At 37.8% G+C, this 235746-nt stretch overlaps 2 protein-coding genes across 13 annotated transcripts; both read left to right on the forward strand.

Moving 5' to 3' along the window:
- The first annotated feature begins 10463 nt into the window (after positions 1-10463).
- Positions 10464-95942, forward strand: SENP6 (SUMO specific peptidase 6). 2 transcript variants are annotated; one of them, XM_068937573.1, is made up of 24 exons: positions 10464-10861; positions 28143-28236; positions 32877-32940; positions 34212-34354; positions 40984-41085; positions 46190-46210; positions 52504-52574; positions 54045-54190; positions 57430-57832; positions 58774-59006; positions 61480-61650; positions 62593-62635; positions 66648-66827; positions 69913-70139; positions 70761-70867; positions 70954-71070; positions 71926-72048; positions 72300-72392; positions 77772-78205; positions 81357-81460; positions 83619-83707; positions 89843-89911; positions 89992-90142; positions 93341-95942. In XM_068937573.1, the coding sequence occupies exons 1-24, from the start codon at positions 10810-10812 to the stop codon at positions 93548-93550; spliced, it is 3447 nt and encodes a 1148-aa protein (XP_068793674.1). In that variant the 5' UTR covers positions 10464-10809; the 3' UTR covers positions 93551-95942. The 2 variants fall into 2 exon arrangements, with proteins under 2 accessions (XP_068793674.1, XP_068793673.1); XM_068937572.1 differs by lacking the exon at positions 46190-46210 and having other exon boundaries at positions 10642-10861.
- A 12066-nt stretch (positions 95943-108008) lies between these two features.
- MYO6 (myosin VI) lies at positions 108009-228995 on the forward strand. 11 transcript variants are annotated; one of them, XM_068937576.1, is made up of 35 exons: positions 108009-108042; positions 138967-139105; positions 147077-147146; positions 151982-152055; positions 154121-154250; positions 155273-155378; positions 157299-157354; positions 159602-159699; positions 161485-161649; positions 167622-167702; positions 172382-172562; positions 175734-175878; positions 184273-184430; positions 185545-185636; positions 186159-186231; positions 188077-188204; positions 189334-189429; positions 191568-191741; positions 195500-195538; positions 196744-196837; positions 198975-199105; positions 199244-199321; positions 200302-200431; positions 201265-201355; positions 201982-202132; positions 203631-203839; positions 204240-204318; positions 211781-211941; positions 214626-214655; positions 215169-215207; positions 218417-218520; positions 219985-220116; positions 222768-222794; positions 224764-224982; positions 226624-228995. In XM_068937576.1, the coding sequence occupies exons 2-35, from the start codon at positions 138989-138991 to the stop codon at positions 226821-226823; spliced, it is 3858 nt and encodes a 1285-aa protein (XP_068793677.1). In that variant the 5' UTR covers positions 108009-108042; positions 138967-138988; the 3' UTR covers positions 226824-228995. The 11 variants fall into 11 exon arrangements, with proteins under 11 accessions (XP_068793677.1, XP_068793678.1, XP_068793679.1 ...); XM_068937585.1 differs by lacking the exon at positions 108009-108042 and adding an exon at positions 108619-108683; XM_068937574.1 differs by lacking the exon at positions 108009-108042 and adding an exon at positions 114437-114530.
- The last annotated feature ends 6751 nt before the right edge of the window (positions 228996-235746 follow it).

Below are 235746 nucleotides of genomic sequence, written 5' to 3' on the forward strand. Positions count from 1 at the left end.
CTTGGATCAAAAATGTGACAGCTGAGAAGGTAAACTGCTAAAACAGTATCAACTCATTCTGCAGTTCAAATATATGAAAAAAATGCTGAGGTTAAGTTTGTCTAACAGCCTTTACGTAAATCAGGTACTGCTGTCTTCATCGCTTTAATATTAGGTCAAAGGAGGTACATTTTGTCTTACTGCAGACAGTGTAAAGCCAGAATAACTACAGTATTATTTCTCCATCAACTTGAAAGATATAGGCTGTGTTCTCATAAATCTGATCCAGAACAAATTTGTATTGTCAAGTAAATGTGGAGTCATGGCCTTAGCCATTGGTATCAGTTTAGGTGGAACAGGGAGACTCTTGAATCCAACCTGGTGGAAACTTTCACGGAAAATACAGCTTGGATTAATCTTACTTTAGGCAGCAACTTGGGCAACTTGGGAATCTTGACTAGTTTCTCCAGATCACCTCCACAGTCTGCAGGGAAAGATGGGCAGAACGCAAATCAGATCTTAGGAGGACTGAATCATCCTTTGGAGATGCTTGTCTGTCTTCCCAAACTGTGGACAAATTACAAGGTGTATAAATTAGGCCCCTTCTTTTAAGTGCTTGAAGTTAAATGGGATGCTATCAGGCCCTGAAGACTGACTAAAGCCTGTCTCTTTTGGGTTCCTTTTCTATACATGCCTACCGAGAAAAATAATCCCTTGAAGTTGATGAGTCTGCTCATATAGTAACGTATTATTTTTGAAGAAATACCAACAATCTTCTCCCGCAAATTGACTAGCCCTTATATTTTCTATATGTACAGGGAAATAAACAACTAGCATAACTAAAGATATGTCAAAAATTCACCTACAGGTAGGGCTTATGTTAACGATGATATTGTAACATCACATTAAAACTTACTTGAAGATTTCTGCTCATATTTACATACAGGCAGTACCTCTACAAGCCACACACCGATTTAGTTTCCTTTGAGGACATATATATAATTTTCTATGTCCTTGTGTGGTTAACTTACCTATTAAACTGGTGTTCTATTTATGGAATAATACAGCACATTCTCTAGCAATATGTGGTCATGTAAAAAAAGACCCTATCACACAGACACAGGAGGAGATAGAGTAAGGTTGCTATGGGAACCCTAGCTCTAAATGGTCTGGCTTTTGTTGGCTTAAAATCTCAAACATTGCATTGCATTAATTATGTTTTGTTGAGGCTCTCTGCACTGAATATAAAAATTTGTAGAGCTGCTGTTTCAGTCTTACATGTATGTATGCAAAACATTTTTTAAAACAAAATTGCATGTGTTCACAATACAAGAAAAGAAGACCGTATTTTACCACCAAACTGAATTATGGCCCTGAAGAAATATACTTAAGAAATAGAGATAAGATTTTGTTTTTATTCATCTAGCTGATTTTCAGCTATCGGTATCCTCAGTTATTAAATATAACTGGATTCCAACAGACTAATACAGAAGAAGTGGCAGTGGGAGGGAGCCACAACAAAAGGCAGGAATGGGGCAGCAGTTGTGGGAGAAAAGGGTTGGAGAAATCTCTGCTGGAAGCATGGGAGGGATTTTGGTACTGGGAGAGTAGGTGGAAAGAATCTGAAGACAAAAACTGAATGAAAGGAAAGAGCCAGAAAAAGATTTTAGGGAAGACTGAGAGAAGGGAAGAACTTGAACGGTAACGGAGAAGAAGTTGAGGGATTGCATTTAGCACAGGAGCCAGAGGGAGCAGTGACACAGAAATGGATAAAGAGACTCTGAAAACAAGGTGAGTCTATTTGGGGAAGGGGAGATGGTAGCTGACGGGTTGGTATTAAATGAAGTGATGAGGACTGTAACAGAACTTAAAATATCCCAAAACTATGAACACATTATTAATCAGATCCTGCAAACTGAAAACCTTAAAAATATAGCATATATATTATTCTAAGGCCTCTTCAAATCTTCTACTGTAAAAAAACAACAAAGTTTTGCGTAGTAAGGAAGGAAACATTCTAAAGCATCAAATTTCTTGCCAATACTTTTCTAAAAGTGTCATTTGATGATTTTCTTCTTGGAAAGCTACTTAGGGGTAATGAATATGATCTAATTTTCCTTTCTGTAAATTATATTACCTATTCCTAAGAAGATTAAATTTCATTTGACGAACTTTCCACAGAATGATTACAATCTTTATTCATCCTTATGGGTGGTAGAGAGTCTGGAATTTTTGTGATGAAAACTGATACAGCACTTTAAAACTTTTCTGTTCTGGAAAACAATATATTAAGCTTCTATACTACAAGGCAGAAACAGGACAGCCATTAATCATAGGTCAGCTCCACTGTAAATGTCCTCATATGGTAACTGTAATTTAAACAGTCTGCTTATGGTTGTTTTCGCAACCATAAATCCTCATTCGAAGTACATAGATCTTAACACTGATGAAAAGCTGGTTAGTTTTCATGTCTTTATTTTGTTTAGAAATAAGGAAAACACTGTTTGTGACCTACGTGCCTTTCACAGAAATTTACAGAATTCAGTATGTTAAAATAAAGACATGAAATCATGTTAAAGATGTTTCTGAAGGAGAAATAGAGTTGGATATCTTCATGATATTAAAATGAACAATATATTTCTTCTCACTGAGTACTAAACATACTGAGCAATACGCTCACATATTGCTGTGGACCTTCACACGAGAATTCTCCCAGAAAAGAAGAGTAACTATCAAACCCACTCTCAAGAAATTTTAACAGAAAAAGGAGTCAAACACCAAAACCAGTCTAATCCACTCCTGTTAAAATATGCAAGCAAATCACACAGCCATTATGCTCAGTCATTAACATCTCCTTAGCTTTCAACAAAAGCAACAGGGATATTAATGACATTCTTATGTGACACGGGTACGTTATCACAGGGGCTCCAAAGAATGATTGCTTTCTAACAGGACCCAGGTAGCGGTAGCAGCTATTTCCTGACCCAAATGTCTCCCGGTTTCTTGGCTTTCTACTTTCAACAGCTACGTGCAACTACTTGAAGAAGAAGGTGACCTGTTGGCACCCGTTAGCAATAATACACAAACGACAACAAGATTTGTCTAATTTTTATATATGTGGCTAATGCTACAAGGATGACATGCCTAGAATGATTCAACAAGGATGGAAACAAAATGACTGACATTAAGTCATTCATTAAAGAGCATGAAGCCTTGGAGAATCTTGAGAGTTAAAATAAATGCCTGCAGTAAGCCAACATATAAACTGGGACATGCTAACAACTACTGCAAAACTCATAAAGCAGTGAGTTGGCACATGCCCTCCCCCTAAAACTTCCTTGTACAACCTAACTGTGAGCACATGAGCCAACTCTAATTTCCTTAACCTGCCCGTCTCAGGGCCAATATTGCCACCAGTCAATACTGGTGACCCTACACGAGTCAAAGGTCTCTACAGACTCCATCGGTGTCTAGGCTTTACTCCACGAAAAAAATCTTACCTACGATTTCACAGTGACTCTACCAGGGATAGTTTGGTTATCCATACAGTTCCGGAGAAAACATCGTTTTGCCTTGAGCCTTCCAAACACGCATTCCACCGTTTGGCAACTGCTACAATGTGTAACAGAATATTTTATATGGACCTATGTTGTTAGAGTATACCTCTATTAAGGAACGTAAATGACATCTTCAGAAATAGCAGTGGACATTCATATCCTTTTGGCAGAAGAAATAATGTCCCAAATGACATCCCTGCTCCTGTGGGATGAGATGAGAAAGACCAAAAAGAGCAAGAGCTTTGGACTTTTACACAGATATCATGATCTTCTTACACCTTGCTGGGACTTTGTGTTCCTATCTGCTATTCCTGAGAATAACTGGAAAACTCTGAAGTCAAACTGCAGTTTTGTCTATCTTCAACGGAATAGCTGGCATACAGGAGGAGCAGGGAAGGAATGCAGGTGATACTGACTCTATTCAGCCACTGTCCTGTGCAACTTCTTAAAGTGAACCAAGAAACAGGTTGAAAAAAAAAAAAAAAAGAACTCTCAGTGATTCACTGACAGTCTAAGAGAGCTACTTGATTCTACACTGGTTTATCCTCGCCATAGTTCTACTAGCTATTTTCACCGCCAGACTGCAAGTGTTGCAAACTCCTAACAGAATATGATCAGAGTTCAAAATGATCTAGATAAATTAGAGGAATGATCTAAAATCAACAAGATTAGATACAGAGTGAAGACAAGTACAAAATCATACACTTTAGAAGGACAAATCAACGGAACTAATCCAAAATGATATATAGCTGGCTAAGGAACAATACTACGGAAAAGGATCTGGGAGTTATATTGGATTACAAATTGACCATGAACTAACTTGTGATTTTCTTGAGAAAAATATTCTAGGATACATTAAAGGGAAACGTGGTGTGTCAGAAGGCAGTCATTCCACTTTTCTCAGCTTTGGAGAGACCTACATTAGTACTGCATCCTGTTTTGAATGCCCCACTTTAAAATGCAGACAAGTTGAAGAGACTCCAGAGAGATTAAAAATAATAAATGAAGAAAGGAACTGTGGAATAGAAAAGACTGAGGGAGGTATATGACAGCAATCTCCCAATATATACAAGTTGCTATAAAGAGCCTGGTGAACGCCGATTGAGGTAGAACAAGAAGTAACTTGTAGAAAGGATAATTTAGGTTAATACTGGAAAAAAGTAACTTTCTAATGTCCTGTCTATGGAGACTGAAGATGCACCTCAAACTGAGATTTTTAAGAGCATATGTCAGTGGTGTTGTAAGTCTTTACAACTTGACTCTGTGCAGGAGGACAAACTAAACGATCCCTTTACATCTTTCAAATCCTACATTGTGAGGATTCTATTTTTTGCACTATGGATATTTCTACAAATGATATATGCATTTATTGGCTCCACTTTACAGATGAGACTGAGTGCAGTACTGCAGTTAACCACTAAAGTACATAGACAGAAGCACATCCATAACCATAGTCCAGACCTCTAATCCCCTTCCTACAGTGAGAAAGAGTTTTCAGGGGTTCTTCTGATTAGGAGGGGGATTTGTAACAAACTCAATGTCTTAGCCAGCAGCAGAGACAGAAAGGGAGTAAATCATGCACCCTGACTATTGGTAGGATGCAGTGATTCTTAACTTCTACTTTCACTACAGTTAGGGTTAAAATCCCTTGTACACAAACTTGACCTTTTTCTTTGCTTAAGTATGTATTTCTACTGGTATGTGTACTGATTAAAACTCGATGTTTTATGTGCCCTGACTGTAGTTTATTCATATAAACATTATTCAGATACATACAGAAGATACCTACATAGAACGTCTGCTAAAACGTTGCCTTAATTGTTCTCAACCCTAAATATTATTAAAACTTCATAAATAGGCATCTAAAAAAAGATAGCGGGAAGGTGATCATCCTGAAAGACATGTGTGACCTTGCTGAAATAATTCCAATATGGTATTTTCTGTTTATCACATGCATTTGTTTAAATTGGATATCTCTACAAAAATTAAAATGAAGCTTATAATTAGTGACAAAGAACCTCCAAAGATTTCAGCCACAAACCTGAGTTTCCGTTTCTGAGGGATGTGAGATCATTACAAAAAAAGAGCATCTGTAAGTTCTGTTTTGTTAGCTGGCAGTTAAGCAAATGTATTTCTTTCAGTGCGTGACTGTGAGAGTGACTTCTGTATAACTTAATATGAAGAAAGTTTCAATATCTAATAAAGGTGTTTAAAGATAGTATAGCAGTTGATTTAGGCATAATATTCCTAGAATGAAGCAATGCATAATTTGTGATTACATAATTTTTGATTTTAATATTTTAACCTGCAGGTGCATGTTATATTCTTTTTAATTATTTTTATTAGTCATTAAGATTATTGTGACTATGCCACAGGTTTAGGTTGACAGATGCAACATTTTATTTTCTGCCTCTTTAAATCAGTTAGGATTTCTGCTCTTATAGTACAATGATCAAAGAGTTACGCTGAAGGACAAACAACAACAAATTTATCATGCTCCTTAATCTTAAAGTTTGGATTGCAATCCATAAATATATTTGATCGGTTTGTATGCAAAAATATACTTCCTTTAGAATTACAAAATTAGCAAAACAGAAAAGTTTGTTTCAGATTAACAACAGAGTTGTTTCAGGAAATTTACAGTAAACATGATAAAGTGAGTTGAAACATACTGAAATACCTTTTAAAAAGCATTCTGAATACACACTATATATACACTATATCCTAAACATTTCAAATCCGAGGTATTCTCTAGAGCCTTTTATGTGTTCCCCCTTTAATACTTACAAACTACTATCTATAGTTTCATTTTCCTTTTGGTAAAGATCAATCTTTGCCTCAAAAAGTGTAATACAACAATTATGTGATGCACATTATTAAGGAATAATTAACAATATAGAAGATTTTCCCAAGTTTTGTCAAATTTTTCAGATGGGATATTTTACATTTGATTTATATGTGATCATTTCTTCATTTATAGGTATCCCATGCATAAATTTTAAATGATCCTCTTCTGTACATTTTTTCCTTTTTTACGATCTTAATTATAATTCTTATATTTAGGAGTGGTACTATATACCAATCAGTGATGAGATGGTTCTGGGCTGTACACCAAATCTTTGTCATTCTTCCCCTCTAGATAAAACAGGTCTTCCAGGAGTAGCACAGATCGTGCAAAAAGAAAAAGAGTTATTTCCTAAAGCGATATCTAATATTGCATTGTTCCTGATGATATTATACATATCTCTCAATCAATCTTTTATGTCTATAAATCTCAGTTTGACGGATAGTGAGTCATAACTTTTTTTTTAGCTCAACAGTTGTTTGATCTCATGGTCCTATAAGAGAACGCATAGATTTAAACCATAATTGTTTCTATTTAAACGGTTACAGTACAGCAATGGCTAAGAGGATAAAACAGATATATAAGCAATAGCCACGGCAATGAATAACAGGATTTTTATTCCCAAAATGTTCATGACATAACAGAAAACCTAACAGGTTTTTTTTATGGTTATTCTCCAACAACACAATATCGTGTTTTATTTTGAGGTAGGCCGATCAGATATTAAAAACCAGAGTTCCTTCAAGGAAAGAGTTAAGAAAGTATGTTAGACCAACACACAAGGTCTTGAGGAACTTATTCAGCCCATAATTATTTACGATTTGTGGTGCAAGCTATCTTTTGTATTAAAATTTAACAAAAAAGCTTTTCCACATCTTGATGCGTTGCTGGAAACCCTAACACAAAGAAGAATGGTACTCTTCCTCCTAGGAATGTTCCTGAAGATTATGTGAGCTGTCTTGAAATAATATCAGGCAAAGCTAATTTTAATTGCTTGTGACATAGTACGAATAAGTCTGATTTTGCTTTAAAAATTCACAGAGCAAAACAGGCATTGAGTCACAAGGAGAACAGGAAAATTATTTTTTTTCAATAAAGGGCAGAGACTATGCACCGATAATATTTTAAGGAGCAGTTCCAAGAGCAACAGTAGAAAATAGTGAAAAATAATTATAGTCCATAATAATCATTTTCTGGAAAGAAGTACTGTTAAAAAGCATTGATTTATAGTCTGTAGAATGGGTTCGTGGGTTGCAAGTAACAATTTCTTTTTAATCCAAGGGGCCTATAAATTTACTCCATTAAACCTCCATATAGGACTTATATAACAGCAAACAAAAATCAAGTAATGTGTACTATCACAACTACTAAAGCTGCAAAATTGTAATCCCATTTTATTTATTACCTAATTAAGAAATAAGAGTTTCTACAGAGTAGCCCCTCCCCCCTTTTTGTTGGCTAACCTTACCAGTGACAAAACAAGAAGTAATTGGAAAGAATCAGAAATCCAAAGAAAAGACTTTTGTTCATCATTTTAGTACTGAATCATTTAAGTCACATTTTTCTTAACAGCAAAACAAATTTTTCATTGTGGGAAGGGACAGACAGTGAAATAATAATTCTTAGAGAATACATCATTGCCTAATGAAGTCATCAGCTTTTCAATCTGTGCAGTACTGTGTGAATAGCACTATACACATGCAAGTGTTTGCAAATTGAGGATCTTTGGAGTCCTGTGATTGTCAACTTCCCATAGCGGGACTAGTCAACTTCTAGCAGTTGCTAGAGGCCAGGAAGTAACAATCTAATGTATTTCATCCCTGGGCTCTTACTCTGTGAACACAATTAACATTTCAACTGAGAAGAAAAAGGAAACTCAGCAAATTCTATACGATTTCCTCTAGCAGGAAGGGGAATGCTGATTTTCTCTTTCTCACTGACCACTCAGTTTTTTCCTATACATGGAAAGTGTTCCCTAGCTTTGAGCAAAGTGAAGAGGCTGCTGAAAAGCTTTTGCAAAGTCTGAGTGCCACTGATATTGCATTCCCTCACAAATATGTTTAAAATGAAATCTTCTTAAGTGAAAACATCTAAAGCAGGGGCTGGACTGCTTATAAAAGCTTAATGAAAAAAATCAAATAAAAAATAGATTAGACTGCATACTATTTTTTTTTTTGCAGCTTTAAAGAATTTTAAAATAAAGGGAAAAGCATTGCAGTGGAATATAATTTGGGGGCAGCTCTTCTTTATAATAAAATGCATATTAAGTTATCATGCCAAACAGTCAAAAATCAACCATTCACCCAGCTGAATACTGGTAACTTATTCACTTGTGAGCTATTCTTTAACAGGTATTTTAATATATACCCTGCTGCAGCTCACTAAAAATAAGACTATGAAGTTGCATTTGGTAACTTCACTCGACAAATATAAAAACACACCACTGCAGCAAAGATTAATTTGGAAAGCTCCCTCCACCCCATTTTTTTATAAAAAGTTTATGAAGAATTAGGTAGGCTTTAAGCAGTTCGGACTCAGCTGCCAGCAGGAACTTGTTTCTGTGGACTAACGTTGTGACCTCCACTGTAAACTCTTCTGTCCAGATGACGCCCCTCTGAGAGGCAATGGAATATTTTTGTAAGATCAGACTTAAAATTTCCCACTGTTTTTTTTTTTTTTGTTTTCTGATGTTAGGTTTCTATTAAACACGTATTGTCATTTGGTTTTAGTATAAGCAACTTGCACTGATTTTTTCCTTGTTGAGTCCCGTTCACTTTATTCCTAATGAAACAAGAATATTTTGTGATTGCTCTTTCAGCCAAAGTCTTTTTCCTGTGGAGATTTTAAAGACTGAAAGATGCATGCTTGCCAGCACTGTTCAAACTTTTTGAACTCTATTTATAAAAACCTTTGTTAGTTCTGGTGATGTTACATAGCACGGGGGAGCAGTTTACCGCCTTTGCGTCTTCCCCAGGCCTGGAACTCTGTTGCTCTTGTTTACGTACCAACTGAGCACGCTCACTGGCAACGGTTTTAAAACACGTTTGCTTATGAATAGGGTTGGTGTCAATATGGAAAACTCAGGAATGGAAAAAATTAGAAAATGAGCAGTGTTTTCACCTCTCTACCTTCTAAACTTCCTATGCTCTAGGTACTTGAACTCACCCAGTTTGGAACTTCAGTCTACGCAGTCCTGAGCCGAATCAGAGTTTTGTAAGCTCACTTTTCAGTGATTACAACCATTTCAAAACTGGAAACTTTACCCTAACTTCAAACTGTAAATCAGACACAGAAATCGCCTGCAGTAAAAGCGCGGTTAGCAGCATTCTAGATGAAGGGACCTGCCCAAGAAGAGAAACTGTATTGTTCTCCCTAATTCCAGACTGCCAGAATTTAGCTTTCAGTTGTATGTTTCAGGTGTTTAGGTATTTTAGGTTTCAAAGGAAAGCTTTTGAAAATATAAAAGCCTACATGCTAAAAATTATTATTTTTTTATTTTAGAAGCCACATACATGTGAAGCCATGACTTGCAATTTCTGTCTAGTTACGGTAAGCAACACTGCACTTCCACGCTTGCAGAATCCAAGTTTTGGAGCTCAAAAAAAAAAAAAAAAAAAAACCCAAACCCCTTGCTAGGGCTACGGGGAATTTTCTGAGGTGGAATAAGACCCGTCTGGCCTTTCTCCCGATTGGGACCGAGGCGAGAGGACCATGCCGTCGCCCTCCCGTGCAGAGGCCTCCCTACCTCTGGGAAGTTCACTCGCGTAACGCAGCCCCAACCACCTTGTGCTGCCCGCGATCCGCTCAAGGCGGGAGCGGGAGCGCCGAGACGTTACCGAGCGCGGCCCTGCTGCGGCCATTTTATCGTCTCGGGACTGGGGGTGGGGGGGAGCCGGGGCGCCTTGCCCGGGTTGCGGGCGGGACAGGGCCGGGCCGGGCCGGGCCGGGCCGGGGGCCCCCCCGCCGGGCAGTGCTAGCGAAGCGGCGGCGCGCCGTTCATGGGCGAGAGGGGCGGCAGCCGGGCGCGCCGCCTGTCGTCGCCCTGCCCGCGCGGTCGCCGGAGCCGCCGGCGGAGTCTCGAGCAGGCCCGTCTGCCCCGGCGGGCGCCATCGGCGACGGCTGGGCCCGGCCTGGCTCGCAACGGCCCGGGGGGCTGCCGGTGGCGGGCAGGGTGAGGGAGGAGCGGGCGCGCTGCCGCGTTTCCTGCCGCCCGCCCGCCGGCCGGCCGGAAGGCAGCGCGGCCCGGGCCGCGGTGCGTGCGGGCTGGGGAGCAGCAGAGGGACGGGCCTCGGCGGCGGCGCCGCCGCTGCGGGTCGCAGAGGCTTCCGCAGTGGGGGTGGGCGGCGGAGCGCGCAGGCCGGGGGAAGGGCCGGGCCCCGCCGCCTCGCTGGGCGATGGAGTGAGGCAGCCAGGCTCGGCAGCGGGAAGATGGCCGGTGGCGGCGGCGGCGGCGGCTGCAGAGACAGCTTGTTTCTGGAAGGTGCGTGCATGGCGGGGAGCGGGGAGCGCGGCCCGGCGGCTGCTTCTCCCTTCTGGCCACCAGCCAGGGGCACGGTGCGGCCCGGGGAGCGGGGGGAGGCGGGCGGGCGGGTGTGCGTGTGCCCCTCTGTGGGGGGAACGGCCCCCCCCCCAGGGGGGACGACGACCATGAGCGGTGGGGGAAGGGTGGCTGCTGCACGGGGAGCCTTGATTTGGCGGGGGTGGGGGGGAAGAGACCTGCTTTCGAGGGAGGGGTTAGTGCGGGCGGCTCGATTCCTTATTTATTTGATTTCTTTTTTTATTTTTTTTCTTTCTTTTAAACAAACGTCCGCTAGACTGTGAGAACGCGGTGTTTTCTTTGTGGGGGCAGAGCGGCGGGCTGGGAGTCGGGGTGGGTTGGTGGGGGGGGGGGGGGCGGCCAGGCAAGGTTAGCGCTAGGTGAGGCGGCCGGCGCGGGGCGGCCCCGGCCCGGCCCGTTCCGGCCGCCGCGGAGAGCGCTGCCCGGCGTGCGAAACGCCCCTCCGAAGCGCCGGGTAAAGGGAGCCCGGTGACCCGAGATGAATTTCGCTGGGGGTTTCGCTCGTACTGTTGCGTTACTGTGATGAGGATCGAGCGATCAGCTGTAGCTGAAAGGAACCTTGAGCGTTTATAAAACATTGAGTAAATGCGTGTTTGGGTTTATTTTTTATTTTTATTTTTTTGGCTGATGTGCTGCTTTTTTTTTTTGTCTCCGTAAAGCTCTTAATTATAATTTCTACTGAAATTCGAATGTATGTAACTGTTGAGCTTTTACAGTTTAACTGATAAAAATCTGCAAATGCAGTCTTGCAAAATTGCTCTAAGTGCATAGACATAGGCAAATAGTTTGCTAGATCCTTGCCGTTATGATTGTGAAGAAAAAAAATATACGGTAATGAAATAAATTACTCTTCACGAGTGGAGTTGTTCAAGTTGAGGATACCAGAGTTTTTGCACTGAAGAATTGGTAGCGCCTGTGTTATACAGAACATAGCTCTCGCAGGTTTCTGGGGATGTTGGGTTTTCTTCTTTATTGCTACAGGTTCTGGACTGAAAGTATTGCGTGAACAAAACACCAGTTGTCATTTTGAATAATTAATCTGAAATTCTGATGTTCAGAAACTGCTTCTGGTTAATAACTCATGTCACGTTACCTCCGCTCCGTCTTTAAATAGTGTGTAGTGGTGACATGTGAACACCTCCTTTTTTTTCCTGAACTCTCTGAGAATGAAATAGGGAGGTTTGTGCGTACTGCTACAAGAATGAGAAGTGTCAGGGTGAAGACTGTTTGCCGTCTTTTGTGTGCCCCTTGGCTGCACGCTGGTCAGGCAGGTGGCTAACAAAAGGTAGGTTTCATGTCTGTGCAGTGCACGCCTGGGTGCGGTACTCGCACGTTTTTTACTTTTGACATCTCTTCCCAAAGGTGGTATCAAACTCGACAGAGTTTTCCTTTAGTGTCTTTTGTTTCCCCATGATTTGGGGACGTGTTAATTTTAGGACTAATAACCCAATAAGAACCGAAGGAGTGTGAGAGTGAGCATGCGTGTGTGTGTGTGTTGGGAATCTTGTTGACAGAAACCTAATGTGGACAGTGGTGGCAAAAAGTTTTCGAGCTGAACCAAGTGAAAGTGGGGTGGTAGTCACGCAGCAGATCTAGTAAGAGCAGAGTAACTTTGTACTGATTTGAAGCAAAGGAAAAAGAAGGCTTTCAAATGTTATTTGAAAGGCTCTTTTAAGGGATGTTGACTTTATAGGAGAATATAAAGGCTCGGATGATGTATATGTGTTTTCCTTAGCAATCTGTAATCTGGAAACATGCAAGAGCTTATTGGATCAGCCTGGGATGTTAGAAGCACCATCATCGAAAGGTCTGACTTGAGACAAACGTGTGAGGGTCAGACTTGTGAAAAAAGTATAACGTGGACAAAAACAGGGATAAAAATGTTATGTAGAGTAGGAAATATGGCAGCTTGTACTGCAAGGTGAGGATTAATCTGTGAGCCTGGAGTTATATCCGTAGCTAGTACGAGTGTATTTCGCAGACTCTCTTGTAGTGCGTGTGTGAGCAAAAACTGAAAAGTTGTTTACTTGATATTTTTAAGAGTGTTATATTAAAGGCTGGTAGAAGGGAGGGGAAGAACAGAATTGCTCTAGCCGTTCCTGTCATTAATTTGCAAAACAAATGAGTTATGTACCAAATAGGTGCTAGTTCTGTTATTAAAACTGAATTCAATGTAATGGGAACTGTAATTTTAAAATATATACATATGTGTGTGTATATATTTACACAGAAGCTTTTGGTGCTCTCATGTTTATGTTGACTCTCAGTCAAACTTAAGATAAATATACAGTCAAAGTAATTGCTTGTAAGTATGTTAGTTTTTCAGATTTTTGGGTTTCATTTCCGATGTCCGTTAAAATACTGCTTTTCTCTCATTTAGTGTAACAGAAGTTACTGTTCAGAAATATGGTTGTCATTCTGTCATTAAAGTGCTTCCTTTTCATATTTTCATTTTATTCTCCAATAGAAACAAAATCGCCTTTCTGGAAAGAAAAGTGTTCCTTGAGTGATTTGTCTGTCTGGGGATGCTGTTCAACATAACTGTTCATACTAGTATTCAGTTATTGTCCAGTTCTACCTGTATGGCAGATAATGTGTCATCGTTTTGTATGCTGTATTGTGTAGATGGTCTTATGGGAAACGTGAGGAAGGTCCTTAGAGCTATGATGTCTGACCCTTTAAGGCTGTATTTGTTATCTTTCTGGAGCTTAAAGCATGTTGATACACGTTATACACATTGATATTATGACTGGCATGTTTACTTTTCTTGAAACATCAGGACTGTCAAAATACAGAAGACTTATGAAAGATACCATATTGTTAAACCTAGTCTGAATTTACTTTCCTCTGGTAAGGTTTCGAAGTAATGGACATAATATGCAGAAATTCGTGTTAACAAAGTACCCCTGTTGCATGGGAATTTTTTCCTGATTTGGGGGACTAGGGATTTAGTGAATAGAGATTTTTCCATCTACAGGAATTCCTGTGTTTTTACCTAAAATATAACACAATGACAGACATTTCTATTTGAATTTAGGATGAGGGACTGTTCAACACTTACTATAGGAGTGGAGAATGCTGGTGACCTTTATCCTTGTGAAAAGTGGTGGGTACTCTTGTTACAGTTTACCTCTTTGGATATTACTGAACAGCAAAGAGATTGTCATCTCCTTTTCAGTTTTAGATTTCAAGTTTCTCTTCTGTGATGTTAGTACAATAGATAGCAGGCACACTTTGAAGTATTCCTAAATGTGTGCATTTTCCAGAAGAAAGGAGAAACCTATTATCTCTTCCCGTTTTCTTTTCGCAATCTTCTGATGGTTACAGTAGTTGATGCTGAGAAAACTAATTTTGAAGTTTCTTTTTGAGGACCTCCTCTCTAAGGAATGTTGTCCGTCGCTACCTTCAGAGCTGCTGAGAGATTTTCCATGCAATCACTACAGGACTCAATTTTCATTCCGTTTACTTGGCTACAGGTTTGCTGATATAATAGTAATAGTGAAAACTGTTTGGACGACTCATTAGAAGCAGAAGAATTAGAATTGTCTGCCTGAGCACTCTGGAAGACTGCTCTGTTTTTTTTTTTTTTTTATTCAGCTCACATGTAAAGAATTGTCTTCGCAAAACTGAGGGCTGTGGGTTTCTGTATTTTCTTAAAGGCAGCTGAGATTCTGGAGTGGCACAGAAACACATAGTGTGTATATCTTAGTTTATAGAGGTAGAGGTTACCATTAAGAGTGATGGTCAGTCTCTCCTGCTTTTCATTGTTCGTCTTATTGAGAAACTCTCACACAAATAATAGGAAGGCAGAGTGGAGTTTGTATTCAGAGAGAACACTTGACAATTTTCCACCTGCTATGACTCATTATTTTTCTCTGAAAAGTGAAATTTAATTATTATTTATTTTAATTGTTTCTGAACCAGTGTCTGACACTTTTTTTATTTCCTATCGGAGATAAATATTAGGTTGGGACTGAGTGTGAGGGGAGTCTCAAGTATTATTCACCTTCCTCTATGTCTTTATCGTAATTCAAACTCGTTTACTTTATGCGACTGGATTCCTCTCTAGCCTCCATCAGTCCCTTCAGTGTCCAGATATGTTCTGTTCCTTCTGTCTTTTTGAGAGCAGTTTTTTATAAGCGAATAAGAAATGTATGACGCTTTCATGGCTCTGTTATCTTGTATGGGAGGCCTCATTCATCGTTTTCTGGCACTTGGATTTGGTAGTAAACACTACTACTTCGTCAGTAGGTTTTTTAGCCTTTTAATAGCTTAGAAGAAAACAAGTGAATTAGGAATGTTCCTAATGACATCCTTATACCCTTCTTTATTAAAAAAAAATATAAATATATATAGGTATATAAATATAACAATATTAGTAATAATATAAATAATAATGGCATCATACATGGCTTGATACATTTGCAAATGCATTGCTTGCACTAATACTTGTATAAAATCAGCCTATTTGGATTTTTTGATCTTTTGCTTCTGTTCTATGTACAAGAATAACGCACATAAAGGGTTGTTTATCGTTTCAACAACAGTTTTGGCTTTTGTGACTTGTTTCTGCAAGACGCTGCATGGATTTCAGTACTGTACTGCATTTCACCTTTTCTACAGAGTTTCAGCTGTGTCTGTAATTGAGACAACTGAGGGATGTGAAAGTGTTTTGTTTTGTAGCTAGTTCCATAATGTGAGACTGATGACCAGACGCTACTACCAGTCACTTTTAAATATTGCTGTATAAGAATAGGAGGTTTTTGTGAGTCATCTTTTGTTGTCATCTTGTCTTTTCCCATCCCACCAATTGCTTTTGAACCTTTTTTTTTTTTCAGAGGAGTAGAGATCTCAGAGATAAATAGCTAGAATTTTTGTGAAACTTGCTTGCGTTTATGCAACAGTGAAATCAAAATTAGAGCCCCTAAAGTGAAGGCATCAGTGTTTCCTAAGCCTGATTGAGTTTGTTGCTAACCTAGGAGAGCGTATGCATGCATGTGTGCGTGTGTCCTGGAGAAAGGAGTGGAAGAGTGTGCAGGACAGCTGAAGATACTCTAGGAGGCTGGGAGAAGAAGATTTTAAAAAAAAAAAAAAAAGGAGCTGTTGGGGCCCTTAAGGAGGCTGTAGAGATATAGGGGAGAAATTATTTGGGGTGGGAGGGAAGGGTCAACTGTAGGTTCTTTCTTGTTTTAAAAGGCACTTCCATTGGAGGAAAAGCAGATCGGACCCCTTGCCCCCCGCCTTTCCCTCCCCGCCCCCCCGCTTTTGCCACTGGTTTAGCACCTATTTAGTTCAAAATTGGATTTTTTTAGTAGTGGTGTTCTTACATAGGTTCATCTGTTTTGTGTTCTGTACTTGACTACATCTTACTTGAAGTTAATGATTTGCCTAATGCGTTAATTTTTCTCACTACCTGTATTCGTTATAGAATTAAACACAATGATAGTTTTATCTTGCACATTTAATTCTCGATAGTTTTATCTTGCACATTTAATTTTTAAAAGCATGGGTTTTCACATTTCCTCTTACTATCTGTGTTCAACAGCAGAGTGCCTGTAATATTTTCAGGTGAAGTTAATCTTAAGGAGCATTAACATCAGCTTTATACTGTGGTAAATTCAGAGTTGGTGTCCTGTGTTGGCCAAGTCAGTTTGCATGTTCTTAGTAGATGCTCAGCAGCTTGTGTTGTTGGATGTTGTACAACAAACAGAATTAGCTGGTTATCCATTTCCCTTACCCTTCTGAAATCTAAGATACGAAGTGTTTTTCATTCTGCTGCTGAGGCCAAGAAATTTCTTTTCCTTTAGGAAACGTGAAAAAGATAGTCAGTTATTTAAATAACTGTGTAATTTTTTTCATTCAATCATTGTCTAATCCTGTGACGCAAACATATGGGACGGAAGCTTTTTATGAGAGCTACTAACATGATGTAACTAGAACTTAGTAGCTCATTACTGCATACATATATTCCTGAAATGTGTTTTGAGTACTTTCAATGGAATATAGTAAATGTAAAGAAAGTTTATTTAATTTTCTTGTATGGTGAAATCTCCCTGCGCAAAACTGGGGATTGTGCCAAAGGGGATCCAGTCCCTGAATTGGAGTCTAGTATAAATCAGACTACAGAATGGGTAATGGCTATTTGGGTGTTGTAACTAACAGGAATGATTAAGAGCAGATAACTTTTGAGAAGTTGTTTTTTGTTTTTATCTATGGTGTAATGTCTGCTATGAGTTAAAGAAATAGCAGTTAGGAAATGCTGTCTCTTGAACAGCTTTTGTCTAATGTTCTGTGGAAAGAATTGTATTCTAATGATAGATGGAGGTATTTAGATGTTAAAATGATTGTTGTACAAACGTGAGTACTGATGTCTTGTAGTTAATGTACGCAAGTAATTTGTAGCTCACAGATTTCAAAGGTAAAATAATTCTTTCGAAATAAACTCCAGAAGAACAGTGAAATGATTTTGATAGGATACTTTCGTCTTGTACAGGGTAATGATAAATTGTGTGTACAGGTTTCTTAGAGCAGTGGACTGTATGAAATTGAGAAGTCACTGCTTTTTATCTTACGCTGCAAAACTCCATTTTGAATGTCAAGCTGCACGCCAACTATCTTTTAAGCTGTGCAGCCAAGAGAACCCGAATTATTAACTGGTTTGGGCACAGGGACTAGGAGAACGTTGTGAAGTCGCTGGAAGGGAGCGTTAGGTGCTGCAGCTGTGCTGCTCAGGGCGGGCGGGGGGGGGGGGCCTCCCCAGTGTTGTGCCTCTGTTCCCCTCTGCCCCCAGCGCATCGTGGGTCCTGGTCTGTCCACCAACCCAGGCCTTGCCAGTCTTTTGCCAAAAGATTGAACTTAGTGGGCGCGTTCTTGCCAGGTTGGCAGTTCGCCAAAATGTGGGTTGTGTTTGTTCAGTGAAGGGTGAGCAAAAGAGCTAGGACAGTGGGGTTGGACTGGGGACGGCAGGCGGACTTCTCGGTGTGAGAGGAGTAGGACATCCCCCATTCACCTTTCCGGTGAGTTGTTAGGTCAGTTTAAGCTGTAATGTGTAACTTAGACTTCAGAATAAATACTCTTGTGAAACTGCAGCTTTACTCTGCCCAGGGAAACTCAGTTGTTTTAAACAGTAGGTTAGCTTCTGTGCAGAGCTGCTTCATAGTGAAGATTGGAGAAAATAATTAGCAGGCTGTGGTTATTCTTCTCAGGTTGGTCAGCAGGCCTTTAAAAATTTTTTTTTTAACAGGTGAGTACTCTTAAGTGCTGCAGGAAGCAAGGGAACATTTTGGAGTGCTTATCGCAGTAATTCCCATGAAAGAATAATTTGGAGTGGAAGACATTGAATTTGGGGTAACTTATGCTGGGTGATTCTTGACTGGTTACCTAAAGAGCAGTGATGGATCAGAAACTTGGTGCAAACCCTCCTGTCACCCTCCCTGCCTTTCTCAGCATATAGGCTATAGCTACAGTGCACTCTCGCTGGCATTTTTTACAAGATTTGCCACAAAGTTGTTTTGGGAATAATAAACACGGATGATATTTTGCTGACAGAGTAAAACATAATGCTATATGGCATGATTAGTGTTAAACTTAGAAATCTATGTCTGCAAGAAACAGCTGCAAGAGTATTTGTTACTATCATGCAAATGTTTTTGTTCAGTGCCGTAGAGTTATTGCACAAAAATTCATACCTCTGATGTATTTTTGTTACTGTTGTAGGATATAATACTGTGTTTGTTTGGCCTGTCCAGTTTTAATGGCTCTTTTAGCAAAATATGAATATCCTGCTGATGACAGAATTTAATACAGCAGCCTAACAGAAAGGTTATTCAGAAGCCCATTAGATGAGAATTTGAATTATGCAGTGGATGTTAGGTTTCATATCTACAATTGTCTTTGTAATTTCTAAGCTCATTTCTTCTGGGAACACTTACTGTAGACCATTGTAATTTTATTTCTACCAGACTTTACTGCTCAAGAGGCAGGATCACCTACAATTAAGAATAAACTTCCTCCAAAAAATGGACTTCTGGACTACTACGGTTCAGCTTCTTACGACTGTGTATTGTCGTAATGCAAATATGTAATAGCTGAATCTTTACCTGGTGGATAGCAGAAAATAATCTCTCTCACTCACATAATCAAAAAGTGCTTTGTCATCCAGCAGAATCGTTGTTAGATGGACAAGGCACTCTCCTTATTTGGAAGAAAGACTGCTCTGTGCCCTGTGATAGAAAGAACTGATAGAAACCCGGAACAAGTTTCATGGGTCTTGGTAGGTTTTTGATCAGGATAAGCATGGTTATCATATTTGGCTGAAGATGGCTGAAGCTCATCTCCAGCTGTAGGCTAAACTCTCAAAAGCTGAACGTTTTGTTTCAACTGTCTTTTGAATATGAGGCTTGCAATTGGGTGGAGTTCCAAAGCTAACATGTTATTTTGCAATTTTAAGTATTGTTTGACCAATAGTACTTCCTCATCCTCACTGCCTTTAAATATAATTACTCACTGAGAGTTTGCTTTTCCATGGATGTTAAAGTTCTCTTTTGACTCTTTAAAAATGAAGTCTGTTTACTGAATTTTATTATGCTGTGGTTTAGTCACAGTTGTCAGTGTTCCTGAAGCTCGTTGTTGTTACGTCTAGTGAAGTTTGATACTTCCGTTACAAAGATTCCTATGTTTTTAATATAATAATGTAGTTATACTCTATTGTTTTAAACTGCACCATTGCAACCATTAATGTATATTCTTTAAGACTAAATAGTGTGAACAAGCCAGAATCCCTTTCTGTACAGATGGTATGGAGAAAAGTGCAAATGTATCATTGTGTTGATTTTTTTTTTTGGGGGGGGGGGGGGTACTAATGGAGATTTTTTGTAGTAACTTTTTTGTAACAATTTTTGTACATATAATGGAAATAACCCTCTGTATTATGCTTTATGTTTAATTTTTCATCAAGTCTTTCTTATACCTCTGTGGGGTGGGATTCAGTAAAATTAAGATACCTAAATACAGGTGTGTAAGGTTCCAGTGTAGTCAGTGGAGCCTAGAGAGCTGTTTCGGTGATTAGTCAGCAGGTGTCTGCCCGGCTGGTCCTTGAACTCACTGCGTTGCCGATCCCTGACTGCATAGGGAGTTGAGGTATGTAGTGTATCTAGTGTGAGCAGGAGGCTGTGGTCTGTGTTTGTGCTACATTTCTCTGATTTTTTTCCCCGCTTAACAGACACAGTCCACTTGCTTTGTGATTGTATGTGTGCTTGCAGGTTCATTTTTAGCTTGGAACAGTCCCCATGTGTGAGACCATACTGTATGGCCATGCAAGTAATTCCACTAGCACAACTACGGGAGGGGGTTTTACAATATCTGAATGCTCTGTGCTGCTCAGAGTGACAGTCCTGCATCGCCTCCCTGGGACCGTACTCTCAACTGCTTTGCTTGACTCAGCATTGGCACTTACGTGACTGCATGGCAAGTTGGCTCGAGAAGCTAAACTGGCAGAAAACTAATCCTCCAAAAAAATCTCATTGGAGCTTATCTGTATTACTTTTCATATCACCAGTCTGATCCGGCTGACTGCCATCTTACAGGAGTATGAAAGCTAGCCAGTGTCACAAAGGATAGGGGAAAAACAGATCTTTGGCCTATACTGAAAGGCAGACGTGAATTTTTCTCTCAGAGTAGAGCTCAAATAACTCTTTTATGCTCTTTCCTTTCCCTGCTCACATTCTTCTGAGATTTGCATTTTGGTTTGACCAAATTCCTGAGTTTTTTCTTTGTTGTTGCTTTCTTTTTTTCTGAGTGTTCTTTGTTTTTCTATTTCAGGTAAATATTGACCAACTGACAGCATCAATGTCTTGCTTTTTTCTCCTTTAATTACTTTCCAAAGTTGCCTCTTCTGTTCTTCTTCTGTTATTTTCTTACAGAAGTCATGAACCTTTCTGGACTTCAATTTTTTTCTATGTTTTCATAGAGGAGATAATACTTATCCTAAATACTCTTGAAAAGTTTGCAGGACAAATCTACAAGTGTTAAATGATAGAAATTCTTTATTTTTGTCCACCTTTCGCTATGTGGATGCAGTACTCTTATTCAACATGAAGTTCCAATGATTGCACTAAAGGTGGTGCCCTTCTCGGTGTTGGTTGCCTAATTTCCAGGTACTTAGGTTCTTAATCTTTATGTAATTGTTTCAGCAGTTTCTAAAAATAGATTGTTCTTAGGTTGTGGCTGCTGTGTATTCAGTTGCACAAGCTTAGCTTTTTTTATGAAGATGGATCCTGCAGTTCATAAATAGGTCTGCCATCAGAAGTGTACAATTCAGATGCATAGTAAACTGTAAGGTTTCTTGCTGCATTTTGCTTAACTTATAAATTCTTCCAGTGTTCAGAATTTGAGATCAGATATGATTACCGTCATATCTGGCCATATTTGCCACAGAAATCACATTCTAGAATTTTTAGTCATACGGCATCTTCTTTAAAGTGACTTGTTAGCTTTATAGCCTTTTCACATTTGGGGAGTAAATTCACAGTTCATATATTGTCCCTAGTCTGTCCAAACCTTCTGTCCTCCAAATTTTCCTATAAAATATTAAAACTTTTTTCTTCCTTTCAGGATTTTGAGCATATGTCCAGTCTAGCAATACAGGTCTTACATAAATAGAGAATTAAACAAAGCCATACTAGTAGAGATGGAAACATCACTTGTTTGTTTGTTTTTTGCTTTTTTTTCTTCTCATCTATTCCTGGATTCTGCTTTTAAGATTATTTAAGTTATTTCACTTGTGCAGAAAGACTGAGTGGGTGGCAGACTTACTGAGAGAGAGAAAATAAGGAAAATGACTCTCAGGTAAATGATTTTGGAAGTGTTTGTGGTGATGGTGCAGTTGGCTTTGTTAAAGGTCTGCACCTATAACTAGTCACTGGTTTTTAGTTTTATTTTAGAATCACGTAGGTTGGAAGCTACATGATTGGTAGCTACCTGGTTGGATCATGTGGGTTGCAACCAACCCTACTGCCCAAAGCAAGCCCAATTGGAGCAGGTTACTCATGACCTTTTCCAGTCTCCATAACCTCTCAAGTCAACCTGGCCCAGTGCTTGACCACCCTCGTGGTACAAAGTATATAAATTCTTAAATTAAGTTGAAATTTCACGTGTTCCAAGTTGTGTCTGTTATGTCTTGTCCTTCTGTTGTGTACTTGTGAAGAGTCTAGCTTTGTCTTCTCTACACCCTCCCATTAGGTAGTCAAAGTCAGCAGTAAGGTCTCCCTCAGCCTTATCTTCTTAAGGCTGAACAAACCCAGCTCTTTCGGTCTTTCCTTGTATGTCCGAATGCTCCAACCCTCTGACCGTCTTGACAGCCTTCCACTGGACTTGCTCCAGTGTGTCAGTTTTTTTTTCATACTGGGGAGTCCAAAACTGGATGCAGTACTCCAGGTATGTGTCTCTGAGAAGCTGCCCTGGCCTCCAGCTTGGAGGGAGGCTAGGCTCTCCCTAGTCCCTAGGCTCTCCCTAGTTTGATACTGTGTCCAGACTTGCTGAGTGCACAGGGTCCCATCATCAAGGTGATTAATAAAGACCTTGAACTATATTGGCGCCAGTATTGATCCCTGAGGGATGCCACCAGCTGGATTTGTACTGATGGTCACCACCCTTTCACCTTGATGGTCTAACTAATATTCCACCCACCTTATTGTCCATTTATCCAGTCCATATCTCACCAGTCTGGATATAAGGACCCCACTGGAGACCATGCCAAAGGCCTTGCTGAAGTCAAGATATACAGCAACGATTGCTCTGCCCTTACCCGCAGCCAGCCCTCTCACTGTAGAATGCAGTCAGGTTAGTTGGGCATGATTTGCCTTTGGTAAAAAAAAAAAAAAAAAAAAGTTAGTTGTTCACCTGCTTGTTCTCTTGTAGCTGGAAATAGCTTCTTGGAGGATTTTATCGGTAACCTTTTCGGGGACAAATTAGCCTGTAGTTCCCCAGATCTTCCTTGTTGCCCTTCTTGAAGGTGGGTGTGATATTTTTCCAGTCATTGGGAACCTCTCCCAGTTGCCATGATGTTTCACAGATGACAGATGTCACCTAACAGTGACATTGGCGAGGTTCCTCACCACCCTCAGGTGCATGCTATCTTGTTCTATGGCCTTTGACGTTTCCAGTTGGCTTAAGTGTCCCTAGCTGTGTCTTTCTCAACAGTATTGCTGCGTTGCCACAGATTCTGCTAGTAGAGCTGTAGAACTGGGAGGTCAAAGGGCAGAATTTACCACTGAAATCTGAGGCAAAAAGAAAAAAAGGAAGCATTCAGTGCCTCAGCCTTTTCCATATCCTTTGTCGCTATATCCTCCTGCCTCGGTGAGCAGTGGGCCCACGTTTTCCTTAGCCTTCCTTTTGCTGCTGATGCACTTAAGCCCTGTTGAAGAACTTCTGCATTGCTTACTGATGTTATCACATCAGCAGCACCTTGGGGAATGCCTCTACTTCTCTGCTATGAGAGTCAGTGGAAGGGGCCAAGAAAGCATTAGTTGTCAGTCATGTGGCTACCACAGCTGTCTTACTAGGAAAAACCTTTAAGGAGATTGTAGAGAAAATGTTTACCATACTTCAGAACTATTTTCCTGTTATCTATTTCCATTAGTCCTCATTCTCAATACTTCTGAGATCAAGAAGTGAACAGGAAACATCAAGCACCCGTTCTCAAATGATCAGACTTTTGCAGCTCTGTGTTCTTGAGTCCAGCCATTTTGCACTGTATTCTGCACTATAAGCAACATCAACAGTGAAAATGAGAATCCTCAAGAAAAAGTGTGTTGCCTCTGAAAATGCAGATGCTTTTCATCTTTGGATTGCAGACTACAGACAAACGCTTTTTATTTGCAAATTCTTTTTGCCCAGCAGTAGATGCTCTGTATTTATCATTGATTGTCTCTTGACGTAATGTTCTTGAATGAGTATTTTGTCAGATACCTAAGAAATTAAATTGCCTTTATGTGTAAAAGAATGTCCGTACTTTGTATAAAGAGATATCCTAGAATTTACCAATGAACTTGCCTGCATGCTTCCTGTAGTCTCTCACTGTCAGCTTATGATAGCTCCCCACTTTCTGGAATTGGAAATCAGTTTGACAGCTTTTCTGCAGCAAATTTAGGGAGGAGAAAGATAAAGCATCTTCTAAACAGTAGATCTGTAAATCTTGACCTATAAATGTGGGTTAGGTTATAGTTCCATACAGATTTATTTGGTACCTGTAATGCCTGAAACAATCTCTATTCCTGGATGCCCCTTACTTCTGCTGTGCTGGCATAGCTGCAGTACTGTAGCATGATTGAACAGAGCAGGGAACTGATCTGGTTAAAAAAAATCTTGGTGATTTCTCCCTGCCCCTCAAGTTATTTTCAGCTGAATCAATTGCCTTCCCCAGGATTGCTCTTAGGTGAAGAAACAGCTGTGCTGACATATGCAGGGTGCAGGTCAGGAGAAAGAAGCAGCTTGTAGGAAGTGAGGGGTGCGTAAGCCAGTTCATACAGCTTTGCTTCAAAATGTAGAAATGCAGACTCACTGCCTTTAAACGACTGACATGGTAGAACTGATCATATCAAACCTAGAAGATCAAAAGCTATTTAGCCTAGAAGCCTACCTGACAGAATAATGAAACAATAGGGAAAATAAGGCAAATCAGATTTGTGAGTCCTTGTATCCTCTTAACAGTAAGATGTGACGACTCTAACTGACCAACAGATTAGAAAGCTGGGGTAAGAGTTTTTTTTTTTTTTTTCTTTAACACTGGTTTGCATGGATGAAGTGAATGATTATGAGTGCATTTAAATTAATTTGCCTTTTTCCTGAACGCCATGGTATCTGTGATAAGGTGATTGAAGCTGTAATGGTCTAAGCATTTATATGATGAAGCTCGTATAATTGACTCTTTCCTCAGTTATATTGGTCTGAAAAATGAAGTACCCGGAAGAAGTCCATAGGTTTGTTTGAGTTTTGTTTGTTTTTGTTTTTTTATATTGTCTTGTAACTAGGTGTTTTTACAGTTACACCAGCTGGTCTAGTAATAACGTATCTGTAGGTATATGCATCATCATTTGATACCTTTTCCTCATTACAAACTCTTCAGGATACTTTATTCCTGTAATATCAGCTCCTGTTAAAATGCTTGCAAACCTTTTATCAACAGTTTTATTGTATTTTTTGGGGTGGTCCTTTCTCGGAGACGGAAGGAAATGTAATCTCAGCAGACTGAAGACTTGTAAAAGCTTTGATGTGTTGAAATAGGAAACTTGAAGCTTGTAGTGTTATATTTGGGGGCGGGGGGGAAGGTTCTCCTGATAATCCAGTGATGCATCTGAAAAGTTGTTCTTCATGAGGGTAATAAATGCATCTACCCTCAAGTCCAGAACAATGATAAACAAGAAGACGTGTATTGTTCTGGTCACGTCAGCTTGGGAGTTATATAAAGACACCATATTGGAGGTGTAGAGCAAATGCATGCTACTTATTTAAAGAGACTTCAAAAGACCCCCAAAGTGCTGGCATAGCTAAGAGTATAGTGTAAGAGGAGATACTTGAATTAAAAAGTCGTCCTTCTTAAAGTGGAGGTTTTATCCAAATGAGGAAAATAGAGAAGAATAAAAATACTGGTGGATTAAACTTAAAAATATAATAAGACAGGCCAAAAAAAAAAAAAAGAGTTTGAACAACTCCAGAAAGGCATAAAAACTAATGATAAGTCTTTCTTCCAGCACAGCAGAAAAGTTTCTAGAGTACCTCTAGGGTCAGTAGACAGTCAGATTTTCAAAGGAGTCCTTGGAGAAGATAAGGTCACAGCTGAAAAACTAATGCATGTACTCTGAAGAAGCTTAAGGAGGTCTTCATGCCAGATTATTTCTTAACAGGGAATGTGATGGAGTCTGTGTCTCAAATTGAAGCATCAGAAGACTTTATAGTTCAGATACACCAAGCAACCAAGGACAACAGGATCAAATGGTGTTCATCCAAGAGTTGTAGAGGAGCTCAGGGATAAGAGAGCTATTGACTGCAGCATGTTACTTGTTGGTTAATATTGTCTTTCTGCTACAGATAGAGAAGATAGCTAATAAGGTACTAGATTTTTAAAAAGGGCCGTAGAGGTATTTGGGGAATTTCACATCAGTGAGTTTTATGACTATGCAACCCAAATGAGTGGAAATGATGAAGACCAGAATTAGCTTAATAGTTCCCTCTGTGAAGTCCTTTACCAAAGGCTCAGGGAAGCTAAGCTGCCATTGGATAAAACGGAAAACCCCATAAGGAGTAACTATGAACAGACAAAAACAGAGGGGGAGAACGGTCAATTTTGTTAATAGAAGAGTTAGCCAGTTGAATTTCACAAGGATCTATGTTAACGTTGGTGCAAATTTAAGGAAAGGGCTCAATAACGAGATCACAAAGTTTGCTGACATTGCAAACTTTACTTGGGTTAGTATAAATGGTGCTTACTGCAAAAATTGCAGGTGTAGGTAAGCGCAAAGTAATGCAAGTGAAAGAGTAGTAGGAAGGAGAAGGATCTGTCCTAATTTGTGTGTATGCATTGGCTCTACAGGTTCTTACCAATCATGAATGAGAAGATGGGATTGTAGTACATAGATTTATGAAAATGTCAAGGCAGTTCTCCATAGCAGTGAAAATAGCAAGTCCGGTCTTTGGGAATTATTAGGAAAGGAATAGAGAACAGAACAGAAAACGTCATGCTGTTCCTATAAAAATTCATGGCGCATCTACATCTTGGGTATTCCACGCTGTTGGGTTCCCCCCTTCTCCATCTCAAAAAGGATACGGTGCAACTACAAAAAGTTTGGAGATGAGTATTGAGGGTGATGTAATGGTATAAAATAGTTGCTACGTGAGGAAAAATTAAACTAAGATTTTTCAGGCTGGAAAAAAAGATTGACTGTGGAAGAGCACATCGGCACTCTTTAAAATCATGAGTGAATAGGGAGGGATTCCTTACTGTTGTCTACCATGGTATAAAAACCAGAGGAGTGGAGTACCAAATAGGATCAGCAGATGCCAAATTGAATCAGGACAGACAGGAGGAGATACTTATTCACACATTATAGAATTAAGCTGAGGTGCTATTTACTGCAGGATACTGTTGATTCCATAAAGTAATGTTGATTTTAAAAAAGCAATTGGGAGAAAAAAAGTCTAGCAAAGGCTATTAAAAACAAAAACGTTACCTCTGGCTCAGGTAGTCCTTGGTAGCTGCAAGCACCTGAAAGCTGAGGCTGTATGCGTAGTAAATATTGTTATACGTCCTATTTTTATACTTCTCCTAGATTTCTGTTGCTGGCCACCATATTTTTTTTTTCTAGCAACGCATAGGGTCACATTCATGATTTCTGAATGTATTTCCAGTTATGCAGAGAAAAGCGTAATGAGAGAAGACACAAACTGCACCAGAATCTAAGCTGCTGCTTAATCTGTCATATGGAATTTTTGTGAGGCAGCTCTTAGTTGCATTACTTAAGGCCTAGGTGAATAGTGCCTTGTCCTAATGAATGCTGTCTCCCTGTTCTGGATCTCTGTTGCTTAAGAGTACTTGCAATACCATCATATTGTAAGAAAAGCTCCACACTCTTGGATATTGCAGGAGATGGATCTGTGACCATTCTCAGGATGTCCATCTTTTTACTTAGTTTCACGGTTAGCATCAATTTCAGTTGACATCCGATGTTAATTCAGATCAGCATCAGATGTTGGATTATAAAAGGTATATTACCTTAAAATTGTATTTGGGACTTTTATAATCAGTTGTTTGTTTTGCATGGAAAAGTTAAGTCTATGTTTGGGTATTAGACTTTTAAACAATGAATGTGAGGAGTCTTTCTGCATGTGTGTACAGTTCGTGTCACCAAGGGAACGTTTAATTTAGAGGATGCTGCTAAAACAGTCAAAAACCTTGTAAAACTGCCTCGCTTCAGAATTTTTAATAATATAATAACCAGTTATATTAGTAATCAAGATGTTGATTGTATTTATTTAGGAAAATGAGTCATTACAGCATTGATAAACATTTAATTATCATTTGACAATGTAAGTTCACATCAATAAAGTAAATACCCAGGGAAAATATATACATATGGTTTATTACTCTAGTTTATGTTGATTAATAACTTGGCTTGAAATCAAGATTTATCTTAACTTATTCTCGTTTCAGCTTTGGATAGATCACAATCCAAGAGAGATGGAGGTTTTAAAAATAATTGGAGCTTTGATCATGCTGAAGAAAGTGAAGGAGACACAGAGAAAGAGTAAGGATGCTTTTATCTAGGATATTGAGCATATAAGTGGCTGTGTATAAAGACATACCGTTTTGTAATTTATTAATAAGCAACAATACATAACACTGTAAAAGCTTCAGCAATTAAGAAAAAATGATGTTGGAAAAAGTGATTATTTTAAACTAGTATTTCCATATAAAAATTGCATTATAGCGTAAATTTCGTTGAAACATGGGGTTTATAACATATGAGTACAATGATTTCAAGAAATGTTGTGATTATCTTCAGAGCTAAAGTGCAAGTCCAAGGAACACAAACAGTAAATATGTTAACCTGCAAAGTAAGGAAATGGAAGGGGTAGAGTGTCGAAACAATTTCAGTTTTTCCTTTTAGTGATGATACTGTTCATTACTTCACAGTTATGACAGAGGTGTTTCAGTAACTGTAGGCCTACATCAAGTGGAACTGAGCTGAAAAGGCTGCAGGTTTTTCTGCCTTGTGTTTATTTCACAGGATAGAGTTAAGACTGACTTTGTTCCCTAACAGTTTATTTCTTTACTTAACATGTTTGAATCTTTACTGAAACTTAAACCTGATGCGTGTGATTAGAATAAATACTATGTCCTTGTAACATTTTATTGTTACTGTCATGTTTTCTCAGTCTTAATGTTGTTCTTCTTAAAATTAATTTTATTTCTTTTAGAAATAAATACAAATTTCATGTAGGAAGAATGCACAGGAAACTAAGTATTTGAAGTCTGTATTTGAGTCATAATATAAAAATAATCCTTGTAGGATCTGCAGTTTGACCTCTCTAATAGTTTTAGGAGACCACCACAGAGTAGCATTTTTTTAGCAGTTACTGTTCTGCTGAACGCTGCGTGTAGGAGGGAGATAGAAAAGTAGTGGTTAAAGCAGAGAGCTCATTGAAGTATGAGGTAGGCATTAAGACCTCCTGTCAAAACAGAACTTTATCAGAATTGAAAACCACTTTTTAAAGGGTTCTCAAATTAAGAATGTTGTAGTTTTATTAAATTAAACATGCCTTTTTTATTGGCAGTTTTACATCTATTTCCGGCATATAGTCATATGTTTCAAGTGTAACGGCAGGTTAGGATTTGTTTTTCACTTGTCCTGAGAAATGAAAGTAGCATACGTTCATAAGCGTAATGATTTGTTTCTTCTAAAAATTTACTGCTATTTTCCAGCTGTCTCCAGATGATTTAAGAACACAGAATGAGAATAAGTATAGAGTGATGACGCTAGTATTTAAAAAAAAAAAAAAAAAAAAAGGGAAAAATCTTTGAAAAACTGATTATGGTACATGTTTTCTATAATGGTATCTAATTTGTAAGATAGTATTTCTCAGTGGTTGCTCGTTCCGTTCCATACTATTACAGTTTTCCTATAGTGACGACTTACATGAATAATGCTTATTTTATGCCTGTGAAGTGCACAGACTCTTGTATGCACATACAGATGAAGCAGCAGTTGAAAATTCTTAGGATTGTTTTAAACTGAAGTTGCCACCTTTTTTGTTTATCGATTTTTTTGATACCATTTCAGACAATTCCCCTCCTCCTCCTCCTCCTCTGCACCCTCCAAACAACTATCTGTTTTAAGCTGTGCATGTATTTATTTTTGGTAACGTTTCCTTTTTGTTCGCCTTAATGGCGTTGCAAGCTTCGTTTTTGAGCACATCCTTTAAATAATTTGCATATTCTGCTTTTCTGATACATTTTTGCTTTGTGTAAATATTGACAGATGGGAAATACCTTTTACCTTTTTTTTGACCTTTAGAAAATAATCAATTTGTTAATGAATCGTCCTTCCTTTGTCTCTGAATGTCATTTAGTCTTTTTATGAAGGGTCTCAACTTCACTCTATGTCATTGTTCCAAAAAACCCCTTTGATTTCTCCCCCACCCCCCAAAATATTCTGAGCATGGCTATGCAAGAAGTACGTTTTGAGGGGGATTTTTTTAGTTCTGTTTTTATTAGTTACGCTACGCTGATATTTATTAGCAAAGCCTGTAACTTACTGCATTTCTGCAGTAAAAAAACTACAAATCTTGAGCAGGCAAGCGGATCTGTGTCGTGCTTGTTCGTGGTGTTCTAGCATTGTAGTATCTGATCTTCGCACCGCGTTTTGCCCTATTAATGACAGGCACACAGTGGGTTTGTTTTGAACTGGCCTGAGAATAACATTTTGGCACTTAAAGAATAGGCTGTATTCTTATATTAATGACTAATAACCTGTGAGGTTTCTGTTAATGACTTGGTCAGTTGGTACCTGATATAAATTTGCTTGCAGCTCGTTGGAGTGTGATATCCATCATCAACATAAATTTAAGCTTTTGAGTCGTTTGTGGATAACGGTAGAAACATACTTTGTTCAATAGAGCTTTCTAATTAGGTATTGCACAGTTTTTATGTTTTTAAACTGTAAACAAATAAGTGAATAGAGATAAATAACAAGAATAGTTTTCTTGTTCAGTGCCTAAATTTAAATGCATAATTATGAACTCCTCCTTGGAAAGGACTGTCACTTACCTAAATTACTTAATCATATACGTGTATATCTAGTAGTGACTTTAACTTCATATTAGAACACAACCGTTTAAAATGCAAAATCTCCATCTGTAGTTCTCTCTGTTAAAAGTCATGAAGGCACGTCCTCCTCACAGCAGGACCACTGAGCACATTTCAGTAATTTAAAATGTTATTGTCTGTATGTGCGAGTGTGGTATAGTGGTATGGTTTTTTCCTATGTCTATATAAATTATATCCTTTAGGCTGGCAAGTGTAAGCATGTGATGTAAACATTACTCAGTTGCTATGTATTTTGCTGTCTGAAAAAGTAAACTTTTGGTACTGATGCATATATTTCGTGTTTCATAAAATCTAAAAATACTAGTTCTTTGAAAACATCCAATTCCCAAATAGTTTTCTAGTCATGTCATCTGACTTGCATCATTAGAGTTATTTTTGTTCAGTTTGATTTAGTGATTTTTTGTGTGTGTGTTTTGCTCCTTTGCTGTCTGTTGCCTTCTCTTTCCTCTCAGCCCCTCAAACGCCATTTGTTATAATGATTGCAGTATTGCGGTATCTTGAAGCACTAAAAGAATAAACACTGTACAAGGATGTATTGAAAGTAATCCTGATTTGTGTACAATCTGGAACTGGAGCTATAGAAGGAAAAAGAGTGTTGAGAGGTGAAACGATTTGTCTAGGCTAACACAGTATTGAATGCCAGAGCTGAAAATTTTAATACCCGTGAATAGTTTGGAAAGAAGTACATGCCTCCTCTATTCTCCTGTGTTTGTGACACTTTATAATTGGAAATTAGTGAGGATAATAATCCAGACCATGGTTGTTTTTACCCTTATGCAGCCAGAACTGTTGAGGTCTATAAATAAAATGAACAGTGTCAGGGTTGCTAATTGTTATTAACAAGAAACTTCCATTATTCTTCCCATATCCAAACCAGCTGTGTGCACATTCTTATCTGGAGAAGTTTCAGAGTGCAATTCTTACCCTAGGACTCAAGGACTTTTTTATTTGATGCATAGGTATCTGTATTACGTAAGAATAAATTGTAACATGAAGAGAAATCTTAAGCATGGAAGTTTTTAGGACATCAGAGTTAGAGGAAGAAGTACTGAGCGACTACATTGTATATCAAGAGCTTAAGTCGCTACCTGTGTTGCAGTCAACATGTCATACCTGCAGCTAAAAATGTTTCCACCTTCACCTCCGTCATTGCATCCCCCCACCGCAAGCTGGTAACTGTTTGCTTGGACCTGCTGGTAGAACTACATGTATCACTATTTAATTATTTACCTGAATGATCTTAATTAAAAAATCCCCAAAGCCAATTAAGAATTGGCTAAAATTTATATCATTTTATTGTCATGGATGATGCTGAGCAGGTGAAGAGAGTAGACTGGGAGCAAGAATGTGTTATTCTGGTAGCTAGATTAGGTTAACATGTATGATTATGGTCTTATTTTTAATACTTAAGATTATATGAGGATAACTGCCTGTTACTGAACAGAATATGCTTTCATATTATCATGAGTATTTTTAGGTGTCTTCTTTGAGATTATAATATTTAAGGATTACAGATATAGAAGTACCGAAGAAATGCATTTTAATGAGCAGCTGGAACCAATATAAATATACCATTTTAGGAAGGCATAGTTTGACAGTAATTGATATGTAATAATATTTAATATGTAAGTTCTCCCCCTGAAGCGTTGTGAAGTTTGGCAATTTTAAATTACATACTTCTGTTTATGAACAAAATAATATTATATTTTGTAGGTTTAATTTAGTATTTGATTCCATTTGTGCATAAGGTTTTATAGAATGTTTCAGAACAGTGCTGAAGGTTAACAGTATTTTCTATTTTGAGTTAATCATTCTTTTAATTTTTTTTTTTCTGAAATGATTTGTATACTTCAGGTAAACGTAATCTGTCTTGATCACTACATTGCCCGCTTTAATGTTTCTGTTGTTTTGGGGGCAGGCAGGTGATGTATATGTGATACACTTTAATTTAAAGAGGGAAGTAAAAAGAGCCCTACCTTGTATGTGTTAAAAATGTTTTGCTGGTGCTCTGTTGCATTACAACGTATCTACTTTTCTCTCCCGCACTTAACTGTCTAGTGAGGCAAATCTGCTCAGCATAGATGACAGTGATGGGCCCTTCAGTCCAAATGAAGAAAGAAAGGTAAGTGCTCTGTTTATCTGGAAGAGAAATGTATCTTTAAAATTTGTTAGATTCTTAAACGATGTTGTATAGTAACCTGTGCCGTACTGAAAATGAAAGTTTGTGTTGTTTGCAACATACGCTCAAGCTATTTGCATACCTCTGCTGTTTTTGCTGCTTACAGAGGTCTTGTTTGTTTGTGTTGTATTCTGAAAATATTAGCATGAATGGCTAGTTTTAAGTTTAAGCAATTACTATGTACACGTTTACATAAAAAATATACACGTTTACACGTTTATTTTTTAAAAAGTTTAAATAAAAAAGTACTTCCCAATTGGTTATTATGAAGGGAGTAATAGTTTTGCATGCATATACATATTTACTTACAGAAGGAGTGGATACATAGGCAAGAACTGTGCTTTTTGTATTTTTTGATGAGTGCTGAGATAGCTTGTTACTGCAATGACGCTTCATAGTATTTTGAAAATAATCATGTTTCGTATTGTAAGGAATCTTAGCAAAGAAGGGTGTTTGTTTGTACTGGATTAATAGGGAGTAAGCAATTTCAAAAATTAGACCAGAGTTGTTATATGCTTCTTGATTCTGCGGAACAGATACAAATTTGAGGGCCGTTATATGGGACACTTCCATGTTTACAAGGTGTTTCGCCACACACACTTTGTGTCTCCCACACTGTGTGGGATTGTGAGGCAAAGTGCATTGCAGTGGCAGCCTTTTTGAAAAGTTATATCGTTTTCTCTGCTCCTCTGATTTTCCGTTTGCTCTAACGATGCCATTCCTGTTACTCTGTCTCTGAAACGTGACTGGATGCAACTATGGTGTTACAGTATGCCGTGTTATGAAGCAGACTGGCTTTGTTACTTGTCTTTAACATCCCTATTTTTCTGAGAGGTGTAAAGCCGTTTCAGATGTAATACTAGTTTCCAGCATAAATGGTTTTCTTGGACAGAAGGAATGGCAGTCGTGCTAATACATTATGAAAGTTTCCTCTCCAGGAAAAAAGAAATCATATTATATAGGAGAACTTTTAAGATTGTTCTTAATCAGACGTAGTTTTAGTTCGAACAATGAAATTTAGAAAAGTTATTAGGAAACTAAGAACAGGACTTCTGTTGAAATTGGTTTTTGGGTGGATTTTGCGTAAAATTTTAGTACAAAAGCTATCTGAAAATGAAGCTAAAATAATATTTATGTAAATATTTTCCAGCTCTTTCTTTTCTTTTAAACTTTTGAACAAGTTTTTTTAACGTACGTGAGTTGTGTCATTGCAGTCATTTCGCTGTCGGCCTGGAGCTGTTGGCACCAGCGGCGATTCCATAAAAACATACGCAAGGCGAGGCAAAGCTGGCAGCTTGAGACTTTTTAAAGGGAACTCAATTGGCCTCAACATGATGGGAAATAGCAAGAAACTGAGGTACGCAATTTAGTCTTACATTTACTTGTTTACTTGATCATTGATATAAGTCAGTGCTGTAATAAACGTATACAGTATGCTGTATCTTTGCATCATCTGCTGTGTATTTAAGGAAGCCACGCTGTTCTGTACTTCTGAGCAAAGATATAGGTCCAGATTGTTAAGACTGTCCTCTTCCAACATCTTATATAACCCTTATTAATGAAACACTGAAAGATTACTAGAGTGAACTGAGCTGGAGCATTCACTTTCATACTAGTACCTTACCAGAGTCTGCGTGTGCTACTGTCTTTCCTTTCTGGAGTGCTATTTAGTAGAAGAATAATTCTGATTTTTCCAGTCAGGGATTTCCACCTCTCCATGACTGTGGATTGCCAAGGCTAATTTGAGATGCTTTTTCTCTTTTTCTTACTTCAAGATAGCATTTGATTTATAGTACTCTAGTGGCCTTGGCTTCAGCAGCTCTCCGTGCTCCTAAATCCCTAGATCATGGTTTAAGATTGTCGCTTGTATTTAAAGCTTACAGGAACAGTGTTTAATATCCAGTGCTGCACCTGCTTGTTATTATTGCCCCTAGCTTGTAACAAACTGATCTCTTAATTTAGTTGGTGACGAAAAGCTATACGTTTATGTAACTTTCTCTGGGAAGGTTTCTCTATTGCTTTAATGCCATGAGTTTGATCCTTTTTTCAGGAAGGAAAAGATCATAAGTTGACTATAGCGCTAGCTATCAAATACATAGCTGAGCCAGGGAAGTCTTTGTCGTCGTATCTGTGCTGATCAGTAGATCCCTGTTGGTTAATAGGACTGTATCATCAAAGTCCCTTCAGAAAATAAACGCCATAAGTACTGTGTGATGCATGTCCTCTCCTGCTCTTCTTTGAACCTCATGTACAGAGAACAAATCCAGAATTTGATCTGGACCGATCTTTCGGCTTGATACAGAAGAGTGAATACAACAGTTGTACTCCATCCGTACTTAGTCAAAAATAAGAATTTTTCCTGTCTTTATGTTTTAATTGTAGCCTGTTCACAGGCGTCAGTCTATCTTGTCAAATTTCAAAAGCTACATGAGACTTTACACACTCTTTTAAACAAATGCGGTACCTGCTGCTCTGATTTCATTTTTCTATAGCGCGTGTATGGTCTTAAATTTATGTATTTTCTTGGGGGAAAAAAAAAAACCCAACTCCCACATCAATTGATTTTTATTCTGATAAAAGAAGGTCAGTCTTTTGATTTTTTTCTCACTGAGGAGGTGTTTGAATTCTGCTGTTGTAAAGACCATGCAAACAGTAGGTAATAGCTTAGCTTATTAGGTGAACGAAAGATATTCTGCTGCCTTCTTTTTTTTGTGGCTTAATTTTGGCAAATAACAGTGGAACTTCAAGTGATCCATAAAATTCTGCACGTGTTGTAGCTCAGGTTACTGGTGTTACATCCAACGTGCGTTTGTAGTACAGAGCGATGCGTAATGGATATTGGAGTCTTGTAATTGTAGGATATTAAGAATTGTATCCTAGGTGTCTTGAATAAGTTTTACCGCATGAACGTGTCCCTCATTAACATGTTACTACGTTTGCATTTTATTAGGTGTTCAGTAATTAACTCTTCTGCAATCTGAAGAGTCATGATTTCTTATCTAGCTAAATGTTGTCTTAATGAAGAAAAGCAAGGCATGTAAGCTTAATCACTCCCATCCCTTCACTGTTTTAAAATTCAGCTTTTCCCTTAGAGTACTGTTGTATAGGGTTTGTTCATACAAACCTAAGCCAAAATCACTGCTTACCCCATGTCCACTGTCACACAGAAGCTACGCGTTGCGTTGTCTCCACGCCCGTCTGAGGAGAACGGCCATGTTTAAAAGAGATTTCACTGAGCTTTTTGGTAGGAGTGCACATATATTTTTTTCACTCCGTTCCTTTGGTAGGAAACTGGACAAAGTTTTGTATTTTGATATAGACTAATACAATGTTATTGGAAGCTTTATGTACATACATACATACATATATATATATATATATAAATATATTTAATAATGACAAGTTTTTTGGTAGTTAAAAGTTTTGTCACTGCGCAAGTGTCTTATTTTTAAGCACAGAAGCGCTTCAATAAGGAAATAAATAAATCAGTAGCTTGGCAGCTGTTGCTAGCTCAGAAAATGGATACCTTTTTCCATCCCATTTTTATTCTTTAACTATCAGTTAAGAAATTAGCACTGTACTCCATTGTTTACCCTTGATTTATGCAATATAAATGCATTTTTTTGTTTGATTCTTTAATTTATTTTTTAGTACAGCAGCAAATAGATAAGATTATATCTAGGTTCCTGAGTTCCCCCTCCTTTCAGATTGGCCAGTTCTGTGGAATCGTTCATGTTACTTCTCTTGCTGAGGACTGTCTTCTCGAATGTTAAAAAGATAAAATGCCTGTTGCAAAGCTGTCATGACTACTTTGCTCTGTTCTAATGGTGAAAAAACCTATGCGTGTTCTTTGTTTTATTTTGAGTACTCCTAACCCTTTAAAACATGGTTGCTTTTAGTGCTCTGAAACTAGAATCTTCCTCTATCTGGCTGCAGGATTTATAATGGAATCCAACCTTCCTACATAATTTTTCTCCCTTTTCTATTCAAGCAGTCATACTTGACTGTGAATGTGTGTGTTTTTCCTAAGTTCCAGAAAGACGTGTGGATTTTGTTTTGTTTTGAAGGTAATTAATTTCTCAGTTTTTTTTGTTTGGGGTGTTTTCGGTTTTGTTTTGTTTTTTTTAGACAATCGGAACATTTAGTTCAGATGTTTCCTTACTTGGATTAGGACTACTTTCCATTGACAAATACTACATTATACACCTAAAACCTCGTATGATTTATAAAACAACTACAAAAAATTAAAACTGTTGCACGTGCGTTACCTTACTGAAAGGTCACATCTAATTTAAGAGCAGGGATCTACCTTTGATCTAGTATTGAGCTGAGTTTAAACGCAAAATGTAAATATCCCCCTTCTTCTTAGTAAGGAATCATTAATGAAGGAATTTATTGAGAAAGAAAGGATGGGAGTAGGCTGCTGTGAACTGCCATAAGCACTTGGTGTTTGGTTAAAACTTTTTTACTACCAAATATTATGTAATTCCTTTTCTGATTTTGGTTACTTCATCTACTTGGGCATGTGATTATTCTGTGATTTTCTTGATTTAATACCTTAGTTGTGGTAGCATTACAACCTTTGTAACACATGCATCTCAACAAAAAAGGTTTTGTGATCTGTTTGTCTATACTAAAAACCAATAGTGTTCTCTTTGGCATACAGTATGGAAGATGCTCAGTAATTATGCTTTCATTATTCCAGTCTTGGCCTAGAGACTAGACTGAAGGTTGATCATGCGTTTAGCTCCTGGATTAAGCGCGAGAAGAGCAGATATTTGAGATTTTTCTAATTCTACTCATAGTGACTTTTTTCACAAAGTTGAAGACTGTTTCTTTCCCCCCTCCCCCCCCCCCCACTATTTCTGCACAGTAGGGATTAAAAAATACTTCATAGAGGTGGATTTCATTAAAATTCCTGGGGGTTTCACTTACAGTACTATTGTGGTGCAGTGTTCCCTAAAATTCAGGGCATGACTGATAGGAAGGAGAGAGATGCAGAGGGGACCAGTGTTTCTCTTTCAGTGTTTCTGTTTATTTGCAAGAGGTTGGTGGCTGAGTGTAAGGCTATTAGGTCAGTTTTTGGGAAGTTGGATTGCTAACTGAAAATAAACATGATGCTTTTAAATTTTGTGTTCTAGAAGGAGGAGTTCTGTCGTTTGATAGGTCTTTATCTGTAATGCTCATGGTGAAGATCAGTCAGAAGTTCCCTGAGAACTTCCCATTTTATCTTTTGATACTTGATATAAGGCTTCCGAGAGGGTTTGTAGTGCTAAACTAAAAAGAAATAAGAAATGAAAGATGGCAGTTGGGTCACTTTCATCTTTTGGAGGAGTGTAAAGGAGGGATTAGGCATTGGTTCTCTGCTTCTTGGGGAGTTCTGAGACTTCAGATTTTTTTTTTATAGTTCGTAAAAGGCAGAATGGAGGAAGTGAAACTTCTGTTGAATGATATTTCTGATAAAGTGTTGAATGACTGAGAATTTTTTTCACAATTATAATTTAGTGCAGTTAAAATTTCCAAGCAATTTTAAAATCATTCTAAACATTATATTTCCAAAATTTAAAAACGATTTTGGCATTATCAGCATGCTGTCTGTTGAAACCGACATGTTTCTTGAACACTTTAATGCAGTATTTGTGTCTCCTATACAGCAAGAAGTGTGCAGGGTAATCGTTGGGGTCTGATAGTTTTTGAAGAACTACCAAAGTACTAACCTGTTGGGTAGAAAAGCATATCTTTTAATCAGCTTTCACTGGCAAGGATATTGGGGAGTAATCTTTCCTCCAGAATTACTTGTTTCATGTAACAGTCAAATTGAAGTGTCTAAGGCAATAAATGAAGAAACCAGAGAAATGCTGAAAAGCGTTGGTGAATGTAGCGTCCGTCGACAGAGCTATTTATTTGGGCACCTGACTAGCCCTCTCCCTCATTCTTTCTGCGGTGTGGTGCCTTCCAGCCCCGAGCCATCTCACTGCCGTAAGCTTTTTGCATATGTTTTCCCTAAGCAGTAATAAAATGAGGGATATCCTCAAATGCGCAGTTCAGTCCTTTCACGTTCGTTACTCCCTTCAGTCTTTTTAAAGCAGTTAATATTGTGTCTTAATAAAATGTGTAGATGGAAATGTAAGATTAATTATGAACAAACATGGTTCTTTGTCGGGGGGGGGGGAAGCATTGTCTTTTTGGAGTTTGAGGATAGTGAAGTGGAGAGGTTGAATAAAGCAGAGCTCGTTCACAGCTTTTTAGGTGTTGATTAAATTCAATAAAACTGGGGAACCCTTCTAGCTAAGAGACAGGAAGAAATGGTCAGTGCTTAGCCTGGCAAAGACAGATGTGCTATTGTAATAATGAAAGCAGAGTGAGTTATGGCAGATTTTTTCTTTTGTTTTTAAATTGCATGAAACACTAAATCAGGGTATGATGAGATAAAATTCAAAAAAGCTAGAGAAGCTCACAGTGAATATTAGGCGGAGTTCGTTGTTGTCTAGCAGAAAATTAGATACAGTGGAGTAAAAGCCTGTATACAGATATGAGTTTTAAATTTGAGTTGAGGTACTCAAGAGAGGCACAGGACGGATTTATGAGCAAATAAGATGGAACTTAATTGTTTAGGAATGTTGAATGGGATAGGAATGGTAAATGAAATGGGGCGAGGATCATAAAAATTGACAATATATTGTGGATGGTTTGATAAAATGGTCTAGTTACCTACCCATTCTTTAAGTTTCATGCAACTAATTAATGTTGTTTAGGAAGTGTACAAAAAGTTAAGCTGTAATAGTTTCTATTGCTTATTACCAAGGAAGATTCTGAAAAAGCTACGTGTCTGGCAGGTATTATACTTTCATTCTTCTGCTTATTTCAGCAGACCTCTTGAAGAAAATGGGTTTCTTCTGAACACATTAAGTGCAGTTCATTTGTAACTTCATAATATATTCTTATTTTATTGATCACTTGTATTATACTAATGCAAGAGTAAAACTGTTGCTAGAGAATAACTTTGCAGGCGTCTTGGAACACGCATCCTGACTTCACTCACGTTCTCTTAAGAACACTTGGTAACTCAGTAGCCCAGTTTAGAAATACTTCAAAGTAAAACACAAAGGCAATATGATATGAATTGTTTTTATTACTCTTTTAGCAGGAGCTATAAGGTCTTTCTCTCAAGAAAAAAAAAAGGAAATAATCTTATTTGTCTGTTACATTCAAGGACTGAATTCTTTTATGCCTATCAAAGGAACTGAACAAATTAGGTTATGGATTCTGAAATATTTAGTTGATTTCTGATTTTGCATGGTTATTATTGTGAAAGCAGAAAACCACAATTTTTAGTTCAGGCAACACAAAAATTTATGTTGTCATTGTCTCATTGATAATGAGTGCTTTTCTGACTTGTGAGAATACGTTTTTTTCATATATTAAATATGATCGGGAGGTTAGCAAGTTATTTAAAGCTGACTTCCAAATGCTGGAAATATTGTTTAAAGAAGAAGCAAAAAGAATGGAAGAAATTCCCAAAACAAGGAATTGGAAGTCTGGCACGCGCTGCCCTGAGGCCAGCTACTGACGGACTGGCCAGTGATCTGCTTTGTGTAGTAATTATACTTTTAGAAGAATTGACAAGATTTGGACATGGCTAAAATCTTCATTGCTAGGTTCCTATATGATATGCTATATTGATCTCTCTTGCAGTAAGAAAATTAAGAGCCTTGTTATTGCAAAAATTATAAATTGCAATAAATCTGTAGGAAACAATGCCACTGAATTATGGCTTGAAAACATACTGAATTTTCGTGGAACTGTAAGTGGAGAAAAGCTGAGGCCCTCTTCATCTGGCTATGCTGGTGCATTATCAATTTATGAAATTAAAGTGTAATTGAAAAAAAATTCTATGGTAATTGGTTTCGCTTTTTTTTGAAAAAGTATTTCTGAAACATCACACACCAGAGCCTTTTCTTAAACCATTTTTCTGTACTTTTGCAGTGAAAATACTCAGAATATGTCTTGTCCTGTAACTGTGGTACATGGTAGACGTTTTCACCATGCACATGCGCAGACAGCCGTAGTTAAAACAGCAGCCCAAAGGTAAGACTAAATAAATTTGTTCCTCCAGATGGCTAACTTTAAAAAATCTTTTCTGGCGTTCTGTATAACCATTTTCCGTATGCTTTTAAACTGTTTGAAAGAAACATAAGTACGTTATGTGATGCGTTCTTTATCTTCTGTGTGAACTTTTATCATGAAGCTTATCATTTAAGGCTTACTATCATAAAACCTTAGAAATTGCCAATTTTAGAGCACAATATGGCATTTATTCAATAGGAAAGCACCTACCAATGTAAATATATTCCAAAAATGTTTTAAATGGACAAATGCAGCATGTAGCATAAGGGATGACATGGTAATCGAAGAGTAGTTCTCAAAAATTCCAACTTGCATTAGATCCATTAAAAGATGAGGTCATAGCTATGTTGATCATGTGTAGTCTTTAAATATGTCTTTAAACGTAGTCTTGAAATGTGACATAAAGCATACAAACTGTAAAGACAACTTTAATAGATGTATTTCCTGAGACTCTCACAGGAGTAAGGTTTTGTATTTATATAAATACTTGTTGCAGTGGATGATAGGAGAGTGGAGAATATTACTCAGCTATGCTGAATTAAACTTTATCGAATCATTTTTGTTTGTTTTAAAAACTAGATCAGACTTCTGTAAATTCCTAGTGAATATACAAAGAGAAGAAGTCTGTTGACCGGAAGATGGACTGCATTGATACATATTTCCACGATCTGATTTTCCGAAGAAATATGTCAGATTTTCGAAGCGTTTTTTGAAAGGCTTTTTTTACGGGCTTTTTACATGCAGCGTGTGTCACAGAAACGTACAAGTTAGCTGTTGCTTTAAGTTTTCTTTTAAGGTTTGTTCATTCAGCGCTCCCTTTATCTGTGCGTTTCATGGATTTCCACTGGCCCACATGTGTGCTTCATCCTATCAGCATTGCATGGTTGCCTTCCTTTTCCTCTTTTTATTCCTCTGGATTTTGTGTAGGTTTTTGGGGGATGATGGAATCGTACATAGCTATCATCTTCTTTCATCTCACTTTCCTCACATTCATTTCTGTCTTCCGAATAGCAAAACCGTTGCACTAAGGTGAGCGAAGGATGTGATCCAAACTTGTATTAGGGTAGTATGGCATAAACTGAAAAATGAGTTTTACACTCCTGACCCTGAGAACCTACACCACGTTACCTTCCTCCATTTTCAAACTATAGTAGCATCTGTAAATGGACTAGCATGGCCTTTTCCTTCCCTATAGTACAAGCAGATGCTGCAGTAAGATTCTCTTTTCCTTATACTTCTTCACATCACTGTGAGGCATAGGTGACTGAAGAGGATGGGCAGAGCTTTTCCTGGGAATTAAACTAAAAGGTGAGGTTTATATTATCAGTGCAGGTTAGACGGAGTCAGCTATGTTCTCTTCTTCTTCCATGCAGTCTTTTTTGGGGTAGTTTTGTTTAGTACTCCATTGAGGAAAGCATGATGCGTTTCAGAGCACTTGTGCCCTTTTTTATTTTTTTGAGGGGGTGGGTAAATCTAAGGGATAAAATCTTAATCTGCAATGCCACTTAGAATGATTTAAAGTAAGCAAAATCATACGAGACTGTTTTTTCTTGGACCCCTGCATGTTGGTCTGAGTAACGTTTTGTGTACCTCAGTAAGTTTTATTGTGAGACTATCCTTTGCAATATCCTATAGATATGGATTCATCTTACTTAGTTAAGTCCCATAGGCTTTTCCAGCCTGCAGGAGAGTCATCTGCGGAGATGATTGGTATTGCCTTTTTCTCTTCCACTGCTATAGAAAATTGGTAGATGACTCATTCCTAGCTTGGGCAGCTTAATTCGTTACCTAAATTTAAGAGGGTTGGATCTGGCCCTAATGCCTTAATGTTAATCCTGAGAGGATGTTAGATTTGCTTGCTTGCCTTTCTCACCTACAAGACTTGCTTCTTTTTAAGCCTATAATGTAAAGTCCAAAGTGGTGGCGACTTTTTATGCAGAAAGAAGACTAATGCAGAATATAAGCAATTTGAATATTGCATGCAGTAATCACACGATAGTGTCTTTGAATGTTTCTAACTGCTCTATCTGCTTTCTTTTTAAAGGTTGTTATTGTACCCCATTTATATTAACAACAGACAACTAACTCTTTTGCTGAGAAATTTTTCTGGAGTCTCAGAGACAAGAAGTAGTCATAAAAATCTGGAGTAATGATTTCCTGCTGGAGAATATCAGAACCAGCATAGTCTATTAGATTGATTTGTCTTTAGTATTTAACGATGAGTTTTACACAGGAGCCTTACAATAGTTACTTAATTCCACTATTTTTTGCAAGTTGACTCAGTGGGTTACTTTTTAAAAGTTCCTCAATCTGTTGTTAGAGCTAATTGATTGAAAATTAACAGAACATGACCTCCTGCCATACTATTTTATTATTACTATTATTTTTATTAGGCAGTGGGGCTCTCAGTGCTTCTTGATCTGGAAAACACAAACTTAGGTAACAGAAGATGATAGATGTTAAAATAAAATAACGAAAATAGGATTATTTAAATCCTTTCGTAATACAGAGTTCCAGTGTGTATTACATGGGTAATTCCTTGGTTATACATTTTAAGTTGTTTGAGAAATTTTGTCATCTTTTTTGCTAGTTTTTACTGACATTAGTTAATAGTTGAGTTCAGAAGTAAACTCTCACGGTATCGTTTCATAAAGGAGTAAGTACGTGCAGAAAATGTGGCAAACCAAGACTAAAAGTATAGGTATGCTGAGGTAAAGAAAATCTGGTAACAATGGAAACTGAGTTCCAAGGTATTGTTTTTTTCCCTGATACTAATTTACAGGCAAAGTTGTGTTCTTCTTTAATCTCGTTTACATTTGTATAAAATCTTTTATATTATGGTGATTAGCTATGACGTGGGGAAATAATTTTAACAAGTCTAACATAAATTTACAGTGGATTATTGAAAGGATAAATAAAAATAAGAACAAGATTGATTTAGTTCTGTGTAGGCTGAGTCTCTGGCCCAGATGTTATAGATTCTTTTATTTTTATAGGGTTCTTTGCATGGGGATGATGACACATGGGGCAAACCAATTGTGAAATCTCATGTTAATCTCTACCAAACTAATTTGGAACTCGTGGTGTGTGCTATGTGTTACGTTTCTCATCCTTTTTTCTGACTTTGTTGCACGTGGATGATACATTTAAATTCTGGCTGAATATCTATTGCATTTTAAAGTATAAGACGCCAATACAACAAAATTGAGCACTTCAAAATAGCATTTTGACAAATCTCATTCAAGTTTATTCAATAGAATCAGTGGGTCACATTTGCATCAGTTGTGAACAAATTTTAGAGATTTTCAGATATAGCTAAAACTACTGTTGTGGTTGATTCAAACTAATTTTGCTTCATTTAATGAACGCATAGTTCATTCTTAAAGCTGTTGACAGGCGGCTACTCTTAAGACCTGGCATTGGAATAGCACGTATGTACAGCATGTCTAACAAATCTCACTGCAGGAGCTGCGTGAAGCAGTTCTTCAGGGCGCTGCTTGTTAGGATTCCTGGTACTCTTCAGGATTCTCATTTCTTAATTTTTACGACTTGTAAAAGTGAGAAAACAAGCAAATGAAGTGTTTAGTGTAATGACAGTGTATAGTATCAAGCGTTCTGGATTTTTTTTTTTTTCCTACCATTAAGTTTCTGTAGCGTTAAAGCTTACAGTTCATACCTTTGTGACTCTTACTTTACAATACCTGTTAACAGTTCATGCAGGTTACAGATTAACTGTGCCAAGGGGTATAAAGATGCTGGATATGGCTCCAAACAGAACTGGTTTGGATGTAGCTGGATTTGTAAACTGAGATGTGACCTGTGCAGAAGCAGCCTTTATTGTTTGTAATGGCCAGCTCCAGTTGGAACAATTTTTTGCCACTTTCCAGCAGCATTGACTGATAAGCCCCCCAGGCCTAAGTTGATGGTGTTTGGATTCAATTTTGAATTTCTTTTACTCTCTTCCCAGAATCCAGAGCATTGTGCAGATTGACTGTGTTTTCATACTGCGCTCTGTAGGATTATCAGGATTACTCTCTTACTTGGTTTAATTTCAGTCCTGCCATTCCTCTAGGTAACAGTTTGCTGTATTCTCTCTCATGAGTGTTCTGTTTCGGAAAAGGGCTGGAGAATGAATTCACATTACTCTTATCTAATATTATTACTTCATTACTTAATTTGACTGAAGTACAGTGGGAAACATGGTTTGAATTTGGCCCGTTCTAGAATAGTTTTAGTGTAATACCACAACTCTTAACTTCTGTCAAATATGTATTTGGGAGAAACAGCCACATAGTGGAAAAGCATTCCATATTGCAAGTTTTCCAAAGTCAGGAATGCTACAGAGAATATTTTTAAGGTCTTAGGTTTATGCTGTGCTTAGTTGGACCTAATTTGTGTGTCAGTTTTGGTATACAAAGGACCTGAGCTGGGAGCACCTGCTACATTTGTTAATGTTAAATGAGACACACCTGAAACTAATGGACCTAACTTAAATCTTTTTGAAGGCTTTTTTTTTTTTTTTTAAAGTTGCTTCTGTTTATCCTTCTCTGTCCCGTAGCTGATTTTATGTGGATGGTAGTGCTTTCTGATCCCTCTCCCCTGAATTTAAACTCTTACATTTTTGGAATAGTTGGAAACAAATTACTGTGTGGTAGTGAGAATGCAAGGTAAACTTGTTTGATCTTGTCTTGCATGGCAATCAGGGATGGGAAACAAGGCTTGATCTTAATTCATACAATGGTATTCTGCCATGTCACGATTTGCACTGGGGTGAGTTAAGTGAGAGCCAGTCTCGGTTCGGAATTCATCAAATTTTACACGCTGAAAAAGGAGGCAAGACAATACAATATGCTGACCTTTGCTGGCTGTGAAGTAACGCTTGTTTACGCATTTATAATTACTGTTACAAAAATGTTGTGAATGTTAATAGCGTTTATTTGAAAACTAGTGCAGTGTGAGCGCAAGAGGCAATAAAAGTTTGTCTGATAACTTTCTGATTTAGTGATGTACAACATGTGGGGCTTTGCATCTTATCTTTTTTTTTTTTCTTTTTTCATATTTTAAGCAATCTGGATCGAAAGGAAAGGTAAGCTTATTGTTGATGATGAGCATGGCAATGAGCATTAAAAAAATTAACCAAGTGAATGCTTGTTCAGTGCTAGTTAAAGAATGATCAATATAGTGATCGTATCTGCTCATGTGTTGGGGTAATTTTTTTTTGGGGGGGGGGGAGTTCTTTTTTTAGTAAAAGGGAATGAGTGGACCACAAAAAAGACCTTTTTGTCCATCTCTATATAGCGCCACGTTAATGTGAACTTTGGGTACGTTCCTACTGGAAATTACTGTGAATACATATCCAGGGAAGATAGATAACTTCCAGAGAGAATTAAAAATTAAGAATTCACTGCTAACTCTTTTGATAGTGCAGTAAATTTAATGTAACAGAATGGTTTTGAAGCATATTTTGTTGGGGTATTTAACAGTTTTCAATCTATCATTTCAGCTTGGTTTAAGTAACATTAAAGTTTTTTGGTTGTGTTTATTGTGTTCATGAACCTTCTGTTCACGGAGAGTAAATGTTAAAGCAATTAACAGAAAATCTGTAGCAAAAACAAACCCCCTCTGAGCCTGATTGTCACTCATTTTGCATCTGGTTTGTTACTGTAGGCATTTTGTTAACAATATGAAAGACCGTGCTTTTATTTTTCTTTTTATATAGTTTAAATTTACCTATGTATGTAAATATTTTGTTAATAGCAATGAATTTATTTAGTTTTTGTAAATACTCTATCTATATAAGTGTTTTTTGACAGTATAAGGTTGGTATCAGGTTGACTTGTTTACAATTTAATGTTTAACAGATGACAAAATAAAGAGCACAGATATTTAATGGAGATTTGTCCTTTGTGAATTCAGGATGCTGTGGATTTATCTTGAATTTAATAGTGAAATCATATGAACCTTTCAACTTTATTGCCCTTTGTTATTTCCTAAAAGAAATACCAAAGGGATACTGACAGGTTAGTTTTGGCCCTCTAATATGGCATTTGATCATCCTCTCTTTGCCTTGCCTTGCCTTTGAGCTTGTTTTTTTTTTCTCTTTTTTTCTTTGTTGCGTATATATTATTAAGAATTAACTCTTCAGCTATTAATGTTTTTAATTGGGTACTGTAGGTCATAGAAAAACTAGGGTTGAGTTGCATTATGACAGTGTTAATTTTCCCATGGGGACACCTGCTGCTGCATAACCAGCTGGTTTTGAAATACTGGTACGGGTACTACTGGATACATTTTTTTTTTCCTTCTCTGCTTTTCATTGCTGTCCTAGCAGACGAATATGATTTAGGCAGGAGTTCCTGAGTTTAGTTTTAACATTACCATCATGATAAAAGCAGCTGCTACTCCCGATTTTCTCAGCCAAATGGGCCTTCTAACTTGCATACTAAAAAGCCAACTGCCTGTGCTTCTTATCTCTTCCATCCTTTGAGACTCTGTACCCTGCTTTTCTCTAAGACATGTTGAAAGTAAATCTTGCCTCACCAGCTAAGTGCTTCCTATCTTACCATGCCTTACTCTGGTTTTAAGTAATGATTTTGAAACCAACAGTCTTCCTGCTGTGGTTTACCTCCAAGCAGTGGTATAGAGGGGCATCCTTTTACGAGAGCCAAGCTGAGCATTAAACACAGATCCTGTGGGCAGTGTTAGGAGCTGGCACAGCCTGGAATGAGAACGTGGTACTTGTGAAGTGGCTGAGACCAGATCATGCCCAGTTTTGAAAGCTCTGATCTAAGATAGCAGTGTTCATATTCTAAATTCCCACATCCGTATGTATACTTGAATGGGATGTTGCTTTAGGATTCTTCCTTTCTGATCTAGACAAAAACTGTTCCCAAGGGTGTTTTTATTTTCTTCTTCTGTAGAGAAGAAATTTTAGTATCAAAAGTTCACTTTGGCTAGAGGATGACACAGGGGTCAATGTCCCAGTCTACGGTGAAGATAATAAGGTCCAATTCATCAGCAGAGAAATATAACAATAATCTGTAATGGGGCGGAATTCAAAATCTTGTGTACTGAAAACACTACATTAGTATTATCCTTCTATCTGGGCAAAACATGTTACTCAAGAATGCTATGCCACGTAGATATTAAGATGTGCCAGAAGTTTGGGATTCTGCACTGCCCAGACTGCCTGGCTGTTTTCATCATGCCTGTTGCAGGAAGGGCCTGATCTTTAAGTCTTGTATTATTTTGCTGTTTGGTGCTTTATTTCTTAAGCTTACTTTCATCAAACCTTTATCTCTATCTCCCTTATACTTAAAGGTATTGAAGCCAAGACTGTTTTTAATGGATAAGATAAATGAGAAGCCTAAAACATTTGATCTGGAGCCTTGTTCTTCAAGCAAAATCTAAGTCAAAGGAGAACTAATGTTAGGAAACTTAACAGGCAAAAAAAAAAAAAAAAAAAAAGCATGTTATTAGCATGTCATTTGCTAGGATGTCAGAAACAGTATTCAGCGTTGTATTTCCTTCTTATCAGGCACAATACATAGATGGTCTTGCATCTTGATCTGTTTAGCTGTTTGATCTCTCAATATTAAAGTGGAAGACTTAGTTTAAGTTTTATTAATAGGATTGAACAGCAAGAAGGCGTTTGTTTTGAAACGCTTTATGTTTTTTGATTTTTATTTTATTTAATAAGGAATTTTTCTGTGCCAAACCATGAAAATTCTTTTCCAGTCCTTTTGAAGATAGATATAGTGTTCAGTTTTTAAAACATTAGTTTCCATTTAGTTTGTGCACTCATACACACTACAACTGTCCAGTATATGAAATACGTAACTGTGGAAGCTATCAGTGGATATGCAAGAGTTCAAATAAGCAACAAACCTCCATGGTGGAAGGGAAGCTTTTTTGTGTCTCCTCTAAACACTTTAAGGCGGTGTCCTCTGCCTTTTGGAGGGGTCAGTGAAAAGCATTTCATAGGAGGAGTTTCAGATTGCTGTGCTGTTGGGGGAGGACTTACTCTGCCCAAGAGAGCATATTTTTGAGATCATATCTACAACTAAAAAGTGTTTAAAATTGTCTTTTACTGTTATTTCTAACTCAAGGGAACTTAAACCTCATACTGGATCGCTAATCTAAATTAAACTGCATTGGGCAGCAGTTGACCTGGAGCTGCTAACTTCTGCTGCTCATCCTATTTGACTGTTGCTTCTATGTTCATCTGTGCTAAGTCACCTGAGCTGGGACGTCTCCGTATTTTGTTGTATAAGGGTGCCCTTGAAGAGAGATGGCAAATCAAGCCTGGACTGAGTATTACATAATGAATTTATCAAATCTTTACCCATAAGTTGTAAGACTTTCTTGCTTCATGGCAAGTCAAATTAGCAAAATGAAAAAGTTAATAATTAGAAAATATTGGAAAAATAGCAGTATAAGTCATCAGATTGAATGCTGGAGATCTACAGTTGCTTTTGAGTTTCTTGAGTGAGAACTACAGACTGATTATGTTGAAGGGATAAATGACATGATGTCTTTAATGTGGGAAGACATGTGGTTGGTTGTATTTGCTGAGGGACTTGCTGTGTTTTAATCATCAGACATAAAAACTCCTAACACTCCAGCTGATTCTTGCTGGGAAGATAAACCAAGAGTGATATATCTTGTTGACAAGTGTCTGAGCTGTAGGAATTGAGGAAGTACAACAAAATGATATGAGCATGAACTAAGACCTTGCTTGAGGCTGAGCTCCATCATGGAGAAAACTGAGATTGGCAGTATGATGCAGGCTTTGAAGGAGTTTCGGGTATGGCCCTGTCTTCTGTTTATGGATAAATTATGGGATGTTAAATTCTGATTGGATCTTACTTAAATATACAGTAGGGGTAAAAACTTTAATATCTCTTTGCTGGTTCTCCTATATCTCTATCTTTAATGAGATTAGAGGTTTAGGGTCTGTGTTCCCTTAATATGCTATTAGTATCATTTAAGAAGTGAATGAACTGTTTATTGCAGTGTTAACTACTAAATTGTCTTTCACCCTTCTGTCAGTCTTGGTGCACTTGTATTTCATTTGTATTTCATGTGGGAGTGATCTCAGGTTACTAACTTTGGGTGATTACGAGGTTTTTTTTGCTAGTGTTTGGCTGTTTAATAAGTATCAATGTAAGCCTCTGCCAATACTCCCACGTTTGAATGAGGATAAATAATGCTACTGTACTCTTGGTTTATTGTCAATAAATTATTTAGCAAAATATGTTTAAGTGATGAATTTGTCATCGTAAAAAGGTAATGTTGCATATTAATGTAATAAAAACACGTCAGATTTTTAGAAAAAAATCATAACTTGAATTTTGAGAGACCTTGAATTGTCAGACTTGAATTTAATTTCCAGTTTTCTAAATTTCAAATATTATTTTCATTGTCTTTGATTAGTTTGTCAAATAATTTTCCTGTTGCTTCTTTGAAATATAAGTAAAACATAGATAAATTTATATTGTAAAAAAAAAAAAAATTATTCTAATGAAGATTATATTTTGAACGCCAAATTTATTCCAATGAAATCCCTGATAATTATAATAATCACAGTAGATGTCGGAGAAAATCACAAGCATCCTTACACTAAAGTTTTCATATTTTTTCACGTCTCCAGTAATGATGTAATAGTTCTTTCTACCTTTCAATGTCATTATCATTTGTTTGGGTAGTAACAACTTCTCGTTTTGTCATGCATAATTTGAACTATATCTTTTAGGATTACTATACCTTATAGGATTATACTTCTACCAAATCTGCTGTTAGGGCAATACTTTTTCTGTTTGAACTTTTGAAATATTTAGTTTACAAACAAATATTAGTGTACAGTTTCTGATTTTGATTCAGTTTGTGTGTGTGCAGGTATCCAAAAACAAAGCTTTGGGGGGGAGAACAGTTGTTACAGAAACAGGTTTGACGCAATCAGAATAACAAAGAAACTACTTAATCTGGGGCTAGCGTGCGTCCTTTTGGGCACTAATGGTAAAGTACTGTGACTTCTCTACACTCCGTATTGCAATGCAGCCACCATCATTTTTCTCAGCCCTTCTTTCTCCCTGAAGTTTTCCTCACATTGCAGGTTCCTAATACAATAGAAATGTGTTTTTCTGTAGTAGTGAGTTAATGCATTTGGAGGTCCAGATGTGGTAAGAAGTATCACAGAAGGCGCTGTAGATTAATATTGTTCCATATATGTCAGTTAATAACAAAACCTGGGAGACCCTACGAGATGTTAGCTAGAAATACAGAAAAATCAAAGGTCCTAAAATTTGGTGCATTAGGAAATTATAAAATGAAAGAAATACAGCTGTATGCTAGATGTGGCAGTCAGTTTCAGCAATAACCAAATTTTTGGCAGGTAGGTCTGAAGGATTTAGCTCTGTTAGTTTAAATTTTTACTGCCTACAGCTGTTTTGCTTGGCCCTTTGCTGTTGATTATTGTCGTCGTAATCAGAAGTAGCATAGAGAAGTGTGTGACTACGGTGACCCGTTTGCAACCCAGTGCACTGGCTAAACCTACTAATAAAAAAGGTTTCTGCTGAAGCTGTTGACAAGGCCTCCTGTTTTCCAGGTGCATGCCATCTCCTGCTATAGCAGGAACAGTTACGTACAGCTGTGGAGCAGGGTGAGACAGCTGAGAGAGAGAACTGCCATGAGCAGTATCCGAGATGCAATAAACATCGAGAATTTTAATTTGACAGGAGCACAGTTTAAAGATATGTTTCAGGAGACTGAACAATTCTTATTAAATTGATTTGGATGTATTAGTATACACACAAAATGTGTGATATGTATTATGGAAATTATACCAACTAGAGTTTTCTTATCAACAAATTTGTCTAAATCACATTTTTAAACAAGGATGTGACGTAGGAGATATTTATTCTGCAGTAGTCTTTTTATTTTTTGGCCACAACAGTTTTTGGCATCAGATCTTTCCTCTCTGTTTTGCCTCATCTCTTCCCACTTTTTAAGTTTTGGAACTTAAGTTGTGGAATCTACTTTAATATTTAAATAATAGTTGTTTCTATTTTGGGATTTTAAAAATACCTTTGAGTGAGGAGAACTTCATACAGGCATCAGTCCTTGAAGACTGTTCTGAGAGACTCCTAAACTATTGATAATTGTCAAAGAGGATTTAGATCAGAAACATTTCTCAGACCTTCACTGTAGTTGTTCCTAGCATTCTGGTAATATTTTAAGTGTGTAAACAGCATGTAATAGGAAAAATTATTTATTCATAACTTTCAAATATGTTTCGGGTTTATTTTGTTAGCGTATAGTTCAGGCAAAATGCAATGATGTTTATCAAAAGAACAACTGTTTATCGAATTTATTTTCCAGAAAAGAATACCCCCCTCAGCTTCAGAAAGTAGAAGCAGACCACATTAGATTACCACGATCTCAAGGAGTGGGTAAGTTATCCTCAGAGTTCTCATTTATTTTAAACGGAATATTTTTTTGGAAAAACTGCTTTGGGCAAGTATATGTCAACCTTTATGTAACATAAGTACATTTTTAGTATATCTGTTTATATCCTCCTATGATGTTATTCTAGTTTTATAGGTTTTTGCATGAAAGCGGAATTTTGCCCGTTTCGGCAGCTTTCTGCAACCTGTTCTGTCATTTATAAGGAATTCTAAATTTGAGCTCAGTTACTTAAAAATGAATGAAATTGGGAAAAAACTTAGAATCATGGAATCATTGATTTTGGAATGGATCTCTGGAGCTTGTCTAGTCAAACCCAAGCCACCAGCTTGTTCTTGAGTTATTGATGAGGAATTCATGTAGGACCACCAGTATGTGCAAAATGCAGCGTGATAAATAGCACTGGATAAGAAGTATATTCACCCACTGAGGCAGTGAGTAGAACTGCCAGCGTCAGCAGTGCCCTGTAGCTCACCTGAAATATGCTGTCATCTCACAGATTAGGGACCATTCTTGGGGATAATTTGATCCAAGGGAGAAATAGAACTATCTTGCCATTAATCTACACAAAAGTAATATTAAAAAAATACTATTATTGTTCCTTTTTTGAAAACAGGTCATTCTTTAGGTTTGAGATATCTTCTGATAGTAGGTTAATTTTAAGACTATCAGTATATGTATTGAAAAATTGTTCATACCTCTTTAAAAAATTACTCCCTTAAAAGCAAATTCTAATATGGAGATTGTAATTAAATGTAGGTAGGAGACTAAACAGCACTTTGCAGTTACATTGAAATAAGCTAGTGTTTTATTACATTTTTGTAAAGCAGCTTTTATAAGCAAATCTCATATATATATATATGTATGTATGTATGTGTATATATAGTATTAATGGAGACTGAGTGATCCCCATCCCTTTTCCTACATTCTTCCAATATTAAAAGGACTGCTCCAATGTAAAGCAGAATATGGCAGTATAGGTCACTGTACTACTGGGTTTTATGCTGAGGGAATAAATCCTAAATTAGACAGCCTGTTTCCAGTTATTCTAAATGCTTTCATCAGTGATCTTTTTTGTGAAAATCACCATCATCATCATCATCCAGCTGATCCTCTCTTCCTTTCATTAGCAGAGGTTCGGTTCTAGTTGCAGTGAAGTTCGTATGGGTTTTCAGGGTCAAAGCATCCTCTGAAGATGTTAGGCTACAAATTGCCACTGAGATACTGAAATAGTATTAATAAAACAAATTTCAACGTTCTTTTGGGGGACTTTTTTCTTATTAATCGTAAGACATTTCCCGACGTGAATGAAGCTGAGTGTAGATTGTTGATTGTTTAAAATGGTCTTCATGTTTAGCTCAAGTTAATGTATGTGGAGAAATATGTTGTTTGTACTGCTTAGCCGCATATGAGCATATATTTCTTGTTAACAGCTTTTGGGCTTTTTTTCCTCCTAGACAGTATAATGGAAAACACAGAAGAGTCAGAGTCAGAATCAGAATCTGAAATTAAGAGGAAGGTACAACAGAAACGTCACTGCAATTCATATCAGTCTGACTTATCTCTCTCTTCTGCTACAAAAAAAAGCTTACCCCAATTAAAGGTGAGTTAGATTTAAAAAAAAAAAAAAAGTCTGAATTTATGTTTAACTTAAAAAGTTTATGCATATTTTTTAAAAAAGGCATTCAAGTTGTAAAATAGCCTGATGCTCTAAAAGTCCTTAGAGTTGGGACAACAGTTTGGACATTTAAGTATCTGCACCATTATAACATTTATTTTTAAAACTTATAAACTTTATAAAGTTTATAAGCTTAGGCATTTATATTGTTGCTAACTATGAAATACTTGTTTTCTGATTTGACCGGACAGATGCTCCACTGGAAAGTAAAAGAATCTGTGTTGTTTAAATTGATTGGCCGATCTGCTCCATGATTATTTTGATAAACCAGAAACTGCTAATTTTAGTTTGCTACATATGAAATAGAAGAGTTTTACTGTTTGACAGAATTCCTTACAGAAAAGTGTTATAATTTTCAGTACCTGTTATAACGGAAGAGACACTATTATTGCAAATATGCAGTTGCTTCCTGTTGAGTTACTGTGATTTTCACTGAAACTAATCTCTAGAAAGGATATCCAAGTGGCAGACTGTGGTCTAGATGCAGCCAATCAGGATGTTTTGTCTGAAATATCATTGAATACCAAATATAAGATTTCTTGGGTGTTCTTGTGTGGCTCTCCATATTTCTTATCATCGTGAAAGAATTGTAATGCCTTCTTGCAAGTCACGCTGTATGACTGTCATAGCAGAACTTCCTGCAAAGGAGAGCTTGCTAGATGTGTAATTATTATATAGAATCACTTTTTGTTTGCTCCTCTATCTTAGAAAGCAAGTCAGACTGTATTTCTTCTTTAGGGTGGAGTGCTTCATTCTACTCTTAGGCATTTCACAGAATCACAGAGTCGTTTAGGTTGGAAGGGACCTCTGGAGATCATCTAGTCCAACCTCCCTGCTCAAGCAGGGACCTCTAGAGCATATTGCCCAGGATCGCGTCCAGGCAGGTTTTGAAGATCTCCAGGGAAGGAGACTCCACTACCTCTCTGGGCAACCTGTGCCAGTGCTCTGTCACCCTCACAGTGAAGAAGTTTTTTCTCGGGTTCAGGTGGAACTTCCTGTGGTTCAGTTTCTGCCCGTTGCCTCTTGTCCTGTCTCTGGGCACCACGGAGAAGAGACTGGCCTCATCCTCTAGACACTCCTGCTTCAGATACTTGTAGACATTGATGAGATCGCCTCTCAGTCGTCTTCAGAATTCAGTAGCACAACCCCTTTTTTGGGGGGTGGGATGCAGAGTTAAGTTTTGTACTGTATTTGCAGCAAAGAGACTTAAGAAAAAGTTTCATACATCTATCATGAAACAGAGCTGTCTACCTATGCAGGTCATTCCCCCCCCCCCCCCCTCCACTCCCCCAAGTGTTTATAGAGGCTTTGAACAATTTGATGGTGTTCGTTGTGGTGTTATGCCAGAGGAATTACAAACAAAACCAGCTCATTGTCAGGTGAAGGTTAAATCATTTTAATCTTAGAGTATGATAGGTTGCATTTTACAAATGTTAAAAATGCAGATAATTTTTAAAGAGGGGGATGTTCGTCTTCATATATGCTTACAAAAACACCTGAAAAATAACAAGAGCATTCAATGGTAACATTTTTAGAGATAGCACAGAGGAAACTAATTTTTTTTGTATTTTGCAGGTTTGCAAAGTTTAAAAAATGTTGTGCTATGCAGGTTATAAGGCAGACACATTTAGGTAAAACTCACCTACTTTACTCACTAGTAACTAAAAAAGAGTTGGCTACTCTTAGTTGAACACTGCTTTGCCTACCCTCAGGATCCAGGCTTTCTAGCCACGGAAGGGAAGTTGTTTATAGATTTTGGGTTTGTGGTTGGGGTGGGAGGAGGAGGTTGTTTTGTGCGTAAGATCCTTCAGGTATGACCGTTAACTTCTACTGAATATTTTCATGCCTTGTCTTGTCCAATTGCAGTTCCTCGATATGATTAGCACTATCTTTATAAAAAGTACATTCTATAACTGAGCACTTAGGTATGATACTGTTTTTCATGTCCCTTGCTTTCCTGTTGCACCACAAAGGTACCACATCCAGTTACACATGTTGTTTGTTAAAGATGCTAACAAGGTTTTAAAGGCCCAGCATATGTTATACATTGACTTTGGTATGTGTTCTGCTACGGCCTATGTGGCTTTGCTAAATTACCAGACTTTTTATTAAAAAATTAATATATTTTCCTCTTATTACTTAGTTTTTGCATTTAGTTTTAAAAAAGATTGAAAATCCCTCACTGGAGGAAATCTTTTGTATTGGAAAGTTGTTCATGGCTAGGGATGCCGATTGTGATTGACGTATTTTGAACATTCAAAAAAATGTTTGTGGAGTTTAGATGTTTATTATCTTGTAGTTTGCAGTAAGGGGCTATATCATATGTGTTCAGTGATCCAGCAGGCAACATCACACGTTAAATCACAGTTCAAGCAGTATCCCATATTAAAGTCAGTAGGCACTCAGGAACTTGCGTGTTAGTTAGGTTCAGATTTCCTTAGAAGTCCAAATTCTGCTTTTGTAATATGACAAGTACTTTTTTAATTGAGAAGGCTCTAGTAGATGTATGAGAAACAAAAAACATGTCCATCTTTACAATGATAGAATTTATTTTCCTTTGTAGCCCCTGCTGCCTCTTTGAAAGCCTGAGGAATGAATGTCTTTTCTCCAAGTCCTTTTTTCTCTGGACTAGATCTAGGGCAGTGTATTTCCTTCTCGTGTTATTTGTTTTGTTTTGAGGAGTGATTTTCTGCAGTCAGATGTCCTGGGACAAGACACAAATGAACTTAATGACCTAGAGGGTTGCTCCTAGTCCTTTTTAACAGTGCTCTGATGATCTTCAGCTTGCTTTTTTACTTTTGTCCAATGAAACTGTTTTTGCAGAAATGCAGCTGGATGCAACTGGATCTTCTTGCTGATATATAATATATCTGAACAATGTGCAACTTTTTACATATGGAAAGAAAAATAATGAGAAAGAAATCTGGACTGTCAGACATTAATCAATTTTAAAATTATTGCAATTGATACAATTATCCCTTTTTAAGTGGAAAAAATCAAACTGTATTTTAGCATTTGCTTTAACTTTCTGTGCTTGCTGGAATTACTAGTATAACATTGTTAATGTTCATTTTGAGCAAACGATTAACTGGGATCTCTCTTGTACTTAGACCTCATGCGGTTACTGATTGTTGCGTTTTTCCCTTTTCCCTCTTCCTCTCTAGTTTTTGGAACAAACTGACTATTCACCTGATTGCCCAAATTGTGGGCGGGCAAATGAAAATCAGACCAAATGCCGACATTGTGAAAGTGTTTCTCTTAAGGATTTGCAAAGAGTCTCCAGACAAACTGTGACTTTAAGTGAATCTGTGGGACCTTTATCACGTTCTTCAATACATCAGAATTCAACAGGGCAAAAATCTTCAGGTACAGGGTTCAACACAAAGAAGTTTTATAGTTCTGCTGTTGGGAAAGGCCCAGCGGATATTCTACTGAGCAATGATGTTGTAGGACATTCTATGTTACGACAGAATGGAAAAGTTGGTCTTATAACTGGGACAAAAAGTCCTAAAATGACAGGAAACCTAAGACAAAGGAGTACAAGACCGTCTGAACTAAATGATCCAAGTAAGTACCCTTTTATGAATATAGCCATAAAGTGAAAACCCAAATAATGCTACCGTGAAAGACTGACTTTATTTTTTTTTTTTTTTAGTTTTTAGGGAAGAGACGTACCTTCTTCTTCTTCTTTTTTTTTTTTTTTTAATATTCTTTTACCATACTGAGGTACTCTCTGGAAAAAAAAAACATTGTTAGGGAAAACAAAACTTTACTTCTTTAATCTTAAAAAAAATAAAAAATAAAATAAAATAAAAAGCCTTTTTACTTTCAAAGAGCATTCTTACATTCCTTCTCACAAAAGGAAAGACAATCTTTGCTTTTTTTTTTCCCCTTTTCCTTTTGAGCTGTGCATCCGAACAATATACCAACAATGTATCCCAACAACATCTTTAAATTTCATAATGTTTAAAGTGTTAATATTTATACTTCCTCTGTGTAAACACACACTAATTAACAAGCAGATGGGGATTGGAATTTGGAAAATTCTAGTTCTAGTTCCATGCTTTGTTTGCTAGATCATGTGGTCTTACTGGTTTGAAGAGCTTAAATCAGAATTTCTCTAGTTGGTTTTTCTTCACATTGCTTGTATTACACGACCTTTTAAAAACTAATCTTTTCAGCAGAAGAGTCTTAAATTAGACTTTTATTATACAATTCACTGTCAGTTCTTTACTGAACCCAGAAATAGGTGACCGCTCTTCTGTGTTTAGGGGGGGAATGGTGATACTTATTTCTTACGTAGTTAGTTATGGTAAAGAAAAAGTGAGGGAAAGAGAGCCTGTGAGCATATTCCAAATAAATACTAATAAAAACATAATATGATGATAAATGTGGACTGCATTTGGTGCTGCAGGACAATTGCATAAATTACTTTTAAGCCATTACTTAAAAAGAAATTTCTGTAACAGAAAAATGTAGTGGTTGAGAATTTAATATTTTCTGTTTAGTTGTTTTGTCTAGTGATGATGATGAGGAGGAGGATAGTGGCAGCACTAGGAGAATGGAAAGCATTTCACCTCGTCCTGCAGATTCAGCCCGCTCCTCCCCAGCTCCTTCTACAGGAAAGGTGGAAGCAGCATTAAAGGAAAACAGTTGTGGAATAGAACAGAGAATAGGTAGTATTACAACAGATACAGAAATTGCAGTCACACTACCAAGAAAAGCAAGAATGAAAGATCAGGTACTGATTTAATGCTTTGTTTAAAGAAAACAAAAGTCACATCATAAATGGGAAATGTAAAGGCTTGTCTTGCATTGTCAGAAGTTGACTATATTTTATTACTTTTCTTATTTAGCAGTTCATCAAATAGCATTTCTGCTTGCATAATGCTGGAAATAGAAGAAAATTTGTTCAATTTTTTTTTTTTTTTATATGAGCATTCATGGTGATTTGAATTATGCTTTTAACATAGATACTTCTGTGTTGAATGCGAGCTCTTTGAGACTGAGCAGGATACCTGCATGTAATGCAAGGGCCTTCTTAGTTTGCAGAATGTCAGTACCAACTCTTGTCATGGTAAGACTTTGGACATAAGAAGTTAAGTGTGAAAAGAGACCCTGAGAACAATAGTGGCCTTTTAAAATTTAAAATACTTTGACAACTGTCCCAATTAATAGCACTTATTTTAAGGATTTCATGGTGGGGCTTTTGTTTTTTAGTTGAGCACCACTGCAAGAATTGGATAAACAAAGACAAAAAATGCACCATGAGCAGACTCCTTAAGTGCTGTCAAAGGGGACAGCTTTCACGGTATGTTAAAGATTTAACAACATTGATAGTGAGCCATTAAGAAAGATAAATTCCCTGTGACAATTGGTGTTGAATTGACAAGTGCTGCCAAAAACTTTTTTTGGGTTACTCACCTATTTTGAGGATTGTGGATTTGATCCAACAAATGTATCTGATCAAATCTCTACCTGCAGTCTTAAATCCTTTGTGCTTTCTGAGTTAGAACACTAAACTACTGTTGTCAAAGCCTTCATGCTAGATTAACATTCAAAAAGTTCTAGTGCTGTAATTGATGAAATTATGTGTGTTTAAGATGTGGTGTATAAACTAGTCACCGCTGTCAGTATAAAGCTGTGAACTGATAGCCCACAGCATAAAACTGTGGGGCTGAAAGCTTGGACAAGTAGCTTTTGAATTTGGTTCTTCAGGAGTAATATGCTGCATGAATTTAAAACATTGCATTGTGAAGGCACTGGTGTCGTAAGACTTCTGAAAACCTCATTGATTTCCTTTGTAAATCCTTGTATTGCTGTTCACTAGCCTTAAAGAACCAATTGCTACGTGGGAATTTTACTGTGTATTTTAGAGAAAAGTAGAAAAGAGATCGTTTTTTTGAAAATGAGGGATACGGTACTATTTGTACAACTTAATGTAAATTTTACCCAGGTTCAAGGAAACTAACAAAAATGGCAGGTATCGCTGTGCTTTTTTGTCAGAAATTACAAGAAAAAGCTTACACAAGCTTGGTTTGTTCTAGATATTTCACTAAGTCCTCACTGAAGTGGTTACGTTAGCATAGCGCTGCATTATGAGCGTTCTCTGTGTTACTACTATTCTGTGATTTCTGAGGTGTGAACTTCTAATCATATTTACCTAGTGCAGCAGACAAAATGATAAGCTGTCTTCAACAAGAGTCCTAGGAAAATCTTTTAATTACAGGGATCCATATCCTCTGTATTTGAAAGTATCTTATAAGTTATGGCAAGAGAGCCTAGTCATTACCAACCTCGTGATAACTCTCCAGATTTAGTTTTAATAGTAATATTGCGTCCATTAAGACATTTTCCTGTGCATTTTGAACCTTAAAGAATGTGTACTAATGGCTGTTTTTATAAAAAGAGAATATAGGTTCCAAAGATGAGCATACAGAAAATTCTTTGGCAGAATAGAGCAATATAAGTTATGCAACAAATAAATGTATCCATATGACGGCTATCAGCCAGCTCTCTTTCTTTCTAATAGTTTTTAGTAAGATTGTTTGGTTGGTAAAGAGGAGACTTTATTGAGACTGCAGCCTCAGTTAGCATCTAAAGATTTTCTTGAGCTGCAGCCAACCTCCATGTGTCGTCTTCCAGTATTTAGCTTTCTAATCCTGGAATCCATCTCAGAAATATCTTAATAACGCTAGAGAGCTCCTGTAAAGATTTTTGATATTTTTTTTTTTTCCCTGAAGATTGTACATCTGCTAATGTGCGCTATACTTTAATAATAAATCAGTGTTTTCAGTCCTTAAAAGCTTGGGCTAATACAAAGCAAAACAAAAAAAAAAATCCACTTAGGATGCCTTTTGTAGCATAATTCATAAAATGACCTTGTTATGCCAGGCTGCACAGTGTTTCAATGTGAAGAAAATTAAATTGATTTTTGACAATTTTAGAGCTGTTATTTGTGACTTGGATATATTAGCAGAATATCTACAGGTGTCAACTAATTCTTTTTTTCTTGACTCTGGCAATGTAAACATCTTCAGATGTTGCAACAAAAAGAAATGTAAACCATTTGTCTATGTTTGGGGTGGATGTTAAAGCCTGTTACCCTGTTAACCAAAAGAAAAATGGCTAAAAATTAGTTACTGCTTTTTAACAGTCTGTTTTAGCAATAAATTTTACTGAGAGGTTCTGACACCTTGAAAATTACTTTTCAGTTTGGCAACGTTGTGTCTAACACTCCAATAAAACGTCGTAAAGTTATTTCTCAAGAAATCGTAACTGAAGCTGTACCTCTAAATTATCAAAATTCCTGCGAAAGTGTCATTCTGAACTGTCGAAGTATACGAATAGGAACCCTACGAAGAATGGTAGTGGAACCTGTGATTGTAAGTAAACTTGTTGTATGACAAATCTCCTTTCAATTTTTGGTGTAGAGGTTGTTATTTTGAGCAACTTAATACTCTGCCTTTTTCTGTGGGACAGCAAGTTTGTCTCTAATTTCAATTACAGAGGTTACACATTTCCAAAGCAATAGGATTTGTGCTATTATATACTAACACAAACTATCTAGTTAGGGTTTTGCAGGTGTGATACTTCTGTTAAACACCCAATCTTCTTCATTTTATTGGCGGTTTGGGGTGGGAGTGGGAGGAAATATCCTGTAGATTAGCGTGCATCTGTTAGGAATACTGAAGGCAACAGTTACCAAACAAATGAATATTGATAGGTGGGAGGAAGAACTGTGTCTTTTTCTGCAGGTGAAAAAAATTCAGTTCTGTAGTATGAGATTTTATTTGCTTATTCTAAGTTATCAGGAAACTTTCAAGGAGTCTTTGGATGCTAGTGGTATGCAGTAAGCCAAGTGACAGGCATGTTTCTTGCTGAGGCAACCACTTGAATAACAAGAAGTTGTTACTTGTTCTTTCCACCCTTTGGAAAACTCTGCTATTTGATTTGCTTAAATAATGATACTGATAGCTTTTCAGAGGCAATGTGTAATGTGACATTCTCTTTTGAAGTTTGGGGTGTTTTTTTTCTTCCTGCAATTAATGTTGGGTTTTTTTTTCTGGAGTATATTAAACTTTTTAAAAGTAAAAGTACATGTAAGAGGAAATCTTATGTTTCAGTAATTAGTATGACGGAAAGAGACACTGAATAGTAAAGTATGTACTTTAGATATATACCCCTTGTTTGATTTTAAATTTTACTTTTTATATTTTTAAATTGTCATTATTTAAGTCCTTGTTAATTACTAACTGCCAAAATGCGTTCAGTCAGATTTGTTTTGGAGAAAATATGAAATCTTATTATTGTGTTGTCTTTCACAGTTTTGCCTAGATTATATCAAAATACGCCTAGAAAGTCAAGAAGGTCAGTACTACTTTCATTTTACATTAGTTGTTGGTAAATATTTCGTGTATGAATTAACTTCGTCAAAAGCATTACATGTGAATCATTATGAAATGCTAATTCTGGTTTTTGTTTCCTGTGTAATAAATGGCACCAAATGCCTATATTCAGACTTAGAAGAAATCAAGAGTATAAATTTTACATAAACTATCTGCAGAGTAAAAAAAAAAAAAAAAAAAAACAACCCCAAAACAAAGCAGTTTTGCATACTCTCTTGTTTCTACTAGCAGAGAGAAAATTCAGAGATAGTAGGAACTAGCAAAGTGCTGGTCATACTTGCCCTCCTGGTAGTTGAAGAGCTGTAGTTTTTCGGCTAATTGTTGGCAGAGCTCTTGCATAAAATGATTAACAAAAGCAACAGGCAAGCGTAACCTCCTGTAAAACCTGGTATGTTTTAAACACTTTATCAGTGCTCCTATTTCCGATGCATAAGGGAATAAAGCCACATAGGTATCTGGTATCTTCTCTGTATCTCCCTTAAAAATTAAACTGTCTTCTCATTATAGATTGTATATTTCATGTTACTGACAAAAATACAATGACATAATTCAGGAAACGGTGAGCTTGCAACTGTTCCTGCATTTCCTTTATTTTCTTCTGTAGGATTTTACTTTGGGCCTGAAGAGGAGAGTTGCCTTCCTTTGTCAATCTTAAGTCACGTTTCCATGGAAACGTGGTCCTGTTTAATTTTGGCTTTTATACTGTGTTATTTCTAAAAGATAACTATTGCTGTTTGTCACTCGCATATGCCGAAGGGTCTCTATTGCAAGCTGTAAGATAAGCATAGCCTTTACTGGGTCAAGCGTTTAAGATTTTGTGGCGTATAAAATATAATATAGAAAAATGGCCAATTTTCATTCAGAAAATGCATTAAAGAATTCACTAGAAAGCTTATTAAAATTAGTAGAAAAAGTCTATTAATTTTTAGTCAGAAACAGTTACTTGATGAAGTTGTTTCAGTGGGAGTTGATTCCTCAATCGCATAAAAATGGAGACTCGTTGGTTGAAACATATATCATTTTTCCATTTCAATGTTTCTGAGTTTTACATCAGTAGGAAGATATACGTGTTCTTATTTAGCTCCGCTTTTATTAACGTCGTAATCATAACATGATTGGCCCTAATAGAGGTAAGGCTATTGAAATGAAAAGGACATCCAATAAATGGGTTTTTTTCCAATAGGTTGATCATGATGATCATGCTTTTTCAGGGAAAGGCAAATGCTTCAAAAATCTGTAAAACACAGAAACGTTGTATTGGCTTGAGCTTTCTTTTGCATGTACGCACACACACACGCTTGCACGCGCGCACACCCGTATACACAACTGGTGTTGGAAGGAAACATTTTTCTGTTCCTAAAGACTAATAAGCCGTTCACTTTGCCTTTAACGGGTAACTTCTGTTGTCTGTCTTAGGTCAATGTTATAGAAAATAGCGTTGGCAGATTGAGGTGTCTGTGGCGAGATGTATTAGAAAATGCTTGTCTTAAGGCAGAAGAGGATGGATATAATTTAAGTTTTCATCTGAAGAGTAGACATAGTCTACCTTTTGCATGAAAGTGAAAGAGTTCTCACTCAATATCATAATCTCAGTGCAAGCACAATTACAAGGATTCAGAATTTTCTCCATAGACTGACTAGTCGCTTCCTTTAGAGAATCAATGTTTTGGCAAGGGCCTTCTGCCTAGCCGCAGTTAGGACCCGTATGCCTTTGTTAAATGGATTGAACCCAGTTTCAAGTTAGAGTTGTAGTTACTGTGGGCTCCCTCTGAAAGCGAGAAAAGAATTAAGAAAAAGATGTAAGTTTCAAAAAGAGAAAAGCAATGTTTTACTAGGGGGATTGAGGTAATACAGCCCCAGCCTCAGGAAGCTATTTATTATTGTTTTTCATTTAGTTACTAGCTTTGTTTTCTCCTCTGTATGTCCCATGGGGGATGAGGGAAAATCGGTACAGGGAGATGGACTAATACAGATTGAAATAGCCTATTTCTGCTACCCTTTGCCTGATGAGATGAAAAACTGCTCCTCTGAGCAGTAAATGTTGCACAATCAAGTTGAATGAAACGTGTTGTTGCTGTAGCCGGACTCCGAGCCGAGCTGCCAGCTAGTAGGACGGGGGGTGTTGGAGGCGTAGAAAGAAATCAGAACTACTTTGGCTCTGGTGGCCACTGCTTGCAGTCTGCAGCCTGCGGAGGCTTTGGTTCAGGACAACCGTTTACCTTGTCCAGACTAAGCAATCACATAGGACTAAGCTCAGCAGCTGCCCACTGGAAGGGTTGAGTACAGGGGTTGGACTAGATGATCTCCAGAGGTCCCTTCCAACCTCAACCGGTCTGTGATTCTGTGAAGGGAGGCTGTGGAAGGCTGCTGCTGGGCATTGACTGCTAAATGCCAAAATAAGGATAGGGAAAACGGTGTGTGGGTATGGGTTGTCTGGGGGAGTTGCTTGTTTGTTTTTAAAAGGCCCCACCAATAATGACAAATAATAAGAAAGTAGAAAATAGTGGAATATGTATTTTTAAAAACTAGCTTTTATGCAAATAAGGTTCAGGGTGATGCAAATTAAGCTTTTTGGTAGTAACAGTTTTACTAATTTTTGCTCACTTTCTCTCTAGTCATGAAATATTTACTAAATTTTAACTTAAGAAATAGTGTGGTTTTCCAATCCGAAGGCTAGGAGGTAACACGAATATATCATTACATCTCTGAACACTCTCTCTGTATTTGCTGATTAGGAAGAACTCTAAAGCTAAGCAACAGGACTGGGATAATTTGTTTTTTTTTTTTTTTTTTTAAAAAAAAGTTACAAGGAAAACTTTCCTTCAGCAGCACTCTAAAAGGTGTTTTAATATCATCAAGTGATGGCATTCTTAAGTTACATATATTTTGTGGTTACAGGATTAAAAAAATAAAATAAAATCCTGAAAGCCAAAATTTACTGGGACACACTGAAACGGTGTGAAGTCTACTTGGCAGAGTAACTGGGGAAGCTGCATATGAATGGATTGCTTTAGAACACTAGGGCTCCTTGAAATCCTTCCTTTCCTTCTTTCTCATCTCTCTGTGCTGCTGGTCTTAGTCTATTCAGGAGTTCCCTGCAGTGTCTCCACCCCTTTTGGGGAGGGGAGAGGCTTTGTTGCATTGATTTTGATTTATTAAAGGACTTTGTTAGCTCCATTCTGCTTTCATCCTGCCTATACTTTGTCCCCCATGGATGGGGGGGTAGTTAGTCTGTAGGATGGTGGAGGCTGCCGTCAGCTAAAGCTTTGAGTGACTGTCGTTAACTGTTTCTTTGATAGAGAAATAATTGCTGGCTTTGAACTTTAAGATCCTTTCATCAAATTCAAGGGATTTTGACTACCCTTACTTTTCCTTCCGTTTTTATAGTTCACTAAAACCCATAAAATACTCAGCACTGGTGTCTGCAGCGTTCTCCCAAATATTAGTTAGATGTGGGGTTAAAAATTTACTGTTTCACTTCAGCATTCCACTTTGGTGCTAAGTTAAGAGTAGTACCTTATTTTGCTCAGACAGCCGGATTGTTTCTCTGCATGTCTTTGTTCTCATCTTCATTTTAAACTAATTTTTTAAAGGAGTTTGGACAAAGATAAACCTAACCAAGAGTTAAGTTCAAGCTTATTTTAAAATGTGTCATAGCAGTAGTTGCAAATTTAAATTTAACTACTCTTTGGAAACGCTGTTTATTCCATGAAACAAAGACTAGATTAAAGTTAGTGAGAAGAATAAAGCTTGAGTTTGAGTGCTTTCCTGACAGATGACAACAGAGCTTAATTTGTCTTTTAACACTTTTAATGGACTTCATTTCCTGAATATGTGTTCATTTCAGCCTTCTAAAAACTTTCTTTAAAAGTTAATGGGCAAATACTCCTTTCTTATTAAAATCATAGAGAAATTGTAAAGCAATTGTGCATATTTTGACTAGGCTTTAATACAATTTCATGATTTTCTTCTAGAATCAGAAAGTGATATCCGAGAGATTAACCTGAAAACTTCAGAACTTACCAAATGTGAATGGTGCAGTGTCCGAAAATTACCAGTAGTTTTTCTACAAACGGTACCGTCAACCTGTAGTAGCCTGAGAGACCAACTGAAGATGAGTAAAGATAATGTCTGGTATGAATGTAAAGGAGACAGTAAGTAAATCAGTTTTAGTCTACTATTTTACCTTAAATTATATTTTGATGTTTGGACCATGACTGAACATACTAAAGAATAAACCTGGCATCACTGGCTGGAGCAAGTGTGATGTTTTTCCAGGTGCAGTAACCTTCCTAGGAGGGTTAGCAGTACATTTCAGAACAGCTTGGCAAAGCTGTAGTTTTCTGTTTGTCCAGGTCTATGTTAATTATAGTTTTTAATCAGTTAAACTGTACTAAAAATAAGCAAAGTTGATTTGTTAGTTTTGTATATGGGCCTTAATTTTCATGACAGCTTTTGGTATACCTACCTCTGCTTTCTAGGCTGTTCTATTTACAGGCCTCAGTTTGAGTAGAAACTCGGCGGGATTTTTCATGTTTGTGCAGTGATGTGATAGAGACAAATACCTACTTGAAAATAAGTTTATCTTATGTGTCATAAGATACGTGTATTCCTATATCATAATTTTAGTATCAATATAATTTTCCTCATTAGCCTCGTATGTTAAAATGCACTGTTTTTTTTTTTTTTTTTTTTTTGTAATTAGCATAGTCCCTTTCCCTTAAACGGACTTTTCTTCAGGTTAAATTTTATGGTGGTTTGTGCTTGTACTCAGCTCAATACATACATAAAGCTTTGTAGTGGCATTAAAAGGAGGAAGAACGCTTTCGACAGTCTCGGAATTGTGCGCTTCCAAAGCAAAACAATGTGATAATAACCCCATCCACCACCCTGTAAAAGTACTGAGCTGTAAGGATTATTACAATTACAAATGGGACAGGGGACTAGAAACAATCCTGCGTGGAGCAGGGATTAGGGGATTAGACCCCAGGACTCCTCTTTCACAGGGAACAGAGGAAAAGATTCCTGACTTGTCTGGAGAAGAAATCCTTCCTTTTCCCCATTCCCTCTCTCCCTCCCTCCCTCCACCCCTTGGCCCCCTGAGATTACGGTTCTGAGCTAGTTTTTCGCCTCACTGCTTTATTCTGTTTGGTATTTATCAGTACAAATGTGTGATAACACGTTTGCCTTTTGCTTTCTAAGCAGAAGGTCTGAATCCATAGCTGTGTAAGCAGGAGCTTATAGGAGTCTAGTTCCCAACACAGAGTTCACAAAACTGTTAGATGCCTAAATTCTGCATGCAGTGAATGGGGAGGATTCACAATGGTTGGCATGCCAAATTAAGAGTAACCAGGAAGAAATGGTTATGTGTGTGTTTGAAACGCGTCTTCTCCAGGTCCCTGCAGCTCTGAGTTAACCAGCTATATGAGACTGGGATTTGCAGCCTGAATCCTATTCCTGTTTTTGACTGTGTGAATGATCCTTCTCGGTATAGATGGGGCTTTCTCCCTTTTTCTTTTTACGATGATGTATGTTTATATGATAGCTGATTAGTCCAACTCGCATTCTTCAACTTCTGGTAAAGGTTGTAGTGGCTTAGATTCCACAGGTTAAGCCTGTACCAAAAGAAATACAAGATTTATTAGGGGTAGCAAGAGTGAGCGTGAGAGAGAGGGTGACAGTATTTTGTTCCCTAGATGCTCGCCTGAGGAGGAGAGGTGCTGGGTTGACCATGTTACAATCAGGAAGCCGGGGCCAGAAATCAGAGCTTCTCTCTTCTAGGTGGTGAAATCCCTTTGCCTGTAAAAGGACGTGGAGATTTTGATTAGTGGGCATTTTAAATTCCTTTCCTTGTGCAGTTCAGTACTACTTTAGAAAGAAAAATTGGTTGCCAGTGAGCAAAGAAACGGAAATGTCTTAGGATTTCATGGCAACAGAAATCTGATCAGAGAAAAATAAGTGTTTCTTCTGTGAAATTGCCATTACAGATTTTTGTAGTTGTTATTTACTCAGGAGCACGTATCTAGAATCAGGAAGAACTGATGGCTTAGAACTTTGTGCTTCGAATGTGTGTGGTATATCGTTCTGTATCCACTCTTTAAAAACAAACCGTACTTATTTTACTACTTACATCTGGAAAGAGCCATCTCAAAAGTGTATTTTTTTTTTCTTTCTTCAATGTCCTTTTCAGTTTAGGTTTATATGTTGTATTGACTTCAATTTGTACAGTTTTCAAAAAGCAATAATTTTCTGTAGTCTGGCCTTCCAGGAGCAGGACAGACCATCAATGTGGCTGTACCATGGAGTCTCACAAGCTGTTTCTTATTTAATTCAGTGTGTATGCTGTCTTGATTCTTGGATCTTTTTCTCTCTTCCCTCCCTCCTCCCTTCCCCCCCCCCCCCCCCCTTATTTTCTTCTTGCCCTTTTGCTGACCTATCTGTTTGAAAGGAGGAGAATACTAGGCTGGACATCTTTTTAAATAACATACAGCGTAGATGTTGGGAGGAGGCTAAATGAATTGAAAGATATTTAATAATTAAAAAAAATCAATTGGCTATGAAACCAGGAATATGCTATATTTCGGGTCACTGTTACTTGTTCACTGAGGCTTGTTACTTCAGCCTCTGTCTCTTTTTTGCTGCCTGTTTTTCTAACAAACATTGAGAGTACTGAAATTCATCTGCGTACTTAATGCAGTTTTCCTTTTCTGATATATTTAGACAGGTTAATGTATCTTCATTGATTTTCTTTCCATGAAGCTGCTCTAGACTTCTTAATAGTGTTCACCTGGGAGGAGAAGTTGGGGCATGGTATTTCCCTGTGTTGAGAGGAAATTAGCCGAATGCATGATTTCTGCAAGCGTATTAAGACAAGAATGAAGGAAGTGTAGTAAGAAAAAGAGGTGTTGATTACAGGATCTTACTAAGGCTCAGTATGCAGAGAAGCTGTTATTTTGAAATATGTTTTGACCTTGCATTCAGTGTATCTTTTAAAAGTTATTAGATGTAATATTTTATATTTCTAAATTAAGTTGACTGCACGTTTTTTGCAACTATATGTAGAAGGGATTGATATTTAATCCTTTAAGCTATTTGTGTAAGCATGTGTTTGTGCTGTATGTGTTGTCAGTAGCGTGTATACGTGTGTTGGCACAAGAGTCTTTGAAATCTGTAGTTTCATAATTGAGACGTATTTTATTTTGTTTCTAAATGGATAATTTTCTCTCTGTTTTTACTTAGGTCAAGAAGAGCAGTACATCATTTTAATTTTTGAAACTGGGCTTGATCCTCATGCAAACTCGATATTTGAAAAAATCATTACTGTCATTGGTAATAGAAATAATATTTCTGACTTCTTTGTGAAAATTTCCTTTGAAGAAGCCAATGGCAGACTGGTTGCGTTTACGAAGTGCTTGGAAGACAATTCCAAAGGAAGCCCTTCTCACAGAGAAAACAAAATAAAAAATGTAATTATGCTTTTATTTTAAAGCAGAGTCATTATTTTATTTGGATTACAAATACCACTACAGACAACGTGCTGTTCACTTAAAAAAGAAAAAAAAAAAAACCCCAAACAGAAAAACCCCACCTCTGGTGGCTTTTATATGAGGTTCCCAGAGTGGCGCACAGTGGGTAACAGGGCTCTGAGAAGTAATCTGTGGATTCACAGTTCTTTCGTAGTGTGTTTAATTTGATTTAAGGATGTACAGTCTTCCACAAGTAATGTTATGGTTTAAAAAGGGTAACGGAACGAGAAATTTGTGATATAATTCATTCCAAATTTCATCTGCTCGTAAAATTTTGATATTTCAAAAGAGAAATTAAGTTGCTGTTGTAGTTAGCATTTAATGCTTTCTGTAAGCAAAACTATTTCTTAAAGAATTTGAAGGTTTTGCAGTTCTGCTAGAAATGAATTCTGCTAGAAATAAGTACAGCTGTAAGCGTAATAAATAAACTAAGAAAGAAAAACTTGAGGCACTTCTGGGAAGCATTGGATCTTACACCTTGGGGCTTCACAAAACTTTACTGCTTTGTTTTTATAAATTTGAACACAGTAAGCAAATTAATACTGAGTTTATGTTTTTAAGGTTGCTTCTGAGTCCAAAATGCAGCAGCGAAATAAACAGTTACCATATTTTGATGATGATGAAGAAGTTGGAGAGCCACATACAGTATTTATTGGTCCCATAGAAAAGTAAGATGTTTCTTCTTCCGCTGTAACAATTTGGGTGGGGAGTGTTGGCATTTCATATTCATTATTGAACGTATTTTTCTTTTCAGGTTGATAGTTTATCCGCCACCTCCTGCTAAGGGTGGTATTTCTGTGACTAATGAAGACCTCCATTGCCTGAATGAAGGAGAGTTTTTAAATGATGTTATTATTGATTTTTATTTAAAGTAAGTTTTATTTCAAGTCCTTATTGTTCTTTTCTGTGGATCTTGCAAAGTTATTTCATTAAAACATTATAGGTCAATTGATAACACTTGGTCTCCAGCTATGCATAGCTCTAATTTTAAGGAGGGTTAGCATTTTTGCAAGAAATTTTGCTTCATGCTCTATCCTGCTTGACAGTGACAGTTCTTACTTGGGGGAAAATGGTTCTTTAACATTTCTTCGGATCTGAAGAGGACTTTTAACTGTAGAAGAAAAACCGCTTTTCTCTTTAAGTTCAGTTCATTTGTCCAGAATCTCTTGTGTTCGCCACAACTTCATTTGTTTTGATTAGCATGATTTATAAATTAAACTTTTGGTGCCTCTGATTCTACAGATGTCAGAAGCACGTTAAACTATTAAATGGCTGCTAGTGTGTATGTGAGAGTATGTGATTGTATGCAATTTTTAGTATATTAAAATATTTTAAAGGTGAAAACAAAATTAGTGCATCAATCTGGGAGTTTAGCGATTGAGCGGCTCAGTTACAAAGGACGGGTCTTTTCTAGATAAGTTGTGTATGACCAACTCATTGAAAAGATGTTTTCGTGACATCAATCTGAGTACAGCGGCAGCAGAACACCTTGCTGCTTGAGTGCTGGCACAGATATTGCGTTAATACTTTTTAATGAAATAGCTATAGCTACTTAGGCCTGATATTGTTCTAGCTATTTCAGTTTAATAAAAAGATATCAAAACAATCTGATGGGGAGATGCCACTGCGGAGGATTTTTTTTAACCAGTTGGGCAATGAATGCTTTGAGTTAACACTTCTATATGTTTTTTTTTTTTTTTTCAAATAAACTGTTTTTACTAATTAGGTATTTGGTACTTGAAAAACTGAAAAAAGAAGATGCTGATAGAATACATGTATTCAGTTCATTCTTCTATAAACGCCTTAATCAGAGAGAGAGAAGAAATATTCATGAAACTTCAAACCTCTCGTAAGTCTGTTGATAAGTCCATACTATTAAGAGCAAAATATAATGAAAGCTACAAGAACAGATGCTCACAGAGATAAAATCCTGACGGACAACGTAATGAATGCTAACGGAACTCTAGGAAACATCCAAACCTATAACATACATAGTATACGCTCAGAAAATCTTCAGAAACTGGTAATGTGAAAACATCTGGAAATGTTTTGAATGAAAATAAGCCACTCTACAAATCATATTTGGGTTTCTTCTTGCAGAATACAGCAAAAACGACATGGGCGAGTGAAAACATGGACACGTCATGTTGACATTTTTGAGAAAGATTTCATTTTTGTTCCCCTCAATGAAGCGTAAGTAAATGTACCCTTTTATCAGATTTTATATGTTAAAGGCTCAGGGTTCATAGTTCTAAAATTGACAGTTATGTTATAGTGTGACTTGAAGTTAAAACGGAGAGAATCAACATCTCTTTCTGGCGGATAAAGTTTGCACATTTCTATTATGTTTTTAAGTGCACTGTTACATTATGAGAAATGTTAAGCAATGCAAAGAGGAAAAATGAACGCCTCTGAGTTCTTTTTCTAGGTTTTGCCTGGTTCTTCTTTGGGGTTCTTTCTTCTAATTTGATTGTCTTTGACAACTTTTGACTTTAACGTTTTTAGTCCTTATTTTTTCTTCTAAAGAGATCTTTTTGATGTCAAGATCGTTCTTTAGCTACAATGAACATATGTCAAAAGGAAAATGAAACTGAAAATCTTTTTCAGTCTCCTCTGCCATATGCTGGAATTTTATTCTTTCCTTTGTAGCCTTATATCCCGATATTTTTCTGGGTAAGAAAGCAGACAGTTTGCATCCTAACAGTGAATAAGGATTGTTAACAGTATTTGCTTTCCTTAAGGGCAGAGCGAATTAGCAGTAATAGACTTCTGCTTCCTTTCATAAAATGAATCTTAGCAGTCCTTCAGTGAGTATTTTTAGGTAATTGAAACCACTGCATTTAAACATAAATGATGGAAACATTAAAAAACAAAACAAAACAAAAAAACAAACAAACCAAAAAAAAAAAGCTAAGGACAGACAGATACAAAAATTTTAACTGATTTATCACAAGTATAACTGACTGATCTTTTGAAAATTTAAAGAACAATTTATTATTGTTAAAAGTTAATCGGAGATACTTATCTAGATGCTGTGCCATTGTGCAATGGAAGGAAAATTTGAGCCGTCTTTCTCCGTCGCCCGGCTGAATTCTGAGGCTGGCTGCAGAGAGGCATTTACGGTCTAGGTGACTGGCCGTAGATCTATCTTTGTTATAAAGTCTTAAGTAAATCTCTTAAGCTGTACACAAGCACTAACTTTAGATTTTGAGATAGCATGCCCTCTGTACAGCCGTGGGAAGACTGACAATGCTTAGATGATGAAAATGACTCAAGCGTATGATATTCTTCCCATCCACTGCAGATTTAATCCTTGCCGTTCCTCCCCACAAAGCTTTAAGTACAAGAACTCTGAGGTGTCTGCCATTTAGCTTTTAATTACATTTGAGCTTGTTATACTTCCCTTCCCACCTTCTCCTATGTCATTTGCACTTCCAGTCCCTAATTCCTAGTAATTTCTATTATACATAGGACAAATGAGAAACTGTCTGGGATTTGCACCATGATCAGTGACTTAGCAGAAGTCATCTGAAAGTGAAAAGAAATAGTTCTGTGATTTTACAAGAGTTAGTTATGCTGCTAGTAACTTAATAACTGAACAACAAGATGAAAGCTACTGTTAAGGAACTAAAGCTGTGTTAACTTACGTAGTAGAGTGCAGCTCAATAGGACTGAATTTGTAGACCAAAACAGTTTGTTCTGAAGACGTTATGTTGCACTATGTGTATGTTGGAGATTTTAGTTTGGATTAGCTTGGTCTTATGGTATAAGACTATATATAGTGTCATACGCAGGTATAACCGCTACCTCCATCCAGTACTGGTTGGAGTGCAGTAGGTGTGCCCTTGGACTACAGCTTTTGATTTAGTTTCACCTGGAAGTGATTTCATTCTCACTTTTTGGAGCTGTCCTGCGCTGTGAACTGAAGCTTGGTAGGTGGTGACAATCAGATTTGCTTCAGAAGTGGTGTCTCTCGATTCAAAATGAAGTGCTAATACAAATGTACTATAAGAGTATTGCAGAGCAGAAAAAAAACAAGTGTCCAAAGATGCAATTGAGGGTTTTATTTGACCAGCCTCTTGACAAAGAAAGTTTAAAGGAGAGCTTAAATCTTATTGCTGTTATCACTGGCATCTCCTATTTTTCTTGGGTGCAGCTTGGTATTCTGTCTCCCCTCAAGCACTTTCCTTCCCCATCCCTCAAAACCCAGCACTCAGTTTTGGGAAGCAAAAAGACGTTAAATGATTTAGGAACAGATCGGTGACTCAGCAATGAAATACACCTGTCATGATAGGGTAATGGGCGTAGCAGGACAGAGAGGTGGTTGGGGAGCTATTCGTGGAGATGGGAGAAGACAAAAAAAAAAAAAAAAAGAAAAAAGAAAAACTGCAAGGATGAAGGCTTCTCGGCTTCTGTCCTAGTAACAGAGCTCTTCACTTGCTACGTGTGTACTCCCTTCTTACGCTGCCATGAAATGAAACAGCAGGTTTTGCTGACTGTATTTTTTTTTTTCCCCATGTTTCTTATGGTGCTTCAAATCTGGTCAAGAGCAGAGAACTGGAGTCTTCCTAACTTGGCTTTTTTTAATCTAAAAGAGGGTTTTACTGGTTACTTTATTGCAACTATCTCTTAATTTGTTATGTAACTCCAGTCTTTGTATTGTCTTGTCCTATTTTATTAGGATAAAATAGGATATTTTATTTTCCCTTACTTACCTTGACTACAGTACTGCTTCTGTGCTATGGAACCAGAAGTCTTTAGTTTTGTTTTTGAAACAAAATATACTGTTGACAAAAGAGGCAGTAAATATCAGTGATGATTTTTGTTTCTTCCAGGTTTCAGTAGTTTTAATGGTAAAATACTAACCTACATAATTTCTGATGTGGTTAACAAATACAGTATAGACCCTATTTGTATATGTTACAACCTCAAGTAGTATTCAGTAGCTGTGTATGTCATGTGTTACGAAATTTGTGGCTCCTGGAGTCTGTCTGTGAAACCTTAGTTTTGTGCCACATAAAACATTTTAAATATATTTATGATGTTGATTTCACTGGAAATTTATGTTAATTGTCTCCTTAATCTGCAACGAGTCTTTCAGAAATGCACGTCTTATGATAAAGGCCGTGTGCTGGGACTTTGCATCTGTGCTCAGCTGCAGATTTTTCAGAAACTCCCTTGTGTGACTTCTTTCGTGTCATGTAATTTTCCTGTGCTTCTGTTTCTTACTTGCAAAGTGAGGATTATAGCACTTTATACTGACAAGATAGGAGATACTGTGTATGAAGCATTCAGTAGAAAATAAATTCCATGTATTTTGTGCTTAGCTATCTAGTTTTTTGTAATTGGGGTATTGCTTTGTAACTTCAAGAAATTAGTGGATATGCAAGGAGCACAGAATCAAGGGTGGAGGTGGAGAGCCAGTTAATGCCTACAACGTGTAGAAGGCAAAATATGTGCCAGGCTGTGGGTTTTGTTTGGGTTTTTTGTTTGTTTTGATTTGATTTTTTTTTTTTTTGAGAACCTGATTTTCAGAATTTTTCAACATATTTTTGCCTGGACTTCTGTATGTGCAACCTAAGATAGTTTAATAAGACTTTCATCGCTCTCTTGTACCAATTTATTTCTTGTTTTGATATGTTGGTTGTAGAACTCAACATACAGCCTTGATAGCGAGTATGCTCTGATTAGGACAGTTGTCTAGACTCTCCCAGTATTTGCTACTTGATACATTGAGCACTGTAGATATTTTTCAGGAATTTGCAACCCAATTTGATGCTCCATCCCCTGCTATTTAGTCCAGGCAGATGCTATTGAGCAAAACTTTCTCTGTTTGGTTAGATTGTCTGATCAAAGGTGTGGAAGAGTTTCTTGGCTTCCAGTGGAAGATGTGCATCTGTTTACAAAAGGTCTCAGACAACTGACAAGTTAGTCTGCAGCTGAGAACCGGTCTCAGTATTTCTTTTGCTTCTTTCCATCTTGAGTTAAGTAGTTCATGAAGCAAGGTGTTCCAGGATTTGAGAAAATTTGAGAGCTTTTCTTAGGTTATAGAAACGCTAATGGTTCTTTTATGTTGTCAATATACCTGATAACACTTCTCCTGTAGCTATCTCGAATGATATTTTCTTTCTTTTAGGGGCCAGCTATTTGTTCTGGAATCTGTTCTAGCAATGATTGTTTTGGAGTTGCTGGACTTTAATATCTACTTCCAGACAAGCCTTTTCAGAGTCTCCCATAAGCACTAGTTAAGGGAACTTGGGCTCAACAGCTAGAAAGTTGTCACACTGCAGTTATGGAAGGTGGACAGGACTAGCCTAGGGTAATTACTTTTAAAACCAAACAGCTAATTTGACCATGACCCCACCACTGTCCTGTGGGAATACAGTTCTTTTTATTCACGTCTCCGATGGAGATAGTTTGTAATGTTTAAAAGAAGCTGTTTTCCTTTCAGACACTGGTTAATTTGCTAGTCTATTTACATAACTGGTAATAAAGCAAATGTTAGTAGGATACCTCATAACCCAAATTCCAGAGTTTGGCAATACTTAATGTATTCACTTAGTAGGCATGGTGAATCATTCAAGACAAAATGCTGTCATACTCCACGTATTGTTTTCAAAGGCCTCTTATCTTAACAGTCACTGACTTTTGTTGGACTTTAGGCTTCTTAATCATCTAATTGCTTTTTTTTTAATGGCTGTTAGATGCCTCGTATTTTTAGCTACTGCTTTTTATTTTTTTCTAAAATGCGTTAAACTGTGGCTTCATTTGCACAATACACAGCTAGACTTTTTTTGCTATTTGCTACGGTAAATCACAGAACCTCAGATAATCTCTAAATCAGGTCAGCTCTATATCCTCGCGCAATGTCTCAGTCCCAGAATTTGCTGCTGCTCCATTTCTGATTGATTGGAGAGTCAGTCAGTGAAGTCTGTAGTGGCAAGAAGATGGGAAAAAATTGGGGCAGAGTTTCTTTCCTGCCTGCTTGAGTTGGGGGATGCTCTGCTATTTTTGACCTTGAAAGGGTTAGAATGTCACTTCTCTTTCCTTGTAGTTCTCTTAAAAGCAAGCATGGCAACAGTGGTGGTGATAGCATTAGCCGTCACCTCTTATCTGTCACAGGTGGTGATAGCAGTCTTCCCTCCCCCTTTCTTCTTCGCTAGTAACTAAACTGCTTTAAAAATTTAAAGTATCATATACAGCTGTATTGTTAGATCTGACTACTCATGTTTCTAGTGATGAACTTCCAGAAAACTTTATACAGCCATAAAACATGAAAGCGTCAATCCATTTTGTGCAGTAATAAAGAATATTTTCCAAAAGAATGCTTAATTCAACAAGCAAACTGTGAGCAAATTGAACTGAGTATTTAGACAACATCTGTAATATGATGCAGTTAATTGAAAAGTGAAAAGCAAACAGCTATCACAGTTTATCTTTGATAACTATGGGGGGAGAGGGTTTGTTTATGTGTGTCTGGGTTTTTTTTATTTGCTTTTTTGTTTTGTTTTTTCGACAGTGAGTATTAATGCCATTGTTAGTTACTTTATTAATATATTTTTTCCTTTGCAGTGCCCACTGGTTTTTGGCTGTCATTTGTTTTCCTGGTTTAGAAAAACCTAAATACGAACCAAATCCTCACTATCATGAAAATGCTACAACACAGATAAAATCTTCTTCTTCGGATGGAGAGAGCAACACTCCATCTCCTTTGCCAAATGAGTTAGACGTACAAAACTCGCCTTCCAAATCCACAACAAAGAAGACCTTGACCAAAAAGTATAATACAGCTTTAATTGACCCGAACACTGAAACAGAGGACAGTGAGTCTTCGTGTTGTAGAAGAAGTCCCTGTAGGGGAAGAAGTGGTTTCAAAAAACTAAATCAAATAGACAGTGATGTGGAAGAACCTAACACTGTGCAGTCAGCATGCCATAAACTTGACCATAGGCCTCCAGATGAAAATGGTATACAGGGTGAATTCACAACTGCTGGCCAATCTATTGGTAAGTAATTGTAAAAACACATGTATTTTAATGAAAAATTTGGAAATTTCTCATCTCTTGCTTGCTTTTCAATTGCATAAACTCCATACTTTGAAAATTAAGTAGTGTGTGGCTCAAGAGCATGATACTACTAATCCAGCATTGCGTATAGAATGTCTTTGACTGTTGACACATCTGTCATGACATAAAACTGGAGATAAAACATTGTTTTCCCAAATCAGATAAATTCCTTAGTCACACAGCCTTTTTTCATCCTAAATCATTTTGTAACTTTTACTTACCTTGTACCACTTGAGACTGGAAAGGTTAAGGAAAGAACAGCAGCGGATGATCTTTTGACCATGGATGCTCATAATGTATGCGTATGGGAGAACTGAACTCGTATTATGTGAGCCACTTAATTGCAGTGGTTTGTAGCATTTGAGGTTTTATTTCAGTACAATTAACTTCCTAGTGTGCTTACGGAAGGTTTATGAAAAGACTGAGGGGAAAAAAAATTTTTTTTTTTTTTTTAAATCTCTTGTATGACCACTGTGTTACATTTGGATAAGTTTTCTCCGTGAAGTAGTAGCCATCTCTTCTGTAGAGGTTTATATCAGTAGTTGCACTGATCTGGAACAGCACGTGTACAAAAGTGAGCGAAGGAGCTTGACAGACTTTTAATTTAAAAGAAGTGAAGGAAAAGACGCTCGTGTTCTGTCTGCTCCCTGCAATGTTTGGATTTCCGTAAATTGTTGATGGTGATGCAAGAACTTTTACTTCAGGCACTGAGCATTCCTACTGACTTAATTTGCTTTACACATCGTAAATAATTGCATAGTTTCATAGTAAAAAGTCTGAAAAGATCATCAACCATATGGTCTAATCTGTATACTGCAGGCCATTACGATTTTAACGTCTTTGTGGCCGTAAACCACTTCCTACTTTCTAAGCTAAATTTTTTCTTGGCTAATATATACTGAGCTTGTTTTTCTGACAGCATTGTCTGTTCTCCAGGTACTTTTTTCCCCCCTTCTAATTTACTTTTGTCTGAATTGATTTTTTTTTTCCTCAACTTAGATGTGATTGTTACTCTTTATGTAATGTAGTAAGGTCTCATCAGTGCCCTTACTTCTCTGTGATTAGTGGGAACGTTTTTTATGAAATACTTTTTGCTTGAATTACTTTTTTATGGCTGCATTTTATTAGTGGTTGATGGTCATTCTGTCACTGAAACCCTTGGACTGTTGCTCAGGCATTGCAGGTGCTCTTTGGTTAATGCAGGTGTTCTTACTCGTCACAGTCCCATTTCACGGACAAGTAAGAATGAGACTCAATTTGAGATTGTCACGTAACATACATTTACACATCCAGATTTAGGTATGCTAGATGGCTAAATTCTTATTCCTGTCAAATGGACGATGGGGATAGCCCTTGGATATCCTGCCCATTCTTCAGTTCTTTCTCCAGAAGGTCATGAATCTTAACTCTCACCTCTGCCAAACCCATGCGTATGTGCTGGATATCTTGGGATGTTTCAAAAGGCAGCAGGTGCATCTCTTCAACAACATTAGTGAAGCTTAGAGAGCTCCTCGGCTCACGCTAAAGTAGTCACATCATAGCTGTTTGTTGAGTAGCTCTCCCCTCTGCCTATGGTTTCTGCTTAATATTATGAGACCCTAGACATCTCCTGCACATGAGAACCGAAACATAGATGTTTTGATCTCAGGCCACGTTCGGATGTCTCACTTGTAAATCAGTGCCAATGGATACCTAAATAACATTGAAGAGATCATCCAAGGTACTTTATTATTAGTTAACTAATCACATTTTTACTGCTCAGTGCTGAAAAGTCATTAAGTTCTTGTATGATACGGTGATTCTTCTTAGTGCCAATTTTTCTTCTTAGTGCCAATTTTCATCTTCCAGGATTGTTATCATTAATAAGCTGCATTAGTACATGGCCTACTTCTTGTGCTGCAGTCTTGTTAAAAATACTGAGTAAGATTCCCAGGTTTGTCCCTATGGGTCTCAACAAATAACCTCTTTCCAAACTATTTCTTCAATTTTGAAAGCAGCTCTTCAATTTTTCACTCTAGCTAGTTCATTGCCCCATTTACTGTTCTTGTTGAAATCTTGGTTTTCTTTAATATCTAATAGTTCCTGCAATGACCAGTACTTTTTATTTTTGTGATGGTTTGGATACCTCCCTCTTCTAGGATAAGTTTTCTTATAAAAATATCAGGTTCTTTTTATAAAAATACCAGGGTTTGCTGAAATGAGTTATTCAGTTCTCATTTATTTCCACACGGCTCAGTATTTTTTCTTTCAAAATCTGTTCTGAAGTCTTGTATAGTGTTATAGTAAGAGCAGTGAGCCTGTAGCTGTCTGTATCTGCTTCCTTCACAGGTATAGCTGTAACATTGTTGTTTTTTCATTTGATGCTGTTTCCCATGAGACTAAATATGTAAAGGGGTAAGGAAAGAATTTACAAAGCAGAATTCTGCTAGTGGCATAAACTTACACATGCTCTTTTTTTTTTTTTTTTTATAAAGTAGCAAACACTGTAGTTTCACAAACATTTCTAAGCTGCTGCTCCCAAAAGAGCTTATCCTGCTTTCTACCCTCCCTAGCAGCACGTTCCCTTTCCTTTTACCAGCACAAGTCTTTGTAACTTCAGAGCGAATCTGATCAAAGAACTGGTTCAAGTTAAATATTAAGCTTTTGGCTGACTTCCTCAGTCTGGTTCAGTGTGTGTGGGTGCATTTGATGGCACAGGGAAGGAACTGGAACTGCTTAAGGATGGGAATAAGCAGTTAAATTAGGGACAGGATGGGACTGCCTCTTTTGGTAGCAGTACCAGTTTGTTGTAAAGTCCTTACGGAACTGCAGTGGTAACTTCATGGTGAGTTTTAGTCTTTTTTTAAATATATTTTTCATTTATTTATTTATTTATTATTAAGCTTTTCTCAGAGAAAAGAACAGTTTGTGCTGTGTTACTTAGAAACTTTTCACTTTAGGCTTACATGCATGAATCAAATATTGCTTGTTGGCTGTATCACAGTTATTGTGAACAACCCTTAGCAAATCTGAGGTATTAAAAATTAATTTGGTCTTCAATGATGGTATAGTATTTGATGTTTAAATATGGTACTGTGTGTGATTGATGCAGATGGCTTGCACAAAATCAGACTAAACTATAGTGAAGATTCAGCTGATGGCAGTAAACTAAATGAAGATGAGCTTATAGATTTTTCTGAAGACCAAGATAACCAGGTAAAAAAAAATTACAAATTTTATTTGGGAAATGGAAACTGTTATTTTATGTTCTGAGTAGACAGTTTAAAAGCTGTGTATAGATAGCAAGTATGCGTTGCATAAAGCTAGTTTACCTTTAGCAGCGTGAGATCCAGAGTGCTGGCTACTTAGAAAAATTTGCAGTTTAGCTGACAGGAGAGGATTGTACGTTCTTTCATTGAACTATTTAGCAGGGAACTCCTGTACTGATCTTGCATTTAATTTTGACTCTTTCACATAGTGATAATATTATACAATGATTTTAGCAAAACTCAAAAAAAAAAAAAAAGTCAACAACTTTGTGTCTCATCTCCCCCCACTTCCCCATGTCTACCCAACAAACCCAAGAACAGATTTATCTTCCTTCAGCTCCGTTTCTTGGATATAAACAGACACATTTATAAGTAGGTGCTACTTTACTGTTCTCGTTTGTTGATGATTTTCTAAATAGATTTAAACAACGTGGATTTATAATCAAGTAGTGTTCTTATTCAAATGGGAGATTGGAAGAAGTTTAGATTTTTGAGATGTGGAAGATCCCTGATCAGTAAAGCGTCCTTTATTGACTCACTACTTGGGTATGAGGGTGTTATTCCCTCACTCTGTTGCCTCTACAATGTAAGCTGAGTGTGAGCAAGTTAGAAGTTCAACAGTTACTCTTCTTAATGGGCCTTCCTGTTCCAGGTGTATGAAATACTCCAAGTTGTCTGAAATAGAGAATCAGAGGCCGTCAGATATACAGTCTAGGAACTACTTATTTTTCACTTTTGAGTCCAGGACAAACAATTATTTTTCCGAAGTCTGCACCTATTTGTAATGACTTCCAAATTGTATGTATGTGTGTGCGTACACACAAACCCTTCAATTTATGTTGAAACCCAGCTGTGCTTTCATACCAACTCAGCCCACCTCTCCTGTCATGTTACGTGACAAAGTTCTTTGATTCTTCCCTATTTTGTAGCAGTTCGTAGAGTACCCTGGAGATGGCGAATGGTAAGTAGGGTGTTTCCAAGCTGGAGCGTGTGGCATGAAGGCAGTGAAGAAAGCACGTGGTCAGCACATACTCCTTGAGAGGAGGAAAAGATGCTGACTGCCTTGGTTGCAGTGCAGCTTATAATTCAGCTCAATTTGAAGCTGTCACTGATATCTTCTACAGCGCGCAAATTGAGTATACAAATGGTAGACCATGACAGGCTGAATACACTTTCACATCTGCCGAAAATGAAGTTGAGGCTGCAATAGAAACAGGAATATTAGGAGCAAAGCAGCGATTTCTAATACAATAAAATCTTGATAGCATAACATGACGATTTCAGTCATAGTACCCTGCATGTTAATGAAGTGTACCTGTTATCACCAAAACTTTACGAATCGTGTTGATGTGGGGTCTGCTGTTGGTTTTGGAAAGCATCTCTCCCTGCAACACAATAGTTTGTGGTATTAGTAGTGAACTTAGTAGTGCTCTTTTAAAGGTAAGAAAATGTACGGATCACTGGAGTGCTTTTAAATGCAAGAACTTTGTGTTTATGAAACTTCCATGTCCTGCATAGCAGTCAATATTGAATCAAAAGGTTAAAGAGTATTCCCAGGCTTGTGGCATGTCAGTCTGTGTAGCATCATGTCAGATTGCCTTTTGATTTCCCTTGCTCAGAGAAACCAAGTTGGGACAACTTCTGGTCTGATTCTGGAGCAAGGGCCAAGTACTTCGGAGTTCATTGCGCGTTTTTCTCTCTGTGCTTCGAGAAGATCAGCATACGTGAAACCACCGAACAAGTTTCTAGTAATCATTAACAAGGACAAATATTTAAAATTTGGATTAAAAGCGGCATTGGAGATGCACATATTTGGGATAGCAGTACTTTGAAAATGGCAGTTGTAGGATTTTTTTCTGTTTTCAGTGGTTAATAGCACAGTTCCCATTGTGTCTTTCTAGCATGGATTTGAGAAACAGTGTGAGACTGAAAGTTGGTAATGCAAACTTTACAAACAGTGAGTGGATTTAGATGACAGCTAGCACTGCTTTATTAAATTTGATGTTATTTGTCTTGAGTGAAAACGGTAAGTATGGCAGTAATTTCTTTTGCATTTGAAAAGCAATATTAGCTTATCAATACCTGTAAAAATGTTGCTTTCGTAGGAAGACAGCAGCGATGATGGTGGCCTTGCAGATGATAACTGTAATTCAGAAATGGGGCAATGGCACCTGAAGCCTACTATCTGCAAGCAGTAAGTACTACAAAAATGAAAATAGACTTCAAACTTAGCAGTTAATGAAATTAGAAAGGCAGTAATTATGTGAAATGGTCATACTTCATTCTAAATATGTTTTATCCGGTATGTCACTAGTATTTGAAGGATGCTTCTATACTGGGTGATATAATCGACTTCAGTGAACAGAGAATTTAGTGAATAAAGCTACGAGCAAAATGATAGTTTTGTTTGATTTCTGTTAAGCCTGTGTGCTGCCTCAAGTACTGAAGATAGCTTCTTCAAATAAAGCTGTTCTTTGGCATCTTGCTGTTAGTTTCCTACAACAGGAACGTGCAGACGACTGTTTAAATATATCCCTAGATATTATAAAAGCAGAGTAACTTCTTTAAATTCAAAATTTACTTTAATTAATAATTTATTTTTTCACACTTGTATTTGTTTATCCATTCTAATATTTTCTTCTTTGTGAATATATTGCTTACTAGAAGGGTAATGGCTTTTACAATATATTATTATGGTGAAGGATAAAATGATAGAGTTGTGCATGCTGTGAAATGTGTATTTCTTGTGCATAATATATTTGCATACAGAGGCAAAATCCCATCTGTGTTATGATTTTAAATAATATTTTGTGGTGCTATGAACTTCTTAAATTAAGTTGTCCCATGCTGCTCATGGATTACCTATACATAATACTTTCCTACATTGCTTATATAAATAATATCTTTCTTTTATCAGAAGTTAAAATAATCAGAAGTTAGAATATCAAAAGTAACAAGTAAAACCTGACAATATTAATGTGATTATATGGCTAGACCTCAAAAATTGCACAGATGTAGACTAATTTAGAAGTACAAACAAACCTATGCATAGATACGTGCAGATGTTTAATGTCTCTATTAACTAGTTGGCAGTCATAAAATAATGAAGTTTTGAAAGTGTTATTTTCTTAAAGGGACATAATTAACTTGAAACTTAGCTGATATAGCTGAAACTGCTTTGTTTATTTTTAAAAAACCTGTCCTTTAATTTCTCTGTCAGCTTAGTGATTTGACAATCATGTTTTATTTTGAAGTGTAATCTCTCCCTTTATAAATGGTGAAAAACCCACAGAAAAGTCAAAACTCATGAAAATGAACCCGATATTTAAATATTAGAATGAAACATTCGTATCGACTTCAGTGGGATTGCACATAGTTCAAAATTGTTTGATGCAGTTTAATTTTGGCATAGGAGAGTATTTTTCTTCCTCCATGGGTAGGGTTTTACCTAGGAGAAGCAATGTGGTTTGCTTCCTAAAGAGTTCTTCCAAATATAAAGTAACACCGTGGAGAACATGAAGCAAATACTGTATCATAGATGGACTATATGCGTTGTGATAGTCACTGTACGCTTGCTCTGTCACTTGAGAGCAGAGAACTTTTAGCTTTCGTGGTATCTTAGTCCAGCAAAGCGGGCAGGAGACCTGCATGGATGAACAAGGAACTCCTGGCAAAACTCCAGCAGAAGAAGGAAGTCCACAGAATGTGGAAAAGGGGACAGGCCACTTGGGAGGAATACAGGGACGTTGTCAGAGTGTGCAGGGATGCGACAAGGAAGGCTAGGGCCCAGTTGGAATTAAATCTGGCAAGGGATGTCCAGGACAACAAGAAGGGCTTCTTCAAATACATCAATAGCAAAAGGAAGACTAGGGAAAATGTGGGCCCGCTGCTGAATGGGGCAGGTGCCCTGGTGACAAAGGATAGAGAGAAGGCAGAGTTATTGAATGCCTTCTTTGCTTCCGTCTTCACTGCTAAGGCCAGTCCTCAGGAATTCCAGACCTTGGAGACAAGAGAGGAAGGCTGGAGAAAGGAAGACTCTCCCTTGGTGGAGGAGGATCAGGTTAGAGATCTTTTGTCCAGACTTGACATCCACAAGTCCATGGGCCCCGATGGGATGCACCCACGAGTGCTGAGGGAGCTGGCGGATGTTATTGCTAGGCCACTCTCCATCATCTTGGAAAGGTCCTGGAGATCAGGAGAGGTGCCTGAGGCCTGGAAGAAAGCCAGTGTCACCCCAGTCTTCCAAAAGGGCAAGAAGGAGGAGCCAGGGAACTCCAGGCCTGTCAGCCTCACCTCCATCCCAGGAAAGGTGATGGAGCAGCTCCTCCTGGAGGTCCTCACTAAGCGTGTGGAGGACAAGAAGGTGATCAGGAGTAGTCAGCATGGATTCACCAAAGGGAAGTCATGCTGGACCAATCTGATAGCCTTCTCTGCTGGAACGACTGGCTTGGGAGATGAGGGGAGAGCAGTGGAGGTTGTCTACCTGGACTTGAGCAAGGCTTTTGACGCTGTCTCCCATCACATCCTCCTAGGTAAGCTCAGGAAGTGTGGGTTGGATGAGTGGACGGTGAGGTGGCTTGAGAACTGGCTGGATGGCCGAGCTCAGAGGGTTGTGGTGAAAGGCGCAGAGTCAAGTTGGAGGCCTGTGGCTAGCGGTGTCCCCCAGGGGTCAGTCCTGGGTCCAGTCTTGTTCAATATATTCATCGATGACCTGGAGGAAGGCACAGAGTGCACCCTCAGCAAGTTTGCTGATGATACTAAACTGGGGGGAGTGGCTGACACACCAGAAGACTGTGCTGCCCTTCAGAGGGACCTGGACAGGCTGGAGAGGTGGGCGGAGAGGAACCTCCTGAAGTTCAACAAAGGCAAGTGCAAGGTCCTGCACCTAGGGAGGAATAACCCCACTCAGCAGTACAGGCTGGGGGTTGACCTGTTGGAAAGTAGCTCTGCCGAGAAGGACCTGGGAGTGCTGGTGGACAACAAGTTAAGCATGAGGCAGCAGTGTGCCCTTGTGGCCAAGAAGGCCAATGGTCTCCTGGGGTGCATGAGGCAGATTGTTGCCAGCAGGTGGAGGGAGGTGATCCTGCCCCTCTCCTCAGCCCTGGGGAGGCCTCCCCTGGAGTACTGTGTCCAGTTCTGGGCTCCCCAGCACAGGAGAGACATGGCACTGCTGGAGAGAGTCCAGCGGAGGGCTACCAAGATGATTAGAGGGCTGGAGCACCTCTCCTAGGAAGAAAGGCTGCGAGAGCTGGGCCTGTTCAGCCTGGAGAAGAGAAGACTGAGAGAGGATCTCATCAACGTGTACAAGTATCTGAAGGGGGAGTGTCAAGAGGATGAGGCCAGCCTCTTCTCCGTGGTGCCCAGCAACAGGACAAGAGGCAATGGGCAGAAACTGAACCACAGGAAGTTCCATCTGAACATGAGAAAAAGACTTCTTGACTGTGAGGGTGACAGAGCATTGGAACAGGTTGCCCAGGGAGGTAGTGGAGTCTCCTTCGCTGGAGATATTCAAAACCCGGCTGGATGTGATCCTGGGCAATATGCTCTAGAGGACCCTGCCTGAGCAGGGAGGTTGGCCTAGATGATCTCCAGCGGTCCCATCCAACCTAAACGATTCTGTGATTCTGTGATCTTGCACGTGGTATTTTGCTCTGCCCTTCTCCATACACCTAATGTGGTTCTGTAAGGTGGAGCATGATTAATTTAATTTATTTTCAGCAATCTGATGGAATACAGTATGTTGTCAGTCTTTTAAACCAAGTAAATCAATATATTTACCTCTGGGCCTTCTTCAAACCCTATACTAAAAATTTTTCTAAACTCAACTCCAGTTTAGTAAGATGATGCATTTTGGTACTCTGTTAAATTTCTAAACCAAGCTGTGGGAATGAATGAGAAGAGTAGGGGCAACCATTTCTGGTTCCCTACTCTTTGTTCTTTTGACCACTTTCAGACCTTTTGGCTCCTGTAGCTGTTCTTAGGGATCTCAAGTTACACAGTTCGGTTCTTCAGCTGGAGCTCTGGTTCACCCAGAGCCATCAGTGTCAGAGCTGCTGAGGGTAAAGTCTAACTTGGTTATTCTCCTGATACTAATAGATTTCTTAAGCTCATCTCAGCTGGTTTCAGCAATTACATAGTTGCGGCTGAAATTCTGCATGGTCTGTTCTGTGGGTTGCCTGCACCTTGCCCAGTGACTAGGGTCTCAGAGTGTTAGAGACTTTTTAATGGCTTTACTCCAGGGTCCACATGAAATTTTAGAAGCCCTAACAGAGAAAGTTGTCTGTTCCAGAATTCCTATTTCCTGTCTCGCACTCTATTCAGAAATTTAAACAAAAGTAACAGATGGCTAGGAGAGCTGGAGCATTTGCACTATTAACATCATACCTAGTCACTGGGTTGACTTAGAGAAAAGCAATCAAGTTCGTTTCAGAGACTGGTTTCTGGTAGACAGCTTGGGAACGAAAGCTTTGTCATTGAGGTTTGTCCCTTGAGTTCTGCACAGTAAGCTGCGGATATCTCCTTCCGAGTATGAGATCCCAAATAATACTAGCTCTTTTGAATGGAACAAAATACAGGATTGAGTGGATTCTAAGATGAGTCCATTTTGATGCTAGCCAGCTTTGTGGACTTCTGCAGGTAGCACAAGGTGCAGTAGGTACAGATTCAAAGACCTTAAAAAAAATCTTTCAGATTTCATGAAGAACATAGATCTTCAGTCAAAGGTCTCCATCTTTATGATACTGTCCTTGTTACCCTAGGACTTCCAAGGTCCTTTACCTGTGGAAAACTATAAGATGATTTAGTGTTCTGTAGATATCTACTTATTTATATCTCAGAAGAAGTCACTGGGTGTCGCTGTATCTGGGTCAAGAGTCGGAGCCCCAAAGCTGCACCTGCGTTCTCAGCTCAGGCATCCTTAGTGTACTGGTGACATCAGAGGCCCATCGTGTAACAGTGATTCCTCAACTAAGTCACCCACTTTCTGTCGACGTTCCTGAAAGTGCCTCTGCAAACCAGAGTTCATCTCCTTATGTTTTACCTCCTGCCTCTTCTGTACTATTGTTTTCCTTCCTTTAAGAGGTCACGTTACTTCCATTTAGCATGCTTTGGTTTTAGCATCATAGCCAGAGACCCTCCGGTTAACTTTAACTTGATTAACTTTATCATTGCTCTCTACTGTTCTGTGATCCTCCCATCCTTTAGCGTAGGCTGCTTCTGACAGGTGGTAATCTCTCTTTTAGCACTGGAGGCTGTAGGGCTGCTTCCTCTGCACCCCAGAGAATCGTACTTCCCAAACTAGAGAGCCATCAAACTTGAACCTGAGAAAGGTGACCTGTGACGTGTGGTAGTTGGAATTCAGGGTAGTAACTTTAACCACGTTATCTCAGTTATTCTAGAAGGGGACTGGCTCATGACTGAACTACAAAATTCTTCCTATAAAGAACATCTTTGTCTGAATGTATGTGTGTATTACTGTTAGAAAATAGAAAGCAGAGCTCTGTGAGAAATAAACTGCATCCTATCTATCCCTCAAAATTGTTCTTGCATCTGATACTGAGATTCTGAACTCTGGTATGAATTGGCACTGATGTATAAATCCAGCTGTTGCGTATAAGGCAGCCGATATGATTGGATGTTATGTTCACAGCTACTGCAAATGTGACATGCTCTGACTTTGAGGGATAGATGTAAGGAACTACAGCGTATGAGTGAGTGTTCGCGTAGACTTGGCTTTCTGCGAAATGTTTGGTTATGGTTACATTTATTTTATTATACATTCATTATATTTTTCTAAAGTATTTCAAACAGAGTTCATGTGGGCTTTGTGGGTAATTATAAAGTAGACCACTTTTCAGGTGCGTTAGGTGGGGTCGCTTCTGTAGGCATACACACCTAGTGTCTTTTTAGGTGCTGTACAATGTCCCATCCGGCCTCCAGCTGCTCCTCCAGAAGGATATTTGTAGGTTCTGTATCTTTCCAGTCTCATGGAGGTGACCCAGATATCTCGTGCATCTGAAATAGCTCTAGATGCTGAGGGCTTTTTAGGCAACTAGATCTCACCTGTAACGGGTGCTTTCAATCTGACACTACTATATATATATTTTTTAATATCTTCACATTTTCTGTACCTAGTGAATGGTTTAGTGCAAAGATAACTTTGCATTTAAATACCTCAGTTAGGAGATTCTAGTAGTGTTTGCAAAACTGTGTAGTATTGATCTAGTTTTGTTCAAGATCACATCACAACTGATTTCATAGCTAGCTGTGTAACTTCGTTTTCCAAACTACTATAAAATATTGTGTACTTAAAAATTGTGTTCTCTCATAGGCCTTGCATTTTGCTTATGGACTCGCTGAGAGGCCCTTCACGGTCAAACGTTGTGAAAACACTAAGAGAGTAAGTTTCATATCTCTAACTTTTTCAAAATTATGCAAGGAAAAAAAAAAAGGTTTAAATTTCATGCGCTTTCGCTATAGGTATTTAGAAGTGGAATGGGAAGTCAGGAAAGGCAATAAAAGAAGCTTTTCCAAAGATGTCATGAAAGGTTCCAACCCAAAAGTGCCACAACAAAATAACTTCAGTGATTGTGGAGTGTACATATTGCAGTATGTGGAGAGCTTTTTTGAGGTATGTTTTTTTTTTTAAATGTATTTTATGTATTTTTTATTATTTGTGTCCTGTAGCAATCAAATATGAGCTAATCAAATCATTACAATGGTAAAAACCTCTTTACTGTAGGTGTTATTGCTACTTATATATATTACAACTTAATTTATGCACTAGCGTACAGAATAATAAATACTTTCTGGGGGGAAAAAAAGATGAATTATCATTTTTAGTTGCACATATGTACCGTAAGACAGAAATTGGAAGTCATGGAATTTTCTGATAAAATGTTGAGGAGAAAATACTTAGTCTTCCTTTGCTGTCTTATAGTGTATACCTTTTAAAAATGATCCCGTTAGAAACAGAGTTCATATTTGTGTTTATTAAAAATTTAAACTACAGATGTGGTTTAAAAAAAAAAAAAAAAATCTTGTTCTTTTTCTCCCTTCTGTTTAGGAAATGTGACTTTGAATAGAATCAATAGTATGACATAGCTGTTTTAGACTTTTTGAGTTGCATTAAAACGTGTAAGATGGATCATCCATTAGTGCAGTAACTGCACGTTATAGATAAGGCCAAATCCTGATTCCACTGAAGAAAATGGTAAAACTCTTATTACCGTCTTAGCCTTCAAGTTAAAGTTGATAATTCACTTTTACAAGTGGAGGAACCCTCAGGTCTGGGTTGGGAGGAGAAGAGATGAAGTGAGAGGTTGCCTGTAGGGGACATTAACTCTATTTGCAGTCCATGCCATTTTAGGGCACTGGTCCTAAACGCTTTGGTAACATACTCGTTGCTGGGAAAACTAGTGATTTCTTCTCCCTTCCACCACCCTTGCTTTACACATACTTCATGTGATAGCAGCAGGGCTGCAGCAGTGTGTACTAACGCGGAACGGAGCTCAGGCCTGTAATATGCTTCTGCCTCACCGCTCAGTCCCACCGTGAGAGCTTAAACTGTCTTTCAGTGCTTTCAGTTTTGTAGATAGGGGTGTATATGGGGCAATCAAATCTTGATAGTCTTTGTAGTGTTTAGCCCTTTCCTTCTTGCAAATTAATTGCTGAATTATCACAGGCTGAATCGCTCGTCCTGTCTGGTCTTGCAGGATGTAGAAGTTCTGTTAGCCAGGGAACAGAGACGACTCTCAAATCACAGGGTGTTCTCCGAAGTAGCATTAGCAGAAAAATAAAACGCGTGGTAGCTGCACAGTGCTTGAGTATCTTGCACTTACTGCGCTAGTAATTTCAGTTGCAGATGTATTTGAAAAATTGCACAAATCTCATTAACTGTTTTTCAGCAGCTGTAGAAATGGAATTGGGGAGTGTGGCAGTTGTGTTGAATTTGATGTTTGTGAGTACTTCATGCACATCTTTTACTTTATTTCAAGGATTTGTTTCAAATATCTTTTTTTAATAATAAGCATTAAAATCCTGACGTGTATTTTCTTAGAACCAGGACTCCTTTGACTAGGCCTCTAGAGTAATTAGGAACCCACCCGTCCGCTATCACAGCACGTAGCTTTCCACTCCTTCCTCAACACGCTGGCTGTTCAGCATTGCCACATTCAGCCTGTCAGGGACAACTCAGCCACCTGCCCAATGTGTCACCCCCTCCTCTCCCTTCAGCTTTTTGGAAAATAAAGTAAAAAGATCAGAGTTAGCCGTGCTCCGTGGGGCCGGGCGGCGGCGGGCAGCAGACGGCGCTGCGCCGCTGCGGCACGACCTGCTGCCTTGCGGGGGGGTAGTGGGGGGAGCGGGGGAATGCGCAGGGGAGAGGGGGGTGAAGCCTGAGCCCTGCGGGGTAGGGGTGGCACAGCCCGAAATGTTGGCTTAGCAAACGGGAACCGTGACTGGCAGTCATAAAAGAGCGTATACCAGAAAGTGAGGTTTTGGTAGTTGAACAGATAACGTCCTTGCGGGACGAAAGAACGTACAGAGCAAGGAGGAAGCTCTTCCTTCCTGTGAACCATGTGTTGTACGTGTGTGTAACACGGTAGGGACTGGAGTACCGGGACCGCGGGTGAGGACAGGAGGCAGCAGAATATATGTGCAACTGGCTTCTGACCTATTTCTTCACTTTTTTCCCCAAACTGAACCAAAAAAAAAAAAAAGCCCTCGTTAAGGATATGTCCAAATTTCTTTTGAAATTTCTTTCTATTTTCAGTAACTACGCTAATGAGTTTTTTATTAATGTGCTTATTCCTTTGTCTGGCCTATTTCAAAACTGAAGGTGCGGAGAACCTGATCAGCTTCTCTCTGTGGTTTATCTGCATCTTTATGGCTGTTTTTCTGAAGTCTGCTACTGCTAGTATTAAGCAGCCTCATTAGCAAAGTCTGTTCAACATAGTTTTTTTTATTGCCCTGTTATCTATTTGATGTTCTGTTTCGATGTGGAATGTGTTGTTGCTAGTGCAATGGGTAGGCATTGGCACGTTCCTGAAAAGAACATAACTAATTTTTAGCAAGTAGTGTTGCTAGTGTTAGCTGAGTGGATGAATGTAATTCACTCTTCGTGATGCAAACTGCACATAAAATAGAATTTCTTTGAGAGAAAACACTATTTCACACACTGGTTATTTGGTTGGGGCAAAACTGCTGTATGATGTCCTGGAAACTTGGAGCGCCATAAATATGTTTCATAATAATCATTCTGCTAATTCTTTGGATGAGTAAGTTTTAGCAAGAAAACGGAATGCAAGTATAAAAAGGGTTGGAGATGTCCAGAGACTTTTCTCCAGCTTGGCTTTTTAGGTGAAATGTAAGGCTGGATTTCATAGGTAGCTGTGGTCCTAAAGGCATTTAGAAGGAATATATAACCACTGATTCCTCATCAGCTCTGGCTTTTGATGCTAGTCAGCTTTAAAAAAAAATTTGCTATACCGTTACAACCATTTTCTTTCTTTTTCAAATAATTGCTGTCACATATTTCTGCAGCCAAATGCTTTGTCTGAAAGATGTAGCAAGCTGAGTAGGTTATTTGGGCACTCTTGTAACCAGAACTGTGACCTGGACGAAAAGTATTGTATAACATACTGCAGCTAGATTTATTTGACCTTAATTGAACACGTACAAGACACCTGTAGTTGTGGAAGCGGTAGAAATTTCATTTGAGGCTGACTAAACGAGAGGGAGGAGTATACTTTTTCCTGCTACAGCAGTTCTCTCCATTCGTTCAAGTTATAGCTCCTGACTCTGCTATCCGAATGAACTTTCTTTTCAGAATCCCATTCTGAGTTTTGAGCTACCAATGAACTTAACAGACTGGTTTCCGCGCCCGAGAATGAAAACCAAAAGAGAAGAAATAAGAAAAATAATCCTGAAACTGCAGGAACAGCAGAACAAAGAAAAGAAGGGACAGAAGGACCCAAATTCAACAGAAAGATCTTTGCAGGAAGGAACAGAACAACTTACCAACAGCAGCTCAGACTGAATGTTGTATCTGTTGCATGTTAGCTCCACAATCAAAACTGCAATATACATTTTGTCTGCCCAGACTAAAGAATTGGCATATTCTCTGCTCAGAGTTACTTGCGAATGTTTAACGCCTGTATAAATGTGTGTCATAAAATGAATTAATTCCCACAAAGATGTGTATTAAGTAAGCAAGTCTGTACATATGTTAATGAGGCCAACTTTTTCAGCATTTGTAATTACTTTTTTTTTTTTCCACTGGTTAGGGAGCTTTTGTTATGTATTTCTGTTAATAGAATTAAAATAGCAACTTCTAAACATAAAGCAAATAAAGAAAATATTTATAGGATAAAATGGTTAACTTTTTCTTTTTCAGTAAAGTTGTAATGTTACAGGCTTAAGTAACACATAGGGAATGATTTGGTAGTAAGATAATTAATTCATATTTTGACCCTATTTAGTTGCCCTTTACAGGATTATTCTGCTTGCGCTACAAACAATAATATGGGTAAGTGTCTCAATGTACCAAGGCCTCACAGAGGATGATTCCCATCCTCAGAGTATCTAAGTGTAGGCAGTGGAATAGTTAATAGGACTGCTTCAGATTTGGGGTTTTAAAAGATACGCATTGCAATTAAAATTCCACACTTGCTTTAGTGGGACGGGCTAGGGAAAGGGGGAGAATGCTCTTTGACCAGAGATTACTATTCAAGCAGTATTATGAAAGTGGTTTCAATGAAGTGATCTTGAGTGATACTATTAAATCATATTTTGTGGATCCCAATTGTTGTACAGGTGTATTTTGAGACTTTCTTCATTATAAAATTGTATTTTGGTAAGTGTACTTGGAATAGCAGATTGCCCACATTACATTTTCTATGTTACAATCCTGAATGTTACATTCATATGTGCTTTATCTAAGTAATGAACATTTTAAAAAAAAAAAAAAAAAAGTGTATGATTACTATTTTTTGTAATATCCATGCAAAAAACCAAAATATCAGTGTTCATTGCTTGCTTGTTTGTTCTTGGCTCTAGGTAGCATCAGACTAATGTTTGGGATTTGTTTGGATGTTTCCAGTGTATTTTGATTTTAAAACAATCTAAAATTCCATTGTTGTTTATAGTGCAAACAAAGCTTTTTATCATTGTTAAAAAGGCTTTGGTATTTAAATGAGGAAAATAAGCAATGGTTCTTGCAAGGATATATATATCCAGTCTTATATAAATATCTTTGAAGGGAACCGGAAACTGTCTCTTCCCAGAAACAGATCTGTCAGGGGAAGAGAGGGACCTTCTGTCCCCTCCTTGCAGATATTATTTTCTCTCCTGGTAGTTTTACTGGGAATGTAATTTGTCATTCCCTTCTCCCAAAGAGAAGACACAGAGAATTCATTAGCTGAACTCTTGTCCTCCCAAGATCCGTCTTTACACACAAGATCAAATCTAACCCAGTACTTTGGGTTTTCATTCCCACTAAACCCTGAAAACGTGGCTGCTAGTGACATTACTGCCAGGGCATTCCTGCACAGGTGACTATCTCTGTGAAACCCTCTGTTTAAAAGTGGGTTCACCAAGGCGGAGTGATTGCACAGAGCAATACACTGTGGGCTGCTACTCTTTTGCACAGATAACCCATGGGATTTAGGGGAGCTATTCATTCCCTCATCTCTCTCTTCTTGCATAGACCCTGGGCCCCGTGGATAAAATATAAGCACCACACATACATGTCAAGGAAGACTCGTACACAGAGGTTTCTTGTTGAAAACATGTGCGGGCAGTCTGTTGGATTACAAATGAAATATGTAATGCACATACCTCTGAGTTGTTTCCTCCATCAAATTTATCCATCGTTCTTTCCATTGTTGGGGAAATTTTGTGATAAAATAGCTTCAGATTGTTTCCCTGCAGTGTCTTGTCTCTGGTTTTAGTGCAACTGACATACTGGAATAGTAGTATTTATACAAATGCAAGTAAATCAATGAGGGCTCATACAGAAGGAGGGGAAATAAATTTCTTGGGAATGCAGAGACGATTGCAAACAGAATGTATTCCTTCTCAGTCTAGTCCTTCCCCAATGAGGTGTTCTAATTATATGGAGTATACCTACATTTGATCGACATAACAGTTTTCCTTTTTCTAACGTTTGTGGTGCAGGTTCATAATTTGATGGTGTAGAACTATTTGGTTCTCTTGCTAGGAATGGCCTGGTGCTTCCTCCTCTTCCTTCCTCTTTCCTGTCCTCCCCTTGGTCCTCCCTCCCCCTTTTCAAAGCTGTGAAGAAAAAGTGTTTGATTTATTATCATTTAATGTTAAAGGTCTTGAGATCTTCAGTCATATACAGCAAGCTAATATACATGTTGGATATAGGAAACTTATTTTTTTAATAAAATGTGATGTTAATAGAAAAACCACAGAATTAAGAATGAGTTATTTAAAACTTTTTTGACTTGGTGTGCAGACTTCACTATTAAATGAGCGGAATAGGTGTAAGAGCTGTTTTTAACATAATGGTCAGTGCAATAATGTGGTTTGCTATCTAAAAAAGAGTTTTACTAGTGAATGTTCTCAGTCAGTTTTATTCAGTAGAAGTTAATGGAGCGGGGACTGGATATTTTTAGTTAATAAATACAATACAAAATATATGTTCTGAAGAAAGCATAAGTTGTGTATTTCTTTATAAGATTTGAGATTACAAATACTTTAAAAGTAGCATGACTCAGTTTTGCAGTGTAAGGTATCAGGTGGCTACCTAATTAGATGTATCTGTTTGTATTGTTTTTCATGTTGGATAGAATAACAGTTAAGAATTCTTATAAAAGTTTTAGATTACTTAGCATAAAAAATGCATGTTCTTGTGGTGCACATTTGCAGGATGGCTTGCAAAAACAGAAGAGACATCTAAGTAGTCCCTTGCGACTTTCCTATTTTTCTTGTTTAAGAAACCGAGCACACTGTTCAAAGAACAGAGGCTCTAATAGAAAAACTTCCCCGTTGATCTTTGAGGTGGGAGGCGAAATGACTGCACTCTCATCTGGGAAGAATTTAACCTCAAAAACATTCAGTAAAGAAGGAGTGAAAAAATCAAGTCAACTTAATGGCGCTGAGAAAACCACACTGCTGGCAGTTGAATTTATGCATTGAGTGGCAAACCAGTAAAGCAGAGCAAGAGGCCTTTGCATCTGAGATGTTGATTTTTTTAATTCTGGTAGCATACTTCCTCTGGAAATCTGAGTAAACTATGAGAATTTTCTCATGAACAAACTGTAACGGCTTCCTTAGTTTACCAGTCTACCATATTTTTTTCTCAGATTTTGAGACAGAGCATTGTTTGAGTCACTGGCTGAAGCTTTACGATATCCTTATTTGATATCGTGATACTTGGTGCTTAAACAAATGAAAAGAATAGGCGTATAGAAAAGTGCCTGTTCTCTAGGGTCCTGATTGTGAGAGGTCCTGAGGTCCTAAGAAAAGGTTTTCTTTTTGGTATGTCACTCTTTATGAAAGTCTTTCTTAAATTTTCCATACGGAGTACCCCTGAAAGAGCTTCTGTGCAGTACACGTGGGTTCACAAAGGTACTTAATCTTCCCCAGTCTCTTGACTCTTGTAGTCTGTTTCTGGAAATCAAGCAGGAGCTGGTGTTAGCATTTGTAATTTTGTAACGGTAGCAGTGAGGCAACACCAATATTCGTGTATTGTTTGCTGCCATATTTTTAAACCAAATCCCGACTGCTTACTCAGTTATGCCTCAAAGAGGTGATGAAAGATGTCTGTCTCCCAGGATCTAGTTTGGTTAGTGAAGATGTAATCTGGAAAACGACTGTTCTCTTTCTGTTGTGGTTTGTCATAGTTTTCTGATTGGTTAGGTTTTGCTTACTTTTAACAGATTTGCATGTGGACCCATACAAACCTGTGGTTACATAAAGGAAACTTGGTAATGTACACCATACCTCAGGGATTCTTTATGCAGTGGGGCGAGCAATTGCTAGCCACAGCCTAGATGGCAGTAGGCAAACTGTGTCTTTACTGTTTTGTCTTCACTGCCTGTGAGGCTCGTAGTTGCTGTTCTCAAAAGAAAATAACCAGCACTATTTATGATGCTCGATGCTGAAAACATACATGAACTTTTATGAAGAACTCAGTCATCTTATTCCTGTACAAACAATTGTAAGTAACTAAAAAAGAATTAATGTTCACATCAGGTTCTATGAATCCAAAAGTACCGAAATTCTAGTAATCAAGGAAGAGATTGACCTTGTTTACCTCCCCCCCGCATCCCACCTTATTTTGATGGGTTTTGTGATTAGATTCTCTCCTGAATCCTTTGGGGTATTACTTTACCCGAATAAAGAGATAGCATCATCAGTATATTATGTTAAATAGCTCAAGGCGGGGGAGGGGGACAGGGGAAGGGAAAGGAGACTATTTTTTTTTTAAATAAAAGATTTTCTGTATACCAGGAAAAAAAAAAAAAAGCTGTATGTGCTTTTACGAGTCGTTGAGATTTTTTTTTTAATGCAGTTGTCAAATCCATGTATATGTATTCGTTTGTGCCATATCATAGATTTAGATGATATTTGCAAATTCCAGCTTCCTTCTTCACCAGATTCTCTTTTATTGCAAGCTGACTGAAAACCTTTATGGTTAATAGGAACCATTAACCTGAGTTAATAGAAGTATCTATTCCCATGTAGTCTCTGAAGTCAGCTTAAAGAAAAGGTACACTGCTTAGGCCAACTTGATCCTTCTGTGCTGTGTTTAGAAAGCATTTAGAATTATTCTGTGTTTAGAATCTATTCTTTAACCCAGAAGTTAAAACATGTTAGATTTCTTCAGTGGTTTAACATAGAGAAATTTATTAAATGTTCCTACCGTATCACTTTTATTAGGAACTTAGTTTACTTTTGTACATCAACTAAATGCAAATACAGCAGTACTTTTCAAACTTACGCAAACTCCTAATATAACAGCTTTTAAATCAAGTTCTGTGGCAATATCTGTTAAAGTTAGCTTTATCCTTCCTAACTCATATTCTGTGAAAACTAACATTATGTTTCCCATATGTTTTACACATATGTAAGAACTAGTGAAGTGGTAGCCTGGATAGGGATATTTGTGTATATACCAACACCACAATATCAATTGTAGGACCTCTCAGGAAATGACCGATTTGGCATTTAAAGCTCTAGGGTGAGTTCACTATAGTACCAGCAATAGGCTGAAAAACAGCAGAGTAATTATTTTAGTTCTAGAGAATGTCATATTCTGTAGTTTCAGGCCTGGAAATTGATTATGTACTATACAACGATAATATGCCAGCTAATGTGTGGGTACTGTAATACCAGAAAACTAGGGAGGCTAACACAGAAGGGATACTACTAAAACATGACATACTCCTAGAAGAAAATGAAACTAAATAGGGCATAAGATGTGTTGGAATGCAAACAAATAGAAGGTATTTCCTACTTAATATTACTTAGTGCCTTGTAAACAATATTGTAATAATATCTGTCTGTGTTACAAAAGGGCAGTGAAAGGTCGTGAGAAGTTGTACAGCTTCATACCATCCTACAAGAGCTGTGAAATTTCTAGATTTCAAATAAAATTTGCATTGACTCCTTCCACTGCAAATGAATGTTTAGGTCCCGGAATCAAGAGCACATTCATTTTAATGCCTGCACCCATATTTTGCATGTGTAACCTATGGGTAGGTTACAATACTGAGTTTAATTAGAAAGTGATAATGCTGTTTCCTTCAGGGGAACCAAGCCTTTCTGGTTCTGCAAAGGCAGTGTCCCTTGAATGAATAAATGAGTTATTTTTATTGGCCTTTTTTTTTTTTAACCTTGATCTATACCTTACTGTACAGTCTTTTACCTTTTCATGATTCTCCCAGTTATTCCAAATCCTTCAAGCACAATTAATGAATTTGGATGCAGTATAGTCAGCCTGATTTCAGTATCTACCTTGCATCTCAGTGTCTCATACACCTGTCTAAAGCAAGTGAGTGAGTTCTCTGAGTCAAAGAAGGAGGTACCCTTTTCATAAAGGTGTTATCTAAATCGAACGCTTGTATTTACGCACTAAATCTTTCATGAAAATTGGGAGCTAGACTGGGTGAACTTGGCTTCATTCCTTACCTTGACTATGGTCATGTGGTCAGAGTTCCTGGATGTAATTATTTCCATTTCACAAATTGAGAGCTAAATTTCAGGGGAAAAGGTCAAAAGTATTTTAGTTTAAGCTAACCTAGTTCAACTAAAGAGCCAAAATTCACTCTCCGGCTGCTCTCACTTGGGGATTTTGAAAAGTAAACTTAAAAATAAGCTTACCATTTATTTGGCTACTTGGAGAGAGAAACTATTTTCATGGTTAGGAGAACTGTTTGCCTAGATTGAGATTTTCTTGACCTGAGATTATCAGAAGCTAGAGTAGAAGCAGATGTTTAATTCTGTTTTCCAATTTGTGCCCTAATCTTTAGACAGGTGAGTGCTTTCTACAGTACTTTTATTCAGCTGTTGTTTGCTTATTTTTGCAAATATTCTTGCAAATCTGACCCTAAGCATCTCACGCTGGGCACCTAAAAATAAGAAGATAGCTAAAGATCACTGGAAGATAGTTTTAAATAACTTGCCAAATATTATGTAAGCATTTTCTCGTAGAGATGGGTCATGTGTTCAGGTCAGAAATACAGTATTTTATTGCTTTAACTATTAGATTTTTTTTTTCCTTTTCATATCATACTTTCTCATGCCACAACAAGAAACATGCAGCTCAGTTGCCTTTACTGTGAAAATTTTAAGTTCCCTAAAGAGTAGACTTCTCATTCATTGAGAGAAGTGGTATCTAGAAAAAGAAGTTACATGTGATCTGGGAAAAAGAAGTTGCATATGATCGCATAAATAAAATTTTTTACATAAAAGTGGATTAAATTAATGAACAATTAATATTTTTTGATGCTTCCTACCTTTTGAGTGCTTGAGTTTGTAACTATCTCTCAATATCTATATTGCAAATGAGTTTTTGTGAGCTCCATCAGTATGTGATGGTCACCAGTAGGACTAATTCCACGATACTCATTTTTGCTACTGCATAAGCAGTTGTGGTGTGTTGTCGTTTCTTGCTCGCCTAGATGGAGACCAGGTGCACAGATCCCTGTGACTTTTCCAGTTTTTCCTCTGGCAGCAGAGGAACACTGATGTGCAGAAACCTTGGCTTTGTTCTAGGGCAGCTTTGTTCTAATGGCTGCAGACCTTCTGATTTTATTCCAGCCCCCCTTTTCCCTTGCTGTTCCTTCCAAATCCCAGTGATTCTCTTCCCGTGCTGGCAGTTCTCCCTTCTTCTCTTGGCTCTTTGTCTGTTACTCTTTCATCGTGTCTCAAAGATCAGTTCTTCTATCTACGCTCTAGGAAAATGGCCACATTCCTGTGATGCCAACAGAGCAGAGGAGAATCTTACTTGCTCTCAGTTCCTGCACTTGGTATGATGGAAACCTGGCAGATGCAAGAACTGATTGCAAAGGAAATCCTGGGCAGCATGGCAGGGGAATGCTGTGTTTGTAGATGAAGTGTGCTCAGATGGAAGCTGCGGGAATCGCGTCCATCCCATGGGTAATATCACAAGTTAATAGCTTTGCTAAATGTGGTTGCATTATAAAAACTGATGGCAAAAGGCATATCCCTGACATATAGGCAAGTTACTTGCCAAATTTAAGTCTCTGCTACAAGCCCGTAGAAGCTTTCTAACATAGTTTAATCGTTGTTTAACATCTTTTCTTTAATATCAGTTTGAGCAGAAACACTTGAAGCAGAGATGGAAAATTTCAGCCTGGGCAGCTGCAGGTTAGTGAAGCTGTTATAAACAACTGAAAGCAAAATTCAGTAAATTTTGATATCTGCTATTAATCTGGAACAATTTAGGTATTCTTTCTGTTCAGCAGTGAGGCTTTCCAACTAATAGTTTTAGAAGTAATTAAATGTGCGACTTTAGTGCCTGTTAAATATTTATAAAATGGGTTAGAAAAACTCATAACAGTACTGGTGCCAGGAGTTGGTGGCTTTACCTTTAGAATAAAAATATGACTTGGCTGTAGCTATATGGCAAAGCATATACAAGCTGATGTGCTTTTAAGTAGAACCTATCAAATATATTAACTGTTGTGATTTATGAATTATTGCTGCTTTTTGGTCATGCCTGCTTCAGTCAGTGTCCCACGCGATCTGCTATAGCGAACCGTGTTCATATAGGCATCCCGCTGTAGTGCTAGATTACTGTGATCATCAGCCTGTTTTTATAGTTAAGAAATCCCCTGAACTCAGGCAAGCGGAGGAAGTATCTTTTGATTTCAGCCTTATTTTTACCCATGAAGTTCATCCTCATTTGTCTGAGAAGCTGGCCATACTAGGGAGAGCTTGCTAGCATTCTAAATCCATGTGGATTGATTATTTATGGCAAAAAACCCCAAAATAACAACAACAACAAAACCCTTACTAGTCAGAATCTTAAGAATAGATGTAGTATTTGTATTCAATGTCCAGACTTGAGACGTCATTCTGCACCTGTTTTAGATGTGCAGGTTTATGAGGAATTAATTGAACTAAGAGGCTAACTATCTTAGTCTATCCCATCTGGTTCCGATTAGCTTGAACTGTCTGTGAACAGATTCAGATTATTACCAGCTCTAGAAATTGAGTCAGAATTGGACAATTTGGCTCTCCCTAGGCCAAATAAGGGTGCCAGGAGAGAACGTGCAGGGGTGATTTAACTTCTCTGTAAGGACAGAGCTATGTTGTGCTGAAAGTCCTACCACCTGGAGTTGACGTGCAGCTGGTGGATTTTAAGCATGGCTGTAAAACCAAATTCACTGGCTGTTCAAGAGCAGGAAAGCCCTCGGGGTGGGTTTTAGGTTAATCTAGTTAGCACATGCATGGGCAGGCAAGTCTAGCATGCCCGTGCTTTTGATAGCATTCAAGTGCACAGTTGACTGCATTTTAGAGGAATCCAGGGAGATGCCGAAACAACGTACTGCATCAGTAGTCTCCTTTTCTGGCACAGGATTATTTCTTCCTTCATGCAGCACTGGTCCCCAGCAGACTCTGCATAAGGCAAGGAGTTCTTCGAATGATGTGTCTAGGTGGGTATCAAGGACAGCATCTACATCTCTGACAGTGGATTTGTTCAACCAGCAATGTAAGTTAAGCTGGCTCTGCAGTGTATAACCTCCCCCCCCCACACACACACAAACACACACACATGCCAGTGATACGTGAGTAATTGGTAATTGCTATTCTGCGTATTATCCATGTGGCTTTTACTGGGTTCTAATTCCTATAATACAGATCCTCATAGTCCTTCAGACAAAATATCTGAAATGGTAGGGCCCATTCTACCTTTTATATTTTTACATGTGTGAGAGTGGGCCCACGGATATCTGTGCTAAAGAGATGTGTTAGCAAAAACAAGAGCAAATCCTTTTGCGGGACACATGGGGCACGTGTGCCTCAGAAATGGACTCCATGCATCCTGAAATACTGTGATGACTTTGAGGATACCTTCTAGCTGCTCTGGGCAACTGCAATCTCATTTTCCAGTTTTTGGTATTTGAGTTTATAGAAATGCTCTGTTCACACAAGTAAAATAAAAAGCAACGGACTTGAGAAAGGCTGTTAACTGATCAGTCAGGGGTACCTTTTACCTCTTCTTGCACTATTATTTAACCAAGTCTATTTTGCATTCCTTTCTTTTTTTTTTAACTACTCACAATTCAAAATAATCTATTTGCTTAGTCTTTATATATATATTATATATATTTATTATATATAATTTCAAATACATTCTTTAAGCAGAGGTTATTGAAAAATTGGACCAATCCAGCAGATTTACTTCCAGTCAAAATATAGACCTTCAGAAACTAGTCATACTATCGCTAAAGATGGAAATGCAGAACAATCAACCTTCCTTAACTAACATGCAGTCTGATAACAGGAAAGAAGAAACTACTTATGAACTGAAATGAAACAGTAGGACTTCAAATAGGAGCTGCTGCCTTAAGCCATATAATGTCTAATTTAATAGTAAGTTGAATGTATCAGTTGGAATACAGAAGGCCTGTGGAAAAGTCAAGGTGTTTAAAAAAAAAAAAAAGTTAGCTATAGTCAAAATAGGTGTTCACTTAAAGTCTACTGGGAATAAGGAAAAAGAAACCCAATCTTTTCACGGCTGTCAGAATCATAGCATTATGTATACGCCCGTAATACTAGGTGAAAGGGAGCAGATAAGACTTACATGCCCGTTTCCAGTAAACAGTTTTCATGTTAAGGAAATGAATGTCTCTTACCTTGAGTAAACGTCCGTGGAAAGAAGCCACAGATTGATTCTGAAAGGATTATGATCTTGGAATTGGTAAGGATACTATTGCTAAAATCCCAGTAATATTTTTTAATTTCTTGAACTCTTGTCTGTGACCATAAGCTGCTATGAGCCAGTTAGAAATGTTCTTTTGCAAACGTTTAAGTAAGCTATTCTTTGTCTAGATAAATAATAGATAAATTGTACTGGCAAGACTAAGTTGGCAGCTACAACAGCTACATTTGGAAACTCTGTACAGGTAAATCCATTTTTAAAACCAATAAGGATATGACTTGGATGTTTTTACTTTTCTAAAATGATTTTATGGAATATCAAGCCACTAAGCTGAAGCACTTGACAGTCAGGAAACTTCAACGCTTCGTATTCACGAGCTGTGAGGTGTTTTAGCATGACCAGATTACACAGATACAGTGTAGTTACATTATATTTATATACGCGTATGACAACAAAGCACTTTAAAGTGAATGAACTTTGGGCCATAGGAAGTCATTGGTTAGGTGCCCACGGATGTTTCTACAGGCAGAAGTTCACCCATTACAAGCTACATTTGGAACATGTAATCCATGAAGAAACTCAGCTAATTATAATACGATTTAAACGCAACCTTTCTGTGTGAAGAGATACATATAGTAAAGGCTTGTAGTGACTGTCAAGCCTGATTTTTACATTTAATTTCTCATAGTAGAGACTGGGGAGAGAAACTTAACTCTCACAATCCGTTTCATATTTACACTGGAAGGTCTAGATCTTGAGCAACAGAATTATACAGGAGATTTCACTTTCTTAGAAGTTCAGATACCTGACATACCATTTTAAATATTGTTTGAAATGAAAATAGGTAGAATATTCTCTCAAAGTTTTCCGGGAAGTCACCTGGAATCCTTTACCTACTTATCCTTTCAAATAGTCTGCAGTTCATCAGCTCTGACAAAATACGATGGCCCGTACCACATATATTTAAAAAAATGTGGCAAATCTGAGGGCAGAATGTGTTTTCTACCATCTGTAAGAAATGAATATTTAAACATAAATTTTTAGTATCTGGGTGAATTAAGACACCGTGGACATCTGGAATATTGTCAGTTCTGCCTGGCAGCGTACAGCAAAGCAGCGTGCGCCCGTACTGATGTTCTCGCTAAAATGGAGCATTGCCTTGTCTCAGCAATCTTTCTACCTTTGGTACGATCATGGGATGCCGGGTAGGCTGTCTAGTGTGTATCGTTTGCACGTTTAAGACGATACTGAAGTATGGTACTAATGTTTTGTTCATTACAATAGACTCTTGCTACCTGATAGGTACTGCGTACTACTGAATGAAAGCTACTCCTGCAAATCTCATCTGTGCGTTACCGCTTTTGAATGGATATTTCTCCATTACGGTTTCTCCCATGTGACATATTAAAGGCACAGGAAGAACTGAGTCACGGTAAAGGCACTCTGGTCTCCATTACAGCCATTAAACTGAATCTATGTCTTACAAATATCAGTAGCCTAAAATAGCCATCAAGTAAAAATTGGTTTGAGTTTCCACCCTAGCCATACTGTTTCCTGGTATTCTGAAAAATCTCAGTTGGACTGAAATAACAGAGGCTGGTCACACTTTCCTATGAATGAAATCTGGAATGCTCCCCCTTCATATACAGAAAGTGAGTACAGTAAAACACGTTTTTCTTTGTTTTCTTATTTCTTCTTTTTTTCCCTTTGTTTAGGTTGAAGTTCCTGCACTCATATTTTACTTTTGTGGGAATTTTCTTCTTTTTTTCCCAGAGGATCTACAGAACAAACGCTGCTGTGTCTTGGGTTATTTTTAGAATTCCCAGGGACAAAAAAGTGAGAGAGTAGACAGACGTGCTCCTTACCAGGAAGCGGCACAGTAGATCATGAGATACTCTTCAGTGCTGCATCACTTCCAAGGCAAAGTGGAAGTGATTGGCTTGTTTACACTGAAAATATTTTGTTGACCATTTCCTGCCATTATATCCTGTTTTGCTAAGAGGTTTTTTTTTTTTTAAATCAGTCAGTGAACTTATATTTTCGTTTAGTTTTCTAGTCATACTTTTTTTTCCAGGTAATTATTATCCTTATCTCTTTTGCAAATAAAAAGAAGACTGAACGTACAAAACACTGCGCCAAAAGATAGTGGGTTAAGTGGAAAGTGCCACTCCCCTTCTCTAGAAGTTTAAAATATTTTGATCTGTCAAACCTGTTAACTATTCTTAAATTGTATCAAATGAATATGCAACTGCCAAATTAAACTGTCACTTTGCAGACATGTATAGTGTTTTGAAAAACAAAATCAGCCTATAGCATGTTATATGAATTGTAGGAATGTTAATCAGGACAGAGCATTTACCTCCACCCGTGCTCTGCTCTGCCTTAGATGCCGGCTTACTCATCCAGTTTGTGTACTCCCATTTTCACTTCCACGTGTACTTCCATGCTATTCTTTGACAGAATCCTTTCCCTGGAAAGCTCCCGGGGATTTCTGTTTTTCCCTAAAGGAAATATGAGGTTTTCCAGACACTCAGAAAGGATCCACCTGAAAATACCATGTCTAAAGAAAAGTAGCCAGGGACATAATGTTAAGGGAAAACATGAGAGATTTTGAAGTGTGAAGTAGCTAGATTCACTCTGTCAGCAAAACACACAAGACGACTTTATGGTCTTGCAGTGGACAGCAAAGAGGCTTTGCACATACAGTCAGGATAATTATGCTGTTCATCAAGTATTGCATGAAGAGAAGCAAAGTTTTTATGGGAAAATTGAGAAAGAAGTGGATAATGTTAGGAACGCTAATAAAACTAAGGGAGAGGGAAGTGATACAAAAGTACAGTATACGTACTTAAGGAGGGGTGGTTATATGCGTCTCTGGTGGTGTGACACAAAGTTTGACGGAACGCTCTCCAGCTGGGCTGCTCTCCTGAGTCACACCAACGCACTGGTGACAGTCACTGGCATAAGCAGCTGGGTGTGCACGGGTGCAATAGAAAATCTCCACAGCAGCTCGGAAAGCCAATGGAAATACTGGTGTGCAGGTTAGCAAGTGTGCTGCCTTGCAGGTGCATCAGACTCAGGCTAGACAGGGCCAAAGGCAGGCAGACACGACTGTCACTGAGCAATAGGTGCGATCTTAGCCTCTCCGTTTTGTGCAAAATTCAGCAATATATACCTGTGGCTCCCTAGAAAAAGGGTTGTCATGGTAGTGAAAAGAGCAGCACCTAAACAAGACGGGGATTTACGAGAAAGGATGTTTTTCAAGGAATCTCTGATTTTCAGAATTTCCACAGCAGCGGAGCTGCCATCTACTGCATATCTTTCTTTATAGTGTGATGGTTAATTAAAACAAACATGAGAGGACCAGTGAAACTTCGCTTTATTTCAGTTTGCTTTTGCTTTGAGATTCTGACATACTAGTATGAAGTTGAAGCATTTATGTTGGCACTTAAGTGAAGTTGCTGATGAACTCTAGTATTTGAAATGCAAATAGAAAGCAAAAGAGGTAAGTAGCAGCAAAAATACTGTTTATAACAGAGTACATTGAGACAGCCTGACTGAAATCAGAGCTAAAAGGTGTTAGACACTGCCCAAAAATAACTCAGAAAAAAATGCATTCATTGAATTCTATCCATACGCATCAGGAGATACAACTTTGTGGACACAGTTATTTCAGCATAAAAATGCTGTGACATGCCTGAAATTTCTAAGAAACACATGCGATGAACGGAAACCTGACTCTTTATGTAATGGCATTGGTTCAAAAAAACCTAGCCGCATCTCCACCCCTCCCCCCCCCCGGCCAAAAAAAAAAAAAATAAAACCAAAACCGAACCAACCGACTAAACACCACTTTCTGGTGCAAGAAAGAAAAAGCCAGGTGAGACCTAAGAGACATCCCCTGCACCAGAGGTCATCCACCCGCTCTAAGGGCAATGCTGCTTCCTGAATGCATCGCCAGCCCTTTCCTTTACTCCCGAAGCTTTAACTCAACCCTTTCTCCTCACGGTATTTTACCCAGGCCGGCGACATGGCCCCCACGTGGGGCGCGGCCAACGGTCGCCAACGGTCGCCGCCCGGCGCGCGGCCCGCGGCAGCCCGGGCGGGCACCGCCCCGGGGCGGGGCGGAGGCAGCGCCGCGCCCTCAGGTGAGGCGAGCGGCGGGGACTGTGCCCCGGGGCCACCGACAGGCCCTTTTTTTTGGGGGGGGGGGAGGGGAAGCCTCCCCCTTAGCCGGGGTAAGGCAGGTAGCGCCCGCTCGCAGGCCACGGACGCGGGGCGGCTCGGCTTGGCCCGGCCCAGCGGCGGCTTGGTGGGCAGGGGGCGGCGGGGGGAGACCCCCGCCTCGCCCCCCGCCCGAGCCGAGGGAGGGGGGAAGGTGTGGGGGGGGGGGTGCGCCAGCGGGCCTCGCCCGCTACCGCCCGGCTCAGCGCGGGGCCGGGGCCGGGGCCGGGGCCGAGCCCTGCCCTACGCGCAGCGACCTTGGCGGCTACGGAGGGGCTCGGGGCGGGCGGGGTCTCCCGGAGGGGCAGCGCCGGTGCTGCGGGCAAGGCCGGCGGGCCTCAGCCGCGCTTCGCTGGCGTCGCCGTCGCCCCTTCCCCCCCCCCCTTCTCCTCCTCCCCCGCTCCGGCGGCGGCCGCCCTCGCCGCGGAGCCTCCGCCCCCGGCCGGCCCCTGTAGCGCTGACGTCCCGGGCGGTTCGCCGGCCCGAGCGGCGGGGGGGGGGGGGGGCGGCGCAGAGCAGCGCGGCAGCGGGGCCAGCCGGGCGCGCAGCGCCGCCGCTACAGCAGGTAACCGGGCGCCGGGCCGCGCTGTCCCGGTGCGGGGCCTGGCGGGCGGGCGGGTGGGCGGAGGGGGACAAGCTGTTGCTGCCGCCGCCGTCACCCGCGGCCGGGCCCCGCGGCGGCGGCTTGTTGCCCTTCAGCCTTCCCCACTGCGTCCTCCCTGCCCCGTGCTCGGCGGGCCGGGGGGGTGCCGTCCTTCTGCCCCCTCCTCCCCCCCCGCGGCGGCGGCGGCGGCTTGCCCCGGCGTCCTGCGTGTGCCCTGCCGGCGCCTCCTGCCCGGCCCTGGCAGTCCCCCCCCCGCCGTGGGCCGCGCTGTGGGGCCGGCGCCGCCCCGCCGGTGGCCAGGTGCGGGCGGCTCCTGCGGGAGCCGCTGCCCGAGGGGAGCCCCGCGGGCTGGCTGCCTGCCGGGGCAGCAAAGGCTGCGCCGGCGGTGGCCGGGAGAGTTTGGTAACTCCACGTTTGTAAAACGCTTCCCAAAGGGGCGGGAGGGAAGTGGGGACTTCCCGGAGCGCCGCTGCGTGCATAGGTGCCCTCTGATATTAAACGTAGGCATTAGAATAATATGCAGTACTTCTTTAAAAGTTTAGCAAGCTTAAAACAGAGAAGGGTGAATACTGCAGTGGAGAGGATTAGAGTTCGAAGCAGGAAACGTTGAGAACAGAAGCTTCAGTTGCATTCAGTAGATCTCACTTCACACATCTCCTTAATTAAACAAACGTATTACCATTAAGGTGGGAGAAGAAACACAAGGGCGCAGGAGGCGTCCCAGGCAGTCAAGTGCCGGCCCTGAGGTCTGCAAGCTTACCTGGAGCCAGTAGCTTCAATTGAAAGCTTTTAAATGTATATGTGTAATCAGGAAAAGTCCTTCTAGGTGCTTTCCTGACTGCCCCCTTTACGTTCTTATCAGGATGGTTTTTTAGCATAGCCAGACCTTCCTTATTAGATGCAATCATAGATTAAAACGCTTTTCCTTTACATCATGAAATGTCATTGAACTTTCTTGTTCCTTTAGTATCATCTCCTGTAAAATGCTGTATGTGCTAAATTCCACTGGCTTTCATTTTAATTCCTCTCAATTCAAAAACATGGCTGTGTCCCTGTAAGAGAAATGAAATTTTTTACAGTATTGACATACTCCAGAGCATGACTTGTACTACAGTTAAAACACATCATCTGTTGAAGCAAATTCCTCTTGAAGTACGTTTGCAGACTTCAGTTTTGGAAAGCAGTGTGCATAAGCATGACAGACTACCAAAATCTATTTTTTAATTTCTGTGATTTGTATGTATTACTGAATAGGAAAACTTCAGTAAAAATATTCTTCCCCTTAATCTGCCATCACTTGAGTACAATTTATACGGTATGATATTTATTGTTGATGCTTGCCTGATAGTTGGTAGTCAGATTCCTTACTAGTAAATCCTAATGCCATCAGAGACCCATAAAATTAAAATAGGTATATTAACTACAGACTACAGATCGCATGAATTACCAGTTATTTCACTTAAATATTGCTGATTGTGTCAGCCCCCCCCTTTTTTTTTTTTTTTTAACAAAGGTGGTGGGAAGTAGAATGTCATGTCATCAAAATTAGTGTCTTGGCTTGCTCATGGAAGGAAAAGAACGTTCTTTGAAGTGATCTAATTTCTCACGGCTCAGTTGACATTATTAGGCTGTAAAATGGCCTATGAACTTGGTTAGCATTCAGCAGTGTACAAAGGTTGACAGCAGAGTAAGTTTTCCTTTTGTTACAAACGTGACAAATTAACAGAGGGTAAGAGAAACAAGATCTGAAGTTAAGTGCAGTCTGAAGTTTGTCTTTTCTAGAGAGAAGAATGCTAGGAAAAAAATCTGATAACAGAAGTGATTTAAGGATTAAAATTATCTTAGCGGAAGTCTGAAGGTATAAACAAATATCTTCTTGCAATATTTGTTTAAATATCATTGTGGAACTGTGCTAATGCACAAGATAATTGTGAAGTGTACGTTTTATAAAATAACTGCAAAGAAAAGAGTAAGTTTATTGTTAGAGCTGGGAGAGTAAATGTGAAAACTAAGTGGCATAGCAGAAGGTAAAAACCTTTCCATTGCTTTCATTAAAATAGAAATTAAATTTAATCTCAACTGTTTTCAGTAGATTTTTTAAAAATGCATGTAAATTAATAATCTCTGTTTAGCAATAAAGTACGGTTATGCCTTTTTGAAAATATAAAGCCAACAGAATGAATATAACAGCAGCTATTAAGCCTTGCAGCAGTCTTTACTATCTGAATTAAAAAGCCTGACAGAAGTGACATGCAGAAATTATAAATATGTACAATTGTAAAAAATAAAACTAATAACCCATCCCTGTATTTCTAACTTGAGGAGGTTTTCATGTATAATCTACGGTAAATACTATATCCTTCAGAATCCGGAATTGCTATGCATCTTTGTTCTGATATTCAGTCACGTAGGCCAGGTAGAGTAGTGGCTTCTTGTGCCTGGGCTGCAAGGTCACAAAAGGGGCTTGTGAATCCTTCATGTTCTATCGATGTTTAATAACACCGGTGTGAAGAAAACTTTGAAGTTTTAGAGATTTTGACAGGAGAAATACGATAGATGATAATATTGTGAGTGATGTGGCAAAGGTGAGGAGGGATGAATTTTTTATTGTCTCAGTACAAGATGTAAAAGCGTAGAATTAAACTGGCAGTTTCAAAACAGACAAAAGGGGTGGTTCTTTACCTAATGCTTAGTTAGTTAAGCTTTGGAAATCCTTTCTGAGGCATGTAAATACTGAAAGTTTAGAGGGACCCAGTAAGCGACAGGACAAATTCATGGAAGAAATATCCACTAAAGCTTATCGTGTACAGAACACCTTCTCTAGGTCAAGAATTTGCTAAGCTGCACACTGTTGGAGGCTAGGAGAATATACTAGAAGAGTATTACCAGGTGCTTACTCCGTTTTTATACTCATTCCAGGCAGGCAACATACTTGAAATGACAAATGTGCCATCTGACTCAGTAGAGCTGCTCTTAGGAAAATTATTTATTGATCTAAAATTTTTAGGAACGGCTGAGCGAAAGGGACCAAGGCTAGATCTAAAAACTATTAGTGGATGATCGTTCTCAAGGAGAAATTACGTGTCGTCATCAAACTGGGAGGATAGTTCTAGTAGTACTATGGGGTGGTTCTGGCACCACTGTATTTGGTGTTGTCGTTAATGTCTTTGGTGACTAGAATATGTGCAAAGTTTGTAAAAGACTGAGTCTGGGTTTCGAGCCCTATTTTTGATGCTTTGTTTTGGAGGAGAGGAGTTTTTGATGGGGAGGGGTGTGTTCAAGTGCACAATACTGTTTTTAGGAAGGGGATCCCATAATCGCAGATGGAAAAAGTTGAGTTGGCAACAGCACCGTGCAAAAGGATCTGAGGGTTATGAGGGATCGCAATAAGCAAGAGGATGCATAATGTGAAAGTTTATCATTCAATTCTTCTTGATGCTAATGAAGTCCAATTTAGAATAAATTTGTTCAGTTTTGGGTACTGCCTTTTAAGAAAGATAAATGCAAACTTCACAGTTTGGCAGATTTGGTCATCAAGGTTGAGAAAGGGTTGGAGAAAGCAAGATCTACAAAGAATGATTAAGCTAAGCAAGCTCACTTCCAGCAGGAGTAAGAGTAGATGTGGGGACAGTGAGAGGGTACGGTCTTAAATTTTGTAAGGAGTGGTCTTTGTCATTCTGTCAGCGACTGCATCAAGTGAGAGGGAAACAGTCTGTACCAAGGGTTTGATGCAGTTAGTAAAAGCTATTAAGCTGTTGAAAAAAGCTGGAACAAGCTGAGGTTGTGGAATTCACTTTTTGGGAAGGTTTTTAAAAGTAGGATAGGACTTATATTAAGGGTGTGTTAGAGAGTCCTCGACACCGTTCAACAACTTCTTGTGCAAGGAGGTGAACTTGATGAGTTCTTCAGATACTGTTTGTATTCTATCCTAAGCATATATGGGAAAAGACATTTCGGTGGCCAAAATAAATACAGTTTCTGTAATACTGAAGTAGAATCTTTTTTTTTTTTTTTTTTTTTGGTGACCTGATGTTACAGCTTTTGGTTCTAAAGACAGTGTTGAGGCAAACTATTTAAACATGCATTTAACGATAGAATACTGTGTTTCAGGAATGTAGACCATAATCTTGTATCATGTAGCAGTTGTAGGTTTAGAATCATATTGTGATTTAAACCAGGGAAATTGGGGGGACAGAAACAGAAGAATTCCTCATCTACCGTAGTGTGTATACTGTACGTGTCTTCTTAATATGTGTCCAAATGTTATAATGTCTTCTATTTTTGTATGTTTTTAAAGAATTGTCAGTCTGCAATGCATCTGATTTTTGTAAGCAGAGTATGTTTGTTTAGGTACCATCATTTTGAAGCAGTTACAATCTGCTGTTTAAAATATGCATGGGCAAATAAAAATTACTCTATGACTTGATTTAAAATAGCATACCATCTATTTAGGTTTTTGTTCTGCTGTTAACTTGGAATGACCATATTTTACTTGTGTTTCTTATAAATACTGCTAATTGAATCTGAAGTACATGTTTCTGAATTTTTGATAGACACTATAGTAGTATCATGAACACATGAGAAGCACAGTTCTTGAATTGAAGTTGGTATAAATGAAGTGATTTCTTACCCCCCCCCAAACAAAAAATAGCTTTGCAAAGCTAAATGAGAAGTCTTAACCATTTCCTCTAAGGTTTTGATGTCAAGAAAAGGACACATACATCCTTGGGCCCTTTAGTCTCTGGTAGAATTACTTAGTTCTATTTTATTTCATTTATAAGAAAAGATTGTATCTATTAATATTAAATAATATATATTTTATTGAGAAGAACATACTAATTCTGCCTTTCAATAAATGACTGTCTTAGAATACCAATTAAAAAAAGATTGTTCTAGTCAAAGTGAATTCTGACTTCTTGTTTTTTTGAACAGCATGCAAAACTGAACCAGTCCGATGTGACTGGGAGAGGTGCAGGTTCATTTCTGTTCTGTAGCTGTGCTGTGTGCTAGAGTTTGAAGACAAAGCCTGTTGTGCAGCAGTTAACGTGGCATTGCAGAAAATGATTTGGGAGTCCTTGCAGCGCACTAAATTTTTCCCACTGAGTGAGTGAAAAATGAATGAGCTGCAGTGAGGCTATGCTTACCCTACAGTCACAGTGTTGACTGCAGCTCCTGTAGGCATACTCAAGTTATGCAAGCTAATTTACAGCTATTGTTGGTAGCATGGCAGCGGCAGATTCTTAGTTAGCATGGTTTGGTATCTGCGCTGCCATGGCTACCCTGCAGGTACCCAGGGTTTATGTGACTTGGGAAAATTTTTTTTTTTTTTTTTTTTTTTGGCAAAAGAGGTTCACATCACCTGATTGCTTCTCCTAGTTCTGCAAATGGGTGTGTACAGAGCACGCTCCATGGAATGAGAGAAGGATGAGGGTACTGGAATTAAGCCTTATTTTCATGTGTACTACCCAAAGCAGTGCTGCTGCTGCTGTTTTAGCCTGGCCTCTGACTGATAGAGGTAGGGGAGCCAGAAAGGGGCCAATTTCCAAACTGAGAAAACTGCTGAACTGAGCTATTGTGAGCTAGAATGGGTATGTCTATACATGCGTGTTTCCAGATCCTGTCATCTCAAAACAAAACAGATTAAAAAAAAAAAAAAACACCCTACGGTTTTTCGTTGGAAGTCTGAGCGAGCTTTGAATTTATTTTCTTTGCAGTTAACAGTGTTTGGCAGACTGACTTGAAATTTGGGAAAAGATGAGAAGCAGGTGATGTAAAGTCAGTGATTTTCAAAAATCTCTCTTGTATCAGGTAGGTTTGTGGCTGTATTGCTTACAGCAGCTTCTTGAATTAAATCTAAGCTATTTTAATGAATTCACTAGGCCTATCTAAAGTTGTATCAGTATTTTTACGTTTAATATTTTGAGCAAGTCCAACTTGCCTTTTTTTTTTTTATATAGTCCAGAATTAATTCGCTGTCATTTTGTCATATTCTCTTAAGTTTCTGCCTTACTCTTGAAAGAGTTTTGTTGATCTCGCATTCGTTCTTAGTCCTCAGGAGCTAAAGAAACCTGACTAAAATGTGACACTATAATAACAATTTTTCACAAGAAATTGCGTATTGAGTGGTAGAGTATCATCAGGCTCTCTGATGTGATCCACTCGTGAAACTAGCATTGGGCAGTGCTGCGCTGAAAAGCTTATCGCTTCATAGGAAAGAAAGAGAGGGATGGCAGAGGCTTCTCGAAAGTCCAATAGGTAGGCCAGTCACTGAGGCAGGGTGAGGGCTCGGTTCCTTTGGGTTCACCTCGAAGCTTCGTTGATTCCTAATTTATTCAAGTGCAAACACATCACACCCGCTCTGTAGCGGCAGAGAGGATAGCAATAGAAATCTGTTTAACAGTCCTTTGTGGCAAAGATTGGCTACTTTGCTGTGTCTTCTAGGGTTGTAATTTCTTGAATAGTTGGGCTACTGAAATTGCTTGCTGCCCCCCACCCCCCACCAGGAAACCTTCCCACTACTGTTCCCTCTCTTCCCAGCAGTGCCCCTGTTCATTGGGCTCTTCCGCATGTCAATTCAAATGTCACTCAGTCATTCTGCTGACTCTGCAGAAAACAAGAAAAACAATCTCCTTTCTCTTCTCCATCTCCCTGCTACAGAGGGATATAGTGAGTTCAGAGCTCATAAAAAGAAAGCGGCAGCAGGAATATTCAGCCAGGAGCAGAAAACAGGGGGAGAAAGTTGAGGGATTTATACCTCTCACTGGTTGTAAGCTATTAGTTCAGCTTACCACAGCGTGTGAAACTAAGGCATTTTACCGTTTTTTAGACCTGTATAATCCTTTCTTGCCTCTCCCATAAAGGGACACAGTGCCTTCAGCAGCCCTGTTGCAAGGAGAAATAAACAGCATAAATAGTGAATTTCAGAGCCATACAATAAGGATGGAAAGGATTTAAAAAGATCATGGATTTTAGAAGGCCCTAAAATAGCCTTGGCTTTTAATATTATGAGAAGATAAGAACACTTGTTTTTAGTAGATTTGATGATTTTGGGGGGGGAAATTTCTTCTTTTATTTTTCCTTTTTTCTTACCTAGAACTCTTTACAGAGATGGGGAAACTGGTGAGATAGATCTTTACTGTATAGTTTTGTGGAATGCTAATAAGGTACAATTTTTACAGGGTTTGCTCATCAGAAGCTTTTTCTGTGTTCATGCAACCAGCATTTTTGGCAGGCATCTAGATAATTTAGATATATGACCTTCTTGCAGCATAGTGTACATTTCTGCTGTAGTGACTCTTTATGTGGATTCTACTAGGAAGAAGCAATTTCTCCTTCTCTTATTTGTTGGTTTGCCTTTTGATGCACGTTCTGCCAGGCCCATTTTTTCCTCCTCTTTTAATTTTTTTCTAAAAATAGACCTGCCAGCTGTGTATTCACTTAGTGGGAATGCATGTGCATGTTGCATCATCACTTTATTGACCTTGTTTGTTCTTTGCGGGGATCAAGCTATTTCTCAGAGACTTTTTAAGTTTTTGTTGATTTCAGTAAGTGATCTTCTTGTGGCAACGGTTAAAGCACTTGCATCAAGTTTCTAAGCTCTTAGGAAACAGAAAAGAACTGGACTTGTTCATCATAGTTGTGTTGAATCAGAGCTGTTGGCAGGAATAAAGCATTTAATTACAAGTGTACAGAAGAAATAGAAGGTTTAGAGGTGCTGTGTTGATCTTCGTCTTTAATTGTGATCCCATTACAGGACTGTTGCGTCTTCTGAGGCATCTGAACTTAGTCATTGTCAGACCTCACGATTCAAATGATATGGACCTAGAGATAGTGTTTGGTTTACTTGAAGAATGCTATAAATTAAATTTAGATTTTTTTTTTAAAGCTGTTTGGAGATGTATTATGGCCTTTTGAAAGTAGTGTAACATCTTCCTTTGTATTTTCTAGTTCATTTATACAAGAAGAAAAATTTAAGCTTGGTTTAGGTGAAAGATGCTTTTAAAATAATGTTTTATATCATATCCTTATGGTAATGTGAAACAAAAATTTTTTATATGCTGTTTCTGTTTTGCTTTAAAGTTCTACATCTTTGTAAAGAAAAGGATATGTTCTTTAAAAAAAAAAATGATTATTTCTCCCTAGTAGCTTAAGGAGAGGAATCTTAGACGTGAAGTTTCCTAGTCTGTTATCATGCTGTACGAGTCGTATCTTGCTCAAAAGGTCAACACCTACAGAACATGTTTTTTTCCACTGTGATAGACTAAACAGCTGCTTTTCGTAGTCTTTTCTATTGTAAATGAAAATACAGTCTTCTAGTCCTGTGGTATCTGGTGCTAAGGATATTTGGAATATGTTACATGCTAAATTAAATGTATACATGTTCAACTCTAAAGCCAAAGTGACTGATCTTATTTTGAACGTACCCTCTTACTGAGTATACTGTTTCAATTTAAATCCTTAGTAGCTTTCCAATTTTCTTTGCATATATTTATTTTTAAAATCTTTTATCAGATTTTTTTTAAATGGGAGCATTGGAAATAGATTTTTACAAGTGTTGGCAATGAGGAGGCTTCTTTATTTTTATTAATGCAGAGTTACAGTTCTATTCATGTAGTCATCAGCCTATCACTGGTTTTAAGATACTAGGTGATTCATAAACTTTTATTCAAATTGCCTGTTGCGACTTAGATCACAAACTCTTCTGTTACAGTCCGGGATCAGTTACTGAGCTCTGTAGAAGGATAATTTATTTCTCCCTTCAAAGAATACAGTTCTGTTGTTTGCTGAATTTCTGTGGTTTTTTTTTAAACTTAAAAATAAGGAATTCATATGACTAATGAGTACCCGCTATAGTTGCACCATCCCTTGCTTGATATTCCTAGCTGCTTTCTCAAAACACTTGAACTTAGCATCTCTGAAATATTTTCCTGAATGACTTTGCAAAATGTATAAAATAGCATAGTCCATTAACTGCATCAGGTGGAAGTGGAAATTGTTGCAATCAGAGCTGCCTATTTTTGATTATATTTTTTCTCTATTAATCCTGGTTTCTTTATGAATCCCTGTGGGAGGGAAAAGGGTAAACAAAGAATAGTTTGTTATTGGCATGTTTACTGAATGACCATACTGATTTAGTTTTAATAAGGAGGGAGGAGGAGGGGAAAGGGAAACTAGCAGGAAGAGAAGGAATAGTTTGAGATAAGCTACTTCATGACAAACATTTGAAAGTTGAGAGACGATGCCAAGACAGGAAGAGGCCTGGGAACTGAGAGGATCCAAAGAACCCTGGCAGACTTAAAAGGGAACACTTGAAGAATCGTTCTGAGACACAAATGCCGTTTTGTCTGTTTGAAGATGTGAGGTTAGCATCAGGCCGTGTGCTTCTTATCATGCACAGATTGAACTTTAAAATCATGTTTTCCTCCACGATTGAAGGTACCTATTAAGGCTGCTGTCTGATCATGATATATCCCTAGTCACTGACTGCTACAGGGAAGAACTAGAGGGACTTGACATCAGGTGTATCTGCAGTCTAAGAATGGTTGAAAGGAGACCGAGCAGCATAACAGTTTGGTCTGAGCATTTCACTCCAAGACAGGTAAAGATTTTAGAGTGACATCTGAAAGTGTACTGAGCTGTGGTTAGTTGTAATTAACGAAAGTTAATTGTCTCATGTTTTCCTAGGACTTAATGTGTTGTCTCTAACATTCTCTCTTATTTTCATCAGTTGTCTTTTTGACTGATGATTATCAAATAATTTTGAGAGAACCCAGGTAAGATAGGAGCCTTCTAAAAACGTATACTTTTGTCTGCGTATTTTATGGAGAAACTTAAACTGACGAGACTATCTGTGCATGAGGGGGTGTGGTGGTGGTGGTGGTTGTTGTTTTGGGTTTTTTTTGATCAGTTGTTCCATTTTAAATTCATAACCTACCTTTGTTGTGAACAATTTTTGCTATGCAAACAAAGCCATAATGGTATTCTCTGATCTGACAATGAGGTAAAGACATCTATGATATAAATACTTAAAAGCAACAGCCCACATACTCCGATTGGATTTAATTTAACCGTTTTCAGGCCTTTGCTTAGGGAAAACTTGTGTGAATATAGCCTACCTGAGTATACAGAAGAACCAAGTTGAATATGAAATGGTAGGCAGGCTTGCAGGAAAAAGAATTCTATGTTGTGAGAGATTAGCCTTTTGATGCTAATAAGCGTTTAAATGAACTTTGGTTGGTATGGGGGGCAAAGGTCGTTCATTTTTATATCTCAGATCTTAGCACTCGTCAAGCTACTACTTTTAAAGACTATATATATTTTTTCTTTTCTGCCACATGCACTGTTCCCTTAAACATCTCCTGTATGTTTTTAGACTATGGTTAACTTTCAGTGTAAGCTAAAAGCCTGTACTAGAGCCTAGGGGAAATTAGAAGAGCTACAGAGCTTTCTGTGTCATCGCGCTTCTGCTAAGGTCTTCACATATTGTTCCAGACTAGCGAGAAGAAGGAGAAGAAGTAGGAGAAGAATGAAGAGGTGGGGTTTTTTTTGTTTTTTTTTTTTTAAAATATCTTACTCTAGTTGAGGGAGGATTTCCTCTCTTTCATGTACTAAGTCTCTCCTTAAGAGGCACCCACCCAACTGGAAATGGGAATGGCTCCGTGTGAAGCTCTGGTGCTTCAGGCTATGAGTCACATATAGGATGTGGGCCTTGGTTCTGTGATAATGTTTGCGTTATTGGATGCAGTGGCAGTCCGATTCTGACGCAGATGCATGTGATGATAGGTACTTGGAGTTCACCAGAGCATACACCATCGTTAAGTACTCCAGTATATGCTATTAGTATGTCATGTAGATTGGCATCTTAGGTTGCATTGTGTCTTACCCATCATCCATCTACCTGGATCACTCTGGGATTCAGGCTGCGGTGGAGGTGTGGTCTGAGCTTTGGTAACTCAGGTGGAGATATTTGTGGGTGGCTTCTCAAGGTGGATCCCTATGAATCAGACTTACGTTTTCGGGATCAGCTACTGCCCTTAAAGAAGGCTTACATACATGCTATTCCCAGAACACCTGCTTTTTTTCTTTCCTTTTTTTGCTTTTACCCTGTTAACTTCCAGGATATCCTGCCTTTTGTGTTTCACAGCTTCCTGGAAACAAGCAGGATTTGTGTGGTGTCAGTCCTACAAATGAGAATACAACTTTGCAGTCTCCCTTGCCAGCATGGACTGTGTATAGCAAGATAGATTGCGAACAGAGTTTGTACAAACGCAGCAAGTAAAACTGGCTCCATCACTGTATATTTTTTCTGATGATGACAGAGATACTGGCTTTTGTTTTACTTGATAACTGAGCGTGATGTCTAGTCAGGATGGCAGTTACTGGTATTGGAGAGACACAAGGCAGGATATCTGGCAGAGGGAGAAATTAAGAGTTAGAAGAGGGCTTTCATCAAAATCCCCATTTTTTTTTCTACTCTGCCCTCTCTTGCTGAGGAAGATTACCTGTGTGAAAATACCCATACATGCTGAATTGGGAGTGGCTGTAATTACTTGGAAGCTATCAATCTACAGTTCCCCCTGCCTGTCAGCCTGAGGTTAGGAGGGTGGCATGGAGGTGACATTTACTGTGTGGAACAGTCCTGGCACAGAACGCTTTGTCCATGTGTGCCCAGCACAGCCTGGGAAGCCCTTCGGTGGAAAGTGCTTGCTCCCTATCTGAATCAACAGTAAGGAGCACCTTTTGTTGTTGCACAATGCTGTGGGTTGCTGCTCTGCTGGTGACTCCTCTGGCTACTTACAGCAATCCTTGCACTGAATGACACAGCAATGATTCTGGGTTCTGGGTCGATAGAAGCAGCTCTTCTCTAGCAAGCTAAGAGTATCCTCTTAGCAAAGAAACCCCATGTCTTTTGCTGCCCAGAATGCATGTGAATTCACTAAAATCCTAGATTGAAGCAGTCATGTTTCCTTGTTTTGGGAAACGGGATGAGGAATAATGATTTGTGTTGAGCTGAAGATCTGTTCTATAAGCTAGTTTTAGCTGAAGCTTAGTGTATAAGAGGGAAGCAGTTTAGTTTAGAAGGATCTGAAAATAGAAGGGAAATAAGCGCCAGAGGTAAAAAGTTACCAATGCTTTTATTGACTAGGGATGACACGGGCAGAAGCAGCCAAGCGGTCAAGGTAAGGAAAGCACAGTTTGGTATTGTGGCTGTGCAGAGTTGTGGACATGCTGAATGAAGCAGGCTGGGAAGATGCGATTTATCTGCCAAGCAGAACCCAGCTTGCCAGGTGAGATCATTCGCAGCGCATGACCAGTACAGCTACCTCTGACAGAATGCGGAGCTTGGTGTTCTTTCCCCAAACCAAAAGCAGTCAAGACCATTTCGAGGAGTTTTTCTCATGTAGAATAGCGTCAGTCTGATGCTTTTCTAGAATGTGGCTCATTTTGCTGTCGTATTTTTTCTCAAATGCCTTTGGTGATTGTGCCATTTCTTTAATTTTGACTAGCCCCCTGATTTTAGCTATAAATGTGAGTTGCTCTTTAGAGTTTAAAAAAAAAAATCATTTTGTGGCTGGGAGAAGAGATAAACTATGGAATACTTAGAGGAAGGGGGAAGATGAGAGCCAAGGAAGATTAAAATCATTCAAAATATATAAAGGCTTATCTTTTATTGTATTTTTAGAGCGGAAGAACAGCTCCATTGAAAAATTAGTCCTCTGTCCCATTCATCCCTTCTCTTATGTCGTCCAGTAAAAAGATTAATTCAAAAGAGTCATAGCAATAAGTTACAAGTAGGCTGTCATAATTATTAGAGCACTTCCTGGGTGGCTCAGTGTTCATGCCTGAAGCATATGCCCCTCTTATTATGATTCACTGTGTTGTTATTACAGGGCACATTCTATATGTTTCCAGAGTGATGTTGAAATGCTAAGTGTTTCTATGTCAGAAAAGGATCATCACACAGTACAGGTTTCTGGATATGTGAAGAAATGAATTAAATTACAGTGTCTAGTAAAAATTTAATGAATTTCATAGAGTAGAAGCTGAAAAAGCACTTTCTTTTTGAAGAACCTTAAAGTTACACTTTTACTTCTCTGTTTAAATATGAACTTCAGCAAATGTTGCTACCTTTACTAACTCATCTTTTTCTTCACTTTTAACTGAAAAATATTTATTATCTTTTAACGGATCAGATGCAGTGGTATTTTTGCTTAAGCAGAAGAGACCGCGTATCCTTCACAGGTCGTAACAGTGAGAGTTTGGCCAGCACGACTCACTGATTTCACCCTCGTCTGTGAGAGGAATGTAGGAAAAGAATATCACTGGTCGTGCAGCCATTTGAGAAGGGTGCTGATTATTTTCTGTTTCTACATGTTCCCAAATTCTTGGAGTTAATCGAGAAGTGTGTATAAAAGTTGGTCATGGTAGCTAGTGAGCTCTTTTTATTAGTTATCCAAAGTAGCAGAAACTCTGGAAGATGTGAATTTACTCTTAACAGAATATTAACACTGAAATGCTATGTTAGGTTAATTGTTACTATTACTAATTTTCATCCTGTATAGTAGGAAAAAGATGTTAGCTGCTTTCATTTTTGGGAATGCTGTGGAAGTTATATACGGTCTTTTGAACTATAGTCTGATGCTTCTTTTAAATATCTTCTATTTTTTTTAATAGCAATAATAAGATAATTCTTCAGACCCGTATTTCCCTTAACGAATAAAAGGAAACATGTACCTTCCTGTAATTGAAGGGAGGTATGTTGTTGTGGAGGGTGGAACATCTCTTTTAGTAAAGAGAGGTGGAGTCACCAATAACTTGGTGCAGTGAGGATACTGATTCACCTGTTGAGGTATTTTGCAAAATGAGTCCGATGTGTTTTTTTTTTTTTTTTAATTATTATTTTCTAGTTCAGTGGATCGAGATTTACATCATTCGATGGACCGTTTTGTTCTGTCATCCTGTTCTTTCCAAACTTAATTGTTCTTCAGTTCCTACTTCAAGACATACTACAGTTTTGTATATGTCTCCTGAACCTGAATGAACTGTGCATTTCTATTGTATTGTCTGTCTGAGCACCAAACAAAGGATTGGTCTTTTTTGAGTTCCTGAGGAAGTATCTGTTTAGAATTAACCCTCCAAGTCCTTCATCGTACTGTTCTATTAATCTCAATTCTAGGCATGTTTTTTTTTCTTTCACGTTGTGTGTTGTGAATCTTTCCTAAGATGATCTCAGATCTCTAGTGATAATGCCATAAGACAATTATACACAAGCTTTTAGTTTTCCAGTTCCCATGCATAATTCGAAAGTGAAAACTCTACTCTGAGGAGAGTTTTTTACTCCAAAGAGGAAATGGCTCCGGAGGCCTCAGCAGATCCATGAGGAATTTGGTACTTAAAAAATAATAATAATAATAAAGAGTCCCAAGAACATGCTCAGACACTATGGCAGTGTGAAGAAACCTCCATCATGAGAAGAGATCTGAAATATTTCTGTTCACCGGAAGGAGCTGAATGGGTTGTATTTGTGTAGGATTTCCTGATTACTGTAATTTGAACTCTTGTGGAGCTCCAATTTTGGATGAGGCTACAAGGAAACGTATGTATGCGTGCTTGTATAGCAGAAGTGCTATTTGCTGGAGTACGACAGTGCTGAAGACCTACATATTGGACCCCAGACAGGGCGTTCGAGGTCGCCTTAAGTTGGAGTGCTGTAGAAGAGAAGTCCATAAAACCAGAGAGGTTACTTTGTAATAGCCTCTGCAAGGAAATCATCAGATTGTTTGCTTGAAGGTTCATTGATGATAAACCCCAAAAGATCACATGGGTATCCCTTCTGTAAAACTACAGGCTCTTTTGCTGCTTTGAGCAATCTGTTTGGATTAGAATAATATTTATTTTTTCATCCTCTAAAAACTAGGAAGAAATTGGCTTTGTGGGGGTGGGAGTGGGAATCATGGACTCTTTGACGTTCTGTTGTTGTTTGGCATCCAGCAGTAAGGGCTTCCTTGTAATTACAGAAGTATTAATTGAATGTTGCTGTCATCAGATATTTTTAGTGCGACTTCTTGAACTCTTTAGACTTTTTGTTTGACTGTTGAAGTTTCCGGGTAGTTCCAATATCTGCGATTACTGACACTAGTCAGGAATTGACTTGCAAGTGTTTCTGGCAAAAGGCATTAGCACACATCTGTTCAATGAGTTTGTATATGTGCTTAAAATAAATAAAAAGACAGCTGCTTTGCAGACTGAGTGTGATGTCTTGTGAACCAGAGATTGAGAAATATTGATCTAGGAAGAAAAAAAAAAAATGTAGTCTTACTTTAAAAATCTTCAGTATTATTAAAAGTAATTCTACAAAATATTTTCCCAATGATTTATTGCCTTTGGTGTTTAAAAATTGTCTTATTTCTAGCCTGTCTGTTTGGCCTCAGTTCACAGTGATTATTCATTCTAGCAAAGTTATAATACGATTCTGTAGCCTGTTTCCCATGTAAATATTGTATACATTTAAACTGTGATTAAGTGGTCCTTATTTTTTCCCTTATACAGAGTGTTTAAAGCTGTGTGGAATTCTTTGTTTAGGTGATACTGAACATACAGGAAAAATCTGAAGACGTACAAGAAGAAAATGCATTGCTTTGGCCTTGGAAGAACAAGGGGAAGCGTCTTCAAGCTTAGAAGTTAATAATATATTTTTAAGCTGGAAAGGTTCTGAAACTGTTCAGTTTAGTAGGTTGCGCTAAAATCGGAGGAAGGTTTTGAAGGTGCTGTTCTTGATTACAGCAAGAAGGTGTTTGAGTTAAAGAAAAAAGTATAAGAAGATTTAAGTTTCTTCAAAGCATGCTTAAGAATTATTTCACGTTATCCTCTTCTCTAATTGATTAACTGGATAATAGGTTTAAATGTACGAAATAACAAGACCCATGGATTTTATAGCAACTGATCTAAATTGATCTAATTAAGTTTGATTTTTCCTCTTGTGTCACCTGGTTGAATCCTAATGATGTATAGCAGGTTGAATTAAATTGGGTTGTGCCAGTTTCTTGGGGATGGTGTTGGGAAAATCAGGAATTTCCTCCCAAAAGTTAATTGGGGGTTGGGGGAAGGATTAGCTGGAAATGGCTGTTCGGTGCATTACTGTTCTGCCTACACCTGGTCCACCCAGCCCATTTTGGAAATCCCATTTCATTGGCTTTCTTGATAATCAGAATGTCCTTTGTGTCCACTTCATCATGTATGTGTAGACACGTAGCTGATACGTGGTTTGAACCCCTGAAATAAGCCTTTTTCATTACTATATAACAATGAATCAGTCTTTTGGATTTCTGGACCCCCTGAAGTTTCTGCTGGGGAGCTGGAATCTGTTAGAAATTTCACATGCATTTGTTGTTTGGAGTATTGCTTTTCTTAATCCCCTTTTATGGATTGCCAAACCAACGAGTAAAAATAACTGTTCTAGAAGACTGTTATTGCAATCCTAAAGGCATATTAGTCAAATCTCTGTGATCCACATAAAGCATCTAACCCTTACATTTGGGAAGGGTAACTTCACCCATCCTTGACCCCAGATAGCTCAAAGAAACGCCAGTGATCAATCCCAAAATATCTGCCAGTGGAGTTTCTCATATTTTTCCCTTTTTTCCTTTGCATTGAAAAACCCAAGAATAAAAAAATGTAGTAGCTTTGTAAATACTATGTGCGCGTTTTTCTCTTCGAAAAATTTAAAAATGCATCTTCATTCTCTGAAGATAAATTTCTTAGTTTTCTGGATTGGCTGTGAACTTCTGAACTGAAGCTGGGGCAGATAATTCAGGCCATTCTTGTACATATATTGCAGTGCTACCGATGAGATCAGCAGAGGGAGATATGAAAAATTACTGACTTTTCAGAAATACTGAACAAAATCTCTCAAAGCTGTTTGAAAGCCGTTAGGTTTAGAAAGGTTTGAGGTTTTTAACCTGTATCTTAAAGAAAATATCCTTAATTATCACGTCAGATATTCATATTTCTTTATCACATATTTTGGTGTTAATAAATGAAACTTTCATTTCTACTAAAGAAATGAAAATATATGTTAAAAATTAATAGAGTAATTCTGCTTGAACTTTCATGTACAGGAGGAGGAGTTAACTTGGTCCGTATTCGTTCTCTTCAGCCGTGTCTTTCATACCCTTCACTTAACGTTTTGATTTTACAGGACAGTGAGCCAATGTGCCAGCTTGCTGTTGCTCAGAGGAAGAGTTTCTGCTCTCATCTTCTCCTTTTCCTGGATATGCTTAGTATTTCTTATCTTAGGCTGGCAGGAGAGCTCATCTAATGTTTTTGAGCTGGGAGGAATCATTAAAATGAGTTAAACCATCCACTTCAGGGGAGTTGCTTTTCTGCCGTTTTGAGTGTATTGAATTGGCTGACAAGAGACACTGGCAGACCGGCAGACTCTGGGGCTAATATGGGGTAAGGGGAGCGGAGGGGACCGAGAAATGGAAAGAGTGACTTTTGTCCTTGGGAAAGTGAGCTATTAAGTTACCTTACCTGTTTTTTTTCAACTCTTGCCTAAGTCACAAAATATCCAGGGCATATCTTCATATTTTCGTAGCTGATTGTGAGAAGGAGCATTACTTAATGAGTAAGGGGCCTGAATTGTCCTGGGGGAAGGGGAAGAGTTTTATCTGTGTGTTTTTGTTTTGTTTTGTTTTGTTTTTTTCTCTCTGTGGAGGTATCTGTAGTTTGTGAGAAAGTGTAACGATGTACGGATCTTGTGTTTGGGACTTTCAGTCTTCCACGTGTGAGCTTCATGTGCTCTCTCCTCAGGGGTCCTTGTTTTTAGTAATGTATGTAGATCTGATGTCTTCCAGTGTGTGTTTAAAATAGCCTAAATTTACTTTTTATTATTTATTACCTATAAATGAAAAAAAAATTTAGTTTTTATAATGGGATTGAAGAATATGAGTGGAAACCTTGATACGTATTTATAACTGTTAAACTGCAAATGTTAATGATGCTTTTGCTCTTAATGACCTCTTTCCAGTCGCCCTGGGTCCAACCAGTAGTGGAAAGATTAATCTCTTCAGGAGAGAAGAACGTGTACTCTGGTTTTAGACAAAACATGATGATTAAAGCTACTTGTAAGCTGAACAAGTGCAAGCTTTTGTTCAGAAAAACTAAGCTAAACAGCGAATTATGTCAGAACATGAAAGAACAGAACTTATTTGCATTCCTGTCGCTGCTGCTACCAGGCTGCCAGTGCAATTCATCATCTGTTGGGGAACTAATTGTAAGCTTCCCGCTGAGCATATAAGTGGTATTTTACTTAAAGATCTGCTGTCTCATTAGATGATACTGTCTGCTGGATTGCAGGGCAGAGTTCCACTGCAGTGCTTTCCTTCTGCAACGGTGGTAATGGCTGATCACCAGGCTGGCACAGAGGGTATGAACTGCTGCATAGTCTTGGGATATTTTAGAGAGTACTAAAGATAATTTTAATCACGCTTTGTTTTTAAAGAGTAGGGGAACAAGATCACAATGCTGACAGACCTAAAACAGAATTTATTATTACATTTGAGGGTTGATCTTAATAGTCATAATTCTGCATGTGTTATTTTCAACATAACTTCAACCTCATATTTATTGGGATCACATGTGCTTTTGATCAGTGTGCTTCACTAGAATTCCCAGCCTTAAGGATAACACTCATGAATGCGAAGAGACAGTGCTCTTTCATAGTATAGCCTGCAGCCGTGGGGCTTGCTTTTGGAAGCCTTGAAGTTACCATGATTTCTTTTGACAGATGAGTTTGACCAAGTCATGTCTCTTGTATAGGCTTTGTAACACTTAGGCAGAAAATAAATTACGATTTTTGTGATAATGCAGGTTTGTAATTTTTCGTCATTGTTGACTGTGACAGAGTATTTTGAACAAAGATACTCTTTCTTGCAGCATTCCTGTTAAATTAATAAATAACTTAATACAGGGGGGGAAAATAGTGTTCAGATGATGTATCTTGAATTTTTAAAATCAGCCAGTAAAATGCAATTGGACTTTGATATCAGTCTTCTACCTTAGAGCTTATAACCATTTTCTCAACACGAAGTGAGCATAACGTCCCTTAGCTGGGACTCTCCTAGCCTGTGATGTGTAGCAGTGCAGAGCCCTAGGAACTGTATCAGTAACCTGCTGCAACTCTCTGGCATACCGGGAGAGCAGGAAGAGAAATAGTCTGTCAGAACTATATTTGTCTTAGACTGTGACAAAATCTAAGCAAAACTTCATTGTGGTCTGGAGTCCATAATTTGCGTGGCGCTGTTCCAGACTTTAGGGGAGCCCTGGATGTTCTGAAACCTTACAGAAAACTCGTATCCTACCCAAAATCAAAGAGCTGTGTTGTGTGCAAGGGAGGGGAAGGAGCGGACTGAAGAAAGAGTTCAGCTGTGGTCAGGATGTGGCTGATGTGGAAATTGTTATGGTCTGCAGTTTTCTCTGCTGCCAAGATGCTGTTGGTACTAATAGCAGATTTTGTCTGATTTGTTGCCATGCAGATGCCTAATCTTTACAGCACTTTGACTTGTGTGAAAATATGAACTGTTCTAGATTACTACAAGAATTCGAGGTTATTTCAAGTGGACTTTATTCTTAAAATATATATATATATGTATTCTCTTTTTTTTTGAGATTGAGGTACTGTAAATGAATTCTTTGCCATTATCACCTTTCTTTGAAATTACTGTTTGTATATTCTTGTCTCATAATAAGGGGCCCATTATACTAGTTGTCCTAAGAAAACAGATGGATTTATGACAAAATGTATTTTGTTCTGTTTCATTTTCTCTGGGTAGCTTTTCTTTTTTTTTCCTGCGCTGTTTGATAGACTGTATTAAATGTCTCTTATGCTCTTTTGTATTAGGGGAAAAGCTTTCCGGCTCATCCCTCAGAATTAGTTTATGAATGACATCAGTGAACTTGCAGTAAATTTCTCTGTTTTTTTTATGGACAAGAGAGAATAGATTCGGACAAGAATATTGCTTTTGTAGTTATCTGTTCTGGGGTGGAGGGGTTCTTCCGAGTTCATCTGTAGTGGACTGTGAGTGTTTTAGTCCTTCACCTGTGAATCAGACCCATACTTTTTTTGTGCAAAGTACAAGTGGATGTGGAGAGATAGAAGGGGAGGTTGAAACTGGTATTATAAGCATTTTTAAGGAGCTAATTCTGTATCTGAAAGAGTTAAGGTTCCTTCTTAGAGATGAATGGTGATAAAGTTACTGGATTGTGCCTCTTAATCTGCAGATGCTCATAGTCAATAATATGTAATATTTTCTTTTTTTAATAAAGTGGCTAAATCAAAGTTGGTAGTGTTTGGAAACTTCTGATTCATGTACTGTTAATCTGCTTTTTATTTTGGTTATAAGACAGAAGTGCAATAGTCCTTTTTCCGGTCTAGTCTGTGTGCAGTGGGCTGAGGACAAGTATATGAGGTTTCATGTTGATCCTCTAGCGGACTTGGATGCTGCTGCCCACAGTGTTTAGTTTATTTGATCTGACTTTGGATTCTGGCAGAGAACATCATCTTATTTTTCTAAAATATCAGTTCCACTTTTACTCTGCTATACTCCAGGAAGTGGTGTTTGGCAATATTTTCTTACTGATGGACTTTGAAACAAATTATGCAGATATGTTTCTGTTCTGTTATTTATATATGTACATGAGGTTGTTGAGAAAGATCTTGATATGCACCTGCTAGGTACTATCTGTCTGATTAAAAAACTCAGTGTGGTTTGCTTGCTGACCTATCTGTTTATTTACTTATTTTGTTTTGTTTCATTGCACTGCAGAGAGGGGGAGATAACTGAGGGTTATGTATCTAAACCTCAAAACTTGAGAAGGCAAATGGGTTCAGGGAAGTAGCTAGAGTTGTGTTTTGTGGTATGTGATCAGTCAACCCCTGATAGTCCATGGAGTGTTTGTAAAGCATCCCAATTGCAGCTAAGGAGAGCAGAGTTCTTATTAGTAGGCTTAGTTGCCCAGACTGAAATGACTGAAGATGACTCACCTAAAAGGATAAAACATGATGTTGTCACTAGTTAGTGTCGATTTTTCTTCTTCAAGAATTTTTCGGAAAAGCGAGAGACTTGAATTACTGGTGAATTACCAAAAATGCAGAAGCACTTTTTTCAGCTGTGGCTGGCTTTCTGCCTCTGAACCTCCTCTGAGGGGATGAACTCTGTTGTGTCTGTCTATATTTATGAATTTTGGAATAAATTACTGGACGTCAGTCTACCTTGGCCTTTCTCTAGACCTGCTCAGCAAAAGCTAGTATAAAATGCAATATGTGTTCACTTTAGCTGCTATGAACTCCCGCTAATTACACTGAAGTGCTGGTTACGCCAAAACATGCTTTTCAGCAGGCATTTGCAATGATCTACAGAGGATAAAAGCTCTCGGGTCCCAATTATTTCTCATAACCTGAACTGCAGAAGCTGTGCATTATGAGAGATAATGATCAGATATTTACCTTCCAAACCAACATTCATTGTAGGTGATAGCTTTTTATTTAAGTATTTGGGGATCAGGGCATGGATTTTCTTACCTTGCTAATTTTTTTTCCCTTGGGTGATCTGATTTTCCACTTTCTGTGCAGAGCTAAGTTCTCTGCGTTTGGCAGACTTGAGTGCCGATGGATAACTTCTATTCCATCTTTCATACAGAGCTCAAAGAGAAACTGATGGGTCTGTAAAGGAAAATAAATAAATTATTAGGTCACCTGAAGATGAGCAATAGCTTGGCGCTAGGGTGTGTTGGGTGGGGAAATTAGACATTCCAACTTAACAGTAGGAGAGTATTAAATTTAGAAGACGAATGGGTGGGGAAGGCTAGAAAATGGCGTAACTGGAAGAGAATTTAAACCTTGTTAGCCTAGAGAGACAGCCTCATTCTTTCAGAAATATTTGTGCTTTCCTATGTTTACACGTGGAAAATGTGTCACATGAGAGTGTAAACAAGTACACTGTTAAACTGCTAAATGAAGTGGCTTCAAAAGTTCCTTGCCCTTAGCTGTTCGTTGAGTATGATCTAAGCTAGTGGGTGTGACCACTGAATTATGCTACCGTTGGTCGCGCAGTATGGTGTCTCAGCTGGCTGGATAGTTGCGTTCCGGAGTTCACATCGTTAACTTGCGTTACTCCAGCTAGATCTGCAAGAGCATGTTCTTGTATGCTGCTGTCTTTGCCACGAGATGGCTTAAGATGCCGTTGATTTCTTGCTGTGATATATTCATCTGTTCGTGGAGTTCTATCTTGTATATCTTTATCTCCTTCTTACTGCCTGCTCTATGCACTTTCTGCTTCTTTCACTAAGATAGGCTTTCACAATCTGAAAGACTTTGTTTTGAACAACCTCAAAATATGTTCCTTAGCCATATTGTTCTACTTTTGCTATTCTGGTTCTCTTTTCTGTTTGGTAGCGCTTCTGAAGTAGCGTCCAGACCATAACTGAGGAGTTCTTTTTTTTAATTTTAACTTCAGCGTTTTTTTTTTTTTTTTTGACTCCCTGTGTTGTCCTCCTGAAATTGAAATCATGGTTTTGGTTTTGCTACTTTTCCACTTTGTTTGTTGCTATTATTGGCTTAGATATTATGTGAAAATGCTTGTACAGTTCCACTTTGTGCTTCTTTGCGGATCCATCAGCCGTTTCAACTAGGGTTATTTTAATTAATAAGAACTAGCACTGAAACCATATTTGGTTAGTAGGAACTAAAATAGGAAAAACGTTCTTGACAACTGCAGCTTAAAAAGCTGACGGAAGAGTGAGACTCAGGGAGGAAATCATCAAATGTTATTGATCCTAATATAGATTAAGTTCAGCTTCCCTGTATCATAGTCAAGAGACCATAAACTCTGTGGTTATGGTTTTATAAGCTTAGAGTCATACAAAACTCACTCTCTGGCTTGTACAACAGAAGTGGGAATTGGACTCATACTGGCTAAAGAGAACTGAAACTAAAGTGTGATAAAATTCTAAAACTAGCTGAATTCTTATTTATTGGAATTGTTGTAAATAAGAACTTTACTGTTTCAGTCTGGCTTTCACAATATGAGTATTTTTTGGTTTTGTTTTGTTTTATTTTCTTGTTGCAAACTGTTACTCTGGTAGGATAATACTACATCAGCCATAGCTTGACAAATCTAGTCAATACTTGCCGTTGGCAGTGTTCCCAGCGAGGCAGGCATAGCTCGCGTGGGGGACGACGTTTTATAAGTTGCCATAAAAATCTTAGTAGGTGCTCATACTGCCTCTTGATGAGTGTAGTTCAAAAAAAAAAAAAAGTCTTGGTGGCATGAGTCCATAGTAAAGTTTCCTTGTGTAAGCGATTAATTCATATAACCCCTTTGCTGGGATATAAGAAAAATTGTTACCCAATTTTTCATGGTTAGTGGTTTTAGTTAGGCTTAGTAGAAGTAATTTGTTGCTTTTTATGATGGATTTGAAACTCTTGATGGTACAGCTGCTCTTACGTTTTTCTAGTGTCTCCAAACAGAACTTCATGTAAGGCTGCTTTTTCTTTTAAAGATCTAAAGAAATGCTTGCATACTACAGCTCGCGAGGAACTAAATTTATTGTCACTGATGACAGATGAAAACTTCTTGTTCCTTTCTTTTTAATATTTCAGGTTTATAGAAATGATTTTTTTTTTCTTTTTCCCCCTTCATATATGCGTTGATCCTTTTTCATGAAAGTACCTTGTGCCAAGTATAAACAGTGTCACGATTACCTCAGTATTTAATATCAACCAGTATCCAAATGCAATGTACTAAAGAATTTGTGCTGCTGTTAAGTCCTTCTCTTTCTGTCTTCCATCTTCTCCATTTCTTATCTTCTTTCTAACAGTGCAGTTTGTTAGAGTGGGAATTGGTAATGTTTTCTGAAAGGTAGCTGGGTTAAATGAACAAACGTATGTCTTTAAGGACAGTACAGTCGTTCATGGCTGCAAACACTCTGCTGTGGCCTACGTTTGGAGGTTGTGATTTGTATGGTTTCCCTGTTTTCTGTGCTCTGCCAGTCATGCTGCTCTTTGCAGCTTGCTTGTTTACCCTTCTCTCCTGCTTGTGTTTCTGTGAGCTGCTTGCTGCCTTGTACGGGGTTGCTGCCTCTCTTCTGCCAGTCTGCAACTAATGATCCTTCCCTCTCTCCAACCTTGTTGCAGACCTGAGTCTTTCATGGTATCTACAAAATGAATTGTTTTAATTACCCAAACCCTCCTCTCTTTGGGTTTTTCAGACCTTTGTTGTAACTTTAAATGGCAGGTTTTCGGTTTTACTTGTGAAGGTGGTACTTATTTTTCTTTCTTATGCAGTGCTGAGGCTCTTGGCCCTTCGTAAACAATAATTTAAAGGCACTCAGCCTTTTAGAAGTTTGTTCAGTTGAAGTATGAATTGTTAGATATGCGTCTCAAAATATGTGATTTTTTTGTTTTACCTATCTCATCCTTTTTTAGTGGGTTGCCTTTTTGTCCTGTGAAAGGTGCATATTAATTAAAAAAAGGAAATTGATTAAATGTGAAACGTTTAACAAGGTATTAAATTATTTGAGAACATTTCCCTTTCAGAGCAGGGATAAATGCAAAACAAGTTCATTTTCTGTGAAAGAAATTTCTTACCGTTGTTAGACTTAACAAATCTGGTTCTTTTTAAGAACTTGTTTTCATGCAGTATCCATCTAAATATTTGCAGAGTGGATGTGAGTTGTTTTTGAGGTGCTGGTTCCTATTCAGACCATCTTGTGATACAGATCAGCATTTCTCAAAGTGGACAGGAAGGGAAGAGGCATGAGCAAGGGAGCAAAGCAAGGAATATAGCTAGGATGAATTGACTGGAGGATAAATTAAGACTAGGGGAAATGAGATGAGTTAGCGTGGAGTGTTAAAGGTCTTTCCTTCACCATTCGTGCCCCATCACATGCCCTGTTCTGCTCCGTTTCATCTGTTCTTCCAGGATATGTTTCCAGAGCCACCTGCTTTTTTCCTTCTAATTTCAGAACATTTTTATAAGCATTCCTCATACTGAAGAAAGTGGAAAGAGAGTATGGATGTACAAGGGTAGACTATTTGAGAAATGGTACAGAGCAGTGATGCTTGCTGTACTGAGATCCAGAATATTTTTTGTAATTGTGAGTTGCCACATGTCATGTGAAAAAATAAAACTAGATTTCTCCTCTGCTTTAAACATGAGGATTGACATGTCTTCTTAAAATATATATTGTGAGTAGCAAACACAAGGGCACACTAGACGTTTCCTAGGTGAATGTAAATGCAAAGTGAATACAAACACAAAAGAGCCATTCTTAATGGAAGTAACTATAGAAATCAGCTTCTAACTATTCATTATTCAAAACATGTTGATAGGATGTAATATGTAATATATAGGAAACATAGGAATTACATGTATAGGAATACATGTAATATATAGGAAAATAAGTGTTCGATTAGAGAAATCTCTTAAACTGTTGTGCTCAAATTGTCCCTTGGAGTAAGAGTATGTAGCTTTTAAGAATAAAGTCTTTCTCCAGTAATTCTCAGACGTGTGAACTGTTGCTGTTTGATTCGGTTGCATAGGTCTGTGAAAGGTATTGGCAATTGATATATGTGTTAAAATTTTCAAGAGCTGTTGTTTTACAAGAAGAGCTTTGCGCTGTGCTGTACTCTAGCCTTTTTTTCTTCTGCTCTGGGTTGGCAGAAGCCTCCTTTAGACACAGTTTAGCCATACCAAACTACAGGTTTTTCCATTCCTACTTCTGACAATTTCAGTGACATAGTAAGGGTTTTTAGTGCAGGGAAGTTTTACAGTAAATTGGAAAACTGTACAAGAAATACAGATTGAATGGGCTTAATATTCACTTAAACAACACAGTTATGATTGCATTGCATTTAGCTCAAGAAGAATCTCTGTGCTAGATTTGCAGTTCCTTTGAAATACCTTCTTGTTTGTAGTGGAGTGCTGAATGCTGCATAAACTTGGATTTGTAGATGTTTCAGTTGAAACATTCAGTTGAATGAACGAGGGTCAAAAAAACTTGACTGACAGCAAGTTGCAACTGCAGATCTATTTTTCCTGGATTTCACCTGTCCTGTATATTCATAGGATCTTTACGAAAGCATTCTTGTTTGGTAGTCTTGATGCAAGCTGCAATTTTGAGCAACTCTTAAACATCTAGAGTAGGATTTTTAAGTCGAAACGAACCTGGACAGTTCTACTTTTACTGTGATAATTTGCCTATAAATACTTTTACTGTTTATTATGTACGTTCTTACTAGTTTATTTTCCTTGGATGTAGCCAAATTGATAAGATACCATCTGTTGTTTAATGCGGTTTTATTTTTTGCTTGGTGTAATTGGTTAATTTAGCAATCGGTACAGTGGTTTGACATAGTAAACTGTTAGTTCATAGATCACGTCACACAAATATCTACCTCTGAGCTCTGGCAACAAGTTTAGTATTTGCAATACTGTATTTTGCCATTCTGGAATTCTTTCACCTGATGTTACGAGTTGATTCCCTTCTAAATACCCTACCAGAATCAGTATCGTAAAACAGTGCCTAAAAGAGGGAGTAATAGTGCAGAAAAAGTTCAAGAAGAGCTGGCAGATGTTTTTCTGCTATTGTAGTCTGGAGTAGTATATTCCAGTATTCCCTGGAATAGGAATGAGTTTTGTCTCCCAAACGAGTGTTTTGCACTGCCAGCTACTAGTGTTTAGCCATAATTAGCGTTGAATACTATTACTAATAATAAAGGGAAAGTTTTTTTCCCTGTGGCTTACAGTTGTCATCTTTTCTGCAGTTAAAAGTAAATAAGATGAAAAACAGGACTTATTTTTATAAAGTGTGTGTATATGAAATACAGCCATCTCTGCATAACGCATCTATAACAGTTCACAAGGGGCATGTGAAGACATTTGCTTGTAGTGAGACTATATGCAGTAGTTAATCAAATGGAAAAAATTAGGTCTGTATTTCCAAAGTGGCAAACATGGTTTTTGGAAGGCTGTACTTTGCAGAAGTGATTTTACTCCTTGCCAATTACGGAAATATAAAATCTGACATGTGAAAAAATGGCTGTTAGAATTACCAACTTGAGATAAAGGTTTGTTCCATTATTGTCCCTCTCCTGTTCGGTGGAAGAAAACAACCTCCTATAAAGGGTGACTGGTCTCTCTCCACTGACTGCTGAAAGAGCATAGGGAGACTGACTTCTTGGTTATAAGTTTAACCTTCGTGAATACTCTACTCTGTGCTGGAATTTGGAGTCTTAATTTTGGACACCAAACTGAACTAAATCAACGACCTAATTGAACTTCTAATCAACTATTTAATGTGTGTTGACCGTACATATGTGTGTGCGTGATGAATTTTGGCCTCTGTTTGGAAGCATAATTCAGGTGAATTTGTGAGCCATCCTGTTTGGTAGCGTTGTTCTCAAAAGTCCTTGCAGCCTGTATATGAATGTCTTCACTTTTGTAGTATTTGGAAAGAGTGCGTGTCATCAGCAGTCTAATGAAATTGGCCGAATGTTAATTAGATTCAAATATGCAGATAGGAAAAAGAAGAGTTTCTGTTCGCATTGATAACTACTTGTGAATGATCTGTAACATTTTTCCCAGTTGGTATTTTTTGATTTTTTTTTTTTTTTTTTTAGTCAGTAAAGCATAGTTTCATATTTAAAGGACTTGTATCAAGAAATTGAACTTTGAACTTGCACTTTTCCGTTCCAGTTTATCTTTAAAACGCTGGGCTGGAAATAGGGTGTTCAAGAGCTAGTTCAGGAGTAGGCCTTATGTGCCTCAAAGGCAGTGACATATCTATCTATCTATCTATCTATATCAATATCAGATGGAAGGGCGGATAAGAGGATTGTAGCAGGTATCGCCTGATAGGTTTCAGCATCCAATTTTAATCTGCTGTTAAAAGTCTGCCAGAGTCCTAACTAAGAGACATAAGGTATTATTAGTGGTGCTGAAGTAAAATGTTACAGCAACTAGTTTTATACTGCTTCGTGTTTATTTAAAATAGTTATCCCCTGAATGACCGCTACACTTCTATTGAGATGCTTTCACCATTAGATTCTTAGATGTTTACAAAGCCTCAAGTATTTCTTCTAGACACGCTATTTTTGGTGATGGCTGAATTCACTCATTGCTCTCTTCTTCAAGAGGATTTTTTAGCTCACGATATTTCCCTATCATAATTTACTAAAAAGCATGAAGTAGACTTAAGAATATGTAAGAACACAGAAGGCCGTGTTAGGAAACGAAGGAAAACCATAAGATACTAACTTGAGGGAATGGATTCTGAACTGAAGCGGGAACTTCAGCAGAGAGCTAACCTCTTAACGGAGAAATTTTGGCAGTAATTTCAGGATATTTTTCTTGTGTTACACGGTTACGTCCGGAGTGCTGGCCGGATTTCTCATAATGTAAAGGAGAGACTTGTTTATAGTGGTTACGTGACATATCGCTTAAGTACCAATTGGAAGAAGCATTTTAAAAGAAGATGATAGGCTTGCAAAAAATGAAGGTTTGGTTATATCCAGAAATAAACTCGGATGTTTAGCAACTACACCCATTATGGCAGTCATACTCAGAGGTCAGATCTGTCTGAAAAAAATCATAGAACAGTGGTACATACTTGATCTGATGTACAGTCTCCTAAAGAAAAGAAAGACTGGCCAACAGCCAAGCGGGAGTGAATGCAGATGTTGTTCTAAAGGATTTATTGCATGTTGCTGACAACACATGACTGAGATAAGCGGGTTTTGTAGGCTTCCTGGAATGTCGTAACAAGTTTGAAGGAAATGTAAATGAATGTGACACTCGAGGTCTTACAACATAAACCTTCTGTGACTAGTTATAAGAAGTTGATATACTCTAGTCCTGAGGGAAAAGTAAATTGCAAATTTTTCCATACTAAATATGATTTTACTGTTAATAGCATGAATTGCATGAATAGAATACACTAGAAACACTTGGGAAATGTTCATTATTATCATCATAGATCCTGAACCACATTGGGGCGGAGGGAAGGGGAACGGGAATGACACTTGTTTGTTAACCGAGTACATTTTAGCACAAAATCAGAGATCACCAAATAAAGTATAACTTTTTTTTTCAAAGTCTCTTCAGGGCTGTCGCTTAAAAAATATTCAACTTTGCATCATGTCTTTGCTTTAGAATTGATTTTTATCTTAACATGAAAGGTAATAGCAAAATGTGTGTTCTTTGATACTAAGGCGTTAAGACCTATTTTCAAAGCAGTCACAGGAAGCCTTTTCCGTCACTTCAAACCTTCCTAAGTTTTTGGTGACAGCAAAGAACACGTGAGTCCACGTGAGGCAACATTTATGGCTAATTCAGTAAGCGTTACGTGCAGTCAAATACTCCTTTTAATTAGGAATTTATTAAGCTGTATAACTTAAGGAGCCTAAGTTTTGAATGTCTTGGCCTGAGTATCTGTTTCCTTTGAAGATGACAGATTCCATTAAATCCAAGACCATCACTGTTCCTTAAAAGGAGAGTTGGAATATGGTAGTGTTGGAAGTCAGTGTCTCAAAAGCCTGTAGTATACTAAATCAATTGTGACCAAATATATTCCTGGGCTATTTAAGAACTCTACGGCCAGGCACCAAGCTGTGTGAAATAAGTGCGCGTATTCCAATGGCATGAGACTGCGTTTCTGCTCACATGGCTGGACGTGTGCCCGTTGAGAAATTCAGGTGTTCCTCTGTTAGAGATGCACATCAAATCAGTTACTGAAAAGTATGCAGTCATGGGAGCCACTGAAATACTAATAATGTATATATGCGCTATTAGTATAGTCTCAATTGTGAATCATTTCTGTACTTCTGTGTTGATCATGTGATTGAACCCTACTTTGGGCCTTAAGCTGGGGATAGTACTGCAGGAAGTACTGGGTGGACCCCCTCCCCCCAGTAATATTGATCTGTTCTTGAGTCTTCACCCTGCCCATGTCTGAGGAGTCCTTGGCAAGGAATGTGTTACAGGTTGGAAAAAGACTGGAAGAAGCAGCAGGGCAAGCAGGAGGTAAGAATTTCGTCCTGACAGACTGGCTCCAGTCTGCAGGCTTGCTACTTTCACACTGAGTAACAGGAATAAACATAACAAACTAAAGCCTGTATAGAAAATCCTGATAGTTTACCAGATTTGTAAACAACATTTTTTTTTTCTTTTTCTTTCTTTCCTTACAGGAAATATTGGATAGCTCCCACAATGGACGACGGGAAGCCTGTTTGGGCTCCGCACCCAACTGAGGGGTTTCAGATGGGGATGATTGTGGACATTGGCACTGACAACTTAACTATCGAACCTTTGAATCAAAAAGGCAAGGTAAGTGCCTTAAGGGAGAAAAACCTTACAAAAACATATTTTACCAATTTGCAGGCTGAAAGTATAGAAAACAAGGTCTGGTTTCTGTTCTAAATTTTATTTGCCTCAGGAACTTCATTTTGCTTTGGCTTATTTTCAAGTGCTAATTTTCAGGTTTTCTTCCTCTGGGAAGAAGTGCGTGCTTTCTGTCCGTTTACCTGCATGTGTGTATCTGCTTGTGAGTGATTGAATCTTGACAGTCATTTGAGTCTGTGCTGTACACTTTACCTTTCTCAGTTTGAGCCTGGTTAAGAATCTGCTGCTGAGATTAGCCCCTTTCTTTTCCCTTAGATGCATACATACAGTACTAATGGTCAGAAATCAGTGATGAATTACAAACAGGAATTTTGTTCGTACTATTAAATGTCAGATGACGCATTTCAGTAGACTTTGGCAGAATTCATTAGAAGTCTGAAAAGAAAAAGCTCTTGCAGATACGCTGTGAGAGAACTGATAATTGAAGGAAAAAGGTATATGTGAAGAAATAAAGTTTTAGAGGTATTTATCAACCATAGTTCCTTATAACTGATATGCAGTCAGTGTTAGCCTCAGCTCCACCTGAACAACCTGAATATGAGGTGCCTTGTTGAAGATAGGTGCCTATAGGCAGTGAAGGAAATTGCCAAAAGACCATCCTTTCTACCCATTGCAGATAGAGGGATTTTCATGATGGGATGAACCACCTTCTGAAGTGCCTTTGTTGAACCACCTTCTGAAGTGCCTTTGTTGCTCTCCAGTGGCTACAAGAGCGTCCTAGACTAGCTATTAGACACCTGCCTTTTAGACTGCTAAAGTCTGAGGTGAATCCTCTGCTCTCAGGTATCTTGAAAAGTCACAGAATCTCAAACAAAGGTCCTATGGAATTGCTACATCGAATTAAAGACTAAGTCAATGCAACATGTAAAATGGAGTCCTAATCCTTCCTAATTAATGTGTTCAAACTGCCTCATCTCTCATGGCATCTTTCATATTCAGTATATCTTAAACATCAGTTTGCTACAGGAAGTGCCATGTACCTATCAATTACCCTAATTCGGAGGTGAAGTAGTCTTGTTTTTTACTAGCTGGAATAAGGTTAAGCACTGTGGTTAAAAAGCTATTGCTTTTGTTGTTTGTAAATAGTCTTTAAAATACATGCTGTTTCTAATAGTTTTATCCTTCATGCAACTTCAGTTATTGGTAACTTCTTTTTCATGTTGGTAATAATAGAGAATGCCTTGTCACAGGTCAAAAGGTTATGAAGCAGTTCTTCCTTTTTTTGGAGACTATTTATAAGCCCTTTTTAATTTTAATCTTGAATAGGATGTTGATTTTTTTTCTCCTTAGAAATACAAAGTAAGCATAATATCTGATACTTTTTTTGTGATAAGATTTGTAGATTTAGTACTATTATGCATTCTTCAGTTTGGAGAGGAAAAAAAGCATTCAAAGAAGAGTGTATTAAATATTAGGAGGCTGCGTTTAAGTAGTCTTCAACTGACTTAAGTGACCTAAGCTTCTGTATCCTCCTTTGGCACTCTGCAGAGGTATATCAGGGGAATTACTGCTATATTGGTTTCTTTTATTTATTTTTTTCCTATATACTCCAGTGACTGGTATACTCTGAACCTGAAGTTACTGATTTTCATCACCTACTCCCATTTCTGTTATATCCCCAAATGGCTCTCAAGTGATAAAGAGCAGAAGTACACATATTGAAGAACAAACAGGCAATAAGGAGACTCTTGAGTCACTGTCTGTTTCTAAACTTATGCTTCCTTGGCCTCTCTTTTTGTAAAACCAAAAATGATCCTTAGTGTGCCGCTGTCAAAAATGCAACCTTGCCACTGAAGAAGTTTCTACTTTTTTTCCTTTGGATGTGCGATCTTCAAAACAATGGAACAGATAACATCATATGATGTTACATAGGCATGCTCTGATTTTCCCGTGAACGGACAGCACTGTAAAATGACCCCTTTTAAATTTAAAAATTGTGTGGTCTAAGTGTTTCCTTCTGTAAACAGGGAAACTGGGATTCAGATCTGCGCTACTCATACATGTGATGCTTTGGATGCTGGGAATGTTGGGACCAAAATTTCCCTCTGGTGGGAAATTGAAAAGTTGGTAGTTTCCACTCGTGAAAAAAGTCTGTGTGCAGTCCTGCCAGGTGCTGTAGCGACTAATACAATTCAAGGGAAGTATGGGAGAAAAGTGTCAACATTGCTGTATTTTTTTCCGGTCACTATAACAATTCATGACCTTGGAATTTCTCATTTGCTTCTAGCAACGTTGTGCAAACTTTTATGTCTTAGCTTCTAGGATGCATTTTTAATGTATGTCTGCGTGCTTTGCTATTTCCAGTGCTGGAACAGTGTTAGAGAGGAAGATTCTACCTTCACTGGAAGTACCTATGTGGTAGGGCAGGTGTTTCCAAAAATAGCTTATTCGGGAGTTACCAGCGGATGTGGAGTTAGCAATCTGGAGCTCCATGGCAGTCTGTGCAGACATGCACTAGAAGACAAGCTGCCAGCTCTCTTCACTGACTCTCTTTGATATGATAGTAATGTTGTTTTGCTCTGCAATAGGCAGCCATTGAGACAGTGTGTTTGTCCCAAATAAAGTGTGACCCCCCCCCCCCCCCCGCCAAAGACCAGGGATGGTCTGTGGTAGAGGGGTTCCCTGTGGAAAGTGAACCATTTTGAAGTGAAGTGAAGTGGCTCCTATACCACTTGCGTATGGGTGATAGTTTGAGTTGTCTGTGGTAGGGCTCTCATGTATCCTTTGAATTTTGATTATGCTTTTCATTTTCAAAACTGAAGGTAGGCAAGAAAAAGCTTGATCTCCGTACCAGTGAATATTGAAGTTTTTGAGCTCTTTTGAAATGCTCACTTCCATGGTTTCAGCTATTTGTCATTACAATATGAATTCTTCTTTTAGGCCACTAATATCTCTGAGAATACTAAAACTCTTGCCTTTGTAAGAAATTCTCTTTATTTCAGGTACTTAAGCTTGCTGAGGATTTGAAATATATTTCCTTTTAATAAGAGCTATCAAGAAGCAATAGAAATATTTTGCTTTGTGATTTGCAATGAATGATCTCTGTTGTTGAGAAAGATTGTTATTCTGATACTGTCTGTTTTCTTGAATTAAGCAAATCAACTAAGTGTGTAGTGGTCACTCATCTAAGGGAGCTGACAGTTGGATGTTTAAATTCTGCAGAGATTATGAACCCATGTCTCTAATAATCAAACTGCCTGATACTAATAGAGGTGAGGTAAAATATTTTCTTAACTACCTTCTCAGTCTTTTCGAGGTGTTTATTTCATTTTACAGAGAAATACTTATAGTTACTTTTTGTCGTTTTAAGAAGATACGGTTCTTTTTGTGCATTTAGACTATTTATTTGTAGAAAGCATTAATACACATTGTTATCAGCTTTGTTTGCTCAAAACGATAGTTTGAAAGTGCTCTTTGGAAAAAGGAGTGATCCAGCAGCTCTGGGGTTGCCCATGATAATTACAGGGAGGAGATGAATAACCTGATCTTGTAAACATATCCAGGCAACGTAACTTCTTATTATTTTTTAATCTGGGTTGTGAACGTGTCATGTGTAGTCTCTGTAGAAGCTGATAATTCACCAGAGATCATGAACTGAGAAGTAAACAAGACAGCAGTTTGATGTCTTAAAATCTTCCCTCCCTTCCTCACCCTTAGCTAGTTCTGGCTTTGCAGAGTAGCACCCTCTCAGCTATGCCAGCAGAATTATTTGTAACACAGCAAACTAGGTCAAGGGGATGGATCCACCTTCAGAAGGTACAAGCGGAAAGTTTTAAGGTTGGCAGCAAGCAGTGAACGAGGATCTGAAGCCAATGTGGCCACAGATTACGTTGTATTATGAACCCAAGTTCATCAGTCAAGACTGGGTGAAGGCAGGTAGATGAGATACTGATTTTACTCCTAGAGCAGCGGTAGCAGCTGTGGGTACTGCAGCCTGTACAGAGTTAACAATGGCACGTACGTTTCTGTGCCAAAGCTGGATATCTAAAGAGAGGTGGGGATCGGAGTCACTGAGACCGCATTGTACAAGAAAGGGTAATCCAAGTTGCAATAACCTTGTTGCTTACCTGAACAGAGGATACATATGTTAACTGTGATGGGAATTACTCCAAAAACTAGATGATTGGCTTTCAAAGCTGATAAATGCCACAACTGGAAATAAAATAGAACTGTTTCCTGGAGGATGAAACTGGAGGGTGCTTTGCTAATCAGTGTGGTCCCACCTAAGACTGGAGTGCTGCCCTGAGGAAGGGCAACGTCGAATGAGCCGGAGCAGAGGAAACATGGCCTCGGCACGGTGCATCAGCACTCTGATGTAAAAAAGAAAGGAGGCAGGTAGAAAGGCAGCCAGTTGTTAAGCTCCATTACTATTGCGTTTATGCTTCTTTTACTTGGGAACTTAGTGGAAACCTTAGTGGAAACTTAGTGAAAATCCTGACCTGAAGTCCTGTTGAATATATCTTACTTTGTTTTGTGCTTGGTGCTATAACAGGGAGAAGAGTGAAATTAGAGTGAAAGTGCCAAATTAAGAATTTACTGGGGTCTTAGAGATAGCAAATATTTAAAAAAAAAAAAAAGGGGGGGGGGTAATTGGGAACAGATGCCTTTCAGGGACCATTATGGTACTGAGGAACAGGTCGCAGGTGTTTCCTAGAGCTTAAGTAATATATTTCTAGCAATGTTGGGAAGGCACATGTTGCTGCAGACACCGGTGAACTCTCCTCCTGCAATGAACTGAAAGGCATCTCAGTTAATGCAGAAGTGCCCTAGAAGGCTTTTCAGAGTTTTCGCATGCTGTGAACAACTACAAAGGTATTTTTTGCAGAGTTAAGTATAAATGAATACATGTATTCTGCAAATAGGGATTGGAATGTCCAAAGTTCAGTGTTTCAAGCTAAGGTGTTATTTTCGCAGTGAGTGCAGCTTGTTGGGCAAACGAGACATGTTCTCATCCATCTTACAAACTCTATGTATTGCTTTAGGTTGTTTTGTGAAATACAGCTGAGAGTAGGGATGTCTCCATGTTGGTATGCTGGAAGGTATAAAGGAAGGCATGGTTACGTGTATTGGATTACATGGTAGAAAGAAGATCCTGCTTGAATGGAAAGGTATCTTTTTTCACTCATCTAGTTTCTAGGATAATAGTTAAGATTATCACTGGATTTCAAGGGCTGCTTCATTTGTGGGGGAAAAAAAAAAAAACCCTACAGCAAAAGCAACAAAACCTTTCTGTTTTGCCTGCTTAGATTACTTCAGTATTTCATAGGATGAATATTCTTTCCGTTTTTTTTAAAACAAGTTTGTCCTAAGCCAGATCTTAATGCAAAAGTCTTGGACTAAATGCCTGAAGTGTTTTCTCCGGAGAAACTTTACTCTTAAAAAAATATGTATGTGTTTTTTTTCTTTTTGTTTGTTTGTTTTTTTAAAGGATCATACAGTAAAGTTTTTTTTTTTAATTATAGACTGGGATAGCTTGCCTATTTTCCTGTGTATTAGGTTTTAATAATAATTGGTAATATTCGGACCTCTGCACTTCTCACAATAACTAATCATCTTAAACATAATGCAGTAGTGCAGCTGTGATAAACAGGGAGTTAACTTCTTCATTGACAAAGTTGAAACAAGGCTTTATGTTCTGGTCTGGTCTAAAAAATCCATTCTGGACTAAAAAGCCAAAAGCATTAGCTTTTAGATAAGTCCTTTTTGTATTGCTTATTTGATTTATCAATTCTGAAATATTTAAATATGGGACTGTAATGAATTGCAGAGTGCAGAGAGCACTTGCAGAAGGAAACCTGGTTTGTCACAATCTGACTGTCCCTGAAACATAACTAAAAATACATCTTCTTGTAACTCATATTGGGTGAGAAAATGAAAGAGGACATAGTACAATAAGAATTCTCATTATTTTGTCCTCTGTTGGATCAGAAGGCTGAATGATAAAGATATTGAAAAAGCCCATCTTCTGTAGACAAATGTGGTAATAGCTTGTTTTAGATCCATGAAATGTTAAAATATCAAAGATCTGTGAAGAATGCTACAGAATACCTGTATATCATGCTTACTTCATTCTGTGAAAAAAATTGTCTTTGTAATGGTGGTTGCACTTGGGTTACACTTTGGTAGACGAGAACAACAAATGAAGTTAGACTTTTGGGAAGGCAGTCAAGCTGTTTTTAAGCTTCTATTGGTTTATGCAGAATGAGCTGAATATATGGGAATCTCTGTATTAAATTACATTTTTATCCAATGCAATGAACTTTACCACTGACAGTTTTGCAGAGAAAATTCTGAAAACTAATGTATTGTAACTGCAACGTTTTGAGAGGGAGGAAAGGGGGATTCTACGCTATGCTCAGACTCAGAATAGCAGCTAGCAACACCTTGAGGTAGGTAAAGACCTCCATGGCTCCATCATATTCTGATAAAAGATATTTTGCAGATAGTTGGTCTGTATTTTGGAGATTTTTGGTCTGATCGACGTTCAGACGTTACAAAGTCATTGTGCTGCTCCTTTTGCCTTAGGAAAGCTTTTTGTGTTTTTCATTTCTTTTTTTTTTTCCCTATAGTAAATCCAGGTAAGAGGATGGCAAAAGAGAACTTATTAGGGCTATAATTACTTAAACCGTGGCTAATGTTGTAGGGAGGCATATAGCAGACTTACTGGTTTCCAACTGGCAGCAATTAGTTTGGCTCAGATACGTTGTTAAACCTTGCCGCTTCGAAGTGAGTTCGAATTTGTGGCTCTTCGTGATGGTGTAAGCTATAAGACCACGTACGTTGCTTCTATTGTATTGAAGCAAAGATTAAGCAAGCTTCTGTATTTCTCCTGAACTTTCATATGAGATATTTCTCCTGGGACTCTCTTGCTGAGTACAGTTTTAAATAAACAAACTAATTCATTTATTAAGGTCATTTTCTTAGATCTGGTTGTTTGTTTTTTGAAAAATTAGAGGGAGCAGACTAGATTTCTAGTCTTCACTTCCGTGTAGGAAAGGAGACTGTGCCTGCGGCAGCTTGGTGGCTGTAATATTTATTGCATACAGCAGGGTTTTTGTTCGTTCATAGGTAGCTCAAACAAAGTAGTACTCCTGTAAACAGAAATGTATAATTAAAAACCCACCTCTCACAGTATTTGTTTTTGTGCAGATGCTGTAATACATGGGTTCTCGTATGTTTTTTTCCTTCCTTTTTAAAACAATGTAAATTATGATTTCTGGAGAACAAAAGAGAGACAAAGTTGCTTTTGTTATTGATTTGTCCAGTTGGACTTGAATACGTGATAAATGGCTTTTTTGTGCAACTGGAGTGCAGCAGTTGAAGGAAGTTCTTGTTCTACATTAGTACTGATTTTGCGGGGGGAGGGGAGAAGGGAGAAGCAAGCAACAACCCGAAGCTATGGTATTTGGGGATACAGAGGACTGTATCATGTATTGAGTGTTTGTGGTTTGAATGTTTATATCTTAAAACAGTATATGATGATGACAGCACAGTCCGAACAGTACTGAACTAATATATTGTTTCTTACTCGCTGAGCTGCTTTACAAAACTGAGAAAGTTGGGTTTGTTTTGTTTTTTTACAGTTCCACTTGCAGTAATTTTTTTATAATGCTTATTTTTGGCATTATTTGTGGCTGTTGTGTGTCAATAATTATGTACAATTTTGGAAATAAGTGTTAAGTATTGTTGCTATTAAAATACGTATTATGGTGATTGTAGCAGCTCCTGCATGCATCTAGTAACTCTAAAAGTTGCTGTGCTGAACTATATAGCTGGCAACTTTATTTTAACCATGCACAATCACCGTGCGTTTACTTGCAACCTGTTATAAGACAAATTCGAACTGTATTCCTATTGTTATGGAATTCTGAAATGTTATTATATTTCATCTAACAGACTTTCCAGGCTGCTATCAATCAAGTGTTTCCTGCAGAAGAGGACAGTAAAAAGGATGTGGAAGATAACTGTGAGTTATGTATTTAAACACTAAGTACTTATTTGAAAATGAATTGTGTTCAGGAGAGAACGTATAGCTTCCTTACCAGCTCCCTATTTCTTCCTTGCAGTCTTTTCATTTTGTTTCTGTGCTTGAATTTGTGTATGAACATTAAAACTTCTGAAGTAAGCCCATTTTTAAGAACTTGCCCATATAATTTATTGTGGCCTTTTTCATTTTCAGATGAGCACTTACAAGGAACTCATGGTTGCATTATTCCCACATGCAGCTGCTATTTGACTTATTTCAGATACACATCAGATGTTACTAACTGCAGCATGCATGATCAACTGCATGCAGCATTATGGGACTGACTAAATCTTTTGTAGTGCAGCAAAAAAATTAGTTGCTTCTTTATCAGCAACTGTACTATACTGTATTTTCCTGTGTGTAACCTACGTTTTGGATTGCATTCCTTTGGAGGTACAGGTAGTTGCAAATAAATTGTAAGATAACCTGCCCAAAGCTGGAGTAGAGTACAGACCCATCAGGGCCGTTGCAAGAGGAAACAGGATATAGTCAATGCAAGAGTGGTTCTGGAGAAGGAGTTTTGAGATGAACTTATATAACCCACATCGCTGTTAACATCACTGGTGTTTTTATTTTGTTAGATATTTTATGGATTAGATTTGTGAAAACAAATACCGTATTCGAACCTGGGGAGAGGAGAGAGAGAGAGTACCACGAAAGAGCAATAAACTAGCAGCAGCTTTTAGACCACTCTAAACAAATATTTTGCTATCGTTGCTCTGTGTGAACAAATCTGTTTACAGAGATTACTGTATCTTGACGACCTTATGAAGGAAATTGTCTTTCCCATTTGTTTCCTGTGGGATTTACTGGTTGGCCAAAATATTGATTACCTTCTAAACGCTGGGCAAAAGCACCTTCTCTTGTTCTTCATTTAAAATAAATAGAGCGTAGGACTTCAAAGTTGTTTAGATGATTTAAGAACCACAATTCCTATTGTGGAATAGGCTATGGTATTTATGTCCCATGACAGGAAGTACAGCTGGTCTGTAATGAACAGGAAAATGAGACCCGAAACTTACGATCTGACTTAGATGGATAAGAAACAAAGGGGGGTGTTTTCTAGCTGATGGCCTTTTTCCAGTTACATACGTTTTTGTAAACATTATGCAAGTTGAAACTTTTCAAAGTTGATATCTGTTTATCTGTACGTAACAATTATTAGGGAAATGCATTGAATTTGTGCATCTGTCATAATGATTTCACAGAGGCGTCCTAGCACCTCACTAACTTGGCAGGGATTTGAAATTTGAAATTAGATTATGGGAATAAGTTGATATTTCAGCGAAGTAGTATTCAATTAAGCTAAAATAGTCTTTATCAGAAATAATTTCTTCTTTGGCTTCCTGGCTAAAATATAAAACTGTTCTGGCCTGTCATCCTTTCTGTATCAAATATTACTTCTGGGCTTTCAATATCTTCATGCTTTTTAGTCAGTAATTGAGGTTCATCTCCAGGATAATATAAAACCCAACTTCACTTCCTTCTCTGTCAGAGAGGATTTATGCTGGCATCATCGATCTTTAAGGAGAACGGAGTACACATAAATCTCTAGGAAATTTTATAAAATACTGTGTACTCTCAGTCTCTCCTTACAATACTGTTCTGAAAAATACTGAAAAACTAGTTAATATATTTACCATTCCAGCCCATGCTTTAGTGATTAACTCTTTTCTAGGGAGTAATTTGCTGATGCATAGAGGGTTGTTTTTTTTTTTTTTTTTTTTCATTCTTAGTCTTCCGTATCCCTAATGGCTGTAGCATCAGCTGCAAGAGATGCCTTTGTAAGAGTCTAGCCCTTCCTCAAAAGTGAATTTTCAGTAAATATTGCAAACAGTACTGAGACAAAGCATTTAACTTTTTTGTGATTCGCTCTTCTAGTTGTTGGGGGTTGTTATTGTGTTAGCTACCAGAATGAAGTCAGGGATATGCTCTTGTACTGTGAACAACTTGCTATGAGAACTCTTTGGCAGCGATTTGCCGTCATGCATATAAAGCATAACAGCTTGCTGCCGCTGCCCGAATTCCTTCTGCTCAGTAAGATTTTTAAGGACTTGTTTCTGCCAATTTAAGGATAGGTAATCCTGCCGAATTAGCCTTCAGTTTGTCTTAGTTTTGTATAGATATTATTATTGGATTAGGGACAAATATGGAATTTTTATTTTTTATGGTCAAGAAAAAACATTTTAATTTTGAGGTAAAACAAGTTTAAAAAAATGAGGATAGGGTATCAAATGCGAATCTTAAAAATTTGTTGTATAGATGCTGAACCTTGTATACATGATTAAAAATATATATTTTCTGTACAACTTTGTGTCATTGTGTACACAAGAAAGCCAGTGTGAGTACATCTAACATTGATATTCCTGACTTTGAGTCAGGATAATTCCTTTATCAAGGACTGGCATCCTTTTGCTAAGAGAATATTGGGGACACATCGAAACTTGGCGTCATTTATTGTTTGGATAATTATTTTAGTTTTTATTAGCATGCTTAAGTGATGACCACTTCTGTTGAAATACACTGCAAACTCGGAGAAGTTCTTGCAAAGACCCAGTCAAAGGAGAGGATTGTTCCCTTTGAATTTCAAGTGTATGCAAACTACTATTATAAAATAATTCCTTAACTTTCGTTAGAGCAAGCACAAGTTTCTGATCCTGGCTCGTTTCCTTTTAATGTCTTTTTTTTGGGACGACCTTATTAAAAGAGGTGAAGGAAAAAATACGTCTGTCAAAGGAGACCTGCAATTTGTGGTTTTAGAGCCGTTTTCTCAGGCTTGTGGACTTTAATCCGTGGGCAGGTCCTTAATGCCTGGGAAAGCGAGGAGGAGATGGCAGGTGGGCAGTACCTGTATGCGAGTGCTTGTGTGGTGCACGCATCCCGAGCCCGAAGTGCCTGGAGCGACCACACCGTTGATGTGCAGTAGGTCTGGCCAGGTGGCAGAGCAAGGGCTATGGTGATCGGTGCTGGCCTGACACTGCATGAAGGAATTGGAGGCAGGCCCGATGTTAAGGGTGTTGTGGTCCAAAAGGAGATTCTGCGTAGCATCAAGCAAAAGCGTGCCTTTGCATGCCTCACCTTCAGACATCGTAGGCACGTATGCACGAGGGATTTTTTATGGAGGAAGGTGGTTTCTTCTAAACAACCTGGAAAGTTGCAAGGTCCTTTGCGAAACGTGTCTGACCCTAGCTGTTTGAAGTAAAGCTATATTTAGTTACGTAAAGGAAGGAAGTGCTATTATACAGTGGTGCTTTGCAAGCTGGGGGGAGGCTGCAAATAGTTACTGAACCTGCTTTTGCTTCAGGCTAGTCTGGTATACGTGGTAGGTGGCAAAGCTGCTCCTTGTTCCACTGCAGAAGGACGTGTGTAACATTAAAAGAGAAAACACAGATGCTTTTGAAAAGCTCCCGTTATCCCTTACCAGTATCTTTTGGTTCAGTGGAAGGAGCATAAAGGAGAAGCTAAGAGCAGCTTACTCAGCTTCAGGCTTCCTTGTTGGATGAGAGGCCTGAGAAGATTGACTTTAGGTGATAAGAATTGACAGTCTTTCTTGCACACCTGTGTAAATAAGTTAGCATACAATTTTCTCTGCCGTAGCCCTTGAAAGGGCTTTGATTCCCTTGTCCTGAATTCAGAAACAGCATTAGCTTTCCACAGTTTGGTTACTGTGGATTGGAAATGCGTATATGACCTTTATGTGAGGTAGGAAGTAGGAGTTATAACTAAAAGCACAGTGTTAATTTTGTTTAAAAAAAAAAAAAAGAAAAGAAGTATAGAACTTTTTTTTTATTTTCTTTTAAGTGCTGTGAGTACTTCAGGGTTTATCAGTATGTTAGTCGGTTCGTTGTAACAAGACAAAAAAAATTGCATTCGAATTTCAAGCGGATAGAAAGAGGATTGAACATATTTGAAAACTGAGGCTGTGGAGTAAGTAGTGCCCTCAGTAGGTTTAGGAATAATGTTTTGAATATTGTTACAGTGGGAGCTGGTAATGACCTTTGTAATTAAGGCTGCTTAACACTTTCCGGTGTTTTATAGCTGAAAACAAGGACTAGCTTTGCCAGAACGTTAATCTGCAAGGTCTGAAACTTTCTGTGTGTGCTTGCTCTCTGCCTTGCGCTGCCTTTTGCTAACATTTCAGCAATGTTAGTTCAGTTATTTTACGTTCACAGACTTAAACAAAAATAGCTAGGTTTTGTTGTGTTAACTTTTTTTTTCTAACAGTTTCTTTGAAGTGGAACAAAGTTCAGAAATGAGACTTAAAAGGTTGCATTGGTACCTGATGTCAGAATGACACCTATTGCTGCCTCTAGAAAATACTCATGGAATCCATAATACAACATCTAAAAATCACCCAGAACAAGCAGTTAGATGGTATTATTCCGTGCACATCATTGCAGAGACTGCAGAGTTGGAAGGAAGAAAGCAGTGTTATGGATTTTGATAGGCATGGAGGGAAGTGCACTGTGCTCATCTGAAAGGCTGTTAAAAGAGAGCTTCAGACTTACCTCTTTCACAGGGTCTGTGTTGAGACCTCTATCGTCTAATTCCACGTTCAGCAACTTTTAACTACTGTTGTACAACGTACAGTGAAACCTTTTAAAAATACTTTTTAAGTTCTGCTTCTGGAGAGTGTGAAGAAATGATAGGATTAAACTGTAACCAAAGAGAGGGAAAGCAAAACTAAATTTTAAAAGGCTAAATTCTAGTTGCCTGGCCATACACTAAGGTAGTCCTGAGTTCTTAACTCTCTTATGGTTGTCTTTTAATTGCAGGTTCCCTTATGTACTTAAATGAAGCCACTCTCCTTCACAATATCAAAGTTCGGTACAGTAAAGACAGAATTTATGTAAGTATTGCATGTCGTGTCAAACCGTCTAATGGTAAAAATCCTTTCAAAAAAAAACCTCAACTCACAAAAAACATGTTTTTTGTTCTTTTTGTTCTATCATGGAGAGTAAGCAGAAATGATAACTCTGGGACTTAGGAGGTTTTAGGCCTTTTTGGAACACCGTACCTTGACTGTTTAGTTGCGACTAGAGCGTAGCATTACATCACAGAAGTGCGTTCCTACAGGTAGCTTGCTCTGTCAGGAGAGAGCCTGTTACCAAAGATGGTTCCCTTTCTTCATTATTTTTGAACGAAGCAAACAGGTGCCTCCTTTGACACCTCCTAGCTCAGATGTCCATCTTAATCTTTTATATTGCTATCAAATTGCCTAATTGTACTTAATGAATTCTGACTAAATTACATTTTGTCCTTGCCATCTGCCCTGACACTGACAGCTGTGAAGTGGAAGAAAGATAAGTTTTCTTTTCTCTCTGTTTCTCTCTCTCTCTTTTCTTGGTTAATAGAAAGCCGGCTACTGATAATAAATGATGTTCCTTCATGTTTTCTAAGCATCAATGTTAAGCTAATCTACCCTTGTGTTACCACGATGTTCTGTAGTGTATTGATTTAGAGTTAAACTCATTTGTGTGTCTGTGTGTATATACAAAGAAAGTGTATTTGTTTTGCCTTGTTTTGGTTAACTTTACACAGCTATAAATTCTTTATGGGATCAAGATCAAGCATCATCTTTAAAGTAAAATAAATAAACATGGCCATTTGAATATTGTTCTGGAAAAAGCAAAAAAAAGAACAACAAAACCAAAAAACTCAATAAAATAAAATTCTAAAACTGAAGTAATCATTCCCTAGAATAGTACTTAGCTTCATAGAGCCTTCCTTCATTTTAAAGAAATGCAACTTAAGTTACCCTGATTTGAGAGTGTTTTCTAAAAAATAATAAAAAACTCAATTTGTATCTTAACTGTCTTTCCCTTTTAACTTTAAGATACCATTTGAGTCAACATTTTTTTGCCTTTTTAGTGCTCGTTAATAATATTTTTGTGTTATCAAGAGGGAAACTAATATTAGAACTTGCAGCTTTTGAAGAGCTCTGTATATTTTTTTTCTTTCAGTGAAATAAATGGTGAGAATAGAAGTACTTAAGAAAATTTGTATATGGTGTGTGGTCCAGCCTTCTATCAACATGTCATGATAGCATCCAAATTTCAGTCGTCTTGGGATATGATGATCTCAGTAACAACAAACCAAAAAAGTTATGGAAGCTGAAGGTTTTTGTTGTTTCTGAGGGCCCTTTCCTGCAAATCTGCTTTTTTTTAATGCTTCAGACATCTAACTGTCCTTATATGTCATCTGATCATTATAACCAAATCATGAAAGTTTTTCAGAAACCTTAGAAAACTTACCCGTTGTTATCCTTGTTCTGCAGAAAGAGAAAAAGCAGTCTTGCTTTGAGATTTTTCTCGAACTCCTCCTCTATTAGAGAATATTTGTATTCTGTTTCTCACTGTGGAACCAGCCATAGCTAATTTCTCTCAACTGAATGCTTTTATTGCCTGGCTTGAGCATGTTCCCAGGCAGGATTCTGTCGTTCCTTCCTGCTGAGTTATTTCCATTTGATATTGAAAAATTTTCCCCTCATTGGAGGAGATTGCATGATGCTAGCCGGTGTATTGGCTCTTGAGGGGGAGGCAATGATATCTTGTCTGTGATCATATAATGGGAAATAAATTAAAAGGAGAAGGAGGAAGGTCAAATGGAGAACATACTTCACAGCTAAGTGGTTAGGAAATTCTCCTGAGAAGTGATTTTTCACAGAGGAGCCTCTAAGGCAATTAAAGCAACTCTGAAAACATGTCCTTTACTTGTATCTGCATCACCCAGAGAGAATGGTAATGTAATTGTTATACTTAGAGATTTGCTTACCAATGTTCTTGTCTCCTACCTTCATTCTATTTTTTGTAACTTGAGGAAAAGGCTGTAGTCTTCAATAGTAATTGAAAATTGCTGTCAACTACTTGGTTGGATACTAGCTAATAGTTTGCTATTAATTCTTTTTTTCACAGACTTATGTAGCCAACATTCTTATTGCAGTGAATCCATATTTTGATATACCTAAGTTTTATTCTTCAGAAACCATTAAAAAATACCAAGGGAGATCACTTGGAACGTTACCACCACACGTTTTTGCAGTTGGTATGTACTGAATCTGTATTTGTCTTTTATGAAACAAGTATTAAACGCTTTGCTGTTATGTGTTTATTGCCTTCTGTAACATAACTCATTTGCTTTCAACTATTATAAACTAAAAGCACCAATTAGTAAAATTGCACATCTTCCAATATTTGCTGTGCAATTTGAAGAATCTGGAAATGAGAAATCCTGGCAGCTAAAGGGGATTATTCTGTACCTTCAGTGTTTTATATCTCAGCAGTTTCAATAAATGTAATTTACAATCATAGAAATAACAAATGCAAATTTTAGAAGTGAAGAGTGACATAATTATAACTGGCACTGTCTTTCGTGATTTCCTTTCTCTTTTGGCATATTGCCAGAGCACATGCGCTGTTTCTTTTTATAGGTTTGGTTTAATGGGACAAACTTGATTTTAGTCACTTTACAAGTAATAGCGTTCAAGGAAAAAAAGTGCAAACTACAAATCTACAGTTGATTTGTTGCTACCCTTCTCAGTGTGTTAAAGCTATTTGTGTGAGTTTTGTTTGGTAATCAAATGCCTTTTGAAGTGTAAATAGCTCGTTTTTTCGTACCTGTTGCATAATCAGAAAATTACCAAAGCGTTTCTCGATGTATCCTTGTCTCAAATGTTACTTGTTAGAAAGCGCAGCTGACAATTTCCTTTAAAAAAATATAATAAATCAAAATCAATCTTAAGCTATTTTGTGAATATATTTCATTCTGGAGATTTAGTGCTAGGTGGTTGTTCATGTTTTGTTACGCTTTGTCCTGGATATAGGTCAGTAAGTATTTAAAGACTTATTGCTCTTATATGTCAGTGTTGAAGGGTGGGCAATTGTAATATAATTTAAAGGGAACCAGACTTTAATTGGTTGTAATGCACTTGATTGAAAAACTTTGCTTTTCATTCTTTAAAATGTTAATTTTTCATTTTTGTATTATAGATTAACTTCTATTTTAATATTCAGGAAGAGTTGCAAACATAATTTTTATCATGTTTAATTTTTTTTTTTTTGTTTAAGCTGATAAAGCATTTCGTGATATGAAAGTACTCAAGATGAGCCAGTCCATCATAGTTTCTGGAGAATCGGGAGCTGGAAAGACAGAAAACACTAAATTTGTTTTGAGGTTTGTGCTTTTAGATCAAAATTATTCAGGAATCTCTTATGTTGATGCATTTGTTTGACATGCAAACAGAGCTAATTGTAAGGTAGTCAATGACAGTAAAGTAGCTTTAGGACACAATTCAGGAAGATAGATATATGCTTCCACATACACAGTAATACAACCAATTCATAGGGTTAAACTTGCAGGCTGACATGATAACATGTGAAGATGACTATATTTTCAAGAAACCTACTCAGTTGTAGAGCCATCGTGTAGTTATTATGGTTTATGATGCCGTCATTTTGATGTGGTGCTCCTAGAACAGATGAAAACAAAACTAGACATTTTAAGTGTCTTGCACGACAGTGTTCGTTTTTGCCATAAATGTGCATTTCTCTGCTTTCCTTTTCTTTGTTTCTTTAACTTGTTTGCCTATCCAAGGTTTTAACTCTGGATTTTGGGATGACTGCAGGGATTCTGAAATGTACTTCTACCTTAACTTCCTGAATAAATATTGAATAAAGGGATTCGTTAATTTAATTGATATTCATGTATGACACATACTAAATGAAGAACCTTAGACTACAGGGAGGTCATGTTGCTGATATGTGCCCTTACTTCACTTTTAGATTATCTTAATATTTTTGACTGTATTTGCATTATACTTTAACTGCTTTAGATCTCTTTGGAACACCATAACTGAAGCACACTGCTCAGTTAAAACTGGCCTTTACAGGTGGCATGATTCTCCAGGGAAGCACAGCGAAGGCAGCACATATACATTCTGTTCCCATTGTCCTTGTTTCCCTGTATAAATCTTTAATTCCCTTTTCTCATGTGTTCGCTAGTATCTGTGTGGGGTAGTGGTCTTATCTACTGAATCCCAGGAAGAATTGTGACAGTTGGTCATTTGTTCTTTATATGGTTCTTCTCTACCTTGTGTAACTTGAATGGATAGCTGTTAAGAGTTACTGCAAGGTGATGGTAATAGTTTTTATAGGAGATATCTTAACTGAACACAACTCCAACAAACTTGATCCTCCTAAGAACAGAAAAAAACAGCAGGCGCTATGAGAACATCCCCTGAGGAATGTTCTCCAAGGAAGTATTCTTCTGCTTCTCAGCCAGGAAGTTCCAATTACAAGGCAGGGAAAGATCACTGTGGCTACTTGGCTCTACCACTCGCCCCAATGTAGTCTGTGAACGCAATGTCACCGAGTTTTAAAAGTAGGAAGTTTTTTTTTTCCCTTCATGTAATCAGAAGAGTACTAATATAGATTTCTTAATACTACTAAACTTTTTTGAAAGGCCTCATTTTGAGAACTATTTTTAAAACGACCCAGATTTACTTGTAAATTTTTAGAAAGTATGCCTTTGTACTCAGAAAAAAGCTGTAACTTCGGAGCAAGTATGTTGTGGGTTTATTTTCCTATTTTCGAATTCTTTTTTCAGTTGCTAAATTGGAGCTTAGCTTAATTATGCACCTGCAGTTTCCTGTCTCACAGTGTAAATGTGGGATTTTCATTAATACCGGTGGCTAGGAACACAGAGGCTGTATGCATGGAAATAATCTTAACTTTAGGAAGTATATGTGAACATTCGTGAGCTTATGGAGATTAATAATAAGTACAGTAGCACAGTCATATATTCAGTATATTTATACAAAAAGTAATTTCCGTATGAATATGTGAAAGTAACTTCTAAATGTGTCTGGAATTAATGTAAAAATTCTGGGGTCTCCAAGAATGTATCTTCTAACAAAAGAACAGTCAACTTGCTTGTGTTTATTTTAAAAGCATTTAGGTACTTGGGACTTGTAATCAATCTGTTCTCCCTTTAGCCAAATGGCTAGCAAGTATGATGCACAAACATAGTAAACCCCATTGAATTTAAGTAACCTGACAAATGGAACGTATCAATCATTTCTATCTTACTCTGCAGGTATTTGACAGAGTCCTATGGTACGGGCCAAGATATTGATGACAGAATTGTAGAAGGTATTGTATTTTATTAAACTAAAAGTTGCAAAATGTTTCAAGTTTTTTTTCAAATTTGAAATGTTAAACAACAATAAATAAAAGCTAGGTTGATAATATTACCAGACTTCCTACAGCATAATTTACTGTTAGGTTACCTTGATACCAATTTCTGGCAAGTTATTTCTCATTTGTGATTTGCTTTGTTTTTACTTAGTATAATGTCATATATTACTTCTGGTCCATCTAGAAGATGTTCAAGTGTGAAAGTTTACACATAGATGTATCCAGGACTGGATTTTACACTGTATGAAATCTCCAAGGACAAGATTATGTTCTCATTAGTACTGTGGGTAGCACAAAGGTGTAATTCCTCCTCCCCACCATGAAGTTCTCGAAGATGGGTAGAGCAATGAAGTTCTTTTAAACTCTGATCTAGTGTTCTGGGTCATTTTTCTGTTGTGTTTATTTGTCATTAAGCAATTCATTTGCATGAACACTTTCATCTCTTCTTTATTGTGTCTGTCTTTATAATAGACTCTTGAAAAACACCAGAAGATGAGATACTGTTTTGAACATCTAGTTTATCTTTTTAAATGTTATAGGCACTTCCTACTTGAACATGAAATAACTTTTTGAGTAAACATAAATATCTCAAAACCAAACAACCAACCACTCCCCGAAATGCTTCATCTCTCAGTGTTAGTCTTCTGTAGCTTATTGTAGTTTTAGTTCATAGTTTAATTGCCCTCACTGTCTTTCTTACATAAAAATTTGCTTTCCTGTACTGTGAATGTTTCTGTTTTCAAATGCGAGCCGCTGGATTATTCAAAAGAAATACTGTGGACTTTAGTCTTTTGTTGCTGTAGGATTGCTTAAACCAGTTCCTTAATGAAATCTCTTGTGTACTGAAGGAACTCAGAAAGTGGCCAAGAGTTGGATAATGCCTGTCACAATATGCCATAAAGTTAATTGGTACTTGTAGGTATTTTTAGAAAAGTATTTTTAGTCTAAAACAGCATCTGATGCATGAGTGTTAAAGTTTTGGGGCACAACCTGAATGAGCATGCTCACAGCATCTGTTTTACTAGAGGAACCTTTAGCCTATCTGAAAGACTTCCTGCCCTCTTTTTATTCCTAATCCATACTTCAAAAATGTTAATATTATGTAAGATACTTGGATGTCTGAATAGTTATCAGATATATCTTAATATGGCAGTTTTGAAAATCAGATTTTCATTTCCATACACTTCTATTTAAAAAAAAAAAAAAAAAACCTAGCCAAAAGCAAAAAAAAAAAAAGTTAATGCAGATGTTTTCCTAATAAATGATGCACTATCACCCTTAATTTATCCAACCATTGTAGTTATTTTGTGAGACTTTAATTTTTGTAGGAGCAGATTTGTGTACGTTTATCAATGAAGTTTTAAATCTGAATTTCTGCTCACATAGTTTCTAGAATGTGTTTTTAGCTAAAAACCTTAAAATACCTTGCTGATATTTTCTGTGGCTTATTGTTAGCATGAATCAGAAAAGTAATTTTCTTAGATCTGCAGCTGATTTTCAGAGCTAGTAAAATAGTCTTCCAGAACCCTTGTGTTGCATAACTAATAAGCATTTGCAATCTGCTTAAATTGTGCATGTTTAATATATATGCCTTATTGCTGTCACGCTTTCTGTAAGGGCTCTTCTTTGAGGCACATAAATTCTGCAGCCAGTGAAAAATAAAATCATTCAATCACTTACTTGAGCTAATGTTTGAAAAAGCGTTTTGAAGTTGTTTTTGAAATCAGCACACTCTTCTAATACTTTTTTTTTTCCATTCCTAATTGGTCTAACATGTTGTATGCATGATGTTCAGCTAGTATGTTTGTTTGTGGGATAAGTGGGTAATTTAGATTTATGAATGACAATTCATTGGGAAGTCTCAAATTGACTGTTGTCTCATATAGTTTATATATCAGTTGTATGCCTGCTCCTTGTAGGAGAATATCACTGGATCATTTTCAGTGATAGTCTCTGAATTTCTTATAGTATCGATTCAAAAACCTTGCCGTGTGCGTGATACCTAAGCACTTTATTCACTTGATTGTAAATTCCACCACAGTACATCTAGTACCGTTTGCAAAATTGATTATTCCTAATAGGTAATAGGTTTTGTTTTAATAGTCAAACCTTATTCCCAGTAAATACCCTGAATAATTAGTATGCAATTGTTCTCTTTTCGTTTTGATAGTTTATTGATCAAATTTTAACTTTTTTTAACAGCAAATCCCCTATTAGAAGCATTTGGAAATGCAAAGACTGTTCGCAACAACAATAGTAGTCGTTTTGGGAAATTTGTAGAAATTCACTTCAATGAGAAGGTACTGGGATTTTGATACAGATAGTAATGATTTTGCACTTAAATGGAAATGCACTGGAAGTGAGCTGAATACAGTTGAGTTGATATATGGTGCAAGATAACCAACTATCCTGCTTTCCTGCCTCAGATTGTTTTCTGTCAGACTGAAAACTGAAGCCACACGGTATTTTGTCGTTAGTGGAAAACTGTGGGTCAAGCCAGTGGGAAAATTACTTTCTTCACAAAAGAAGAAAAATAGTTGCCTTATTCGCAAGAAAGCAGGGCAGAGGGGAGGGGCATGCGTAAAAAATAACTTTAGCGCTCTTAAGTATTTATACGTTTCTTTAATGCATAAATAAACATGGATTACTTATTATATACCAACAGATATAAACATGTGTCTTTTTAAGTATTCATATTTTCATGTATTTGTTTGACATTTTGGGACCTTACATCAATATTATGTATCTGACAGAGTCATGGAATTCATTTGTGTCAAAAGTACTATTCACTGTGTAGCCTAGAAAGAATTTTCTTTGTTTGTGCATAGTTTTGTTTGGAGAGTTTATGTGTACACACATTCCACAGTTAAGGGTGACTGTGTCTGTCCAGCACATTCAAGTTGAGGACTTGTTGACGATCCCTGTAGAGATGATGTATGTGCTTCCTCATTGTCATGTTGGCTGAGGATGTAAAGAAGCAAATTGTTTCAGTTCCTTCATGCAGAGTTGGAGCTCACCGTCTGGTCTTGAGCTTGTAGTCCTTTCCCAAGTTTTCATTGCTCAATTCTGTAACTGAACTTTAGATCTTTGCTTAACACTTTGGATAGTAAATAACTAAACTCCTTCAAGGGGAGAGGGACTTTATCTGTTGGTTCAGTCCGTATTAACAAAATTATGGAAAGAACCCCAAAGTTCCACTTGGCATGGTGCATGCCTGTCCTGTCAACTGACCATGGTGTTTTAGCATGAAGCATTAAGTGCTTCAACTGAAGCAAATAGTGCTCAGAACATCTTCAGGAACTACTCAGCTTATTTCAGCTTTCCGCTGTAAGATCAGTCTGTTTATCTGAGCCCCCTTTTTACAAGACTTCCTAGGGCTCTTGGGGACCATATTAGGTCTGTATTCCTAGATGAGTACAACACTGGGTTGTCCTGAATGAATGAATGACTGCCTAGCTGTGGTCAAAATTAACAGTCAGTAAGGTCTTATTGGTTGCTGTAATGGCCATAAGAGTAAGAACTTCCTTACTGTTGAGAAATGTCTAGGCACATACCAAGTTTACATGCAAAAAAACTCTGTTAGACTTCTATCTCAGAAAGTAAGTGCAAGTGTTCGGAATAGAGGTGTTTACTCATAATTATCTTTCTAAGATGTTGTCCAAATGTGTATTCTGTAATTTGCTCCCTGTCTTCGATTTTGCAAAAATCTCAGTGAAATGCAGTGAGTTTTAATAGCACTATAATGTCAGTTACTGATGTCCACTGAAAGTGTAAGGCTCGTTATAACAGAGCTCTTTGCAGGAATTACTGGCAAGAATTTCTCTTTATGGGTATGAGGCAGACCGCTCTTTAATATTAGAGCAATGTATGTAAGTGCAATAAATAAAGGGAGGAAAAAAAGCTATAGTAAAGATAACAGTTTCTTCTTCAAGCTTAATACATGTTAGGTGTAGAGATATTGTGATATTTTCTTGAGCAGTGTCCGTTGAAAGAACCATGATCAGACAAATATAAATTGAAAACTCCTGACTTGGAAATAAACCGGAAAATACTCAAGTAATCAGAAAAATATTTCTTCCTCCTAGAATTCGGTGGTTGGTGGATTTGTATCACATTACCTTCTGGAGAAATCTAGAATCTGTGTGCAAGGCAAAGAAGAGAGGAATTATCATATCTTTTACAGGCTCTGTGCTGGTGCTCCAGAAGACATTAGGCAAAAGCTATATTTAAGCTCTCCTGACAACTTTAGGGTGAGTATTGGAGTCAGTGTTTCTAAAATTGCTCATATTGCCATGCATGGATTTTTCATGTAGATATTAGTTTATTATCTTTGACAGACTCTTTTTCAGTTACAGAATTCTGAAAAGAACCATTCTTTGTTAAAATCTAATTGATCCTGATAAAAGGCTGCCTGTCTGCCCCTTTTTCCATATCGGAAGATTCCCTGCACTTTTTTTCTTCCCTTTCAAATTTGAGGAATCCTTATTTTTTCTGAAAATGTACTGTTGCATACCCGGCTGCTACTACTTTTGTTATGGGCTCTTCTTGAAGTATAAAATGTGAACTTTTTTTTTCCACTGTGATCTAACTGTTCTGTGGGTAACCCATCTTTAAATTATCCTGGGAAAAAAAAAAGCATTTATTCCTTCCTCCTCTTACTGTGCATTTGGGGAAGACTTAGGAATTGCATCCTCTGTTTCTATCTTTTGAATTATTCTTTTCTCACGCTTCCCACCTAGGATCACCACCATGGTGACAAGGTGTTCATGCGTCTCTGTTACAGTCCTTGTGCTTTCACATCGCTTATTTTTTCTTCCCTACTCTTTGATGTACTTTGTTCTCATCTGCATATCTGTCATTTTCTCCAGTTCAGAACCTCTGCCGTTCCTCTCTTCCAACTTCTCTGTCATTCTTGGTCACTCCTGTTAATATGGTAATACCCTTCAGTCCCTTTAGGCTGAAAGCTTACCCTTTTTTCTCCCTTTGACCTGAAGGCCATGCTCAACCCTTGTTGCCAAGATTGCTTCTCTTCATTAAGCGTGATTCTCCCTCTCATTTTTCTTCTACTTTATTGTTTCCTCAGGATGACTTATTATCTCTGAATTTTTGTCTTTCCGCAACCTGTCACTGTTCCAGTCACTGCAGTCATGGAAAGGCCAGTAAAATGCAAATTAAATCAGTGCTGAATGTAGTACACCTAACTATACCCAAAGGATAATAGACTTAAACATGGAGGAAATAGGACTTGAATTGTTGTGAATACTTTTTAAAAACTGTCAGCTTACAGTGGCAGAGAAAAAGCAGAACAGAACTTTAGGAATGGAACTGAGAATGAAACAGTGTGTTATGCTGCTACATAGATCTGCATTTGTAATAGTTTGCTCTGTTTTGTCAGCCCAATTTAGGAAGGAGTAGTAGAATTCTTGGATGAAATACCGGTCGTGGTTGAAGATAAGATACTAGATTATATAGATCTTTTAGTCTAGCCCAGTGCCAGCTGTTCTTATGACTTCTGATTTGTTTACTGCCTTCTCTTCCCCCCAGGCTTTCTTTCTGGATGTTTTTGCCCTTTTTTGAGATCATGTGGTCACCCCTGATTAATCCTGATTCTGTGTTAGGTTTCTGGTGGAAATGCCATGAACAAGCTGGCTTTCTGTACGGCCATTTAGTTCTTAGATTCTTTCTCTCCCATTTTCCTGCTGAACTGTTTTACTTCAGTTTAACTTTTTTATTTTTTCTTCCAGCTTTCCTCCTGTCTCTTCCACTTCTCTAGCTGTTCAAATCTCCCTGATTTGTTTTCAGAAAAGACAAGTGATTCTCTCACTTCTGTGCAGCAGACTTTGTTTTGTTTTGGTTTCCTTCTTGTTGGTCAAAAATTTCTCTTCCTCTCTACTTTTTTTTTTAGCTTTTTTTATTGGCCTGAGTGACTCCATTTCCTTCATTTTTAAATTCTTGTTTAATTTCTCACTGTTTTACGCCGTGATTATTACAGTCATTTTCTTTTCCTTGAGAAACGACTATTGTTGTACTCATATCCAGTCAGAGTAACTTCACCAATGGGACTGTTTTTCATTGTTTTCCTGACTGTCCCTTCTATTTCACTTCAAAGGAAACTTCCATCTTCGCTTCCGTCTTCACTTTCAGCATCCTAAGCTCATTCTCATCTTATATTTTCATCTCCAATTTACTAATAAGGTAAAGACTCTTGCCTTCAATCACCCTGTACTTCCGTTACCTGATACTTAATTATTCATATATAAGCCTACTGTTTTTTTTTTTTTTTCCTTCTGACAATGATATTTGAACTGCAGACATCCACAAATACCAGCTTGGTTTCTATTTAAAAGAAGAAAAAGATTGGCAAACCAATGTGCTGAGGTGACGGTGCATCCTACTGCTCAATGCTAGTCAGTTGTTTGTTTTTGTTCTCTCATTTGTCTTTATCTATCCGTTGTCTCTTGTCTTGGGCTGGGCTTGGAGTGTCACTGAAGCAGAAATCTGTGTATTCCTAGAGTACACAGAACAAGGCCCTGCCTAAGACTTGAAAGAGCTTTTCTAACCCAAACTTGGAGAGCATGTGCAATTCTGAGAACATATGTTAATTGACTGTCATCTCTGTAAACTTCCTATGCCTTAAACAGGGTAAGGTGCACTGGGTAACAAAGTATATGCTAATATGCTCATTCGGTTTTCTGTTGGTGTTTTTTCCTGCTTGTTTTTCTAAAGTAATAAAACTTGTCAGACTGTGCTTATCCGTTACTGTCCCCAATGACTTTTGTATTCAGTTGTATCAAAATTCAGCTGAGGGCTAGAAGCCTTAAAGGTAGGAAGTTTCTGCTATAGTTTTATACCTAAAGTAGTGCACTCATTGTGCGAAAGGCAGCTGTAGACTGGTCACTTAGTAGGTTGCTGGAACCTGGAACGTGGAACTAGTTTTCAAAACTTTCTTCTCTATTATGCAGTTACTGCAAGCAACATTCTTCTGTATATTTTAAAGCTAAATCTTTCAGATCTGTAGTTTTATTGTGCAGTCTCTTTTCCATTAATACTAATTTCTTGTAGTTGATAGATTTTTAATTCTATAACTGAATACACTACCTGCCAACTCTTCGGAATTTTTTAATCAAAAACTCTGCTTATGAGAGCGCACGAAGCTGTAGGTGTCAAGGTCAGAATTATGACCTACTTAAAATCAGGCTGGTGCTGCACAGTGCTGAACAGCATAAGTACCTCTATAGAATACGCTTACTGTGCCTGTTTCATTTATAAAGAGCTTACGGTCACACAGGCCTTCTCACACTGTAATATGATTTTTATGTTTTCTGTTGAATTTACAGCAAGTCCTTTCCTTTCCATTCAGAATGTCTTATTGCTGTACCAGGAGTCCGTATTTAAATCCTAAGTTCTTTGCTGTCTGTGAAAGATTCACCGTAAATGTTAATTTTAAAATAATCTGAATGCTTTTTCTTTTTTTCCCTTCTGAAGCTTAAAAGTAGATGGTCTTTAATTAAAAACAAATTGCTCAGAGAATACGTCATGTCATGATCTCAGAGAATGCATCTTTGCTTATACATAAATTAATATAAGTATACTTAAAGATTAGTCATATTACACTGTATTTTCATGAAATATCAATCTATAGGAGATTTAAAAAAAAAATTGTAAAAGGTTAATTTTTTTCCTTAAATTTATGTTACTTTTGTCAGGATTATTTTTTCCATCTTGTTCTTTTTTCTCTGTTCCTGCTTCAGGTCTTGTGATAAAATGGCTTTCATGTTATTGTCACTTTTTATTACCACGTTTCTTTGTTGACTGCATGTCTGTCTTGTTGAAATTATCACAGAAATACTATCTTTCCAGTTTCTAATAAGAGATGGTGATATTAATAGTAACCAGTATTTGATGTTTGATCAATATTTTGATCAGGATTTTGATATTAATGCTAATTTTTTTGAGGAATAACAAGAAAAGCCTATGGCAAAATTCATCTTACATTGATTATTTAGGAAAAATCAGTCTCTAAAGAAGCAATTTTCATGGGCCATTCGTCTTTGCAGTTGTGCCACTTGTCTTAGAGTTTTTAGTTTATCAGCTCAAAGTCCAACTTGGAGTCCGCTTAGGTCCTAAAACTCAAATGTGTTTTGCTTACTCTCTGGCTTCTCTTTATTATATTAACTTGAAAACAGGACCATCTCAAATCGAAGGCAGTTCTCATTTTTCACAGAACTGAAAGAGTATTAAAAAAAGGAGGTTTTTTTTTTTTTTTTTAGATACTCATTTAACTTAATGCTCTTTTCTTCCTCCAGTAGCCCTGCCTCTCTTTGTCTCATACAATTCTGCCAAGATCTCTTCAGGCGTTTGGCTGTCTTGGCATAGGATGATAGGTGCCTACTTGCTTTGGGCATGTGAGCCAAGACAACTGCACCAGCCACACCTGCCTAAACTATTTTCTGCATTTTGACAGTGCTCTTAGGGGCTTCCTCTCTGTTAGCCCCTCTTCCCCCAAGGAAGAATGAATATACTAGGCAAAGGACTATGAAGAGCTGCAAGTTTTTCTTCCCGGTTTTTACCAACCCTTCCTGCCAACACACTCATACAGTCCTGATTACTTAGGTTTTGGGTTCCTCTGCATAAGTTTTCAGAGATTCAAAGCCATTAAATAATCCTATCCTGAACCCAGCCACTGAATAGGTCCAGATGGCTTTGAAAGAGGGTGCACAATAAATGTGAACCTGGAGTATAGCTGAGGGATAGGGGAAGCTGAATTCTTTTCCCGATCCTAATTTCTGGAGAAGAAATAAAGTTGCCGTATGTTTGGATCACTTAAAGTTATAATGGGGCAATGAAAAAAAAATCCCCCAAAAAATCCGGAGAACAAAGTGCAATGATACTTAGATGCTATACATGGCTATCTCAGGCTGTGTCTTCTGTGCTTAAAAAAATACAATTTCTCCTAAAGTTAGTATGTATGTTTACTTGATTTTTTAGCTTTCATACGAAAGGCATTGTCTTGTGATCAAATGACTCCTACATAGGTAATTACTGAGTACCGTGCTGGTTCGCCTTCTCAGTCTGCCAGATAAGTTTCCACTCTCCTGTTGATAAGTATGACCTTTTAAACTCTCCACTCCCAGTTCCTGGGATCATGTTACTAAGTACTGTAATACAGGGATATAGTCTTGTATTTAAAATCTACTCTGCTTTGCATTCTTATTTGCTGATACAGAAAATTTTTCAATATTACGTTAAGCACCAAATTTAATTTTAAATAGTGTTTGTGTTTTAATATTAAATTAAATTTGTCACTTAGTTTTCTTCTGCTGTAAGAAATTCTTTGGATAATATTTTACTTTTTAGAACTCTGTATATGGTTTTATTCTAAGTATAGAATTACCTGTTTTCACCTAGCTGAAAACACAGAGTTCTTAGTTTTAGCCAAACAAGTCAGAACGTAAAAGGTGGTGACTCCGTTCTTCTGGAAGTGTCAGTCATTATCTGAATACTTGAAATATTTCTTCCCTTTGCCATACAAGGAGATTGATACTAGAAGCTGGATTCTGAATAGGTTTCTGCTTGCACCACATTAAATAGTCCAACAAAAAGTTTGAAGAGTATTACCACTATGTCTCTTATTACCTGTAGAATTATATCCCTTGTGAGAAAAAATGACATAGAACTGTATAAAATGTGATAACCGTAGTTTTTGGCATTAGTCACCAACTCCCTTGATCTCCTGCCCCCTTCCCCACAGATACGGTATGTACAGCTTATATATGACTGAGAACATAAAGACTATTGTGAATTTTATTTGATGTTCTCTACAGCTTGGTGGAGTTAAAGTTCAGTATTACAAATGGGCCAGAAAATGTACTTTCGTGGTTCCTAATTTTAGTTGCCTTTTACATAATCCTAGTCTCTGTTAGGAGGTTTAGCAGAGTCAAGGAAAGACAAGATAGTGGGACATAACAAAATGAGTATCTTACTGTAGCAAACAGTACTTTAGTTGTCCAAATTGAAAAGTTTTCAATAGAATTTTGTTACTGTTGTACTTCTATAACTCTGTTGATATAAATACATTTTCAAGGAATGAATTCTGAACACCTAGCATATTGTTGCTATCATATAGTGAAATAAAGCTATGTAAAGCAAACCGTAATTAATAGCATATTTTGTACTGCTATCTGTAATCGGGTATGCTTTTCCTCTTTTTTTATTGTTACAGTACTTAAATCGGGGCTGTACCAGATACTTTGCTACCAAAGAAACAGACAAGCAGATTTTGCAAAATCGCAAGAGTCCTGAGGTATGGTGTATGTTTCCTATCTTCGGTTACTTCATATTATTAACTAATGCAGATAGAGGTAAAAATTATGATTACAGTTTTACCGAGTGGAAAGAAATGTTCATTTTACACATCTTTACAGGTTTAAAGGCGTGCTGTCAAAGTGGGCATATTTAGAGCTCTGGTTTTGGAGTTGAAGCCTAGAAATTCATTTTAATGTGAATCTTAAAGTCCAAAATGGAACACACTGTAAAATTGTTTCCTTTTCATTTTTATAATAATATGCCATGTCATGATGCACCATGTCTCTGTGGAAAGCAAAAATCAATTCAAGGTTTTTTGTTGTTTTCTTTTTAAATCTTAGTGTTATTAGGAATAGGTGAGAATTAAGTAGTTTTTTTTTTTTTTTTAACCAGAGCCGCTTTTCCAGAGTTTTTACTGTCTGGATATTTGGAATGATCTTCCAAACTGTTTTTTAAAACATTTATACAGCCTCATTTCCAGGAGGAGTAAATCCCCAGTATACTGCTTTTTTTGATACCTTCTTTATATGAACTGTTTCTTATGATGGAACATGGCATTTCCTGGAAGAAGGGGTCCTTCACACCGTTCTTTTTTTTCCCCCCGGCTCCATCTCCCAATTAGACTTTTTAGAGCTAGAATTACCAGAATTTAAATCACTAAGCCCTTGAGCTTGTTTACATGAGGACACTTAAGAAGTTAATCTGAATTGGTAGTATATATGAATTAAAAGTTGTTTAAAAGCTTCGTTATACTTCTACGCTGCTGTCTAGTACAATTTACATCTTTTCATATATAAAGTATTCAATTTTCATTTGCAAAGCTAGAAAATTCTCTCTTTGTTTAAACAAATGCTTACTTGTGATTCACAGAATCACAGAATCGTTTAGGTTGGAAGGCACCTCTGGAGATCATCTAGTCCAACCTCCCTGCTCAAGCAGGGACCTCTAGAGCATATTGCCCAGGATCACATCCAGACGGCTTTTGAATATCTCCAGGGAAGGAGACTCCACCACCTCTCTGGGCAACCTGTTCCAATGCTTTGTCACCCTCACAGTCAAGAAGTTTTTTCTCAGGTTCAGATGGAACTTCCTGTGGTTCAGTTTCTGCCCGTTGCCTCTTGTCCTGTTGCTGGGCACCACGGAGAAGAGGCTGGCCTCATCCTCTTGACACTCCCCCTTCAGATACCTGTACACGTTGATGAGATCGCCTCTCAGTCTTCTCTTCTCCAGGCTGAACAGGCCCAGCTCTTGCAGTCTTTCTTCCTAGGAGAGGTGCTCCAGCCCTCTAATCATCTTGGTAGCCCTCTGCTGGACTCTCTCCAGTAGTGCCATGTCTCGCTTGTACATGTCTCGTGGGTGCATCCCATCAGGGCCCATGGATTTGTGGATGTCAAGTTTGGACAAAAGATCTCTAACCTGATCCTCCTCCACCAAGGGAGAGTCTTCCTTTCTCCAGAATTCCTCTCTTGTCCCCAGGGTCTGGAATTCCTGAGGACTGGCCTTAGCAGTGAAGACTGGAGCAGAGGCAGCATTCAATAACTCTGCCTTCTCTCTATCCTTTGTTACCAGGGCACCCGCCCCATTCAGCAGCGGGCCCACGTTTTCCCTAGTCTTCCTTTTGCTATTGATGTATTTGAAGAAGCCCTTCTTGTTGTCCTGGACATCCCTTGCCAGATTTAATTCCAACTGGGCCTTAGCCTTCCTTGTCGCATCCCTGCACACTCTGACAACGTCCCTGTATTCCTCCCAAGTGGCCTCTCCCCTTTTCCACATTCTGTGGACTTCCTTCTTCTGCTGGAGTTTTGCCAGGAGTTCCTTGCTCATCCATGCAGGTCTCCTGCCCGCTTTGCTGGACTTCTTTCTCAGAGGGATGCACTGCTCTTGAGCCTGGAGGAGGTGATACTTGAAGATTAACCAGCTTTCTTGGACCCCTCTTCCTTCTAGGGCCCTACCCCATGAGATTCCCCTAAGTAGGTCCCTGAAGAGGCCAAAGTTAGCTCTCCTGAAGTCCAGCGTTGCAATCCTACTCATTGCCCTGCTCCCTCCTCGCAGGATCCTGAACTCCACCATCTCATGGTCACTGCAGCCAAGGCTGCCCCCAGCCTTCACATCTCCAACTAGACCCTCTCTGTTCGTTAGTACAAGGTCTAGCATTGCACCTCTCCTCGTTGGCCTCTCCACCACCTGGGTCAAGAAATTACCATGAGTGCTCTGCAGGAACCTCTTTGACTGTTTGTGCCTAGCTGTGCTGTCTTGCCAACAGATGTCAGGGTGGTTGAAGTCTCCCATGAGAACCAGAGCCTGTGATCGTGAGGCTACTTCCGGCTGTCGGTAGAAGGCCTCATCGATGACTTCCTCCTGGTCAGGTGGCCTGTAGTAAACCCCCACAACAGTGTCACCCATGTTAGCCTGCCCTTTAATCTTTACCCATAAGCTCTCCACTTGCTCTTCATCCACCCCGAGGCAGAGCTCCATACATTCGAGTTGCTCCCTCACATAAAGAGCAACTCCACCACCTCGCCTTCCTGGCCTGTCTTTCCTAAAAAGCACATAGCCATCCATGACAGCATCCCGGTCATGTGAACTATCCCACCATGTCTCTGTCACTGCAATGAGATCATGGCCCTGCGACCGCACACAGATCTCTAGCTCTTCCTGCTTATTCCCCATGCTGCGCGCATTGGTATACAGGCATTTCAGAGAGCCAGTCAAGCCTGCAAGCTTCCCAGGGGAGGTGCAAGAGGATCCTCCATAGCCATGTTGCATGCTGTCTCCCCTGGTTGTATGCACCCGCTGGAGGCATCCTGACTTGAGCGGTGTTTTACTGACTCCCCTGCCACTGTACCACTCCCCTTCCCCCATCTTGCCTAGTTTAAAGCCAATTCAATAGTAGGGCAAGCTATATCCATGTGTAGGATAATACAAAAATGAGTTTAGTCAAGAGCTTCTCTCCCCTAGTGACCCTACCATCTTTTTTTTTTTTTTTTTTTTTTTAAAACCTTTGGGAACTTGGGCTTGAGCTTGTTCAGAGCTTGTACATGGAAAGAGAATATAGATATTTCCTTTACTCAACTTAGCATCATGAAATATACCCCTGGTTTTCTACCGTTTGTATGTTGTAATACTGAGCACATAATGCCCATTTCTTTTGTCTGAATGTAGGATGTTGTGTATCACCAGGGATGGTGGAGAGTGAGAGGCAGAAATACTGATTTGATATTACTGTGAGGCAGAAAGTTGGTAAATTATTTAATGCTGTCAAATGTATAGGCTAAAGAGATGATTGGGAGTTTTTGCCTCAATTTACCCAATTTGCCTCAAATACCTATTTATTATAGGTGCTCTCTAGGCATTAAGTATCAAAACTCATTTATTCTTGCTAGTGGAAGGTGGAGCTATTATGCAACCTTATGTCACTTATGTGATTTAGTCTGGTGTTCTGTCATAATATGAGTCCTCTAAAGGATTTGATTTGAAATAAGTGTTTATCTAAACTAAAATATACTGAAAGAATGATTCTGAAAATACATATTGGACTTCAAAAAGTGGAACGAATGATGCTGTAATAACTGTATGTTACAGCCATGACAATTTGAAGAAGTAATAAAGTGTCACATTTCAATGCCATTAAAACTTAATCTAGCTACTTAAATATAAAGTGTATTGCATTGTCTAGGTTTTTTAGTCAGAAATTAATATTTGCTCTGTTATTTTTATGAGAAATATTATTATCTTTTAATTCAGAAAATAGCTGGAATAGTCAATTAATACTTAAATTATTTTTGTGTTTTTCTTATCAGGAAGATGAGGTGATCATTTCACATAATTAAGAAATGTAGTTTAATTTTATTGATGTGTCTAAATGCTGTGTGAAGTGAATTTTTCAGATGCATGTGCTGTTTTGTTTTGAAAATATCATGTTAGCTTTTTGACATTAACTAGGCTTCTATTTAAAGTTAATTATGAAGTCTGTTTAGTTGAAAGCATTTTAATGTCCTTGTAAAACTTAAATTAGTCTGTGCATGTTCAGTTAGTCTTTTGATTGCATGCAGATGCTTTACTGCCTACTCTTTAAAACAATGCACAATCAAAATGGCTTTTGATGTATTTAAATTAGGACAATCAGCAATATGTTAAATGAGTGTTTTAAAATCTAGTTGGTATTCTTTTAACCCTTAGAACATTGCAAACGACTTTACTGTTTTTTAATCCCCAACAAAAATTAACAAGTATATTTCTCTAAACAAGTCTGTCTGGATACTCATTCTTTTCCATTTCTGATTTGCCCTGTACTCTTTTCCCATGGCTTGTCAAACCCACTCTGTCATCTTCTTACAAGCACTTCAGTCTTTCTTTCAACTGCTAGAGGAAGCGCTCCGTGGTATCAGTGCTTCTGCAGCTCCCTTAGCTCTTCCTTTCCACTGCTGACTGTCCTGTATTCCTCTGTCCTTAGCTGTCGAACTCTTCAACTCTGCTTCCAAGTATCAAGAAATGAAAACAAACTAGAGTACTTGCAAAGCTTGTTTGGTTTGACGAGCTCTATTCTCTTTTTATTTAGTTTGATTTTTGCATGCTTTTGTATGCTTTTTATCAAGCCTTATTTTTGACTGGAAATAATTGTTTACATTTTCTTTAAAAGCACTTACTGAATTGTTGGCTTGTCTTGTTGTTTTACAGTACCTTAAAGCAGGTTCCTTGAAAGATCCTCTCTTAGATGATCATGGAGACTTCAACAGAATGTGCACAGCAATGAGAAAGATTGGACTGGACGATGCAGAAAAACTTGATCTTTTTAGAGTAGTGGCTGGTGTCCTTCACCTTGGAAACATTGATTTTGAGGAAGCTGGGAGCACTTCAGGTTAGATGAAACATAAAATTATTTTCTGCAAAAGTAATGAAAATGTCTACTGATATAGATAATTCCTTTCCATGTGAATTACTGCTTTGGAATACTGCTGTGTGTTCAAGGGTAATTCAACCTTAATTCAACCTTAATTCACCCCATGTTAAGGTCAAATTTGTTTACTTTTTTTTTTTAATTTGAATTTCTCTGCATGCTTCAGAAGCAAGTAGGCTCTCAGTGAAATTGTTCAAGAAAGCGTTCTGTGCAAAGTTTGTATAAAGAAGAGAGAAATTTTGTTTCTTGAAACTGTACTGGATTTTTTTTATTATTATTACTAAAATTCAATGTCTTGTTAATGTCATAAAAGCATCTTGAAATAAGAAAATCTGTCTGTATGGAAACATTCTGTCCTTTGACTTCCAAAAATATCATTTTTTTAGATTTTGAGAGGTGAGGAAACGTTACAGTAAAAATGCAGGTAAATGTAATCTTCCGAATGTTAAGATGTCACTCGTAAAACAAATTAGCATGGAAGCAGCTGGGGCTGAGTAGTAGAATGCATAGGAAGGCTGAGGAAGGGCAGTGAGCATTCTGGGAATATTTACCTTGCTACTGAAACCAGCCTTTATAAGTTGAAAACTATTACCCATGTGTCCTTGAAGGAACTGAAGAAACTCCCAGTCTGCATACACTATGAATAAGACTAGTAGCAAAATGATTTGTGTAGTTCTTTATCTTGAGTTGCAAGATGCACTGTAGCTAGTTCCTTTTAATCCTGTTTCCTGTATGCACAGATACTGCCAACCTTGCGTAAAGTTGTTAGAAACAACATACAAAAGAACATTTTAAATGATCTTTCGAATGAGGAATTAAATTATTTTTAGCCTTCAGGTTTACTACCTCCCAGCTCCAAGCACAGAATCATCACAGAGTCATAGAATCCTTCAGGTGGAAGAAGACCACAGGAGGTCTCTAGTCCAACATCCAGCTCAGAGCAGGGTCAACACTGAATTCAAAACGGATTGTTTAGGGTTTTTTTTTTTTATGGGGTTTTGAAATCCTCCAAGGACAGAAGTTCTACAGCTTCTCTGGGTAACTTGTTTCAATAGTTAATCATCCTCATAGTGATTTTTTTGTCTTATGTCAAATCAGAACCGCTGCAGTTTCAGTTTACGATCTTCCCACGTCAGTGAAGATGATTGAATTTAGCATGATTGACGTGAATGAAAATGGGAACACGTGAGAGTGGGGAAGAAGGGTAGGGGATTCATGGGGCTAGGTAATAAGTTGGCAGAGAGCTTTGGTATGTGGGCCTTCTGAGGTGTCATTTGGGGGTTGGATAAAGGTATGGTATGATGGAGTGAAAAAGATGGGAGTATGAGTGAAGAGGGTGTTTCAGGAGGCCAACAAACAAGAAGAAGGGGAACCACAGCAGGTGTGGAAGGTCTGAATTTAAGAATGAAAGGAGGACCTAGTGAAGTTTTCTCTGTTGGCTTGAAATGTCAACATTCATATTTCATGGAATACATTCTGAAGCTCTTAAAATGTGTATTGAAAATACAGGCTTTTTTCTACTCCTACCTTGTATGTGCAGATGCAGGTGTTCATATGAATTGCTCTAGGGAGGTAGCCTGTATGTTTTGTGGGAGTATATCTGTACCTGAAGCCCTTAAAAGTTTTACTGCTGCTTCAAAAACCTGGGAAATGCCAAACAAAAGCTGTTTACTGCAGGTCTGATGGTGGTGTTTCAGTGCTGTACAGATTACTTCCTAAAACAATATGTGAGTTTTTCACAAAGACTTTCATCTTGTAAGGACTCCTTCCTCTCTATTTCAATAAATGTCATTGTAGAATTAAGGAATTAAAGTAATGAATGACTTGTTCCTTATCCCTTCCAGTCTCTTTACTTATCTGTAGTGATAATTTTCCTGAGAATAACAAGAAATAAATGTTGTGATCCTGGCATGTGTCATTTGTTTAAGAGTTAGGTTTTGTTGAAATATTCAAGGATTTCATATAAGGATTTGTGAACCTGTAGTAGTGGGATAAGCTCTAGTGGTGACATTATGGAGCAGAGTAGAATGAAGTTGTGAACCTATTACCTAGTAGGAGAGGGTACATATCGGTATCTGAAAATGGATGTGGAAGGAGTGTGCCATGCCAGGCATTGCTATTGGTCTATGCATAGCAAGGCAGTTTGGAGGATTACAGGAACATCTAAATCCAGACAGGTTAAATCACTATAGTATGTTATTAAGTATTAGCACTGTTCTCTACTTCTATATCTTGTGATAGTTCTTTCTTTTAAAAGCAGAGTTTCTGTTAGCTTTTGAACTAGATATGTTTAGAACAGGGTTCTAGAAATACAGAATTGACGCATAACTTGTTGAGAAATGACTCTTTGTGTCTGTAATCTGATGAATTCATTTCCAGATGCAGACTTGCATTCAGTCAAAGTTCCTATTGTTTGTAGTTCTCCTTGCCAAGATTGCTGCCAATTCAGTATTTCCTAGAATTTGCTATAAAAATGCCAAATTTGCAGCTGTGTCATTAACATGAGAAAGTGTACTCTAAAGAGACTGTTGTTTATTTATATGCTGTTGGACCATTGAAAGGCAAAACCCCATCTGTTAGGCCAAGTTTGAGCATTCTTTGCATAAGTACGGATGGAAACCTTTGAGTGATAGCAAGTTAGGGAACTTCATTCTCTTTTGAGATTTATTTGAAAAATCGAAAAAAGATTTAAAAGTGATAGAAATGTATTGCAGAACAGCAAAACCTTGCCGTGCATTGTATTTTAACGTTCTGTACTCAAAAAGAAACATTAAATAAGATCTTTCAGTAGGTACTGAATTTGTACAGGTATTTGTCCGAGTGGTACATTGAATTAACCGAATTCTGCTTGCTTACAGCTTTTGCACCATTTTTAAAAGTATCTGTGTGTGTGTAAAGCATAACGTGCTATTTCACACAGAGGTTTTCTTCATTGTTACCGTTCTTTTTGCTAACGCTGATCACCTCTGGGTGTCAGAAACGTTCCCTGTACTGGCAAGCAGGCTCACGACCGCTGACAGTTAAGTCAAAAAGCTCGGTTAAAATTTGTGTTGTTGATGGCGAGTCTGGATCTGGTCCCTCCGTTGACGTGGTGCGTGAGGTAACGCTTTGCTTTGCGCCCTGCCTCCGCAGGCGGCTGCACGCTGAAGAACCGCAGCGGCCAGGCGCTGGAGTGCTGCGCCGCGCTGCTGGGGCTCGACGAGGACGACCTGCGCGGCAGCCTCACCACGCGCGTCATGCTCACCACGGCAGGGGGCGCCAAAGGAACGGTCATCAAGTGAGTGCCGCGGCCGTCCCCGCGCCGCCAACGGCCGCGCCGCCCCCCTCTCCCTCCCCCCCCCGCCCCCGGCCTGTGCAGTCAGCCTCAGCCCTGTGTCTCGGGGCGACTTGTTCCCAGCGTTGTTGGGGTTTTCTTTTTTTTCCCTCTGCTTCTGTAGACTTCTGCCGCTCCGCCGCTTTGTTTCTGAGGCTGCCCTGCCCCTTTGGTGCTTGGGACAGTAAATAACAACCCAGCTGTGACACCGGCTTTCACCTTTGACAAAGGGAGAATCAAAGCTGGGGAAGTCGCAGCAGCTTCAAGGGTTAAAAACAAACACACGTGCTAGTGTGTTGTCTTAGCACTACTGAAACAAACTCTTTACCCCAGGACTGCCCTGTGCTTTGAGCTGGGAGCCGCTTGGCCAAAGGCTCCCCCCGCCACATCCGATCCCAGAAGGCAATAGCTCATTCGAGGTAACTGTTAGGGGTTTGGGTGTCCAACCTGGCGCCAAAGGCTTTGGGCTGTGCTTTGGGACCATCTGATAAAATTTGTCCCTTTCCTGATCTACATGAAAAAGGGAAAATGGTCAGAAATTCCTGATTGACCGTTTGCAAGTAGGAGGTGAGTCACAATTAGCGAACGGCATAAGGTGACTATGTAATGGTGTGCAGAGTGTGAAAATATGAGCATATAGCAGATTAGTATTGCCAGACCTTTCAAAATAGAAACAACTAGCTGTGGTTTTCTGCTATGTAAGCAATGGTGATTTTGAACTGACAATTATTAAAAGAAGTTTGAGGTATATAGATCTATTTTTATGTGTATTTTTAACTAGCGGCTGTGATGTTATTTTATGCTGGGCTGGCTTGTTTTGTTGCTTGGTCACTGGGTTTTTTTTACTTCTATTTAGAAGAACGATTGTTGTACAATGTATGACAAAGGCGGTCTTTTTTTCAGGAAAAAGTGCACCCTCACCTTTGAACGTGTCACCCTCACCTTTTATAAAGCCTCTTATATATCACTGAATGCATTTTGATACCAGAGAAAATATAGCAGTAAACCTGTTAAATGCATAAGCTACACAGCAAATTAGATATGTTAACAGATTTAACAAATACTCTGAAGGGATGCTGATGCCATTAACTACAGAGTATCCTCAAGTAATTCTCAGGATACTTGGATGCATCTGTCTTTCTGTGCGAGGCTGCACGGTGTAGCAGTGACTGCTGTCCTACGGCATTAGGGTCTGGGGTGCTCTAATTGGAGGATAATACAGAGATGAGAGTTGCAGCCCCCTTTGTCCACCTTCCCGTATTCACGCTTCTTAGTCTCCTACCGATTTTCAGCTGTTTTCGGTGGTTATCTTCACAACAACAGGTGATAAGTTTCTCTGTGTTGCCGCTTCTAATTCTTCTGCAGTCAAGTTTGCGCTTGTACTGTTTAAGCACCACGAACAGTAAATCAGAAATGTGCTGCTGCTTGCTGTTGTTGGTAAACAAACATTTAATCAAAATTGCAAAGTTAATCACAGAAACATAAGAAGTACTAAAACAACATAAATTTAGGGGAAAGGTATTTTTTCTGTAGATACTAAGACTAACTCACTATTGGAGTAAATAATAATAGTGACCTTAAAAAAGAGTTAATTGTCCTTTTTTACGTTGACTTGCATCTTGACAAGAAGCTCTTGTCGAGGTAACTTTGTAGGCACAGAAATCATGTATTTTTTTTTTTCCTGTACCCACATGGACAACAAATAATTGCAAAGAACATGTTTAGAAATGATGTGGATTGATCACAACATTTTAATGATAGTCATGATAGTTATGACTTTTCTAAAACTGAATTTTATTTAAGTGGTTAATTTCATAAACAAAAGGAAATTGTAGTGAAAGAAGTTTAGCTTCCACTGCAAATTTTCTGCTGCTGAGACCGATCCTTCCTGACAGCTAAGTTGTTGGGGATGCTAGATAACTGCAAGCAACTGGGTTGCATTTTTTTGCAGTTGGTTTTCTAAGCATGTCTTTTCAATATCTGTCTTTTTTTCTGGAGTTTAAAGAAAGCATTGTATCAAAACTTTAGGACAAACAGTTTTTAGTAAACTAATTCTCTTTAGCAGAATGCATTGATCTTGTAATCAGGAAACTAATTAGCACTCGCTTCAGTCACTGGAAGAATGCACCGGAGTTTTGTGCTGACTAGTGAAGCAATCAGGGTGTTTTGGCTTAATTGAATTGGAAATATAATTTCATGCAGATTACACCCAAAATTTAATATAGGAATACCATAATTAGTTACTAGTATTAACACGTGTGAGTTCATTACATATTTTGCATATTTTGACTTTGGTTATTACTGTTATTTGAGGCAGATTATTTATGTTTTGTAGTACTAAGTATTTGTTAACATTTCATAAACCTTTCTTAGTCTTCAAAGGGATGCGATGGATTTGAGTAATGAAGATTTTCAACGGTCAAGAGCTCGTTCTGTGCAAGAAAAGTAACCTTGATCTTTATTGGATTCCGACCGATAGTGCTAAACTTAAAGACAGTAGCTGTAGTGGAAGTACTGCTCAATGCCAGCTTCCTGATCTGGAGGGTGAAACTGGTCTTCCTGGCCAAAATTTGAACCTAGTAAACCATTGGTGACAGACTTGCCTATGCTCTTTGAACATCATATGGTTTAAGCGAACACAGAGTATTACCAGCTCTTTTGAGTTAACTCAGATTCAGGAGTCTTAAGTTTATTATGAGAATGTGCTGTTGTTCTAGTAGTACATTATTACCGAGTAGGTAATCCCTGTAGCATATTTCTAGTAGGTTCTTAGGTGATCTGCTTATTTCTGTAGTTGGGAAGAAGAGATACTCAAGAGTTAGAACTTCAAATGATTGCTACTGGAAAGGATAGGAGAGGGATTATTCTGCCTTCAATTAAAAGCTCAACATTCAGATCTCTTTGTAGTGTTTTAAATATTGTTTTTTCTGCAAAAAGATTACAGTTTACTTTATTAAGTTCTTAAAATTTCCATCTTGCCTTGTTATCAGCAGAGATGGAGAATGGTAAATTGTTCTTCTCTTTGTAATGTTTACATGTAGGAAGACTTTGATCTTACAGGAAAAATTAAGTTTCTCTTGTGCGCAACGTTTTCTGAGTTACTCTTACTATTTGCTCTCTTCCATACCGTGTCTAAATTGACAGCAAAATCTTTGATATATTAATCCAGCAGACCCTTTATCAGTAATACAGATACAGTTGTGGCAGATGATTATATCACAGAGTACAGATGGCACTTGCATTAGCACATGGCAGAATGAGATTTGTGAGTTTTGAAAAATCAGAACTGTTTTAATTCAGCTTGTGATCCACCGTAATTGCTGATCTTTCTCTGCTGTTTGACTGTTCATCTAGTTATTCCCCATCTTGCATTTCTACATTTGAGTTCTAAGTATACAACAACGCACTTTTCTTTACCGAATTCCATCTTGTGGATTTTTAGATCATTTCTTTGATTTATCAAGATAAGTTTATGTGCTAATCTTACTTTCCAGATTTCCTGCTTTCTTCCTTAGCTCAGTGCTGTCGAGCTGTTTTATGAAAATGCCTTTACTTTACCATTGCCGTTTAGAAATAGAAGGGTTTTAAAAAAAAATCATATTCGTATTCAGGTGCCGTTCAGATGGTACCTTACTGGAAATGCCCTTGGTGAACTATTAACTTATTCTCTGAGAACAGATTAGTTTTGGCTTTTGTGCACATAACATATAAATGAACCTTTTCCGTATAGTTTCTTTTTGAGAACGTTGGGAGGAAAATAGTGAAAGCCTTACTAAAGAAAGATATATCATGTATACTACTTCCCACTCGGCACGTGTCAAGTGACCCTGTCAGGGAAGATTTCTTAAGAACAAATCATCTCAGACTGATACTTGGCTGTTTTTACTATCTTATTGCATCTGAGGTATTTACATATATCTCTAATATGCTGTGGTGTATGTACGTACATATAACTTTGATTACAGCTTCAAATTTACCTAGAAGTATAAATGTAAAGATTTTCTCTGTTTATCATAATTATGGTAATAAGCCTAGGACATTACACACATTGGCAGTGTACTGTCTCAAAAGTCTGCAAGTACAAGCAGTTATGTTTTTGTGCCAGCAGATCTCCTTTTTTCCCAATGTTTTATTTTGTGGACGGCAAAAAAAGATTTCAGAGTACTCCTTCCATCATCTCAAAAGATTGCTGCAGCTAAAAGCAAACATATGCTAATAAATACATACATAAACAATATCTTCTTCCCATGTGGCTTACTGCATATGCAAGGAAAGCGGATGGGATGACTTTAGATATTTATTATATTACGAGGTTATGCTATTGTAGTCTGGTTTAGAATTTTTTTTTTTAACTACAATTTGTTAAACCTCTATGTAATATTGATAGTAATCAAGTACGTTTTTTTTTTGTTTGTTTGTTTTGTTCCAGTGGCCCCAAAAACTATTCTTTTCTTTTCTTTCTGTTTCTTTCTTAGGGACTTTTTGTGTGAAAGTAGATCATGTGATTGCTAATAGGTCACAGTGAATACATAGCTCAGCTGAAATCGTTATGCTCAAGAGTATAACAAAAGCTTTGTACTGCTCTGCACAATAGAGCCAACAAGGAGCCGTAGGGAGGTGGTGCTAAATACTGTCTCTGTGGATTTATTAAATAGTAATATGCAGTGGACTGCCAAGGAGACTTGACAGCTGCACTAAATTTGTCTATCCTTATTAGTCTTCTAAAAAGAGCATATATAATCACCTTGTTGGCTGATGTATTTGCTGTCCATGTACACTTCACTTACAGAGAGAAATAATGTGTTATTATTCAAAATCCAGTATACCTTTTTAAATGTGCTGTACTACTCTGTTATTCAGCTTCACCCTTTCAATGAAGACTTTCAGGCAGAACTCCATCATCACGAAGTGGATTATTTTACAATGCGAAACGTTTAACTGGCATCATTCCAAGTCCTCCTGCTTCTTTTGGAGTAATACATTTTCTACCAAAATGCAGTTTTGCAGTAGTACTGAGGTCTGTGTTGAAAATATATTGGAAGGCTAGTCACTTTCAAAATTTCTGAATTTTTTTTTTTGCAATTTTTAAGACTTTAATTTTTTTCTCAGATGGAAAACACACTACTTGTATTCTTGAATTACATAAGCCTTTCATTAGGTAGGGTTATTTCATCCAGGCTGTTTTATCTGTGAAGTAGGAGTCTGATCGGATGGCAGTGGTTGATGGGCATCCCTTCACCTGCTCTCTCTTCCCTACTTGTTGACAGCCGTGGACAGATTTACTTGGTCTGCGTGAATAACTTGAATGACGTTCAATAATGAAAAATGTTTCGGGACTGGATGGAATTGTCCACAGGAAAAATCCAGCCTATGAGAGAGCTTCCCCTGGGCCTCAGACTCTAAATCACTAGAAACCTTTCTTGAAGAAACTAGTATCAAAATCAGATATGTTTTTGTGTTGCTGCTTTACCCAAATATTTAGCAAATGGTGAAGAATTTGTTCTCTGTTTCTTGCAAGCATATGATGGAGAGATGTGAGAAAGTTGAAAGAGAGGAAGGAAAAGGTATCTCTGTGTTCAGGAAGGAAACAGGAGGAGAAAAGAAGATTTCTTTGTCAGTATGTAGACCAGAGGAAAGGAGGAGTTCAGGGAAGGAAAGATCCTGAGAAGGAAGTTACTCATTGTGAATGTTACTTCTTTAATAATGTTCTTCTATGTTCTGCTAGTTCGGTGCAATTTCAGCATTATTCTGTGGTTATGTACTTTTTCAGCTGTTCGAAACAAACACATTGCAAGGTTAGGCTTTCTTTCTTTCCATGAGTTTCTGTTGAAGACTGGGTAATTTATATTAATAATAGGTTTTTTTGCCTTCTTTGGTACTCTACATAATACTGGTACAATTTATTTTTTGTAGAATAGGGTTATTTTGTAACTACATGCTCTAGAAGTATAACTCTCCCGTGTTGTTTAACTGACTTGAAAGCAATCAAAAGAATAAACGATTTTGTCATACTGTATTATATAATAGGGCTGCAGCCGACATGTGGGAATTAGCATTCTGATCTCTTAAACGTATCAGAACAGAACGTAAAGGTACCTTCCTTCTATTTATAAGATTTCTGTCAGTACTTGTTAGCCTAAGATATATCAGCAGATGCTTAGTGGAAGACGAGATTGTGTTAAGGCTAATTACTATCTCATGTAATGTAGCTGCAGGTGTCCTTAGTGAATGGAGTCTCTGCTTTCGTGACTTACCAGTCACAACAGAAAGTGATCTCTGATAGTCTCAGATTTGTGCTTTAGAAGTGTCATTTTTGAAATTACAGAAATAGCAATTTTGAGTGAGTTTAGCACCTGTGAATCCTGGGAAGTCAAGGAAACGATGCAGTACTGGTAAACAGTCTTGTGTTGGTTTTCCTTCTCTGACTTACCAGTTCTTACCACACCGGTGTAAAGAAAACAACCTGGAGGGGGCGACAGAGCAGTTGCACAAATGTGGCATCTTAAACCTCTGAGGCCCGGGTTGCCAAACAGATTAGATAAGAGTGACTTTTTAAAGGTAGGTTCTTGCATATTAGAAAGGTACCATGCTTGATTATCCACCACGTTGCCAGAGCAGTCTATCCTTTGATGGAGTACTAGTTCTTTTTTTTTTTTTTTTAGCTGTAGTGGTCCAAGGATATGATAGGCAAGTTTTACAAAGGGAGAAGTAATACAGGGTGTTATATGGGGAGAAGTGATTTGTTTTATTAAGCCAACTGGTTGATATATTTAGGAAGAAAACGAGGAGCTTTCAGCATACAGCTGAAGCCATCATCCGGTATTCTTCATGTCATAAGAGGACTGGCGTGATAAAAATCCTGACATTCCCCCTCTCCCTCCCTGCAGATTGTGTTAGTTTGTTTAGTAAAGGCTTTCTCCCTAAATTTTCTTTTTTTAGTTTACTTTAACTTTGGATATGTCAGTATGTCATGATAAGAGTGTTATGCAAAGCCTTTGTGTACGTGTGGTTGTTCTGGTAAGAAACTTAAATTCTAGGCCTTCTTTCTGTGTGTAAAATTTTGATGATGTTTGGCCAAGGAGCTGTTGATTTTCCATTTAATTTTTTCTCTCTTTGTTTTTATGTTTCCATTGACATCTAAAAATCCTTTGGAGAATTTTGATCTTTGATCAGATTCTGTTCTGTGGAGGTTGATAGGAATTTTGCTTTTGAATTCTTTGGCAATGCGATAAAGGTCCAAGTGCAATTTGTGATCATTTATAAAGCTCAGAGGTCATTTTTATTGAGAGTCTCATTTCTCATACTTCTCTCATGCTATTTTTCAACTAGTTTCTTAAAAATGTATCCATGAATGAGTTGTCTTATTCTGCCCACTTTTACAGGTGCTTCCTGAGCTGCGTATAGTATAACTTTTACTTGGTTTTGGTATTCTTTCTGTGAAACTCAAACCTGTTTAAAAAAAAAAAAAAAAAAGGAAATGAGATAGTTAGATGTGCTTTTAAATATATGCATTCTAAACATGTTCCTCCCATCCTGACTTCACGAAATAACAGAATTCGTGTTACAATTTATATAGCTAAAATACACGTTTATATTTGCCTGGTATTCCTACGGTTTTGTCATGCATTTCGTAACCTTTGGTGTTTTGACTCAGTTTTTAAAACAGCTAGCAAAGATAAATGCTAAACTGGGATATAAGCTGATAATAAATAGGCCCAGTGCAGAGTAAAGGCTTATAAGCCAAGAGGGAAAAAAAACAAAGGATAAATTCTCAGCTGCTAAAAGGCCTCTTTTTCTAGTGAATAAAAATAATCCTTATTTTGAGGTTGCGTCTAGCTTCCACCCTCAGAACACATACTTTCACAATATGTTCACTTTCTTATTTCTGTTACCAGTTACCTATAGTTTCAGTTATAGCCCTTATAAACCATAAGGTCAGAGTTGTCCAAGCAAAACTGAATTTTTATTGTATTTATTGAGATTTTATTGTAATGAGGCAGATCATAACTAACTTGTTGAAATATTTTTGTAGATGAGAGTATGCCCCATCTACATGCTACATGTATTTTAGATGTCTTTCTCTGTCTATTATCAACATAATTTCTGATTATCTAATAAACATGAGTGAAATCATCTGCCTCTCACTGCAAGGGGTAATAGTGAAACATTATGCTTTCTTTTTACAGGTAGGGTAATTAATCTCACGTGGCAAGATTCTTTTCTACCTGGGTCCAGAGCTCAGGTTTTTGTGTCCTAATTCGCAAGAATGGGAAAGACTCTTTTTAAGTTTGGGGCCTAATCTCAGGTATGTTAGAGTGAGGAGTTCTGAAACATAACATCTGTATTTTTGTTCTGTAGGGTGCCCTTGAAAGTGGAACAAGCAAACAATGCTCGTGATGCCTTGGCTAAGACGGTGTATAGTCATCTCTTTGACCATGTAGTAAACAGGGTAAACCAGTGTTTTCCATTTGAGACTTCTTCTTTCTTCATTGGAGTTTTAGATATAGCTGGTTTTGGTAAGTATACTTCTAAAAAAAATTTTTTTTTCTACTTGGCTATTGTTGCTATCAAAGATTCAGTGATAAATTGTAACACAGAATGTGGCAGGGTTTTTCTTTTTGGTGGCGGTGTGTGGGATGGGATATATGTACTGAAGGGGATATCCAGAGAGCAGACAGTGCCTCGTTTTCCTGAGAGATGAGAATGCAGAGGAGGTCTGGAGCTTCTGCTGCTGACCTAATGATAACAAGTGTTAGTATGAAACTAGACACCTTTATAAAGGTTTCTGATTCCTGCACTGTCTGCATAGACACTACTTTTTCATCTGTGATCGTTCCTATACGGTTTTGAAGTGCTAGAAACTTGCTGCTCGTTTTAACTGTAGCAGCTGTTACTCCTTACTCTGAGGAATGTGTTTCTCCGTGTTGTGTAGGTATAAAGCAGGGCTAAAGTGCTTATGCCTGCTTTTTTGCATAGAATCTTACTGAGGCCACCTACTACAATTAGGAAAGTTGTTGAATGTGCACAGTTTTTTTTCATTCAGCCCTGAGAAGATCACATACTGATTGGCAAGCAAACGAAGTCTTTGAATTAAGATACAGAAACATCCCCCAGGAAACAGTGAGAGAGCTGGACTGTAGGTTCCTGATTGCTTCCTGAAAGTGGTGGGCATTGATGGTTCTCATAAAGCTTGTGGACTCTTAGGCTCATGAAGAGTAAGAGTAGGGCATGTGTTCTGGTGTGCTGAAACCCTGCTAAGATAGGTAGTCCAAGAGCAGTAAAAAGGGAACCTTTGTTTTTTGGATCCTTAGGGCTATGATGTCAAGTGCCAGCCTATGGTAACATGGATGCGTGACTGTGGGTTGACACAGTATCATTTTTATGGTAGCATCTTGGTTAGGTTTACTGAGAGATTCAGCTGACTGTTACTGTGTTAGAGATATGATCTGCCTCAACGTTTTTACCTCTGTCTCGCATGCAACTCGAAAATTTGTAAAAGCTTTTATTGAATGAAATGCATGGATCGGAACATCTTTAAATATGTACACTCTGAAGCTTTTCTCAGTTACTGTGTAAAATAAACTCTTGGAACACTGGTTTATCACAGAAGTTTTAACTTCTGTTTTTCAGAATATTTTGAACACAACAGTTTCGAACAGTTCTGTATTAACTACTGTAATGAAAAACTGCAGCAGTTTTTTAATGAAAGGATTCTGAAAGAGGTATGTTATTTTGTTTTTGTTTTTGTTTTTTTAAAGTAAAATAGCATTTTCTGTAAGATTGCTCTTTCTGCTCAGGTTAAATGTTTTACTCAACAAATTTTGTCTCTTTGCTTTGTGAGATCAAGTTATGCTAGAAAAGAGTATGACTTTTTGGCAACCAACCCGCACAAACACACGCTCCCTCTCTTTCTCTCAATGTCTCTCTTTTTTCCTCTCGCCTTTTTTTTTGTTTTGTTTACCGTATTCAAACAAGTCCTACTCCAAATATGGTTCATTAACATCAGGCATCCAAAAACTGATAGGAACATCTACATGTGTGTTTTTATTGAGCGTATAATTAAGAAGGTGAAGCTGGAATATAATAAGCTGTGCCAGAGAATCTTAAGCTACCTATTTATTCATACTGTATATAACAGTAATGTCTTCATATTTATTAAAAAAAAAGAAAACCTTTTTGGTGGATGAAGAAATACATGGAGAGTCATGTTTTCCGTTTCACAATTATTATTCTTGTTTCTTCAGGAGCAAGAACTTTACCAAAAAGAAGGCCTGGGGGTTAATGAAGTGCACTATGTAGATAATCAGGACTGTATAGGTATGTACTTCTTGAAATGTCAAACTGCTTATTAGTGTCAGGGAGTGCAAAGCACAAAGCAGAGTAGGGAAAATATAGGTAGCGCTGGCAATTTTATGCTTCTAGTGACTGTTGCAGCCTTGTGAATTCTTCCTTAGGCCTTACTATTGTATGTATGTTTGTTTGAGGTTGTTTTTGCTTGCAGTTGCAAGATTGGGATCTTGTTATATCCCAAAGCAAAGTACTGAGTGTTAACAGCTTTGTGTGCGTGCAAATTCGTAACATTCCAGTTTCAGTTGGTAATGGAGCCATGTTTTCCTACAATGTGTAATAACTGGAGCCTGTGAATTTCTTTTGAATTTTCCAATAAAACTAATCAAAACATGCGAAATAGGATAAATAAAGTAATTTGTGTGCATGTGTGTTGTGAAATGATTAAAAGCAAAGGGTGTGAGGATGTCTCGGGGAAGAAATCTCGTGAATTGTAATCTCCCTCCCCCCCCCACACACACACACTTGGAAACAATCAGTAAAGGGGGGAGGGGGAAGAATGTGGACAAAAGGCTGTAGATGTTATTTTTGGTTTTAAGTTTGCACAGATTGGTATTTCAAAGGCTTAAGATGTTTTTCTAATCTCAGCTTGTGCTCTCCAAATTGTTGTATTGTGAACAGAAGCGATTGTGCTTTCATATTTACAGCAGTTTGCCCATAGTAGCTGGTGTAATCCTGAGTAGAGGATTCACAGTTAAGAGTTCAACATCTGTTGCAAAATACTGGGTTCTTTTGTGCTTCTGTAGCTCTGCTCAAGAAGTTTTTGCTTTGTCAGGTAGGACTGTGCAGTCACTTCTTCTGAGGTAACTAAAGGCAGTGCATTGCATGCCAAACAAATCAACTGGCTGTCTTGCGGAAAAGCAACAGCAGGGTGTCTGGAGGAGGGAACAAAATAAATTTGCAGTAAATATGTGACTTTTATGAATGCAAGCCATATATCATCTGGTAGTTTGATAACGGCTGTATGAACGTATTCCCAGAAATACTGCGATAGCTCAGATGCTATCATGTTCCCGTTACAAAAAAAAGAGAAGGAAAAAAGAAAACAAAAAATAAACTTTCCTTTTTTTCCCCTCATTTCATCTTTGTTTTGAAACATGTCTCAGAATCAAAAGCATTTTCCCTGATGCCCATTTGAAAAAAAATAGGTCTCTCTGACTTTTAGGGGGAAAACAGGTCATGATTCAATTTTTGCCCTCTCTTTCAGACTGTTGAAATTGTTGCCATAGAGTCATGCAGTAGCCGCAGAAGTGGTTTGGGCAGTTGACCTAAGATTACTGGTGGCAGAGATGCTCTGACCCCCGGCATGATCCCTTTTGGTATTCCAGCCAACATATGACACCACAGTACAGATTTTACACGTTTCTACATAGTATGACTTACTCTTAGATAAACTAATAAAAGGAAGTATAGTCCTTTTTGTGATTTTTAGATTCAACATCTGGCAAAACATGGACAAAAAGCTTTTTTTTAAAAAAAAAATCAGTACAAGCAATTATGCCGTGAAGACCTATGCCCATATCACAACAACATGTAGGCACCTTTTGGGAGTTAGATGACTAAATGGCCATGAAAGGACCCAGAGATTTAGTATTTGTGTTCCCTGTGTCAAAGTTGAAACTTCTGATAATGTGTATAGAAGAACTATTGATTTAATCAATAATTCCAATGTGTAAAATTAGTTTACAATTACTTTGTTTTTTTATGCTAAAAGCTTTACCTGGATATAATTACACAGACCCATATCAGTAGCATTTTAAACTTGTGATGTTCATAATCCGTTATGTGATATAAGCTTTTTTTCTTAATAAATAGATTTGATTGAAGCAAAATTAATAGGTGTGCTGGATATTTTGGATGAAGAAAATCGTCTTCCTCAACCAAGTGACCAGCATTTTACTTCAGTTGTGCACCAAAAACACAAAGACCATTTCAGACTCTCTGTAAGTTTACTTACGCTGTCTGTGTTGTTCTAATAAAAATGAGTTCTCGGGACATTTGATAGTAACACGTCAGTTTAATGAAAACCTTTTCTAAGATATTTCAAGCCACACTAGTTTCTACAGTTCATATTCTTTTGTCCAGGACAAGTTTAGACATTAGGTTTGTTGAAAAGTCCTCTAAAGGCTTGTTAAGTCTTGTAGACATTTCGATATCTTGGTGAAACTGATGTGATGTGTCTTCATCTGCACTTGATGTTTATTAGCATGTAATTGCATGAATAGAAAATAAAAACACGTTTTAATTAAGATAATTTTGCATCAGATGAGCTGTTTTATTGCTCCTTTCTGGTAGTGCTTGCTTTGGAGACTATCTAGCCAGCATGAAGCGTCTAGCTAGCACTTCGGAGATGAAAATGTGGAACACACCAGGAAAACTTTTTTTGTTGTTAGTTCTTTAACATACATCATTCTGTGGAAGACTTGATACAAACCATGGCTATTTATGTGCATGACTTTTGGTTGAATTGCAAAAATAAATACATGTTAATTCCCTACTGAAAAAATGCAAGCAAGGGGAGCTGAAGTAAAAGTTGTTGTCTGCTTTTACTGTTCATAAATTTCCACTTAATCTGCTCAAGTAGATTCCTGTGCAATGAAACCTTCTTCTCAGTGTATGTATGATCAGCTAGGTGGTTGCCTTTCAAAAGATACCATCCGAATCTCTATTTTAAGCTTCTATTCCCACTTCCTATGACGACATCATGCGTCAGCCTGTAGTCAGCTAGGGAATGAATGGAAAAGAAATTACTGATTAAGTAGGGGAGAGATTCAACCAACTGGTATCAGTAGTCTTGGCGAGCTTGATTTTGAGTTTGAGGCTCATTCACATTTGAGGTGCCTAAGAGTGTGAATGGGAATGAAAAAAGGTGTTTGAGTGGGTGGCTGTTTGTTTTGTTTTGTTTTAATATCTTTCTTTGAACTGAAATGGTGATGGTCATCAGAATTATATAGCAGGGAGAATTATTTTTAACACCTATTACTCATGGCAGAAACATGGTGTTGTCCTAGCAGTATATTCTCCTTGCTGTTCAATGTAATTCTTCTTTGTAATTCTACTTTTTAATTACAGATTCCAAGAAAGTCTAAATTGGCTGTTCACAGAAACATCAGGGATGATGAAGGCTTTATTATCCGGCATTTTGCGGGAGCAGTATGCTATGAGACGGTAATTTAACTTAAAAACAATGACAACAGAAAAATCAAGTCAGCTAATTTTATTATGCTTTATAGTACTCTTATTTTTTGAGTATAGAGACTACAAAATAAAGTATTTTTTTCATCAGAGAAATTCACAAGATGATTTGTGGTTTAGCTTTGAATCTAAATTTTGTGATTCATGAGAGAATTGACATTTTAGTTTCTTTTAACTTTTCAAATTACAGACTCTTCTGTTGAGGCATATTTTATGCAAGTGCTTGTTAACGGTATTAGTATTAAATATATTGATTTCATGGTCTACTGCAAAATCTTAAGCTAACAGAAGTTTGCATCTTGGGGAGAGGAGTGCACCATACGATATAAATTTGTTGGGCATAACAGTAACTTTTCAGAAGCATGCTGTACACAGACTTTATGTTAAAAAAATCACTTCTTTTTTCAGTATTTTCCGTTGTTACTCACGATAGAGTTATTCATATTAGGATATGAAATATCTGAAATTGTGACTCTCACATACATTCTAGATTCTTGTACTTTTATATGACTGTTCATCATACAAAAACATTCAAACGTCTTAAACCAGTAACTAAAACAATTTTTTTAATTTATGCATTAACTATGCATACCTGAAAATAGTTTAAGGGAAAAAAAAAAGGTCCGTAATGCTTTGCTGTGCTCATCTCTAACTGCAGTGCGTAAAAGGCAAGCTATTTCCAGGGATGATTTTTGTCATTTGAAAATGAGGGCTTTCACAGTACCTTCTTATCTTCTTCAAAATACTCTTAAGAATGAGAATGATTACTATGGTGTTTTGAAGTGGGTACACTATGTACATCATTTTACAGATAAGAAAATTGAGGCTTGTGTGTTGCCGAAATGATTTTTCTGAGGCGACACAATGAGTCAGTATCAAAATAACAAACACAATTAGAAGACTTACAATTAGAGGAAGCATTAGAAGAATTGTTCCAAATGCTCTGTTTTAAACTGTGTACCTCATCATGATACGTTCGTTAATAATGCTTTAGAGTGTCTTCACAAACAGAAGAGTGAGATGTGCGCACACAAGCTCTGCTCTCAGAGCTTATCAGATATGAGGCAGCTTTGGTCCAGAACCTATACTAATAACGCTTGAGGTAATTTTACCCTGCCCCTCAGTGGTACTTGCTTAGCTTAATCTAAACAATTTCTGGGCCAAAACTGCCTTAAACCTTACCAGTTCTTTCTTTTTCCTTCTCTCGCGCTGCATTTGTTGTCGTGACACTTCTCACGATCTGCTTTGTGGTAACGACACTCATGTGATTGCATTCATATTCCAGTCTTACGTTCTCACAGCTCAAATGGATTTCGGAGGCCCGTGTTTGTTCTTTTGTTCCCATCAGCACTGAAGCTTTTTATGGGATGTCTTAGCAAATTTGTGTTTTTCATGTTCAAATTAATGGCATAAATGTTCATAGATGTCTAAATCACTATTAAAGTTGCACCAAAAACTATTGAGAATTTCATTGTCTGAAATTGCATATAGGTTTCTCGATCTCTGAACTTCAGTTTAATGCCTTGCCGCTGACTTCTAAAAAGTTAGCTGATTTAAATTAAGCAGAGAGGTAAGGTTTGTAGGAAGAAGATAATGTCTTTTATTTTACTAGCTGTCCTTAAACAGTCATAATATAACAGTGCTACTAAAATAACCATTTATTGTTCGTTCATTTGCCAGAACTCTAGATGCAACAGTATCTATGCAGGCTAGTTCTTGTTTCACAGCAAATCTTAAATGATGTTACAAGGGACGAAGAATTAAGCTTCCCAGAACTCCCAAGTGATGAGGCGTTGAGAGCTGGAAGTGGATACGGGCAGTATAATCATTGGCAAAAGCACAACCGATTTCTTAAAAGGCGCTAGACCTCCCCTTGGGCCTCATGATTCCATCAACATCCTTCAAATTTAAGATCTTTTTTTCTCTGTTGTCATTAGTGCTTTGCGTATCGTGTTGAGAAGTCATTTGAAATAATGTACAAATATTTACTCCAAAATTCTAGATAATTTTGAATTAAGTGTATAATTTTGTTTTTCTTTCAGTTTTCTTTAAGACATGCCTACTCAGGCCGTGACACAAATGTGCGATTATTTCTTGGGTTGTCTTTTCAGACGCAGTTCGTGGAGAAAAATAACGATGCTTTGCACATGTCCCTTGAATCTCTTATATGCGAGTCTAAGGACAAGTTTGTTCGACAGCTATTTGAATCTAACACTAACAACAACAGGGATCCCAAGCAAAAAGCAGGGAAGCTTAGTTTCATCAGCGTGGGAAACAAATTCAAGGTAACACAATACAGCAAAAAATCTTTTTTTTTTTTTTTTTTTAAATATGCCACTCCTAAGTTATCTGAAATAAGTGGAACCTAAGGATGGGAGAACTAGTGGTTACTTGAAATTCATACAAAGAGAATTCTGTTAAATAGACATTTTTCCTATTAAAGTGTGAGCAATGAGTGTATTGAAGTTAAATGCTACCCCTTTCCGTCAAAAAGGCGTTTGAAAATAGTCCTTGTAGAGATTATGCAATAATTCAGAAGTCATAATTTTGCAAGGACATAGGGAAACCTTTATTCTGAAGGTCTGAACTCTTGATCTAGCTTCTGTGGCCTCTGAGGGATTCTAAACGTGAAAAAAGGTGTTCTTCCATCCCATCTTAATTGTGTGCCGTAGGAAACGCGTCCATTGGGCTACCGTTCGCCATTCTGAAAGTTTAACAGCTAACTAAGCACTGTTCTTCCTCTTTTAAAATATTGTTAAGATGGTAATTGCTTTCACAGAAGTATGCTCGTTGTACTGAACGGTTACTTTCTCAATACCTGAATCTGATGCTTCTCCTCATTTTCTCCTTTCTTCTGCTTGTTGTAAAGCTGACCTTCAAACCTTGTCTTCTCCAAATGTTTTCTGCAACCTTTTCTCATTCAGCAGTTTTATTTTAGCTGGACTATTCCAGCTCAGGATGGCTAGAAAAGAGAACTGTAGGGGAATTGTGAGAGGAAAAGCAGGCACAACCATGGGCTGCAGGTAAATTCTTCAATCTCATGGACTTACTATTGATAGAGCTGCTGCAATTTCAGCAAGAGTTCTTCTCAGCGCATCTGGGCCAGATCCAATGAAGGGTTTAGATGCCTTCATATCAGGTGCTGCAACATTTTTGGTATGCTACCTTAGTTAAGGCACCTAAAACCCCAAATCATGTTCCTAGACTCTCTTTGCAGTCCATTGGGAAAGCAGGACAATGCAAAAAACCACAGGCAGAGTGGGGTACCGCTAATAGCAACAGACTGTTTCTCCATTCCTGCTCCCTCTCAAGGCTGCATACCTGAATCAGGGCTGTGAGAGAGATTTCTTCTTTCAGAATCATATCTGGTGGCTTAGTGTTTAAAATGGTTCTCTGAAAATACAGAGGTTGGAAGAAAAGGAAGGGTATGGTACCAACACTTACTTGATATATAGCAGCTGTATTCTGCTTCAGTTCTGTAGTCTATTCAGTGTTTTATCTCCAGTATATTTCCCTTAGCAACAAGCTATTGGCTAATCTGTCAGAGGTGATCTCCCTCATTCCCTTCTGGAGTTGAGCTGTTATGCAGCAAAAAATAAAATTTTGATGGTGCCAGGAAGAGGGTAAGAGAGTTGTAATGTAGTGGTTCTGATTATTACTGGGAATTGGGCAACCTTTTCTCTGTTTTGCTCTCAGGATTATTTCCTCCTCCTCCTTATTATTCAGAATTGCTCTGTAGCCATTGGTTTAATATAAAATGCATGAGCAGAAGGCAGACTGAAAATAGAATTGCGTACAGATATCCTGTCTCCTGAACGAGACCTACAACTATGATACTCCGTTTTAAAGAGAAGCTGGGATTTTGTCCATTGTTTTTATAACTGCATTTTGAAAATGCAAGCAACTGCAGGAACTATGAGGTGACTTCCACTTTGTGCCATTTGGGTTCTCAATTCCTTTTGGATTTAGCACCCCACATCCAGTAGATTTGGACAGGTGAATGATCCTGTTGTCCAAGGGGGGTTGAAGTAAAAAGGGAGGTGTTTAAGTTAAGCAGCAACTTAATGGGGGACTTTTTGAATAACATTGTGGACTTTGGTGTTAACCTCTGCACCTAGAACATGACTAAAGTCCTTTTTGGATCTGGCCCACCAATCTATTAATTCTTTAAATGTTTTCAACTTTCATTGCATTTTGAATGTATGTGTTACTTCCAGTAATTCATTTAGTGTTACCTTTCCAGACGAAGCACATACTACTGATGAACACTAATAGCCTTGAAAATTTCACTTCAGAGGGCATCAGAATATATTGTTATCTGCGCAGAAGTTGCATCTCTTTAAGAAGAAGAATTCTTGTTATATTAGTATATAAGTCAGTCTTGAATTCCTCCAGTTACATCAGTTATTAGATGGTGTTGCAAATACTTCTCTTTGCAAAATCCTTGACAACATCCTTTCCTTATAACTAATTAAAATTAATTCACATAAACCAGTTGAGGAAGTGATGAACTAATTTATCACATCTACTCAAGAATTTTGGGGATAATTTTACTTTAGTATGGTAATGATGGATTAAACTGTGATAATTCAAAGAGCCACAGTAGTTTTAGCAATATACCTTAGTCGTATGATCATTTCATTATTGAAACTACTTAGTGACTGGCTTATTTCTTGTCAAATTGTGAGCATCCAGGGGATATAAGGAGGGATATTTTTGTTCTAGCCAGAACTATATTTTGATAACGGAAATCAGGCTGTCCCCTGCAAAATGAAGCATTACAAATTTAAGGAAACATGAAGATTATATTCAAAGTAGATATCAAAATATATGTCAGTGAGAACTGAGGAGGAGGTTATCAGTGTTTATCTTGCCTTGTGACGCTCCCTCCCTCTTTCTAACCGTATACATGAAAAGTAAAAAAAAAAAACAAAAAAAAAAAAAACAAAAAACATTTTTATCCACTGGAAGGAAGACTGGCAGCTCTAGGTGAAGCACATCTGCTGGTACAAATCTGGCTTCCATGATTCAAGGTGATTGAAAGATCTGGTCACAAAAAAAAAAAAATCAGAAGTCAGATCCTTTGTATGTGGTTCCAGTACAGAAAATGAGTATATTAGGATGTTTAGAATTCTGACTTGCATCGGTCTACATACTTGATTTTGTGAGTAAACTAGAAAGACTCTCACAACAGTAATCTATATGGTACAACAGACACATCTGTAAATTAAACTATAACTCTTGTTTCTGATATGATTCTGGAATATTTTAAGTCCCTCCCAATATACATTCAAGAGCAACTAACTCACATCTCCCCTCATATCCTTAAGCCTCTAGTGGTCTTATACCCTTTCCCCAAACAATCATAAGATTTTCTGTCATCACAATTTGTTTGAATCCAGCCTGAACAAATGTAGTTTACAGTTATGTATAATCTGTTGAATTTCTTGTCAAAGGAGAGTTTCAAATTAAAAACAAAAAAAGATAATACAGATGCATCCACTGAAGTGTTGTCTCAGACTTTCAAGCCACCAGTGCAACACATCTTCAACAACAACAAAAAATCAGAAGGTTGAAGTAATCTATAAAGGAAGCTGAGCATATCTGTTATCTGTGTTAATTATTTAACATACAAGTATGTATTTGTTATAGATTAAATTTAGGTTTTCAAAATTTCAGTGTTTTTTTTTTTTTTTTAATTATTGCTGGTCAGTCTCATTTCCTTTATAACTTTTTTACATGGACATTATTTCCTTTATTTTTCCAAATGAGTTTGCACTTTTTTTGGTAGCCAAATTTCAGCCATACACATGCTATTGCTGTTAAAATCAACACAAGCAGTTTCCTCAGGATCGTTCATGCACTCTTGCATGATTTTGTCCTTTAAAGATTTGTGAACATTCGATTTACCAGTTCTGTCTGATGTACTAACAATAAACATGCATGCGGTAATGCTATATCACTGTACTGTGCGTCTGATTTTGTAGTTATCGTAGTAAGATGTTCCATGGTAGCCTTTTGAAATGCCTGTTTTCTTTTGCAGACTCAGTTAAATTTGCTTCTGGAGAAGCTTCACAGTACTGTAAGTACAAATACAGATGCAGATTCATTGTTTTCTCTTTCCAGTGCTTCTCACATAAATTGTCATCAATTACCTCAACCAGTTTTGTTTGACGTAGATGTCTAGTGATTAAAAAATAACGTCAGAGTTTGCAGTTATATTACACTTTTTTGAAGTGTCTTGCTGTGCAGGTGATTAATATTGAGTTAATTTTGGGGGGGGGGGGGTGGAAAACTGAAAATTTTGTTGTCCAATAAAAGTTACACAGTCTAAGTAAGAAATATCGTATTCTGCTTAAATCTATCCAGGCTGCAATCTCCTTTTCGGTTAGTTTCACTTTCATCTTTTTACTGCTTATCGTTGATGACTAATCTGCAGAGGATTTAGAGTTGTATTTAAAAGTAAAATGGGCAATATGTTAATAACTTCTGTTTTCGTAAGGGGAATGTGGTCACTGTAACCAATGATTGGAAATGTATCATTAATGTAGAGCTGCCTTTGGCAGGCCCTTTCTGACTCCAAGGGGAGAAATTTGTACAGAGCACTCAAAAATATTCAAACCAGGGAGTAGGATTATGTTTTCTTAGTCCCAGTTTTGTTTTAGTATATAGGATACGATTTCACTAGCTGTCTGTTAACAGGAGAAACTGAGTAACTAGGTGGTAATTGCCGTAGAGAGGGAACATGAAATAATCAGAGAAAGCAGTAGTTGAAATTGTAAAGAAAGTATACATGATGAGAAGAGAAGAGCAGATTGCAGCAACATGGAGGAAAGGAAAGTGAAGCCATGAGGCAAAGGAAACTGAAAAAAATAAGGGGTAGAAGAAAGGTCAAGTTCAACTGGCGTGATTCCAGCGTCAGGAGGCTGGAAGGACATCATCCTCTATGATGTGAATTCTGGAGGACTGAGGCATTTAGCTGATACGGCTGTGAAGACAATGAGTGTAGGAGAAACTAGAGTGATACATCGTAATTAGATTATTTTAATTTTAAGAAGAGGAGTTGAGTGAAAACTCAAAAGTTGAGCTTCTGATTAATAGCTTGAGCATTGAGATCAGTTATGTCAAGACAATGTCAGCATGCAGACTGGCTATAACAAGAAAAATAATGTCAAATTTTCTCTTTTTAGAAATCTATTACTTTTTTCTTTACTTGGGTAATTCTTAAATGAATCACTATTATTTCAGGAAATTTAAAAAATGCTTAACTTGCTCTTTTGACAATAGGGGTCTAGCTTTATTCGCTGTATCAAACCCAATTTAAAGATGACAAGTCACCATTTTGAAGGGGGACAGATCCTGTCTCAGCTTCAATGTTCAGGTAGTGTATGCATCTGGTGTTTTCTCGTTTATTATTTTGGGCGTTGTAGATTGACTTGAGTTTGAAATATGTGAAATGGAAACAGTATGTTTCTTAATTTGAACTGTTGCATTATTTGTGTCTTTCGAACACTTAATTTCCATTCTCAGTAACTGAGGCTTCCATTGTAGTCAAAAGAAATCTAGTTAATGGAGCCTAGGAAGTGATTTATCTGAACAGCCAGAGGCCTCTTATTCGCAATCGAGTGTTGTTTTATTCTCTTTCAGCTGTTTCTCAGTTGATTTTAATGAGAGTGTAGACACGTGGTACACATGTAAGCAGCCATGTATTGATACTTAAAATTAGATTTCTTAATCTGGAGCTGAATTCCATGTCTCTGTTTTGCCCACAACATTGCTAGGGCAGCAACTCAGTCCAGCGCAGCAGAATTCCTTTGAACTACTATGGCAATTGAAATGTTAGAAACTCCCTGTGCGTTTAGAGATGGTCAGTATTAGCTGAGGTGTCTCATCATTGAAACAAATCTATTTTCTTCTATTTTGTAGATACTATAACAGAGTCAAAAAAGTCCTGTTTTACTTTTTGAAAATTACTTTATACCATTGTTAGTTTGATTTGGAACTGAGCTTCCAACAGTGGCACTTTAGCGTAGTCTTTCCTATTGTTTTATGCACTACAGTGGTAATGTGATGCTACATTTTCATTATTCTTGAAACGCTAGGTGCTTTCAAATTTTATAGCTTTATTTTAGAGGGCAAATATTAGCAGTGTTGTTTTTTTTACCCCACTGTGCAGCAGCCAGAATGGCTTGCTCAGTTGTTAGAATGCTTGCTGGTATTGTGTCATGTCGTTCTTCATAGGGTGCTTATTCAGCAAAGTACTTGGATATTTATTTTTCTCCTTCTTTATATTTTTCCCTTTAAGTATTTTTGTCCTTTTGGTAATTTGTACTTAATTTTTTCTCTTTTTGAAATCAAGAGACGTTCCCAGGTTCTGCAGCTGGTGTTTCGGCAAGCCACCATGGATTTATCATGTCGCGTTATAATCACAAATGCCTAACAACTTTTCAGCAATTAGGATTCCATTAACATTATTAGCAGTAGGTTTCTTCAGGTTAATAACGTTTGGCATGTCAAAGAGAGGAGAAAGAAAGAAATGAACTTTTTTTATTTTCTACCGTAAATAATTGTAATATTTTATAATAATCTTACAAATTTACTTTTCTGTGTGCTCTTTGAGCAACAGTAAATGAAATTTAATCTAGTTAAAAATACTTGATATGTAATTTTAAAAAAGTAAGAATAGTGTGTTTTTTTGTATATATATATATATATAGGTATGTGAGTATATGCATATGTATATATGTATGTGAGCGTATATATGTATTTTAAGAAGGACTTAGTGGAAACAAATCTATCATTAAAAACAGATCTGCAAATAATGAAGGTTAGAGACAGCCACCATTAAATTAACAGTAAACTTAAAAACTGAGGTACAAAATCTGTTGCTGGGGCTGTGTAAAGCAACTGGCAAAACCTAGCATGGTCTGTGCTTCCTGAAGTAATCGGAACCGTTTACTGACTTTATGCTCTACTGATGCCCTAGTTATAGCCGAAATGTAGAAACAGTGTTCAGGGAATTAAAATTACGTTTTACCAGCTGATACCTAGTACTGCAAGTACACGTGCAAGTACACAAAATGTTCTAACACTGCACTTGAATTTGGCACTGCATCTGTACCACATCTCACAAATATCACTGACATGATAGAAAGGAAAGCCATGCTAGGCATGGTTTTTGCTTTCTTAAAAAAGAATTGCAGGACCTCAAGTCTGCTTAAAAGAAGAAAATATTTAGCAAAAGGGCTGGGAAGAAAATGCTATGCATGATTGGGTGTTTTCTGTCTAAATAGGGAGAAAATCGTATAGACCTCTCTTACCTGGTCGTAGCTTTTTGTGAGTGATCACATGATCAAGAAATATTAGAGGCTGGGTCTAGTCTCTGATGAATTCTTTGGATTGGTTGCTGAACAGTGTTTGTGAGGCTTATCTCATGAACTACTCGTTGTCATAAAAATAATTGCTTCGTTTGCGTTTTACTAATACCAGCTTTTGTGTGTGTGTTCCTGTGAATATAGGAATGGTGTCTGTTTTAGACTTAATGCAAGGCGGTTTCCCTTCACGAGCTTCATTTCATGAGCTATATAATATGTACAAGAAATACTTGCCTGAAAAATTGGCTCGATTGGATCCTAGGCTCTTTTGCAAGGTAAGTTAGAAATTAATACTTCTGCCGTACCATCAAAGGCAGAAAATATATTGGTATGTTTTTTGCTTTTTATGATTTTTGGAGGGAATATATAAACCAAACTTGTTTTGTTTTTTTTTTTTTTCTCCTTTGTTTCAGGCACTATTTAAAGCCTTGGGATTGAATGAAAATGATTACAAATTTGGGTTAACCAAGGTGTTTTTTAGACCTGGCAAGGTAATGTCTCTCTGTCTTTTTCCATTTGGAGTTCGTGAATGTGAATCAGAGAATAACTGACATTGGAAGGGACCTCTGAAAAGCACTTGGTGAACACTTTGCTTAAAATACGACCCACTTAAATAATGTTGCTCAGAGCCTTTTGTAAATACTAATCATTTTCTGTGGAAAAAATCAATACTATCACTAGCATAACTGACTTCATAGCCTTGTTGCTAATAGTGCTATATTTCTAAAGTGGTGTTTGTTGCTCTGTATATCGTGAGTTTCCCAGACGTTGTACAAGTCACTTAAGAATACATTGAGGACTACTAAAAAGAGCAAGTCAGAGGAAGGAAATAAAACGCTTTCCACTAAAATGTATTTATAACTGAAATCTCTTTCTGTGATCATGAGCGTTGCTGCCGCTAGCGTAGAGAGAGAGAGAGAGAGAGAGAGAGAGAGAGAGAGAGAGGTGTTGTGACTGGAAAGGAAACTTCATCATAGGTAGCGAACAGTGTCTCTATGGTCATAATTATGCATAAGTAGAAATGTAGGATTTTCGGAAAAGTTTGCCTTTAGTTGGACTCTTATATGAAGATTTAAAAATTGAGCAATGTTTTCAGGGCTTTTATTTTTCCCCGAATGCAGAATTTGAGGTGTCTTAAAATTATGGAAGTTCAGAGCAATTATTTGGGAAGTAGAGTACCAAATCATTCCTTAAAATCTTGTCAATAAATTTTTATTTTTATTGATGAATAAATGGTTGGATTATTCAAAATGTTAAGTGTGTCACATCAATTAAAAACAAGCCAATCATTCCTGTTATCATCAAAGAACATACTAAAGTTATACCAGACACATACCTTGTTTGAAGTAATCGAGTAGCTATAATGGTACAGTTCCATTCCCTCTTTACATTACAAACATTTTACTCAACTTGCTCTTAAATGATGTCTAACACTTTCTCTTCTCATCTGTAAAACTGATTTTGTATTTAGTTTGCAGAGTTTGATCAGATAATGAAGTCAGATCCGGATCATTTAGCAGAGCTAGTTAAACGAGTCAATCACTGGCTTATCTGCAGTCGCTGGAAAAAAGTTCAGTGGTGTTCTCTCTCAGTGATTAAATGTATGTATTTTATATTTTAATAAACAAAAATTTTTGCTAGCGATATAGCAAAGCAATTATCGTCATCTTGAAATGTGGTTCTGGTCATATATAACAGATGCTTTACATGGTAAAGTCTGAATAGTTCCTTTCAAGACTGGTGAAATTTCTCATAGTTTGTGTTAGATAAACATAGGAGGACTAAAAGCAGAGGTTTTTGAAAGTGGTGATGTGGTGGACTGTATCTCCCAACCTCCTGTGTCCAGGCTGCTTAGCCGCTTCCTGAAGCCCTGGTAAACACTTGCGCAGAAATAGCTAGTGATTAAAAGTCTTGGGGAGGCACCTCAACATAAGCTGGAAAGAGCGGCAGTTTCAACTTTGAGCTGACAGTATAGAGTCATTTAGCTGAGCTTCAGAGAATTGCCTGCACGGAGATTGTTAACGTCTGTGCAGTAACAGCACGTTCAGAAGCACTGACGTGAATCATGGGGCAAATGTCTCCGTTCCAGGAGTTATTGTTGATCAGCAAGGAAGTGCCAGTCACTACTGACATGCACTTTCTAAGTGCCCAGTCTGCTCTGCTCACTCTGCAGAGAGTAGGAGCAAGGCAGTGTGGAATAGTTTGGTCCTGGCAGGATGGTTCGTTAACGATGTCCGTATGCCCGACTCAGGACTGTGAATTCTGTTGTCTACTGCGACTCAAGCGTTGTGGTTCCCTTGTGGACGTAGCTCCCAAGCACATATAGTCTACGTACGGGCTGGAGCCACAAGTGTTTGAGTAACAGAGGGAATATAGGAGTTGTGTTAAATTGTTTAAACCATTGAGACTTGGTCAATCTTTTGTGTGTTTACAGTGAAAAACAAGATAAAATATCGAGCCAGTGCCTGCATTAAAATACAGAAGACTATTCGAATGTGGCTTTGCAAGAGAAAGCACAAACCACGGTAAGAGATATGTCCACATGTAACTGAGGACTTGTTGTCCTTTACTTTACTCTGTAGGCCTCCTTGCTGCCACCTCTGTGCGATAACTGTGTGTTCTCTCTCTCTCTCTCTTTTCCTCTTGAAGTTAAGTATCTCCATTAGCTTTAATCTGATTGCATGGAATACTGATGGAAAAAACTTTGGCCATTAAGCACTCCTGACGTTATTATTCTTTGATAGAGACCCAACTGTCTTTTTGTTCTTCGTTCCTGGGGTTCTTACAAAATGTTTTCTTTCATATCCTTTGATAGTTACATTTCATTTTGTATCTTGGTGTTTTTGATCGTTTCCCTGAGCGTTTATGCTGTTCTTCCGTGCTCATCTTTAATAATATGATTTAACTTCTACTTTCTGAATGTTGTTTTTCCTGAATTCCTGTTCAGTGATTTCTTTCTTCCTACCTAGACTGTCTCTGTAGAGTTATAATTTGGCGTTCAGTATTGTTTCTTTAAGAAGCTGCAAGCTTTCCTGGACTCTTTCCCTAGCCTTTTTTTTTTTTTTTTCCCTTGCGGGATCTAGTGACCCCGTTGTAAAAACCATGATTGTAAAATAATCTGAAGATACAATAAACTATCTTCCATTCACAGTATTGATGGTTTGGTAAAGGTGCGTACACTGAAAAAGAGACTTGATAAGTTTAACGAAGTAGTAAGTGCTCTGAAGGAGGGGAAGGCAGAGACAAGCAAGCAGATCAAGGAGCTGGAGTATTCTATTGATGCTTCAATGACCAAAATTAAGGTATGATATTAACCAGAGAAATGGCTTCTTATTACTGAAATCTTTTAAAACTTAATCTCAAATAGAAGGCCGATGTTATTTGCTGCTTTTTTTTCTTTTTTTTTTTTAAATAAAAGTACTCTGGACAAAGATTTTATATTTAAATGTCTTGCTATGGACACTTACGTCAGAGGTCTCATTTTTCAGAGGCTCTGGGCACTACTAAATCCTACTTAAAGTTATTTGTGAATGTAGCTGAAATGCATCCTGAAATTGGGTGTATACCTCTTCATCTGTGTTTCAAAATTGGCATTGGAGAATCTAAAACAAAAATACGTGGTGATACTGTGAGGCTGATGTTGTTAATAATTTGCTCGTTGCCTTTATTCTTAGGGTAATGCGTATTAGCAGTATTTTAAATTAATCAGGGCTGAACCTTGCAAACATTTTTCACACAGGGGTGGGATTCCTATTCTCGTTATGTGGGGTTTTTTCAGACCTGTTAGTAAAGAGAGTTCAGCTTGCTGTATTTGCTTTGAGGTCCATAGTTCTTGGTCCCTTACCACAAGAGCACAGAGGCAAAATGAAAGCATACTGAAATCCGTTAATGTTAGAAGAATTTTAATGTGTTGAGTTTTGTGTTTTAGGCCATGTTATAGCCTTCTCTAGTGTACCGTATGCAGATTTTGCTATTTAAAATCTCTTATTGAAAAGATGATAAAGGTAACAGTACTAATACGATAATGTGCTGGATTTAACCTGTCAATTTATAGTTTCCTTTTCCAATAGAAATAAGGCAAGTAAGTTGACTGTTAGTATGAGATGCCCTCAGAAAAGTTCATCAAACACCCCATGTCGCACTTGTTTATTGTCTTTTTTTCCTATGTATGCCTCAACACAAAGAATAAAGGAAAATAGAGAAAATAAAATTAAGCTGTAGCTATCAGTGAGATCTGGAAATATGTATGGCAAAAGTTATTGCTTTATTAAGTATTTTCATCATGTTATTTGCCACTCATCTCATTGCTTAAATATTTTCTGTTAGTCACAGTGTTGTCCAATATTTTTACCATGGGTGCTAGCATAATAAGAGATCTAAAACTATTCTGTGCTTCCGTATATAAGGTGGAACTGTTAAGTCACCAGTACAGAAGCTAAGGACATGACATAGAATGCACATAGGAAGCTCCTAGTTCTCAGGATGGTAAGGATTAATTTCTGATGCTTAAAAATGGCAGGTTTCAAAAGTGAAGGCAGGTTTTAGAGAGAAGTCCTGTCCAGTGTCAGTGATAAAAAGACTGATGATAAGATTGCTTTCTGTGGTTTTAAATGAAAGAAGTAATATATCTGCCGGATTTTTGAAAGGAAGGGAAGGACTTGCTTAAGGTTCCCGTTTCCCCCATCCCTCATGTATATATTATAGTTAGTGTTTAGTGTTTTCATAGCACTTCATATAATTTTTAAAGATGAAGTAGAAACTCAAGGGAATATTATCCCTCGTTATTATTTCATTTTGCAGACCACTATAATGACAAGAGAACAGATACAGAAAGAATACGATGCTCTAGTTAGAAGCTCTGAGCAACTTCTGAGCGCACTACAGAAAAAGAAACAGCAAGAGGAAGAAGCAGAGAGGCTGCGACGCATCCAGGAGGAAATGGAAAAAGAAAGAAAGAGACGTGAAGCGGAGGAGCAACGCCGAAGGAAAGAAGAAGAGGAAAGACGTTTGTGAGTGTTGAATAAGTTGCTGCTTTTGGAATGAGAAGCAGATAGGAAAGGCACTTTAATCAGCTTGTGTTCAATGTTCCTGCTCCTGAAGAGAGTAACACAGATTGCGCTCCCAGTGTGCTATGCGCTGTGTAGAAACCTTTTTTTCCTAAGAGTTTATATTGTAGGTATAGTCAGAAGAGGGTATAGAAGAGATGATATGAAGCAACTGGGAATACAGTCAGACTTGGAAAGTTTCTTGACTTTACACATAGTGTCTCGTCATCACGACTGTACTGACTTCCGAATTACTATTTAGTTTTATGGAAATGCTTTCATATTTCTTGTTCACCTGTATCATAATAAGATTATTATCAAAAGTTTTTTTCATCTTCCCCCTTCCCCTCTGCTTTTGTAATAGGAAATCTGAGATGGAGGCAAAGAGAAAACAGGAAGAGGAAGAGAGGAAGAAGAGGGAAGAGGAAGAAAAGCGTATTCAGGTAATGTTTCAACTGTGCTTTTCAAAAAAATCTTTTCCACAACTTATGTTACATTCTCCACCTGAAATTACTGAGTCTAATAACTTCATTTTGTAAATGGGTCTCATAATCTTACGGCAGTGTTCTATTTGGCATGTTTAATATAATCTAACTGTCCAGAAGTAGTATTACTTATTTTTTATTTAATGGTAACTACAGAAGTAGAAAAAAATGTTACGTAAATTCTGTTGTCGGGTAAGAAAGGATGTGCGTGTGAATGAGAGGCCTAAAGAAGCTTCTACTGTTGGCAGGACCTGGAGAGTTATTTGTATCAAGGATGTGTATTTTGTCTGAGACACAAGAGAGAAGGAGCCAAAAGGTAATTTAAGAGAGTATTAACATTCCTGAAAGTTCTTTTGGCGGTATTTGTTGAGTAGGAATAAACAGCAAAATTGGACGTTTCAGAAGTCACTGTTTGGCATCCTGTGGTGTTAAAGGTAAAGATAATAAAGGGATAAGTAAAAAGAAAAGTAATAGAATGATTTCATCACTAAGCATCTGGAGGACAAGAAGGTGATCCGGAGTAGATGGATTCACCAAAGGGAAATCATGCTGGACCAATCTGATAGCCTTCTCTGCTGGAATGACTGGCTGGGTAGATGAGGGCAGAGCAGTGGATGGTGTCTACCTGGACTTGAGCAAGGCTTTTGACACTGTCTCCCATCACATCCTCCTAGGTAAGCTCAGGAAGTGTGGGCTAGACGAGTGGACAGTGAGGTGGCTTGAGAACTGGCTGGATGGCCGAGCTCAGAAGGTTGAGGTGAATGGCGCAGAGTCAAGTTGGAGGCCTGTGGCTAGCGGTGTCCCCCAGGGGTCAGTCCTGGGTCCAGTCTTGTTCAATATATTCATCAATGACCTGGAGGAAGGCACAGAGTGCACCCTCAGCAAGTTTGCTGATGATACTAAACTGGGGGGAGAGGCTGACACACCAGAAGACTGTGCTGCCCTTCAGAGGGACCTGGACAGGCTGGAGAGGTGGGCGGAGAGGAACCTCATGAAGTTCAACAAAGGCAAGCGCAGGGTCCTGCACTTAGGGAGAAATAACCCCAGGCACCAAGACAGGCTGGGGGTTGACCTGCTGGAAAGTAGCTCTGCCGAGAAGGACCTGGGAGTGCTGGTGGACAACAAGTTAAGCATGAGGCAGCAGTGTGCCCTTGTGGCCAAGAAGGCCAACGGTCTCCTGGGGTGCATGAGGCAGAGTGTCGCCAGCAGGTGGAGGGAGGTGATCCTGCCCCTCTCCTCAGCCCTGGGGAGGCCTCACCTGGAGTGCTGTGTCCAGTTCTGGGCTCCCCAGTACAAGAGAGGCATGGCACTCCTGGAGAGAGTCCAGCGGAGGGCTACCAAGATGATTAGAGGGCTGGAGCACCTCTCCTCTGAAGAAAGACTGCAAGAGCTGGGCCTGTTCAGCCTGGAGAAGAGAAGACTGAGAGGCGATCTCATCAACGTGTACAGGTATCTGAAGGGGGAGTGTCAAGAGGATGAGGCCAGTCTCTTCTCCGTGGTGCCCAGCAACAGGACAAGAGGCAACGGGCAGAAACTGAACCACAGGAAGTTCCATCTGAACCTGAGAAAAAGACTTCTTGACTGTGAGGGTGACAGAGCACTGGCACAGGTTGCCCAGAGAGGTGGTGGAGTCTCCTTCGCTGGAGATATTCAAAACCCGTCTGGACGTGATCCTGGGCAATATGCTCTAGAGGTCCCTGCTTGAGCAGGGAGGTTGGGCTAGATGATCTCCAGAGGTCCCTTCCAACCTAAACGATTCTGTGATTCTTTGCCTCTGTCTTTACTGGTAAGACCAGTCTACAGGAAATCCCAGGTCCCTGAGACCTGTAGGAAAGTCTGAAGCCAGGAAAAGTTTCCCTCAGCGGAGGAGGGTCAGGTGAGGGAACATGTAAACACACTGGGCATGCATAAGTCTATGAGACCTGACGGGATAGATCCATGAGTGCTGAGGGAGCTGCCTACTGTCGTGACAAGACCACTGTCAATTATCTTTGAAAGGTCATGGTGATTGGGAGAGGTTCCTGAGGACTGGAAGACTGCCTTCAGGAAGGGCAAGGAGGAGGATCCAGGCAACTGCAGGCCAATCCGCCTCACCTCAATCCCTGGGGAGGTGATGGATTGAATGCCCCTGGAAACCATTTCCAAACATGGGAAAGTCAAGAAGGTGTTTGGGAATAGTCAGCATGGATTTATGAAGGGGAGATCATGCCTGACAAACCTCAGTAGTCTTCTGTGATGAGATAACTGGCTTGGTGGATGAGGGGAAAGCAGTGGATGTTGTTTACCTTGATTTAGCAAGGCTTTTGACACTGTCTCCCATAACATCCTCATAGACAAACTGATGGAAGTATAGGCTTAGATAAGCGGACATTGAGACAGGCTGAAAACTAGTGGAACTGCCGGGTTCAGAGGGTTGCGATGAGCAACACAAAGTCCAGCTGGAGGCCATTCACTAGCGGTGTACCTCAGGGGTTGATACTGGGCCCAGTACTCACATCTTTGCTAATGACAAAGGTGATGGAACAGAGTGCACCCTCAGCAAGCTTGCTGATGATACAAAGCTGGGAGGATTGGCTGATGCACTAGACGGTTAAGTCACCTTTCAGAGGGATCTCGACAGGCTGGATACATGGGCTGACAGGGATATCATGCAGTTCAACAAAGGGAAGTGCAAAATCCTGCCTCCGGGTAGGAACAACCCCATGCACCAGTACAGGCTGAAGGCTGACCAGCCGGAGAGCAACTTTGCAGAAAAGGCCCTGGGAGTCCTGGTGGCCAACCAGTTGAACAATGTGCTAGTGAGCAATGTGCCTTTTAGGCCAAGAAGGTAAAAGGTATCCTGGGCTGCAGGAGGAAGAGCATTGCCAGCAGGTTGACAGAAGTGATTTTTTTTTCCCCACTGTAATCGTTACTGGTGAGGCCACATCTCTAGTGCTGCGTCCAGTTCATTGCTCCCCAATACAAGAGGGACACGGACATACAGGAGCAAGTCCGGCAAAGGACCATAAAGATGACTAAAGGACTGGAGCGTCTAAGATAGGAGGGGACACTGGTAGAACTTGGGACTGTTTAGCCTGGACTGTTTCTTATTCCTTCTGATAACTTATGTTCAAGCTGGGCCTTGAGGGTGATGGAGTTACTGTGAGCACAACATACTTCAACTACATGTATCAAGGAGAACAGTTGTGGAGTGGGAACATACTAGATTTGTGATGGAAATTACATTGCTGTAGTAAGTTGGATTAGTAAATGAAGAATTTTTAGGAATGGGAGGTGTTAACTTTAAGGTTTTTTTTTAGTGAAAAAGAAACATTTGTCATTTAGATGTCTTGCTTGTTTTGGGGAGGTGTTGCTAAAACGACGCGTACTTTGCAGTTTTCTGTTCAGAGTGATGCTGCAGAGTCATATGAATTAAGCTTTTCATAATACTTAATGTGCTATATTTCTGTTATTCATGACGTGAAAATAATAGTGATACCTCCATGAAGAATATGGAAATTATTTTAAGTGGAATACCTTCAAGTGATTCAATTTTGCTAAGTTTCTGGTGCAGACTTCTCAAGATGAGGAAGTACCTGTTTAACGTAGAGAAATAAACCTTTAACCTAGGCTGCAGTGGCCTTGGGATGAAAGGAAAGTGGAAGAAGAGAGAGGAACGTTTATTGTCTGTGTAAAGTGAGCTCTCTATATTCTGAACCTACAGATAGTGAAGTATTTTGGTAGTAATCATGTGGTTAGGCATAGTATCTGTAAAAATCAATGAGGGGTGCTTTCAAGCCCAAATGATGCCCTCCCTGTACCATGATTTATTCAAGTCCTAAAGATTGTATTTCCTGAGTCTACAAGTTGGTTTTTTTATGATTGCAACATCCTCATGTGTTTTATCAATCTTAGTTTAGTTCTTTGCCTGGGAGTGAGAATATATATCTGGTTAATCTGGTATCTTTTTACCTTTTCTCAATATAAATGAAAATACAAAGCCGCGCAAATGAAAATGTAACTACTTTTGAAGATTCCTTGTTACTTTTCAGCTTTTCCTAGTTTAAGTGCTATTTTGTGGAATGTTTCAAAGTCTAAAGAAAGACCCACAAAAAGTTAGACACTGGATAGGGAATTGCACTAAATGTAATCAAATAGTGTATATCTGTTTGCTAATGCATGTGTTGCAGCAATGCTTATGCTTATAGATAAGCTGCTGTTGACATTTGCCAGTTGTTAGTGACTGGGGAAACCAGTTTCAAGTTGTCAGATTTCACAGACCAAAATTGGCAACTACTGTAAACACACAAAAAGTATTCAGTTGTAGATTTAATTTTGCAAATGCTGAATCTCATAAGCTTTTTGAATATCAAGCTTTACTGTACTAATTTCAGAAATAGAAACAGTACATTTGTAATAGGTATTTTTTAGTATGTTACAGCCCCACGCTATTTTACTACTAAGTTAGGATTGAGTAGTGAAGTTGGAATATTCCAGATACAATGTAGGAGTATTTAATTGTACTTAAAAAGGAGATTATTATTCAGTAAGGTGCTGTTCAGATGAAATATACAGTGTTACATTGTATGAATATGATTAACGAGAGTTAAGCTGGCTTGGTAAACTTTAATTATGGCTATCTTTTAAAATATCAGCTTAAAATTAGCAATTTTAAAATCCGCTGAAGGTTTTATATACTAGTAGAAGAAAAAAAGTAGCTGTCTAAGAGTGAACCTTTTAAGGGATTTAAGAGGAAGCTGATTAATCACAAGTGTGACAAGTATACTAAACAATTACTATTCCTGTTTAAAAATAAAAGGCATTGTAATACCTTAGCCCTTTTTTAGTGTTTTACAGTTTTACAGTTTACATTAGAACTATGACTAGTTGGAAATGAGAATTTTTGACGACTTTTCATATTTTTCTATATATCAGTGCTACTGTTGATAAATATAAAGTTGTAATGCTTATAGCTTTTTATTGATTGACACGTACAGATTATTACAGTTTATATAGGGGACCAAAAGACTTTGCAGAGGGGAAAAAAAAGTATTCACAGTTCTACTGCAGAAGGAGGGGGTGGGTTTACGGTTAATACTTCTAACAACAGCGTGTTCCCTTTTCATTTCTACTTTCCTATTGTGCGTAATGATCTAGTAATCAAACTAAGATTAAAGAACTTGTTATGAGGAAAAGTCCCTGAGGTTATTAATTTAATGATTCTCAAGGGCACTAGCCAAGACTGCCTAGAATTCCTGGGTCGTAATAAAATAGCAAAATACTGGAATTTGGGCTTGCCAGCATGTTACAGAACCTCTTGTCCCAGTGATTCTGGGGCCATTGTACCTGTATAAGAAAAGTTCTGTAAGTATTTCAAACTGTTAGTATTTAGTCCATTGCTTAGTAGTGAATTTAAGGAAAAAAAAATTCGTGATTAGAGCATCCCAAGAAAGACCACTTTTTGCAATCCATGTGCAAGTTCAGGTCTTATGGAGAAGAGGAGTGTTTGTTTTTAAAACTAAAAAAAAGTTAGATACGTGACTCTGCAGAACTCCTGCAGCCTTTAGAGTTTTTGCAGATGTTCCGTGTCAGACAGTTTGGCATGTTTTTGCCAGAAGTCAAAGCCAGATTTGGGCTATATTAGATGCCAGTTTAACAGTAAACAGTTTGGGGATGTTTGTAATAATGAGAGGATATAGGACTGCCTGTGGTGACCTGTCATGTGCACTTGTGTAGAATACATGCAGTTCAGCATGCCTGCTCCGTTTGCCTTGATTCCTGGCAGTTCCTACTGGTCCCATAAACTCTCACTGTGAGGCACTTTAGGACTTCTTATCACCTTGGTTTCCTCTTGCTTTGGAGGCTCCCTGTGCGACCTCAGCAGAGAGGAGAAGCTCTTCTTCAGGGACTGTTGTAGCAACTGGCAGGGCAGTGGTCACTGATTACAGACTACTGCAAACCCTGTCCATGATTAATCAGAAGAGCACTTCTCCGTTCTGCATCCAGTTATCCCTAGAGGTAGCTTAACATTGTTTCATCTTTCTTGCTTGTACGTACTCTTTTCTGTTATTACCTCAGCCTTGTTCTGAGCTAAACAAGTGGTTGGAACTAACATAGAAGTTACATCCTAACTTTGACCCAAAACGGATCTTTCTTGTCTATCACCTGCGTCAGAAGAGTAAGCAACACCGTTTTACAGAAATTACGTATAAAAAGTTAGCTGCTAGTCTTCAAATCAGTGTTTGGAGATGGTTGCAGAAGTTTGTAGAATTTTAGGAGAAATTCGTAAGAGTTTCCATTCAGGGACAGTTTAAACGTATTAAACTGTATCCGCTGAAGGAACAAGATGGACTCGTGCCGGAAGTTTTAAAAACTTGGTCTGCCAGCCCCATATGCATCTTTAAGGCTAGCCTTTATTTATATTTCTTTGTTTCTGAGATGTGCTTGTCTGCACTGCGGAATGTAATTAACAGTTTTACTTGGAAACACTTACTGCATTCTGGATACAGAGTAGATAATGTAATTCAGTAGGGCATTTCTATCTTCTACATACAGTTAATTATTCATTATCTCTCATTTTGGTGGATGATACTATTAGCTAATCTAAAATAGGATTCGCAGAGAAAGTCACTGGTGCTCCTGCGTTGTTTTGCTGATGCAAATTCACGATGACCAGTGGGAGTGACTGTCTGTTTTGTTTACTTTTGGGCACCAAGAAAGGCATTGCTAAAAGTTGGCGTGTATGCGTTTCAGAAGTTTACACTGAATGCTCAAATTTTATTCGTTATGTGTGCGAGACTGTTCTTTGTTAAATGCTGATGGTAAACTGGAATTATAGCTTTGCTCTGCAGAGGCAGTGCATCTGGATTGTTTCCTCACTGCAGTAAGTTGGAATTTTGCCATTTAAATTTGGGGACAGATCAAGTCTGAAGTGTTCATCCTGATCCCCTTTCAGAATGAACCATAGACTTATATACAAAATAATGCTTATTGCTAGGTCTTACAACTGCCAGATGTAGAATACAAAGGAAGTACTGTGTTAATGCTATGGAGGACTAACCATACTGCTGTGTATTATCTGAGTTTTACTGATTCTAAAAATTTCTCAAGTCTAATTTTCATGATTAGTAAAGTAGTTGAGGAAAAGCTTCCTTTGTTTTTTTATATAGGAGTGATTGATTGTCATTTTAATTAGAATGAATAATTCAAGTGATGAGCTCTAATGATTTGATAAGCTGTATGAGAAGCAAGCTGCAATCTGTGGCTGTATTATTTTTCTTGAATCAATCGAACAACTATTCCTGTTACTTTTTTAATTCTGTAAATTTGCCAATTAAGATAGCTATTAGCGTACTTTTTTTTGCGCATCTTTCTAACCCTTTGCTTAAGTAACCTTTTGTTCTTGATTGGATAAGATTAAAGTTTTGTTTTTATAAAACAGGCTGAAATTGAGGCTCAGCTAGCTAGAGAACGTGAAGAAGAAACTCAGCACCAGGCAGTTCTTGAACAAGAACGTCGTGATCGTGAACTTGCAATGAGAATTGCCCAGAGTGAGGCAGAACTCATCAGTGATGAGGCGCAGCTCGATTTAGGATTACGCAGGTACGGGGCTCCATGCTTAAATCTCTGCTTTTTCTTTTCCTTGTGTGATTTCTCTGAAAATACTAAGCTCTCATTTGTTTTTATGTGTTTATGTATTAACTGAGTAGATCGTTCAAGTCAACATATTAGAACATTTTTTTCACATTAACCTGTCAACTTTGTTGAAAATAGCCTGCTTTTGCTGAGAAATGGTTTCTCCATTGTGCATCTTGCTACATCAGTAATTTAGATGTATGTGAATATGACTCCAGTTCTGTGGGAAAGCATCATGTTGAAAAAACCCAAAACCCCAGGCCACTTCTCTTTCTCGTCTTGAATTCTGATGAGGATGGCAACTAACTTAAATTATGATTTTTATGACCCATTTCAAGTAGGGACAGGAATTTCTTCAGTGCTTAGCAGGAATAAAATGTAGCCTTTCTAATACTGGATGATTCCAGTTGTATATTACTAATTTATTTATTTATTTTTAATTAAGATGCCCTCCTTTAAGGCAGAAATAATATTTATTTCTGCATCCTGACTGGTAAGCTTTTATAGCATAGAAAGAATATGTTTAACATGGACGGGTTTGAAAATTAAATATTATCTGAAATATCTTTTGTTGTTATTTTGTTTGAACTTTCTCATGAGCCAGTGCTTGGCTTTGGGTATGCAGATCCATATTGCCTGCAAAGCAAAACATCCTTATATGAAAAGGGTGACTCCACAGAAGCTTTTTTGACAGCAAATATACATATAATTGATGAATCGTCTAACTGTGTGGTGGTGTGCCTTTGTTTCTCCCCAGAAAGTAATTTTAGGATGTGCTCTTTATGCTAACGTAGAAAGATATTAATGTTTCTTGGCAGTTGTAAGCTCACAAAAAGGAATTTTCTTTTGTTTTTATGTAAGTAGTTCTGATTTCAGATTACTTAGTTCAAGTATGATCAAAATGCATATAGTATATGTATACTTACCCACCCCTGTAAGCCTGCATGTGATTTAATGAAGTTTTACTGACCCGCCTGGGCAGTTTCTGAAGGCACTATACATTAATTGAGGTTCACTGAAAAGTGAATCAAGGCTTTTGACTTTCTATGCCAAGAACGCTACAGGAATATTGTGAAAAGCTTAGCTGAGAATTTGGCGTGAAGGTCCCATGAGAATACTACTTACTGAGCAGATTGTATTTAGGGGCTTACCAACATGATCATGCCATTGGCTTGTTAGATGATGCAAAAAACCTTTCATGAACGAGTGCTTCCACGTTCAAGCTCCCAGATATGCTCTGTTTGCTGCTCCCAATTTTATTTAGATACATATCTGTTTAATAACTGCATGCCTATGTGATATACCTAGGTAATTTTTTTTGTCATATAACTTGTAGACACTGCTGCTAAAATTATCAGTGTTTTTGCTCTTAGTTGTCATGCAGTAGCTATCATATTATCTCGGATGTGACTTTAAGATGTTCAGTTGGATGTCCAAGTTAATAAGCACTTTATAGACAGCATTCTGGATATTTTCACACTTTCCCTGTTTGGATTTTGCTGTAATACAGTACTTGGAAGATAAACCTAAAGTCACTGTAGTGTTGCAACCTGGCAGACTTCTCAAATACGAAAGGAGAGAGAGTTTAGAGGAGGAGGGCTCAGGGAATTCAATAGCTTTTGTGGATCAATGAAGCTCTAATCTCTACAGCGTTTGCTACTGCCCGAGGATGATCTTGATATTTGTCTTCCTTGTGAAGTCTGGGGGTGGTTGCTTAGAATAGCCAAAATGGTTAGAGGAAAAAAGTCTGGTATGCTGTTCTGGCAGTGGCTTTAGCTTTTTTATTTGTGTTATTCTGTGCTGAATATGCTGGACTTCTTCTGGATTCGTGGAATTTTATTATTCATCCAAAATTGAGAAGCACATGTAATACGGGTTTTACTGCACACAAGTGTAAATTAACAGAATTGTTCAACAGTTGAGTAAAACTTAAGATTAAATAATGGAGTTACCTATTTTCATCTGTGCAAAATTTTTTGTGGCTTATTTCAGTGTATTAAATAGTATGGTATTATAGCACCAAAATAAGCTATCCTCATTGAGGATGACTTATCCATTCTGTGTGTTGCATTGGACCAACCCAAATATGTTCTTATTTGTAGCATATTTGATGCTGGCCCCCTACTGTATGTGTGTACATGCAGGTCTTTGTTAACGGCATTCATACTCGGTTCCAAGTGTCTTTTAACAGATTGCGTGAAGATGCTCTCTGCCCCGTTCCTGGAGCAGCTGAATGAGGATTGTTGTTATTTCTTTTGATATGCTTATGCGTGCATGAAATCCATAAACAGCATGTCTCTGAACGTTTGATTTGGAAAGATGAAATCAACTGACTTACAAATAAGTAAATAAATTTGAATTTAATGTTAAAGTATAAAACATAACACAGTAAAAAACCGGAATGTTTTCATCTGTAAATTAAATTTTTTTCCAAACTGTCTTAATTTTACTTTTTCTAGCAATATTACCCTCCTGACTGAATGAGAACGATGTAGGAAAAAAGTATATACAATCCTCAACCAAAAAAATCATAAGATAAATCAATAATGTGAGAGGGGGAAATACTACAATAACCAACCTTTTCCTGCTTCAGATTATTAGAAGGCTAGTTAGGAAATATTCAGACTAACATAAATATCTTCTGTTTGCAGAGCCAGTGGAACAAAGCTGCAAATGACCGCGTATGATGTGTTTTTTTTCAACTTGAATATTCTAATAGAAAAGAATGTAACACTAATTCAAAGGAAATTGATAATGTCCTCTTATCATTTACTAATATCCCTATAATAATCTTTATTAGACTGCATCTGTAAAATCTAAAGCAATTTATAATACTTTATACCCCCTACTTTGCATATTTCTAATACACAAATGAATAGTAAACTAGTAAATCTAATAACGTTCATTTAAAGATTATTATAATCAATGTAAATTTTTCCGCATGCCAGCCATTTTTTTGCTGTCCTATATGATTTATTTCTTCTTAACAACAAATCAGGGCTAAAGATATAATATATGTGTGTGTATATATATATAGATATAAGAGCATGGATATTGCTTACAATTAGCAGCTGTTTATTTTCTGCACTTGAATTAGTTTCAGTTTGGTTGGCAAGAGATTACTACAGTTGTTATAAAGGCTGTTTTTATTTAGTATTTTTGGTTTATATTTATTTATCAATTTTTTTTAATAGGGAACAAATGGCCACAGAAATGTCAGAAATATTGTCTAGGTAGGTGAAAAGACAGCACCAAATGCATCAATCATTTTACAGAAAGAAATCACACATGCAATGGGTTGAAGTATAATTGAATGAATAATAATGGAATTAATTTTTAAATGTTAAGCAGATAATTTTTTTCAGATAAATTTGCTATATCAACACCTTTTCTGTTGACAATCATTGTCTGATTTTTCAGTAATTATTTTTCTGTTATTTTAATTGATTGTATAAAGAATAAGAGTAACTCAGTGGATGACTGTATACTAGTGTTTTGTATAATTTCAATAGATAATGTTCCTCAAGCTTCCTTTTCTCTTCACCCTTCTTATGAGGATGATACAAAACTAGGCTCCGCATCCTTTCAAGAAGAATTTTTGCAAATTCAATACACTGTTAATTAATAAAATTATCTAATGTTAACGTAACTGTTAGGAGTTTTTAATGAGATGCTAAATTCAATTGTAATTCCATTCAAAAAAGCACTTTTGAGAATTATCTCGTTAAGTGTTTGTAGAAAGCACTCTAAAGCACTAAACAAAAACCTATCTGAGATTTTTTTTTTTTTTGGATGATAATACAGAACTTCATGCACCGTGCAGGAGTAAGAGAATATGCACGTTTAGATCAGAATACAATTCTGCTGTAACAGTCTCATACTAGTTTATAGTAGAATACTAATTCTCCGTTGAAAGACATTGTTATGATGTGCTCCACTTCAGTGAGTTGTTAGAAGATGTTTTCTGTAACTTGAGGACAGAAGCAGCCTTTTGACATTCTTTGTCTGAAATTTATTTGAAAACTCAAATTGTTTTGGGTTTTTAAAAGTAAATCCTCTGTAAAACACACCACTCTGCTGCATTTGTGGTCTCAAGGTTATTAATCTCACATGATTGATATATTTTCTAGTTATAATACTGATAATTGTGAACACAGCTACTAACTAAATGTTTCTATTTTAACAATGTTTTAAAAATGGGAATGAAGAATGTTGTATTCAATTAATTTGGAACAAGAATATAGATGGCCAGATTGTGTTACATATATCGACATAGTTCCAATGACACTGGCCAAGTCTTGATACGCAAAAAAAAAAAAAAAAAAAAAATCACAAAACTTTGACCAAAACGAGAGGCTCTGTTTCGGTGGGATTAAAAATACAGTACTACTTAGTGCATGCTTACTTGACTGAAAATTTTCACTTTCCGTAGACTGGGAACTTTTGACTTGAGACTGAATTTTTACTACTTAAATTATCCTGTTTTTGATGCGTAACTGTTATTTTCGGATTGAGCAGTTAAGACTGACTGCCAGACTGTTATGTTTAAAGTCATGAAGAAAGCAAAATAGCGATCTTAACTGCAGAGTAGTACTGTAATGGAAAGGCTAAGCCATTCAATTGGATTAACATTCTTAAAGATTACTAGTTTAACCAGAGATCATACGGCCTCGTTCTGCTCCTCTGAATTATGTAGCAAACTCTTAGAGCAGTGAGTAGTGTTGCTAAATATGGAAAATCCTCAGGATTTGTCAAATTAAGATTCAAGAAGGTTAGACACCAGGTAGCGGAAATTACATTTGGCAACAATCCTTTAATGTCCTACAGGCGTGCTGTTATAACAAAATATTAAAATATATATTTTGAAGATATTCTCTCTTTAATTATTTGTTTTACATCTTTCACCCGTAGTACTAAAGGCAGGGAAAACTTAACTGTCGCTGAGCTGTGTATTGATTAAAAAGCAAAGAGTTTTTTTTGTCAAACTTCTCATGTGCAATACATACCTGGAAGGTGCCTGTTGCTTCAGATTAGCAGTACGAGTAAATTAAACGGGTGCTGCAATAAACAGTAAGTTTCCGCAGCGTTAATTATGTTTGAAGGGATGGTTCGGTTGCTATTAAGAAGAACATTGCATTAAACAGATTATTTTATTCCATGAAACTTGGAAGTGGCATGCATTTGCTGTTATCTCTGCTTTCAGGACTATTTTATATCTACATAGAGAAATTCTACAGTAGAAAATGTATTTATATCCTGTTAACTAAAAAGGGAAAATAAGTAGCATCACCAATTCATAGTCTCTTTTGAGAGACCTTTAGATTTAACAGAAGAATAAACTTTATAATCCAGTGAATATCATTTTGAACACTGTAATTAAGCAATAGTCTAACAAAGATATTGCTGCAAAAGCATCATTTAACTGAAAAAGACCTGGTTTTTTTTGTCTCTTGTTCTTCTGAATTTTTAATGTGGCCCGTTGTATCAAATATTTTGCTCCTCTGTTAAGGATCTTCAGTCTGGCCTGTGGAACAAATGCTCTCTGCGACTGAAAGATAATTTAGTCTACCTCCTATCTTAATCACGGACATTAGCAGAAGTTGGCAAAGTCATGCATCTGTTCTGAGTTGCTTAGTGTTCAAAAAGTATTCAGCTCTTCACTGAAAGTTGTAGCAATTTGAACCTGATTTGCATCCTGATAATCCATGAGAAGATCACAGTTCCAGAGAGAGGGTCCTTTAACTCCTTATCCGTACCATTTTTAAGAACAACGAATTAAAGTATTTTTGTTAGAATTGTCTTTATACATATACCTGTAGCATATATTTGTTAATTGGACAGCCTTATGCATACTTTTAGAGAAGATGGATATTTTAGTAGTAGTTTCTCACTTGCGTTTGCTGTTGTCTGTGTTGCACGCTACTTAAGTAATTAATACCTTTTGCCTTTGAGAAGTGCTCTTCCTGTGGATGGATCTTTTTTTGCATTAGTCAGCCTTTCTTCTGAGAATGGTCTTTGTCTTTTGGTCTCTCTTGTAATGATTTTTTTTTTTTCCTCCCCAGAATAGCTGTTGCTGGTTTCAGATGGCTGCTGTAACATTAATTAGAATTTAATTTGATCTCTTCTCATAAATGAGACTTATGAGAGACGTGAAATATTTTCTCTAGTGTTGGAACAAGGGTTTTGCTCTAATCCAGTTGTTAAGCAGCAGAGGAAACATCATTTCTCCCTCCTCATCTACTTCAGAAATACTTTTCCTCCTCTTTTGTTTTTCTAACAGAACTGAAAATGTGTAGGACTGCTCTTTGTTACCAGTATTCTGCATCTTGACTCTTACCAAGAATAACGTACATCAGCATGGGGTGAAGTAGACACGTAGACATTCCTTATTTCATACCTATCTGTACCTTGAAAAAAGATGCGTATTTTTTAATAATTGTAGGGGTCCTTCAGTCCAGGCCACAAAAGCTGCTGCTGGTACTAAGAAGCATGATCTCAGTAAGTGGAAATATGCAGAGCTTCGTGATACAATCAATACATCCTGTGGTAAGTTTTCTTCTGGTTTGGGGGAGAGAAAGAAATGAAGTTCTAGTAATGGAAAAGGTGTTACTTTCTCCTTATGACAAAGTTAAAAAAAAATCATGACTTTATTCATGTTCGAATGAATGTCCAGTCAATTTTAAAATGTTCCCCAAAGGGAACAGCACACTCAGCTGTTTCCTTATTCGTGAAACAGAGTTACTTTATTGTCTCTTTTGCAGATTATATATTTATAATATTAAAATGCTTGGCCCATAAAATGTGTGCTATAATTTCTTAATGACCCTGTTTCAATTTTATTTATTTCTACAAAGGGAGTTGTATTTATAATGCTTTACCTGAAGTTTAAATGTTCTGAGAAACTTCTTGCTGTCACGTGTTGCTGTCACCAACTCACAAGAAAGAAAACTTGTCATGTAAAGCATAGTATAAACTATTTTCTGTCTTGGATATTCAGATTATTCTTTGAGTAGTTTTTCAAATGTCTAACTTCATTCAGGAAGCCAACAGATAAGATGTTCATTACTTTTCCCCTAATATTATGAAGATGGAAACTAATATGAACTCTTCCTTTATTATGTATTACTGGTTTTATCCTGCCTCTTACTGCAAGCAGTTGATTGACTTCTTGGAAAAGATAACTCTGAATACTTCTCTGGATTTAGTAATTGGAAACAAATCTGTTCTCTGTATTTGTTCTTAAACCCCTAAATTAGCTCCAAACGCTAACTGTCTTTTTGCCACATTTTAAACGGTGAGACCGCGACAATGTTTTCAACAGACTAGTTAGTTTAGTAATAGATGTTGCTAATGCACGTAGCTGTTCTCCCCTAACGAAACCAGTTGAGATCCTCTTAGGTGACTGGTGAAATGCCTTGGAATCATTCTGTTTCTTGGAATCATGAAATTCAGCAAAAATAAAAGATCTGTAGTAAAGTGGAGAAATAACCCCAACCTGAGTGGTCAGGTTGCCAGGTTTTTGTTTGTTTTTATTTTTGTTTTTTTCCAGTTGCAGAAAGGGCGAGATTTTTTAATCTGCTGTTTGGTTTATGAAGTCAACAGGCGAAATTGAGTGAAGTGAAAATAGTAATTGTAGCAATGCACTGCTCAAAATCTGACAGTATGACAGCTACTTTGGGGATTGTTGTTGCTCAGAAGGGGAAAAATAGCACTCCAAGGGAGTTTCTGAGCTATAAAATTCAGGCCCTTGATACTGTGAAGATTTATGTCTTTATTATAACATTAATACTTCTTAATTAGTTTAAGAAACTACTCTTGACTGTGGAAATAGACTGAGCTTTTAGCTACCTCTATATAAAAGTTATAGCTCACAAAATTTTAATTTCCCTGTGTTATAACACGTTAGTATTACAACTTCATCTTAATTATGTAACTATTAATGAAAAGCATTTAATAAATATGTTTTCTGACTTCTCTGACTCCTACCTTCCTTCCTCTGTTTTGAGACAGATATTGAACTATTGGCAGCTTGCAGAGAAGAGTTTCATAGACGGCTAAAGGTATATCATGCCTGGAAATCCAAGAATAAGAAACGCAATGCTGAAATGGAACAGCGTGCTCCCAAATCAGTCACAGACTATGGTGAGGAGAGATAATTTTATGTTTATAATAACTTTGGGTAAAATGCTTCAGATGAAACATTTCTAGAATGAACCTTTTTTTCTTGCTATGTTGAAGGAAATTCTTGTTTGCTTAAACTACTTTTATATTGAATTAAGTAAATATTTTGAAAAGATTTGAGCTGGAAATTGCTTTGCAGTAAGTAGAGTATTTTCAGAAGATCCAATATGCACTTACTAAATAGCTCTCCCTAAAAGCTTGTCTTGTAGCAACTCATATTTGTTAATAATTGAAATAGTTCTTGATTTGGTGTTTTAGGTACTGGTGCCTTCATTACTGTGCCACTTAAGATTGAGGAAGATTGTTTTTCGTTTATGAAACTGTGACTTGCATTTGGAGACTCTTCTAGTACATCTTATTACATATATAATGTGTTTGAGGTGGTTCAGACTATTTCTGACCTTTGTAGTTAACAGACGCTTCTCTGTGGGAGTACTCCTAGGTGTAATTCTCTGTGACAGTCGTTTGAGATCATCAAATGATATTCATTTAAGTGATCATTTAAGATGGAATAGAAATTCTAAACAATTCCTACAAATATTTCATCTGTCAAAGAACTGTGTATGGTTTTTTTGGTGCTAGAAAAAAGGAGATAGTAAATTATATAATAGGACGTGATTCCTTCCTGGTACGTTTAGGGTCCAGGCAAGCAAAATGCTTGGTGATAAGATTGTCTTTCTTATACTTTCTGCTTTTTTAAGACCCAATTTCATTTTTCTAAGCAGCTAATGATACTCTTATTTAGATTGCTCTGAGCCTTATATATTTCAGGTGACCTTTTCCTTTTTTAATTCTATAAACATCAACATTGCAACTTCTGATTATGGGATTATGGCAAATTTTGTGTAGTCCCTGCTTTCCCATTAGGCTGTCAGTCCACTGATTTCACAGAGGGATATTTATTGTGAGCTTAAAAAATAGTGTGCTAATGAGAATGAGTACCTTTTAAATTCAGCAAGAAGTAGTATGCTAGACCTGAAAATTGTGTGCCCTGTTTCTGGAGTAATACTTGTGGGGGTCGTTGTTACCTTTTTTTCTTTTTCCTACTCCAGTGAACCTCTGCTTTAAAAGGAATCTAAGAAATGAACAGAATTGCAGTTTTAACAGGTGTAATCATACAACCTGGTCTTTCCTGCTGTCTTCTGGACCCCCAACTCTTGTGCTCCTGGCTGCACAGTTAATGGGGGAGGATGAGGAAGGGGAAGTGGGGGAGAGGATGCTCTCCCCATAGTGCCATTAGCCTGGGTTTAGGCCACTGTCCTGGGACAATGGGGGCTGTGGATCCCAGGTATCCCACTTGTTCTCCCTGTCAGTTATTATACTAAGGTCTCTCCTTCTCCTTGATGTGTTCGGTGAGTTAGGCTGAGTTGCCTGAGCGTTACCTAAGAGTTTGAGCTTCTCAGAGAAATTTGACGTGTATCTGCGGTAGGGAGATTTAGACCCCTGTACAGCCTAAGCATGGAAAAGATGTTAGCAAAAAATGGGGTCCTCATGGCCGTTCCTAGTAATGTGGCTTTAAGTGCTTAAGAAAGCTTATGACTGAAACAGCAGAAAAAGCCCTGTCGGATGCGTCTGCAAAGCTGTAAGTTGTTTTGAGTTTGAGTTCCTGCGTTCCCTGTGGAGCAAAATGGTTAAAATACCCATGAACTGTAAAGCACTTTATTGCTAATGGGAAATATTAAAGAGCATAAAATCTTTGGAATTGTACAAATAAAGGCTGCAGTATCCATGTTCTCATCATACTTTGTTAAAGAGGACAAATTTACAACATTCTTTTCAACATTTTTGTTGCATTTTTTCACTTTCTTGAAATATGGCTCCATATTTCTGCAGAAAAGTCAGAACATTGCAAATGATAGAAAAATACAGTGATGTACTAATACTGACCTTTATAGCCTATCATTAATGTCAGAGGTAACTTTCTGTTGTGAGTAATTATACTACACGAGCATTTTATTTCTGTGTATTATGATTATCCCAGAAAGTAGTGAAAAAAGGTCTAATTTCTTAGAGGTACAAGGTATAATTCCTTTGAGTGGATCAGTGAATATATGCTTCAAATGATGTAGCTTCTTCTTTCCATTTTTTCCCACTCATGTCATTTATTTTTACAAGTGTCCTTTGATTAAAGTCGCTTGTTCAATATAAGAGCTAAGCACTGGCTTGTGAATGATTATTCGAAAGGATAGATTTGATATTAATAGAGGTTTGGAAATTAAAGGCTTTTATTTCCTAATAGAAATGTCAGAAATTAAAAGTACTCTGTTAAGTAGCTAGCAGATCAGTGCTTAGCTTAGTGTAGCAATCTGTGCTTAGCTTACAACTGAGTTTTTTGTAACATGCATTGCAGATCATTGAATAATCAATTTCACAATTAAATCCTGGTGGAACTAGAAGCAGCTGGAAATCTATGAAACTTGAGGAAAGAAGACATTTTATTCATATCAGTGAGCAGAAAATGAGTACAAATAATTAGCTGAACACCTCCATTTCTTTTTTAACTCTAATTTCGATTTGTCTATCATCTGCATTGGTGAAAGTCATTGAGATAATGAAAATATAACAGGATCAGTGCTTGTATGTTTTGTTCAACATGTAATATTTGTTCACAGATTTTGCACCATTTTTGAACAACTCAAGTAAGTGGGGACGTGGTTTTTTAAGCTAACTTTAAAGAATAGGATCACTCCAAAGCTCTATACTAACTTCATTTATCCAGTGTTTTGCTACACATGTACATAGAATTAAATTTTTAAAATAAAATGTTATCTTACTATTTTTTAATTATATTCAACTGATGGTAATTATAGGTTACTCTAGTGTATTTTACTTTGTATTTTGATGAGATCCTACCCATCTGAGCAGTCATGGGAAGGCAAAATGAAATAGCCTCCTAATACAGGTTATTTGAAGGAGTAAGTGCTTCCCCCATCCTCCAAAATAAGTACTGTACTAATTTTAACTACTGTTTTTTACTGTCTGCACAAGCTTATTTGTTGTAGCAAAATTCTGGAATCAACTTAATATAACAGCTGTTTTCCTGGCGCACAAACTAACATTCAGGTGATGGTTTCTTTTGAATAAAGAAATACACTTCCTTAGCACTGAGAAGTAGCAGCTGTATTGGCTGCTTAGCGTTTCCAGCCTAGAGATTTCCTCTTGTATGTAGATATGCACAAGGCTAGAAATAAGCCTTAGCAATTGCCATTGCAGTGCAAAAAGTGTTGGCTAGTATTGAAGTACTGATCTGTTGTGATAGATGTTCAGACAATTTCTAGAAATAGAATTAATTTTCTGTAATTATATAGATTATGTCTCCATATAAAACACGTTTCATCAGAGCTGCTGAATAAAAGTATTCACCTATTAAAATCTATTTTATTTTTCTTTTTATTTATGTGGACATGAAAAAAAGTTTGAAGGGGTAATGTACGCATTTAAGATACTGCTTTTCAGCTTTTGACATTTTTTTTTTCTGAATGTGAGTAAAAACAATTTCAAGGGACACTTGCTGGTATATTAGTCTTGTTCGTAACTGTAACACATTATTAAAAGTGATTGTCGCTTTTCATTTTATTACATTTTAGCTCCAAAGTTTTGCAAGAGGCAGGTTTTAAAGGAAAGGATCTCACTTAAAAGCGTTTGCTATTCAAGACTGGTTATAATACTGTATTCATAATCATAAGAAGGTTACTCTGTTGATGAGTTAACATAGAGAGTATTTGCTTTTCTTCAGAAGGAAGTTTCTTTTTTCTCTCCAAAGTTTGAAATAAAGCTGTTGAAGTCTGTGGGAGTCCAAAAATGCATAGAGGCAATGTGTACCAAAAATATATATGAAGCTTTAAGTGGTTTCCTGTAGAAGTTCGGTCAGTGGATCTTAATGGTCTGAAATAAACACCTTCTTTTTTTTAAAAAAAAAAAAAAGAAAAAAAAGAAAAAAGAAAAAGAAAGAAAAAGAAAAAAAAAAGAAGCAGCCAGAAAGTAGTTCTAGCACTGGAATTTAGTACACAGAAATCAAGACAGAAGATTATTTTGGCTGTTTTGTAGTAAGCAGGATATGCTAACATTTCTATTAACAAGTTAGCCAGTAACAAAATTACACACCCTTCTGTGTTGACTGTCAAAAGAAAAATCTTTCTTTAAAGGTGGTGCTTTGTATTTTTGTATCTAAAGTTGATTCTTTGTACGGTGACGTTGTTTTACAAAGAAATGGACTGAGCTAGACCAGTTATTGATTAATATTTTTGATTGGTAGGGAGTTTTATGTAGAAAGTTGTACCTTAAATAATGGTTTAAAGCAGAATGTGATATTTCAATCAGCTTTTTTTTTGTCCAAGTGTACTTGAGGCCATTGAGCGAGCCGTCTGGTGTTACAGGTAGGAACAGTAGTTCAACCTGAGCCTTTTCTCACCAGCCTTGTTGTTGTAGTGATTAGAAGAATGTACTTTATATGAGATTGGAATACTTTTTAGCTTTGAGGTTTTTGAACGACTTTGTATTCTGGGAGAGGCTCGCTTTTTTTTCTTTGCTGATTAATTAAGCAAATTGTAACATCTTTTTTTTGTGTTTGCTATTTTGTTTGTTTGTTTGGTTTTTTTTGTATAATAGCTCAACAGAACCCAACAACCCAGCTACCAGCCAGACAACAGGAAATTGAAATAAACAGACAACAGCGTTACTTCCGTATTCCTTTCATCCGTCCCATGGACCAATACAAAGACCCCCAGAACAAGAAGAAGGGTTGGTGGTATGCCCATTTTGATGGGCCATGGATTGCTCGACAAATGGAACTTCATCCTGACAAGGCACCCATTCTCCTTGTAGCTGGTTGGTATTAAAAGCAGAATTCAAATGTAAAAGAGGTTCACTGTTAACGTATTTTAGAAAAGGAGGACAATAACAGAAGTTCCCCAAGTCATATCCTGTTTTTTTTTGTTTTTTTTTTTAAGTGTTTTTCAGCTTGCTTGCTTTCTTGTCTAGGCAGAATTTGAGAATTTGGGACTGGTGTTGATGGTGGCCAAATGTCACACAAGACCGTTCGGAGGTGTAACTAGTCGCGTGTATTGTACTCAGGCACGCACTTTAATCTAGGAAATCGCACAGAATCGTTTAGAATCGTTTAGGTTGGAAGGGACCTCTGGAGATCATCTAGTCCAACCTCCCTGTTCAAGCAGGGTCACCTAGAGCATATTGCCCAGGATCCCATCCAGACGGCTTTTGAATATCTCCAGCGAAGGAGACTCCACCACCTCTCTGGGCAACCTGTTCCAATGCTCTGTCACCCTCACAGTGAAGAAGGCTGTGGGAGTTAGGTGTAAACAGTTGATTATTAAGCATCCTCAGATTATCCATTGATTTGGAAACAGCATGAAAATAAAAAGTGGTCACAAACTTTCCTGGGAAACTCCTAATCTCTGCTGTACTGGATTTGAGATAGCTTTGAAACATTACAGCAGTAGGTATCAAAACATCTTGTGCGTTAGAAATTTGGTCTTTCTGTAAGACGGTGCTAATAACAAATTGATGCTTTTACAGTATTTATGCTGCCTAGTATGGAAGAATGACTTCCTAATTTTAAGCATTTTAATTAAAAGCTAAATGTGGCAGTGGATAGTGAAAGATCTGCTAATGAAATACCTCTTCACTGTCTGGAGGATAATTAAAGGAGGAGGAAAAACTGGAAAAACGCTCTGTTTACAGTTGCGTCTTGAGTTTTTGAGTTTAGCTAGAACTGAGGAGAAGGCTGTAATTCGTTAGCTTCGCAGAACGATGCTTTAACAACAACCAAAGTTCCTTACCTTTCTGCTGTTTTTAATAGAAATATTTAAACTCTCTTCCGTCTGTTTAGTGTCAAAGCCTATAGGTAAAAGTAGTGCTGCATTGCTATCATGAATGCCACGTTCAATGGTTCACCTATTAAAAATAAGATTAAAATAACAGTGCGTTCATCTTTTCATCGGACTCCATGTGAGCACTACCATTTGATAAACATTGATTGGCATGGGAGGCTCACAAATTCATTGTGCTGACAACAGGATCAAAACTCTTAATTTCTTGGTCATTTTGCTGTACTTAAACAAATTCAGTAACAACAACAACAGTTAAGTGGCCTACGTAAAACAAATTCAGTGGTCATCCTGTAGTGGATTTCAGGAGAATATCTGAAGGCGATCTTTTTGTTCACTTTAGCTCGCTTTTTAAGCACAGTTTTGTCAGGTGCAGCACCTGATGTTAGTTTATTCTGAAAATACTTATTTTGTGTTTGCTCTGCGTGTAAAAATCAGTGTCTGAGGCCTGTTTTCCTTGTAAGCTCTAGAGTCTGCTAACAAGTCTCTCTCTGCTAGTCTCTCTCTGCTGTCTGCTACAGCTTGAGAGAGGATACAAAGCATAGATCCAGTCTTTGTTAATGGCGCCTTTAGATCATGGAAAAGCCTTATGAATTTTTTTTTTTTTCCTTAACCATTTCAGGTAAGGATGACATAGAGATGTGTGAGCTTAATCTTGAAGAGACTGGCTTAACACGAAAGCGAGGTGCAGAAATTTTGCCGAGACAGTTTGAAGAGATTTGGGAGCGCTGTGGAGGTATCCAGTATCTTCAAAATGCAATTGAAAGCAGACAGGCTCGTCCTACGTATGCTACGGCCATGCTGCAGAATCTATTGAAATAGTCATTTGCCACAGCAGCATTAGAGATACAAACCCTTGCCTGTGATACAAAGGGAAGAGTTCCTCTGCGCAGCAGGGGATGTAAACATTCTATAATCATATTAGAGATGTTTAATATAAAGTGAACAGATTTTATTAATCATGTGGCTTGTTAATTTGTACTTTATGAAGTTTAATTTGCGTAGTGAACTTACTACTTATGTGGTTCTTGAAGAAATTTCGATGCAGTTTGTCATGTTCTGTTTATAAGTTGCATTGTCTTTAAAAGTTTCTGTTGTAGCTCTTTACCACTTGTAAGTAATCTTGCTGTACTTTGAGTACATAGTACAAAGAATTGCATTGCAACCACCTTTTTAAAAAAATCCCTCTTTGACACACTGAATAGTTGGCTTTAAGTGGTGGCCTAGTAAAGAGCATACATTGTATCTCATAACTGGAATTGTGAGGCCTTAGCTTTGACTTCTGTTCCTGAGAAGTTGGAGTATACTTTTGTATGATCTGAGACATTTTATGTCCTGATTTGAAAACTGCTTAATGTCTGTATTTACCGATTTTTTTCAGAAACTGATGGGAAATCCTCTTAAACTTAGAGACTCATGAATTCCTACTTGAATGCATCCTCTATCTCTGTTTAAGATAAATGGTTTTCTGTACATTCTGAGAAGAGTGTTCATATATGTCAATACCTTGTAATATTAGAGGTACTCAAAGAATGTACTGCTCATTAGGGTTTATGCCACTTTTGTCTTAGTTTTTTTCTTCTTTTTTTTTGAAGTACAGATTTCCATTAGACTGTTTTGGTTTGGTTTTTTTGACCAAATTTCTATCAGGAATTCTTGGATGGTTCATTTATCCAGGTAGTGTAACTTAAATACATTACCCCAAATTGTCCAAGGTTTATATCTGGAGGCATATAAGATTAAGGATAGCATAAGGGAAATATGTTTATTTTTGTGATGGTAGCATAACAACAGGTCTGAGCCTCAACCATCCTTTTTATTTTAATTCTAATGAGATGCCCAAGGTCTATAACTTCTGTTACACTGCATAAAAATCTGGTCAGTAACGTAATGCACCATCTAAATGCTCTGTGCAATTTGACATAGTTACAGTTTTTAGTATACTGGAATATCATAGTGATTCAGACATTGATCTTATTACATATCTTCTGTCAAGTTTCATAGCTTGTAACAGTCCCCTTATTTTAGAGTTTTTGTGGAACTGTAGGAATTATTAATTTCATACCGTTTTAAGATGCATTTTATTCACTTATGTGGCTGTTTCACAATGCTGGCCATATTTCAACAAATTAAATGTCATAATTACTATCTCTCTGAAAGAACTGAAATACAAAATGAGTAGCTTGATGTCCAGTTAAGTATTCAACCTGAATAAAAAGCAAAGTTTGGCTCTACAGAGTTACAAAGTTTGCTCACGCTAACTCATTTCCTCTCATTTTACTAGGTTTGAAACCTTCTGGAAACTTCAGTTTTTGAATACATACATATACTTTATTGTTAATTTTCAAGAGGTAGAGTTCTGCAGCACAGTTAGAAAAGGCTGTTGATGCATATATTTTTGCTGACCTTAGATTGTGCCTGCTGCATGCCACAGTCTGCTTGTTGTTTGAAATGCACTCCTTACTGTAATATTTATGAAGATATTTGAGTAATTCACTAACTCTGTATAAATTTGCTACATCAGGAAATCTCAACTTTTCTGAACTGTGTATTTTCAAAGTCAGTATCTTTGCATAGACACCCTGCTTTTTTGATCATGTGGTTGCAACCTAGAATATACATTTTCATTGCAACCCGCACAAACCCTTCACTGAAGCAATCATTTTTTGCTGTAAGATGAAAGATGAGTGCATCAGGCTGCTGGCTAGCAAGTTGTATGGGTTTAAAGGTACTACTTCTGCAGCTTAATTACTGGTTTAGTGTGTTACTGAATTGGAACCAAAGCCTTGGAACTTCCATTCTCCATAAATTTTTAAATATTAGCACTGCAAGAAACTATAGCTATGTATGTTGGATGCAGGGAAGGAAATCACTGAATTGATAAGGCTGAGGAGCCCCACCCCGTGATTATTTCTGTCTGCATTTAAGTTCCTGGCTTACTTTGTTCAGTCCCATAAGATTGGTTATGTATACTTGTGGAGAACCTACCCCCCCCTCCCCCCCCCCCCCAAAAAAAAAAAATTCCAGTCTGTTCCTTTTATTATACCAGTATTTCCTTCATGCAAGGAGGATGCAAGATTTCTTGATAGTGAGTTATATGCAGACAGGCATCAAGAGGAAACTTTCCTTTGTTTTACAGAATGATGCATATAGGAGGAGGTTTTTTTTTTTTTTTTTGTAACTAAATGATGGACAAATATGTGTTATCAGGAAAGTCATTTTGACATTGAAATAGTGGAAGAGGGACTGGTGGCTGGATGTTCTCACATGAAATGTTTCCTCTTCTCTGCATTGCTGTAGCGGTATGCCTAAGGCAAGCAGAAGATTCTTTCCAAAAATTGGGGTGTTTCTAGTTTGTGCAGTAGTATGCGTTTTTTCTATCCATTAAAAGCAGCCGCTTCTTTCAGAGTTGCTGATGGCTGATCATCTTGTGCAATATAGTTAATTTTCAATTCATTTCACAATTATTTTTTTTTATACGAGACAACGTTCGGCTGCTTACAGAATCTCTGTTGTCCCATCTGCCGCATCAGATAGCGTGATGCTGTTGGTCAAGTTTAAAAAAAAAAAAAAAAAAAGGCCCGTGGGTTTATAGTGTTAGCTACTGTCATTCTGATCTACAGTTAGAGAGAGAAATTTAATTTGGTTTTTAAAGCAAAATGATGAGGTAAATGTCTTGGTTTGGTTCTATGTGTTTGATTTGTAAAAACAACATTTTTTCCTGCTTCTCAGTGAAGCTGTCCGTTGTAGTTGAGATCTTCTGCATAAAACACTCCAGAAAACAAAGGAGAACAAGAGAATCACTGTGCTAGGCTACATTCCTGAGTAGATGACCTAAGAATATAAATACTCTAGAGAGTGTTACTTCAAAGACCATAAGGTCATTAAATACATGTCTTCCATCCACTGATGAGATTGTTTTCCTTTCTAGTTGAATCCTTCAGGTTTTTTTTCCAAAATATTTTTAAAGTATTTAAATAACCTCCTCATAATGTACTGAAAATTAAAAAAGAAATAAATAAATACATTCCATGCTGAAATCTGTTGAATATCTCTTAGCATTTTGTCTTTAACGATTTAAAGTGTCATAAGTAAGAGTTTGTTAAGTATGGGAAGGACAGGGAAATGGCTGGGCTAGAGCTGTCTGCTGCCCTTCTGTCAGATGTTAATGGTGCTTAAAGCTGCTCTGGTAAAGATTTCATCTTTAGTTTCTAAGGTAAAAGTCCCTCTGAAATAGCATTCTGATATTAAGAAATTATAATATGGTTAGCTTTAAGTCTCATATCTAAGGATGCGTTAAAACAAATGTCTTTTTACTTTTATTACTTTTTTACTATCACTTTGAGACTTTTTCGCTATCCAACATACTTATCATCTGCTATGCTGTTTATTGTTTGTATTTCTTTCATTGTGGCTTGTAACAGTCTGATTAGTGAAACTACTTATGATGCTTGGAGTTTATAAGCTGCAAGAAAATATTTTTTTCTTCAAAAAATGTGTTAGTCATGAAATTTTGCTGTTCTAAGGGCCAAATCAGAGTGGTATTTTTTTTCAACTTTAAGATGATTGAAGAAATTCAGACTTTGATATCTAGTAACTATAGTTTTATGTCCTTTTCTTTATGATCTTTATTTCCTATTAGGGTTTAACACCAACTTTAAGACAGTGGGGTTTTTTTGGTAGTTGTTGTTTTTTTTTTTTTTTTTAAGTATGAGATGAAATACCATTTCAATACCCTGTGAAATTTTCAAGTAAATAGTTTTATTATATTTTATTGAAATACAAAAGGTTTACATACAGCAAATATGTTTGGTAATTCATAGTTGGGCGTGATAAATAGTCATGAATAAACATTATTAAAATACACATTTAAAAATTATTTTTTTTACCTAATGCGAACTGGTATTAATTAAAATATGCTAAACACATACAAAATATACATTTGTAAGGGGGGAGATGATGGAATGCTTTCAGCATTCTTAACTTACGCGAGCAATTGTAAAAAGCTAACGTTTGCAGACAGGGATGACTTTCGATGCCTTGCAAAAAGTATTTTTAAATGGGGTTCTACTTGGAAGTGCTACTGTGTAAGACTGCATCTTCACTTTTTTTTCATATTTCTTATACGAAAAATATTTCAGCTGTGGTTTCTTGGTGAATTGCTTTCATTTGTACACATTCGCCAGTTCTCTTGGTTCGGCAGGTAGACCTGTTTGTGCTGTTAATTGTCTGGAATTCATAAACAGAGCACATTGTCTGGATTTCATAATACAGGGTCTTGAGGGTACATAATAAGGTAAACTAAAGTTCAGTCTTTGCTGTGCTAATTGTGTGGGGCTAGCTGTTTAAAAAAAAGAATTGTCACTGAGATCAGCTACTATTCTGAATACACACAGGGTTCAGATCTGAATGAGGAGGTGCCATCCGGTACAGTCATGAACTTTGTGGAACCTTGCTTTGAACTGTAAATACAACTGCTGGTATGCAGCAAGCAGCAAACAGTACCTGACCGTTATACAGCACTGCTGCAACACATACATGCTCATGAAAAAGACGTTCACGAAAAAGTAATGCTCATACTTGAATCTGGATTGTGGATCCACTGAGCACAAATTGCTAAGCCTATAAAATACTTAATGGCCACTGATTGTCTGCTCAGATTTCTTCTACAAAAACTAATAATAACCTCTCAAAATTATTTATGTGTTTGCTGAGTTTTAAGTGTGCATGTCTGTGTGTGAATATGTAATCAACTTGCTGCTAGGAGGCTGGTTGTAAGTATAAATCTCATATCCTTAAATGATGAAAATTGCAGGTATTTTGCCTCAGCAAAAAGTTTCAAGTCTTTGAATAAAAGATTTATCACCAGCAGTTAAGCAGTGAAGTGTGTGTGTACGTGTGTGCGCGCGTGCACACACACACACGGTACATAATTTTTATTAACAGGAATTTAAGAGTCTGATGTTCAGAGAAACCATTTAAAAAAAAAAACACATATACACACACACAGACTCACTCGCTCACAAAAAACCCCAACCTATATGTGATGGGTAATGCAAGTTTTGTAAGGTGAGAATGAAAAAACTTCTCAAATGCTTTTAATGTGGCCTTTGGTCATTAAAAAAAAAAAAAAAAAAGACCCTTACTACTGACAGCTCTTGTTTTAATATTTGCTACTTACACTGCTCTAGTGATGTTTGCCACTTACACTGCTTTAGTGAGTGTAGAAAGGTTCATAAAATGGTGTAGAACTGCTTTAAAGTTTCATCTACATGATTACCGGACTATTTGGACATACAGTGCTGCAAAGAGTGTTCATTTCAGCAAGATTGTTTCTAGCACTAGGTTCTTAAATAAAAATACAATAAAAATATGTAAGCACTTTATGCTTAATGCATGCATCTTAACACCGGTGACTTCTTAACAGACAAATTTTAAACATGGTCGAATAGGTGTTGTTTTTCTTTAATGAAACAATATGTTTCATATATACTTATTTTAAAGATAAAATGGTGAATCTGTAGTAATCCTTAAATTTTATTATGCATAATGTAACCCGAAGGTCCAGTCTTGAATAATGCAGGCATCCTTTTTTTTTGAACACCTGTAAGAGAAACTATCATAAGACATTTAAAATACATTTTTGAATTTGAAAATATATTACTAATCTGCTGTTAGTAGGCAAGATCTCCCTGCAATCTGTTGGGCTAATTTCCAGTTCACTCTAAGGAAAATTGAGTTAATTCTACTCTTGAAGCTATTTTACATACCCACTACATAAGACATTGAGTTTACAGTAGAATTATTATTCCTCCTCCCTGATATAACAATGCTGTGTTTCCATACAAAATAACAAGTATCAGCTATTTCATCGTAATTTGAAGAGCATATTTTTGACAATAAAATAATTAGAATGCAGTGTGCCACAAAAGAAACCCTATCTAAAATATCTGCAAGACTCATAAGTATAGCAGTTCTGGAATAAAACACTCTGTTTATGGCATTCAGTTTCTCTGCATTGTTTTAGTGTAAGAGCAACAACTCTACCATATATCTTTGTAAATTTGTAAAATTGAACTGAGAAGACAGCACTTCTGCCTCTGAACGCTCTTTTAGGTCTTTCCCCTGCAACTCTGCTAAATCTCTGATATTGGTGGGAAGCTCAAACAGGCTAACTTGTATTGTTGCCCTGTCTCTTAATCCAAAACACTGTTTGCTCGATAGTCCAAGTGACTGGCATGAATATGAAATAAATTGTAGTCTCTTCTTTTCCTCCTCAAATTTAATTCCAGTCATCTTTCCTGGTGGCTGAGAGTCATTTTTTTCAGAGGATGATGCTACTTGGCAGTTACTAGTTTTGATGAGCAGAGAATGATGTTTCATGCATTTATGATGGAGAATCTATAAAGACTTTCAGGCTTCAGGTGAATTACATCAAATGAAGTGTCCTGTGTCCATGCCAATTAGATTCAGCATCATGAAGCAAATTTTTCTACCATTCTCTTATCCAGTGCTTTCAGGATGTTTTAGGTCAAATACTTTTAGGTCCTCTGAAGTTTTGTCCAAATTTGTTACAATGGATTTTCTCTGGTATCTTTCACAGGACAAGTGTCTTCTGCAGGGTTAGAAAAGCTTGTGAAGACCCTTTAGATGAGATCCTTTTTCTCTCCAAGGGTTAAATCCATTACTGAACTTTGTCAGATAAGGTCTTGATAAAGAAGCCTATTCACCCTAAGTGCCATTTGCAAGCATAAAGAGATGATACATAGAGTAGCATTCAGTAGATGAACTGAAAAAATAGACTTTTCAGACAACTTGCCATAAGATCCTTGCACCTCAAAGTAGAGTGTATTTTCTTTTTCAGCACCCATTTCCCTGAATAGAGGATGTACAGCAGTCACTAAAGGGACAGAAGTGGTAAAATATAAAAAAAAAAAAAAAAAAAAGAAAGAAAAAAAAAGGAAAAAAAAAGATGATTTCCTTTCTCTCCTGATGCTACCTGACAAATGTTGCATTTTGAATGAGCTGTTTTCAACTCTGTATTTCAAAGGAGGAAAAAGCACATGCCTACATGACTGAAGCAGCAGAGAATCAGACAAAAGGATCATTTGTAAAGAACTTCAGCTTGCTGTACTTTTGACTGTAGTAAGCCATCTAGATGTGGGCTTATTTGCCTAACGTCTTAGCTGAATCTGCCTGAACATGTGAATTCTAGCTCATTGTCACGTACTGCTTTGGCACAAAGAAAGATGATTCATGATTGTTTTATTCCTCCTATTTTGCATCTTGCTCAGCAAGTGGTATACTGGTCACAGAGACCTAATCCTGTAGGGCAGTAGCTGTGGTTTTCAGCTGTTTGCAACAACATTCTTTCAACATGCTTTCAATTGAGCTCAGAAAGAAGGAAGAGCAAGTTCTTCACATGGACATGAAATATGCTTTCTGTCAATTCTTGGATGACTAACTGGGTACATCTTTTTTCTGAAAACTAACTTGGAATCCAAGTAGTGACCCTATAACTGAAAACGGAAACATTTTTCATGCTTAGGAAGAGATGAGATGTTCTTTTAGTTTCTACTGGAATTTTTAAAATATATTCTTGTATAAATTCAGAGTTATATTTACTGTAGTAAGATGTCCTTATGCATTAGAAAAAAAAAAATCAAAATCATTTTAAAGATCTGGGCTAGAATTTTCAGATTGGCTTAAGAGTTCTAGACATCCAGCTTCTGAAAATTCAAGTGCCATAAAAATCCTGGCTCCAAAGAAGTTTTCCTGATTATGAAATGGAATTGTTCAGCTGGTATAAAAGTGAAGTTTACTGGCCTACAACCCCCGTCCCCCCCACAAAACACACACACACACACACAAACACACACCCCCTTTGTTGTAGGACTTAAAAACAATTGCAGATGTTAGTGTTTTTATTAGGAGAAAAGCTCTCCCCAACAGCTCATTCTTGTTGACTTCTAGACCTTCTCATTGTGTTTCAGGCCCTCCTCTTGTCCGTTCAGCCTGAACTCTCAGCTGAAGTACACACAGAGGCCACACCTGGGTAGGAATCCTCTGTGTCAAGATCGGTAAAAATAAATTGTTCTCTATGGTATAATTACCCATTTCCTTATTTACATACGCATGGCTGTACTGGCTCAAGCCAAAGATTTTGTAGCTCAGTATCCTGTTTCCAATAGCATATACCTAGAGGTAGGGCAATCCTTCAGGAATATGGTTACTAACAGCTATAATAAAATTGTTTGGTTCCTAACCAGGCTATGAGCAAATGGCAGGATAAAAGCTTTTTGTCCCTCTTTTGAAGGAGCACACTCAGCTACATCAGAACTAACACACAGTCTGGCAATTTTAGAGAAATTCTTGACTCAGCTTTTCTCCCCTCCCCCTCCCCCTCCCCCTTTTTTTCAAAGAGACATCCCATGCTTGAAACAACGTGTTTAAGATATGAGTATTATACAGTGTTCTGCTCAAATTGGAATTCCTACTTGTTCAAATGCTACTTACTTTAAGCAGACAGAGCTCTTGTTTTTAAATGATCTCTTATTCCTATTAAAACTTCCCCTTTGGTTTACTTTTTAAGTTTCATTTTCCTTATTTTAGATACAAATGTGGTGAATATTTTTATATGAATATGACTATGGCAGAACTGAACTTTGCATAAAAGCACTTCAGAATGGATTATCATTCTCATAGCAAGCATCCAAACAAAAGTGATGTTCAGCAGAATAAAATA

Source organism: Struthio camelus, chromosome 3 (genome assembly GCF_040807025.1).
Source record: "Struthio camelus isolate bStrCam1 chromosome 3, bStrCam1.hap1, whole genome shotgun sequence".
NCBI classification, from domain to species: Eukaryota; Metazoa; Chordata; class Aves; order Struthioniformes; family Struthionidae; genus Struthio; species Struthio camelus.

Excerpts from the sequence above, each read along its gene's own strand:
- MYO6 (XM_068937576.1), top strand. The coding sequence starts at position 138,989 with ATGGACGACGGGAAGCCTGTTTGGGCTCCGCACCCAACTGAGGGGTTT. Across the intron at positions 147,147-151,981 it reads AAAGGATGTGGAAGATAACT|GTTCCCTTATGTACTTAAAT; the intron begins GTGAGTTATGTA and ends TTTTAATTGCAG. Across the intron at positions 200,432-201,264 it reads TTCTCTCTCAGTGATTAAAT|TGAAAAACAAGATAAAATAT; the intron begins GTATGTATTTTA and ends GTGTGTTTACAG.
- SENP6 (XM_068937573.1), top strand. The coding sequence starts at position 10,810 with ATGGCCGGTGGCGGCGGCGGCGGCGGCTGCAGAGACAGCTTGTTTCTG. Across the intron at positions 59,007-61,479 it reads AAGCAAGAATGAAAGATCAG|TTTGGCAACGTTGTGTCTAA; the intron begins GTACTGATTTAA and ends ATTACTTTTCAG. Across the intron at positions 83,708-89,842 it reads AAGCCTACTATCTGCAAGCA|GCCTTGCATTTTGCTTATGG; the intron begins GTAAGTACTACA and ends GTTCTCTCATAG.